Source organism: Plectrocnemia conspersa, unplaced genomic scaffold, assembly GCF_051122295.1.
Source record: "Plectrocnemia conspersa isolate PC_06_02 unplaced genomic scaffold, ASM5112229v1 ptg000005l, whole genome shotgun sequence".
In the NCBI taxonomy this organism is placed as follows: Eukaryota; Metazoa; Arthropoda; class Insecta; order Trichoptera; family Polycentropodidae; genus Plectrocnemia; species Plectrocnemia conspersa.
This window is the reverse complement of record NW_028277169.1, coordinates 16528798-16743994: the sequence shown is the minus strand read 5'-3', so window position 1 is coordinate 16743994 and position 215197 is coordinate 16528798. Positions and strand designations below refer to the sequence as shown.

General features: G+C 27.6%; 2 protein-coding genes across 3 annotated transcripts; both read left to right on the top strand.

The window, feature by feature from the left end:
* The first annotated feature begins 303 nt into the window (after positions 1-303).
* CapaR (Capability receptor) lies at positions 304-179894 on the top strand. Of its 2 annotated transcripts, XM_088186403.1 has the most exons (7): positions 304-568; positions 84713-85296; positions 117267-117357; positions 136970-137169; positions 162211-162459; positions 166903-167086; positions 178778-179894. In XM_088186403.1, the coding sequence occupies exons 2-7, from the start codon at positions 84903-84905 to the stop codon at positions 179562-179564; spliced, it is 1905 nt and encodes a 634-aa protein (XP_088042529.1). In that variant the 5' UTR covers positions 304-568; positions 84713-84902; the 3' UTR covers positions 179565-179894. The 2 variants fall into 2 exon arrangements, with proteins under 2 accessions (XP_088042529.1, XP_088042530.1); XM_088186404.1 differs by lacking the exon at positions 178778-179894 and having other exon boundaries at positions 166903-167090.
* Positions 11917-14429, top strand: LOC148234958 (uncharacterized). The gene is made up of 2 exons (XM_088186034.1): positions 11917-12071; positions 12361-14429. The coding sequence occupies exon 2, from the start codon at positions 12375-12377 to the stop codon at positions 14103-14105; it is 1731 nt and encodes a 576-aa protein (XP_088042160.1). The 5' UTR covers positions 11917-12071; positions 12361-12374; the 3' UTR covers positions 14106-14429.
* Positions 179895-215197: the final 35303 nt, after the last annotated feature.

The following is a 215197-nucleotide window of genomic DNA, read 5'->3' as shown; positions in this document are numbered from 1 at the left end:
GCGTCAAAGGAACACGATGAGAAGATAAAACTCTAAGAAGCGATTTCAGGCCATATTCTCCATAAATATGTAAGAGAACGACGATGATGAGATGCTAATCAAAAATATCGCAATACTTTTAACCTGTTCCGTCTGCGAATGACAATATCCGCCTGACACAAATTTTCATAGTACTTTGACACTGGAACATCAAAAGCTCCAGCTCAAAAGCTTCCGCGTAGCAATCGGGCGTCGCGGCGCCTTTCCGCGACGTAGACGCCGTTTGGTTGCATTTGAACCAAGACTTCGCCAGTGGTGCTGCAACGGTCGCGCGCGACGGACGCCAGTCCCACTGCGGACGCACACACGAACGAAACTCTCCGCAAACTGTTGCTACAACTAAAATTGATGCAAATAAAAACAATTGGTACCAATTAAAAGCAATGTGTTGACGCAATTCTAAGAATCGTCTGATTTGTGCCGCAGTTAATTTGAACAAAATATTTTTGGTGTTTTAAACTTTGACTTAGAAAAAGATGCAATTGAATAGTGTTTTTTTGGTGGATCATAACATGGGCGGTAATGACGGGTAAGTCGATACTTTATTTATATATATTCATAATTTAATATTAATTAAGTAGTAGAAAATCACATGATGAAAAAAACAAACGAAAAAATAATAAAAATATATTTTTTTGAACAAAATTCAAATATCTAAATAGGAAAAAAAAAATTAATTTAAAGTAATTTCATCGATGTTTAATTTCGATTAGTTTTATTCTCTAAAATTATAGATTTAATAAATATATAATAATTCATAGCTGACAGGGAATTATTAAGATAATAAACAACGAGGTCTTAAAATTTCGTATTTTTAAATCCCTTTAGTACTATATTTTATATGATAATTTATTATTTTTAAAAATAAAATTTACTTGTCGGTAATGATGTAAACTTTTCACTCCCTTTATAAAGTTTTAAATTTTTAGTTATAAAAGTGAGCTATTCATTTAATATACTATATATATATATATTTTGTCCTTCTTTATCTGAATATTTTTTTATTATCGTCGTCAATTTATACTTATATTTGCTATTGTCTGGATGTTTCCTGAACTTATTTATATTTATATTATCTTGTTTTATAATTTAAAAATTAAAAACCATATATGTGCCATATGTCTTAGATCGTTAAATATTAATTAACATCGATTTTTAGTCGTATTTTTAAGTAAAGACCATCAAAATTAAATGATATAATTAAAATAAGTACGATTTCTCCCATATATTTTTTTTGCCATTAAAAATATATTCAATACATTTCCTAATAATTACATTTTACTGTGGTAAATCAAATATATCTTCAAGTATATTCGATATAATAAATGATTTTTTGCGCAGTACTAAATATCGCAACCTTTTCACCTTCAATGATCAAATTCTTTGTTAAAAATTTGGACATTGTGTAGAGATAAATTAAGGTACGCAATTAACCCTTAGAAAAAAATAGCTAATTAAAGAGGCAGAAATTATAATGATATATTTATTAAAAAAATAATTAATAAAATTAGCAAATATTAATTTATACAATTATTGAATAAAAATTAATTTTAACCACTCACATATGCTTGATGCAATTATATCATTGTTTTTTGAACAATTTATTTCATTGTTAAAAGGGATTTGTAATCAAATTTCTTTTAGGGTTTTTTATTTTTTTCAATAGCGGGTAATGAGGTATGCTCATTTAAAATAATGCTTGTTTTTTTAGGCCACTTTATATTGTATTGAATGAAAATAAAATCCTTTTCTCAAAGGAATTTTTTCGTTTGATATCATTTACTATTATTTGTTATGTATATTAACCTACTTATTGAAACATTTTAATAAATATTATTTATAATATAAATATAATAATAATAAATGTTTATATAATATTAGTTTTGAGATTTTTGATACTGTAATATTAAAATGCTTTTGATTTTATTTATAAGAATGGTATTTTTTCATCTAATATTGTACAATGAATATATTATCATTCTATAAATTGTAAAAATGTTGCGAATTATATAGTAAATAAAAAAACTCTTGTGGATCTTAGACAATACATATTATTTGTATTTCTTAGATCTGCATTGCTACTTTTTTATTTTATCTACATGTGTGTACTTTTAACGCATTATTATTTTTTCCGATATATTCAGTAGCATAATCTGTTTTCATTGTTATAAAATTCGACAAAGATGTTGTTATTTTGCGTGTCGTTGATGAATCCTGTGGTTGTGAAGGTTTCGAGGAGGTTCTAAAGCCATCGATGAAACAATGTGACTCTTCTCAGCTTTCAGATTCAAGGTTTCGAGAAAGGTCTCAAGCTTTCAATTTATTGTTAAATTTTTTAGACACAACATCAAATTGTTCATAATCTTTACAAGCTAGCTCGATATTATATATATTTTGACTGACCGTTTGCTATGAAATGTAATAGATGATTAGGCTTTCGAAACATATGTTTTTATTCTATTTATAACATTATGTTAATTAGAATATGTTGAAGCAATAGGATGAATTTTTGTCTTATTTCATGCATACTTTGTTTTAATCTTTTCGAGCTATCTGCGACTTGATAATAATCGATATTACATCGTCCTGACAGACTAATGTGCTGTATAAATATGATTTGAAACAAAGGATTCTATTCTATTTTTACCATTATGTTAAATATAATATCTTGATAAGTTAAATAAAATATCTCACTCGTTTATAACATTATGTTAAATAAAGGACAGATAACGTAGTCCGTAGGGCCTAGACTGATATACTAAGTAAAACCTGATTTTAATTTATCAAAATACGGTATTAATAAAAACCGGCATCAGATGCAATGTAACATAAAATAATTGTATTTTTTTATAATACACAATAGTTTAAAATTAATTATATAGAGGTTACTGATTAATACTTTCTTGTAGGTATTTTTTGTGTTTGATTGACTTATTTATTTACTCTGATGTAATGCACTAGTATTACGCATGTCAAGTAGCAATAGAAAAAAGATGAAGCGTCTGTTGCTGAGCAGGTAACATGACCTTCGCTTAAGTCCACAGTGGCTCATATATTTAATAACATACAATATATATTTATTGAACTGTTTTCTTCAAATAAAGCAAAAAAAAATATTTGCTCCAACACAAATTTTGGATGTTGAGATTAAGACTTAAATTCTTAGTACAATAAATACGCTTGCACCAAAAGAGATTAAAGATTTTATTAGTTTACATGTTCACTTTTGTATTAAAAATTGAATAAAAAAATGTGACTTTGCATCCAAAATAAACGCTGTAATAGTTTTTTTAATTCAATTTACCATATAGAAATAGTGTCGAATTGTATTCTGTACATTCACTGCTAATGGAGAAACTGGGTTTGTAATCGTGACGTCCTCTGGACGTTCCTCTATCTTTCAGTTTGCCTTGAATCCCGTCTGTCTGTTTGAGTTCGTATCTGACCTTTTAGTCTTAAATTGTTTCATCGCCTCTCGTCTCGAATAGTTTCAAATCGCTTTGTTTGATTGTGTGCCGATTTGACAAAGTATCACATTTTTAAATTCATGCTTCAAGATGTCTCTGTCGAATCACAGATGCGAATGTTGGTGGGCCAATTGCATCGCTTGATGATTCGCACAATGAATAAGTTTAGAATATCGTAAATACAAAGGATATACGACGATAGCGGTTTTTATGCAAGTTAGACGCATTGTTTATTGCGATTGCTTTTTACAGTGCTTACGAGTAGTTAACAAGATAAATGGTGGTTCGTAAAATCTTTCAATTAAAACTTGATTGTGTAGCGTTGAACATTCTCGTATAATTATTAGGCCTTTAGTCTATTGGGTTAGTTATATTTTTTTCATAATATTTAAAATGCTCGTTTGAATGACCTCAAAGTTAACGATGCAGTTAGTTGGACCCCAACAGTGTTGTTTATAACTTTTTTTACAGATCTCCTGTAATGTAAATTTGGACATATTTAATTGATATATTTTATTTAATCTAAGCGAATGCTCTAATTATATTCTTTAGTGAATTTGGCTAATCTTGTATAGTTTCAAGTTTTTTTAGTAAGTAAACTGTTCTTTTAAATTTAAAAAATTCATATGTGTATATATGTGCATACATACATATGTTATATATTTGTTTGAGGTTCGTGAGTATATAATATTTCGTATACTTCAACCAGCAATGATCATGAATTCGGAGAAACTGAAACTGAGTATCTGTTGAATTTGTGATTATAGCAAGTTCATCACTGTCGAAATATGAAATAGTAAGTTCTAATTCTGATGAAACACGAATTTAAATAATATATGAAATATATTATATACATATATACTACATGTGTGAATGTATTATACTTATACTTATTAAGTTTGTTATGACGCATTGGGATATCCGTCTGGTTATTATGAGTAAATTTCTAATAAGCAAAACAAAAAAACAAGTTTTTTTTTATTATTTATAGGAAGGTGTGTGTGCGTAAAATTACATTATATTATAATATTTATTACATAGGTTATACGTATGTAAATATTGTATAATATAAACTAAACTGTATAATACCTTGATATTTATGAACTTTTCATATTTAATGTTTTAATAAATATTGTAATTATGTTCTATGAAGTATTTTGTTGTTATAGGAATATTCTCAGAGGATGTTCCGTTGGTTGACAGTTCGGTTAACCTAAAGGTTAAGGAGGTGTTTGTTTCACGTGAAATCAAACGCAATCTTGACTGGCATGCCATTTAATAAAACATGTTTTCCATTTTTTAGCTTATAATATAAATAAATAATGGACTTAAGCAATTTAGCAAAAAATAATATTATATAAATCGTGTAGTTAGGCAGGAATTAAAGCGACAAATAATTTAGTATTTAATGGGTCGAACACATTGGAAAATGAAACGTCTGAGCAACTAATATCTTAATTACTTTCTGCTAAATAAAATATTTATTAATGCGTATGTTACGGTCCCAGAATATCAATCTCACTCTAATAAAATATCATGGAAATAGTTATAAATTATATACAAAATAAATTAATTCTTTTAAATGAGATGAATTTCTCATGGCGAATATATTGTATGTATTATTTAAAAATATGCAATCAAATAATTTAAATGATTTTTTCTAAAAATATATTAAATAAAACAGCGCTGTTTTGAATATATATAATCTTTTATTTTGATAAAATTGTAACATAAAAAAAAAATATTTCTTTATATGGCTGTTTAATATATAAGTGATTTAAAACACAATTTTTATTTATATTAATAATACATGTCTATAAACGAAGAGTAGTATTCTAAGTAAATTTTAATTGTAAGCAAATATACATATTGGGGGATATTAAATCCATTGGGGAATTAACTAAAAAAGTGAATTGTCTTGCAAAATAAAATTATGCAAATTTTGAGTATTATCATTATAAAAAGCCGCTTTAGACTTTTATCCTAATTGCTTCGGTTTTGTGTAATATATGTACATATATTTAAATATTTACTTAATTATTTTATAAATTTTTCGGAATATTATTAAAATTAATTATGTCATTTAATTGTATAATAATAAATAAATAGATAGTATTCCCAAAATTGTAAATAATATATTTTTAGAGTGCACAATATCAGGAATATAAATCATAAAATTGTTAGTACATATATATACATGTATAGTATGTTAATATTTAATAACGTAAAAAGGTTTCTCTTATGATCAAATATGACTAAACTTAAACCACAACTTCAATCTAATTAAATTAAAATTATAAATATTTTGTAAATTTAAAACTAGCTGTAAATAAAAACTGATGATTCTGATTTATATACTTTGGCTTTATTTCGAAATTATTATATATTGCAATTATGATTTTGATAATTAGTAATCACTAACGAAATATAATTAATTATTTGGCGGAATACAATTGACGTTTCTCAGTATTTTTATTACCCACTATGATCAAAATTTGTTTTGTTATATATTTTTCGATCTACTATAAAATAAAATAAACACTATAAATACACAAATTGGTTTGATATATAATGACAAAGAGCGAAACATCTGTAATTATTAGTTTTCCTAATCGCTTCAAAAGTTTAATAACAGCTTAAACCCTGAGAGTATATATGCAATTAACCACAAATAAACTGTGATTATGTCAAATAGGACATCGTCTTTATACTTGTTTGTACACATATATCGTAGGTGGTTCTTCAGAAATAGTACACAAACATAACTTTGCTTAAATAACAAAGGAATAATTAAGTATTATGCTTTGTTTTCAATAAGGGGTGTCCTATATTTTTGTAGACCCTAAGGCAGTATTTCTAAAACATTTTAGGCCACGACCTAGATTATGTTTTGTTTGTTTAGGTATTGCTACTCAAACATTATATGATCGATGCAAATTAAAATAAAATTATATTTTATTGATACAAATATAAAATCTTATTATTGTATGCATTGACAATATTTTTTTATTTGCAGTTTTCTGTAAACTAATGCTTTTTGCTTTTTAATTGATTTCAACTAAATTGGACAAGAAGACTTTATGCCTACACTACACTCTCTGGAAGTTGGGCAAGGTTGACCAAGGACGGAGAATATAGTGGGTTACTTCGGTCGAGTTCGGTTCTGCTCGCTCTAAAATCTCTCGGAAATTGTCCGAGGTTACCGAGAACGGGAGGTAAAGTAGGGGTAATTCAGTCGACTTGGCCAACTTCGAGCGTTTCCGAACATTATCGGCATTATTTCTGAGTCAAAGTCGGAGCTGCTCTTTTGAACGCGAGCGGTGAGATACTTCCCCTTTCGCTCTCTCGCGTGTTAAGTGAGGAGAATGAGAGAGATAATGATATGGTGTTTTGCAAACTGAGATAGAACGAGTAACTCGGTTTAATTTCAGTATGCGGGTAGGCGTCTTATGGTTAACACGCATGTCGAGCGCTGCATCGTGGTCACGTGGTCAAGTTATAATACCACATGCTTATCGGGGACTTCAACAGACTCGTACTGACATCTTTGAATATTTTAGGGCACCAAAAGAGATTAATTATATTTTTGATAGTATATTATTTTAGCAGATATCGTTATTATATTTTCTTTCATATAAAATTAAATAATTAAAAAATAATTAGTGGTACTTGATTTTGCTAAAAAAAATCGTTTCGAATATTTTTATGTATTTTCCTAGATCGGTTTATATAAATGTCATACTATAACGAATTCTTATTTAGAATTGATGGCGACAAACTCTAAGATAGTTACAGATGTAGTGTTCTTATTCTGAAGTATCATTTTTATGCCATTTTTATGAATATTTACGACCGAAAAGTTTTCACTGATATTGTATTGGTGAGTGCCCACACAAACTTTCATCATTATCAGGAGCATAATTTTAATAATATGATAATTTAAAAATTGCGATTATTTGGCACATTTTTCGATCGCGCGCAAATTTGCTGGCTGTACGTGACAGAAGCTGCCGTATGAATGTCATTCACAATAACAAATAAAATAATTTAATATACTAAAGTTCTGTAATTTTCTATGGAATTGTAAACATCATATTTAAAAAAATAGTAGTTTCTATCTTACTATATATAACTCAACGTGCAATTATGCTATGCTTATGATATATTGCATTCATTGCATGATGTGCTTTTGTTTTAAACAGGCTCTTAAAAAGTCACGGATTAATTTTAATAAAAATATTTTTTTTTAATAAAAAAAAAATGCAAAAATTTTCAATTTCTTCAATGAATTCTTATGATTTAATGGAGTCACGAGGGTCCTTACAATTTTTCAAGGCATTAAATAATCTGAGAATAAATTCTTTTTCCGTTTTATGTATTTTTGATTTTGAAGAATAACTAAAAAAAGTCATTCTTTTTTTGACTGGCGAAAGGCTCTGGATTATGCAAACATCAATGTCTGGTTTTTTCGATTATATAATTAATATTTAATTATTCCTTGAAATTTTGAGCTTAGTTCAGAATTGATATTTTCCAATTGTTTTAACAAACAATATAAGGCCCGTACGGCTGTCAATAATAATCGTGAAAATATTGTCAATAACAGCTGTAGCTATTTTACAAAAACTATATAAAAAAATCTTATTGTGTTATCGAAAAAGAAAAATAGCCCTAAATCGTTTTGCATTCTGCCGATTCCCATGCGTATTTTTTTCTTATTAGAGCGGGTTTTTAGGTCACCAAAGCAAAGATAAAACCGCCGGCCGGTTAGATTAATAGAACATCACAAAAAAATTGTTGAGCATTCAAATACTTTCGATCTTTCGATAAAGTATGCATATTTTCAAACATTTGGCACGAAACCTTCAGAAAGGTTTCTTATCTGAGTGTCTTCTTTAATTACTTAAGCAAAAATTAAGCGAGTTCGAGTGTTAAAAAATTTTAAACATTTTCTTGTCATTCCGAGAGCCTTATTAAAACCTTCTAAGAATTATGCATATTAGGCATGCATCCGCCTTTACTTATGCAGAGTTATAAAACATTTAAAAAATATTCGTACAAATTTAATTTAGATAATAAAAAATGTTTCTCAAAAAAATACTCTTTTTGAAATTTGAAATTTTTCTCGAAAATAGTTCGAATATCATATAGTAGTGTTATTCAATTCCTATTGTGTATGGGAGATTGGAGTTAGTAATACATATATAATTATTATTTGGTACGATTATCACAAAGTAAGTTTTCTTTGATTTGGCTCACGGATGAATATTGTAATGAATAATCGCAATTAAATTGAGCTAGGTTTTGCATAGGCAAATTTAATTACTGCAAGCTGTACTAATAGTTTATAATTAATAAAAAAATACTAAGAAATTACTGACTTTAATATGACATCCCACAAACGTTTACAATTGTTTTACCATATTGAAATATTTAAAATAAATAACATTAGGAAAACAATATTAAATATATTAGTTTTTTACGATTATGGGTGGTCGTGATACATCTTCAACCGATAGATTCTGAATTATGTTATGAAATACTCTAATAATTGTATTACTAATGTGGCAAATATTCGATTCTGCAGTAAGCAGGTGAAGAGGTTGAAATGTATACCTTTAGATTATAGGGAAAACGGTATAAAATCTAAAATCTGAATATTATGAAATGCCTTAATAAAAATATACACAAATGTTTATACATGTATATATTTGCGCATAGTCAGATAAAAAAGTATATTTATATTAATTATAACATATAAATGACTACATACATTTAAAAATGTATTATATCACATAAATCAAACTAGTTCCTCGTAGTTATTAATGAATACATATTGTGTCTGGCGAGCTCATTAAGGAGCTGTATGACAAGAGTCTGTGAGCGCTGTCGTTCTGAATATAAAATACAGTAATAAAGGACGCAATTGCGACTATATAAGACAGAGAGCATTGACTCCACTTTCTAGAAACTTTGTAAAAAGTTTTATTGGGAAGACAGATAATTGTATGCAATATAATGCACATAATAATGTGTTCGAATTAAAATACGGATAGTTGGATATTAAATAAATTTTCGCTAAACTCTCTTTTGAACAATTAGGAGTACTTATCCTTGCCGGTATTCTAAACAATACAATGATTAAGATAATAAGGAATAAAAACAAAAGTTGTGATTTATTTTGGTTCAATCAATAATTTCACAGGTAGACAAAAATACAGTAAAATCAATCAGGCAGACAATCAAAAAATAAATATTTAGAAACACTGTTTTAAGACAACTTATGTGATCTAATGTATTACAAAAAATAATCTAAACTAGAAAATTATGTATGATATTGATTCTACATATCACAACTATTCTTACGCCTAATAATCGATTAAATACGTATAGGTTTGATATTTATAAAATACAACAATATTCTCTAACAGTTCATAGATATATAGAATTGGAAAAATGCCTTTAAATTGAATTATATATTATAAATTAATTATATTTTTGGTACGTAATACATGTTTGAAACTTTTAGTTAATTTATATTGAAATACTTACGCACTTCACGTTGCTTTTTCAAGGTGTACTTTAACTAAACACATATGCGTATGTACATCTGAAATTAACTTTAACCAATTAGCTGCTTCGATTATATATTATGCATATAATATTAACCTCTTCATAATATCTATACACACGCATGTCTTTACACGTGTTCCAAATTATAGATACTTCAGTGAAGAGTAATTAAAGCAATTAGACGTATTGCCCGTATGATGATAGATTATACAGGTACAAGTTCCAGAGTTCAATTCCAAAAATATCGTAATTCTGCAACGCTTATCGCCCAGGTATCGATTCCCTGAGATATTTGTGTAAAGTTACGCGTTTGACCTTATCGAAGGAACCTCTCCCTTTTGGTCACTTTATGTTTGTACTGTTACGCAACGACACGGCAACGATTCGTTAAACGCTAACGTTGAAAATATCGTATTTGTATCGGAAAAATATCAAAGGGATTCGATAATAAGCAAAAGATTTCTATGGCGTATATACTCATTCTATTAATGGTTGTTATTCGATTTATTTATCGCTTCAAATACTTTTTAATGAATTTACGCTTTGAATGCAAAGTTATTATTGTAAAAAGTGTTTTTGTGTAGAGAATTTTACGTTATATTACATTATCATTATTGTGCGATTACACAGTTGAACTTGTATAAGCTTAAAAGTTTAGAGCACATTTACACACCTTCAGGAATTAGTGAAAGTTGTTTGTTGCTTGGTTTGGTGGTGATTAAAAGTTGGAAAACTTAGAATGCTTCAAGAGATGTGCAAACAACAAAGAGAAATATTTTTATACGTTTAAACAATACGATTTAAAGATATAATACTTAAAAATAAAAAAAAATATTCGTGCTAGATTCTAAAGTAGTTTTTTATTACATGATATCATCATCAGACTATAGAAAAAATATATTAGCATACAATGCACATTCTAAATCTAAAATTATAATTCCACTAATAAATAATCTAACAACCAGAATTATTGTATTTTTACCCTTTTGGCGGACGTATGACAATTAGACACATGTTGAGCGGCTGTAGTAAAAGTTTATTGAAAGTTGTTACGATAGTTACGTAGTTACTTAATCGAATGATGTAATGGTTAGTGAACGAGGCCCCGTAGGCCGTCGTATTCTCGTCGTGGTCCGCCAATGAAAGTTGCCCTCGACGCCGTCACGTCAGTGTTTTGTGGCCAAAATAAATCGGCAATTTTTTCTTTGCGATCCTTGATCTAATCTCTGCAATAATCATTGTAGGTTTTTTATTGCTTATTCTTTGTATTGGTAGCATCGTACTTTATAGTTGTTTTAATATTATTTTCATTGTATCTTCTCCTTTTAATTCCTATCTAAAACAATCTTCAAGTAAATATTAAAAAAAAAAAAAATGTATTTTTAATATATATATATTTATATTTGTTGTCTAGTTGCATATTCTAAAATATTTAATTAAATATGTGATATTGTTAAACAAATAACGCTTGAAAAATATTAACGAGATTTTAATCTATTTTCGGTATATAATATATAGAGCATTTAAGATTGGTCACCCACTATATTTGCACGATGGCAATGGTTGCAAAAAGTAATAAAAAAAACGCATAACTTTTAACGGTCATTTGATATTCGGTATAGACAGGCTTGCCGAGAGGAGGGGAGAAAGGGGACACATTCCCGGGGTCCGTTCTCTTTAAGGGGCCCAATCATAGCTAAAATATATTTATAAAAAAGTAAAAACCGAAAACAAATCTGAACTAAACTAGTTGTTTAAGATGTAAGGTAGGTTCGGGTAATAAAGCCTGTCGGGTAATAAGGCCTAAGTAATAAAAATCCAATTTATGCTTGTTTAAATCACTCAAGGTTACAAACATAAGTAGCTAACACTCAAAGATGGCCCTTCAAACGTGTCACGACAGGATAGCTCGCGCGATTTCGCCAGTGCGTCGTCGTTCATTGTGGGAAGCGGTTGCGCAACACGAATAACAAAAAATCGTCCGTTACAAACGTAAGTATTTTTTGAAATATTTCACATAATTATGTTATTTTACATTATAGATTTCTATCATTTCATACTTTTATGACCTTAGAAGTTTAAATTATAATATCATGATCCGAATAATATTATTTTTATTTTTCTTTACACATGTTGTCGGTTGTTATTAAGGCCTACAAAATTTGATCGTAGGCCTTATTATCCTCCTTTTTGTATCAATATCACAGCTTTAGTTAGTGTCTTTTTTAAAATGCAAGGAGTGTTATAAAAAGTAATGACAACTGTTTATTGTTTTTTTTAGTGACAGCAATCACAATGCCTCCCAAACGAGCATTGTGGTCTGAAAATGACTTGGTGTCGGCTGTTCGAGCGGTAGAAAGAGGAATACTGAGCACCTATAAAGCTGCTGAGAGGTATAAAGTACCCAGAAGAACCATTAGAAATCATCTTCAGACCGGCAGTTTAAAAAAAACACTAGGTCGAAAATCCATACTCAGTGACGACCAGGAAACTGAACTTGTAAGCAGAATCTTAAGGTTCGCTGAAATTGGATTGCCTGTGACACCACTGATTCTCCGACGCTTGGTCTTTAAATTTTGCGAACTTAATAACATCAATCATAAGTTCAACCCATCTCATAAAGTTGCTGGTAAAGATTGGTTTAATGCATTCATGAAAAGACATCCAGAAATATCTAGAAGAAAAGCTCAATTCATAAACCCTGCCAGAGCTCAAAAGCTTAATAAATTTATTGTTGATGATCACTTCAAGCGACTGAGTGAAGTTTATGATAATTTGGACTTGAAAAGTCATCCTGAAAGAATTTACAATATGGATGAGAAAGGTTGCCGTCTAACGAACCATCATCAGCAAACTGTTTTAGCAAAGAAAGGAGCTAAAAGAGTGCACTTACAGTCTTCAGAACACGCTGAAAGTGTCACAATCGCCGGATGTATAAATGCACTTGGCATTGCAATACCACCAATGATCATTTTCAAAGGTAAACGACTGAAACCAGAGTTATATGACAACATTCCACCGGGAACATTAGTTCAAAAATCTACAAAGGGTTATATGACCAATGAACTTTTCAAGGATTTCTTGAAACACTTAGCCCGGTACAAAAGTACAGGAAAGTGCCTTTTAATATTTGATGGAGCAGCCTGTCACCTAGACCTATCCATAGTTGAAGTTGCCGATTCACTCGATATATCATTATACTGTTTACCATCAAACACCACTCATGAACTCCAACCGCTTGATAAAGCCGTCTTTCGATCATTTGAGCACCATTGGGATGCTGAAGTTTTAACATTTATGGAACAAAACCCAGATAAAAAACTCACTAAGGCAAGATTTAATATTATTCTCTCAAATGTGTGGTCGAAATCTATGACCCATAATAACATTATAAGCGGCTTCAGGGAAACTGGTTTGTATCCATTGAATCCACAGGCTATTCCAGAAACAGCTTTTGCACCATCTTTACTGACAGAGGCACCAGCTCCTCCTGTATCTGACGATGTTAACAAAGAAAATTCGCCATATCTCGTCTACCCTAGGCCACCAACATCGGGACCATCAACATCAAGAATTGGAGAAGAATTAATTGGTCAAACCCCAAACAAACGTCCTGGAAGGTTTTACCCTATGGTTTACGGTAGTTCTAGTTCGGACGATGATGAAGATCATGTGCCTCTCGCTGAAATAAAAAGAACAGTATTTAAGCAGCTTATGCCTACACCAGTCAAAAATACTGAAAAAACACCAATCGTTAGGAGAAAAGCCTTAAATTATAGGGGAACTCCAGTCACTAAAAATATGTTTGACAAAAACAAAGAAGAAAAGAAAATAATAAGGACATCGAATCTCAAAAGTAGAAGTGGTACTAAGCAGAAACAAGTGAGCTGGTATTGTCATGGTTGTGAAGAGGATAAGATGGCAGATATGAGGCAATGTGCTAAATGCGGCAAGTGGTATCACGAGGAGTGCGTTGGTTTGTCAGCAGATGATACGGACACTTTTGAGTGTCCTGATGGCTGTTAATCAAAGGAATTTGTTGCTTTTTTAAGACTTCATGCATGATTAATGCATATCTATGATTATTGATCATAATTACCAAATATAAGATGCATATTTTGATTATTATAGTATGTTAAAGCCTTAGGCCTAATTACCCGACCATAGTATAATAAGGCCTAAAGATAGAGTTTTACAAAATGTTTAATTTTGTTTTTGTTTACGGCAAAAGTTGCCATTTTTTGTTTTTATTTTATAGTAATGTATCTATAGGTATACTTTACATTAAAATTAGTTGATTTCGATATATAGTTTTTATTTTATTTCAAATCTCCCTTAGCTAGGCCTTAATGCCCGCACCTACCTTATGTACTGATGTACATATATCATATATAATTTCCTTTAGCTCTTTTTATGGATATAAGAAATAAAAGGAACGGAACATTTCCTTCAAAAGCCCCCACATTCTAGGAAGTACAAACAAAATAAACATTAATCAAAGAGACTGATTTTTTGACGCGGCTACATTTGTGTTAAAATGTGTTTGCAAATTATTGTTAACTCGATTGCTTTTTAAGCCTTTAAAAGATATTAGATTAGGAAATATTCAACGAATGAGAATTAGTAGAAGTAAATTTAGGTATTCGATCTAAATTTTTAGATCGACACGATTTTAGTGCTTTTGACGTGAATTTTTGCCATCTGAGAAGTGATAATTATTTTTGCGTCCTCCTATTGACCAGAATTCGGTTTGAATATACTTTGACCAATACTCTCATATTAAAATGTCCGTATAAATATCGCTAAGAATTGCTATCATATTTTGAATACAGTATAATATCCAAGTGCAGACAAACTATGGAGCAATTTTTCTTCCGCTTACACTATTTCCCCCTGAGAGATGAGTTGGCTTAGTTAATATTTTGGTATTTTTCAACATTTGTAACATTTGACTAGCGAGTGTGCGAATACCGGACCCTCAACTTTTTGGGTTTTAAATATAATTTTTGCTTCGTTCTGAATTTTTTTCAATATTTAAAAAAAATTAGTGGTCTAAATTAAACATTATTATTTAGGATTTTCAATGATAGACAAAATGGCTGTGCTTGATTCCTTTAAATATTTAATTTCTGTTAATATTTGTTTTAAACACATTTTTATATAAAATGTCTGTATTCAAATTTAAATTGATTTGTTTATTTTATGCCATTTTTAATATAATATAATAGCTGTCTTTATTTTCTTTATATATTTAATAATAATATTATTGATATTTCTACATAATTTTACACATAAATATATACATATACTTTTATTTAATACAAATTTTTTTTTAATGCACACATTGTTGCACCAGTACTATGGACTTCTATTGACATCAATGGTTTATTGAGCATTTTGTGAGACTCGAGGAGGTCATATTTAAAAAATAATTAAATAAAATATATCGTTAGAGAAAGTAAAAAAATTAAAATAGAAGATTTGGGTTTTATATATTGGTTTTATTTTCGTCATGTCGCTCGCATACAATTTTGATGCATCAGTGTACATGTGAAAAAACTTCCGGATTGCGAGAAATTGCCGAATTTTTTTTATTACTTTGTTTCAATGAAATTTGGTTAAATCATATATGTTTGTTTTAAGGAATTCAATGAAAAAAACAATAGATTCAACCCATATGCGTTTTTCCTTTGTTATGATCGTTGAATTTCTGTTTTTACGGTTGCTATTTTTCTGTGCAGTGTTTTTTAACAAAGAGCTAGTGGTATTTATATTATTACAATTATTTTTTCTATAAATGGAGGATGGTTTTGAGAAGTAGATAGATTGATATATGATGATAAAGAGATCATTTCTCTGAGAATGCACACTACATTTTAATTTATTTTAAGCTTAGAACCTAAAGTATAGTGATGTGTTAATTTTAAAAACAATTAAATTACTATGAATATCAGGAAAAAAGAATAACAACGCCTGTAAAATATATGTGATTTTAATGTAGTCACTTACCATATATAATATATTGCATCGCAATAAATGTGTTATATTTTAAAAATTCGTGAAAATAAAATTAAAAAAATGATTAAAGTTGTTGCAAGTGTTTATTTTATGCTTATTTTTAATACTTAGTAGACCCACCCTTAGATGTAAATACAGTCGTAACCATTTTTGGCAAACTATCAATTAATGACTTGCTGGTGGATGGAGTCAATTTTTTACATTCCATCTGCAAATTTTCTTGAAGCGCAATTGTGTAAGGCATCCTTTCATTTAATTTTGCTAGAATTTAGGTCTAGTAATTCAGTAGGCCATTCTAAAAGCGTCAAATCTGTTGACAAAACCCCTGCCACTGTAGCGTGGTCTGTGCTTAGAAATATTTTATAGTGGGAATCCATTAAAGTGGATTCCAACATTGAAATAGAAATGTCAGTATTCATACTACCCTCGCAAATGTACAGGTTTCTTACCCCCACTGCAGCCATGTAACCGCAGACCATAACGCTTCCGCCATATTATTTGACTTTGGGTACTATTTCTCCGACTCTTCGACGCACGTATGCAGTTTTCTTTCGTTTTCTTTCAATTATTAGCTTTGATTTGTAAGAACCACATTCATTGAACCGTTTCAAGGTATTTTGGACAGCGTGTTGTGAACAATTACTGTGTTTACTAATTTCCAATAAATTCAGTCAATATTATGCTCTTTTTTAGCTTAACATAATTCACATTTTATTTGCAATTTTTTCTTATACAATATTCAATATTAATTATTAAATAAAAAAAATAGAACGACAAATAAATGGCGAAATCACGTAACGGTCACTTAAGCGAGACTGAGCAATTAGACCTGTAATACATTTTAAAAACTCAAGTGAGCAATGAAAAACGACAAATTCTTTTGTATAATAATCAGAATTACGGTTAAAACTACCCGCTAAAATATTTCGGTCAGACTATGCACTTGTAAAGAGTTACACACCATTTTAAACGGTGCCCCACTGTTATGGTCAAGGCTGCAGTTTCAGATGAAATTGGGGATAACAAATAAAAATTTAAAAAAACTTTAGTTACGTAAATAAATTCAATATATGGCAGCTCTTAGCAGCAAATAAAACATGTAGATATTATGAGTAATGTTTTTAATAATTTTTAATGCATAACATTTCGCATAAAATATGACGCAACGGTGGGTAATTTTTATATTTATTTGTAGCATAGAAGGGGTTAACTTGTACCTATAAATTTTTATTAAAAAAATTATAATACGATGTTAAAAAATGTATAAAATTCCGTTTTTGTCATGAGGCCCGGAATCAATGCTTTCCCAGGGTCTGGGTTCCGAGTGTAGATATAAATACTTCTTTATACTATGTTCGCTAAAAAGTAATTAGCATCAAAATTTGATCCCTTGTCCTCGTATATTGTAATTGCTTGACCAAACATTCACATACAATACATATAATAGCACAATATACGAAACGGTAATAATGATTGATCGTAAATCTGTACACACACAATACGCCTCGTGCGATATCATTACGTTTAACGTATCGACCCAGATTTATTGTTTGGCAGTGAAATTTAATTCAACAGTATATTACACGGACAATTAACTTTAAACCTTTCGTTTACAGCGCGTTGCACATAAGCAGTCTATCCCTCGCTCGAAATAATATGTTTAGACGTCAGCCATAATGACTGAAGACATGTTTTTAATTGGAGTGACAGGCGATGATTTGACGTGTTTTATAATATATATATATACTATCGGTCATTTTAGCCGACGTGTGTTGTATCTAATGTTGAATTCATAAAGCGGAAGGAAATTGGAGTGGGTTTTAATTTTCTTATTATTCCATTAAAAAACCTTACCAAAAACTAACATATAGAAATATAAATATTGAATATAGACTATATAGACTATATGCTTCATTAAAAAAATAAATTTTTAACACTTTCGCCGCGACGCTTGTTTAACAAGAATGTTCCCCTAGCGCTGTTGATATTTAATCGGACTAGATTTCATTCATTAATTTCACTGTTATTATAGGTGTTTATATGCTCGAAATAAATAAATAACATTTTTGATCATACTATCAATAACATGACACAAATAAAATACTAATGTTTGATACGCTGAGTGCAAACAATAGCGGTCTAAACAAATATGAATTTATACTCACATAAGCACGCAAACACGCACTTATTTCACATTTATATATTTCATTGTCTTAACCCGAATAATAATAATGAAATCGGTAAATATTAAGTCGAACTGTACAAACATGGTATTTAAATCTTATAGCTATTGACAGCAATCTCCTTTTTGTTTCGTTTAAACACATATAGTGGGCTTCGCGCTAGTGACTTGACTTGTCTACCTTCGCGTTGAAAGGGTTAAAATACGGATAAATGTAAATCAAATTAGCATTTATAAAGCTGCTCTGAAACACAGACGTGTCACTGGAAATGTAGAATTTTGAGCTATTGATAGTTTTTTTTATACATTTGATATAATATAATATCTATCAAAGCATATTATTTGTTATTATTAAATTTGGCAAAAATATATTAACTTTGAAAAACATGAGATTTTTAATAAATATTCGCTTTAATATTTAAACTATGTATGTTTCATGGTATGTACTTTATTGAATATAAAATTAATTTATTTAAGAGTACACATATTAAAAATGCAACAGAATAAAAAAATATCGAACAATGTGAGTTGGCATCTAAGATAAAAAATTCAATATGACTATGTTAGAAAATTTTGCAATTTAATACTTCACTAGATAAATAAAAAGGACAATCTTACTTTTTTGCATATCTATTTATTATCGAGTTTAGTTAAATTTTTACTCTTGATACTATTATGAATGGTTTTTGTAATATATAAAATGTTAGATTGAATGCAAATACATATATAATACATATTATACTTAAAAATACTCTTATAATATATTGTATCTGAAATTAAAAAAAATATTGCTTAGTCTTGTAACGAGTTTATTTATGATAATATATTAATTTTACTACTAAATATTAAATATTTAATATTTTTTATTTATCATAGTTACAATCTATTTATCGGTTAACCTATATTTATACTATACTTTTATTCATGTGGAATCGTCAAATTGTTTCGTTCTCCGCTGACCTTTCAACTGGAATAATGCTGGTATTACATATGTACATATATATTATTGTTCGTTTTTTTATATCTCATTTATGATATGGTATTGTCAAAAATGTTATGATAAGAATTTTGTATAGCAAATAGAATTGCGAGATTATAAATAAAAAATGTGAAATTGGGGAAACATACATAGATGCAAATATATTATTCGTATCTTCAATTTTACAATCCCGTAATATGAATATACACTATTATAATTAGTAGAAGGAGAGGGTCAATTTAAGGAAATATTTTTGTTATTTTACATTCAAAATAATATTTTACTGAACAATATTTGTTCCTCTGCCTAGTGGAAAATTGCTCACAGTCAATTGCACCGAACAATAATTCGTTCACTTAGGTATGCACCACTCGGTATTCCGTTCGAACGACGCAGTGAATCGCGTCATTGCCTTTAATTGAATAATACTGAAGATACATAATACTGGACATATGTCAAATATATAGAGTGCAAATATTTTTTTATGATAGTTTGACAGTAGGTGCAAAACAGATCCTAAGCTTTGTTGATATAGATAATAAAAAGAAAACTTTTAACTCGTCAGAAACAGCATAATTGTCCATTTAATGCTGTCAGTCATTCCAGATAGATTAGCCAAATGCTTTACAACGGTCTGTAAAAATTCTGTAAATGTTACTGTAGAAAAAGACAGCACATTACGATTCGAAAGGAAAAGTTGTCAGGTTGTTGTATCGCATCTTGTTCAAGCTACATGAATGATAAACGTTTAATTTTATTTCTAAATCATCATAATTGACTGTGAAAAGTAAAGCCTGAAACGAACTTGCTTCTAATAACATATCGTGAACTTTTTCTTAGACACAAGAGAGTTCATTTGAGCTCGAAACCATGCAGAGCTACGCTGATCAACCATTACTTTATATAAATTAGTTTTTTCTCTGTAAAAATAAATCTAATCTCAAAAATATACACACGTTTAAATAAATTGGACAAAAGTGATTGAGGTAATCAATCAATGACAATGGGTTAAATTTTAATATTTGCATCTAACTAGATTTCCATTAGGCCAGAATAGCGACGGGTTCTAATCCCCACAACAGACTCGATTTTTTTATTATTAAAAATACCGTACCCATAAGCAAAGTATTATCTGTTGATTGTATGCTAAAATATTAGCTTATTAGTTACTAACGTATTGGGATAACGCCTGCTATGTTACAATGGAGGACTCAAACCAAAATATCTATCTATAAAATGCCAGATTATTTATTATTTTATAAAAATTTTTAAACAATGGTATATAGGTTTCAGGAATATTATCATGAAATAAAAAAGTCTGTTCCTATTATTATGCTCCCTTAAATGACATTTCTAAAATAAAGAAAAAAATAAATAAATTATCAATTAACGATTTTTGATAACACACTTACGTTTTTTTTTACTTACTTTAGACTTTTTACATATGCATATAATATACTAGGTAATAAACTAATTTAATAAATAGCAGAATATATGTATAACCAGAAAGAACACACAGTTTATAAGGTCTTACCTTCGTGTTTATGAAAGATTTTATTTAGAGCAATTTTGTGAAGCGAAGGGATTTTTTTTACATTACTTTTAATAGAAAAAAATGTAAGTGATTTATAAACTTGTATATAAGTAAAAACAGACGATAATTTTACTGATATCTAATGAATTTTTAATGTTTCAATAGAAATATTGTAAGATAGGTCAACAATCAAAACTATGACCGAAATTCTAAAAAAATAGTTATGTAGTAAAACCTCTTGTAATCGTAATATATTCAAAATATATCTAATTCTCTGCAACTACTAAATTCTCATTAGGTTATCCACGTATCTTAATGGTAGGAGTAAAGTGGCATTATTAAGTAATTTTCACATAAAAGTAGAGTTAGCAAATTTACACTAAACCCGACGGTTTTATGACAGTCCGTATTTAGTTTGTAAAGGTTCCTCTGCCGCATCCTTTTTCTGGGTAAAATAGACGTATCTCGTGTTTCAAACAAAGGAAACCGTATTTGTCCTTGAACATCATCGATAAATCGGAATTAGTTTGTCCTGTGTATTATATCGTAAGGAAGCGCCTATCAAAGGACCAACAACGTCAACAATCACCTACGAAGGGTCAATTCAAGTGTGCTCATTGACACTCTCAATTTAACGCGTACGTGACCGCAACCAATTTACATACGAGATTATCTTCATTCAGCGCCGTTCAAACGTGGAAAATTCGATTGGAGAATAATGCAAGGGTGTGTACAATCAAGTCAATCACAAAAGCCAGCTCAACCGAAAACTCCTACTCTATAAATAAATATATATACATACAAGAAATAGTTGAAAAGTATAGACATTTTAAATTGTCTCGTAATAAATTAACGTTTTTCCTTGTAATTTCTGACTGCTTTAGATTCACATCACAAATTTTCCACATGTTGCCTGTTCATAACGTCATTGTCAAAAAGTTAGCGAGCAGTTTCTTTTTTCGCGCGGAAGAAACGGATCACTTAATAAACTTTGAAGTGGGTGGGATTAGGAATTGACCCTTTCGGAAGAGGAAGAGTTACCAATCGAGTAAAAATAGCTGGCTTCTCTTTTTGCTAGCCCACGATATTAACTTTTTGAATATCCCTCATATATTTCCAAATATGAAACATATTGTTGCGATATATTTTTTATAATAAAAATAGATATAGTGTTATGACATTTTATTACATTCAATAGATGAGTCGACGGTTATTTATTCGGTGATTGCACGCTTTTTCCTTTTTACTAAATCAGGAATTAATCTCGAGCCATATTCATGCCATCTTTAACATATAAAATAACTTGGGTTGACGTAATATAATTGGTTCCAGTAATATTGTGGCATGTAGTGTTTCTCGGTTTTGTTTGCCTCTTTTTTTGCGTTTCTTAAATTTTAATAATGTTGATCTTTTTCATATGCGTAAAAACAGATATTTTCCGATGTTGTATTATTTTATTTGTATGACATTTGACTAAAAATATATATAACGAACCTGTGGCATTTCGTAAGATGTAACTTAATTAAAATATATTCCATGTAAATAGAAAATGCCAATATACAACTTTATAAATTTAAATTTTAATGCTGGTTTCAACAAAAATGAGCATTGTTTCTTTATTGCTGGAACTACTAATAAGTAGATAATAGTAGATATAGCTTGTAAAGTATTAAAACATAATCATCATAAATTAGTTGATAAAGATAACCAAAGGCATCTTAAATTACTATTATTTATATTAAAACAATCGTTTAGTATTACAATGTATGTGTACATAACAACAATTGTAAAAATATTGTTTGCTACTATAAAAAAATGTATCTGTTATGTGAGATTTCTGCAAAGAAAGGATTAAAAGTCTGTATTTTTAACAAAATTTGGTGAAATTGTCATTGAAGCACCGATATAAATATCAACTATTGCAATAATCTCAGACATCAACACTAGAATGTGAATGTATAATCCCCTGCTCTCTACCGCTGAGCAACACCGCTCTCTCGCATTGTAAATCACGAGATAAAATCGAACTAGTAGTCATTACAATAGAAGTGTATTGATAATTATGAGTAAATATAATTTCTATATCTATATAAATTTAACTCGTTGAAACTGATATTTATGTATACACATAGTTTATTATATTATATAAATTTATCGGTTAATTATAACATACTTGCGAGTGCAACAACTCCACCTGCTTAGAATTGTAAATCAATATATAAGCATCTTTGTATTATAAGTTTATCTTGAACCTATAAAATATATTATTATTTTCATTATTCATTCTTTATTGAGTTGTTTTAAATTATTTATTAGCTATTATTTAAAATCTTACTATTTTTATTATTGTGATGTAATTTATTTTACATTACCTGTTATATTGATGAGCTATGTAAATATACTTTATTTTAAATTTAATTCAAAGCCTCTTTGTCTCGAAATGGAATGTCTTGCAAATAATCTTGCAAATTCTTTTCGAGATAACTTTTATTATTTTAAGGTTTATATTGTTTCTTCTCTTGTAACAACTCTCCAACGATGGATCAGGCAGTAATTGCCACCGTAAAAGCTCCAAGACAGGCAGTATAAGCTAAAAATGGGGATAGCAAACTTCATTGAGAGGAATTTTCGATGAAGCAAAGCGTGTAAAAGCGTAAAACGGGATATTAGATTATGCCAATATCAATACAGATATAAGAGAGTCATAAAAAGCTTTAGAGTTTTAATTTTATTAAATACTTTTATCAAGTATGTTTTTTATAATTTAATTTATTAATATATATATATACATTAAAGGATCTTAGGATAGGACTATTATTCGCAATTTAAGAATAATATTATTAATATTGTTTATTTATTTTCAATTAATACTATGAGTCAATATTTCTCATGCATATTTATATTAATAACAAAGTTCACAAATTAAACTTAATATTAAAAAGCAATCGTAAGGAAACTAATATTGTTAGTGATTTTTTTTATCAATGCAATGCAACTATTGTGATATTTCCTATGTTTTTAGTATTAGTAAAATTTAAATAAAATAAACATTCTTATTAAAAATATTTTTTTAATGATGATAAAAATTAGTAAATGTTATTCATGATTAAAGCTAGAATGCAGACATGTAATTGTGATGGTTATTTTTTAGTACGCACAAAGATAAAAGCAACGCCAATTTCTCTTACTGCGCTATGGCGCTAAAAATTTTTCGGCGCAATTATTGCTTTAAAAAATATATTAATTGTTGGATTGCGTAGTATAAAATTACAATTGAACAAAGGTACTTCGTGCAACAAAAACACGCGAGAAATCGTCAATTCAGAACACCCAAGAATTTTTAAAACTATTAAACTCAAATTAGTTAGCAATTTATTAAGACGAACCAAGCAATTTATTGTCTCGTTCAGTATTATTACACCAAATTTTGTCATTATTAGTAAGCCACCACAATAGTTTCTCATATAAGTAAACACGGTACACAATTATGAATTTGATCTCATTACTTATATTAAAAGTTAAATTGATGTTACTTTATTAATATTTTAATATACGAAATTATTAAACATACATATATACGTTGTTAAATTTTTGTTGTAGTTTATTTTGTGATAAAATATGTTGTAGTGTATTTTAAATTGTATAACCACATATTTCCTATACTTTTTATAGTCTATAAGCTTTAATTTATTTTCGATGTGATTATAATAATAATCTACAGTCTGCACTTTGAATAATTAATTAAATTAGTCAATCGAAATTTGCGTTATATAAAATGGTCGTCACGAATTTTATTAATTTGTCAATAAATTTTTTCTCCAAGTATCATACGGTCAACTAATTTGCACTGTGTTTTTAATTCGATTGCCGTTTTAATTTGCACAATTTGGCAAATTCGTTTGTATGGCCTTTTAATTGAAATGACATTTACGTACTGCCGTTTTTTTTTTATTATTTTATAAATAGAAATTTAACTTTAATTGGAATATATGGAACACAGAATGCGATTCAAGTTATATAATGTGAAAAGTGCTCAAAGAGAAAAATGACAGTTCTCCCAAGCGAGCCAGTGAAAAGTTTAAAGCAGTTCAATTTTACAAGATTTCAAAATTATACAATTTTCATTTCATATTTCCGCAATGTGTTTTAACTTTTTTAACGCTCTTATAAAGAATTATTATTTGTAATAAAGGAAAACTTTCAAAGCAATACGTTGTATTTTTTGTTTGTATTATATCTCATATAAAAAATAGAGAAAAAAAAACTTGGGTGTTTGAGTGGTATCAAACGAAAAAATCAACCCTGGTACGAAAACACGGAAATTCCGTTCCTTTGTCGTCTCACACTATTGAAAATAGCGTTTCATTAGTTTGAAGGGTATTCCAAGGAATCATTTTACACCTACATCTGTTGATTGAATTTTCTTCATAACATTTCCTCTCTTTTCGTTAATTAAATCAGACTAGGATGTAGTATTTTTCGGATATTTTATATTATTTGTATGAAATGAAATTCATAAGAAGTTAGGTAATTCAAGTAAGAATTTATCTTCTTTTTTACATTTAAATAGACATAGAGACTATTTGAAATCTAATATAAAAATGACTTAATGAGATATGTAGTGAGTTTTAAAAAACATTTTAAATGCTATCCAAATATCTATTGTATAATTTTAATGCAGTAGATAATTGGATAACATTTCAAATATGTTTTTTAAAGCTCACTAGATATATCAAAACGTCATTTTTTATAAGTGTTTTCAATTGGCATCATGTTCATTTAATTATAAAAAATAACATAAATTCTTACTTAGATATAAGAGTATTAAATCTTATTAAGATATAGGAAAATAAAAAATATTTGAAATAATCTATATTAAACTTCTTTAAATCGATGTAATTATTTATAAAGATAGAAAATTTTACAGCAGTCTTTTAAAAAAAGCATTATAAAATTCGGGCCCAATTTTCCACATTCCACATGTTTATAAAATAATAGTTTTTGTTTAAGTAATGTGTACTTATTCTATCATATATAATACAAACTTTTAGATAAGTAATGTGTAATTTATAGACATTGTTTGCAAATAATTCGAATAAGATGTTTTTAAACACACACAGTGTCTTGAAAGTTCGATAATTATAGCAGCTTGATTAACGGCTCTTGCTAGCAGGTCAAACTTTTTAGGGAAACTTTCGCCAATTTAAACTTTATATTGTATGGGTTAAAGTGAGAGTGGTTTTCTAACGAGCGATTTACACATTATGAGTTTACCGAAATTTGCACATACTATATACATATAACCATAAACAAACAGAATCTTACCAATAGCAAAATATAAGATGCTTAAAAAGTATATATTGACAGTTTAAATATTTATTAATATTTTATAGTTAATTAAGATATATACATACATTAATAAGGTATAAACATACGTTTGACAATAAATATACATATATCACATTAATTATACAGTATTCATAATTAAATCAAAACTTTATACGAGCTCGCATATTATTTGCCTTTCAAGTTTTAATTAATTATTACTGTACGCGTTAAGCGTGAATTTTCTCATTATTTATTAAAATAATTCGTCTTATACTATTTTTAATAGGTATTCTACCCAATTTTGAATCACATGTCATATTATAATCTTATTCAGAGTTTTCTTTTCACGTTATATGGTACTTTGCTATTGATACACGAATAATAATATAATAGAAGTGTCGGGGGATTGACAGCTTGTTATATTTTTCTTAGAATCTAATGTAAAAGTGTATACATATATAGGTAAACATTTTTGTTTAAGGATATGTTTAAGGAAACACATTACGATTTTAAAATCTTATTGTATAACATTTAAAAGACTGTTTTATGACATAAAACAGTCATGGTAAATTTTATATAAAAAAATAATACAAATATGTTAAATCTAGTAGAATCATTAAAAAAGAAAATATTATTATATTGTGATATAATAAATTTTTTACCAATTTACAAATAATTATTTAGACCCCAAAATTTACGTGGCTTTTGGTTGTAATCTATTTATTAATGCTACATTATTTTAATAAGAATGCAATGAAAACCTCACATGTTTTATTAAATAATCATAATAAAACAACTCAGGAATATTTGACAAATCCAGTGTCACAAAGAGCAAGTAGCATTGAAATGTCTAAAAATAGCACTACCATCTTGTTCGAGGATCTGTCAGAAAATAAAGAGTACGTGGGTAAACTGCTAAGCATTTTTCTTGGGGGAAAAACCAGATAAATTCAAATGAACTTACTATTACATTTCAATGCCTCGATATGTATGATAATAAATTATTATTGTGTGTTTTGTCATAGCAAAAGCTTAATTGAATTTTATCTTTATGGCGAAAGGTTTTAGATACTGTTATTATTTTTCTTTTGAGCAATCAAATTGGGTTTTTATGGACTTTCTTAATATATACATCGAAATTGATTATTTTTTGCGATGTAATATGCAATTAAGCGTATATATTTTTAATTATTTTATCTGGCGATTTTATTTTATTCTGTTGAAATTAGCTGCAAAAAATAGTTTTTATAAAAAAAAATGTTTCGCGCATAACTATAAGCAACATGTGTTTGAGTATTTGCTATAGAATCGCTTTTCTTCTTTGAAGAGGTAATCATTTTATTAAAATGCTACTTACACGCTCCTACAAGTTTAGGAAAGTATTTAAAGCGAAATAAATTTGCTGTTCATTTTAAAGCTCTTAAAACTTTCTAATGCGCCAAAATAGTTAGGAGTAGTAAATTTAACTATCGGCGAGAATTTATAATCGTACAAAAGCACGCAAAACTATAAATCTGAAAAATAATTGCAGCATTATTAGTAAACATACTCATTAGCCTTTTTAGATAATAAATGGAGATATTGAACAAGCTTAAGAACCTTTGTTAAAATGTAGTATCTATTATTACTTGAAGGTCATCATGATACATTTCTACGTTCTTAAAAAAAATCTAACTTCGGTTTGTGTCACTTTAAAACTAAAGAACGTATCTGTGTTTTATTCATGCGTTGTAAATTGTTAAGTGGCAATCTTTTGAGACGATATTTCGTTCGCGTGTAAGCGTGTGTAATTTTCTAGCAATTATGTCAAAATTAAATTAACGACTCTAAGGGACATGCTAAAAGCGTTCTTAATCGTATATTTGACTAGTATTCAATTAGTAGGAAAATGTGTTTAAAAAATCTTATTACGTTTCACAGTGATCAGTAAAGCTGTATAATCAAAATAATTGCTTTGCATTCGGCGTGTGAAATAATTTGCCATACAAAATAATTGGATTTTCGGGGTTGGGTTTTAATTTTCGATATTAAAACACATTAAAAACGTACATGTGAAAACGTTTTAATTTCAATATTATTCGAAATTTCAGGAATTTATATCGAAATTTATATGTTTTTAGAAATTAAAATGGACATATTATTTTATGTTTCTAAAATGTATTATATATTCTATTTTATTAATGTAAATATTTTTTTAGTTTATGGAAATCTCCTTCGAGGCAGATTTTCTTGTTGCATAATTTTCTTTGTATAGATTTACTTTGTTAAAGGCAACGAAATGTTAGTTCAGATAAAAAGTCAACATGATAGTAAAAATAGAATATAAATGTTTAGCACTCGCATACGACGCTTATAGAAATAGATTTTGGAGATCTTATTAATGCTTTGAAATAAAATGTAAATATCGATAACTAAAATGTATTTATATTTTATGTTTTTTTTTGCCGTATAAAAATGATATTCAGTCGTCACAATGGTCCGGAAAAAGTTCCGAACTAAATCCGAACCGATAAAAAAAACCAGGCGTCAGAGAAATCGTCAGATTTAATAAATAAAAAAATAAATAAAAAGTCTGGCGTTCATAAAAGCACAAAGATAATAAAAAATATTTCAATTTAGCTTTTACTATAAATATAATAAGATAAATTCATTTGTGTAATACATTACTATTATTTTTTTAATAATATTGTATATTATTTTTAGATATCATATTTTTAATTGTAATTTTGTTATAAATTATTGCAATTAATGCAAATCAGGATTAATTGAGAACGACAAAAATAATAAAAAAATGTACCGCGTTTTTCACCAAAAATTTTCCATAAATAAAATCAGTTTGATTCGTGCATTGGTGTTTATGTAAGCCCATAAAAATATTCTAGTTACATAAATTATCCATAATATTATATTATTTTAAATTATTTAAAAATATTAATGATTTATTGTAATTTAATTAAGTATGTAGATCAATATTTTATTTATTAAAATTACAATAAAGTATATATTAAACTTAAACTTTTAGCTGAAAAATCCGTGATTTTACGATATCTGATTTTTACGGTCTAGCGATTCGAGAGTGTATCCTGTATACATACATATGTAAATAATACTCAGGGAAAAATTTATGAAGCAGAAAGTATTTTTATATTTTGCTTCGTATTTGTACACTCGTTTTAAAGTTTCCGGAACGTTATGTTCACTTCAAACGATCCATATTTCAATTTATGTAATAATACTATTCTTTTTGACACTATTTTTAAGGTGCACGATTTAATAATTATATGTGAAATAATTAAAAAAATTTCAACCAGTATATATTTTGGTATATTTTTGTATTGTAAACTTAGTTAACTTTATGTTAAGCTCGGTATTTCGAGTTGTTTGCTTGAACTTGGTTTCTCTTCAGTAATTTCTTAGGCTAAGACGGTTATCCTTTATTTAAGCTACATGGTTTACGATTGAGTTCTAAGAAATGTCAATAGATGGACAACTCTATTTAAACATATTATTTATACTAAATAAATTTGATGCAATCAAATAATTTAAGTGTATAAATATTAATATTATAATAAAAAAGATCAGCAGTGATATTTAGTATTTATTTAATTTCAAACTATATGTGTGAATGGAATAAATAATATTCAAAATATGTATTAGTGTTTCGTACAAGCTTTGTTTTGAGTTTAAATAGTTTATAAATTATAATAATTAAAAATCTACGCAAAAATTAAGTCGGATCGATCGATCTTTCACGATCAAAGCATTTTTAAAAAAGCTTTTTTATGGACTTAAAAGGTGTCGCATATGTAAATTTTGCGTACGCTCCCCTGGATGAAAGTACAAGGTGGATCTATCGTGTGTAAAGTGTAGCAATTAAAAAATTAGTGAAAAATCGTTTTTAAATATTTAAATTGTTTTAAAGGTGTATTCATTTTTAGTTATAAGTTGCATCAATTCAGCAATAATAAAAAAATATCTGCTATCTACTTAGAGAAACTCTTATGCTTATTTGTTTTTGTTTAGGTAACGATTGGTTATCCGAAATGAGCTCACATATTTTCGTTATTCGTACCGTTCACAATAAATACCGTTTAAGCGCTTATTGCTTTAAAAAGGAGATATATCGCTAGTGTATTGTCCAATATTAATTTTAACAAAGCTGCTTGAATTTGTTTTAAAATTAGAGCAACTACATACAAAGATTTTTAATATAAAATATCACATAAAGTCTTGTTGGGATAACTAGCATTTTTTCTGTTCTGAAATTTAAACTAGTGTCTGTAACAAATACTTGAAATAGCTGGGTTCAAAATTTTTATCGTACATGTGAGATCAAAATCGGTAATTATTATACAAAAATAATTAAGATCGATCATCACAGATTAGAAATTTCTAGTGATAGTTTATAATTAATAAACATTACTGTCGGCAAGCGCTAGAAGACAATACAAATTTCGTCCACGTCGTTCCGTGGCCACAAACTTGTGGCTTTCGAAGGTCGATCAAAGTTTGCCATGAATTACTTTTTCGTAAGCTTAGTTTTTCGAACGGTTTTGTTAGTATTTTTTCAGGTAACTTAAATCACCGCCGTTAAGGTATGCGCTATGGCATTCGTTGCTACAAAGAGTATTTCGCTCATTTTGGAGTATCTGGGTTCTCTGCTCTTTTTGCTTTTTACTAACGTCATACGTACATGCGGCAATTAATAACTCGAAATATTTATTATATGCTGATGATCTATAAGTATTTTACCGAAAGATCTGTGGTCGATCGACAATATCTTTCAATATCACCGAGTGTCACATTTTGTCACTCGGCGGAATTCTTTTATAGTTTAGGCGAAGGTGTTTTAAGCAACAATGCTTCCATGGACTTGAGAGTGACGTTCATGCAGGGACAGAGATTTTCTATGCATTTCGCTAGTTTACGATGATGCTCGGCTTCGTTATACGGAGCGCGTGTCACTTAAATAGTTTTATAATACCTGTACCATTTGCTATTTTGTAGTGTCTTCAAATATAGCTACATTGTATAAAATCCAAATGTAGCAATGTAAATACTCCTTGTTGTTGAAAAGAATTTAAATAAATTTCTGGTCGTATTTGTATTTGTATCCAAGTGCTTTTTTACTAAGAGCGTTAAAATACAAATCATTGCATTCTTGGCATACCGTCTATTCAATGCTAAGGGAAGACTTTCTGCTGCGAGATTTAGAATGTTCTAAAGAGTCGCGATTGCATACCTTATTATTGTCATTGTGGCCAGGATATCAGCGTTCGAGAATGCTTCTCTTGCACTAGCCATCTAGTCATCTAAAACATAAAAACATTTCCATTTGTGCTCATCTATTTTAGGTGTTTTTTTTAATGTTAATTATTGCTTGTATAATGATTATCATGATGCATAAGGGTAGTTTGGCAAAATCGTAATAAAAAAATAAAATAAATTATATTAAATATATGTTAATGATTTACAAACTTTAATATTAGTCTTACTACTTACTTAATAGTTCATGCATGTCTATAGTCCGTTGTAACGAATTAGGTAAACGCCTGTCATGTTGCAACGAAAGATTTACCTAATGTAGTAAATAAATAAATTTAGTAAGCTAGTTATTAAAATAATATAACAAAAAATCACGAATCGTTTTTTTCTACAAATATTTATAATTCCTGAATAAATAAATATAAAACGTAGCAAAAAAAAACAGAAAGATAAAATAATTCGTCGAAAACATAATATAATACTAGAAAAGTATTGTCTCTCAATACTAACTTAAGTTGTACATAACTGAAAGCCTTAATTAATTTTCCAATCTGAAAGTAATGATGATTGACTAAGTAGTTTAATGTATTCTAAACGACTGGAAAGATGACAAAAAAATGCAAAAATAGGGAGAAAGATGGCAGAGGAAAGACGCAATAAGCACTTCCTTCCATTGCCAATATTTGCATAATTAAAAGCTGTTTAAGAGATTTAATTAGCTACATATTATATTAATAATTTATTGTTTCGATAGAAATATTGCGTAGTGTTCATTGCAGGCCTTAGTGGCATTTCTTTGCCTATAGACTACTTTTTTTACGTTAGCATGTAATATTGCAGAATTGTAACAAAGGCCTTTATTAACCATGATAAATTGAGCAATTATGTTAATTTAGGTTATTATATCTATGATAGCAAAGTATAACGTTTATGCGGTATAATATATAGTTATAAGGAATTATCTAAGTCGGATATTAGGCTAATCTATGATGTGTGCAATTTAGTATGCGATATCTAAGCGATTTTGTCAGTTAAATTAAACTATTTAAAAATACGTTTTTAAATACATATAAAGGTTTTGTAGCATTGCACGCGAGATTTAGTTGTACTAGATTCTTAGGCTTATTGACCCAGTTGAAAAGTCATTCCGAGTTGAATTTCTTCCTCTGCCATTTTACAAAGTTGCATTAGCAATAAAACGCGAATTGGAGCTAGTTAAAATATTAACGAGGGCCTATAGAGATTTTTTCTCCCGGGAATATAATTTAGTGCGATCAGCGCGAAAGGGGTCGTATTACGAGGGAGGCTTTCCGGTTCCAAGGAGAAGGGTGGTTTTTATCATTTGCTGAGGGGGTTGCGTAATTTAAATTAAAATGCGAAATAAACCGATCTTATCGCCGGCAATTACTCGGCGGGGCTTATCAAACGGGATAAGGGCAAATCCCTTTGTGTTTGATCCTGAAGGTCTTATTAGACTTGGGCGAATCTTTGCGGCTAGACGCCAGGAGATAATATATTTTACAATTTCGTGTGACGCGTGTGAGTGTGTTGTTTATTCTATTTTTCGTGTGAGAAAAGTTCAGTTTTTTCGGTGATTTTTTTATAGAAAATATCGGTTCGTTTAAACGCTGATCGCGTGTGAAATCTTAAACTGAGCATTCAATGGCGCGTGTTGAAAATTTCAATTTTGAGATAATTCGGTCGTTGTTGAAACGGCACGTTTTATCAGATGTAATTTATTCTATAATAATATTATTTCAATGGATTCACTTTCTGTATGAATCTATTTATAAAGGCGATATAATACTTTTGATTATGTGAATCTATAGAATCAATATAGTGGCTTCAAATTTTGGCTTAAAAATTATTGTTTATTACTTCATATACATATATGTATGTCTATATTTTATTGTGTACAAAATGTTTGTTATATAATATATATTGTTTTTTGTTACTAGTTTTCCAATACTTTTTTACAACTGATATGTTGATTAATGATTATATGTGTGAAGGTTATTTAAGCTTTCAGATATATTCCGGAACTGTTTTGTAACCTATTGAAAAGAGTACATATAACTCATAACCAGTGACGACCCGTATGAATTCGTAGTGCTAGGGCTGCAGCAATAAAATAATAAAAATAAAAATAATTTAATGACTTAGCAACACATATATATACGTCAATTATATTATTAAAAAATATTTCACCAAAAAATAAAATGTTGTGCATTTCAAAAAACTTTTATACATTCAACATTGCAAGAAATCGATCATTCTCAAAAACAGAAAACAGTTCCAGAAAATATGTAGAGCCTTTAAGGAGAATGGACCACAGCATTGAGAAAAACGAAATGTACTAATCATATAACGGAAAATCAAAGAAAGAAAAAATCTAACATCAGAGACTACTATTGGTTAGGTGCTCATAACTGACTAAAGAAGAAAAAAAATACCTACCAAAAAAGTTGATACAAACAACACCGCCGATATTTGTACATGGCGTAAAACACACAATATCGTTGACTGAATTAATAAATAAATGACAAAAATATGAAATAAAAATCATTGGCAACTCATGTTAAAATACAATCAAACGATAAAATCATTTATTATGTCACGATTAATGAACTAATATAAAAAACATTGAATTTCAATCATATCAACAAAAAACGTTTTAAGTAGTTTTACGTAGTATTCACCAGCCGCGAACGGTGAAATACATTCCCTTTCGCTCGCTTGCGTATTAAGTGACGAGAGTGAATGAGAAGAAGTGGGCATGCGGAACGCATGTAATGTCAGCCCTTATCTCTCACTCACTCTCGTCACTAAGCACGCGAGCGAGCAAAAGGGAACGGATCCCACAGTACGCGCCTGGTATTCACCACACAATAGATATAAAAGATATAAAAGAAAAAAGCATAAAAACTCCACTACCAATGTTCTTTATAGAACTAAAACAAAAATATAACAACAAAGAAAAATACAAAACAACTACATATTAAACACAAAAATAATTTTAGAATCACCACAAAAAAAAAAGAAAAATACCTCAAGATACAATAACACAAAATACTTCTGCAATCATAGCCCACTTTTTAGAAAAAAGTGTACTCTAAAAAATGTGAAAGCTCCTGATGTTGAGACAATCTTCGGCGAAATATAGAGACTCGTTCAAAAAACAAGATGAACGCGAAAAAAACACGCAAATATTTTTTAAAAATATATATATATATATATATATATATATATATATCATACCAATCATCCAGACGGTCCTGTTCTGGAGGTTCGGCTATCATAGTTAAAAATACAATAAAACATTACGAACTAGATGATAGTGAACACATCACAGCCACTAGCATAAAAATTGGGATAGGGCTGGAGCAATAACTATCACAGCTATTTATAGTCCACTAAAACATAAAATTCAAATACACCAGTAAATACAATTCTATATCATCATGGAAATCGATTTATAGAATAATGCGAAATACATACAATGGGACTCGAAAACGACAACACCAAAAGGAAGACAACTACTGAAAGCTATGGAAACTTGCAAACTCACTTAGCTTTCTAATAGGCAACTGATATATTGGACATCTGATAAAAGAAGTCCGGAACTTATCAACTTCTGTGTTATAAAATGAATCTCAGTAAAAATATTTCAAAGCAGAATCTGTATAAAACCTATCATCAGATCAATCATCGATAATAATTACCGTGTGTACAAAAGTAATAAATAAGATGGTAACACCATCATTTTATAATAAGATTGAGCAGCATTAAAGGAATCAACATGAACGAGCTGCTATCATTAAAGACAGAAAAAGATAAAGAACTTGCAATCAAACACTTAAACGAAAATATAATATACATTAAACAGTGCTGCAAGTAACTCCGGAACTCAATGATCATACATACAAAGAAAAATATCCGAAAAATTGAAAAAAGAAAACTTCGTAAGCAATGGAGGATCTCAAGAGCTCCAGTGGAATAACACAAACTAAATTGAGCCATTAAACAAATCAAAATAACTCATCAAGAATTAACAAAATTTTTCATAGAAAATACTTTTCTTTGATAAAATTTATCTGCGATGAAAACAACAGACTACTAGCTCTGGAAAGTAACAAAAAAACAAATAAACTTCAAATAGATCACCCATAAATCTTAAATAGCGAGATCAATTGTGACAAGTGATACAGAAAAATCTTTAACTCTTGCTAAACATCTGGTAATGGTCTTTAAACCACATTCTATGGACTCCCAGATTAAAGGCCAAAAAGAAGTATATGAATATCTCGATACACCTTTTCAACTTAAACCACAAATATTTAGAGTTCAAGAAATAAAAAATATGATAATGAAGGATGTAATCTTAAAAAAAGCATCAGGGTATGACTAAATCATTAAAGGAATTACATGAAAAAGTCATGAAATTCATATTTTTTAATTTCTTTACCATTACAGTAGTAACATACTATCATGATCAATTGAAGGTTGCAAAAATTATAACGATTCCAGAACCAGGAAAAGATACCGTCAAACCAGAGTTCAACAAACCAATTAGTCTGCTCCTGATTTTATAGAAAGTATTCGTAGAACTATTTCTATATATAACTAATACTGTAGCGAGAAAACCTCATCGTCAATCACCAATTTGGCTTCACTAAAGATCACTCAACGATTGAACGGGTGAACAGAATGGGGAAAAAAATATCTAGATAAGGGCGTGCGTTTCGCATGCCCTTATCTCTCACTCACTCTCGTTACTTAACAAGCGAGCGAGTGAAAAGGAAAGAATTTCACCGTACGCGCCCGGTAATTAGTAGTCTTACCGAAAAAGGTTGACAACAAAATTTTCGAATGAATATTAATATGGGCCATGGATATTAATATGGGAACGCAAGCAACCGAGAATCACTTCCCCTCAAACACTTTGTTTCTTCGTCTGAACCCGTTTTTTAATCTTCCGTTGTAACCTTACAGGTGAAAGCCCAATACGTAATGTAATGCATAAACCACCAGACTGGAAGTCCGAGAGTCGGTGACATTTATACATTTATATATTATTACAATTTATAATTAATATATATATGTATATATATATATATATATATATATATATATATATATATATATATATATATATATATATATATATATATATATATATATATATATATATATATATATATATATATATATATATATATATATATATATATATATATATATATATACTTTGAAGCTGTAGGCAGTTTTGTTAACCAACAACAAAGTGAAGATTGCAGAAGCCGTCGCTTCTCTCTTCGCACTCATTGGTCCAGCTCGACGTCCGGAATCCAGAGTTCAAACCGCTGTGGAGACGTCTGGAGCTTACGAACACCCACATCTCTTAATTGTTGAATAACAAAAATAAACACCCCTGCTAGGAAGGCCAAGATAATGTATTGATTTTTTCATTACATTTTTATTTACTTGTTACTTTTATATCATACGTCAGATAGAAACACATATATTTCGTTGTCTTTATCTGTAAGTTTTTACATAAATTGCTGTTTAAATCTTTGTAAATTTTTTTTTATTTCTCAAAGTTGCATGCTAATATATATTGCTTTTCGCGACCTTTACTTCGTGTAATTAGTAGTAACTAATTTTGTTTCTTTCGTAATAAGTTATGTCTTTCAGACTTTTGTTCACTATATTACGTTTTCAAGCTCTGTGTCTTCTTCCGCAATTTATTATGCAATATTGCTTTATGAGCATAATTAATCAAAGCAAGTTCTGACGAGTTACAATGAAATAAAAAGCAGCACCTAAATTGATATAATGTTGTGGCAATCAAACCCAGCACTTTATAGATTATATTATACTGTATTTTTTGCGTGTACATACAAATAAATTGTTTTATGATTTATTCACAGAATAAAATGCTCAAGAAATATTTTCTGGACCTCAAAAATCCTTCTTATATTAAAGGAATATTTTTTCCTATTTTATAAATTGCTTATTAAATGCGCATATTAATCATTTATAAAGTCAATTAAAACATTTCTGCGTCAACATACGGTTCAAAGTCTACACGGATTTGGGCTTAAAGTTTAAAAGCTTCCAGCTTTTGATCCAGCGCATAGCGCAAACCAAGATTAAATAGCGTTATGATTTTCTCACCGTCCCTCGGGGCCTTCGCAGAGCTTTCGTATCTTTGCCGGATAGTTTGGATGAAGTTTCTCGGTCATTACTCAAGTGGCTTCGAATCGTAAAAGTGACTATATTTGGCCCAGTCACAAATATAATGACCGCAATAAATCTTGTACGATATACGGTCAATGGAAGACGGGGGAAAAATGTGAGCTTTTATTAACGATACGTCGATTTCTCAACATGTCGGGTCTGTAGGACGATATTGGTAATTAATAAGGTTCATTGTTGACGTGTCGGGCTTTTATTGTGCGTTGACGTAAAGAAATATGGATATTAAATCTGGGAAAATAAATATTAGGTACTTGTTTTTATGTAAAAGTACAACTTGAAAGCGATATTAAATCATACATACGAAATATATGTGTAGAAAATAATAATTTATTTCAGTGCAGATTGTTACCATATGCACAGATTTACGATTTGATTGCACTTTTTAAAACTATCTGAGTTATACTAAAATTTGATTTGGTTGATGTTTGATCAGCCCTTTTTCAAAATATCAGGAATTTTGTTCGGACTTTTCATTTTATGATCTACCCTAAGTAGTCTGGTCCACAACAAAAGGATTTCATTATGTATATAAAAGTTTAGTTGCACTTAATATTCGATCTGAGGTTATTCAATCTACATTGTATGTTAAGCTCCGCATAATTAAATTTGTCTCATATTATTTTATTGCATACTTCTGAAGGTTTTAGCTAAATTAAATTGTAAGCAACTGCAAATTTATTACTTGCGGAAATATAATGTAAATATAATAATGTGATTAAGGAATGTTTATGAGTTTCAATTTTCTATGCAAGGAGTACATAATGGTAAAGTCATGGTAATTTAATTCAAAATATTTATTTTTTATTATATTGTATTTTAAAATTGTTTTAGTTTTGCCTAAATATTGCAGTAATTGTGCCTCTAAATTTTCTAAAGTTAATTATGATTAAATAACACAAAATATGATAATAGTAAATTATGTAGAATATTAAATTAAGCACAATCACAAATTTAATATGTGATAGTATATTATCATCAATAAAATTTACATATAAACACATGACGACCAATACAAATATATAGTCTCTTAATATTGCGTCTTAATGGTCCTATATTTCATTTAGTCTGAGCACTCTGAACGTTGTATATAATTAAATATTAGACTTAATATCTATTATATAGCATTTCATTATATTATTTATATTAATCATCAATATATTATTTTAAGTACAATATTTTTTTATTAAATAATTTAGTGTACCACAAAAATATTATTTATATGTACACTATTACTTTAAAATTTAGATCTCATAAAAATTAGTTATAAATAATAGTTGATGTTGTGTTAATATTTATATATGTATAAGTAAAGCTGAGTTTTAGATCAGAGGTCACCAAACTCTTAGCCTGTATAATTTTCTGAGAAAACTTTTGCGTTACACGAGTAATTAAACATCGATATTTGTTTTAATTAAATTGCACGTGCTGCCAAAACAAGTTAAACTTTCTTAAGAAATTCAGTTTATAAGTAAAATATTAAAAAAAATTGTGGTGCTGTAAAAAAATATTGAAATTGCAATAAAATTGTTTTGATTAATTTGATTAGATTGACGCCTGTCATTGTTAAGAAAAAAAATAACTCCAATGATTTTTTAAATTTAGATAAAAAAAATTCAATATAGAAACTTTATTTTATCTGTCTTATATTTTAATTGTGCTATGCATTTTTATAATTTACAACAATTAAAATGCAGTCGTAATTTTTTTGCGATAAATGGATATTATGATATACGTAGAAACGTGATGAAAAAGCGGCTGTTTTCTCTGGACTTTGAAAGTGTCGTCTGTGTAAGCTCCGATAGATGCTAATTTAATTTGTAAGGGAAGTGGGAAGTTTCAGTGAAAGTCCTGAATGTATTATTGAATGGATGTTGGTTAAGTATTTTTTTAGGGCAACGTATCAATTTCCTGTCTCCTTTAAAATTTAGTGATTTAAGACAGAACTGAAATCTGTATTGCATAAATTCGGCAACAATAAAATTTCATGGTTTACTACCCCTGCTATTAATTAACAATTTTTGTTTCATTTTTTATGGTATTTGGATAATGATTAGATATCTAACTATACAAAAAACTTTTATTAAAAATTCTGTTATTACACCCACTTTTCTTATAAAAATAATGTAACAGCTATGACCTATATACGATTAGGGAAAGGAGAGAAGATCAACGCCCCAACTTTTTCTTGATCCTTTTACTAATCTTGATAATTTTGTTTATCTTATCAGGCTAATATAGCGATTGAAGTTGGTATTTTAGTTAAATAACGATAAAATTTAGTCTTGTCACACGGTATTTTGGGGTACGTTTTTTAGATCGCATCGTTGAAAGAGTGCTAATTTTTTCTTTATTTATGTCGTTCACTTTAGATTTTGTTTAAGCGTAAAATTTGTGTCGGACCGATGGTATTTTTTTTAAAAGCTAATATAGATCATTTTTATACTTATACATATAATACATAGTTTAAATATAATCAGAAAATAAAAAAAATACTTATTTTTTAACGTAGAAAGGTTTTTTTTTATTGCATTTGGGAAAACCACTACATTTTTATTTTTCCGGATTGTCCTAGAAATATTAAAATACAAATTCACATCTCTAAACATTATTCCCCCGGCCGTACTCATTTTAATATACCTAACTATCCCTAAATTGTCTCTATTTCTAGTTTTAAATCTTTATTTCTTATTAAAATACTCTACTAACATATTCTTTTCTAACTTATATATAAACACTAAAACATTCATCTCTAACATTTCTTGAACATTTAAAGACGGAATAGCGTAGTTCGTAACATCTCAAACTAGTACCTCTGAGGTTACGGGTTCGAGTCCCGGCAGCGGAACTCGAATTTTTATTTATAAAAATGCAAAATTAATAAAAAAAATTGGCCTAAGCTGCAGTGACATTTATTAATTATAAATTATATAGCACATAATAATTTTTAATTAATAATATAGATGTCACTGTTTCACAGACTTTCAGTCTAGTGGTTAATACTTACTTGTGGGTATTCATTATGTTTGATTGACTTACTCAGTTGGTACAGATTTGCCTGTTGTAACGCTTCGGACTTACGCCTGTCGGGTTACAACGGAAGTTTTAATCATATTTCTACAACTAATAAATCTATTTTTTATTTAAAACTACTCTCATTGCCTTATTTTGTATTTTTTGCAACGTCATTCTATCTAATATGGTTGCACAATGATTAATATGATTAATATTTTTACTCAACATATTTAATATTTTGTCTAATTTTTATTTTTGACAGACAGCTAAAACACAATTCAAAAAAATCAATTAATTATTTTTACCTAGACAAATTCTTTAAAAAATGATTAATATATGTGGTTGCTGCATTAAAATGCGTTGAATCATACGCCATATAATTTAATTTTTAAAGTAGTTCATATTTTTATTGAGCTTAAAATCTACTGCTCCACATAATTAATTATTTTTATAAAATAGAATATGTACATGTGTGTTTGTCTGTCATAGGAACTCATCTCAAAATGTTATTCTGGGTGCCATTTCTAGGTTAATTGTGCTATAACTATCAACTTTCAAAAAACTGAACAGCGACGTACTAACGATCGATTTCGTGTTACTGCATTACGCGAAGACAATATACTTAAAGTATTATATTGCCATGTATTGAAATAAATTTGTAATAATATGATGAATAACATTAATAAATAATGAGATAAAATTTTACTGGGCGAAACCGGCTCTAGGATATAAAAACGTTTAAAAAATGACCGATTGACAAAAAGATAATACTGTAAAATGTATATTGTCTTATTAAGCTCGCAAATCTACGAAAATATTTAACTGACGAAATTTTCCGCCATGAAAATAACAGGTGATGAAAAATATCAAGATAAATCTAAAATTATCTCATGGTGTATTGTCCTTCTTGTAAAGTTGACATTGATGGAGTTAGGCATTTTACATTGAAGTCCGTCGATATTTTAAATTAGTGACTATCAAATTATATGTATCTAGTTACAGTGCTTTTGTATAAAAAAACGTGTCTTTAGTTGCAATTAAATTATTATGATATTTTGCTTTTTATATTAAAAAAATATACGCATTATTTATTTATATTAAAATAAATATCTAACAACTTATTTTATTATTGTTTATTGAAAAGCTTTTATTTATGTAGAAAAAATATTAAAAAAATATTTTAGTACATAGTTACAATATGGATATAATTTGGATATGGTGTAGTCAGTATTACATTTTTAGTATTTATCAATACTTCTCGCATATCCTTTATCATAATACTTTTAAGAATAGAACATATCGTTCATTAATTTGTATTCTCCGAACGTCATAGACAGATAAATACATACTAGTTTTTCTTTGATTCTGATTCGCTTTGTCAATAGTATACACAAATGTTACTTTATTCTATCCCATCCTAATAACTGACCGCAACGCTCGAGGAGATTCATCCAGACTACCCTTTGTGTCTTTGCACAGGATAGCAATCAGATAACTCTGGGGGAAACGAAAGTCGAAAATAAAAGCGTCCAGCTTTGTACGTATGTAATAAATAAGCCATGATCCGCTGTGTATTCGAACGAGTAGCTATTCCTAGTAGGCTGAATTTTCCGCGCGATTAGCCATTGATCGAATTCAGCGTTGCACGTTTTCTTTTTATTAAAGCTTTTTCGTTGGAAAATGGTGTTCGGATGCGAATAAATATGATAAAACAAGAGGCAAGAAAAGAGGCGAAGATCTGCAGTCGTCGGCTACTCTGCGGTATGTTTCTCTATTGGCGAATTTTCAAAGGGACCCTCTGTGAATTCACATATAGAATGGAACTTCGTTACTTCAATATGATACGTTCTGGGGTGTTACCGGTAATGGGCTATTTTTCGACGAATTTTTTGTAACCGAAAATAGGCAGAGACCATAAGCGACGCACGTGCGGATAGGTCTGCTCGGAAAATCGATGGTTGAATTTTTTTAAAAAACAATATGTTTTAGTTCATTTTCTCTCTGAGGTTAAAAGGGTGTTATTATTATTTTTATTAATTCATTTATTTAGTTTAAGAGCTAATCTTAACATCAAATAAATTTTAGCTAAATATACATATAATATATAACAAAAACATAAAATAAAATGTTGCTTCATAGACAAGCTCCCATGTTTTATAAAGCTGATATTGTAAAAAAATAATTTTAAAGTCGTTTTGCAAATCGAAATTAAAGCACATAAAACGGTGAGCAAATATCTAAAAAAGTGATTGTTGTCATAAAATATTTTTACATTATATTTAAATTTATAAAGAGGTTAGGGAAAACAATGTATTACAACGTGAATATTAGTTTAAGCTAGTGTTAGTAATTATTACAGCATCATATCCATACGAATTAATTGGGCGTTGCTAATATTAATCTTATATAATCCATATGAAACTGTTGAGCTTGTGTCATGGCTAAGTGACGTTGACACTGATGAATGCGTAAATAATGGAAATTCTACAATATATGGATATGATATTATACTTTATCAATTGTTATCTTTATCTGAGCTCTCAGAAATCGTATATATATAAAAACATTCAATATTTTTAAGGGTTGCAAATTATATTGGCTTAATTTTGGTTTGACCGAGTCGAGCAGCGTGGACGTGCCGAGTTTATTATAGAACGCTTATTATTCAGCAACGCGTTTTGATTAATTAATTGTACTACGAGAATCGCTCTTTAATTCCACTGACCTTAAAAAAATGTGTCTAATTCTTGGCAGAAGCAATACGTCTTCCCGATTAACAATTACTTAGACCGTTCTGTGGTTGATAGAGCAAGGTCATGTCGTGATGGAATAATATATCTATAAAGTGTGCAGAAGAACCGACAGCGTTCACAGAATATATATTATATAGCACTTTAGATATGTGCTACATTTTAATAAATAAATTGAACTTTAGGAATATAATTTCACGTTTATTTTTAATTTAAAATTATAAAAAAACATTTAACTCTTGCTCACAAAAGTGATTTTTTTTCCTTTTTTTAAATTCTCTATACAGAATTTAAAAAAAGGAAAAATTTAGTTTGTAACTGTCGTATGTATGTTTATTAATAAATAACGTTAAAGCAGAGGATCTAGGTTGGACCCTTAAGGAACCCCTGATCGTTCAAATAACTCAAGAATAACCGATCATTCGAGCAACCGAGGTCCAACCATTTTTTTTAATAATAACCCATGGCGTTCTCAAAATCCGTATTTAATACGTCCACTTGAATTTTCACATCGAGAATATGCATGATATATAGTCCATCCAAGATGTTAGCGCTAATCATCGTTGTGTTGGAAATAAGGGTGTCTGTACGCATGCATGTATACATACACAGTTTTCCGCGAATTTGAAAGATTAAATTACTAAATCAGGGCTGTTTTAAGGGTAAGGTAAAAATTAAAATGTGTTTTTTTATTATAAATTATTGTCATGTTGCAGTATTTTGTAATCAATAAAACAATTCCTGTAATATTCTATTGGTGTTTTTAAAAATATTATATTGAACCGATATTCAACATAGAGAGTGATACCTAAACTGCTCTTATGTTTTTTAGGTAAATATGTATATAAATAAACAAAATAAGTAAGAAAGTGATATTTTACATTTTCCTCAACAAATTAAATTAAAAAAGTAAAAATTAATTGCACTTGTAATTTCACATGGTCACCCTATTATATTTTCTTACCAATACTGTGACGATGAGCGTTCATATCTTGGACGGACTGTGTACATACGTAGATATATGTGTTGTCATATGTTGGATTGACGGATCGTAGTAGTCTATAAATTATCTTGAAGATCGTATTAAACTCTTTGTGAGTACTAGACTGGACTACAAATGCCGGTCGAAGTTGAAAAATAAATAATAGCTCAAATGATGTTATTATGCAACTCTAAACTAATTTTGACGAAACTAGAATCAAGGTTTTTTTAAAAAAAAAAATGTTTTAGCTGTTTTATTGTGCACGCGTCTTGGGCTGTATGAGTTCGGCAACAATACATTTGGTTAGTTTATGTCAGTGAGCTGGCTATACTTAAAAACACGCATTATTTGTGCCGTTTACCATAAATAGATCACGTATTTGCGTTATTTGTATTCATAAAAGAGATGCATGGCTGATCCTTTGTCTTGTTTTTTTAGCATGCACGTTCATAGTTTTTATGATAGTTAACGTATATTGTACAAGCTAAATGAAATTCGACACGTATGAATGAACAATTAAGCGTTTTTAAAAAAAGAGTCCATTTTGAAATATTTGATTTAAGTGCTAAGAAGCACAAAGTACTTCATTAGCGAGCATTGTATCTTTCAAAATATTACAATTTTACAAAATAGTGCTTTATGTTGCAACACAAGTATTTTAAATTGATTTTAGACCGATTAATATATAGAAACAATGACAGTGTGTCAAAATCTTTTATTTAACTGCTCTACACTCTATTTGCGTTAGCACAGTCAGTTCGAGAGCTATAAATTTCATCATTATTCATAATTGAGAAAGAGCTTAGAAACTAGCTCTAATGCACATGATACGGATATACGTTCGTTATACTAATCATTACTTCGATTGATTAATAAATATAAAAAATCTGTAAATTTGTTTAAAATATGAACAGGAATTATTGATAAATATATCGAACCGATATTTGTATCGTGTGCTTTAAAGCTAATAGTAGGCGCGTAAACCCAAACTTGCCATCTCTTTCTCAAATATAAATAATGATGAAATAGAGTTCTAGAACTGACTGTGTTAACGCAAATATAGTATACATATTTATATTTTTGGTTAAATTAAAATTTTTTTCAATTTATGATTTTTGCAGACTGTGAAATATTTAAGAAAAATCGTAAGTGGTTCACTTATTAGGGATATAAAAAACAAGCATTAGGATATTTTCATTACCATATACAGAATTAAGTAACATTTTAAAATTAAATATAATAAAATTTTATTATTTTGTTTAACTGATATTTTCCGCCAAGAAAATATCGAGTTATAATTATCTACGCAAATTTGAAATATTTTATTTATAAACTGCTATTTTTACATGCCAATGTAAATGCCAATGTTCAATTCCCAAATTAAACATTTTTTAATAATGGTTAAGGTTTAACATTGAATAAGGTCATTAGGCGTTTCAATACATTTTTTAATAACTGATATTTTATTAGAAAAATGTAAGGTGTATTTCATTAATGATTTTGATAAAAAAATTCATGAGGATAATAAAAATTCTATATCAAATTTATTGATTTATTTATAATTTATATCTTTCTGATTGATATCTCCGTTAGTAGTATCAACTAATATTATAACGTTATTCATAGTAATAAAAACTGCGTTTTACAAATATAATTCGATTTTCTTAAATTACATATTTCTTAAAGCTATATTTTTAGAACGTGTAATGCAATATATATTTTTTAATATTTTTTTTGGTAAAATCAAGTATACGGAAGTTAATATAAAATAATGATATACCATTTTTTTGGCTTTTCTATATTCAGCAACTTTCCAACTTATTTGACAGTCATACTTAACTTAAATAATTAATAAAAACCAGACAGCAATATGTAAATTATATTTAATAAAAATTGTTGAGATAAATGTTCTAAAAAGAGCTCTCACTTTTGTAGCATATACATATATATTATATTTCACAAAAGTCTTTATATTTATTTATTGATTTTTATTTATTTTATTAATTGTTGTTCATCCTGTATAATAGGATTATTTTACATGCAGCGTTTCGGTATTTTTAGATTTTTAGAAGTACGTATATAAATAATGCGGTATAGGAGAGTTTGAAAAGCATAAATCAAACGAACGAGATAATGCGGCTGACGATGGCGGAAAACGGCGAAAAAAGTCATTTATCATGCGGTAGATGTTCGGAAAATTGTTCTGGGAAATTCGGCTGAACGTTTGGTTGCACGTGCCAAAATTTATAGGCAAACGAACCGAGTGCATTTAATTAAATCCTTTAATTTTCCCGAGTGTCTGCCATTTGGTATCAAATTGTGTCGTTTTGATTTTGATGTGCCATATCCTGCAACTATCTAGTCTAAATTTATTTATATATAGTATTATATATATGTGTATAGTCAGCATATGTATGTATATATATATATACATCTATTGTCTTTTAATCTTGAACAGCCAGACGGAATTCAGATTATTTTTTGTATAGCAAACTAGTGTTTCTTTACAAATATTCTGTGTGTCAGCTCTTGGCTTTATATGAAAGGTTCACTGAACTTAACTTATCTAAATTTGCTTTTCAAATAAAATAGTATTAAATCGCACCATTGAAAAATCAATCACATAGTTTATTTTTAGTATAAATAAGTTTTATTTAAGAAAAAATTATCTATTTGATTTATCAATTGTGCTGAAAAATCAATATTTTGCGGATAATAAATATTAAACTCATTTTATTATCTTTTATATTTTCTGATTTTAGTTTATAAAATTTGTATGTTAGAACCTTTGTTTCTGACGTTTTTGATGTCAGATATTAACCCTATCTAATCACTTAATACATATGAGGATCGTATTGAGTTTTACTAAGAACGTACAAATGGGTAAATAAAGCCCTCAACATACTTATTAGAGTTTATTTTAAGGAACATTATGTTTTGCAGACATTCGCAAATTAAAATATATACAAGATTTCATTTTGCAAGCTGAATGTTATAATACAAGTAAGTTATAGATATTTTAAATCATAATATATTTTGATTTCATATAATTATGTAACATAAGTTTATTGAAATTTGATTCAATTTTCGGCGAACTGTTACTAAGTATACTAAAAGTGAAATTAAAAACAATCTAATTATATCTATCGAAAACATGCCAATAGCGCAATGTATATATTTATCTACAGAAGTTCTTGGTTCAAATAAATAATTTGCGCTGGTAAATTTTATGATTGGTATGTTTATATCACTCATAAAATAATAACAATAAAAAAGAAATAAATATATAACCATTGCATGTTTATTCTTTTACCTAACCAGTAAATCGTATATCATAGAGCCCTAGCGTGATTTTAACTAATCAATCTTGATATTCATCAGCGAATTTAGTGAATTTATTTTATAAGATATGATCGGTCAGATACATAATGATAATTTTTTATCATCATCCTGGCGCTACTGCCTTTATGTTGCTCTGTTATGGACCACACAGCACCAGTTGCTGATGTCTCTCTATGCTTTAATCAACACAATCGCCGCTTTTAGTTAGTTAACTATTTTGAAGGCTAGATCAAACACGCGCAATGTATATATTATTTAATATCTTTAAAGAAGTCAAGAATATAACTTTTTGTTATATCGACGATGTCAAATTAAAAAAAATATTCATTAGAATTTATAGATTTTTTAAAGATATATTTAATTTGTTTTAAATGTACGGATAGTTTTGAGATGCCTATTGTAAAAACATCTCTTCGATAGACATCAATATCTTTAAGATTTGCCATTATATTTGGAATTTATCAGAAGATCTTAATCGATTCTTATTACTAGAATATATGTATAAGTTTTTTTATTTATGACAGTAACTGCATTGACTTTGATGTTCCGTTAGTTATTTCCGAGTCTCGGATGAACTTTTCAATGTTGAAAATAAGATATACGAGAGCTTATGTTGCATTCCATTTTTTTACTTTAATTTTAACATGGTTGATGTATTTGTTTGGAATTCTAAATTCACTCATAGCTTCGTACAATATGTTCCTATATTCATGTCGCCTCATATGTCACATTGTCTAGAACCTTCTGATCATACATGCATATGTATATCTTGCCTATATTATATTATTATTATATATTTATTATAACAAATAATAAATTTTTCTCTACCAATACATAAATAAATTAATAGATGTTTTTATAAAATTGGGTATTGCCGTTCGACCGTGAAACTTTTGACTTAAGTAATTTATTACTTTAATTCGAAAAGATTAAGTGTTCTGTTATCTTTAACGTTTTTCGATCCAAAAAGTTTAATGTTTTTACACAAGGGCAGAAGAGCTTTTAATATTATAGGAAAACAAAATTTATGCATATTGATTTTTATTAATATATCGACAGGTACTCGACCCAAATCATATAACTTGTAAAACATAATGTAACGTCACTGAATGATTAATATATTCCATACATCACACACGTGGTATTTTGTGTGTATAAATCAATGGCTTGCTTTGTTGAAGCGTTTTTGCCTCTGAACCCTTTGAAGCAATAATTTACATTATGTGTAAGTTCTAAGAAAGTCCTAACCTCGCGTATATTAGATCGTAAATTTTATTGATGTACGCATTTGTGAAGCAATCAAAACTAATAAAAAAAATTAGCAAATTGAAATTTCGAAATTTTGACTGTAGAATCTGGTGTACATTTCACGAGCATGAAATATAAACGCGATTTTTTTAGAAAATAACTTTCAGCGCCAATTTGATACAGCAAATGAGGTCAAATGTGAACGAATAGAAAAATGGCGTCGTACAACAATTTTTCAACACAATAAATTCCGACAAGCGCCAGCACACTGTAGATGATCGTAAATAAAAGGATTTTTTGGGGCCATTAGAGATAAGGGCTATACTTCTAACTCGAAAACGGGGATTCAAATAATGTGTTGTATATACGCCTTATAGTGTATATAATATAAAGCTCGACTTTTATTAAACTTTAAAAGCAGTAAATTCCAACTGTTCGAACGTAATCCAATTCTGAGAGAATTTATTGTAAATTAAGTATTTTTATAATATATATAATTAATGTATTATATAAAAAGCATGGTTTGCGGTAATTTATTCTCAATATTAATAATTTATTACGAACTCCTTGTAAAACTTTGTTATACTGAGATCGTATTTTTCTCAGGTATAAGATTATATTAAAAGTGATACGCCTTCGAGAAAAGTTGTTTAAAAAGGTTGAGTGCTTCGTCAATTTACATTTTTTCTTTTGTGTGAATATAACGCAATGAAAGCATATGCAAGCCATTATAATAAAAAGAGATTAGATATGAGTTTATAACTTGGCTTTTATATGTACTAAATTTTTTTTATTATATTTTTACGAAGTATACATTATAATATATACTAAAAAATTGCAGCATTTTAAGTACTACAAATGATATATAAATCTTCATAAGTATTCTCAATATTTACAATGTATTCTATTACTATATCTAAAAGTTCTAGACATATGTTCATATATTTCACAAACAGACTACAAAACAATAGTTCATTGAATTTTTAAATATGATTGATGTTATTAAAATCAGAATGAATCAATAAGTCGTGATATTTTATTTATATATTTATTTAATAAAATAAATTTTAATAAATATTTTAGGTATTTTATATATTGTAAAATATACATGCATATTTAAAACCAAGTTTAGGTTGTTGGTAATAATGAACCGTATATTACCATTATAAATTTTATACTTGCTTTAAAAAAACAGCAATTAATATATTTCTTATGAATTGTGGTACAAAATATTTAATATTATTTTAAAAAAAATTTAGGTTTTTAATTGCAACTATAGTATATTTTAAGTTTTTTAGCACTGTTTTTTTATTTTAACTTGAAACTCTTACTTATATTATATTTATAACAAAATTAAGCATTTTTTATTTAAAACTTCCATAAAAAATAAATGTTTTTAGAAGTTGTTTTGCTTTAAAATATAGGTTTGCTATCATAGTCCATCTTAGGATCAAAGCTAGCGTTTTATTAATTTTGTCAAAAATTACTAAAAGTAAAGTTTATCTATTGTACTACTAATATATTTGTGATAAAAAAAATATTAAAAAATTGTAAGCATTTTTATATTTATTAGCTTTAAAAAATGTAATTTAAAATATGAAAGTAAACTTTTAATTAATGTAATATGTACATTGCATTACTCAACAATTATTAAGTAGTATGTAAAAAAAATTATAAAAATTATAAAAGTTAATTCCTTTATCAGATTTTATTTTGGGCTCCTGAAGGTTCTCGGTCGCGTCCACTTTTCTTGCCTGTTAAGTCTAGAACTGGAGCACTTGCCAACTCTTCTCTGGCCAAGACTATTTATCTGCTCAATTCTGTCCATAGTAATATTGACATTTTCTCTTGCACATATGGAGTTTTGCTTCAGTTCGTATGGGACAATGCACACCTGTTGAGGTGATTTGTGTCTGTTGTTTTGTCTTGTTTATATTTGTATGTATTATGATGTATTAGTACTTTTGACTATCGTGACGCATTGGGTTTGCCTGTCAGGTCACGATGGTTATAATTTTAATAAATAAATAAATCTTAAAACTTGATATTATAAAGCAGGAGCGTACCGTGAGATATTTTCCCTTTCGCTTGCTCGCGTCTTAGGTGACAAGAGTGAGTGGGAGGTAAGGGCGTGCTTTACATGTGTTCCGCACGCTCTTATCTCTGACTCACTCTTGTCCCTTAACACGCGAGCGAGCGAAAAGGAAAATATCTCACCTACGCGCCTGATGTTAAATGTATTGAGTCGAAAAATCTTAAAAAATCGCTAGCAATCCCGTATTTTATAAATAATGTATGTATTTTTATTTATATATTAGTAATTAGAGTTGTTTCTTTATTTTTGAAATAAGTTGCAATGTTATTTTTGTATAAATCTTCATTTTTCTTAAGACTTTTTAATAAAAAGTAGCAAACACCGTTTTATATTTTAGTTTTGTTGATCCTGTCCCTTCCACTGTTACTAACATTCTGTCTTTCATCAAAAACATTAATAAAATCTCTCAATGCGGGAATTCTTTGACGTTGTATATACGAATTTTGAGAAGGCTTTCGACAAGGTTTCTCATGAGTTATTATTAAAAAAAATTTGGTCCTCGGTTGCTCAGATGATTAGAAATAGATAAATCGCAACCTATGGTGGACGATTGTCAAAAGAATATTTAAATAAAGTGCTGTCGACAATCAAACTATTCTCGAGGAATTCGGGTTCCAGAATGTTTTCGCGAATCATGATCTCATCCTCTTCTGATGCTCGTTAGAGCAAGGACGTCCACACTAGCCGACATTCATGCTTTTTTTTTCTTACCACATATCATTTTATCCTAATTATATAATATTTTTATATTTATTTTAATAATACCATCTTGACGAATTAAGATAACCTTTTAGGTAACGATGGTTATATTTTAATTTAAATATACGTTAAGGTACTTATGTGTACTTGTTTGTATAATTTTATGTACTTTTATACAATATAAAACATTAAAACTGAATTCATATGTATTTTTTATATAAATATAGCATAACTAACTGCTTTTTATAAACACAAAAAAAGGCAAGAGCGCATAATTTATATGAAACATAAAAGTTTGATAAATTGAATACGTTGTTGTGCATTATTATACTTTCGTCAATATAATGGAAAATATTATACTTTATTATGCAAAATACCATAATATTATATATTAATGACATTAAATGTCACTGTACCGCAATATAAAAGCATCACGGAATTCTACGTGATTTTTTCCCTTTGTTCCATTGTGTACGTTTCAGCAACGCTTCATAGTCAACTTTCACGCGATGCGGCACATAAATTAAATTAATAAGTCACTTATATTAATCAAAGTCTTTTTATAATAATTGATACCTATTATGCTTAAAAGATAGCATAGAAAATATATATGTATATATATTTTTGCAAATAAACAAGTTTTTATTGTACACAAAATGCTATTTTAAGCCATTGTTGCGTGTCATACTAATCTTTTGTGTTGACAATGGGTTAAAAAATTCAATTCGATAATAAGTGACGCTGAATTATATTTTTAATATTATGTAAAGGTTCAATTTATCTTGATGTGTATTTCACAAAGTACCTCTTCTATACATATATACAATATATAGGGCTTACAATTTGCCTACTGATATTTATATAATACAACTTTCAACCTTTACAAATGTCCCTTTGAGTTTGGGTCGCATTATTTTTGGATATAGCATCACACCTGCGTTACGAACGGTTTCTTTACATCGTACAATTCATTATCATTATCATAGTGTATTTTATGTATATAAATATTTGTGTGGTAAACAGTCTCACTGCAGATTTTGATATGAAGCACACTGCGGCAAAGATAAAGACACAATGTAAACAGATGTACATTTATCTGAAAATTTTATATGAATTATGAAAAATATAAATAAAAAGTCATTGCGTGATAAGAAACGCGTCATTCTCATCTACATTAATACATAATAAAGATATAGTGAGTTGTATGCGTGATGGAAATTAATTAGGAGAGGCAATTTATGTGATGCATGATTTTCTAGCTAGTACTTAATTCATACAAAGGGATTATAAAATAGGACAGTACCTATGTAATAAGTATCTAGTCTAAAAGTAGGTTAAGTTGTATTAGAGTTATGTTTGATAATATTTTTAAAAAAATTCTGTCAAATTATAATTTGTCATAATAAAAAAAATGTATAGTGTAATTTATGCACATATTAAATTGATGGTTATTCATTAAAAAATACAATTTATAACATATTCATAAATTAATTTAAAACGTATTCAAATAGTTTTGGATATATGGGAACTTCTCAGGAATATTGTTGTATATTATAAAAACAGATTGTTCAAAACCTATCTAGTAATATTGTAGATTTAAAAAAAATCTAACATTATGTTATCATATATAAATATAAAATATTTTTATCAACAAAAATATATTGCAAGATATTTAAAATTTAATAGATATGTATATATTCTGCTAACTTATTATAAAAACAAATAAAATATTAGCTTCAAAGCGTTTTATACGAATGTTGATTTTGTTGATTTTTTCAAGACCAAATTAAATAAAGAATTGCAGGTTACTAAGCTAAAAATAGAGTAGTCGTAGAAGTAGCAAATGTGTAAAAAGCTGATTTTTAAAATGATGTAGCTTAAACCATTTTATACGTTACGATCTTGCAACTTATATTTATGTTAAAAACATTCATTAAATCAACTAGGGCGTATAGTTAACTTACCAATTGTCTCTCCAGGATTTATTAGAGTCAAAGTTATACAGGGTCCTTTCCGAATTATACGAAAAATAAAATATGCACGACAATCGCTTAAAAACATATCACAAAAAAGTTCATGCCTTTTCAATATTTTTTTATACAAGTATTACATTAAAGGCCGAAGTGGTGTGACGTTGATCGTCTCGAAACGTTTGATTGTCTACTGACATGATAAAGTGTCACATATTTTATATTCATGATTCAAGACGTCTCTAGCCAATCACAGATATGGATGTGTGTGGGCCAATTGCATCGCATTAGATTCACCCAACGAAACATTTTCACGCCTTGAAGTAAAACTCAAAGCTGAAATACAAGTAGATGACAATAGCGTTTTTTCAGAATATATGCATTATCTATCGCACATTCTTTATGCACAAATGGGTAGTGTTTCTAGTGCTTACGAGTGGTTAATGTGCTAGCAGGTTAATTACGATTAATGTGCTAGCAGGTAGGTTATCTGTGAAATTTCAAATTAGCACGCGATTGTGGTATTGAATATCTTCTTCTATTGTTAGGGTTTTTGTCTGGCGACTTGAATATTTCCTTTTCAATATATTTTAAATTACTCTAGAGTTAACGGTGCAGCAGGCTATCACTAAAAATTGAAAAAAATAGATAATGATAAAAATAAAAATTATTTAAAGCGTTTCGACTGATCCTAAAGTTGGATAACTGCGTTCACATACACATGTATCAACGCTTTGTCTATCCCTTATTTGAAAATCTATACATGTTACATTGTATCGATGAGAATTTAAAGCATGAGAGACGGGGTCCTAAAAATTAGATTAATATCTTCTGCGTTAGTTCAATTTAAGCTGAATATGTGGCTAAGATAGGTTTTCTAATTGTACAACACACCGGTAGAAAGGGTTTAAAACGTGATTTTTGATACTGATTATCTTTTATTTATGTTTTTTAAAGCAGCAATGTCTTTGGCTGTGCCTTTCCAATAAATTAATTATTATGTTAATATACATCGATTTAAATAGTAAACATTAAACTTATTTTATTTTATATTAATACTATTCTTTATCGACGCATTTGGTTATTTTAGATATTCATAAATTTTTATTATTTTTTTGTCATTAAATTTATAATTCTTTATGTTTGCATTAACACCAGTTAATACTTTAAAACGTGTCATATAACATAGCGCAAAGTTATAATGCACATATATAAAGTTGTTACTTTGTATACGGTGCTTGAATCAGCTAACGAATAAAATGAAAAAGTATTTGTATATATAATTATAAGTTTTTAAAAATAATTAAAAATAAAAGCTCAATTTCTTTGTGTGCTACAAAAAAATATACTTGTTGTATCTGAAGATTATACTTTTTATTATAAGCTATTTTTTACCATAAAGGATTGTGCTGTACCAAACCTGTCAGCGAATTTTGGCATATCGTTTTATTAAGAAAATCGCATATGTTTACACATTTTGATAAAGAAAGCGTGAATAAAAGGCGCATGTAAAAGAGATCTTATAGTATAATATACAATATAGCAAATAAATTAGCTGCACAATTTATATGATTTAATCACATTTAGGGAACAATGCAAAAACGTGTGGTTTAATTTATAAATAAATATAATATATACTATGTAGGTATAATATTAAACCACTTTCCTAGTATTTGGTTGTGAACCTTAGACTCACAAAATAGGTCCATTGAAAGGCCACAGATTTAATAACGTTTAACAGCGAGCATCGGTTCAATGTTTATTTACTTAAGCTGCTTTTGGAAATTGGTTGTTCGAATGGTATTAAATTTACGAGATATCAAATCTTGACGATACTAATATGGCATTATTTGGATAATATTACTAATATGGTATTATTAAATAATGTGATCTCATGTTTATATTCACTATCCGTATAGGGTATCCAAGATGAAAGGTTCAGATGTAATTATCTTATTCAAATTAATATTATATAAAAAAAAATTGGTCATATGCCTTTTCAACTTTGTTTCTGTCTGAATAAATATTAATGGTAAGCTTATTAAAGCGATTTGCCATTTTTTATACACATATATAACATTAAGAAAATATGTTAAATTAAATCGATGAACAGTGAAAGATCCGGTGATTTTTATTTTATTTCTTAATCGCATTTGTGAGATCGATTTTAACAAAATCGATCTGCAATTAGAAATATGAATGATTTTGAATGCAATAATATATAATTAGTAAATATTAAATGTTTTTTGCAGAAGCAAGTTGGTGTTATTATCTCGGTGTCTTTTAAAAAGGTGTAATTACTCAGTCGAATGCCAATCTTAAAGTCTCGGGCCTTAAATAGCTACAGTAGGCAATGTATACATCTACAGTTGTAAACTTTATCTTATCGCTGTTCAAGAGGGATTATGTTTATCTTGAATTTGATGTTTTGTTTGAGATGTCAAGAAGAGAAAATATAATATGATTAACATTCAGAATACGCGTTATGATTTAATTCATAATTGTTGAATACCTTTTTGTATTGTTCTTGCATTTATGTTTTTTATTTATGTTCAACGCCTACAAAATGGAATTTAATATATTTTTTTAATATTCGCATCATTCTTATTGAACAATGGCGAAAACCGCAATGTAATTTAAACAAGGGTATGAATCCAACTTATTTTTAATATGTTTATATTATACATTCGTGAGCGAATAATATTATTAAATTTTATTAATTAGCATGTTATACGCAAATTTACACGATTTATGTGAAAAGTTATATAATTCATTACAAAACTATTCTCATTAAGGGAAACATGAAAGTTGGTTGTTTTTTTAATTAAACATCTGTTCTAGTTGAAAAATATATCGATCATTAAAAAATGTATATAATCGTTTATTTGTTCTTTTTAATTATTACATAATAGTTATCTTTACAAGATCAACAAAAGTGCTGTTTATTTCAGTAATCTTTTACAAGAAAAAATAGATCGTTATTTTAAGACATTATCATAATATTTTTTTTATTTTTATATATTTTTTTTGTATTTCTATGTACTATATATATTTATTTAAACAGTATTATTTATTTTTATAATTTTATTTTATATTATTTTATTACAAGTAGTGATAAATGATTGGGTGTTGGCTAAGGATACAAACAAAATCATTGGAGCAGTTTTCTTGGACTTCAAGAGAGCCTTCGAAACAATAGACAGAAAAATAATGTTAAAGAAATTGGAGAATATAGGTATAAGTGATATAGTTTTAAGATGGTTTATTAATTACTTACATAAAAGAAAACAAAAAGGTGAAATAAATAATGTATATTCTGAAGAGAAATTAATGTCTTATGGAGTACCACAAGGGTCAAAATTGAGACCATTGTTGTTTGTTTTGTATATTAATGATATAGTTAATAACGTGAAAAAATGTAAAATTCATCTATTTGCGGATGACACATTAATGTATTGCATAGGTGATAACATTAAAGAAATTGTAAATAATTTAAATAATAAATTAAGTATATTAGACATATGGTTAAAGAATAATGTACTTAAATTAAATGAGAATAAAACTAAATGTATGTTTATTAATTATAAAAATGTGTAAGATGATAGTACCAAAATAGTAATAAATAACTCTAGTATAGAAATAGTGGATAATATATAATATTTAGGAGTAATTGTTGATACAAAATTAAATTTTAAAGAACATTGTAGTTACATATTAAAAAAAATTAGTAGAAAAATAGGTTTATTATCTAGATTAAGAAATATATTAAGTATAAATACAAAAAAAATAATTTACAATAGTATAATATTGCCCCATTTTAATTATTGTGCAACACTATTAAATATGTTAAATAAATTAGATAAACAAATGTTGCAAAAATTACAAAATAGGGCAATGAGAGTAATCTTAAATAAAAATAGACTAATTGTAAAAGTATGATTGATAGATTAGAATGGTTGAATGTTCAAGAAATATTGAGTAAGAATGTTTTAGTATTTATATATAAGTTAGAAAATAATATGTTACCAGAATATTTTAATAAGTATTTAATAAGAAATAAAGATGTACATAAATATAATACTAGAAATAGAGAAAATTTAAAGATAATTAAGTATAAGAAAACGAGTACGGCTAGGGGAGTTATGTACGGAGACTTTGATTTATATAATAGTCTTCCAAGAGAAATCCGAAACAGCAAAAATATAACGGGTTTCCTAAATGGAATAAAAAAACACCTTCGTACATATAAAAATAAATTATAATATTAAGTCCTTATTATTGTATATTTTTAATTTTTCTTTCTGTTATGTATTTTTTATATATTTTTTATATATGTTTACTAAATTTGTTAGATGTAAAGATTAGCTATTAAGCTAAATAAATTAATAAAATAAATAATATTACAACTATTATAACGTCAAACATACATTTAAAATTAATAATAATACACACTCGTATATTGTAATGAATTCATAATTAATTTATGGAGTTTTGACAAGGGTCTGTAGTAATAATGACCTTAAACTTGTCATTTTCAGCCTTTAAAGACCACGCGGTGTTTGGTTTATCAGGCAACGAAAATTTTAATCTGTCAAACTTTAGCTGCATCTTTAGCTCGATTATATATATTATAACAAAAATATTTGTTTGCCGTGTTTTATGATACTTCACGATTAATTATGTTCTATGATATATTAAATTTATTTATTATATTAAATATAAAGCAATGAAATTAAATGATTTTTAAATAGTACCTACTGTGTGTATATATATATATTTTTATTTGTTTTAATGTTAAAAACACGTTAGTTTAAATATTATTACCCTCACTGTTACCCGGATTGAAGCATACTAAATTTTTTTAATCGATTACTTGTCGTATTGGTAATAAGTAAATTAAAAAAAAAAGTGTACTAAAAAAAATGTGGAAACTCTTGATGATGCTGGGACAATCTTGGCAAAATATAGAGACTCATTCAAAAAAAAAAAGATTAGCGCGAAATAAACACGTAAATGTTTTTTTTTAAATTTAATATCGCGTAAAATTTAAATAATTTAATAATCTATTTATATATATATGTATAAACACACACACATATATATATATATATATATATATATATATATATATATATATATATATATATATATATATATATATATATATATATATATATATATTTAAATATATTTAAAAAAATAATTTAATTACGTGATTTTCTCGCGTTGTTTTTTGAATTAGTCCTCTATATTTCGCCAGCGATTTTCCCGGCATCTTCAGGAGTTTTTTACATTTATATATATATATATTTGAAATCTCGGGATTCGAATTATTCGCAACAATTGCGAATAATTCGTGATCATGGCCGGAAAATCACTGTCGAAATATAGAATACAAGTAAGCAAAAATCGCGATGAATCCCGAGATTTCAAATATATATATATATATATATATATATATATATATATATATATATATATATATATATATATATATATATATATATATATATATATATATATATATATATATATATATTCATATGTATATATGTGTCAGACATTCTTCTTGGAAATTTATTAAGAAAAAAATTAAATTTATTATTTCCAGTAATTCCATTATTATTATATTATATTTTATCAAAAAAAACATTAAGCGCACTTTGAAGATTAAAAAGTGATCATGCTAACGAGAAACGCTTTGACAAATTAATAATTCATCACAATCATTCTTATTAAATAATAAGCGACAGAAATAATATTTTAACTGTCGTACGCACTCTTTTTAATTATAAAATTAGAGCATGTTAAAATTAAATATTGAAATAATTTTCGACGCAATATATTTTAACCTGTCGATCTTTGAATCTGTGAAAAGGCAGGTTTAGACGCAGAAAAGAAACAATTGTTATGAGAAACTGTTCTATTTATAGAAATTTTTCATCAAGTTCATATAAATTGAACGAAAATATAAAACGGGCCGTATAAATGGGTTCTTTCTTTGAGCTGTGTTAATTATTAAAGCGAGAAATACTTTTTGTTTGTAGGTACATGACAGAATTATTACTTGTATTTAATAAATATTATATATTAAAATATAAAAATAATCCAAACAACAAATATCATAAAATATATTAAATATAATCCATCGAGGAGACAGTGAAAAAACATCGATATTCAATTATTGCTTTGATGCTTCAAATTTCAAACTTATAAATTCGATTCGTGCAAACTTTTCCTTTGAAGTCGCATTTGACTAACTTTAAAACTCAGACAAACAATAAAACGTGTTTTTTTTCTTTGTCTGTAAAAAGAAAACAATAGCGACCGCAGATAAAGGTTTTCTTTATCCACCGAGGCTTTCATTTTTCAAAGCTTTCTTCGTTAGACAGTGTTTTTCGTTTTGTTTGTACTGTTCCTTTAATCTACCAGGAGGTAGATTAAAGTATTATCGCACTCAAGCCATTTCAACAGTAATAAGCGTGTCATTGGACTTTAAAAGACACACTTATAAGTTAAGAATTTATATATAGTAAAAATATCTCGCTTTTTGTAACATTTACTGCCCACATACGCTCGATTAAACTTTCCCATCTTTTAATAAAAATATAAATGTTCTTTGAGTCACACCGATTCGCATTCAATATATTACATAGCTTACATTTGTAGAGCGTATTAATAATGTACATTGTACATTTTTTGTCGTATTTATTTATTTTACAATTTTTGACACAAAGGTAAAATAATTCGATCTATATGTAAAATTACTCTCCAGTTACATAATTAGTTTTTCCCTATAAGGTATTGTTTTAAACATACCGTCCTCACTTTTACTTATATAAAATATTCATAAACCCACTTTAATTACATTTTATGTGTGTTTATTTAAAACTATGTTAAATAGTAGATATTTAGTTTTGTGTTCGTGCGAAATTTGCGGTATTTTTACAATTTTTTTAAATTGTTTAGTATTAATAAATTTGCAAAATATTTTTTTATTTATTTACGTACGATTTTTGCAATACTATAAATACACATTATTTTTATTGCCTTGTTTTTGCCACGTTGTATCCAAATGATCTCTGAAGATCTCATTTAATAATAATGAAATATAAATAATTCTTTGCTTAGTCGCTAGTAGACATATATATAATATATAATAATTCCATCAACTCGTTAATTCATATGTTCTGATAAAACATTAACGCAATAAATATCAAAAAATCTGTTGTCTATTTTCATTACTCACTGAAAATCTTATTGTGTAACTGCTGTTCTGCATCATATTATATCAGCTACCATCTATAAAATATGACAATATTATATATATATTTTTTCAATGACTTTTCAATATATTTGTTAAATATTTTTTTTGTATCCTTTTTGATTCTAGTATTATTATTTATAAATCAATAAAAATATGAATATAAATGTAACAATAGAGTTTTAAATTAACCAGAATAGAGAGAGAGAGAGTTACGATGTATATTTTCTTAGAAGAATAGTTTCCAATTTAGTACTTATGTATATATTATACAAATATAATATCGCTCTATCGCGAAGTGAAATGAAATTAACTTTATTTTAAATTTCTTTTTATTTATATAAGAATTTCTACATTTTCAAATATGTACATAATATAATACATGAATAAAGTTTTTAATGACTAGCATATTTATATATAATAGTAGAGTTAATTATATTATTCATACATAATACAACTGAAATCAAAATTAATTTTTAATTCAATTATACTATATTATTTTTCTTGATACAATTAAATCCTGTATGTAAGTGTGTTTTCAGCATGTAAATAAATTGCGAAATGAATCTGGGTCAATTTGCGTTCTTCACTCAGGCAACCTTCAGAACAAACATTTGATACTTGCATTCTTGCTTGAAGATTTATACGTGAGTGCTTTCGTTGAACAATATCAACTTGATTTACATTGAAAACTCTGTATATTCAATTTAAAAGTGACACTTTTGCAGTTTCATTTCTTGTTTATTGGATTATACGGTTGGCGGTTCAATCATAGTGAGGATAAATTTTCTATAATTAAATTGTGCTCGTGTCGATAAATATTTAAAGTATTTGTTAAGGTCAATAAAAACATAAATTTAATGTAGTTAATAACAAGAATGTTAAAATCTTACTTGAACAGTAAAAGCTTTTAAGTTAACAACGAATAAATTAAGTTTTTCAATGCATCGATAAAACTATAAATAGTTTAAATGATTGAATAATAATAACTGCATAAAAATAAAATTATATTTTAAAATTAATATAGCGCTTACACAAATCTGTTCCTAAAAAACTACCAATACCTAAATATTTACAACGGTTAAATACAATATTTACAAATAGTTTTCTTATCTTAAATCAAGATTTAATAACCTTTCAGATTTATTTCTATAATAAATATTTAAAATAACTTTTGTGTACTTTATTTCATAGCTCTTATTTTTATATATTTTATTTAACCAGCACGATAAATCAGCGGGATAAATCGGTCACTAATACTTGCCTGGGTTTCAATCCCTAATAGACCGCAGTGTTTTTAAAATTTTTTCATGTTTGAGATAACATAATTATTGATTTATATTATATAAATATATATTCGCTTTAGCATCAGAGATTTTTATAAATTTTCCGAATCTCACAGATAAGTAATTAAAATATCGTGCATAGTGGTATATATTAATTGTAGGTTGTAATAATAGTTATTAATAGTTTTAATTTATCTTGATGATTTACAGACTAATTACAGTTGGATGTCTCACTATTTACTATTAATAATAATTTATATGTGTTAAAACCACCTATTTGTAGTAATAGCACCATTAAGAAAAATAAAGTTTAAATTTAAACCGTTTACGATAATTCATTGTAGCTTCGATAAAAATGTTAATGTAACGAGTGTTGCTTAATTTTTTTTCCGGTAACGATACGACTGGAAAAGGGATTTCTTGTCTCTGACAATGTACTTTGACGTGTTTGCGAAGCAACAAAAAAAACAATTCACTTTTGCTTCATGAAAAATTCCATAAATGTGTTCGCGTTATATAGAACCATCTAAGGCGCAGTAGGAAGCTGGTGGAATAATACATATTTTTTACATGAATAAACAAACGCACAAACAACAACTATAATAATAAATTACAAAATTCGTTACAACTCCATTTGACATATTTTTTAATCTCAAAACTTTACGAGAAAAATATATTTTTCAGCATAGCATATTAATATTTAGTATAATCCATGACAAGTTCTCTGACGCGGTCCTGTCTAGACTTGATTTATTTCTCAACAGTTTATCCCACATGAAAGCTTTGACGTTTCCCGATTTCCATTATTGGACTGTCAAATTTGATTGTATCCTATGAATACGAAATTGGTTAAATTCTCATGAATAGTTGTACAATATAGTATAATGCAGCTATGATACGTAATATGAATTGAAAAATAAAATAACATTTCTGATTACTTTTTATGTATCTAATGTTTATAAATGTATATAAACTTTGCTTAACATTAATATTTTTTTCAAATCATAATTCATAAGTAGCAAAAAATTATATTCGTACCCTCTTTTTAACTAATCACATTAAAAAAACAAACCAAAAAATAAAAAAAAGTATTTTTTTTACACAAAAAAATAGTGCTAAACAGCAGCAAGGCAATCAATTTCCCTTTATTACAAGTTTGCAAAATTAAGACTTATATACTTTATATAAAGGAGTGTTTAGGTCTAATTTATTTTTATTTTTATAGTTTACGCTGTTTAAAATGAAATACTTATATATGTACATACATATATATTTATATGTGTCTCTTGTGTATCTCATGTATACGTATAATGCAAATGTCCATATATTTCAGTGACGTAGGTTGAACGATAAAAGGGTGTTTTTATTTTTTTCTCGAAAACTGATTTTTTAGTCATAAATCTACCCTTGACAGGGTAACATATGTATGCATTTATTTTTATCTAGATAAAAATTGTTTATGTTAATATTCAATATATTTTTTAATATTCCATATTTCAAGTTGTAAATCTAAAAATTTGTGTATTAATACAACTACTTTTGCAGTCGTTTTTAAAATTAAACAGAAGCAGTAATTCCAATTCAATGCAGCTTATTTTTAATTTTTTTAAAAAGAAATTTTATTTGTAGTTTTCTCTTACTCATTAAAATATTGATATTAGATTATATTATTTTTAACTTCAAGTCACCATCAAAAACATATCGTAATCACAATTAAACGAAAGTTTATTCCAATCCAAACGTAAAATAAATATATATTATATAATTGATGTTAATTACATAATAAAAATATTTTACTTTATATTAACATTTAAATATACGTTACTAACTTTAAGATAAACAATGTTTACTTCTTTGATTTTATTAAATTTTTTTTTGGGATTTACACTTACTTTTTTGCTAAAAAATATTTTTATTGAGGTGCTGAAATATTGGCTATGAATTATGAAAGCAAGTACTAGGAGTAGTACTTTGCATTTATGTAATCTTAAATGCCTGTCTGTGATATAAGACTTTAAAAATAAACTATACGGTTTAGTAGAAGTTTTCTCATTTTGTATTCGAGTCCTTTATGCTGCACCTTATTGAGCGATCAGCTTACCAAAGTAGAAATAATTGCGCAGGTAGTCGGATATATGTACTACGACACATCCTAATTGAAATTCAAAGGAATCCATATTAGATAGAACAAATAAAATATTATAGATAGCAGTATAATAGACAACATAATGTGAATCGTAGCTAATATTATAATTTAGGTATTAAGGTACGAAGGTGTTTTTTTACTCCATTATTAAAAACCGCAAAGTTTTATTTCTATAAATTGTTCTAAGAATGTTTTTAAATATATAAATTCACACCTCCATTTATTATTCCCTTATCTACTTTTAAATTATCTAAGTTTTTAGTATTATCTTATTAAAATATTATATATATGATAATATATTGTATTCTAATATATTATTCATACTTCTATAACAAGTAAATCTAGTTTAATTTAAAACTATGTATTTTTTTGGTCCAGATATAGGGGGTGCAAACTTAAATTTTTCCGTTGTGGCAGATTTGGGGGGCGGTAAAAATTAGTGTAAGGAAAAAAAAAAATTAAAAAAAAATATAATACATGAATGTGTTGTAGATAGTCAACATTCTGCAGGTATTTCAATGACATTGTCAAATTACTGCAGACCATTTAAAATCAGATAATAACCGACATTTCAGGCACACCCTCTGTATTCACAATTCAAAGCGCTAAAAAAACTGTTTTTAAAAGCTTTCATTAGAAAGGTTTATAACTATTGTCCAGCGTTTTGTTTTAATAAATTCATTTAAAATTGCTTAACTGATAGTTTTAGACATTTTTTTGTCAAAAAATGCATAGGGGGAGTGCCGCTCCCTTATATGGAATTTGCGGTTAGTTGCTCGCTCTACCATTAAAAAATATTAAACATATAATATAATATATTTTTACTGTATTGTGCATGAAGATACGCAGGGGTGGCAAACATTCTGAGAGTAGTATTTTTATGAAAGCAAAATTTTAAATAAATTATAATGTATATTTTGTATTTTTTTTTTTTTTTTATTATATTGCTATTGTGTTGTTCCTTGTATTTTTCTTTTTTACTTAATTTATTATGCAAATTATCGGCAACTTCTTAAGCATTATAACCGATACAATAAAAACTAACATATGTATATATTTTGTATTTTTTATTAACGTATATTATAAACAGCAATGGTCTAATAATATAAATATCTAATTGTATTTTTTCTCTACTTGAATAAAATTAAAAAATATTATGGTCTAGATTCTCGGGAATTTACCGGGTTTTGTTGAAAAAGTGGATTTATATTTTCTGAAATTTATATTCCATTTTTGTATTTGACTTTGTGGAACTCATTTACCACGCCAATTAAGAGATTCGTGTAAATGCCCATTCTGCATATTTTTAAATGCTAAAAATAAAATCTATATTTGATAGAAATACTAAAGACGCTTAACAAATAGAAGATACGGATTTGCTGTTCCTAAAGATTGAAATTGTGTCAATAAAGTAACCAATTGCTTGCGCTTTTTTTAAGTGGTCATTTATTACACAATGCCACCAGTATTTCAACAAGTAATGAATTATTTATCGTGTCATTTATATACATTGAAATAAAAATAGTCCCAAGATAGATCCAAGTGGTACTCCGTATGATAGAGGTTAAAGATCGATTTGACAAATGTATACCTGCAACCTGTTGGACGGACTCATAGCTGTTTAATTACAAATTATTAGCTGAAATTAATTTTTCAGGATAGATATTTATATAGTATAATGATTCAATGTTTATAAAAACATTTTTTACTTTTAAAAAAATCAGTCAAAAATTAAGCTTTTATATATAAAATATAAAGTATTTGTCTCACTAGAAGGAAGCCAACTGCAAAGTAAGCGGCTTAAAGGATTGCAATATAAATACCCTTACAAATAAAATAATATCTTTTCGGCATTTGCGTGAGCATACGTGCGTGCCCGAGCATTATCCACACGTGTCGTTTTCCACACGGACGGTTCGCTTGTCAGAAAATTTTATCACAGTTAACAGATAAAAGGAGAGCGCGTTAATTCAGAAATCCTAAAGAACAATAAAAATTTGCTCCCCTTCGGCGTTTAGTGTCGAGGGTGACCGCAACGCTTCTCTGTGGCGCTGTTTTATACTGCCATTATGGCGGGAAAGGAAACACTCGACGAAAACGCTCCGGGAAATTTTCCGACGCGAAGGAAATTTCGCGAAAGCGTAAGAGGCGGGCGCTCGAGGCCATTTTCTGCGCTCTATTGCTTTATTGCGGTGACCTTTTGTGGAAAAATCAGGCGATTGCGAAATTATATCGGCGGCTGGGACGTGTGCTTCGAACCGTAATTGATTGACGTGAACATGGTTTATCAAATTTATTTTTATTTTATTTCGCTGGTTCTGACTTTTAGCTAATTAACTATTATAAACAGAATATTGATTCAATCCAAAACTGTGGTTTATTGATGATGGTAAAAATTCTTAAAAGAAAAGAGATGAATCATATAAAATATCTCAATTACTAAAAACAAAACTAGTAAAATACAATATAAAGTTTTAAATAAAAAATATCAAACATATTGACAATGTAGAAATATGGCAGTTAATGCATTAAGAATAGCTAAAAAATGGTTTAAAAAGACGATAGATAAAATAAAAAAATATAATCGAATAAAACGTGGAAGTATTTTAAAATTAAATCTATTCAGAAAAACGACATAATAAATATAGATCTCTTCAAAAACGTCTTGTGAAATTTTTCTACGATTTGTAACACACAATCCGTTTTGGCGTATTTTATATATTTTGTTAAAGAGTGCGACTTTTCGAAATTATTTGCAAGCATTTCAGCTTTTTCTATATTGGTTGTAGCTTGACTGCCTTTATCATTTTTATTGAGGGACAAAAGTGGAATATTGCAATTTTTGTGACTAGATACTGAAATTTGTACTTGCAGTTTCAAGTTTGCGCTCTCACGAAAAGTTCTTTAAGCTAGAAGTTTGTTATGTTAAGAAAATTTTATCTGTGGAAAAACATAGGTGTAATACATGATGGATAAAAAATTATCGAAACAAATAAAAAATATTTTATTAAATATTTATTTAATGTTTATGCATAATATAAATTATATCGATTTCATAATAAAAAATATGACATTTTACTAATGCAGAGCAAAATAACTTTTTAAAAACACCAAGTCATTTAAGGACGAATCAGATAGCATATTACTAACGGCTTGATGGCTAGATGAATTGCATGGTAAAATTAATTTTCGACAGGACTCTCTTCGCACTTTTCAAGCATTCTATATCGGTCGATTCCGGAGTTTTTTGTCGATGTGACTTTGATGAATTCTTTCCAAGTGTCTTCCCAATCCACTTGTGTTTGACCTCTTACAAGAGATTTGCTTTGGACAGTGGATACATTGGGCTGAATCCTTTCGTGTGAGTTTTTTGAAATGTTTACACACTTCAGATTGATTTTGATCTATTATGGGCTAAAATAATTACCAAAGAAAAAAGTTTAATAATAAAAATGATTTTAGTTCGAAATATTTTAAATCTGTAATCCGCAGTTCAGAATTTATATGTAGTCTTTTTTAATAATTTTAGCTTATCAAACAGGTAATTATCTGAAAATATACGTAGGAAGGGGATGCTATGCTATTTATCATTTGGATCAGCCAAATCGCTTGAACGAGGAATGTATAAAAAAGGCGTTGGTTTATATGGCGACATAGCAGCTATTGTGTTATATTCGAGAAGTGTCACTTTGACGTAATTACATACACATTATCTGGGCCGTTTCCTTAAGGCTTTTATTTAATTATTTTTGGCTGTTTACAATTGAGTAAAAAAATCATTATTTATTTATGTAAACGTAAAGTGCATTATGCAATTAAAATTTTTTGTGAATATGACATTGTTGTCAGGTAAATATGAAAATAAATATAATGATAAAAGTCTATCAATATTTTTAAATAATAATAATTATTTAGAAGTAATATTTACAGTTAACGCGCCACTGTACGATAGAGAGATAAAATAAAAATAACCCTATACGACTGAATTCAAAAGACAAATTAAAACTTGCACTAAGGGCATGAAATTAAATGCATTTTTTGAGAGTAGCCTTAAATATTTTTTTAATAAAAATAATTCTGTTTTAAGATATAATCTACTAAAATTGTCTAAATTTTATCATGAAGATTTCTAATGATTTTCTCTAAAATACCCAATCGCTTGTTCTTAATATTTTTTGTTGATCGGTAAATATCTGAGAATAAATTTTAGTCATACTTTTTTTATAATAAGAGGAAGATTTATTAGGTTTAAATATAATTTTATATTGAATGCTAATAATATAATATTAATGTTTCATAAAAATTTACAATTTTTTACAATACTCAACGCAGAGCCGCCGAAATAAATATTATATTAGGGCAATAACGAGTGCCAAATTAGTGTTTTCTCAAGAAATTTGAAGGTTTCTCGAGAATTCTCATGTATAATTTTTAATTTAATTTTTTTTATAAATATTTTTAAAAGTTCACAAACGTTTCTATTTAAAAATTAAGTAAATTAAATTAAATAAATTCACAGCATTTTCGCAGATATTGTTATCATATATTTAAATTGTTCAAAATATTTAACGGCCGATCTAAATTTGTCGAGATGACAGGTGCCACCACGTTTATACGGTCGCAATATAAATTAGATGGTCGTAATTGGTCGTGTCAGCAAATAGTGGGCGAGCACTAAACTTCCCTCAAGACTCGCTTAAGTTTTTATAGTCACATACATAATAGCAAATGAGAAGTTGGAAAATATTGACCGAACATCATACTCAAGTATGCAGAGAAGCTTGTTGAATAAATTCGTTGAATCATGAGGTTGAAAATTCACTAGTTTTGATCAGGAAAATATAAGTCGAAAATAAAAAGTACGGAAAAGAAAACCAATATATATATATATATATATATATATATATATATATATATATATATATATATATATATATATATATATATATATATATATATATATATATATATATATATATATATATATATATATATATATATATATATATATATATATATATATATATGGTTAATATTTCTAGGAGTCGGATTCGCCCGGCCATCCTCAGGGGAAAATTGAGAATATGAACATCCGGTGTGGGCAAAGCCCAGCATGTGGTTGTTCAGATCTTCCCCTGAGGATGGCCGGGCGAATCTGGCCGAAACGTAGGGACCATGATTCCACACGGAATCAAAAAAGTACGCGGAGTAATCCGACTCCTAGAAATATTAACCAAATATTTCTCCGCGAAAACGCATTCAACCACATATATATATATATATATATATATATATATATATATATTTATCCAAGTGGTAAGCTACATGCGTTTAGCCAAGCCATTCCGTAATTCAAGATCTAGAACGCTGAACGTTTGTCTGAACAAAATAACGCTATAAATCTTTATAGCGTTGAAAGAGGTAAGCTAAAACCGTCAAATAATCTTGATTGAGATTTAGTAAAGCATTTTTTTAGATGATGTACATATGTATCTGCTTAAGATACTGCACTTTCTTATTAGATATACAATTTTAGTTTAAATATTGATGCGATAAAATAGGTAAAAACAAATTTTAGTATTTTCTACTATGATTAATTTAAAACCAACTTTTTTTGAACTAAATTTTTGCTATATTTTTAGGTATTTTTTTTACTAAAAAATGTTTATTATTGATAGCTTGCCAAAATAATAAAAAAAGTCATAATTAAAGCTAAAAATACAAAAAATATAGTTTAATACTGTGCTTTTCTATTTTAATTTAAATACGATGAATTTAACTCGGTCTTTTCAAGTCTCAGTTGACCGATGTACATTTTTCATATTTTTCTCATTTATACATAAAAATATACTTCAAGGATCTTTGACAGACGATTTCGTCGACTGTAATTTGTCTACGCTCTGTGCTTTCATCCGATAGCGTTTAAAAACACTCAAAAGCTTTCCATTCAATAAACACGATAAAAGAATTCACCTGCAGCTCGAGACTGGATTGAAGGTTCAAATTAGGTTTTGATTATAGTCGTTTATCATCACACGTAGAATATAATATAAAGGAATCATCTTAAAGTTTTTTCTTGATTAAAGCCTTGAAAAGGCTCTATTGAACAAGTTTATTTTGTCAAATGAGCAATAATTAAGCTCATTGTTTGCTGAATAGGTAAATACGTAGTATGAATGCGTGAAATAATTTTATTGATCGAATGAAAATTGAGTTCATTATTTGATTCCCACCGAAATAATTTGTTCACCGTTAATATGATATATACATATATTTGTATATATATATGTATTATAATATTAAAATGATCGTTTTATTTTGTGATACGAATATCAGAAAACTCAATTACTTTGGTATAATATATGCTAAATTTTATTATTATACATATGAATATCATATACAAATATTAGTTATATGAAATATGGAAACATTACAATTTTTATTCTAGAATTATCTATTTATTTAAAGCATCATATATAAAATTCTCAAAGCTTAAAAAATTCATTACATTTGTATGAAAAGAATCTTTAAATGTCAATATTACAATTAACTGTCATAAATATAGATATGATATGTTCGAACGTTTATCACACCATCACAAGCCGTCAAAAACATGATTGCTCCACTGCCGTCGGTAGGACCCTTTGTGTATCGAACGTTTTTAGGATGTCATCCCCTATGAAAGCACAAAAACCTACACGCTTTCGCATATTTGTTCAAATGTGTGTATGTGTGTGTCTTAGAGTGCGCCAACGTCACGTCTTTCGCTCGATAAGAAAGTTTCAACATTGACATTGAAATTTTCGTTCCGGCTGTTGTAATTTACCGTTTGTATTGATAATGCCAGGACACAAGATAAGAGGAAATGGATAAGGATGGTATATATTGTATATGTACAATGTGCCTTGTGTTCTCCGGAACTTTTGCAATATCTCATTTTATTGATATCAAATGTTATAAAGTTTGAAGCTGGAAAAGCTATCGGATTGTGGCGTCATCGGTTTTATTTGTGTTGTTGTGGAATGTGCAAAAATGGACATGTATCGTTCGATTGGATGGGAAACGAATTGGTTTTAAAACAATACTTGAGTTCGTAATCGAAAAATAATCTTTTCAACACAAAGACGAATAAATCAAAGTAATTTTAAGTTGAAATTAATTTCGTTATATTAAAGAAACTGATATTAACGCGTTTATTGTGGTACAAGAGATTCTAGATTCGATTCATAATTGCTCGGTATAAAATTCTGGAATCAAATCAACAGTCTTTTAGTAAAAAAAGTAGACATAATCCGGTTTTGAAAGTCAAAAGTTTACAACCCATTGTAAATAAATAGGCAAATAAATATTTTTTATCAGTAAATATAAACCTCACGTTTTACACTGACGACTAAAGCTGCTTGTGTAAATATTAATTTTGCAGTTTATTTAGTTTTAAAAGGCTAAGTATGACTCATAGAATCTATATAAAACATGTCACATTTAAATATTAAAAATATAACGAATTATAATCCTGAAAAACTTTTATATTATTTTTCAGGATTATCTTATTATATTTTTTATTACAAATCTGACTATTAGGAATTAACAGGTTTCTCTAATGCGTCATTTATCGAGTTTCAGGGTGGAATCTAGTTAGAGTTTTATTAAATTATATTTACATATGTTGCGACAGACGATAAATGGCGAGATGTTTTCTCCGAGCGGTGGTGGAGAAGCTGGCGCAGGGATAATGTCCGTAGGAGGTCCTCAAAGGTCTTGTAGGTGCATGCAGCGAGAGTGTCTGGAGACAGTTCTTCTTGCTGCGATGATAGTGTAGGGAAGTCTCGTTCGGTGGCACATCTGCCAGGTGGGGTGAATCTGCTCTTTGAGTGTCTAGCTGAGTCTTGAAGGGGCTGCTGGTGATCTCATCAGAGTCCACTCAGACTGTAAAGATTGCTGAGCAATCGCAATTATGCAGCAATCATCCAGTTAATCGCTGCAGTCGCTTCTTAGAACGGCGAAATAGGTATACGCCTTTAGAAAGCGACGTTCGCATTTTAACGAAGAAAAATATAAAAATATAATAAATAAACAGTTGAAACAATTTATCAAAGTCGAACTGGCTTTTCTCTTAACAGCGGAAAAATTCACTCTAATTGGTAATTTAATAGCAGTTCAATTGATAATATATATGTGAATAATAATCACAGATATATTATTAATTTTTGATAATAAATATATTGTTTCTTTACGACAAATTAATGTTTATTAAGTGTCTTAATAACTATTTTTTATTAATTTTACGAGATGATATCAGAAGCACAAGGCCAATAATATTCAATAGACGAGAAAATAAACAGAAATAAGGTATTATATATTCAGTTAAATTCTCAAATTTACTGAATTCAAGTTGATTACCACAGCGCATACTAACCCTTAAGTTTGGTGAACCTATTAGGATGCTGAGTAATTTTGATCCACCAAAACTATGTAATTCAACACCTATGGATGTAAAGGCAATGGACACATGTTTCTGAATGGGGTAGTGATCGTTACAACCACACAAAATACAAGGAGAGTTACTAAACTTTACAGGAATTGATTTTAAGGCTTTTTTGTGATTTTATATTGTAATGTCACGAGCGTAGCATCCAAAACATCTTTGTGTAGTGACAGATAAAAATAATTTAAGTGAAACATAAAAAAGCTATGTATGAAAGTTTTGTATGATATATAAATATGTACAGCAGTTTAATTACGTATTTTTTTTTGGTGGTAGTATAAAGTATATTAAGCACAATAAAACAACCATTAAAGATGCTCAGTTAAAACAATAAGTAATACAAATATTTATAGCTTAAAAATATGTATTAATAATAAAAATGAATAAAGATGCATGACAAACAAGCGATAACACAGCCACATTGAAACTATTGTTAATCAATGTGAAAGCGTCATTTCGAGAATGTTCCTTTGGCATAAATTACGCCCTTTTATTAAGTAATAATATTTTTATTCATAAGAGGCTCCGCTCTGTCCAAAATATATTATATACGACTAGTTATCAAAACACAAAGGGCTATATTTGTTAACAAATATTTTTGGAATGCTTCCAAGAATTGTTTTGCGACAAATAATCGTTAGTGAAAAAGTACGTTCCCCATTAGCGATTTGCGGAACTGAGATATTCAATGGAACCCAACATATGAATGTAATGCACTACAATTGCAAAGCAGGGTTTTGGTGATTTAACTTCGGATGCAAACTCGTCGTTAATAAGGACGCGTCGGCGATGTATACAAAATTATATAATATGCATCCAAAGTAGTTGTGCAGTGAGCGAGAAAAGTTTCCTTCAATTTCAGCAATGCATATAAACACGAGAAAGAGTCTTGCGAAACCAAGAAGTTTCCAGGAATTAATTTCCTCTTTGGGAAGGCTTACAATCAAGATTGAAAACGAGAAATTGCGCCAAGTTTTTAAAAGGCGTCGCTCTCGCGCTTTTGTGATTTGTCAAAATAATTTATTTGTCGGGTTAATGTCTTGTCAAAGATTTAAATTGCATGAAAATTCCATTAAGAACTTTTCTCGTACCAGAGTTAATCTTTAAAAAAAATGGATTTTTTAAATCTAAAATCACAAATCTATGAATATAAATATCTCATTTGTATTCTTAAAAATGAAAGAGATGATACACATTTTATTAATTTTTTGCTTCAGCCGCAATCTGCGCGTAATAACATAAAAAATAAAATGATTCAATTAAGTCTTATAGTTCTGTCAAAACATTTATTACGTACTGCTAATGCCTCTGTTTTATGTCCTAAAATTATGTTTTTGTTAGTAGAGCTACAAATATCGTACAAGGGCTTAAAGCACTCAACGAATGCATTACTTATCTAAGGTTATTGACAAATTTATATTTTTTTATTGTACTTAAAGAGCTTAAAATAAACTATTCCATAATGTCTCTTAGTTGATTAAACTAAAATAGTCCATACGGATATTATTTTTCAACGTTTAATACAAGTTTTATAGGGATTAGAAAGTGCATGAAAGCTACTTATTCACCGTCTGCTGCACATTTACGTCAGGCTTAAAACTTTTTTATTCTCATTACGTCTTTGAGAAGTACAGTTATATTTATTGATGAAGCCAATTCAGTGACTCCCAACACTTTTTATTTACGTTTCTTTTCTTTACTTTGAACAACTTATGATTTTTTTATTTAAGAAAAAATAGAGGGAGTAGGTCATATTAATCATAAAAAGGCCGTTTCGACTAGTGATAAAGCGTTTTAACCGTTAAAGAAAAAATGGGTACCATCGATTCACAAAGGATTAATATTCACCGCCTTGAGAAGAGATAACCCATGAACTCGAATTTGTCTTAAAAACGACCATTTCCCACAGTGCTTTTTATAGTATTATATATTTCAATTATTATTAGTGTATTTTTTGTTTTATACAAAATAATGGACTGAATGTACTATTCCTTCATAGTTTATAGAGTTCAAAAAATCATAACTTAAGACAGAAATTTAAATAAAATATAAAATGTTGAGAACCAATAAATACCTTTATTAAATAAGGAACATTTATACGTAAATAAAATGATCATAAATTGATAAAAGTGAGAAGAAAATAAAAAAAATGAATATAATGTTGAGAACCACTGTATTTAATAATAAATGTGAGATGTAAATAATATAATCATAAGTTGATAAAAGTGAGACGTAAATAAAAAAATATTATAATAAAATGTTGAGAGCCACTGAATTTTCTTTATCAATAAATATAATACAATAAATTAAAATTATGATATTGGAAAAATTTAAATTTAAATTTTAAATAAATTAAATAAAAATAGTGTATAAGCTGAAAAAAATTCACTTATCAAAGGGTTGAGGCGGAAAGTAACTTTTTATGATTTGAACAAACATTGCTTCTATGCGTTAAAATATGCTAGCGAGCAATTGACGAGACCGTAAATTGCTGGCGATCAATTGCCGACGGGGAGCTGAGTTAAGTTGAGCTCCAAACAGACATTAATTTAGAAGTACAGCTCATTTGGTCAAATAGTTTAACTCGATCTTAAAGATGACCTAAATACATTTACAATGCAGTACTACATAAAGGACCATGCAGCACTTTATATATCATAATTCCATTCCATATTGTGCAAATTGTACAGTTATATTTAAATTAGTAAATACAAATGTTGAACACTGCTCCATTTTTGTGCATAGGTGTATTGTAATTGCGAAGGAAATTTTAGGATACTGTTATACTCTTATGTTGCGCTCTTAATTTGTAATGTCACATCAAACTATATATATATTTATTTTTTATTAAGTCTTCTGTTGTAACTTGACAGGTGTAAGCCCAATGCGTTACAACGGTCAAATATGTATTAAATGAGTAAGTCAATGTATACCTATAAGTAAGTATTAACCACGAGACTGAAAGTCTGGGATTTTGTGACATGTATATTATGAATTTTAAATTATTATGTGCTATACAATTTATAAACAATAGATGTCACTGCAGCTAGGGGCGTTTTTTTTAATAATAACGCATTTTTATAAATAAAAAATTGTGTACCGCTGCCGGGGCTCGAACCCGCGACCTCAGTGTTACTAGTCTGAGACGTTACGGACTACGCTATTCTGTTCTTATATGTACTTTATAGCACTGCTGCCAATTAACAGGAAAATTCAGCGGCACTGTGAATTTTATCGCATTTTTAAGGTTTTTTTACTCTCTTTCGTATGAATTACATGCAAATTGGATTTAATAAAATAAAATAATTTTATTTTTAATACTGTCTCTTTTAATTTTAATATATTTCCTACTAACATCATTACCATTGAATATTTAACGGATAATAAAATCAGCGATCCCATTTCCTTCTTACTCAATCTAGGACTTTTTGAGCTCCCCTTGCAATCTAAAAAATATCATTGCATTTATTTTTTACACGGAAATGGTTTGCAATTTAATCACGCAAATTCATAGCTTTTTATATTAAATATATTTAAATTACGGATTTTTCTTCCATGAAATAAAGTTAATATAAATATGGCAAATAAAATTACGTCGCAAATAGGTATTTTTATATATAATATTATATTCCCACATATTTATGAACTAATATTTTTATTAACTCGTAAAAAGTTTTATGGCATCATATTACATTTCAACTGTAATTATAATATTACAACATACATAGGATATAGAAGTGTATTCTAAGTAGTAGAAATACAATTATTTGACTTCGCTGCTTTGAAGCTAAATGGTTTTTAAGGATCTCTCCACTTGGTGAAATGCTTTTAGAGTATCTTAAATGCAGAACTGCCGAAAGATAATGATCACATGGGGGTACTTTGTATTCGTCGGAAAACTTAAATGTAATTTTCTTTCCGTTTAGTGGATATATATATATATATCTACAATATATTATTATATTAGTAATTAAACTATTTGTGTAGACAGGCATATTCAATTTTAAAATTAAAATTATAATTTTATGTGATAATTGAAATCTACTAAAAAATAACATTGTTATACGAAGGATTGTGCAATTATTATATACCATAGCACTACATTTATAATATTGATATAGCAGTTAATATTTTAAATAAAATACTTGCATCTTTAAAGACAATTGGCGATTTAATAGTAGTGCCATTTTAAAAACCGTGATAGCAGATAATATTATTAAAAATGTTGCTAAATTTGTTTTCCGTTACAGTGCTAACTTTAAAATCTGCAGCAGAATAGAATTTTATATTAATTAAAAAGGTTACAGATTTTGATTCAATTAAATTTGTTGGTATTTTTACAATCATCGCCATTATTGGTCGAACAATTCAAGATCGATTCCTCTGAGAATGTTCTTCACCTCCTCCTGATCTGAATCCTCATATTTCCCTATTTTTTTACATAAGGCATGTTGCATGTGGCTTAATATATTATTAGATAATTTATTATCTGCTGTATTTAATTATGTTTACCTCTATATTTCGAACATATATAATATATATTTTCTTTATACCATTCAGATGGAAATTTTTAATAGTGCTAAATAATTTTAATAATTTTGTGACTTTAAGCGCATAAAAGTTTGTGTATTTCCTCCAGAAAGGGTTCTTCATCAATTAAGATATTTGTTTGTGTCTTTTCGGGGTTAAAATTTTTTTGTAGCGAATTATAATAAATAATCGAAAAGCTCCATCCATCTATCTAAGATCTTTGGTGTTTTAGTTATGATTGTTCCTCTTTGGTTTTTTTACAATACTTACTTGTAAATATATATGGTTACCTCATTGTAACGCATTGAACATGTTATAACGTAATTTCTACAATAATAATACCCCTTATAATACTCTTTTCAGAGAGCACCGTATTTTTTGGTGTTAATGAGGCATTCATGCCTGTTCTTTCATATTATTTGTATGTAGGTATATTGGTATAATGTGAAACCATTCGAGCACGACGTCTTAGTACGTACATAAACAATTTGTGTTCAAAGGGTGTGGTACACCATTATATACATACATATATATAACGTATAAAAATATATTCAGCATGATCCTGAACATTAGCGTTGATAAAAAAAATACAAGCAAGTGCTTATGTAGGGCTCTTATATTTTGTTATGCATTTATGTAAACATGCAAGGGCTTAAAATTTCATTGCTGCAAAAAAAATATCATAAATAAAATATACAAGCTGATTTATATGATACTTATTATACAATTAATGTATGTTGTATTAAACTATAGTGACTTTTTTATTTTAGATTAAAACTGGAACTAGAATTGGAACCTAGTACGTTTCAATTACTAAATGATGTTAATTTATCCATTAACATTTACAATATGATAAAACCATATGCGTGGAATTGAATTTGGTTCATATTTTCTATTACTCGCTTTCCTAAAAAGGTACAATGAAAGCAATTTATATATAAAATAGTGGTACTTGAAATGTAAAACGTATTTGAAATAAGTTTCATTGTATATTTTTGGGCTAAAACTAGAAACAAAACTCAAACCCAGTACGTTTCAATAACTAACTAATGTTAATGTATTATATGTATTAACAGTTATGTTAAAACCATAAATATGGAATATAAGAATAATTGAATTTGTAACATTTATTTATTATCTAAGTCATTAGTTTAAAAAAGGTGCACTACAATAAATTTATTTATAATATATAATAGTGGTACTTAAAATATAAAACATACTTGAAATGAGCTTTTAATAAATGTCTTTTTACGTGACGAAAAAACGATTATAACATAAAGTATAACTGCATTATTCAAATTTTAATATATTACTTTGACTATAAACATAAAATTTCCAGAATCCAGGTCACAATAAATTATAAAATAATTTATTATCTATCATAAAAAATCTATAATATACATAGGTTCAATAAAAAATAATTATTTTTCTGTAGCAAAATAATATTAAAAAAATACATTCAGAATCGGCGTGTAATTTTACATATAAATTTCGTGATTATGTTTTTGTGGAAAGTTATATTATGCTTTTATGTTGACGTCATAGTGTGCTGTAAGAAAATACTGCGCAATCTCCGCGTTTACTGTTTTATTCCGATAAAATCTTCTCGAAAGAATAAAGTAGACGCCATAGCGAAAAACTAATTACATCATTGTGCTCTCTCTCTATATTCCTAACAAATAACCGTTTTATATTTTTAAATTTCATATTTATGAAATATAACATATACATTACATTTAAATGGCATGATATTAAAGTCGGAATAGCGTAGTGCGTAAGATCTAGATTAGTGATGAGAGGTCGAGGGTTCAAGGCACGGCAGCAGACTCAATTTTTTATTTATAAAATGTGCTATATTAATACATATATTAAAAATAAAACAAGCCTCACTCCAGCTGCAAAGTGACATTGATTTATTAAAAATTAAAATATATGTAATAATTCATGGTTATTTATTTAGATGTCACCAGTTCCCAGACTGAAAAGTCTGGTGGTTATATATTGTGCTTATTTGTAGGTAATCATTATATCTAATTAACTAACTTAGTACAAATTTTATCTGTAGTAACGCATTGGGCATATTTTGAAAATGCTCAAAATAAATATCATATTTAACTAAAAAATCATCTGTGAATTATTTTGCATAAAATTAAAAAAAACATGCATTACCCCGAATGAAATCAAATGATAATTTATATTTTTTATTTTTGTGACAAAAAAAAATTATGCATTGTATTTAAATATGTCGGTCTAATAAAAATTAAAGTATATGAAATAAATATCGGTAGAAATACAAATAAAACAGCTGAAAAATATTATTTGTACTGTCAAATTTATAATAATATATAAAGATAGTATAAATTATTATTAAAAGATGTGTTCATTAAAACAGCTGTACTATGTATTTTATATTATTAAAATGACGTTATTACCGCCAGAAGAGAACCTGGCACATATACGCGTTAAAAGCGCAATAAACAAAATGCTCAGTTTACATGACCTATAGATAAATAACATTGCTATGCCGACTAATGAATTTTGTATGTGAATATTAGAGGTCCGAAGAATAAGTTAAAAGCATTGATAACACTCGTTTGAGGCCTTTAAAAATACGAATGCTATTGTATTGCATTGAAAACGCAGCAGTTAATTGCGAGATTAAGGCGAGGTTGCCAAATCTTCACATATTAAAAGTTTGACGGTAACCTAAATATTATTGTAGGAAAGCCTATATAAATAAATAAATTTAATCCCACTCCCAAATTGACGCGTTAATAGAGGGCGAACAAGGAGACCTCCGTCAGTTATACCAAGCATATATAAGCGCAAACATAGTATCGACACAATATCCAGTTCGAGTTTATCCGAACTCACATTGGAACCACGCAAACTATTTATTGCCAGAGACAAAAAAACAAGAAAGCAGTTGTTTCTCTCTTCACGTTCAACCTTATAGTCGGAGACGACTGGATACTTCAGTCGTAGGCAAGTCTACGTGAATATCATGTATATACAAATCTTTTACAAACAGAAAAAGTATTAAAAATTTTTTGCAAAATAATATTTTGTAATTAAATAACTTTGCCTTATATGATAATAAACACCCTGATATAAGTCAAGAGAATATAAAAATAAAATAAATATACATATAAAAAGAACATTAGTTGATATTATTAAATTGTTTTTATGTTTTCTTATAGCACTAACAACACATGAGATATACGCATTTTTTGGCATACTCTATATAGTAAATATTTTTTAATAAAAAAAGAACATATATTACCACGAAATGGAAAGACTCGCTATGCTGAACGCATTCCATTTTGCTCCATTGGTAGAGGGATGTCGTAAATGTTCGACAGTTAACCTAACCGATGAATGTTTGTTATATATAAAAGTTAGATAGATAAATAACGAACAATATCGACACATTTTATATTCATAGTTTCATTATCGATACTATATTCTTTTAAATTAGAGCAATCAATACGAAGCATCGCAACGATATTTTTATGTTGTTTAGACGCTCAAACTTATTTTTTTGTAAATTTATTAAAAACTCAATCATTTTGACTTGACAAGTTTTCCTAATGCATCATGATGGCCTTTATAGATAATGATTCAAACATATACATACATTTGGTAAGCATACGCTCATATTTAAACATACACTCATATATACTATTTTACATAAGTATATACATACATACACTTTATTATACATATTCCTATTAAAAATGCGCATGAAATATGCTGTATGTATGTATATGTATTCTCTTCACAAAATTACATCCAGTTATGAGATATTGAATCACTCAGAAAACATACTTATATTATTTGTTAGTATAATTAAAATGGATATAGTACCTAATATTATTTTGTTTAAATTAACATTAAAAGTTCACAATCTTAAGATCTATTAAATTATTCATATTAACATTAATACTTAAAAAACATTTAATTTAAAGAGACAATTTGAGTTAAATAATATCTATTTAAAATTTAATTTGTTTTGGTAACTTTTAATTTGATCAAATATGCATTGATTTATGTGTTCTGTTATTTTTACGTGGATTTTGGTTATTTTATGATACAAAAAAAAAATGTTTTTAAGGTATTAGTTGCTAAGGAATAGACAAAAACGTCAATGGTCAGTTAATTAGGGCCACTAGAATCACTATTAATATTTATTAGAAATAATATTTATTAGTAAAATTTATAAAATATTGTAATATTTTATTTACATTAAGTATGACTTGTTTTTTTCTATTGTATCATTAGTTTTTCGCTATACAGTTTCGTTTTTTATATATAATTTATTTATTATTAAAAAACTTTTGCTACATTTTTCGGGACTAGTCTTGATTGGTGTGACTTTACGCCGATAAATCTTTTTATTGTACAAAATATAATTTACCAAATATGTACAGAAAAATGTATATACATATATACTATATATCAGGAGTTTTGAGAGTCATCGTTGTAGTTTTTGATGTTTCGTTCGTTGATGAATGAATGGTTGTAATAGTGGTTGGTTGCAAGTTCTTCGGGTAATTCCTGTTTGTTGTCTGTTTGATGTCAACTGCTTGTCAATGCTTCTCTCCAGTGATTGCGATTAATGTAAAATATGTGTCTGAGTGTCATATATATGTATATACTCAATTACTCATCCTTCAAGAAAGCTTAGATGCTTGGGTTTACTCTCCTACTATTAGCTTTAAAGCACACTATATGGATATAGTTTCATTATACTAATCATAACTCTGATTGATTGATAAATATAAAAATTATAATAATGATTTTAATTTCTATAAATTTGTTCAAATATAAACAGGAGTAATGATAAGTATATCATACGTGTATCCGTATCGTGTGCTTAAAAAATAATAAGAGGGGCATAAACCCATCTCTTTTTTAGTTATGAATAATGATGTAATGGATAGCTCTCGAACTGACTGTGTTAACGCAAATAAAGTAAAGTGAAATACTTATTGTTTTGGCGACCGTCCGATAATTACAAAGATACGTACAACAATGCTAATCTATTTAATTTCAAGCGTATTGTTTCTAGGTGTGTCTTTATACTTTTAAAGGTTGGGTTTTATGTATATATAGCTTAAGAAATTTATAGTGGTTATTGTGAAATTATGGGTGCTCCACAAAATTTTAATGTTGTATTTTTATAATCGATTTAATTAGAATATAACACTTTGTTTATTAGCTATTAAAGTAAAGCTGATTTTCGGACTTTCTTTCAAAATGGTTAATACTAAACATAGGCCACAAATTAAATCAATTTTGGGCAGAATAAAAATGAGAATAATGTCAATATTTCATTAACAGCCTAGTCATAATTATATTATTTAGGTTCGGAATAAATATCAAATGGTTGGAATAAAAATATTATACGGTCAGAATAAAAATATAGGATAATTAAAATTAAAATTATGAATAGTCAAAATTATTTTATTCAGGGTCAGAATAAATATTAAGAGGTTATAATAAAAATAACATACGGCCAGAATAAAAATAAAGATGGTCAGATTTAAAATATTTATAGATATAAGCGAGTTATAAATCAGTTATTTTATAAAATATCTCGTTCGCACCAAAACCATTGGATAGGTTATGTGCGAGCAAGCGGTAGCGAGCGAGCGTTGTTCAGAATATTTAACAATTGTGTTTACATATGATGTTGCGAGTACAACTAAGCAACTTTGCCTAATATGTATTATTATGCTGATCATCTGTCAACATAAAACTGACTTTGAAGTTAAAATATAGATCATATAACATATATTCTGGCTGTTCTTTATAAATACTGATTGAAAAAAATGATTCTGACTATCAAAATAATTTTGACTATTTCAATTTATATTCTAGTCATTTAATATAAATTCCTACAATCTAAAATTTATTCTGGCCGCTTATATTCTGACGATTCAATATAAATTCTGAACCATGTATTGTTTTATCGTTAAATATATAACAAAAAATGTACATGGGAGCAAAATTTTAGATGAGATATCGTGTAATTTTATATATAAGGAATATTAATCAAAAGTTGTGAGTCGAAAAAAGTTCATTATTCTTTGATATAGTTAAACATAATTTTAGTTAAATGGTATTTAATTTTAATTATATGAAATATTTCACCTTTATAGTATTATTGTTATTATGTATAGTAATGAATATTGAAGTCGGTGATTCCAAATTGGTTGGGGGTATTTGTTTTAAAGGAACAAATTATCATTTGTTAAGTTTTTTAGATTTATTTTTATTATTATTTTTTATAGTCGGTTACATCAATAGTCGATTTTTTCAAGTTCATTCAATAATTGACCTTTGAGTTTGCTTATTGTCCGTCTTAATTATGATTTATTTTTATATATAAAGTAATACAGTAATAATAATAATATTATTTAATGCTAAATAAATATAATTAAAAAGTATATTCAAAAAGCTGAATTTAAAATAGATATTTTTTTCTTCTGTTTTTATTTATTTTTATCAGTTAATCGTTTTATCTTGTTATATAAACTTGTAGCATTTAAATATAGTAATTAAACATATATTTTATAGTGAAAGCCACTAAACCGTTTTTGTAAATGTATGTATTAATATTTTATCACATTGCAAAATAACGATTACAGTAATTTATTATTATTACTAATATAGCAAATAATTAATCCTAATTTTTTTTAATGAAAATTAGGTCGAAACATTCATTTGTGTAATTTTTAATATTTTATACATAATTTAAATATTATTGTTAAGATAACTATTAGCTATTTTAATTATAAGTATATATAGTTGTTTTTTAAAAATATCGATGACTTCTAATCTCAGATATACTATTTATGTATATAACTACGATAAAATAATTATTAATTTTGTAAAAAAAATTTAATCTTAAAGGCATATTAATATGAAGAGATTATTTTTGCTTTAATCGAATTATATTAGTACTATTATTACAAATTAAAAAAACTATAATTCGATATGATTAAAGAAAATCTTGACAGCGTGTAATTTGACATATAAATATAAAAAAATGTTTTAAAATATATTGCATATGTACTCTAGTAACCTATAAGGCATTAAAGAAAAGATTTTGATCATATAGTAATACGTTTAATTGATCATATCATGTACATCTAAATATTACGACTAGCATAACCCGGCGACATTATTAAAATAACCACATCTATTAATAAATGGAGAATATTTTTAACCCGACGTTTTCTTACGTTTCAGATCTGGCAGTCGTTTTCTTCAGTGACATGTGAGCGACGGTGTCTAGTGTATGTGTGTGTTTGTGATATTATTTACATATACCATTACATCAGAAACAAAAAAAAGATTATAAAGCTCTCGTGCGTTGTATGGCAATGTTTGCTGGAAGTACAAAGTGCTCGTTTAGATATAAATAAGGGATACATTCGAGATGGAAGCTCCACACGTAATAGCCAAGGCCGTGGCGGACGATGATTTTCCGGCAATGAATTATTCATCGGCTCTCTACTCTACGGCGACGGGCTTCTTGGAGAACGTCAGCTACATGTTCTCGGACGCGGAGGTTAAATTTGACAGTTGTGACCATGAGAATCCGTACTTTAATTGCTCCCTGGACGACTTCTTGGGGTACGTGCTGGGACCCCAGAGACTGCCGCTGACCGTGGCTGTTCCGATCACAGTTCTTTATGTCCTGATCTTCGTCACGGGGGTGGTGGGAAACGTGTCTGTGTGTGTGGTTATAGTGAGGAATACGTCCATGCATACAGCTACCAACTATTACTTATTCAGCTTGGCCGTGAGCGATTTAATGCTGCTGTTACTAGGTGAGTTGCTTTTAATATATGTATAAACAAATATCATAATAAACCAAAATATGTAAAAAAAATATTAAGAAAGTATTTGTTAAGCGATTGATTTACGGATTCAATATTAAGTAAGCCTGAAAACTTGTGGTATCTGTTTTTTTTAACACTCAAAGCGCACAGAGGTATTAGTTTAATTAATAACAGCTATGAGTCACTTTTTTTTCGTCATGAAATGTACTTATTCTTGCTTTTTAATATTTTAACAGTCCATAGCTTTTAAAATGGGAAAAACCATAGCAATGAATTTAAGCAGCAGTTTATTCTTTCATCGAGTGAACAACACATGTAGGCCATAGGCAAAAATAAATTGCGAGCCCCTTTAAAATAGTAAAGATAACATAGCTCTTGCATATTTTGATTCATTTTTGTCACGAGCCACGTACGGGGCTTAGCCGTGTTGCAACCATATTGGCAAATCACATATTCTCACAAAACTTTAACTTACATTACAAAATAATATTATAAGGCTATTTAGATATAAGCTGTTAATTAAAAACAAAAATTTCTAATGAAAACTCTTTTTTTGAACAAAACGGACCTGCCCCACTTTCAAAATCAACGTTTAAAATTATAGCTACTTAATAGCTTTTTCTTTTTAAATAAAATTAACGTGCTTTTAAATTGCGTCTTTCTAATATATTAAACATAATTTTTAATAACAATGGATAATTACATATTTATAATAGATAAATCAATAGTATCATACATTGCCGCATTTTTTACTTTGTATAAAAATGTTAGTTTTCTAATAAAGCATAATTAATTCTATATTGGTTTGTTGTGACAACCCTAGCCTTTCAATTTTTAGTTGCGACTAATGGTGTTCACATGACCGAAAACAGCACACAGAGGCTCCTTTTGAAATATAAAAGCCCTTGACAAGCATTTAACACTTGACATATATTTTTTGTTCTAAAAATAGGAGCCATTTAGGTGACGAACTACGCAAAGTTACATTGACACAAACAGCTAGAACTAACTGAAAAACAAAAGAGAATAAAAAAAGTTAAGAATTGCGTACGCGGTTGCAATCGTAAATGCAATTCAGTCCATAAGAGTATCTGGAGTAGGCTTTTCTGGCCTAACTAAATAATCACCAACATAACAAAATTTTATTTTTTTTATATTTATTTTAGTTGGTGGTGGATCACTCATTTTTTATTTGTTTAGCAACACTTATTTTTCCACTAGAGACATCCTTGTAGAAGTTACAGCTCAATGTATTTAAAACAACGTTTGTTTAGCGATCTATTTATTCTGGGCACAAAATACCATTAACGGTTTAATTGAATTCACCAAAATTACAACGGCAGTTTCAGCATTCTGGAATATTTTCATTTCAATTTGCTATTGTGTTAGTTCTAGCTTTGCCAATATTAGATGATTAGGGTTTAGTTGGTCTAAATATCTGACAGTTATTATTAAATTTATTGTCTTAGTCTAAGCCAGGGGATCGCAATGAATTTTAGTCCAATGTACACTTTGCTGGTTCGCTTAATCCACACACAGAATAGTTTACATTTTAAGCTCACAAAAAAATCCACTGTAATCGACTTGTCTAGTTCAATGGTGTGCAAACTATTGTCATTTCTGAGCGTATATTTTATTAAAAATTCTGCCGCGACTCATGGATAGACATTTTTTTAATTGTCAACGAAGTTAAAGCGAAATTATTTGTGTGACGCTCTTTGTTAGTGATCTAAATTAAACATATAATTTTATGAAACGATGGTTTTAGTGCTTAAAAAGTTTGAATTTGTATTAGTAATTGCAAATCGTAAGTAATCCTTTGCACCCATTCTTGCGTGTTGATTGTCCGGCAGTTATTTATAGACTGAGAGAGTACGCGATCTGCGTCGCGTTGCTTGGCATTCTATCTGGCGGCTATTAGGACCATTTTCTGTTAGGCGCTACTGCCATTACATAAATTAATATAAACTTTGATATAACAATTATATTTATGGCTATTTTATTAGCACCTAATTTTTGTTAAAAAAAAGCTTTATATTTTATAGTTTAGTCGTATAAATTTATTTGAATTTTGCAACCCAAAAAAAGGTTCTCTACCGAGGGGGTCGGTAATTATGGTTTTCACACTACTGGTCCAGGTTAGGGTTCTCTAATTTGTTTAAAAATATTTTTAATGGTTCATAAGAACCGTTTTTTTAAAAGTGGTATAAGTAATTTTTTATAAAAAATAATTATATCCTCTTTTAATATTTTAAAGAACATAGTCAATGGTGCACAATAATCTCATAAATTAATCAAAAATAGTTGAACTGTAAAATGCTATCGCAGGAATGTTTAGCTTGAAAGTGAAATAAGTTCATTCGTGATAATTTTTTTTACTGCCCTATATATGTACTATTATTTCAGAAATAATATTAAAATATGAATAAGTTTGTTTTGATTAGTTATCTTAACGAAATCATTTACTTGTTTTTGTTAATTTATAAGCTCATCATAATATAATTGCAATTATTTCTTAATGAAATCAATAGCTTGTGTACTTACATATCTTTATTTTAATTAGTATTTTTTACAATAAAATATTCATTTCAGTAAAGTCATCCTGAATTAAAATATAAAAATAAAATTGCTATTTCTTATATTTTTCATTATTCATATTTCTATGACTGCATTTGTAGCATATATATTTATTAAATATTTATGATAATTAGAATTGCATAATAAAATTTAACAAGCCTATAGTTTGAAAAACTATTATCCGAAATGTTTGCACATATTTTTAGGTTAATTCAAATGCAAACCCTTAAATATATCAATGTATGAATAAACGGAATTATACCACTTTCAAAAATAACGGCTCATATATATTTACATTCATCATCACAAATTATTTTTTAGGTTTTGCATAATTTCTAAAATAAAAAATTGAGCTAGGTTATGTTTAATGCTATTTATTGATTGTAAGTTTTATTTAAATGTATAAAATTGATGTCATTCACTTATATATTTTTATTAACTGCTTACTTAGTAGTTGATGATTGTGTTGATGCCATTGTAACGCATTGGGTTAACGTCTGTTCTGTTATTGAGAAAGATTTACAATATATTGCTTAATATTTATATATACTATACATGTGGAGGATGATTAGTATGTCGATAATCTCGGTATTCCTTAAGATTTAATTCGAAAATTTAAGAAATTCAGTGATGGTTTTATTTATCGTTTGACGATTTTGAAGCCACGTTGTTTCCCGTGGACTGTAGTTTAGGAGCCACTGCACGATTTTGTGCGATGCTCATGAAAGTTGCTCACAATATTTTTATTGCTTAAAAAACTATTTGTGATTACAATACAAATACGAAGCATTGCTTAAATAAGTAGTTTATTACGAAAATAACGAAAATTTTCACGCTGCACGGCTGATTTTTTATTTGTATTTTCATTAAGTAAAATAGTATTTTTTGAAAAATCTTAGCTCCACTGTCTATTTTTCATCTAAAAAGAATTATAAATTTAGTAAATATTTGAGAATTGTGCTTATTTAAGCAAGGTAACTGCCAGTACCATTAAACATAAATTTAACACTGATTAAAAAACCTTTCTTTTATTATTTTTTATTTTTAAATTTGCACTTCATGAATTTGAAAGGTTTATTGCAACATAATTTTAAAGAGGCTGATTTTTACGAAAATGCATGTGCTCTAACCGCCCCATAGCTCTCGACTGATTTTTTAACTTTCGAAGCTGAAAAATAGCTTTGCGGTATGCATTAAAGATCAATATCACAAAATAATATTATTGCTAACCATTAATGTAGATTTATTAAAAACATGAAATAAATTTCAGAAATGATTCCTATTTGAATATAAGCTTAGTACATGTCAAAGTTTGTCAAGAGAAGGACATTAACTTTGCTTGATTTTATTTTTATGATTTAATTATAAAAATAACATTTTTTAACTCTTCTGTAGGATCTATCTGCTGCACGAATCGAAAGATACAAATATGTAATTAGGACAGGTCTGAATTTTATAGAATATGCAACTGTAAAAATGCAATTGGTAATTTTTTATTGTAGAATCATGTATAATTCATTTGTGAAGTAAATGTAAAATGTTACACAGAAAATATTGATTTCAGAAAATATATAATATGAAATTCAGATTACTTTTTCTATGCATTAAAATAATAGATTATTATTTATTATTTAATTTAGAGGACGTTTTAATGTAATATATATAAATTAAATTTGTGTGATAAGACTTACGATATGTAAGAGAAACCTCATGTGTCTATCACAATTTACCTCTCGCCTACAACTGCTATTAATATAATCCTATCTCTAAAATAAGATTTATGAAATACGACATAAAGGGCGCATTATTCAAGGTTTGGCACCGTTTTTGTTGAAATTCGGAGCTAATGTCCCTACACATTCAGCTCAAGGATTATTATTAAACGATGTTATTATTCTCATTTAAATAGTAATATCATCATATATTATGTAATCTAATCTAACGTCTAATGCTAGAACTCTCACATTTGACGAGAAATATACATATATTATGCATAAATACAGGACATACCATGAACGATGTTTAAATTTAAAAATTAACTAATTACGTTTATGTAACAATATATTTCGTTTTGAACCATTTTGACACTGACACTAATTCATCAAAAAAATATGAAAAAAATAAAATCCTTATTTTTAAAGAATTTTACTGATATAGAAAGCCTTGAAATTGTTATCTGCTTAGGTATTGACAACCTTCAAAACCATTAATACATAACAAAAATTATGTTAGTTCTTTAAATGGCTAATTTAATATGATATGTATAAGTATTTTTTAAATCTTTACCAAAATATATCAGGGTAGTAAATTCTGACTACTAGGGATAAAAAAAATGTAGTGTCCATTCAGTAGTTGCATATGGCCATAGGACTAATTTCTTACTTTGGCTGTTATGCCGCATTCAGATAAGCCGGCGCAAAACTAATATTGATATCCTGCATCACGAATTAATTTAGGAAAATAAATATCCGATATTAGGGATGTATGTATGTATGTATGGGATACTTAAATACAAAAGTTTCTATGCTTCCTGTAAATCCTAACGTTTAAAAAATAATTTTATATTCTCTCAATAAAAAAAATCATCCCGAATCATCTTCAACTCATCCCGAAAAAAATACTGTGTCAAGTATTTCTTAGAATGGGAGAGTATGTATACAAACTATATTTTTTTGTATTAAATTTCAAAATAAAGTTTACCACAATATAGCAATGAACTAGACATAGAAAATATCATACACTATCAGTAAAGACATTTAGAGGATTTCACGTGGTATAAATCAATGTGTATCACTTCCTTAAGTACCGTTTCAGAGAATGTTATCCCCTGAATATCAATGACATTTTTTTTATATGATTTTTTAATCTGTATTTTAATAAAATTAAAATGAAATAGATTCTTTTTAATATTGAATTCTTTAATGGATCACACTGTGTTATGTTTATGCTTATATTAGGTTAGTTGTTCAGCATCACCATAAGCGATCTCGTTCTATTCTTGGTCGGTGAGTGTCTCGATTTTTTCGCACAATGCTTTTTGTATAGTGGTGAAATTGAGCGTAAAATGGAAAAGACGTAGCTGAAAGGTGAAAGCTTCCATTATTTAGCTTCAGCGAGCGTTAGACCGTCGCATATGGCATTATTCTATGTTTATCTCACTGGGTTAGAAGAACAAATTTCAGTAAATATATATCTGCGTAATATAAATTAACTAATTTAATAAATTACATCTGTGTTTTACGCTAACAATATTTTTGTTTCATTGGGTTCTAACAGTTCAAAGCGAGTAATATATCCTATCGATCAGACATCTGGTTTATGTAAACCCATTCATAAAACAATTCACTGTGGCGTTGTCAAATTCAACATGTCATTCGAATACAGCAATAAAATATTTTTATTATAGAATGTGATATAATAAATAATAGCTTACAGTGAAAATAGTTATTTTATTTTATAGCAATGACAAAATCGTTTATATGTAAAATTACGTGTTGCTATTACATATTTTTATTGATAGGCGTATATTATGTCAAAAAATACTTGAAATAATTCCAATGAAATAAGGCGTATATCACTTAGCTGGAAAAAAACAGGGACAAATGTTAAAAAAAAAAAATTAGACGCATCAGTGACTTAATTTGTATAAAAGTAAGATTTTTTCTGGCAATTTCAACAATTTTGACGTCTTAGCCTGTACAGGCAGTAACAGAGGATGCAACTGAGAGCTGAGACCGCTCTTATAATTAAACAATCTCAATTATATAAAAATCATTTCTCATTGAAGATTAAGCTGTAATTTTCATGACACATTTAGGCGTACCGTAATACACGCATCTTCCGGGTACTTGTTATCTATTTCAAATTTATATTTTTTCAAACCCATCTAGTCTTAAATAATCAAAATATATAACACACACGAAGGAACAGTTAAAAATAAAGTGACGCTTATTTTATTCTAATATAATTGCTTTTAATTAAGGCGTTACAATCCTTTGAACATATTATGGGCTGACCTAATATTTATTAGCATTTTTGTATGAAATTTAATACAGCGCATAAAAACCTTATAGTATGATTGCGAGTCGTTTAAAAACATAATATCGCGTTTCGCTTTCTGTGTATACAAATGCCCCATTATGGAATATAAAATTTACTATCCAGTTATTAAATTCAATTCAAACACGACTGCAGACTTTAGAAGCGACACATATGAACAGCTTTATCTGAATTAGGCGAAGTTATAATGGAAATGTTCTGTTAAAATATGCGAAAACGGAAGCGGAAGGCTTTATAAAATACCCGTTTAAGAATCCTATGTATTTTTCTTTAATATACAATCTCATTATATAATAATTATTTGATAATAATCATATTGTAATTTCTATAAATATTATATATGAAAGATTTAAAAATATTTAAATCGCTTCCGTCAGCAATTTATTATTTATAGTCTTCTTAAATGGATTCTTTCAGTTCATGTTGATATTCTGAATAATTTATATGGCAAAGTTAATGCGAATTCATCGCCGTTTTACAGCTAAAGTTTAATTGTTAACTCGCAAAATTCGAGTTTATATAGTATAATTTATAAAGTATTTAAAAATAGGTGAAGTATCATTTTAACTGTAAGCCTTAATTAAGAAAAAGTAATTAAAAAAATATGGTAATAAATAATCTTATTTTATTAAATATTTTTATGGTAATTAAAAATCGATACTTTCGTGTATTAAGCAAAGTAACGTTGAAAATGCGTGACGAATATCTCGTTTATAAGTACGGATATGAATTATTTATTTGGTACACGTTTCAAACGATATATCTCGATTTTCACTTTAGCCAAATACATATACAGTGTGCGCCAGCGGAACATGACGATCTTCAAAAGTATGTAAAACAGTGAAATTTAAATTTTTATTTACAAAGTGAAAGAATATTATGTGTCTTATTTTGATTTTACGTACATTTAAGAAATATAACACTTATTTGTATATATTATTATAACACTTAGTATTAACAGAGGAAATATGTTTTAATAAACTAGAATTATATTTTATAAATTTTATTTATAGGATTTTGTTGTGACATGGCAGGCGTTAGCGCAATATGTTACAACCAAGTAAACACAATCAACGCCTACTAAATAATTAGTGAGACACAGATCTGAAATCAGACTGTAAATTAGTGATATTTATTTTAATATTTTTTTACTAATATTACAGCTCAAATACTGCTGGAATTAATTATTAATCACGGTATTTTTGGAATGATAATTATCGATTGGAATTATTATTATATAATAATCACGTATTTCGATCTCTCAAACTCAATTAAAATTGCAAAAAAACACGATACCGATATATAGATATGTAATATTTATAACAATTATAATTTTTCTCTTTGACATAAATATAAGTTTAATAAACACTGACCAAATTTAAATAAACATATACTTATATTTATTAAAAATTATTTATTAGCAATTTTTAAGTTCAAAAATAAAAAACATTAGCATATTTTTAAAGTCCGTTTAATTCTGTGTGAAAATTACCTAACCGTAGTATAAATTAACTGAAAGTTTTCTATACTTATTACCCGTGGAAAATATAACTTATACGTAATATATTACCCGTTTAAAACGTTACAACGATCGTGAAATTTGTTATTATAATATAGATACGTTCTGTGTCGTTAATTGCCGAGTCGTAATAGTCTTCAAATCGTCTTAAAGATTAGGTTAAGCTTTTGAAGGTTCATGGTGGTGCTAGGTTAGATCAGAACAGACTATTTTGATTTTTTTGCTTTTTATGGCTTGAAAAGTAGCTTGTAGATTTGACGAAAGATGCAGATCAACTTTTGTGTATTCCAAGTTGGAAGCGAAGTGACGGTTACCTATAAGTGCCTAGAGTAAGGTTATAAAATTATAGCAGCTTTTTGACTTATATAACGATTAGAATATCAAATTCGACTCTATTCTTCATTGCTCCCATAATAAAAATTTAAGGGGGTGGATTTTTTTTTTATTATCTAATAAGCATACTATTAAATTATTCTGGCAATTGAAACAGGTGCTTTTTTTCGGGATTGTTTAAGTTCGACTACAGTGTTTTTCTACCTGTCTAGTTGTTGTCTCATCGAAGTGCACATTCTGTCATTATTTATATCTGCAAAATATATCACGATTTAGGGCTAATTACTAATAACTAGTTTCTTGGTCTTTTAACTGATGTAAGAGGCAAAATAACAATTGTTATAGTTCTGCATTTATACTTATATTTTTCTAAGAATCTCGCTGCTTACGTTATTTAAAATACAACGGTACAAAGCGACTTTTATTAAATCTTATCACATCAACTTGTTTGCTAGTTTAAGTCAAAGTTCCGAAAAAGGTAATTTTATATGGTAGCGCTCTTGCCTATATATGATTAAGGAAAGGTGATGAGATCAACATCCCATCTCTCCCTTAATTCCTTGACCAGCTTGGATTATTTGGGGCAGAACCTGAATCTTTATTTTTATTTAATAAAGTTCTTCTAGCCGTTGGGAGTAGGTGCTTACGTTCGGCCATTATAGGATTGTAGTTTCACTACCTGCTCGCTCGGAGGCGGTATTTTTGGGTACGGGTTATGGATCGAATTTGACGGTTGTCTATAAGACATTCATACATTTTTTAAGTCTTTCGTTAATTGTGTCGAAATATATACCATTTCAGATAAACGTAGCTAATGTTCTATTTATCTCCGATTTATTTCAAATGGCAGGAGAATAAATATAAAATATATAAATATATAAAAAATGATTTAATGATCAATAAATAAATTTGTTAGGCGCAAAAATATTTATTATTTTACTTACAATTAACTACTGTATATTATACGTGAGTATTGAGTATTTTTATATTAATTTTCATTTAACATTACATGTAAGTTAGGTTAGCTGTTTATTATTTTTACATTTGTTGGTTTTCATATATATATACATATATCTACTAAAATGTGATGAAATATTCTTTCACATCAATTAATTAAAAATAATATAAGGTCCACTGGGATATCCTATATATTAAGTATATTATAAATATATCTAAAAGGTCCGTCTGGATTTCTTCTAAAATATGTCCGTTTGCTTTTAAGTTGACGAAATGAAAAATGGTGCAGAAGTGCCATGGGAAATCTTTAATATTTTAATAAAAACTCGTATGTACGATAATATTTGTTTTATTGCTCACATTTTATCTATAAAAATGTTTTGAATTCGGAAATATTATATAAATATATTTTATGTTACATTGCTTTTAATGGACTTTTATTAGACTTTTGATACATCTAAGATAACTTTTCTATAATATTTATGTGTTCTATTTTTCAACATTAAACCAACCAGTTTAATTCTCAATAATATTTTCTCTCCTTAAGGTTTATTATCGTCGATGTATTTTTGCGGTCGTTAAGCGAATATGCGGCATGAAAAGCTTTTCAAAGCCTTAATTAATGTTGGTATTTTGGAGTCATACTTGAAGCGGTCATAATTCATCAAGTTTGACCATAATAAATATGAATAGGTCGTCAGTTTAATTATGAAAAAGTTCTCGATCGTCATAAAGTGGCGTTATTTTATTAAAATAAAATAATTAAATAGTATCATGTTTGAAGCAAATGCAGATATTAAAAGTCTTTTTGTAGTAAAAGGGCTTCGTCTCCAAGTTTATAGTAGCTAACGTAGCAAATTAAAAATTTAAAACTTACTTCGAAAGTCACTCACGAGCTTCTAGAAATAGCTCGTAAAACTGTTATAATAATGTTTTTTGTATGTAAATGGAATGAAAAAAAATACTTAATGAAAGCTCTCGGGACAGCGAGTACCTATATATGTATATATTATATATAAACATAATATACATGTAAATATAAAATATAATTAACTATTTAAAAAAAATATTCAAAAATCATGTGCAACGTTTTCTTATGTTCAAATCACAAAAAATGTAAGTTGTGCAATAAAATGATATTTAGATATTGTTTACGTGATAGATCGTTCGTGCCGTGGTTCTGCGTTAGAGATATATATCTAAGTCGTTTTGAAGCTCGAATTTACTCTGGTGATTATCTTTGCTGATTTAAGGAGACGGCCTGTCTGGACAAATCGGAGAATTGAAGTGGAAAGGCTGCTTTTCTTAAAACTTCAATGCTGATGGCTGTGTCAGCTATTTTGATAGCGAGCTCGGGATTGAACGTTTGTGTATTTATAATAAGAAGTAATAAGTGGGAAGTAATTTTTCTTGAATGCATTTCGGCAAAAAATGGGAGATAAACAACTTCTTTGCCTGACCTCTTCTAGACCAATCAGTATTTTGCTACTTGATTGGCGATTTGTTTATTGTAGATTTTTTAAATATAATCTATAAGAATTATCTCTTAATTGTCACCGTTTTTATGTTAATTTTATGCTTGGGTTTTTTTTAAAATTTAAAGTAGATATGTATAATCTCATAAACTTTTTGACAGTCAATGCTTACACTATTAGATATCTTTTGAATAATTAAAAAATCACAACCTGTCTATTGTTCATCATAGGTTTTAATACTGAAGTAAACTTTTCTTTGTTGGATGCAGTATTTGGTCGATCGCTGCGCTCATCATATTTAACCTTTCCTTTACTGTGATATACACCGAGTATACATGTCATTTTTATAATCGTATATTTTTATATATTTTTGATTTCTCTAATTTGCTAGCTAAATTTCTTAATTCCGAAAATGATGTTTGCGTCCATAGGTTTACATTCTAAATATTTTTCAATATTAATTGGTACATTCAATTTCATTTATATTACAATATTTGTTACGTTTCGACTTATTAAAACAGTTTTTTTATAATATTAGTATTTTTAAACTTTAAATCAATAATTTGTTTTTACATGTACACTGAGTGTACATCTCCGATATGAGCAAATTTTTTCGCTTTTTTAGGAGAAGGCTTGAATAAAACTACATTAAAAATAACTGGCAAACACTAAAAAAATATTATTATATGTGAAATCACTATACTGAATTGCAAAGCAATAAAGCAAACAGAATCACTGATATCACATATTTAACATAAATCCAATGAACTGAACCAAGGAGAAAAAGAACACATCACAAGTCCATAGTCTATAAAATTCCTTTTTGGTGGTCCACTTAGATGCTGTTGTTTTTATGTATGTGCGTGAAAATGAAAAAATCATAACTTTTACGACTTGCTGGATTTGAAATAATAAAATTACAACGCAGAGCGGGTTTTCACAGCATTTAAAAAAATAAATAAAAATAAACGCAAATATTTTAGAGAATAGAGAGTGAATATTGTGGTTTTTTATTGTGATATCTGGTTAAAAATTATTTCTTTAAGTTCTAAATTATTGTATTGCATATATTTTAAATTTTTTTTAAAAACAAAATTTATATTTATTGTTTTTATATTTAATATGACTAATTTAAAAGCATGCTATAATTTATACGTGTTATTTATTAGATTTTACAATTCAAAAACAACAATGAATATAATATTAAAAAGGAATTTTGACAGAGAGTAAAACTTTGCTATATATTGCCATCTAGAACATACGCGTTTTTTCCGTGACGTCTTAAATATAAATTGAAACAAAACTATTATGTAACAAAATTATATCCATAATAAAAACATTAAATTAAAATAAATTAATGATCCAATATATGTACATCTGGTTTAAAAGCGTTAATTGTGCCGGAAATGAAATCTTAGCATCATATCACTGGTGATTTGTTTTCAAAATTATTTTTTGTCAGTTATTTAATCTGTAAAGCTAAATAGTATGATTTTTTGTGGTTATTATATGCAATACTGTATTTATATGGCGTATTTTATTAAAATATTAATGTTCATAGCAGTTATCATAATTCTTAAAAATATTTATGTATGTATAATACATAATATAATATTGCTAATACTTATTGAATATCTAGTTAAATATTTTTAACGGTTCAATTATATAATATATTGATTTAGTTTTAATTAAGCTTTTTGTTAAATTAAAAAAAGTACTTTCGTTTAAAAATTTGCAAAAATATTTATAAACACATTATTAGTGATATGTAAAAAGTTATTATAACATACATAGGTAAAACACAATTGTAATTACAAGAAATGTTTTTAAATAAGTAATAAACCTTCTTACTTACATTTAGTAGTATCAATACTTTGTAGAGCACTACGGTGAACCATTAAATCTAATTAGTTTTCCAAGAAAACTTATTAACTTGAGCATTTGTCTGACTAAATGGAATTTATATTAAATTTATTAAGAAGTGAATAATTAACATTTAATGAAAATGTTGAAAAAAAGAATTAAATGTTTTTAAGTCAATGATTAACCTTGCTAGTAATTATAAATATATTTTTATTTAAATGAAATTGCCATTTTGAGTGAAAATAAGTTATAATAACACAAGACTAGCTTTGAGTGCTTTTTAATATTATGTAACTAAATTCTGAAAATATGGAAAATATGGGAAACAAATATATAATTTAACGCGTTTTGCTATAAATGCAACTATTTACATATTATCAACAATTACTTAAAAAATAATTACTGTTGCAGACTTAATTATTTTTCAGAAAAAAACACAAAATATACGACTGCAACACGTATCTTTTGTTTTTTTTTTTTAATTTATTATCTCTTTATGTATTAAATTGGCATAAAAATTTGTTTTTTAGCGTGTTACATTATATAAAAGTTAAAAAAAATAATATTAAATTATTTATTAATATTATAGTTACAAACTTTTTATTGATTTATTCAATCTAAATAATTTATACGTTAAGGATAGTGCGAATTTATTGCCATTTTAAAGATTGAGTTAGGCTGTTTCCCTGCAAAATTTTAGTTTATGGAGCATTTAAAAATATGTGTGGTTTAATTTTTACTTTCAGCCTCAATTAGGTATTCAGCAGGGGCGTATATTCAGGGTGTGCTAGGTGTGCGGCGCACACCCGCAAAACCATCTAAAATATAAATTTAGAAATTTAGAAAATTTAGGGCGTAAAGCGACATCATTTTGCATACAGTAGTATGCAAAATTATAAAATTTTAATATGCAGTGTATAGTATGCATTGGTATTTGTCATTCGCTCTGAACGTTTTCGCGCGAGCGATCGTTTTGGAACAACACATATAACGCGCCGACCTTGCGCGCGGCCGCCGACTAAAGTAAATTGTTCCGAGATTTAACGGCTGAAGTCGATCTGTCGGCTGGCAGCGCTCAGTAGTAAAATTGGTCTCGAATTTGGTGCGCGTACTTCAAAAACTCTTGCGTCCGTCGCTGCTTTTTTATTACATTATATAACAATAACACGTCACTCATTTTTTATATTTTGGCGTAAAATAGTTTATTATCTTATTTACATATGATCAATATTTAATTTTCTATTCTATATTATATTTTTTTATTTACCCCAATAATGATGAAGAATACTGTTGAAGATATTCTGAATAATCCATTTTCAAAAAGAAGTTATGAAATTAAATTGAATATAATCAAAATTGCCAAACCACGTCCACCTCTTCCCAATTTATTTATGAAGCATAAAGATAATAAATGTGAATATACAAGACATTTTTTATTTTCATCATATGAACGAACTGAGTGGTTAACAGGCTGCGAACTTCGATCTAGATTGTTCTGTTGGCCATGTATATTGTTTTCCAAAGAAAGAAGCGTGTGGAGTAAAAGTGGATTTGCTGACCTTAGTCATCTGATAACGGCACACAAAAGAGCGCAGTCACACGTTCAATCATTTTTTTCTCTCAAAATGTTTGGAAAACAACGAATTGAAGTCATGATTGACGCTCAACGTAAAGCTAATATAAGTCAACATAATGAACAAGTTCATAAAAATAGAGAAATATTAAAAGGAATGATTGACGCAGTAGTATATCTAGGAAAACAAGAACAACCTTTTCGAGGCCACGATGAATCCTGTAATTCACTAAACAAAGGAAATTAACTTGAATTTTTAAATGCACTTCGAGAATACGATTCTGTTTTGGATACTCATTTAAATACTGCAACGGTGTTTCGTGGTACTTCCCCATCCATACAGAATGACATAATTGAAGCGATTGGTGATGTTATTAAAGATCATATTAAGGAAGAAGTAAATTCAGCAAATTTTGTCGCTATTATTCTTGACGAAACTTCAGATATAATGACGAACTCTCAACAGTTTTGCGTTTTGTTTATGAAGGTAAAGTTTACGAGCGGTTTATTGGCTTTACAGACGTTAGCTCTGATAAAACAGCCGATGGCTTATTTTGCCACGTTGTAAATATAATTGAAGAATTTCAAATTCAAGGAAAATTAGTTGGACAGACTTATGATGGGGCGAGTGTAATGAGTGGGCATATTAATGGTTTGCAAGCCAAAGTACTCGAAGTTAATCCACTGGCCATTTTTACACACTGCTATGCTCATATGTTGAATTTAACATTACAACAAGGTCTTTCCAATATAAAAGTGTGCAAATCATTCTTTCAAACTTTAAATGGATTGTCTGCATTCTTTTCGAAATCTTCCAAACGAATAAATGCTTTACAAGAGATTGTAGCTAGAAGACTTCCTTCTGTTACACCTACAAGATGGAATTATACATCACGGTTAAGTAACATAGTGCAAAAATACAGAAATTTTTCGAGACGTTGTGAAAAATTGTGAACTATGGGACCCCGACACTGTAATAAAATCACGAGGTTTTCTTAGCTTTTTGGAAGATTTTGAAACAAGAAAACTTCTCCACATATTTTCAAACCTTTTTGGAAAAACTGATGTGTTATACAACATTTTACAATCCAAATCTTTTGACATATTATATTGCTGTAAGAAAGTTACCGAAATTTTGCAACAACTCAGACATGAACAGGAAAATAATTATGAAACATTGTGGGATTCCTATGTAACGGAAGAAAATTATCCAAGACTGAGTAATGATTTGCTTGTTGAAGAAAAGCACGCGTTTAGCCAACTATTTAATACAATAGTTGATAATATATGTAAGCAAATTGATAACCGTTTTTCTTCAATGTCCAAATTGGAATATTTTCACCTTCTGGAGAAAGAAAAATATGAGCAATATAAAGAAAAATTTCCAAATGAATTACTTACCAAACTGCAACAATTCTATGGAGCATTATTTGATTATATAAGTTTAAAAAATGAGCTTGCTGTTCTTTATCATTTGCCTGAATTTGCAGAGAAATCTGTTCATGAGCTTGTACAATTTATGTACACAAATAATATTGAGTCAGGTTTTCAGGAAATAGATAAAATAGGCAAACTAATATTAACTCTTCCAAGCAGTACTGCTTCAGCAGAACGTTCATTTTCTGCTCTGAAACGAATTAATAATTGTTATCGAAGTACCCAAGGCCAAGAAAGGCTATGTGGCTTTAGCTTGATTTCAATAGAAAAAGGGATCCTTATGGATATTAAAAAGAAGAGCACTTTTTATGACAGCGTGATAGAAAAATTTATGATTAAAGAAAGAAGATTAGATTTTATATATAAATAATTATAAGTTTATTTTTATTGGAAATTTGATATTTTTATATAATAATATTTTAGATTAGGTTTGATGTTTATTTATTTATTTATATATGGGAAAAAGCTGTAAGGCATTTTAGGCATGCCAAAACCTCGGCTTATAAAAATGAAAAAATGTACGTTTTTTTTTTAATTTTTTATAGCACACCCAATATTAACACCCACCGTACGCCACTGGTATTCAGCCTCAATTATTGTAATGCATATATTTTACATTTTTTTTAAAAACAAAATTTATTATCAAATATACCTGTACGCTTTTGTAGTTTTAGAATTTATTGTAGTTTTCATGTTCAAAGACAAATTAAATAACGTATTCGTACAATAAAAAACGTGTTGTTGTTATACATTTTCAAAACACAGTTTAATTTGTTAATATCTTTGTATCTCTAAACTATGTTTATATTAGTTATCTGTGCGTAAGAGTTTTCGTATATTTATTATCATATTGCAAAATTTAGATATTAAATTAAAATTTCGAAATACAAATATTTTCATGTTAACGTGTACATATAAAATGTATTTGAAAGTTTGTTCGCGTGTGAAGGGAAGTTAGAAAAACAAAACACAACCCGTAGGCGTAACGTTATCATTTGATATCACATCGTAAATTGGAAATTGGATTAGCCAGAGCATGGAAAAAGGTATGAACACATATTCCGTTATACAATAGAACTGGTTAACATCTCTGTCAGTCAGAATGACAATTCATTCTTTACTTTATTGTTTCAGCACGTATGAATTAAGTATATGCGGATAACCTCAGATCCGTTTCTGTTTTTTCAGCTAATATTAAAAATAACAAATTATTATTCTTGGGTTTGAAATAAATAAAATAAAAGCGGATTAGGATTTATGACTTTTAGTCTCTAGATTTATCTTTGATGTGATTATAATCTACGAGTTTTACTGGAGTATATGCTTAAATAAATTACTCAAAGCACTATTCATTATATTTTTAATAATTTTATTATTTTTAAATTTTGATCCCGTCAAAGAATTTAGCTTACAAGCGACTAAATCCAGATAATTAATCAAGGTAACTCAAGTTTGATAAAATGGCAATTTAATAAAAAAATATTATGGAATAACGTTCATCTTTAGTACCAATTTTCTGCATAATTTTTTATGAGATTATTGTAAGCATGAGGTGTATATATATACGAAGTAATTTAAACTGCTGTTGCAATTTTTAGATATCTAGCAATTATTGATCAACAAAATACATATATCCATAGAAATATTTGTGCTTTATACTTATATAATATATAATATATTATAGAAAATATATATTTGTATAAACTAATTTAACTAAACACATCACAAAATATTCAATAAAAATTCTATACATATGTGCAGAGTATATACAACAAATCAAATATACGAAAAGGGTTAATAGATAGGGTTCCTTTTTGTAATTCAATATCAAAGATTTTACGGAATACATTCGAGGGCTGCAAAAGGCGAACTTTTGATTATTCGAAATACCGAAAAGGGGCAATACATTGGTGTAATACAATTCCAGATATGTTTGCGTATTTATCGGACTTCTTTTCTATATGTAAACACACAAACATACGAGTATAATGTATCACGAAATTCACATTACACATAGAATCGGAAACAATCAGTGGATAAACGGAAGGAAGCGAATTTACATTTATATTGCAACTTAAACTTTCAAAGCAAAATTCCACAGATCTAGAAACACCTCTAGATAATTGGATTGTTCCAAAGTTTCTTTACAATGGGGTTACGAAACAATTGCGCGTATCAGTTAACACGTAAACATCTCGAGTTCACAATTAGCTATATAAATACAACTAGCGTACGTATTGTGCTTTAAATAGTTTATAGATTCCTAGTTGCGTAATTATTGTAGTTTTCATAGACACCAGTTTGCAAAAGTTTGCGAGGGCTATTGTAAACTTTAGGTTGATATACGGGCTTTCAGGATAATCTTTAAGCTTTTCTCAGAATCAAACTTTTTTAACAACTTTGAATTAGAAAAAGCTCTCGAAGAATATTCAATTTGCACTTTTATCAACAAATTAATGAGGCTATATAACATTTTTAAATATGTATATTGATCGAGATTAAAGTTTTGATAGGTCAATGGCTGTCAAAAACTTTTAATGTCAATCATGATGTAGATAAATTGAAAATTTGCAAATATATTACGTCATACACAGAATATTCTTAAATAAAATAATTATACCTTTAAATGATAATTACACCCCTTATCTTTCTATTGGGTTTTCGTTCTTTTATAAAGTTCATCTATAAAATTTTGCAGAGTTTCTTAACTGTTCACATAATATAATAATTTAAGCAGAAGTTGGAGCTGACGAATCAAAGCAAGAAGTATATTATATATTTTACGATAATTATTAAGAAAAGTTTTATCATTGGCTTTTATTATATATTTATATAAAACGTTGAAAGCTCAACTTAAACAATTAAATTATTTTACTAATTAATTCAATACTTGCAAGAAAATACGATCTTTAATATAATCTTGTTGTTTTTTTTTGTATTAAAAACACATTTTTTATATACATGTATTCTACGATATACATATGTATATAAAAGTCATGTATTCATGAGAAAAACATAAGTGCTACTCTATTAGAAAATAAGTGGATTTTCGTGTAATCAATATAGTAAGAACAATTTATTCTTGGATTTCTAAATATAATTAAGTTAATATTTATATTTTTTATTAGATAAATAAATATTTTTTATCTATATTTTTTCGGAATAAAATAAAAAAATAATGGAAAAAAAGATTGGATTCTTAATTACACTTCATGCTTTATATTAACATATATTGCTAGCTTATATATAACTAAGTTAACGAGACAGTTACGAGCTAAAATATATTATGGTTCATCATCAAACATTATAATATGTTTTATGATAATATTAATTTTCAATTTTCATTATTTATTATTTAAAAATATAGCACTTATAACGGAAAATTTTATTTTTCCAACCTGACTGGAATCAAAATCAATTAAATTAGGCTTTTTTCAATATCATACGTGATGTCATCTGTAGCTTTCTCTTATACAATTAATATAAGTAATTAAGTAAAAATTAAATAATACTGGTTTCAAGATAATGATTTAAATATTTCTTTTTAGTAAATTTACAAATAATAATATACTGGAAAATATAAAAATATTTAGCATATGCACTTTTATTAAATAAAACTATGTATTAGATAATAATAATATTATTTCTATTATTATTAAATTCAGAAAAGTTTTAGTTAATTTATACAACCTTGATTTTTAGCAAATACATAAAAAAATGATATAAATACACGTGCTTACATAAATTAAATAATAATGATTCAATGATATAAAAGTAAAATGTTTTGTCATTATTTGATATTTAAATTCCTGTATATATTAGTATCATAAATACAATACTGTAAATAAATTAGCTAATTATTATTGTAATTACTAATACAAAATTTAAAAGTTATTCTTACAACATGAATAGAAATTATAAATTGTAAATTAATAAATATTTTAGCATTTTATTTAAATATAATACACATTGTCCATTATTATTAAACCCAGTAAAATTTCAGTTAATAAATACAACCTCGATTTTCAACTGATACATAATAAGTAATATAAATTTATGTATGTGTTTATATTAATAAAATAATAATGTTTCAGCATATCGCAGTGTATAAATTATCTTATTATGAATGGTTTTGGTTTTCTCATTATCTGATAACTAAATTCGTGTATATATTATATTAGCATCATAAATATAATATAGTAAATAAATTAGCTAATTTTTTCATGGAATTTAATATTTAGTTATTCGCACAATATGGATAGAAATTATAAATGGTAAATTATATAAATATTATGGTATTTTATTTGAATATAATACACATTGTGTGAAAATGAATAATGTATACTTTTTATTGTAATTGAATATTCTATTCACGGTTATGGAAACAGGCCAGAATATCTAAATCCTTTAGATAAATTCGTAATTATGCCAAGTCATACTACACCATGATTTATTGTTGGATGGATTATTTCATTATGTAATACATTAATCCATCTTATTCATATAGTAAATTCGTCCATAAAAATAACCATTAAATAAAACTGTAAGCTTCTGAAAGTTAATTACAATATTTAATTATTTTATATATGGCAGTGTAAATATAAAAAGGCATATTGTGGTTTCGTATTTTCTTAACAAGAGTTTTCCGAACCACTTAATTCCAGGCACACCTTCAAGGCATATTGTATTAGCGGTATTATCAAAGCTCAAGTATGTCTAATAGGTGCCTTTTGCTTAAGCGTTCCCTACTTCTAAATCTTCTCTATTAGGTTAGCTCTTTAAGCGAGGATCACTTTGTTTGAAGTGCAAACACATCTAGTTGTGAGTTTAATAAGTGCAAGGATTAATTAAATTGTTTTTTTTTTTGTTATTCTTCTACGACAAAGGCGTTAAGTTTTTATTAAAAATATTTTTTCAAATAAATTATTCTCTAATACTTTAGTATAGAACTGCCATTAATAGTTTGGTTATAAATATACATAGAGATTAAAAATGTGAATAATGCAATCTAAGTTATGTGCTGATTATATTGGTTGAATAATTGTTAGATAAACAAAGGTGTTTTGTAGACATAGAAACAAATATATAATTTAGTTGCGCATTCTTATATATTATACATAGTTCATGATTTGTTTTTTGCTATTATCTTCGGAGAAAACATCGATCATTTTTTAGTTATGCAAAATATATCAGAAAAACTTCTCGAAAGACATTTGTTAGCTATTAGATGCGTTAAAGTAAATTTTTGAGTCTCTTTGCTCTCCTGAATAATAAAAGGAGTTCTGAATAATAAAAGTCAAAAGCAAGAAACATGCATAATATTATTCAAAGTTCATCCGTTCATACTAAATATTTATTTAATCATGAAACTTTATAGTCGCACCATAATTAATGAAAGCGGTTCCTAACACGGTGTCCGACAAGATCTCGGTCACGATTAATTTAGTATTAGGTCTATCCCTTTCTGCAAATCGGGCGTATTCCCGCTGAATTCTAAGGGATGCATTATCCCTGCGACATCCTATTGTTTAGGATTTAAGAAAGCTTCTAGCCAGTCAGTGTATACCGAAAGCTCTTAAATTCGTGCATAATTCAAACGGACGTCATCGAATCTGAGATAAACTTAGATCGAGGTTAACATTTCCCAAACTTTTTAAGGGCGTAGATAACCTATTTATCGACATGGTTTACAAATAATAATTGTCTTTATCGATATAGTATACAAATATAAAACATCTCACAATAAATCCTAATTATAACTTTATTATTTACAACTACAGATTTTATTGTTTTGAACACTGTTGCTTTTACAATATTATTTTTCATCAAATTAATTTTTTTATGTTAATTTTACGGGCGACAAAAAATTTATGTCTCACTTTCAACTGGTGGTCCCAAAAAATAAACATTGATTTTATGAACGTTAAAAATTAAAATAAATTGCCTATTATACGAATAAGTATTTCTTAAATATTGAAATTAAATTGACTGTTTAAAAGTGTTAAAAAACAGGCAACAGTGTATTAGCACTTGAATTTTCAGTGGTCTGTATAATGGTAAATAATCAATTTATTTTAATTAGATTGGAATTTTTAGTATGTAATAGTTTTTAAAAGAGTAGTGCTTTGCTCTTTTCGAGATATTAGAAAAAAACGGAATATGTGGTTTTCTGTTATATTTTTTATTTATTTATTATTTTAATAATTTATTTAGCTTAATAGCTAATCTTTACATCTAAAAAATTTAGTAAACATATATAAAAAATACATAACAGAAAGAAAAAATAAAAATATACAATAATAAAGACTTAATATTATAATTTATTTCTATATGTACGAAGGTGTTTTTTTATTCCATTTATGAAACCCGTTATATTTTTGCTGTTTCGGATTTCTCTTGGAAGACTATTATATAAATCAAAACCTCCGTACATAATTCCCCTAGCCGTACTCGTTTTCTTATACTTAATTATCTTTAAATTTTCTCTATTTCTAGTATTATATTTATGTACATCTTTATTTCTTATTAAAAAATATTCTGGTAACATATTATTTTCTAACTTATATATAAATACTAAAACATTCATACTCAATATTTCTTGAACATTCAACCATTCTAATCTATCAATCATACTTTTACAATTAGTTAATCTATTTTTATTTAAGATTACTCTCATTGCCCTATTTTGTAATTTTTGCAACATTTGTTTGTATAATTTATTTAACATATTTAATAGTGTTGCACAATAATTAGAATGGGGCAATATTATACTATTGTAAATTATTTTTTTTGTATTTATACTTAATATATTTCTTAATCTAGATAATAAACCTATTTTTCTACTAATTTTTTTTAATATGTAATTACAATGTTCTTTAAAATTTAATTTTGTATCAACAATTACTCCTAAATATTTTATATTATCCACTATTTCTATACTAGAGTTATTTATTGCTATTTTGGTACTATTATCTAACACATTTTTATAATTAATAAACATACATTTAGTTTTATTCTCATTTAATTTAAGTACATTATTCTTTAACCATATTTCTAATATACTTAATTCATTATTTAAATTATTTACAATTTCTTTAATGTTATCACCTATGCAATACATTAATGTGTCATCCGCAAATAGATGAATTTTACATTTTTTCACGTTATTAACTATATCATTAATATACAAAACAAATAACAATGGTCCCAATTTAGACCCTTGTGGTACTCCATAAGACACTAATTTCTCTTCAGAATATACATTATTTATTTTAACTTTTTGTTTTCTTTTATATATATAAGAAATTATTAAACCATCTTAAAACTATATCACTTATACCTATACTCTTCAATTTCTTTAACATTATTTTTCTGTCTATTGTATAAATCTGTAAATAATACGGGAAAAATTTGTTTTATTTAAGTAAGAATTTTTATTAAATGTTTTAAAAATCACTTGAATTTTCAGTTTTTACAAATTTTATTTCAATTATAAAATTAAGAAATATACAAATGAACTACTAAACAATGAATTCTGTAAAAATATAGTGAAAAATATCTTTCTTATTATATTATATATTTATAAATCTATTTTTATGCTACTAAACTTTCCAAAAAAAATAGATACATTTAGGAAATAACCAAAAGTGCTAAATTAAAATTGTAGAATTCATTTTAATTCATAAACATTTAGATTTAAATTTTAAATAAATAGAATATCAATGTTTATTGTAAATTAATTAGCTTTTAGCTTAAATATATAAACTATATATGTATGTACTAAGTATATACAAATGATATAATTGTTTTTTAAGGCAAAAGTAGCAAAAATAACTAAAATTATATTTTATAAAAAACATCAGCTTGGTAAGATGGTTTTACACTGTTATTTGACAAAGGGATGTTTTGCCATAGTGCTTTTGATAACTTTAGATAATAATATCTTAAAAATCTAATAAATTATATTTTTTTATATATTTGTTTGATATTGACAATGATAAGCATTACAACAAGTTTGCGATCAAGATCGAAAAACAAAGAAAGCTTTTAACAATTATTTTTACTCTTTAATATATGATTGCTTTTTACTCAAAATCAACAGTACTCAAGAGTCAACAGCTCATTGTCTTTTCTGTATGTAATTATTGAAATCCTATGCAGATTCAACGGTATTTTAGCAATCTAAACGTGGCTTTTCCTAGTGACCAGTACTGGGCAGCCAACAATAGTTTGGGAAATACTGCGATCGGATGAAAAAGGAAATCGTATGAGAATCAGAAAAGGAAAGGATAATAGACGCTAACGAGGCCACTTTTGGTTTGGGTAGACCACCTGGAGCTGGATGATTGCGGGCACCCTGTAGAGTGCGAACGTGAGAAGGGAAATAGAAACAATTCTTTGGCGTTATCGCCCGTTTTACGTTTCTCTACGAATCTCAGATAAGGCGATTTAATACGTTATGAAACCGAGTGTTTATTGACGTTTCACGGTAAATGTACTGTGTTTAATTTTGTTTTATCTGCAAAGCTTGCTTGGACAGATGTTGGAAAATAAATTGATTCGATATGGTCTTGTGCTAAAAACGAGTACAACGTAGATTGGAACGAGGCTGGGGCTGATTCAATTTATAATATAAACTTTAATTTTATCTTGTTACCGAGTGATTGATAATATACATTTATTATTGATAATTAATATCTGGTACCACGCAAATTGGCGATGCTAAATTTTCAAGGTTATTTTGCAAAATAATTTATATAGATTATTCGACATTTATAAAAATAATCAAATATTTTATGCTGCGAAAAATTCCGATGTCGAATTTTTTTTTTGTTTACTTTGATTTGACTATTAATAATTTTTAATCACTGGAGTTATTAATGTTGTAAGAAAAATATGATTTACTTTGACATTAAATGTAATTTCTATTAACATACTATTACATTTTAGAAAATACCCTTATATCGCAACTTCCAAAAAAGTTTAATACACCTAATTTAGCATATTATTATATTATATTATAAGTCTTATTGTAAGAAGGTGTTTATTAATTTAAATTCTGGTTGGCTAATGCGGTCGTTTTGGCTTTAACGGACATGCAAAGAGGACGCAATAATGATTATCAAAGACGTTCCGAAACCAAAAACTGAAATGCTTTGTGAAATAGTTAAATTGTCAATAAAACACTTTAGTAGTTCTAAAAAGTGGTTAGTGACTTGAACTTTGCATATTGTATTTTCCATTAATTAAACCCATTAAATTTTTATTTTTGCCAATTGTCCTAGGAAAATCATTTACTTGTTTTCTATTTACCCTTAATTATTTTATAATATTTTATTTTTAAAGTTTTTATATTATTTTATAATATGTTTCTGAGAATTCGTGACATTGGCAGGTGCATCACTGCCGAAATATCGAAATTGTAATTTCTAATCGCAATGAATCCCGGCATTTTCATAGAATAATATACTTTTTATGTACATTTTTATTATTATATCTCATAAATTATATAAATACCTACACATTAGAGTCTAATATTTCTTATTTAACCTATTTTTATTTAGAACTAGTCCTAATTTATAATTTTATTAAAATCATCTTAACTGATTTATTAAGCATATTCTTGCACAATATTTAAAATTAAGCAATATAATACTATTGTAAATTGTTTTTTTTTTTAATTACACTTCGATAAAAACAGTAAAAATATTTAAATGAAATTTATATGTGATTTAAACTTTAATATTGCTGCAATTAAAAAATATTTTGGAAACACTATTATTCTAAATTTTCGACTACGAATTATTAAAATAACTCTCTTTGCTAATATATGGGTGAAAAAAGAAATAGCATTCTAATTTATTTATTTATAATAGTAATAAACTAAGTTGAGACAACATATTCATTTTTTCAAATTTTTTTAGAAACTAGCATTTATTTAGATTCCTTAATAATTATAATAACACAAATAAAAATAATATATTTCGCCTAATAGTCGGTAATATAAATTTAGAAGAGAATAATATTTTTATATTTAAAAGGCTAAAATTACAACAATATAAAATAAAAGTCAAAACTAAATTAAAACAGTTTATTTATACTCACAGTAAAGATGAAAATTTTCATAATAAACAAAATTTAACTTTCAGCTGCTTTTAAGTCCTGTAATTATCACAGGCTTTATTCTTTAGAGAAAAATGTTTGGTATACCGAAACAATTATTGTCTCATGAAATGACTTTAAGTGTACAACGTTATTATATTTTTATCGTACCTATTGTTTAATGGTAATTTACATTTATAAAGCGAAGTTGGAGTTATTCCTGGAACAGATCCTTTTGAGCAACTTTATATTTAAATTACCCAATAAAAGTTACACGAAAATCATAATTTTTATATTATTTATTAAATGTTTTTTACTCAATTTATATAGAAATTTATTTTTTTGTACAAATAAACCTCCATCAAGGATGTTTACATTTTTTATTAGGAAAAAATACGAGAAATCAAAAAAATAAGCATTGTGCAAATTTATGGTATATTTTTATTCATATACATAGATTTATCGAAGACACATTGAACACGATATATTGAAGACATCTTGAACGTGATACGTAATATGTAGTATATTTGGGGAATTTCTCCATCGAATAAAAACCAATTTTATCATAATCATATTTACCTTTTCAATATGTGAAGTGTGCTTCATGTACGGATCATTTTTATTTCATTATGCAAGTTACAAGCCTTATTCAATTTTTAAAAAGAACTACCTCGTAAAGGAAGTACGACTTTTTATATTCATATTTTGCAGAGAGCTTTCCGAAAATTTCCATTATCTTCACCGCCTGCTTTTTCACACTATGGGTTGAATATTAAACTCGACGTTCTATATGTAGGTAGTGTTGATCCAAAAATAGTACCTTAAGTCTATATATTGGACATATATCGCTTTAGCCAAGTTTTGGGTATGAGATTTTCGTAACCAATTACTTTTTACGCGCTTATTTTTCTCGGTTCAATGGAAGGATGATATAAAATTGATTCTTCCCTCTTGAATATGAAACAAGTATATAAAAGGAAGAGCTGGGTTAGATGATACATTAAAAGATAATTTGATAGGTTTAATAAAAGATAAATATTGGTATTCAACACATAGGAACTTTAAATTATTTTTAATAAGGGCGTTGAGCAGTTTGGATAATATGAATTTAAAGTCGTTTTATTGACTATTTTAGTATGATTTACTAATTTTAGAATTTTTTTTCTATATATTAATTTCCATCAAATTAAATTGTTATGCTAGATACGTATTCGTATAATTTTTTTATTAAAAAATAAATTAAGCTGTAAAGTAAAATGATTTTTTTATCGATAATAAATCATTCGTCGCATTTTCAGAAGTTAACGTAATGCGTTATAATGTGGAAAACACAATCATAAACTCTCAGTTAAGTAGTGAGAATATTATTAATGGGTTATAAAAGTCTATAAATAAGTGACGTCTATACTATTATAAATGGTACCAACTTAGCTTTATTTTATTAATTCATGAGGTTAGAAAATTTATAAAAACACCATATGTGATGATGAATCCTTATCCTAATTAAATAATAATCAATAATTTTAATTACCCAGATACAATATAATACAAAAAGCACTATGTTCAGTTTTGGTCTTTCAGATGTCATTGACTATGTCGTATTTGACAAATCATCATTAAATTATATGTATTATTTATTATATTGTAGAAATTTATATTACATAAATATTTATTAAGGCTTAATAAGTCACAAATCATAATTCGTAGTACATACATCTTACTTTAATATACTATTAGTGATTTACTATATTGGGAATTCATTATTTTATGTTTTATAGGAACAATTTATACCAATACTATAACTTATACCATTGATTTATCGTTTACATAATACAAGGAAATTTGCGACTGATATACGATCAGATTTTACGTCAAATTTGATCACACCGGACATGTCAATTTTTTTATATGATATTTTACGATATATCCCATTCCTGTATGCTTTAGCTTTCATCTAAATTGTAAACGGGTCGTGGGGGATTTTCCGGTTTTCCGACGTCATCCAGGATTAGCTTCGTGTCTATAATACGTTCGACGAACCTATCGAGTGAAAGGGAGATTACCCACTGAAACGATAGAGAATTTGTTGATGATGCGTGACCTAGCTCTAATGTTTCTTAAGGAGAACCCTAATATTACGATAGACTTATGTAAGCTGTAACCATTAACTACAGTGTTTTTGTAAAAATATTAACGAAAAAGAGAAGACACAGCTATGCTATAATATGTATACATTAGAGATTCTTTCTCGGAATTTTTTAAATGGCAATGGCAAAAAAACATTATTAATCCTGGAAAGTATATAAAAACATTCCTTTAGATTCGAAATTTTATGTCAAATTAAAATTTATATTAAAAAACACGGAGAATAATTGATGGTACATAATATTAATATTTTATGAATTATCACTTTATTTAAGCAATAAGAATTTTCATATTAAATGAATATTAACAATAAATAAATAATTACTGATTTAAATCTTAGCGATTGCAGAATATTTATAAAATGTCACATTAAGGTTAATAATAATTATGCCAAAAATAATATACTGGATTAGCATAAACAATTTAAATAAAAAAATACTTTAATAAATCGTGGGGTCCATTACCGGAATCAATCGGCAGCTAAAAATATTTTCATTGAATTTATGCTTTGATTATGAAAATAAACTTGTCGCATATTAAGCGTTAAAAGCATAATAAACAATAATACTCTTGGTCTTAACGACCCGCCGAGGCCTTCCATATTGCAAAAGAACATACCGTATTTGACAATAATAGATTCCAAGGGATAAGTTAAGAAACTGTGTGTGTAAAGGCACCGAATGGCAAAAAAATATTACACAAAAATACTAGTTGAATACGAAATTACAAATGCAAGACTTTTTAATCTGCAACAGTCAATGCACTTATATTATATATATATATATATATATATATATATATATATATATATATATATATATATATATATATATATATATATATATATATATATATATATATATATGTATTGTAATGCAGATGGAAATAAACAAATCTTATTACACTCCGTAACATTCGTATATAAGTGCATATACTTGCCATATATTTGGAATTCGCTTACATAAGCAGTTAATTTAAAACCTTCCTTCTTTAAAACAGTTCATTCGAACACGTACAAAGTAGAGCTACGCCGACTATCGATAGGGACCGAAAACACTAAGAAAGCAACTGGTCAATAACTGGTCCAGCTTCGACGCACGGAATCCCGATGTTTAAATTTTCAGAGACGATTTTATAATCAAAATGTATGTACACAATATACAATACAATTAATTTTGCATCGAAATTACGTGAACAAATTATAAAATATAAAACCTAAATATTATAATTTCGGTATCTAAGATCGAAAAAGTGCAAGTAATCAAAATTATTGATATGTTCTGATTTTCGTAATTATAGTAAAATCTTGGAAAACGAGCAATTTTTATACATTCCTTGTTTAGTATAAATATTTTGTATTTGAGAAAAGTCATAGCATTAGTTCTTTGTCCAATCAAAATATTTATCTTTTAGTGGATCTAAAATAAAAAAATTTCAAGTAAATTGTAAACATTATGAGACTTTTATTTTTACGTTTAGAATATAATTTTCAGCTTTCAAAACATTTTCACTAACAATGGAGAATTTATATATATAAACTTTTCATTAAAAACTTAATAATTACTTTAGCAGACATTATGGTAGCATCTTTGCGACTTAAATGTTAATTGTTTTCTTTGAATGAGAATTACTAAAATATTTTCTTGTAAACATTGAACAAGATTTTTAATATAAACGATTTTATGAAAAACATATTTTTTTATACTATAGTAAATATTCATTAAATTAAATATTACTTAAACATCAATGTAGTAAATTTTAATAATGCCTAGATATTTTAAAATTAATCGCTCTCGTTTTAAAACTACAATGAAAAAAATGATCTAGTGTAAAATAGATTTATCTTATCTAAAACAAAACTTCTAGTGTTGCCAAGGATCCATAAATTACTGAGTAGAGTATGTTTAAAAAAAATCATTCTAAAAAATTGTAAAATATTGATAAATTTGTAGTGGGTCCAAATGGCTACACCTTTAACGCTGAAGTTATTAAAACCACCGTTATAAATATTATAACTCGTTTTGACGAATACCCAATACCACGAATGCGTATTAATTGGATATTTTACAGTTATCTGCTAGCATTTTAACCACTCGTAAGTACCAAAAAAACTACCCTTTTGTGCGTAAATAATAATGCGTCTAACCTGCGTAAAAACCGCTATTGTAATTTACCACATTGCATTAACGATCTTTGATATTTCACATTGTTGTTTTATTTTCACAAGGTGTGAACATATTTCGTTGGTTGACTAATAAATCGATGCAATTGACCTACCAACATCCGCATCTGTAATTTGCCAGAGCTGTCTCTTAACAAGATATGTGACTCTTTGACTAAAACGATCAATCGATTTTATATAAGAAAGTCAATTTGATAAAAAATAATAATATGAAATAAAACTTTGGTGGTTAATTTAAGCAAAAATACTAGAAAATCTTTTAAAATTTAAGCGAAATAAAAATAAAAAACATTTTATTGATATTTTGTCTTTAGTTTCTTAAACACTATGTGCTTTGGCATGTTATGCTTATATTTAAATTAAATTTTATTTTTATCGTAGTTACCGATACACGAGATTAGTGGGTTAGTGTGGTTTCGCAAAATATTTTTAAGTGTGCAAATGAGTGTAATATGCAATATTTTTAAGATTTGTATAAAGATGTGTAATATATAATATTTTTATAGATTTATTTTAAGTAACTTGCAATTAAGAAAATAGTATTACTAGTGCTACTATAAACCAGGCAGACATGTGTTAAAATGTGTGTAATTAAATGCGTATAGATAAGGATTTATTTTTTATTTTAAATATCGCTCTAGGGGTGTAATTGCGGTAAGCCCTTTAGAGCGACCTTCCAAATATTTTTATATTTATATTTTTAAATATTCAAGTCCAGGTGTAAGCATATGTATTTAACGATTATTTTCCATTTTACGTTACTAACCTGCTGATTTTGGAAAAGTGGTTGCAGTTTGTCCATGTTTAGTAAAAATCATTGACTTTGTTATAATTCGGTTGATTTAATTTTTCCGACCCTTTCTGATTTTTTTTATTGAAGCTTGTTTAGATGACGAATTTTAGTAATACTACAATTTTGAGTGAAATTGTCGGGTAATACAAACTCTTTTAACATTGTATCTGGGAGTGATGTATGAAATAAAATACTAAATTTTGATTATCAATGCGTCATAAAATTAAAATTATATTGGTCATTTTAGTCGTATTTTTGGGCTGCCATTATAAAACCAATTTGGGCATATATTTTATGCTTTTGGACGGCTTAGGGTTTGTTTAAAAAAAACGTAGAATTCGCTTAATAAATAAGTTTGTTAGGATTCAGAAAAAAATATAAGTAATAATTTGTTTTCGAATTACTACCGAATTTACCTTATTTGCCTGATTTAAAGCCTAGTGATTACCACCTATTCGGAGAAATAAAATTAATACTACGGGGCAAGCATTTCGAGTCTCTTAACGAAGTGAAAGGAGCGATAAATAATTGGATAAGCTCTACTACACAAAAGCTCTTTGAAGAGAGTCTAAAAAGCTTGTTTCTCGTTGGGAAAAGTGCATAGCCCGTAATGGGTATTACATCGAAATATGTATTCATTTTGAAAGAATGTAATTATTAGATATTTATAAACATTCTTTGTACATTTATTTTCTATTAATATTACATAAAAAAATTAATTTGGGATTTATACATTAAAAAATTTACACTCGGGATTCCATAAAGTGACGAGAATCAGAAGTTCAATAGGTTTTGCGTTGAAAGTACGGTCTTATAGACCGTTCGTAGTAGCCAAGGGTTAAATGTTAAATATGTACGCAAACAGGACATGGCCTGTTCGGGTCGACACATTTTGGATGTATCATATTTTGCAGATTGTATTGAAACCCTTTGTTTTGTTTTAGGTCTACCGAACGACATAAGCGTCTACTGGCATCAATATCCATACAGCTTGGGAATTGTGTTCTGTAAGATGAGAGCTGTGTTGTCTGAAGCGTAAGTACAAACATTTTATTTGAGATGTATTACGATAAATTGAATCGGCAATAAAAACAACGTCACATTTTCATTCATCAATCATTTTTGTCGTACGGGGTGCTGTAAAACTATAGAAGAGCTTGATAGCTTTTTTTTTTGACGCGTTTGTTTTGTCTGATATATATATTGTGTCATGGGATATAAGAATAATGGGTAATTTTTATTTCGAAGTTTTATTATGTATGCCTTAATAGCGTATATGTAATAATAGTACTTCAATTTGGGTCACAAATGGGTTGTGGTTGACAAGAAACCGCTAATTTACACAAAGCAATCTACTTGCATCAAACTTGAGTGGGCATTAGACTTGTAAGTGTTGTTGATTTTTCCGGCAACGGGAAATTTGTCAGTAGATATTACATTTGCTGAGTTAAGTTGAAATGGGTGCTTCGACCGAAGGCGTGACGTTAAACCAGAATTGTATAATATTAATTTTATAGGCGGCAGTGTCACGCGGTTAAGTTTAACTGTCAATTAATTTCACACGAGCGCAATTTCAGCGGAAATTTTACAGTTGCTAGTTTGAATTGGAAAAAATAGTTTACAATTAAAAGCATACATATATTATAAACATACATGACAAACCATGCCTATTTCAGACCATTAACATCGTTTTGTTTCTATAAAAAATACAGTGCTGTGGAAATTAGTTTGGGGAAATATATAAATATAACAAAAAAATATCGCAATAATTCGATTAATAAATCGCAAACAAAATGGCAAACCTTAAAACGGCCGTCCTTAAAAAATATATATTTTTGCTTTGGCAACTTATTTATATAATATGTTCTTAGGAACAGTGAAATTTACCATTAAATATATATATATATATATATATATATATATATATATATATATATATATATATATATATATATATACGACTTTAATTAATCATCACCATGCTTACCCGTGAGCTTAGGGAAATATAGATTAGTCTAATCTGTGATGATTGATCGCAATTATAATTATATCCTAATCACTAATTACGATACAAATTCCATATAATATTCGTAACCAAATTTTATAAGTCAATATTCAGCGACTTGTACCAATCGTTGATTATGACTTTATTCGAACTTAATCTTAAATTCTGGTCTCAGAATCCTGTATTTAATTACATTCATTGCCACATGAAAAAAATAACAAAAATAGGCAGCAGTTCAAGAAACATTTTATTGTATTTTAACAGCGAAGCGTTTTTAAGAAGTCAGGAACTAAAAAACTATTGGTTTCCAACGCTTTGATTTAGTTTTTATTAAAGGTAAAAAGATATTGAAAAATAAAATAAAATAACGATATTAACTGAGATTTTTCCCAGAAAGGAAATGAAATTTATATATTTAGGTATAGTTGTAAATATCGCACAACAAATAAAATATAGTCGCCCAACATAAGAGCTCAAAGTAGGTTAATATGTTGTTCAATAAAATAAAATTATATACCAATTGATTGTTTATTAAATACGAATAATATTATACATAATTAAATAAAATTCAGTACTTTTTTAAAAGATAAAAAAAATAATAACACATATTCAATGGCAAAAAGTACATAATTGAAAGTTGTTCTTAGTAAGCATTATTATATAAAACGATGTAAATATAATATATCTTCGATCATGTTCATTAAAAATTTAAGGTGTTTAATTTGTTTTGTAGTAAATTGGATTAAATGGTTATAATAAATATTTAATATCAGTCCTTGTAAACGATTACAGTATTGTATTATACATACTACTAAAATACCTGATTAAAATGAAATTATGTACTTTATTTATTCATAAAAAAATGTATGTTTAACAAGATCATATAAAATTAATCAAAGAGACTATGGTTTGGCTCCCCTATATTTGTTAAATATTAACAGAACATCATTTACATCATCAAAAACTATAATTTGCTACAAAAACTCCTTGAACTATTTTCTTGATTAGCTTTGAAACCCGTCTAGAAAGAAATTTGAATTGTTTGAATTATCCTTTGTAATTATCGGATTGTCGCTTTGCGGCCTTGAAACTTACATTTACAAAAGGGGTAGTTTGGAGATAGAGTTAGACCCTAACGCGATTGGTTCTAGATTAGCTTCAAATCTTATACGTCGAAGCTTTTTCGAACTGGAAATCAATCATTAATCGCTTGACGATTATCAAGATCGCCAATTTGATGACATTTCTGTTAAATTTTTTGGTAAATTATACATTTATACAATAATACGAAAGCAGCTCTACTGCAAGTCACAAAACTCAGCTACCAATCCCAAAATATTATTGTCAAAAAAGTTCATTATTATCTAAGTTAATTAATTATATTAAAGTATAATGCTTATAATAATGAGGTTAGGAATTTAAGTAGGTTTTTAAAGTAGCAACAGGGGTGTCGGTAGTCTCTCTGTCGACTCCCTATCTTTCTTCACAACTTTTTTTTTGGAACGTGTAAATAATGCTTTGAATTTATCTGCCCCATTAGTCAATAACATTTTACTTTAATTGACTATGAATAAAATATAAATAGTAAGCTGGAAATTAATTGGAAAACGCTTATATTTCACAAAAATATAATGTCTAGAATTTAATCGCGAATCGATTTTCGGCAAAATTTCGTTTTGAGTAAGAAAATTAGAAAATATATTATTTTAATTTTCTTATTTCAGATTTTAATGTTTTTAAGTTTATAAACTAATACTTAAAAAAAAAAATTAGCAAAACATTTTTAAATTTAAAATAATAAAGGGCCGTTTTATATATTCTGCAATTCGTGATTTGTGTTTCAAATTAACAAGATATTATTGTTATGGCAAAAAAAATATTGTTTTATTATTACCGTTATACAAAAAATACTTTCATTATTAACGGTAATTTCAGAAAAAAATATATGCCAATGATATTTGTCTTCCGCCCAAGTATAAAAAAATGATTTACTTATCCTTTTAAAACTCAATGCCTATTTAATAAAAAATATACAGCGTAATACACTTATTTTTTAAATCTGTACCTTATTGTGTTAAGATAATCTGTAAATTGTATTAAGATAATCTTTAAAATATAAGAATTTAACATTTATTTTCGCGCATTATATTATAGTATATCTAAAGTATTACAATTTTCATCTCTAAATAATTTTTTTTATTTTTTACTTTCTTACATTCACCTGTAGACGTTTTTACTTTGTCCTTTTTATATATAAGCAACCGTCGGTATTTTACTAAAGCACGACATTTAAAAACTTATATTTCTATACCTTTATGGTTAACTGGATGAGCGGCAAAGCTTGAGCTATAAATAAGTATCAAGAAAATTTCTTATATTTATAAGATAAATATTTTTTTATTTCGAAAAAAACAATTTAATTGTCATCTTAATCCTGGTTTTATTTTGTAAAGGATGCTTATTATGGTGAATATTTCTGAAACACAAAGAACTGTATTTATTCACCTGTATAAATCCTATTTTTAGATATGTATTTTGTTGTAGTTTTTTTACTGATAATTATGATTTAGTCATATATATTTATTCTTTACTCTTTTTTATATTGGTAGCTAAGAGTATCGTATCGTTGGAGTATCAAATGTTTTATCTATTATTTTGAATCTTCTTTAGTGTGAAATACAATATAAAACACATTTTTTCAGTGGCTTTTTTTACGAAGAAAATAAAAAATACGGAAGAGAGTGGTAAAACATAGCAACACTAACACATTAAACGTTAAAATTGATATTTATGAAGCTCACTGCTTAAAAATAAAACTTTAATGTACAATTATTACAAAAACAATATTTTTAATATTCTTAAAAAATGATAATATTGGCAATGAATCTTTTATTGCAATCAAATTACCAGTGCTTGGATTTTAGATAACTCACATATTTCCTAATTTATAAGATGCGATAACTTTTACTATGATGTTTTAAATATTATTTTTGTGTTTAAATACAATTAAATGCATATGATTAAATATAAGTATATACACCCATATAAAAAAATAAAACTTTTTTAATATGCGAGTCAAAAAAAGTTTTAATTTATTTTCAACAGGTTTTGGGTCCGTTTCCGCACGCCTTCATAATTACTCTCGACAATTGAAACGAATTAAATTAAATTAAAATATTTAATTTCGCGGTAAATGTTTCGGAATAAATAAGCATTTCACAACCTAGCTCGAAACTTGGGTTCGTATTATATGTAGTAGTACATATCAAGAAAGCTCGTCGACGAGGCACGACAAGAAACGCCGAGATATTAAAAGTGGGGGTCCCCATTCGGCTGGGGGACGTAAGGTCAATTGTTGAGCCTTCGCCGAGATGTAAATTTGCAGAGTGAATAGCTAGAGCTATTCAGAAGATATTTCGCGCTGACACATGTTCCCAGAACCGGGAACAAGGTGGGTCGTTAATATTGCGCGCCGGCCGCGGAGCAATCACAAAATTTATAGTTAAATTATGTTTATACAGGCTGGCGCAAAAGTCTTGGAATAAATCAATAACGTTTTATTTTTTTCGAACTTGTATTGCTATTTAGAAGATTTTATTGTACAAGTACATTTTTAGCTTGAAATATGAAATTCATATTTTTATATTATTTTACTATATTTATTTTTTCAAGAGTATTAAAAATATTGTACTTGTAATATTTTTATATAAGAGTTGCGTTTTTAATATTGTTTTAGAGCAGTGAGCTTTTTAATTATTAATTTTGACGTATAATGCTCTACTTGCGTTGAAATTGCTATACTTTACCACTGTCTCCCGTATCTCTCATATATACGGTTGCTTTTTCGTAAATCAAGCCCCTGAAAAAATATTTTTTATACTGTATTTCGCAAAGTAGCTTTTGACGGTAATGCTAATTCAGAATGAAAATTTGTTTCAAAGCTCAATAGGTTGTTCAATTTTTTTTAATAGTCCAATCAAGTGCATATTACAGCGCTCTTTAAGTCATCTAATATAAATTTAAAAGCTCCTTTAGACCTAAGCATCTCTTTTGCTTGGTGCTTCAATTCCCATTAGAACAGCTTTTAATGATAAAACAATTGTCGTAACAAAGCCAAACCTTTTTTCAGTAATATATTATAGGGATGTTTAATATACATATTTAATTGCCTTGAAAATTATCATTATCTTAATTTTTTCCAACATAGAAAATAGTATTAAATAATCTATTTGTTAATAATTTTATTTTAATCGTTAATAATTTATATGTTATATATAATAACCCCTTGTTCTACATATATTTTTTACCGCTTTTTGAACCTAATTTATTAATTTTGTAATATTTACATCACTGTTTGGTTAATTTGACAATTTGGTTGTGGTTCTATATATAGATATAAATTATTTCATTTAGAGTTTGAAAATATATTTTTATAGTTTTGATTAACATCACTTATGACTGAATATAATTCATTAGTATACCACAAATTAATTTTTACTATGCCAATTACATTTCTTTGATCCTTAAATTATTTTGATTTATTTTCTACATTTGAAAAAATAATTTCATAACTAACTCTACTCTTCTTAATATAATATATAAATTCCAGAAATTTTTAGTTAAATGTATATTAAAATAACGCTGAATATATCTTATAGTCATCTGCAGATATATGTGGAGTGAGGTTGCTTTGGTTAATTTTAAGACGTTTTTATGTAAAATTATTTTTAAACTCACTCTTTGTGATAACTGGCTCTATTATATGGATTTCAGGCGTAATAAGTCAATGTAATGAATGTCCTTTTATCATGTTTTTAGTTATGTGTATATATATATGTGTGCGTATATGTATTCGTATGTATGCATACAAATATCAATTTGTATGTATTTAAAAAATATATACAAATTGATATCTTTTTAACCATCATGACGCATTAAGTTAACCTGTCAGGTCAAAATAGTCTTAATTTTAATAAATAAATAAATAAAATCACAAATAATATTTTTGTTGCAAATATTTAAAGGGTCTTCTTTGTAAGATTTAGTTCCACGTTTGAATTTTTAATCTACTATGAGCTTTTTATATGTCGTAGAAGACCACGTGTGAAAAGCCGTTTAAATATTATACTACTGTTCCTCTATAGTTCAGACATTCAGTCGCATGTCTGAACTATATAGCTTTACATCCAGTATTTATATTACCAGTAAAATATAATTACTCATATTAATATATGTCATTATTTTCTCTCACTCTATGGAATTGGGTCTAGAAGCATAATAGGGAATATAAATGTTCACTATAGCGTCACACAGTAAAAAAAATAATTTAAAATTTACTACGACAAATTTGTATTTGATGATTTTCCGAGAACCCCTAGATGTTACCTTGTGCTTCTTATAAGACAATTAATCTGCATTAAAACAGATACACAGTCGTAATTTTATGTTTATTTAGAGGTAATTTTAAGAGGTTGGTCATGACATTTATATAATTGTTTTTATTAAAAGTATAACTGAGCTATATATATATATATGTATTATTTAAGCTGTGTTAATGACGCAAACCACGTAATTTATTACCTATCAAAAAGTAATACGGTATTAAATCAGGTTGCTATGAAAATTTTTTTATTGAAAATATTGTTTTATTGCAGTTAAAATTATTTTAAAGTTTTCGATCTGTATTTTTGTGACAATTCTTAAATATGGAAAAGCAATTAAATATATTAATTTTTGTATGAGTTAAATCAGTAGGTAACTGCTTGTAAATTTAACAATAATTTTTGTGCAAATGTTGTAAAGAAGCGTACTGATTATGTAACTAAAATAATAAAACTAACGGGGCAGGGTAATTCAATTAGTTAAATTGAGTTATTAATTGTTTTCATAAGTCTCAAATATATATTTACAGCTATATAGTTCATAATATAATTAAACAATTATAATATTTTTTTGGGCTTCACAAACCCTACACCTTGCCCTTTCCTCTTAATTCTTGTAAAATACAATTTTATAAAAAGCAATTATATCGCATTAAAATACATCCATATATATACAATACAATTAATTGATTGAAGTATGATTTTAAGCTCAACATACCCTCCCACCTGACCATTTCCTCTCCATTTGTTAAAAATACAATTTTATAAAAAGCACTTAAATCACATTAAAAATACATTTACAAACATACATAATAAATTTATTTAATTGCAGTATACATCCAGGCTTCACACACCCACCCCTACACCTGATCCAACCTCCACGTTTAAAAATACAACCTTATAAATAATAACAAAATAAAGCACAATCAAAATACTTTCGTCGGTAATAAAAAATCACACACATTACCTAATTTAATGATGTAAAAATATATATTTTATAGTTGAATAGAGAATATACATATTTAATATCAGCTATTTTTTCACTTATCCATTTAGAATAAATACACAAATATCACAAAACTATAGTACAAGTAAATGATTGTAACGTTTTACATTTTATTAAAAAATACAAATAAGCATTTATTAAAATATATTTTTTTGTATTAGATCTACTGTAAAAAATTGTAGTATTTTTTTGATTAACCTTATTAGTACTACTAATTTAGTATATTGGTATTTTTATATCTTAAATATAAAATTATATTTTCACTAACAAAATATAAAATATTTTCATAGATACATTATATATAACCTTTCAGTAGTAATTTTGTATGTAGAAAAACCAACTCCCTAATCAGAGCTTTTTTGACCGTTTATCAAAAAGTTTCTTTACCGTTTATAATTAATAACTGTTTATATTTAGTAACTGATTTATTGCCATTATAATTCTATAAATCATATAAAATAAATATTTTTGCTTGCGCCGCGCGGTGAGATTCTGGGAAAAGCTTTGGTTCACTCAATGCGTGAAAAGATCTATCTATGTGGGTACTGTCTATATTATAGTATATCTTGTTGTTAACCTGTCTCACTAAAACTCACAAATGGAACACTCTAGTGATATGACATTTTTACAGAACGCTGTGGCGAAACTGTGCACGTCAATTCAATATTTTTCATGTATTAAAATATTTATTTAAATAACTTTAATATTGTAGCGCATTATATGTTATGTGTTTTGAGACGTGAAAATAAATATTTAAGTACATACAAAGAATGTTTACAAAGGAAGCAAAACTTAGGGCAATAAATGTCAAAGAGAATGAAATAAATTTCTCGATACGACAAAGAAAAAGGTACTAGTGGTCGAAATTTTTAAGTGGATTAACACAACATAAACTAGCCCTCCATATAAATAGAAGTTTTGATACACCAAAGCTTTGCTATGAAACGCCGTTGATTGTAAAGGCATTGAAAACATGAGGTCCGACCCAAAAGTAAGTGTACTAATTTTTTATTTAAATGTATATAAAACTCACATGAAACTATATGTTATCTTTTTTAAAGTACGACCCTTGAAAAGTTAGAGTAGTTTTACCATTTTCTCCCCTGAATATAGTAGTTCATAAGTTATAATTTTTTGTTTTCTACCACTTCAACCCTTGAATTTTAAATTTGGAAAAGTAGAAATCTCATGAAGATAGGTTTGGGCTGTGAAAGTGTATGGACTTTCTTCTTAAGCAAAAACTATTGAATTGAAAGCACCGTGTGAGCAGGTGCGTTATCGTGGTGTAGCATTCAATCGTCTAGAAAGTCCCTCTGGACTCACTGGACCGTTATTCGATGTCGTTTCGAAACACTTTGTAGAAGGTCTAATTGACTGTCTATTTTGGAGGTGAAACATATTTTTGCGCAATTTGATCGCTGACGAAAAAGGGATAACCATAGCTTTCACGCTGGACCTGATCACATGTTCTTTCTTCAGATAAGAGAAAAAATTTGTGACATTTATTATTTTGCTGTTTAGGTTCAAAATCGTATTCAAACATTTATACTTGGTTTAGTAATACTTTATTAAAAACTGTATGCATTACAAGTTATCATAAAAAAAAACTTATTTTTATATTAGAATCTCAATAAATTGGATTGTTTTACCATTTTGAGTGCGGCAGTTTCATTCTATAATCTCTATGACAGTAAAATAACCTTCAATGGCCTTCAACTTTTGGCATATATTATATAATTAATGAAGGGTGCTTACAGAATTTAGTTATTAAAAAAATCTACTATTAAAAATATTATATGCTATAAAACTTTTTAAATATAAATATAAACTAAATACTAAAATGTCTGTACTTAATCAAATGTAATAGGTTTTAATCAAAATATGATGATATTCATTATATAATTAATCTTATATTTATCAGTCGTTTGTAAATGTCATTAAAAACTATTTATTGTCAAACTTTGCTAAAAAATATGTTTTTAAATAAATTCGTTCAAATACCAAATGCATAAGACATATTTTTTTCATAAACAAACTATATTTTTCTATTTTTTTTCTACTTTAATCATAGCTAGGGTAAATAATTTATATGAAAGTCAAGTATATTTGCATTTTCATGAACTATTTGCATTTATTATTTTCAAACATACTTTCTCAAGCGTATCATCCTTGGGATTATTTGCTTTTTATTTTACAAGACAAAATATTGACATAACATTAAGCTCTTATTTTTGTATGTTGCATTTTTTATAATTGAAAAATACATTGAGTTGCTAATATCTTGCTTAAAAATATTATTTATTAATGAATTCTGACCTTAATTATTTAGACAAGCTAACTATACAAACATACTACTACGATATATTACATGGCGTAATACTTGATTAATAACTAATCGGTAAACTGTATGTAGTAATAATAAACAAGAAAGTTATAGTAGTAATATACAATAGTTTTAATTAATTTGTCATTAGTTGAGTGAGTAATATTTTATTAAATTCAATCAGTAGGATATTATATTATTATTGGTTTTAATAAATAGCTATATAAATTGACGTGTAAGATTTAAGCTGAATAATTGATAATTCTTATTGAAGCTAAAATTGCGATTTTTAATAAAAGCTTTGTTTTAACTAAAACATATTAAATTGTATTATTATTATGTATTATTAATTTTTTTATTTAATTATATATTTCTAGAACATCTATTTAATTTAATTTATAAATTAATAATAATTAACTTATTGCTCCTTATTTTAAAATTTAATTCACGTTATAAGTAGATATAGATTAAATCTATACATATTAAAAAAAGCTGTAAATTTAAATAAAATTATATTATCAAAATATGCATATTATTAAAAATAACAAAGATAATAGAAGTGTAAAAAAATGTGTATTTAAAATCGCATTATGATAAAAAAAGCTTAAGGTGAAGATTTTTTTAATGTAAGAAAAAACTTTTAGGCCAGACGTTATTAAAAGATGAAATTAATATACAAAAGATTACAAAGAGAGTTCATGACATTGCATACTTTTATTTTATCTCAATTAATTATCTTTTTCTTTTAGAATCCATTAAATAATCGTGAAGAGATATTTTTGTTTTAAACTTACGCGCATTATTAAGATTTATGATCAAATTATCATAATTAATAAATAAATATTTTAATTAAAAATAATAGCATAATTTACAAGTTTTTGTATTTTAAATTTAAAAAAATAAATTTGGACCAAATGTCTCATCGAAATTGACTTTTATTTTAAATTTTTATTTATCATTATGTGAAAATATCTATTGTCTTGATGTTTTAAAATGTGCGATTTACAAACTTGATTTTTTAAATAACATAAAATAATTTTATACCATAAAATTATTAGAATTTATTGTGGCACACATAATTATCTCATTTAAAAGTAATAGTAAATATAAATAAAACATATTTGAATGATTGTTTTAAATTAACTATTTGTTTATATTTGTTTAAATCTTATTAACATTTCCATTTAAGAAAAACATCGTTCTATTCCGGTGATGTATACTTAGTGTACATTTAAAAATGTGTAAAAATACACAGATCCTTCATATGGAAGATTGTCGGTGGTGGGAGTGAATGAGGTTGTTGTACTCAATAGCACAAAGTGGTGCTACTCCTAGCTGATTCTTTAAGAAAGACAGTCTTGTAGTCAGCAATCTCGATGAAGGGCGTTAATAGGGACTTTTTCAAAGGATCCAATAAAGTGGGCGTATACTCTTAGCTGACTCTCTAAGGTGAGCCTAGCTCAGCTAAGGCTGCAGTTTTCTCGTTAAAGGATGTCTGAAATTAGTCTTTAGTGGGGTGGCTGGTCTATTGACCATTTATGTGGCGTGCATTGGGATTGTAAAACGATTCTAAAAATTATATATTTTTTAATGTTTTTTCGTAAATTTACGTAATTATGAAACGTAATCGCTCAAAAAATCAGCTACAAACAACCACACCGAGAGAGTGGTTAAAGCCGACTACAACGCGGGTGGTCCGGCTGGCCAGCTGTCTTGCGTAGTCGATACGCGTGCGCTATAAATTGCATATCGGGAATTAAATACGTTGCGCATGCGCACTAGAACTTCAGCCGTTATTATTATGTATTTACAGTCGCCCGTTCAACCGTTCATTCGGTTGAAGTTTTGAATCTGTCTATTTCCCCGGCATTTTGGCCTTCATGTCTCGCATTAGAAGCTGTTGGCTTCCCATGCCAATAGCCGGGCAGGTGTGAAATCTCTCGTACACTGCACATCCCAAAAGATCGTGTTCTAAATTTAAGGAATACGAAAAGAATTTTCCAGAACCGATTTTTATATCACTTCAACGCTCGTATGGAACTTTATTTAATTTTATGAGGTTAAAAAGTGAACTTATTTATTCGTCACCAGAATTTAATGTAAAATCTATAAATTGCATTAATTGAAGTATTCAATTTAATAAAAATATTTTTTACCATACCAGCGACAAGTGCTTCTGTAGAAAGATCATTTTCTACAATGAAAAGAATAAATACATTCACTATAAATAGTCAAAGTGAGAATAGATTGTCAGCTCTTGTATTAATATCAATCAATAAAAACTTCTAGATAAATTTATGAAATACAATACATTGTATTATGTGGTTATTAATGACTTTTGTAAGAAGGAGCGTCGAATAAAATTAATTTTATTCGACGCTCAATGTATGTTTATCAAATAAAGAAAATAAATTTAAAAATATGATTTTTATTCCCCCCCCTCCTGACAGCACTTGTTTCAAAAGTCACCGCACGCAACTGTTATCTATGGGTATTCTTTACATTTGATTGACTTACTCAGTTGGTACTGATTTACCTGGTTGTAGCGCATTAAGCTTACGCCAATCAAATTGCAACGAACTATAGTAGTTTTTAAAAAAGATTAACTGTCTACCGTAGCTTAACTTTTGATATCTCTATCACCTGGCGAAGTAAGAGGTTTCTTGGTAGCACTAAGAAACGTGCTTCTAATCAAAATTATATTTGATCTCATGACTTTTATTGTTATAGATATTGTCTTTCTCGAAAGCAGTTTCAAAGTGGTTAAAAGACATTAGAAAGCATTTCAAAATTTAGTTCCAAGAAACGTTGTATTGTGACATTGTTTGGCAAATGGTCGCCACATGGAATATATAGGATAGTTTATATATTTAAAGAATTCAATAAAATGTTATATTAAATACAATTTTTGAAAACCTATATTACGACGTCTTAGATTAATTCTTTTAAAAATATGGTTAATAAATATATTATACATGGTTAATAAATATATACTAGATTAATTTTGACTACTCTACTGTAATCTCCGCTTTTAATTAAATATGTGTCTATTAAAGCATATTTATGTTTAAGAGCAACTGTGTCATTCTTGGTAAACCACCCTATACATAGTTCAATTTAATTATATGTGTATTCAGGTAAACCTTTGAAACTTCACTTAGCTATTTAATATTGAATGTCTAGGGAGAACTAATACGCATACATCACACACTTGTATTTCTTTCTCGACGAAAATTTTTAATTCAATCTCTCTACCTTTGATCAATAAAGCACGTACCTCACTGATTTCAACATAAATTAATTTTTATTACCACGTGCAGAATTTATACGAAGCAATAAAGGAAAGGTGCATTGTTTTCGTGACTGCACCGGCACAGTAATGGATTATGCGATTTTTCTGCAAAAGTGCAACTATGCTCTTTGTGTGCCGTGATTTACGTTTAACTTTTACTATAGTAATATATTTTGAAAAAATATCCTACGAGATATGACTAAGTCACGTATTAAATTAACAGTACACGTGATTAACGACGGACGCGTGTTAAATAAAAATGATTTATATAGCATACAAATACAGCGGGACCACAAAACACTGAGCGATACTTTAAAACATCGTCTATTTTCTTAGACAACCTGTATAACGAAATGAATTTTTACTAATAATAAAATACGTGTACTGAATAAGTACGATTTTCACTTTAAATTCAGAATCGATACAAAGAACACTGATTGGGTTCGATTTAACGCGAAAAGCAGAAACGAAGTGTGAAAATGTGATTTTTTTTAAATAGAAGCGTTGATGGAAAAAAATAATTTAATTTAAAATACTTATTAAAAATAAAATTCGTGTGAATCTGATAAATATTACGAAGACACGCAATTTTTAATATAAGTAATACATATAATTAGCTAAGATACATAGCCGCAATATGATCAACTACAATTAATTAGTGTGATTGGAACATCACTTAAACTAATAAATTATATATTTTTATATAAAAATTTTATATACCATCCCTATAGAAGGCGCAGTAAATATTAAACTTCACAGTTAATTGGGCAAAACTCTGATTTTGTGCACTCTTGCACACTAGCTAAAATAAACTTACCTGAACTAAAGCTTATTATTTACTTTTCTGATAACAACACAATTTAAGCTTTTATTAAATTATTGTAAATATAGAACATGGGAGGAAGGCAAAATAAAATAGTATAATAATATAATATACCTTACTTTTTATTGTTATATTGCTTATATATGAATAAAATATATCTAATAATCCAAAATATATTATTTTTCAAAATGCATTAAGACTGATAAAATAAATATGATGATCATATTTAAATTAACCTAATTTATTTTTATATAAATATTAAAATAAATGTTGATATAATTTCATATTATTATGTATAATTATTATAAATGTTAAAATAAATATATTTTAACCATTTAAGTGTTGCATGTACTCATCGATCCTATGCTTCACTCAATCCAGACATTTTAGTGGCATTTCGCTAAGCGATACCATAACGTAAGATTGATGGACCCCTAATTAGTCCAAAATGATACATATTGATTGTTTATTCTTAAACTTTATCAGATTAGAAAAATATTATTTTATTTATACTTTACCTATTTGTTTTATTATCAGGTCAAGAATTTCATCGATAAAAAGACGAAGAACGTTCGAATTCAATAAGATAACTCTCGGTACGATTTTAGAAATTTGATTTATAAAAGAGGAAGTATTTTCTGGCGGATAGAATGAATTTCTCGTACGACAGGAAATGAACCACAAAAAGGGTGAGCTAATGAAATGTGGAGAGTTTCGTTCAGCTTAATTTATAAAGATCCAAGAGAAAGTTTAGATAACATTCCAAATAATATACGCTGTGAAAATATACATACATTTTTTTAAATTATAATAATAAACTATATAACAATATAAGTTTATAATTATAAAAATAAATATAATAATACTTGTATTATATTTTTATTATCAATTAAAACAACTCGAGAATTATTGATCTCATTATAGATATTTATATATTGCTCAAATATTAAAAAAAAATACTATCAATATAATCTCATGTATGATAAGCTTAGAAATAAAAAATAATAATAAATATATTCAGCTTGATAAAAACTATATAAATATATCACTGTATTAGTCACATACATAGTAAAACTTTTGGGTTTAGGGGAAAGCTGTAAAACCACAATGTGCTAAAAACATCATGAATCTATATTGACACATTCCACAGTGGGATTTAGACGGATAAAGAACACATCGATTATTGCCCGGGGTGTGCAAAATTATATAATATATTATAGCGTATTACACATAATAGCTACACGTGAAGCTGTACGTTTTCTTTGATAACATTGTTACGTCACGTGAGTTATAAGACACGTGTACATAACTCACATTCCGTCTATTATGATATTATACATTTTATACACAACGCGATCGTAAAGAAGGTCACGATGAACAGGAAGATGATACGCCATTTTGGCCAAGCACTCAAGGTGGAGTCCAACCACTTTTAGAAACGACGTCATATTATTATAAAATAATGTTGATTTATAATAACAAGTAGCTGAAGTTGCTTTTACATATAAATATAAATATATATATACTAGAAAATAATGTATGCAACGGTAACACAAGACAAAATTCGTTTACTGAATATCGCTGTATTCTCAGTGAGAAAGATTTTCAGCTTTCTGCTCATATTTCATTCATAATAAATTTGAGTAAATGTGTCAGACAAATGGATAGTCGTACATATAAACATAGCCACTGCAGATTTTTGCAGCATCTTGAAAAGCTTTTTATCTTTTTAAAATTTATGACAGAATTGTATTGTCAATAAGTTTATTTATTATCAAAAAGTGCTTAAAACATCTAAATTTAAAGCATATTTTTTGCTATCTATGAACTTTGGTTCAATTTCATCGCAATTTTGACAGAGGAAGAAAATGCTTAAAATATGTTTATATTTGATTGATTTCGATTTATGACTTTCATTTAAATACCGAAATTCTTATCTATTCAAGAAGCTACAACGTTTGAAAATGTCACTGTCTAAAACCCTAAACTCGCGTTAATAACTGTGACCAAAATCATTTATTAACAATGGAGATTAACAACGTGAAGGATTTTAGGCACCGCACAGAACACGGGTTCAGAGTAAATATTATCCGTCATTAAAAGAATTCTTTTGTGGCGAAACGGTCACGGATATCACAAATCACCGCATACGTGACATTTTAGAAAAATGCAATACGACCTTGGACAAGCGAACGTTGCTTTCTAAAGGCGTAGACTTATTTCGCCGTTCTACGAAGCGACTACAGCGATTGGCTTGAAGATTGCTGCACATATGCGATTGGCTAGCAAGACCTAAAGTATGTCAACCCGGGCTTCGATGAGGAGGGTGAGACAGACAGTCAGAGTCACCAGCAGCCATCCGAGAGACCAGCAGACGCGCCCCCACCGACAGACGCAAAGAGACGACCTGGAATACGGAACGACCATCGCCGCAAGAAGAACTACTTCCTGACACTCGCTGCAAGCAGCCATAAATACCCTGAGGATCATCCACGGGCATCATCACTGGTTCATTTTCATTATAATTTTCTTATAATTTAAATTTTAAACAATAATTAGTTTACTGTATTCAGAGAAATTATTGAGAAAATTGTAAAAATATTTTACAGTGATTTTATTGTTTATTAGTCATTTTTATGTATTATTATATTACTTCACATATTAATTTAGCCATTAATACGATTTTAGTATAGTATATATGTTATAGAAATGTGGTTAGGGTACAATGAGGAAAATGTAAATTTTCTGACGGTATAGTATTTTATTTCTCATTTAGCCTATTGTGGTTTAGGGGGCAAATTATATGGATGAATAATATTATGTGGTTTTTTAGCTTGAACAACTATGGGTTAAACCATTTAATTCCATTGTTTAATGTGGTTATTCTAAATTCAATTTAGATCTTAAAACATTCCTTTAACATATTAAATCTACATAAATATTTGAGAATCTCGTAACAATGAATAAAAATATTTGATCTTGTGTATTACTGTGCTTGAAGAAAGTGTAGATAAACTATAATATTCATAGCATATTTACACTGAGTAGTACGTAAAAGTATGTAATAATAATTCCATAATATAAAGCATTGTCTATATATGAGACATCAACAGACATATAAATATATATTACCTAATATAAATATATATTCTTAAAATAACGTATATTTCTAATTTATTTTGTACTAACATTATTTTTTATCGGTTGTTGTTATTTAAAGTTTATAAATGAAAAGTGGAAGCAGAGATTTTATACATATTTTTCTCTCTCCTTTATATGTTTTATATAAATAGATTGAAGTGTCTTTTATGTTTGTATGTATGCTATTTAAATCTTCGTAAAAAGTTAGGTAAATTAAAAAATGGTTTTTAAGTTATTTTTTAAGATTTAATATGTATAGCATCACCAAGCTAATTGAATTATAGAAGCATCTATCTTAATATGCTTCATGTGACTTGATGCAATTTTTTTTATATTTGACAACAGACTGAGCCTTTGGATATAATGAAAATTTTATAACGTACATGTAAATTATTAATAAACACGAAAATATACATGATATGATTATCCTTTCACCGAAAATAACACAACATGTAAGTTTTAACGAAAATCAAGTTGTTTTGTGGTTTTATGTATTTTTGGCTCATATTATTATACCAAGGATTACTTAACTATAATACTTAGGTATATGATACATTCTATATAACAAGACCTGTATATAATAAATAATGACGGAAAATAAATGAGCTATGACAATCTAACGAAACGTATTTTTCAAGGCATTCATTTCAAAAAGATAACAGTAACGTATGATGTAACATAATATTTCATCTCGAAAATAAAAGGCGGATATTCACTGAAGAGGATTAAAAGTAGCTTTTATACCATATTTCTTGTAATCAATTTAAATATATTGTTATGTGTAATTTTTTTTATCAATGCAAAAATAATATATTCATCAATTACTTTTATTGTTAACAGTCACTATTCTTCAAATATAGGAATAGCAATAGTTTTTTTTAATATTGTGTTATACAAACTTTATTTCACTTAATGTCAATTAATATACATACATTTAAAATGTTTTATGTAATTTATAAATTTAGTATTTTAATAAAAAATTACCTGTTTGTAAAAAAATGTTTGTAAACAAATGTTTGTTTACAAATTATATCTACCATAAAAAGTTTTGCAGATATTATACAATTTTTAAGTCAATATTTTGCTTCATAGACCGTGTTTGGCTAGTAGTGTATTTTTGTCTTTATTTTGGTTGCCAAAGTTAGAATGTTTTCTCTGAGGAAGATTAGTTTTCATTCCAGAAATCACCGCAGTCACTTTAGTTAAAAGCGTTGATTGGTCCGTAACGTAATTTCATGTTTGTAAACAATGTTTACTATTGTTTGTACTTAGACAGAATTCTTTGTTATTGTGTTTATAATTTGTACATGAGGGCAATGGAAATGCGTCTTTTAGGTAGATACTGATTCTTATCTGTGAGCGGCATTTATTATGCCGCAGTTGTGTTCTAAAATCTGCTGTTATTTGCCCGATATCTTATTATATTTGGGTAAAATTAAAAAGTTGTCTGTGAATACTAGTTCTCATTTAAACATATTTTTAAATTAAATTCTTTTTATGGATGGATTTTTTAATTCGTTGTACCAGTTTATTTTGGATTTTTGTTGCGCTTCTTGTAAATGGCGTTCTTAATATTTCCAAGAAGCATACTAATATTGACCATTGTTAAAACACAGGGACCTAAATCCAGTGGCGTAGTGGGGGGCGGGCCGCCCCGGGCGGCACTTGCTTGGGGGCGGCATATTCGCGATGGGATCGTCTAGTGTGGTTCTTAACTCTGAATGCACTAAAACATATATAAATCCACGAATAACAAGAGATCAATAATATCCAATTTATTATTTTAAGAAATGCTGACTTTATGACCTTGCAAAAAATGTATGGGGGGGGGGGGGGTGGAAATTTTAAGGATCGCCCTGGGCGGCACATACTCTGGCTATGCCACTGCCTAAATATCAAAAAATAGTGTAACGCCATGATGTTTCTGAGGATTAGATCACTGCATCATTAATATTATTGTATTGAAATAATTTATTTACACCTTGGGTCTGTAAAGAGTTACTGTGTACTGCTGTAAATTTTACGTCATCTCACTGCAATTACCAAAAACTTGTAATTTTATTGTAAATATTTGTATTTAACGTTAGTGAAAAATCTGAGGCTATTGCTAAATGCTTTCAAAACTAATTTACAGTCAATAAAATGATGTTGAAAAACAAATCATATATTACTTTGCAAACTTTAAAAAAATGCTGGAGCCAAATCAAAAAAATAGTGGAGAAATCGCTAACTGGAAAATGTTTACAAATAAAACGACTTCCTATTCGAAATGAGTCCAGCAAAGACTATTTTTTTACAAAGCCTTTAAAACTATTTTAAGACTATTTCTAGAGCTAGAATACATAGATTCTTGCATTCAAATGTACCAATTAGTTTGCAATTCCTACACAACCAATTACGTTCTACTGTATACTATTTAATTAAACTATTTAAAATACGTATCGTAAAAAATATTATTGTTGAGGTGTTCCATTTATAAGAGAGACAAAAACATACTTTGAGAATTATAGTATAGATGAATTTGTCACTTTAGGTGAATTCATAATTTATCATCACCCACACCCACATAAATGGATTGACCCATAAATTCATACATCTTTACACATATCGATATAAAAAACGTATTAAGTGTGATTTATGTGGGCTGATTTTGATTAATGCGTTTCTTTTCCGCAGGTCTTCGTACGTGTCCGTTCTGACTATAGTCGCATTTTCCACCGAGAGATATCTGGCGATATGTCACCCCTTACATCTTTATACAATGTCAGGACTGCAGAGAGCCGTCAGGATAATAGCAGCTCTGTGGCTAGTATCCTTGCTTTGCGCTGTACCGTTTGGCATCGAAACCAAAATACACTACTTGGATTACCCGCCGAGTGAGTATAATACAGATTTATGCTACGTAGCTCTTTGTTTGTAGGGGTTAAACTTCGAAAAGCTTTGAAAAATAATGCCAGGAAGTACTATACACATATAACACCATTGTATTCCATAATAGAAAATAAGAATTGTGTGTAATAATCATACACAGCGATCCGTTTACAAATAGAAAAATAAAATGAAAAAGCAATTTGACTGACACTTTGGAAAACGCTTTACACCATCTATATAATGGCCAAATGCTCAGCTATTGTTTTATCGTGACGTTACGAGAACGAGGGTAAACAATGTATCTATATATATACGTTAATGGGAATAGGTAAAAAAACGTTATGATGAATTCCCAGTTCTCTCAAGTGCTTCTGCACTGGAACTATAGCATTTTTATTAGGAGAGATTTTATCTTACTCAAATTATTTTCATATTGCAAGTAATTATTTTCTTATAAATATAATACTCATAAAAATTGTTGTATTTAATTAAACTATCATTAAAATACATTTTAACGAGCTAATATAACATGTACATTAATATGTACATTACATTTACATTCTCTCTCACATTCGTTAAATTTAATTGTTCTAGCATTCATCTCATTTTATGAAAAAGTATCTTATTGCAAAAATTCTTAATTGAAGATTTAATTGTAGAGGTAATTTTTATATGAAAATTCACAATTAAATACAAATAATCATTATAAATTTGAGTTTGTACCCTTATTATTTAATACTGTCAACTGTTTAAAAATTTACAGGGTTTGATATGGTTTATATGAATGAAAAAAATATTGTTTTATTAAGAAGGTGCACATTTTTTTCACCATTATCTGAGATATATTTTATTTATTATTTAAAATAAGATTACCATGCCTTTTATCAGCTTTTTATAATTTACATTAAACATATCGATGTACAATGCCAGTGCATTTAGAAGCTAGATAATATTATCGAAATCATCGTAAAAGGCTTAAATATTCCGGAACTCAAAGGAAATTAAAAAAAATAAAACGACGGTCCATTGTGTGTCATTTAATGAAATCCTTACATAAAGAGGTTAATTATAAGCTTATTTTTAATATTTAGTAAGGCCACTCTTAGCTTTAATTACTGCTGCAATCCTTTTTGACAATTTTTTTATATATTTCTTTCACCGCAGTCATTCTATGGCAAATTTCATTGCTGCACTAGACAGTGCTAATTGCTTTGTAGGTGTATTTACAACTTTTAAGTAACTTATATGATATATCAAGCTTCAGCCCAATGCTTTAAAATATGGTATCACAGTCAACACATACAATGAAGTATTGTGAAGTCTGAAAATCGGTGACATATATTTAATTTATTACTAACTTATCGTATATCATAAATTAAAATTTAATTCTGCTGTGAAAAAAGAACCCGCAGCTATATTTATTCAATCATCTTGCGATTAATTGTATTTTGCAATATTTATATTATTAAAATACATATAAAACTACAATATTTATATTGATGTAAACTTCTTAATGATCCCATTTTATTCTAATTATAATAAAAGTTATTTATTATTGTGGGAATATTATGGTCCTATGTGACTCAGCGACACGTGATAAAGTGTAAAATTTACGCCATTTACGGACTGTTACTTTCACGAAAAAGTTTACGAGTTTCGTCGACACGAGTTCCCTTTATTTCCAGACTACTTATTACCGGCGCTTATATTTTACGCGTCCCGTTTTAGGGAAATTGTAAAGCGAAATTCCAGCTCATATGATAATTCGATTCAAACGAGTTCGAATTCACTCTGAGCCAAACTCTCGGATTCATTACGTAATGGACTGAGTGTATTATGTTTAGGTTTAAGGCGATCCGTTATGCTACCGCGAAACCGGCGTCGTCTGTACTTAAATTTATGGCCGAATCCCGAGATCCAACTAGGATTAAACCTTAACGCCCAATTTGTAGCGAACTTCCGGCTGCGATTTTTCATTTTAGCCAGAGCTATTTTGTCTAAAGCCATAAAGCAAGGCGCGAATTGCCCAATAAATAATCTGTTACAAAATAGCAAATCACTTCTCAGAGGAACAATAAAAATTTAATTGCTCTTATAAAAATATACACAAAAGCTGAAATAATATGTCACAATTATCTCTGAAAGATGTAAGAAAATAAAATATATATCATAGTCAAAATATATTTTTTGTATATATATATATATATTAATAAAGTCGTTGCAATTTTTTTTTCATACTTTTTTAAATTTTATCTAGTCGTACTAGTTTATAAAAACTACTAAACCATATTACGGACAATTTCAAATAATACCCTTATATAATAAAAAAATTACATTTTGAACCTAAATTAAATATTAAATTACATTTTAAATACAGCATATAATATTGTATATATTAAGCTTTGTACAATATTCTCTTTGTGAGCTTAGGCCATCGAACGATTCGTCAAAAGATTTTCAAACATATTCATTAAGAGGTTTTAATAATGGTTATCTTTTACTCATCCTCAAAATACCGGTCGAATAGGAAATGGCACATTATAAGGAATAGCTTAAGTTACTTTACATTTTGTTTCATTTTCCTTAAAATCCTTTTCCAATGGTATGATACCATACAGAAGTAATCTTTTATAAGCGATTTGAAAAGGCAAAGGACATTGAATGGTCTTTGTATTTTAGATAATATTAGAAATTGCAAGTATTTGTGTTAATACCCGATTTGCTAGCTCTCGCATTCAACTTTATTTAATTCAGAAAACATTTTTATGTTAATTATAATATTTAGAAACTTAGATGTTCTATATCGTTTATGTCTAGACAGGAAATACTACTCATTAAATCAGAACTCTATATGCAAAGGTCTATCATTAGACAATCTTAATATGTACAATATACTCATGCTCATAAGTTTCGACAATTTATTTACAAGCAAGTTTGATAACCCATTTCAGAATTCCAATGGTATTAATTACTACATTAAAATCATGCCTTATGAACAATATTGACGTAAATTGGCAATTTGATATTCCGGTTAATAATACCCCTAGTTATTTTAATAGAGAATGAAGCTGACATGTTTATACTATTACTGAGTATTAGATATATTCAGTGTAAATTATATACAACTAGAATATATGTATAATATATTACAATAATATTTTGTTACTAAAAATAAAGTTCTTAAAATACATATAATTAATGATGACATTTACTCTAACGTACATTTATAATTTTTTATAATGTTAAAAAAAATATTTTGTATGTTTTAGAATAATAGAGTAGCAGTTGAAGCATTTCAAGAAGCAGAAATAGTGTTCGAAAAAATATTTACAAATTGTAATCGATACTTTAAAACAAACTTACATTTCGTAAGCCTAAAATTAAGAATTTACGGACATGAATTAACCGATACTTCTAAAATTTTAACATCATCACGCAGACATTTCTAATTAAGAAAAATTTACTTTCATTTATAGTAGCTTTGTATCTATACTTTTCATGTGGTCTAAAAATATAAAAAAGTATACAAGTACATATAAAAAAGTATTATTGTGATGGTAGATAAAATCCTAATAAATGAAACTATAAAAAGAATTTACAGAACTCTATTGTACCTGAACTTGACGTGGGAACAATGCCTGAAATATGTGTTTACTTTCAGTGCATGTAAACTTTGATAATATATTTTGACTGTATCTTCAATCGACGCTTTTCAACAGTCACAAAGATACATTCTTTAACTTTCAGGTAATACTTTTCTGATGTAAGATTTATATATAGAAATGCAGACAAGAGATACAATTTTATTCAAAATAACGTTTGTATATGTTGTTGAAAGCATAACACTGACTTTTCACGAACAACAATGGTGAAAGTTTTTAAACAATAAATTTAGTAAACTGTCACAACCCATATAAACGAGCTTTGCGTGATGCATTTGGATAAAACGAGCAAAAGCAGTTAATGCTTAAACAAGCGACCGTGACGCTTGTTCGTTATTAAATATGAAAAAGGACTTCATTGAATAATGTAAAGCATTGATTGCAAACCCTCAGATTCGTAGGCCATGTGATGACTTTTTTGTATTTCTTTAATGTCATAAGCAATGAATTGGCTATATGTTTTTTTCTTAGCATTTTAGTTTGCTTAGCGTGCAACATTTATTGTAATTTTTTTGAGGATTAAGTTTTGTTATCGAAATCTTCAGCAACGCTTCACGGCTTCCAGCTTTTTGACTTGATAAGTGTTTTTTTGACTTTTCACCTTGGTTGGATATTTTCAGCAATTTATTATTATATTAAACCACTTGCTGTCTCTGTTTTTATTTTGAGGCTACTTGAGCGCAAACTTACTATTGTATTGTTTAACCGTGCTTAAGTCCTGAGCAATATTTCCGCCGATGAAAAATGTTTTACGAACGTTTTTTCTCAACGTATATTATAGTTATTTTCGTTTTTATATTTTTTTTTACAATTCCATGTAACATACATATAAAACGTACTACTTTGAAATTGTCATATATCAAAGAAATTTGTCAAATCAAAAATCACCTTCCTCCATTTATTTTAAATCTTTAATTTGTGGAAAATGCTTCGTGTCAATTTACACATTTTTTATTTATTTAATACAAATATATTAGTTAAAGTTTCAATGTAAATATATAACGCTAATCTCATCAGTAGCTTAGTCACTAATTTATCACTTGTGTGCAGTAATGCATGTTATTAAATTAACGGCAGAAATGTTAATATTTATTGCAAAATATTTTTTTGTATAAAAACGCAAATTTGTTGTACTCTTTTAATAACATCTTTATGTATTTACAATCTTATCAATTATACTAATCGATATAATTAGGCTAGTGCACCGTGACAGAGGCTTTTGTTGTTATGATTATATTATAACATAGTTATACAAAGCAATGAAATAACCGATTAACTTTCAACAAAGTTCGTCCCCTAATCAAATAATAACAGAGAAAATTCGATCTGCATCGCTAACCGGCGTGCATATGGTGAATATGAATTGTATCAATACAAACTCTGGTTAACTAGTTAACCGAACAACTTGTTATGTAAAGGTAGCACAGATACTGAGCTATGTTTTGTAGGGGTATTGAAGATTGCACTGGCTTTACTTGAATAACCACCGCTTGGTAAACCAGCGTTAAACAAATAATTGGCAAATACTTTGTGTTTATATAATAGAGCAATATTAAGCAGGAGCTCGCAAAGTTCAATTTGCTAATTAAATGTTGGAATTGTCCACTCTGTGTTGCATTAGTTGGATGAAATATTAAGTTTTGTATTTTGATACCTATGAACGTAATTAATTAATTGAGTTAATTATGAAATTATTATCTGGGTGAAATTGGTGTGAGAGTCGGATAAACGGATGATTCGGTTAGAAACGATTTATGAGTTAGTGTTTCTACTATTTTTTTTTGTTTGAGCAAAATAAGAGTTACTTCTTTATAGTAAAGAATAAAAATGTGTTAATTTAGTTAAATATTGATACCGTGCAAATAATATTAGCGACTTTAAAGTCGTAAGTAGGAATGACTTTCAATATTTAAGTAGTCACGATTCAACGTTGCTAGCTATGGAAAAGTGGGAAAATATGAAAATATCAACAATTAAATATGTATTGAATTTTGTATTGTAACATTACATCTCATAATTGAAAAGTTTTTAAAAATATATTTAAAGCATATGTTATTTTATTTTAGTAACAAATTAAATAACAATAATTCTGTAATAAAAATAAAATAATTATTTTTAATGAAGGCTATGAAAATTTTAATAAATTTTAGAAAATCGACAGTGAATAAGTTATTTTTAAAAGATCAACGTGTCAAACATCCATCGTGCTTACAAGTCTTAGAGAGTCGCGATCACGTCCTTAATTCTTTCGCACGAGCCGTGGAGCTTCTCAACAAGGATATTTTTGCGTGATAGTTGGAAAAAGGGTGCTTATATATTTTATTAGTACTAATATAATATTAGTAATATTTTTAATGTTTTTGAATAATAATTGTTTGTATAATGGAATATGGGAAACCTGTTGTCATGAAGGCCAGATTTGTAATAAAAAATAAATAAAATTCTTAAGCTTTGTATTGTAAAATTGTAACCCAAAATCTTAATTTAAATATTTTTTATATGAAATATACATAACAGCAAAATAAATAGAATTTTTATTAGCAGCTTAAATAAATACGATTCTATCAACAAATAGTTATTTATAACAAAAAGCTTTGAGCAATTTTAAAATATAGAAAAAATTATCTGGTAAATACGTGCTGAATTTTGTACAGTAAAGTAAAATTTTTAAAATCAAATGATTACTATAAAGATTATATACAAAATATAAAAATTATGGAGCTTTTAATATCCGCTCAAATAAGTATAATTAGGTAAAAAAAATATTTATTCATCACAAAAACTAAGATGCAATTGCTGCATCTTATATCTTATGTAGATAAACTGTATTTTTAAAAATAGGTTGTTGATATTATTACCAAAACAACGATATAGTACATAACTAAAACAACGATATAGTAAAATGTATATAAATACCTACACGCACAAATGTAAAATGAAAACCCTTTATATTATTACAAAACATTATAATTGCTTGATATTCAACAGACTCTTTGTCAATTTGAATTAATTGCGAAATATCCGAATATCAATGTTGCTCCCCAAATATTTCTCACTCTTCCTATTTCCACTGCTTCGCAAGAGAGAAGTTTCAACAAGTTAAAATTAATTAATAATTATTTAAGATCGACTATTGTACAAGAACGATTATCCAATCTTTTCATTACTTAGATTAAATATAATATCGTTACAGTTGTTAATTATGATTATGTGATCAATGAATCAACTGAATTAAAAGCTATAAAAGTACAATATTGTATAGATCTTGTGAACAAATTAATTATTTATAGGTTATCTGTGAATTTTAAAGTACATGTGCATGTACATGTAATATATTTAACTTTTAGATTACTATGTTACTCTTTTTTTTCACATCATAAACTTCTCGGTTTATTTCTATCCTCTTGACACGTTGCATGCATAGGATTTGAATTTACAGTCGAACGTAGGAAAAGTAGCAGTTTTACTGCCGCAATCAAAAACACATATACATGCAAACTTACACACACAATGAACCGCAGTTACATTACACAAGTTTTATATAAATTTTACTAAAGTTGAGTCACGGATTTGCGTATGTAGTAACACGTCCTGGCGCCCGAGACCCTAAAAGTTTTTTCGCCTCGTGTGCAAATGAATTTAATTTTGTTTTAACACACGTGAGGGATACACACCTAAGATTTTGCACATGCGAAAATTTTATATTGCAACCATAAAAAAATCCCTTATTCTGTGCTTTCGTGGCAATATGTTTATAATTAATAAAAACGTGTTTTCTTTAAGATCATGATGCAAAACTTAATTTTATTTGTTATTATAGAAAGGATCGTGCATCTTTTTAATTAATCTTAAAGGTTAGTCTTAACCATTTTGTTTGAAATTAATGGAGTAAGATCAAAAATTCAATTATGAATCGATGAAAGAACAGCATAACTTCTATAGGTAGGCAGATTAAAGCTTTCCGCGGCTTTTTACAACTAGAGCTTTTGAGGAAACATTTTGTTTGGTTATTATAATGAACCTTACAGGCTTTTGAACTTTATCTGATAAATATTAATTATATAATATAAGTAAGTTTAGTCTGGTAATCTTGCTAATTCCAGAACTTTTAATCCACTGGGAATATTTTAAATATAATATTAGTATTATATCCTTTGAAAAATAAACAGAGAGCGAATCGAATTATAAATTTACAGCTAATTTATAAATTATTTACCATTAAAAAATTCGTTGGACAAATACAAATAAAATGCGTTTATCAATCTACATACAAAATTACTTAATCGAATTTAATTTTATGTATAAAATTATATTTTATAATTACTCTCTCAGAGCCTATTATGCTTAAAACATTACATAAAAGACGTCATTGAATTACCTAATTAATTAATTGATCTTTTCGTAAAGCTTTGCTAATATTATCATTCAAGTGTAAGGTTAATTAATTATCTTTTGTGCAACCGTAATAAACATAGTAATTAATATTTGCTAACGTGTTTTTCCATTTATAAATGACTTTAATGATAGCAGACACTTGATGCTGAAAAAGGAACAGAAACATACAATTACTTATAAACACATTATAATGGCTGATATGATACGGGTAAAATGCGATTAAATACAAACACAATGTGTATACAGCTGTTACAAAAGCGACATAATGAAATACATTAAATATAAATGAGCAATGAAGTAGAATTCAGCTGTAAATTCTTTATTGTAATAAAAAGGAATATTATTTGCTAAATTATGTTCATAAAAATTATAAATGTATGAACACAATTACTACATTAACAATAATAACTATATGACAATAAAAATTCTCAGCAGCACTGATTAGCGCATCTCATAAATGACTAATGTAGCGTTTTATTATAATCAATATTTATTTGTTGTTTTAGGTAAAAATAAATAATATCTTAAGAGTGCGTGAGAATTCTATTTATGTCTCAATTTTCTATTTATTGTATCAATTACATTTGGTAGCGTCGTGTTCATGTCGTGTTCATCAGCAATAAAATAATTGGATCAGATGTTCTCAAAAGTTTTTGAACATCAATGCTAAATTACAATTTTCCTGACACACTTGAAACATCCACTTTGGTCTTCAAGGCGTCATAATTTAAAGAGCTAACTTGGACTCACTAAGTTCTTACGAACTTCAATCAATAGGAGGGCAATTCAACTCGAAAATCGCATGAACTACCGCTTCTCTCTTCGCATTCCGTGGTTCAGCTGAACGTTTGGAATCCAGAAATGAACCTGTTTCCGAGATAACTTGATATTTAAGGCATACCCATTGAAAAAAATATTTTTGTATAATTAACATATACAAACTGTACGTTACACAAAAATCAATATATTGAACAAAATTATACTAACAGAAAAATAATAGCAATGATCTATATTACGTAGCACTATAATTGGAGCTTTAACTTCGAAAACTTCGTGTGGTATTTAATATGGTTCTAAAGAATTCAGGAACACAATCGTGAATTGTATTGTTAGTTAGCTATCTATCCTTGTCAATGGATTTATATTAACTAATAAACACAAATTGCTGTTTCGTATACACATGTACATGTAGAAAATAAAATAAATTCTTAAGCTAAAATGACGTATAAGTAGGTAGTGCTATATAACTTATATAAATATAATAAAATGGTAAGTGCAAAGGACAAAACGGTGCCATCAAAAGCGCGTGGGAAAAATAGCACACCGATAAAAGTGCGTATAATAAAAGCACGAAAGGTATTAAAAAGTCGTAAATATATTTTCGATTAACGATATTTTAACATTCAATAAAATATTGCAATTATTTTATTTTTTGATCACACGATAGTAGAGGTAAAATTATAAAAAAATATTTTGTATAAAAAATTTAAAATAAAAATATGTATAGTATAATACTATGAAAATAAGTATAGTTAAGAATTCACGTCATTCTTAATAGTAAATTAGGTACATAAATTATTAAATTAGTAGGCAGAAAAATATTTGTTACAGCGCAGTTTTTTGATTATTTCATATTAATCGCAAATAAAAATATATTTTTTATTTATTTTACCACAAAGCAAGTATAAAACTGCTGCTTTACTTCTTTACATATATAAATTTTATTATAAAAATGTTTAAAACTTATAAAGTGTATTACATATGATAAAAATGTAATAATAAAAAGGGGAACAATTTTTGTAGAAAATTTTAATCGCTTTTTTGACAAGTTGCTAAACTCTTTTGAATTGCCAAAAAAGTATTTAGAAAATAATTGTTTAATAAAAAAACTATTGTCCTTCGAGGCAAATATCCTAAAGTCCATAAAAAATATATAAATTTCTTTCTTCAATTATAACCATTAATCCAGTGTTTTTCACTAGATCAATTAAATCCAATATAACAAATTTCAGCAACACAGAGTTTTGTAGTTAATTTTATTAAAAAAAATCAGCAGAAACTATTTACATATTTTTTTTAGAATTATTTAAAGTAAAAAAAAATTTTTTTTATTACAATCATAGTTTTAACAAAAGCAATATATAAATAAAGCGTAAAACGCAAAACTCTATCTATTAAAAAAAATGGTCTAAATACAACTATTTTTTTACAACGCATATAAACATTATTTTTGTATTTTAAACTGTTTTAAAGATTTTTAATTTAATTTTTTTATTACGTACTTAATTTTTTGTTAAAAATATTGGGTATCTTCAAACTAAACTGATGTTAAAATAAACTTTTTTTAAATTTTCTTGATTTTTAAATTTTGACACACATTAAATTTGTCAATAATATTTAAATATTTTTTATTATTTTTAGTATAGCCCTGAATTACCAAAATAATAATAGAAAATATTTATATTTGCAGCAAAAACATACATTAAATTCTTTCTTCAATTAATCTAGTGTTTTCACTAGATTAACAAAATCAAATGTGTCAAATTTCAGTAACTATAATTTATTAAAAAATATATTTAAAAAAAAATTTTTTTTTTGATATTTTTAAAGGTACAAAACTCAAATTTATTACTGTCATAATGTTAATAAAATTTTTAATAATAATATAATAGTCGAAAAACTGAAAAAAACTCTATCTAGAAAAAAATGATAGATACAATAATATATTTTATGATTAATTTTAAAGTGGCTCATATGTTTTTTTTTAATACGTGAATTTCAAACGGTATAAAAAAAGTAGCAACGTAAAATTTAAATGAAGAACTCATTGCTAAAAAATTGTGTAATAATAGTAAGATTTCACGGACCACCTGTTAGCACATGCGTCCCGAGGCGGTTATTACCCGTAAACACCCGGAAAAATTACCCCTTTGTGCAACAAGAATGCACAATAAACAATGCGTCTACCCTACGCAAAAATCACTTCGAAAGTGGCCATGTTACAGTTTCACTTAAATGCGTAAACATATTTTGATGGTAGGATCAAAAATCGATGCAATTGGCCCACCAACATCCCCATCTGTGATTTAACAAAGCTGACTCGAATAAAAGATGCGACACTTTGTCACATCAGCAGAGGAGCTGAGCTGCATGCCTTTGACGGCATGTATTTGTTTTGCGCGCTTTCGCTACATATGTACGTACTTATAATACGTATTATTGTTGCAGCATACAATATATACACAACAAAGAAATAATCGAAAATAAATAACTTTTTTGTCATATATAAATTCTGCTTATGTCAAATAAATAAATTATTTAAACTAATTACATAGGATTCTAATCTTAGTTATTTACGTAATCTATCAATTATTAAGAAAAAAAATATTAACGTTTGGGAAATATTTGTTGTAATTTTTTATTATTGATAACAACCTAATTATGAAAAAAAATAACCATGTTTGTGCTTTTTTGCTTAATCCTTTTTTATTACAAAGAAAGTTTCAGGTTCAGTATTTAAAATTATAATGTTAATATATTTTTTTCAAGAGAAGCAATTTCTACTTTACTTTAAAAACACCAGTAAAATAAGTATTTGTTATTTAGTAGTACAACCTTTTAACAAGAAATAATATAGCATATTTAAATTGCATTTACTGTACATTTGTTTACAAAATTAACTGTGGATTATTTTTCAATTATTGAAATATTTTGAGGCTTTCCACACGCTCCCGAGTCGTGTCCTTTAGTTTGAGAATTATCGGCTTAGTTACCTATGTGCTTATTAACATATAATATATACGTAATTACCTTACGATCCTAATCCATTCATATATCATCATAAGATTATCTTTAGAGTATACATGCATAGGCACCGGTATATATGTTAATATTCTAAACATTTCAGCGAAATGACGAAAATAAAGTATCACGTTAAAGATTTACTTAATTATGACCTAACTTTATAACAAGTCCACATTATACGCCCGCAGGTATTTACTTATTTTTATTAGAAATTAGTAAATCGACTTTACAATACCACATATTTTATGTGGTATACAAATATTTTTTTTGCGCATATAGCCAGAAATTATCGACATGTTCATGTTTGCCAAATGCGCATTCATGCATTGTAGTTTTCATTTAGAGTAGGGGTATAGCATCTCAAAACCTTGACACAATTCTTGCATCATCGCGAGCCAAGAAAATGACCATTAGTATGCCGAGGATGTTCTCCGCCCCCATCTCATGGGATTATCTTCCAGTGGAATCCGACGAAGGCTATTGGTTTACAATATCTTATTAATTAGAAGCCTTGTTACGTTGCACGTTAATAAGCACAGTGGTTAAATCGACCCTTTATACATCAAACGTGGTCATTATGAGAAAATTGTATTGGGCTATTTGATAGAGGGATAAATAATACATCTAATAAATAAAACATTATTTGTCAGAAGAGGCTCATACTTTTTACATTATAATACATTCTCAAAGTCTGCCTGTCTTACTAGAAACTCGCGAATGGAACACTTTAGCAATATGAATTTTTTATAGCACGTCATGCTGCGAATTAATAGGTCAACGCTACTTTTTAAATAAAATATGTAGTTAGGTACTTATTTAAATTGCAGCAACCTAGTACAGCCTAAGTGATATTAGTGACAGTTATATATAATATTCACATTTTTTTTCCATTTAAATAATAATCTGAGTACTTCAAATAAATGGTTTATAAAATGAGCAATACTTAGCAGCAATTTTAAAGAAAATGTAAATAAAATAAATTTCACGATTTAATAGATTATGCTAGGTTATTTCACTCAATTGCCAAGATAATGGCTATCAGTGATTTAGTTAAGATCCCTTAATTCAATTGGATTATCACAGCGCAAACTTAGTTAATAGTTCTATCATGATGCTAAGAAATATAGATCTATCAAACATTGATAGTATGCGTTTGTTTGAGGGGCATTAAATACAAGATAACGATCCTGATTTGTATATCTAAATTAGAAAATGTGTTTATTTCCTATATTTAAATAATTTGTAGAAATATCATTTTCATTAGCAGCGGCTTCAAATCCGAATTCACTGTGCCTTCGCCATCATAATAATTAATATACAAGGACTTTGAATATTTTACCCCTTCGGGGGTTCCTCAAGGATCCAATCTGGGACCTCTGCTTTTTGTGTTATTTATTAATGACATAAATACAGCAATTAAAAATTCAAGTTTTCTTCTGTACGCAGATGATTTAAAATTACATAAATGCATTCGATCTGTTGTGGACTCCTTCTCTCTACAAAGTGATTTAGACTCTCTGTGGAGATGGGCTTCCGTTAACCGTCTGCCCTTTAGTGTCGGAAAGTGCCATACTGTGTCATTTTCTCGATCCCGTTCGCCATCAGCTTATTTCTACCATCTCGATGGTAACATTTTGACTAGAGAAACTTCCATTAAAGATCTCGGAATCACTTTCGAGAGCAAATGGAGGTTCTCTCTACACATACACGACGTCTGTGATAAATCTTCCAAGATGCTCGGCTTTGTTATGAGGAATGCCTTTCACTTTGACGATCCGTCAGTTATTCGCATCCTCTATGACACCTTAGTTCGTAGCATTCTTGAATCGGGATCTATAATTTGGAATCCCCGAATAGCCAAATATTCCCTTTTAGTGGAAAAAATTCAAAAAAGGTATTTAAGATACCTTTACAAAAGGACATTTGGTTATTATCCGTACTTATATCCCAGCGCCTTTCTTTTAGGGGCGTTGGGATATGATTCGCTGAATTCTCGCAGAAAGCTGTATGTCGCTAAGCATTTTTTCAAACTACTAAAAGGTGCTGTCGACAATCCAGCTATTCTCGAGGAATTCCAGTTTTGGGTTCCGGAACATTTTCGAGAATCACGATCGAGACCTCTTTTGATGGCAGTTAGGGCTAGGACATCCGCACTTGCCGACTCGCCTATAGCTATGGCCATACGGCTCCTTAATACGCTTGCATTACATATTGACCTGTTTAATGTTAGCTACAAGGAGCTGATCCAGTTTGTCTCATTTAATTTTGATATTTTATAATTTTTTGTTATGTTTATTGTAAGTATTGTTCTATTTATGTATATATACGTTTTTTTTTTGTTTTATAAATTTAAAATTTGTTTTCGACCATCGTGGCGCATTGGGGTAACCTGTTAGGCCACGATGGTCTTAATTTAATCTAAAAAAATAAAATAAAATAAAAATAAAAAATACTAGTACAATAAATACTTTAATGGGTTATGTCCCAATGTCACGAAGAAAACATTTAAAATAGTTTTAAATGCTCGCAGATACGATATATTATTTAAAAAATATACTTCTAAATAATTCAATTTTGTTATCTTTAAATTTGTTAAAGGGTTCTGCAAATTAAAATATGCATTGTAATTAAAAAAAAAAAATTATTTATTTAGTCTGTATTTGGGAAGCTACTTGTGGTTAAATTAAAAAAATCAGCAAATCATATAATAAAAAATGTTTATTTAAAAATAAGGTATACAACAAATTTGCTTTGGCTTAATGAAGCATATAATTTTTATCTAAAAATTAAAATTAATAATTAAAAAATAAAATAATAATTATTCTTACATGTATAAACATCTTAAACACGTAAAAGCAAGGAATAAAATTTTTCTCAAAAAACTATTTTATTAAATTTTCATACTTGGGTTAGAGAAAGTAGGAAATATTAATAGCTATTATTATTAGTTCGCGCATTAAAAATATTACCATGGATTGCTAACGGTTAACGCGATAATAAAACTGAAATTTAAACAATTTATTTTTGAACAAACAGACATTGCTCTTTTTTTGAAACCCACCTAAAGGCTATAAATATAAACCTGGATAGCTATAAAAAATATAATAACCAAATAACTGCAGCTGGTGGTAAAACCGCTATTATAACAATCTTTAAGTTAATACAATTAAGGTTAGAAATGATACGCAATATTTATTTATTATCTATTTTTTAATTACGAGAAATCGATACTGACACCATAAAATTTTTAATTTTAAACCCAGAGCATCAAATCATAGCAGTAAAACTTTGTGGGTTTCTTATTAAAATATAAATTTAGAAGCAGAGCCTACACCTACATTATTGTATGCGTAAAGTAGCAGATATTTCAAATAAAGTTTGAAAGCGTAGTACGAAAGGTCTAGACTGGTAACCAGAGACCGCAGACTCAATTTTATGTTTATAAAATTGCTGCAAAATTATAGCTATTGATAATAAATTATAATATAGTTTAAAATTACTTATATATGTGTCACTGATTTATTACTTTTAAATATTCATTATATATGATTGACTTATCTAGTTGCTACAGATTAGATCCATTTATGACACATTAAGCCTAGTTACAACAGAAGATTAAGAAACATAGATATTGCTATAACAAGCAATCTACTTAATGAAACTAATATTAAAGTAATAGTTTTATTTTTTACTCGGTATTATGTACCTAAAAGCATTTAAAACAAAATAATCAATATATGTGTTATCAAGCGCGTGCGGTGAGATACTTTTCTTTTCGATCGCTCGCGTGTTTTAATGACGAGAGTGAGTGAGAGATAAGAGCACGCGGCCCGCAAATTTATTAAACACTCAATCAAACGTTGCACAGTTAAAATAAAATAAATAAAATAGACCGCTTATTAACTAAAGTTCAAGACTTTAAAAAATAGCAGTACTATCTTCATTAATATATTACTAATCATTTATTTTTTTGTGAAATAATGTTTTATTCGCAATTCACGCAATTGATTTTTTTATTAGTTGGCAGTAAAACAGTACTTTTATAACAATAAAAAGGATTTATATCATTAAAAGATATTTTAATGTATCATTGTCATTAGTGTGTTTTTACTAGTAATTAAATTAGATAATATACTGTATTAAAAACATAAATAGAAGATAATCAGTCGAAATAGAAGCACTTAGAAATGCATTATTCTCAAAATATAAGAGATTCTAAATAATATATAATGAATCAATAGTAAAACAAAAGAAAGTTAACACTTTACATGAGCACAGAAAGAATTGTTTAGTGCTTATTTTTATATATTTCAAGGTATCGTTTCCCTGCACATTACTAAAATGGGAATTTCTTTTTAGACACACTGTACTTTTAAAAATGTTTATTTGCACACAATTTATGTATATAAAAAGTGGCAAATAATGCGGCGGAAATCATTGTGCCTTAATGCTTTAGCTCACTGCGCAACAATGAGGTACCATCCCTTAGCTATTCTAAAGCTTTTCCCATCTACAATGCTCAATTATGGTACGCGTGTTCGAGAAAGGTCTTTCAAGTCAATAGAGAAACGCCAAAACAAGTAAAAGTATATTAGTCAACAAGCAATTTAGCGAGTGTTTTCAAAACGAAATATATACTCTAATTGTAATATAAAAACATAATTAATAAATAAATTAATTCACAGGAAAACATACGCAAAAAATTTTTTTTTAAGCAATGTTTTTCATAAAGGTTTTATTGATTCATATTATTACATATATTTTCTTAGTTGATAGAACGTATCTTTTATATATTTCAGAAAGCTTATTTATTATCTTTGTGTTTTATTATTTTTTCCCTTGATATTTCGAAGGCTTAAAAATCAAAAGTCGAAATAAGGTCTAGGAAATTAGGTTGGTGCTTAATAACATTCCAATCAAAATATTTATTTATTGACGTAGAATACAATTAATTTATTTAAGACGTTGTCATTTTCTGCTTTTTGGAGATGCGCAAAAATCACCCTTATTCATAAAAGGGTGACAAATTGTGCGCAAATAACTATAAATCAGTCGCAGTGTTGTCAGCTTCTATTAAATTGTCCCAAATAATTATCCATAGTCTTTAATCAACTTTCGGTAAGTTTTGTTGGACCAACAGCATGGGCTTCGTCCCACTCGTTCTACTGTTACTAATCTTCTGTCTTCTATCAAAACAGTGACAAAATCTCTCGATGCGAGAGTTGAAGTATTTTTTTTTCTTTCTGACTTTTTTATTTTTTATTACCATACTAATAAATAAATATGCTTTTTACTTACTTTTATTTTTATTGCGCGGGATTGTCTTGGCAAGCTTTGTCGGCGTGCCCTTTTACTTATCATCGTTAGTCTATAAATACTTTTTTTATTAGCTAATAAACGTTCAACAAAATCTCGAAATTACCATTGATTCTGGTAAACTTTAGTTAAAAAATGTACTTTCTTCACATGCGCTTAAAAAAATCTTATCTTAAATACACCTTAATTTAACATAAATGTATAATAAAATACTTATGTTAGATGTTACGTTCAAATACACTTGGAACACATTGTAGTTAACACTCATGTTTCTCTGGCGGTAATAAACTGTACTTATTACACAATGCTTCTCGAAGAGTTATAAAATATAATAAATAGAGAAGAAATCCACGTAAAAATCGAGCAATTCGTCCTCGAAATAAACCTTTACAAATATATTAACTATTCAATTAGCGTTTTATTATGTAGTTTGTATTCAATTTATCGAATATCTTAAGTACACTGTTAAGTATAAAATACAACGAAAATTTAGGCGATTCAATAAACATCCTTTTTATTTTCAATTCTACTTGAAATTCCATCGGCATTGTTTAAGACTGTTCGGAAAGAAACGCACTGTGAATAACTTTGCCTGCTCTGTTGGTTTTCCCATCGAGAAAACATTTTCATTTAAAAACCGCACTGTTCAACTTTATCTACTGAGACCCTAAGCCAATTCTCTTTAAGCACTACAATGTTAATGTAAAAAGAAGTTTTTTTTTGTAAAGAAAAAAAAAACTTAATAATAGTTCACTGTTACACCTCGGGCCACTTGATTCGAGGATATTGCGCCCATTGTTTGGCAAACAGTGGCCTCTTGCCGTGGGGTCCTATGGGGGAAGGGATATTTTTACTCAGCCCGCACCTTGGCTTAAAAGGGCTATTTGTTTCCATCTTTTTCTGGCTTCGACACGCTACTAGAAAAAAAATATAGGGGTCCATGTGGGAAAATTCGCCCTCATTATTTTATCTGCAGCTGACGACACACAGATTTATATTTAGCTATAATTTACAGTACAATCATGTTATTATATTTGGAGCGAAACGCACAAAGTCATAACAAACTTTAATCAAACACAAACATCAATAAGCCTTGTCTATTTGATGTTGTATTTGACTAAGGTAAATAGAGGTCAACCTTAACTATTGATATATTATACATACAATGATAATTTGAATATAACTGGTAATATGTTACATAGAATACAATATAACTTGAGGTAAAATCATTTTATATATTATCTGTATATAGCGTAAAATACTTTAACATCATAAACATATAAATAAAATATATACAGAGTGCCATAAAGTTGTATGGGGAAAAGTAAACAATTCAGAATCTCAAATGTTGGCATCCATGTAATGGGTGTAATATTTTACCTCATACTCCAAAAATGTATGTTTTCTATTACATAACAATAATATTTAAATCTTGTAAAATTTATGTATACGTTTTTAACCAATCTGAAAAACACAGTTTCTAGATAAATATAAAATAACTCGTTTTTGCTTTTTAGTAAGAATATCAAACATGTAAAAGTATAGGATCTCTGTATAGTTTATATTAAGATCAACTTAATAACTAAACGCATGTGTCCAGTTGTAAATGACTTGGTAGCTAGTGAGACTCAGGGTGGAATCTAGTTTTATTACATTATATTTACATATGTTGCGACAGATCATAAATGCCGAGATGTGGTGAAGAAGTTGGCGGAGGCATAATGTCAGTAGACGATCCTCAGAGTTCTGATTGGTGTGACACCGACAGTATATTCTCCGAGCGGTGATAGAGAAACCGGCGGCGGGATGTATGAGTCCATGTTCGTATGTTGTCCGCGGGCGACGGGCGTCTGCTGTGTCTTCTAGTAGCTACTAATGACTACCTTCTCCTGATCGTTTTTATTATTATTGTTTTTATCATAGTCACTGATACACGAGACTAATGGGTTAGTGTCGTTTTGCGAGATATTTATGTAATATTTTCTAGTATGAAAAATTAATGTATTTAAAGGTTAATCGGCAATTTTTAAAGATTAGTATAAAAATGTGTACTATATATTATTTTTAAAGCTTTGTAATTTAAATAAAATAGTATTTCTGGTGTTATTTCAGACCGGACAGGCATATGTGTACAATTAATTTAATTATTAGTATATTCATACAGTGACATGTCAATTTAAGTGACTTTGCGACACAAAGTCTTTAATTCGTCTAAGAGATTTAGTCGAACTCTTGGACTCCGGTGACTTTTCAGCTCGACTAGATCTGACGTGAAGCGTTGTATCGGTTGAAACTTTACATATCTCCACTTAATTTTTTCTAAGTATTATCCACTTCTTTTTTTTGTCTTTTCTACAAGCCTTCTAGTCCAACACAAATATGTTTATATAATGCTGATTAAAAAAACTCATTTCTTAGAAATTCCGAATAAATAATGCAATTATTGTAGTTTAATGGTCTTTTTTTAATTTATTTATGTGCTTTGATTTGTATGGCATATAAGTCTTGCATTTATTTTGTTTATTGGCATTGTTGTGCGCAAGTTTCTAATTTTTAGTTAGCATTTAGTAAGAATTTTTCCCTATTTTTCGCTTTCATTTTTTTACAGTTAGTCTGTTTGTAACGTCATTGGAATTAATATAGACAAGTTTAAGATGATTAGGATTACTTTACAAACCTCACATCAGACGGAATTATGTATTGACTAGCAAATGATTGCTGCGGTCTTTGACACTGCTACGTCACACAGACCTCAGCGAAAAAATATATTTGTAGATTAACTGAATCATATTATATTATATATTTATTTAATATAATATACAGTGTATATTTTAGCGAGTAAATATTTTATAAAAAAAATGCTATTTTTACATATATGATACATTTTTTTATATTATATAATATTATCACGTAGATAAGAATCAGCATATTATTTCGTACCCCTGTCGGAAAAATAAGACGGAAATCTTTACTATTGTGTTGGTGTGATTTAGTGCTTCGGCAGTGCGTGTTTCAGAAGCAAATTGCTGTATAAGTCAGCGCCAAACGCAGAACAGCGTCTTGTTAATACGCGCGTAATTTCGCAAAATGACTTATCATTATGGTGCTCACATCTAAAATTCAATTTCATTAAGTCTAATGACGTCTTAGCTCGGGCGTCTCTCATAAAGCTCCTAAAAAGGACGTCCCTGAGCGACCCAGAACCATTTTGCAATCCGGACAAAATGTTTACCTTTTACTCCCCTCCTGGAATTGTGTTTATATGAGCAAAAGAACAATGAGGTTTTGAGTAGCAAAAAATTTGGACCCGAAAAACTATGGCGATCAAAAACGAATTTTCTTTGATATTTGTATGTGGGTTGGAAAATATGCTATGTTGAGCTTTAATATGAAAAATTCAGGATAAAAATTTTATTATAAAAATAACGTTGATGCAGAAAAAAACAATTAAATTAGCCTTGATAAAGTATTAAAGAGAAATTAAATTATTCATTATGACAAAAAAAAAATAAAACTGCCAAATCACATTTAATATTTATAATCTATGATAGGATCGTTTTAAGTTCAATTCACATATATATATATTATATTCCAAGATGTTTTAAAGTTAACACATCTTAAGATTTGAAATTCAAATTTTGCTGTCTTATATCAAGTTCTTATCATACATTTTTTTATGGAAACTATTGCCTGATTATTTATTACTTTCGTCTGACAAAATATTCATCAAATGATTTGTTTTCGATATTAACACTTTAAAGTTTTAATTACAACCTAAATTTTGCTCTCTCAAGCACTTTGAGATATTAACCACTTAAACAATATCGAATATGTAGTAGAAATGTTTGAACAGTTTCTTGGAATATTATGAAATATATTACACATGTATATTAAATAGATTTCGACTATTGACTCTGGTAAACTTCACGTTTTAAATTCCCTTATAGGATTCTGAATCCAGTATTTATTCGATACTTGAATTGAAAGACGAGGGTTTGATTAAAGTGTATCTGCCAACCCTTATTTTGTATATAGTCACTTTTACGTTTTAAATTAATGTAGTATTTTTACTAAGCATTTAAAACTAGTTTCGAAGCCGACTTATTTGGATAGATTATACTACAAATAAAAACAGCTTTAAAGTAAGACACATTTTAAAATTAATTTTCTAATCAAAATGAAAATTATTAGATAGTCTAATTTAATTCAAAGTCACAGTTTTCTTCCTGATTGATTAAAAAGTCAGCTCAGATAAACATTTTATAAATTACAGGTAATTACAATTCAAGTAAAGTTTATGGAATGTGATTGTCGCATAAGTTATATATTATCTTAACGGAGGTATAAAGTAATTACTAATCACAAACTAAGCCAAAGCTGGTTGTCTTTTCTCACAATGGCTTTGTTCCAATAGACATTAATGTTTTGGTTAAGTCAAAGAGATCGTAGAGATATGTCGACGGGTTTGTAGCATCTTCTATTGTCTTCTAAGGCTAACTGTGTGAATCGACGTCATAGAGAGGCGTTGTCCTGCGTTGACTGTATCGGAATTAGCATTAATCTCAGAGCCAAAACCGTTCGTTGACGTCGACGTATTAATACACCCTCAGCTCAAAGGTGATTTAGCTCGTATATTTCAATTAGAACTCGACGAGAAACAAATATCATCCATCGGTGTGCATTCTGATATCGCGCTGACTTTCGGGGTCGGTCGACAAGGAGATTAAGCGCTCTTCGACTGACATGGTAAAGTTCGTATATCCAAAATTTAATATTTGTACATGATAGTTCATGAGTTTAAACTTATGTGAACTTCATAGTTGCAATCCGAATTATGAAGTTATGACTTAATAAAAATAAGTTTTGCTTTTCTTTTAGCGTAAAAATTCAGCTCATCATTTTATTCAGAAAGACATTATTTTTTAATCGCCTTTTTTATGGTACGCTCCCTAATTTAGAGTTTTTATCTTAAGTCGCTCACGGACGATTAGGCAGCTGCAAATATAAATCAAGGGTTGATTTGTTTCGCAAAAATTCCTTCATCCGCCTATTTTGAATTTATCGCTAATAAAATATCACCGCTACTTGAGCGCCAGTGTTTTTCAATCTTTGGTCCTAACATATTATATCAGACTAACCATTTACTTAATCACAAGAAATGAGAAAAATCGACAATTTGTCACTCTATATAAGTAATTGTTTGCAGAAAAAAAAAAGAATAAAATGCTAGATTGGACTTTGCAAAGGCAAATTTAGACATTAAAAGATTGGGCGAAAGTCCTTTGATTTGATTAATTCAACAAATAGTAAGCAAGTAACTTTAGTCTATAGTTTATAATTTGCATAACAAAAGTTGTAGCAATAAAACAAAAGGAGATCTGTCCTAATATTTATTAGTATGTAAAACCGCACAATATTCTATAATTTAAATTAAATCAACATTTTTACAATTTACATTGCTGATTTTATTTAGGTTAATCGTTTTACGAAGTTTTATTCCAAATCAAAATTAAATTAAAATCGACAACCCTCATAATTTATTTCATCGACGAGAAAATAATTGATTTAAATACCTATGTACCATATATTAAATCACCAGAGATGTACAAAAATATAATATTCATTTATAATAAAAAAATTCTAAGCTCTAAAACGATTTGCAAGTTTACGTATGATCGGAATTCATCAATCACATTTCGGGTTCCAGAATTGGGAAATGGATGTATGATATTTGATAGTATGTTATTTTACATAGCAGTATATTTTGTTGGTAATATTTATTTATCTTACACAAAAATATACCTTTGCTTTATAAACGTACATACATAAATATCGTTTGTCAAGCTGGAGTTTAAATTAATTAACAGGATTTTGCGAGCAAGGTCCGTGAAAGTTGTGATGGGGGATTAAAGAATATTATGTAGTTTGCCTCTGTCGTTTATGCTAATTCGCATAACTGTTTAAACAATAAGACGATAAAGTTTTGACGGAGGTTGTGCGCTTATTTATATATATACAAGAATATAATACGAGTCTAGAAATAAACTTAGTACTATTTAAAAAAATATATGTATGTCAACAATTTATATTTATTTAAGAAATAAAAAATCAATATTGATAAATATATAGTTTTTTAATATACATTTAAATTAAACTTACAATATCTAGGCTGTATTTAACGATAATGGTGAAAAAAATTCGATTTATAAAAAATATGACAAGCTTTGTATTTGACCTTCATATGTCATTGTCAGCTGTCGTTTAACAATTTGAAAGACATTTTTCTTATAACTATAAAGTTTTGATATTGCAAAATCTAATCTAACGTGATTGATCGTTATCGGTAATAATAGATTACCACATCTTCAAACCCCCGAAGAGATAAAATGAAAAACTTTATGATCTTGTGACATTCTTAATTTCTCAAGGATAGAATTTAGGTACATTGTATTTTTCAGAAATTCTTAGAAAATTCATTATCCATGTTTATGGTTACAGTACAAAAAATGTTTTAATTTATAATTTATTATAATTTATTTGAATAAGAATTAATATATTGTATTATTAAATATATTAATTTATATTGGGTATACGTTATATCTATAAAATACAACCTAATTTGTAAAATTATTGGGCTTTGTTCTTTTTTCTTATGTAAATATAAATCGTATAATTTTGCGACTTTTAAATGAAAATATTTTTTATTAATATTGAATGCTTTATTGTGATTGCTGTTCTGATTTTGTCAATCATTTTAATTATATTGCACCCTTTATAAATAATACGAATGTAATTTTAAATATAAATAGCTCTTTAAATATAAACAACTCGTAAAAAATATGAAATCACAATATATAATCTTTCATATTATAAGTTTCATTGAAAGTTTTTTTATTTAAAAATTAAAAAATATGCTTGGTACTTTTTTAAAAAAAAACTTTCAGAAACCATTATTATTTTGGTGCTTACAAAAAAATTTGGTGCAAAAAAACAGATTCCCACATTTTTTAAGACTCAAATAAGTGTAAAAGTTAGCTACTAAATTTTTTTTTTAAGCTGTTATTCTTTACAGATGAACTAAAATATTTTTAACTAAGTTACACACAAAAAAATTTGCAATAGTTTAGCAATACAAAATATAGGTTTTTGTTTACCAAATATTATTTAATTTTAAGTTGAATAAATTATATTTTTGTCCAAAGAAACACCTGAATTTCTTAATAACTTTGCACTCGTAATGTGTGCCTGAGACATTAACGCTTTGGATTGGTACAACTTGGATAGTGCCTCAGGAGCACCATTTCAATTTATAAAATGTAAAGTTATGATTTCCTGTGTATATTTTGCAATGAAGTAGATAAAAGTTTTTACAACGATGTCTCATTTATAATACAAAATACTCTTTTCACCTAAATTCAACAGGCCAGGACTAATTTATTTTTAGTATTTTTTTTACGAAACATAAAAAAACATTAAAATCCAGGTGTGTCATATTTTTACTTTGGATATCAACAATTTTAAATTGCTTTTAGGTTGAGACGGTGATCGATGCGTCAGTTACGTTTTGCTTATGTGTAATGTGTTTTTCAGTTTCGCTCAGGTGTTTATATTTTGTAATAAGTAAAACTTTGTCGTATATCATATTTTTAAATTATTATTATTTGCTATTATATTTTTTATTTTTCTGTATAAATATGTACATGTATTATTTGTTAATTATATTTATATTTAAATTCAATAAAATTTTAACTTAATGATATATTTAGTTTGAATTTAAATATAATAGTAGCGCCTTTTGATATTGAAGGAGCTGACACACTAGTATACATATGCACTTTAAAGTTCATGTGACTTACATATCTTCCACAGATTCCAACAACAAATCATTCGAGTCCGCATTTTGCGCCATGCTAAATCCACCTTACGGCTGGCCTGTGTGGGAGCTCAGCAGCATTGTGTTCTTTATGCTGCCTGCCGGCGTGATATTGGTCCTGTATTGTAGGATGGGATTCAGAATAAGAGCCAGAAGCAGACACCATCTAGGCAAGGGAGTTAAGGGATCTGTCCACGGGGAGACGAGGCAGGTCCAGTCCCGCAAAGCCATTATACGGATGCTAGGTATGAAAATATTTACATTTATTATTTATTGTAATTAGATATTTAAGCAATGTATTACCAACACACAGTGAATAATAAATAACCAAAACGAGCGTGTTAATTCAGTAACTTTGTGTTATTTTTGTAGCATGTATGGCACCGACGTGTCGTGCAACATGCAATTGACATTGCTCGAATTTTAATCGTTAAAACGTTTCAATTAATAGCTTCGTTTAACAAATAAACGAATAAATTCAAAGGAAAACACTATAACGTTTAAAAATCTCGTGATTAAAAAAAAAAAATGTTTTTTTAATCAATTAATATATATGACGGGTACAAAAATATTTTTTATTAAACTCAACCGTAGTGATAGTGTTTTTAATAGAAATATAAAATATACCATGTAACGATTTTTTTTTATATAAATTTTAAAAAATGTTATGAAAATACCATTCATATATGATCTTCAATCATAAGTGTGCAAGTACACTTAATAATTATCTCGTTGAATAAAATTGAATGGTGATAGCTAATTTAATAAATCGTTTCTACATATTTCTTTATACAACATATTATGAGTTAAGCTAGGTTAGGGTACGTAATGTAGCCTAGCTCAACCTAACTCTTTCTAATATGTGAACCCAGTCTAAAACATATTTTTTCTTAGCAATAGTATGTTTGTATTTATATTTATTAAATTAGATACACATGTACATGTGCACTTTTTCATTAACAAATATTTTGAGTAAGGCTAAGTTAGGGTAAATAATACTCATATCCTAACTAAGCCTGTCTTTTTATATGAACATAATTTTTAAATATTATATTTGTATTTATATATTTATAATTCAGATACACATTTGCCGAGTCTCATAACTTTAAGTTCAGATATACCTAAATTTATAAATATGAGTATAAAATGGAAACCTAACCTAACTTAGCCTAATTTTTTTGTATGTAATAGTATGGTTTCATAATTTTAGATGTATTCTGAATACTGATTTAAATATAGTAATTAATTTCCTCAAAAAAATATCACTACATAATATAAAAAAATATAATTATTTATATGAACAAATATTTATATAAATAATATTTTAAATTTATATTAACTAATGTTTTTTTTAAATTTTGTAATTTGAACAATTTATAGTAAAATTAATCATAAGAATTTTTTCAATTGCCATTTTTAATCATATTTAATATATTTTTATACATTTTTCATGTTTCACAAGCTAGAAAAAATATTAATTAAATTTTTTTTTTTACTATTATTATATATAACTTTGTTAAAATAACTACGTAACTTTTTGTTGCTAAAATTCGATATATCAGCATTTGCTATTAAAGCAAAAATTATTGGACCTATCATCATAATTCAACAAAGAATTTGATATTTTAATGGGCTAAATGGTAATTTACCTCACAGTAAAATATTTTTTTATAATGTAATATATTGACATTCAAATAGCAATTCCAATGATTTAGTAAACCAAAGAAAGAAATATAAATAATTATAATTTAATACAAAAGTTCTCTATACAGTGGAATCTTGCTGATCGAGCATAATTCGTTCCAGAATATTACTTATAACCCGAAACAATTTTTCTCAAATGAATCAATGTAAAATACGATAATGGATAGCAGGAGATATATTTAATTTGACAGCTAGTTACCAATAACAGCTAAATATCTTACGCTAACTATTTATTTTGCTTGTTAATCAAAGTTACACTGTATTTATTAAATAATATTTTTTTCTTAAATTACTGTAATACGTTTTTAAGTTCCAAACTATTTTCATAATAAAATTAAATATTTAAAATAATGATTCGGTTGTTTTAAGCTTTGTTATGAAATATATAGCAAATGATTTTTTAAATTGACTTATTTATTTTAAAAAAGATTGTGTATCTATAAAGATTGAATTAATAGAAATTAGCCTCTTAGATTTAGTCTTGTTTACTCAGAAACTTCTTCGTGCTCCGCGACCTCGCAGTATTCCAACCAATAAATGCAAAAATATTCACACTAATGGATTACCGAGATATCTGCATACATATATTATACATTTGTTTACCTAGATATCTGCATACATATATTATACATTTTGTGTGAAAAGAAAGTAAGGAGTAAAGTAGTATTGTTTATGATGCTAAATTAATATCTCTACTGTGCGTGAATAAATTATGATTCTTAAGAATTTTTAATAAATAGTTACCATTATATAATAATTTCTGAAGAATCGATTATAATTCATATTCCTACAATTTGACAAAAATATCAGGCGAGAAAGAGCTAAATAAGAACTCGTCAATTAGCGAATAAATCGAGCTCTTGAAAATAAAATACTTATTTTTTTACCTTATTCTAATCACAACAAAATATCTGTTTAATTTAAATTTAATCAGAACAAAATTAAGGTATTGTCTGATTTAAGAAGCAGACTTGTGTATCACAATTAACAAAAAAAAAATTACATTTGACAAAATCATAAATGATGAGAAAGAACAAATTATTCAATGAATTTAAAATTCACAATTGGAGTTTTACAAATTTATGTTCATCACAATAAGTGCAACAAATGTTATGTTACAATAAAATAAGATCCAACTAAATCTATTAAAATCTCAGCGCACAACAAAATCACTGGAAAATTTGTATATAATTGGACATCAATATCACTAGACAAATCACTGTATAGAATCTATTTAACGCTGTTTTTAAAATAAAATATGTACTTAATTAAGCAAAGGTTATGATACCATAATGAAAAATTATTACTTTATATCGGTTTTTCTATTTATTTACAAACTATATAAAAAACGAGCAGTCCGACGAAAGATCACGAGGATAAAACCGCGTCGTCAAAAGAGCGTACCGACAAAAGCACGCAAAGTATAAAAAAGTTGTATTTTAAAAAATATATTTTAGAAAATAACTTTATCCAGCGATTAATAAACTTTGAAACAAAAATTATAGCAATTAACATCTGTCCCTAACAAATGATGAAACATAAAAATAATTATTGAATAATAGTAAAGCCTAAGTGCTATAATTAAAAAATAATAAAATATTTTAATTACTATTTGGAATATTTAATTGTGTCAAAATTTAAAATTAAAATGAGTTCAAAACGAAATAGGTTAAAAGTAAGTTGGCTTTATAGATACACAATCTTTTTTTAAATAAATAAGTCAATTTAAAAAAGGATTCGCTATATATTTCATACCAAAGTATAAAACAACCGAATCAATAGTTTTAATATTTAATTTTATTATGAAAATAGTTTAACCGCGTCTTATACTATAACGTTAAATAAGGTTATGTTATATTTTTATTTTATTAGTACATGTACAGACAATTTTACGTAGTTTATTAATTTAAATTCAATTTAAATGTCTGTAAAAATGATTTGATATATGTCATATATATAATTGAACATATACAAAGTGTGTGTATAAATGCTATTACTATTTGCTTATTAATTCAAATTAAAAAAAAATATTAAATTGGCTTTTTAATATAACTTGAAATTTCTAAAAATTAAATAAAAAAACCTATTATTTTTTATTCAATGTCATGAATTTTATTTTATCTGTAAGAAACTTTATAAATGAATAAAACCTTTGTTTTCAACTGAACTTTATTTTTATAATTATATATATTTATTTATTTTATTTTTATGATTATTATTATTAATATTACTTTATTTTTATATTTTCTTATTAATTATAATTCCAATTACGTATGAATTTTACAATACATTTCCGAGATAAAATCGGTTCATTAATCAATAGAGTCAGCTTATTGATTTGATATTAATTTATTGTTGGTTTTTAGTTAAAAATATAATTATTTGTAATTTTATCTGTAATAAATATAATATTATTGAATTATTAGGAACTATATTTTACAAGCTATAAACACAAAATATAAACATGGTGATCGACAAAAATTGCTGCAGATATCGCTATTAAGTATAAAAAAGATCTAAATATGTATGAGCGCAAATGTGAAATTCGAAGCTTTAAGTTTAAGTCTCGAGACTAATACATAACATTAAAACTGCACACCTACTTGATATTCTACAAGCTCTTCACGACTTTATATTAATGTTGCTCTCCAAATATTTTATATACTTTTAATGCTTTCATATAAGAAAAGTTACAGCAAGTTTAAATTGATTCAAAAATACTTAAAACCATCTATTAGACAAAAACGATTAATAAATACCTTTGTAATGTAGATTGAATATAATTTGATAATATTGATGTGAATTATTTATTAAAAATATATAGAGGCTTGAAAATAAAACATGGCTATTAACGTAATAGTTTATCGCTGTATAATAACAATTATAATACTATAATATTATGCATATGTTCAGCTTTTTATTCTGTACAGAAATGAAACCGTCTAGAATATCAAAGCTCAATCAATGTTTTTCTTTGTTTCTAGCTGCTGTTGTTATAGCCTTCTTCGTGTGTTGGGCGCCTTTTCATGCGCAGCGTCTTATTTACTTGTACGGCCAAGAGTGGACTCATTTCAAGAGTATAAACGAGTGGATGTTCTCAATCGCCGGATGGCTCTACTACGTATCGAGCACAGTGAATCCGATCTTATACAACGTCATGAGCAACAGGTGAGATTTTATTTTCTATCTGATTTGCGGCATAAAGAAACCCTTTATACCGCAAAGTTTTCATTTCGCAAAAATAAGTGAATTTATCGTGGTTCCGTCCATTGTGTTCTGGCTCGCTGTATAGGAAATTTATTGGAGAGAAGTATTTTTTTATATGGAAAGTTGACCGTAAATGAAATGCGGAAAATTCGCACGAAACTCGCGACACGCTCGGAATGGGAATTGTGTTTTGTGCGATTTATGTCGCGACGCGGAACGAAAGTAATGCGAATGGGCCGAATGCCTTCAGATCGAAACGGAATAGATAAAATATCTGATGAGTGATGATGTGTATTGCGTAATGAAAGAAGGTCATTTATTTTTGGGGTATTCGTTTTTTTTATGGGAAATAATATTTTTATGCAAGCGAATATCCGCAGTCGTATTTTATTGCTTAAAGTGAAGATATATGTATATATTTAACGCTTGAAATGAAGTTGCTTAAGATACGTAATATAAAATGACAGCATAATATAAAAGAAGATTAAATCACTTTGGTCGTATTTAAATTTTATAACGTCGGTATAAGGCAATGATTCCCAAAGTGAGCGCTACCAATCTCTGAGAGGCGCTGGAGCAATCCAGGGTGCGGTAGCAGGTTTGGGTGCTTTTGCTATAGTCTTGTAAATATGTAACATAATTTTAGATCAGTGGTATTTATTAAGATCAAATAGGGTGTAAAGTTAGGATTTAAAATTTTGGTAGGGGAAGAGTTAAATATAAGGGTCACACAAAAGTGTAACAATATTTTTTTATAGTATAAGGTAATATTAGAGTAAGATGTTTTTTAATGAAAATAAAATAACGCAGTTGTATTAATCGCAGAGAAAAAAAATTCAGCGTTTTAGGCCGTGTAGCGTATTTGTTAAAAACTTACATAATAAGATCTTTATTGACTCACTCGGTTGGTCCAAATTAACCCCATTGTAACGTATTAAAATTACGTTTAGCAGATTAAAACAGAATATTAAAAAAAGCTCCTGAGGTTTCTCCATCTTATGAGGGATTTAAAGCTCTTAGTTTTGTTTTTAATTTTTACTATAATCACATGTATTGAAATACATTATATGTTATTTATAATAAGGTTATGCAATAAACAAAGAATTCAATTGGTGATATTATTTATATGTTTCTTATTAAATATTATAGAACAAAGACTTGCATAAGTGAGTATAACAAAACAATGTTTAATCAGGTATATTTGCAATTATAATTTGCTTTCCTACGTTATTAATATTCAATGTGTGCCATTATTGATATTTAATCTTGGTATATGAAAATACATATGTACTTTGTATCAAATGTACAGGTATATTATGCGATAAACTGAGATGAAATGGAGTATAGCTTAAAAGCGCTTAACAATAAAACAATTTTTTATGACCTCTGGGATTAAGATCATTTTCAAATCGTCCACCTAAACATTCTAGATATTCATTAGTTCTAAACGTTATAATTCCATTTTTAAACAGCGTTACTAAGTGTCTTCAAATATCATCTCAAAAAATAAAAAGTCTTTCTCTTGTGCGAACATGTGCACTTGTACACTCTAAATCGATTCTCGAAACTAGATGAAAAACACCTCCAAAAAAAAGGGTGGCTTTCAAAAAAAATCATTAAAATTTACGTAGTATTGAAATTGATTAAATCTCGAAATACACTTTAAGAAGCAACCCTATAGAAAGTTCTTAGTGTTCGCGAAATGTCTGGTGAATCTATTGGATAACGTGATATTTTATAGTGGTGCAATATTATTAAGCCAGATGTCACAGTTCTTGATGCATTTTAGTTATTTTTAGACAATAACTTATATTGGTATATTTTTGACATGATATAATAATACTAGAATCAATATGTAGTAGATTTTACCGAGCGCAAACCACTGAACAAATATCAAAAAAATATTATGTAATTTCAGTTTCGCAAAATTCTTAACTGCTTTATCGTTGTATGAAATTGTCACACATTTTTTCCGCACATTATAACACGATAGAAATATATAACTTTTTTGTTGCATAATAAATATTGTAAACAAACATTTTTTTTATTTATAAGGCATCAGTTTCTTAAGCTAATTAAGAATTACTAAGACCTAACTTTTGTTAAAGCTCCTAAATTGTTATAGGTGGTTCTGATTTAATTAATGTCTTTAGTTGGTTATCGACTTTATAAAATAGTCCACGATCTTATTAGTTTTTCTAATATGATAGTACCACAAGCAAGTTTACAAGTGATTTCTGCTGCTTTATTACTCGTTTTAAAGCCATACAAAATAAAACATTCTATGCTTTTTTTACGTTTTTATTTTATAATGATGTCGAGTTAATAATGAAACTAAATTTGATTTTAACTTAATACAGACCAAAAAATACAATTTAAAATTAAAGCGATAATATAGCACACGATTAAATTACACTGTGAATTTAAAATTCAAAGGCAAAAACATCTTTTATTTTTCTAGAAACCTAATAAATCGGCAAAAAGCGTTCACCCGAAAGATGTTTAATGGAGTCGAACAAATGTAAATCGCTAAAAGCAAGACTAATCTTGATTTGTTATACCAGGGCTTTCCTAAATTATTTGTACGATTAACACTTCACAAAAACTGAAATTTTAAAGAAACATTTATGCGGGTAGGAAAGCACCCAATTAAAATATTTGCGCTCTTTGTTTGCATTACCACAAAAAATGACCTGAGATAAACCATTTAATTTATTTTTCCTCTGAAAAAATAATTAAAATTGTTTATCTTAAATCACTCTTCGCGCTACATGCGATCATAATAAAATTCCCACCGTCATCATTCTTCGTAAATTTTACAATAATATCATTAGATATAATAGTTCTGCCATTTAACAATAATAGCTTCAATTGCCTGTTCAACCCAAATTCTTGTTAGGAATTTGGGTTGCTATCCCTGAAGGAAATTCATCATCACGCAATAAACAATGAGCAACATCTCCCAAAACTTTAGGTTACTATAATTTATGTTTATGTTCCTACATATAGCATTTTACACCTCAAATTAATTCACAACAACATAAACGTCCAATATAAAATTTCTGCATCATTCTTTATAGCGCAATATCAACAAGTACTCTAAGGGAAAAGTAAGCCTTGGTCCCACTCGTAAAACTGAACCGTCTCGTAATTTAACCCGAAAACTGGCGGAATCTTAATAAATTAGGTTTAATACCTCTACAGGTGTACTAAAGGCAAATTAACTGCGACTTTTTCGCCGTCGCAGAGATTACCGGTTCATCTCTAAGGACACACGCTCTCTTACGCGTATCGAAAAATCAATATGCCACAGCTCGAGGATATTGAGGTCGCTCTTGAGATTTATTCTTCGTATATTTCCAGGGAAAATACTCGTCATAAATTATTCCGCCAGATCGCGACGGAGTCGAAATCTCCTAGCCATAACAATCAGCTACTGTTCTCTCAATCTCAGCCATTTGCATAAATCGGATTCAATAAATTGCACGGTTTATGAGTCAATGAAGACGCACAGTGAGGCCAACGATTCAACATCTTGTCAAACAAGTATTTATTAAGAAATATTATTTAGAGTTAAAGGGCGCAAGCTTACCTAATAAAAACAGTGAAATCATATCGATCAATGGCGTTACTTTTAACTATTGTATTTATATATGTATATTATAACTTTGTTAAATTTTCCTTGAAGCGAAATTAAGAAATATATGCAACGATAATTACGAAATATTTGTAAAGGGTAAAGTTACATCAAAGCATTCCAAAAGGTCTTTATCGTACAGCTTCAAATGCTTCATCTTTTCACAAACTTCAACGAGTTTTTTACATAAGAGTTCATTTTTTCCGCTAGTGGTTGAAAACCTTTTGCTAAAGTTTGGGTGGGTACACCAACAGAGCTAACAATTGCTCTCAATGGTTAACCCGTTTTGGGAATTTTCGGGAGACCGTAAAAACGAGGGGTTCTCGAGGAGTTCAAATGTGAAGCAAGTTGCTCTTTTAACGATTTTTTCGATCATGTTTTTGCTCTATTACTCTTGGTAAGTAGTTTGGTCGTTTTCACTTTTTTTTCTATAGACCTCATCGTCCTTTTATATTTGTTCGTAATTTCATTACGGTTGTATTTTCCTTATCGGCTAGAAGAATGACTGAAGTCATTATGCTACTAGGTCAAGGATGATGGCGGCAGTCACTCACAAGCCGTGATTATGACAAGAAAATCGCTGTCAAACTATAGTCTCCAGTGTAATGAAACCTAGTTTTTTAATATTAATAATAATTAATACTTGTCCCAGATTTTTTTCTTAATATATTTTTGAATCTAGCTAGATTTTAAACTTTTATTAGAAGTTGGGTTTGGTTAATTCGTTAAGTTTTAATTTGAGTTTAAACTGTAAATGGACGCAACTCTCAAATTAGGTTTCATAGTTTTATTCAATTTTCGCTAATATAAATATATATTTACTGGTGAAAACGTATTCGTAAATGATATTTTGAAACGCCAGTGAAAATATAACTTCATTGTATTTTATTTCATTTACAATTTATACTTCAGTCTAAATCTATTACCTCCAACGAATTGGAGATAATAGATTTAGCGTGTTCTATGGTTTTTTATTTCAATTATTGTTTAATTCAAAATATTCATTTAACCTTTTAAACGCCGCGAACTATTAGTACGGCCGTGCACTAAAGGCGGGGAATTTTATAGAAAAAACACAATCTATTGAAACTTTGATTTTTCATAAATGTATCGATAATATATTATAACAAAGTATAAAATAAATATATAATGCGGCATTTTTATTCATAAAAATAAATATAAATGAAAACGAATAAGTCTCTGGCTGCCGCTCAGCGTAACTCCATAGTTGTCAATTGATATAACCACTAAATATTCTGAAACTGATTTCCAACTCTCAATTTTAGTTTGGTATAATAAACTGTTTACTAGTATGTGTTGATTATAACATAACTGTAACGCATTGAGTTAGAACCAGTCATGTTTCATCTTAAGATTGTGCTTTTGCGATTGAAGTGAACTGTATATAAATTCGTGTTGCATGCGAGAGAATTAAAGTCGCGTGAGTGCAGCCAGATGAAGATTTGGAGGTGTGTATTTTAAAAATAAAATACATTTATTCTTCTGACTCATAATCTTTGACAGTAACTCGAACGCTAAAGTATACAAGTTTTTACTTTTTAATTTAGAGACTTGTGCACAATTGCAATTATTTTTTTCGGGTTTAGGGGTCGAGTAACATATAGTGATGATGTATGTGGTGTGTAGTTTATGAGTGTAGTGATTATGTAACTGGGTGTTTGCGAAAAGTCTTTTTATATGATTACTGACTAGCAACTGTGACTAATCCTGTAAAAAAAATATTTTTAACAAATTAGGCTAAAAATATTTGCTATGCTCTTGGTATTAAAATTAAGCAAAGCATTGGACCAATGTTGATATGAGAGTGAGTGAGCCAACTGTATGATTTTGGCGTGGCAATACATAAGGTCAAATTTATTCAGTTCGCCTATGACTTTCATCTTCAATAAAGCATCTAAGATAATTAACGCATACACTTATATGTTGCCAGTGTAATTGAAAATGATTTTAAATTATAAATTAAAGCTACTCGCATGGATGAAAAAAAGTGACTAAATAAAGAATATGAACAAAGCTGTTTTTTTTAAATAGCAGATGAAATTAGAATGCAATGTATGTTCAAGGAATAGTTTTAAGCTTCTGTTCAATAATAATTAAAAAAGTATCAAAATAGTCTAGAAAATACACTCTTAAACTGGTTTGCATATATAAAAATATAATAAAACTATACCAAAAATATGTGCTAATAACTAATATTTTAAGCATAAATTCTCAATAAAATTAAAAAAAATTAATAACTATATTTTTAAATTTATTTTCAATTTCTAGTTAAGGATATATTTAAATGATTCGATAAATGAAGATCAGCTGCACTGTGCGGCGACTCGAGGATATTGGAAAAGTTACTATTTTTGGAAAGTTGTTCTTTAAATTCACTTAACGTCTCTAGAATCTGAGTCGCGTCTTTAACTTTACATTGTAACGTTAAATAAATAATTTAAGAGGATTTTCCATTTGGCGACAATGTAATGACGCTCGCTATCAAGTTTTATTACGTGCTAACTTTTATTTAAAAATATTGTATAAATTATTATTATATTTATGAACTCTGTATAATATAATAATTTATAAACATTGTTTTCAAAGGCATTGAAAGCATATAATATATTCACTAAAAGTTAATTTAAATGTATATTAACCGCAGATTGATGTGCTTTGATTTTAGAAGTATGAATAGATAATTTATCTAATTAAATGAAATAGTTTATTTTGAATAACAATTTAATTTCAAATAAAATGTATATATTTTTTTTATTACAAAAAATATATTTCTGCTTGGTATACATCTTGCGAATTTCTATATTGATGTATTTATAGAAATTTCAGAATATTTTCAACATACTATGCTTTGTGATGCGTGTTATATTTACGTTAACATAATATAAAAATAATAAGTTCTGTATACATCATAAAAATACAACCTGTGTGATTTCTTGCTGTTGAATAATAGATTTACGCATATATTTAAGCCTGTCTGATTTTTATCTAAAAATATTAGGATCAGCTGAATCGATTTGGATGCAGCTTTTTTATTATATTGGAACATTTTTGAGAAAATCTATATTTTATTATGCCACAACATGAAAAATCTGAATGATAAATAATTCGACAACATATTTCGAATCAAGCACGATCAATCAGCGTGGGCTTGTCCTTAATTTATGATTGCTTGGAAATGTAGTTATTATGAACATCTCCATTTGATTATATTATTTATGTTTCTATAAAAAAGTTCTTATTCGTTAATATCCTTTTTCAAATATTACCTTATGCTTATATCAGCTTGTTTATTACAGTAAAAAAATACGTAAAATTCTATTTTTTAACGTGTACCACGTATGTAACATTATTAATACTGTTAATATAACTTCGTCTTTGAGAACACTTAGTGAAAGCAACACAGAGATTCGCGTAAAATTATTATATATTTTGAAGAACAAGACTAGTTGTTTGTTTAACATTCCATTTATGTAAAGAGCGTCAAAATATATACACAAAATGTTCCTCTATATTTAATAGTTAATTGGAATACACGTGTATATACTTCCTTGTTTATTTTTATCATAGTTGATAATTTTTATTTTATCGTCATTTATTTTATATATAATTTAAAAATGTTTTTTATTATACTTGAAACATTAAAATTTATCCCAATTACATTGAATAATGGTATCGAAATTACATTAACAGGATTTTAGATTTTAAGCCTGTGTTTTTTTTTTGTTTTTATCAGGTTATTCAAAAATGATTATCGTTTTTTCAATAAATCAAAAAATCACCTTTTGATGTATTTTTTTATTTTGACGATTTAATATAATTTATTTCTAAGGATATTACTTTTGTATTTTTATATGAATTTTATTGTCACTAGTATGTATATATTATCAAAAATTATATAAAATAAAAAGTTTGTGCTAGTTCAATATGATATTATTAAATTAAAAAATATCTATTAAATCGCCTATAGATTTTATACTATAAACATATTTTTTACTACCACGATTCTTAAACTTTTACCAAATAATATGATTAAAAAAGTCCATGTCCAATTATTTGTTATTGTAAAATCTATAAAATTAGAATAAATAAATTCTATAAAATGGTTGGAATTCTAATAGTTTATTAAGGACTTTTAATAAAGACATATGTTCGCAATTAATATAAATTACATAAATTTCACTATTAGTAACAAAAATGATTAAGAATACAAAGTATGCTATCAAGAGGCATTGATTTTGAAATTTTATTAATAAATTGTATAATAAAATTACATACCACAAGGAAAAATATGTAAAAAAACAGTATTGTATTGAATTAAGTTCGAAAATGAACATACAATTTTACGCACATGAACTCATAAATATCTTGCATAAAATTCAATATCAATTATATAATAATGAAATTTTTCTGTCGTATATTTTCATGAACACATGACGAAATAAATTAGTAATTTGGTTACTGAAATATTTTTTAATAAAGTTATTTTTGTAATATACTCTTTAATTACGTCAAATAACATAGTATACAATTTTGTCCACAAACACTAAATTAATTTAATTATTGTGTAAAGTTTTATGTTTTATATAAAAATGTCTCATTTTTAATACGTATGTAATTTTCTATTATTAGTTTTTTTTGTTTGATTCATCGAAACATGAATGCGATTATTTTTAATACTGATAATAAAATCTGTAAGTTTAATAATTTTTAATTAAATTGTTTGCTATATATATTGTATATATAAAATATTTTAAGTAAAATAAGTCACTACAATTTTTTTCCTAGTATTTATATTTGTAATTAACATGTTTGCTTTTGAAGAAATATAAAAAAAATCTAGTGCAGTAATTAATTTTTCATCACATTTTTTTTTATATAAGTTCATTTTATCGGAAAGAAACAGGAGCTGTATGCAAAGATAGAGCAATATTTCAAATAAAACTTATTCGGAGCATATATAATACTTATATTATCAGTTAAATAAAGTTTTACTATGAATTTAACACATGCTTTATATGTAAAAAAAACTCGTTAAATCTGTTATGATTTTTTCGTATAGGAATTCATTTTATAGATGTCATCATATTGTAACGTAAAATTTATCGTTTTTATACACACTTGTTTTTGAAAAATACTAAAAAAATAGTGATTAATAGTTATATAAAAAGTTTATTATTGTAATATTGTTGCATACAGTTGCCCTTCATAATTTTGTTTTTGATTATTGATAATCGATCGTTTTTAAATTTTTTCATCAAATTTCTCAATCGACAATTAGTGGTTTTAATATATTATTTTTATTATATAATTTCAAATTGCAACTAATTAAAAATATCTTATATAAGTTGCTTAGAAATATATTTGTGTGTTTTTAAAATTGCCTGAAGTATGCAAATCTTAATGAAAACTACTGACAATTCTTGTCACATAAACTCGATTCGTTTTTATAAGAGACACTAGACAAACGATTTTTTTATTGTTTATATTTAAAGCTGTTAAGATTAAAAAATTATTAGAAGGTATGAAATTGTCTTAAAATTACTTTTTAATGAAATGGATAAAAAATATTACTAGGAAAATCAATTTGACGTCTATTTATTAAATATATTTTAGTTATATCTCATTTACCAATTCTGAAAATTCATTCATTATAGATGTGGCATTATCTTATCTCGTTTATAATGCTTAATTTATATTTTTACCTTAATAAAACAATATTTATTATAAAAATAATATTAATAAATTATTACCCGTAAAAAAAGTCTCAAATAACAACATAAAAGCCCACATTTTAATTGATTTCGGTGTAGTAAAGGAAATCCCAAGATTTTATAAAGGCTTAATTAAATCTCAAAATATTGTTTGATCATTTTTCAATCCTGATTATAATAAAATATAATATATAATAAATAATAAGCAAACGCACCAACCCTGCAAAATAAAATAATAAACTGGCAAATTTTCAAGCAGATGTTAAATGATCAAATTAGGTGAAATATTCCGTTAAAAACGGCAAAATAGCATATTTAACAAAAAATATTTAAGATGAAGAAAATTTAAGAAAGCAACCATAAGCTACAAATGTAACAAAAATTTTATCTGTTGAACTCAAAAAAAAGAAGAAAATTAGGAAAAAAATAGTTTTATCATTATTTTATTCAATATTCTCTGTGATCACTACATGATCACAGAAAATATTGAATAATTTTAACACCAACATATGTTATGGACTAATGTTTATGGAAAATTATAAATAAGAAAACAAAAAACATCAACAATTCATACCACTTAACAGGCTAGTTAACGGAAAATGGGTTAGAAAAAATAAAAAAAAACTAAAGCATTCGCTGAACATCTAGAAGAAACCTTCCAACCGTTCCCCTCAGCTCAGTGACTTAACTGATATGGAAAAAGAAATAAAGAACTAATTAAATTTACCTCTTAAACTAGACTTGCCAATTAGGAACTTCACTTTCATATAGAAGTACAATATATTATTTTTATTGAACTAAACACTAAAAAAACAATAAGAGATGACTTGATAAATGAATGAATTGTAAAGAAGTTATTATATTTCCCAACCCAATAGAAGCTAAAATATATATATATATATATATATATATATATATATATATATATATATATATATATATATATATATATATATATATATATATATATATATATATATATATATATATATATATATATATATATATATATATATATATATATATATATATTAAAAATAGTTATAAAAATCAATGATTGTCAAAAAACATAATTTAGATAAAGGAGGAAAAAAACCGAACCGAGAAAAAATCATCGGATTTCCACTACTGGTCTACCACATGGTGACAGATTACAACATCCATAAAAGGACATATTATGAGCAAGATAGATAAATTATCTAAATATAATAATTATTTATCGTTCAATAGGTTCTGAGTTGAATTTCACATTAACTACGACGTTTGGGAAATCAGAATTATTAACGTTATAATTAAAATTATGTCATTTTATAATTAAGCCACAGATCATATAATTATACAGTTAATTATTAAAAGACAAGCTGTGATTATATTTTGATTTTTGACACTTTAAATCTTAAATTGATTATTACAGGAAAATTATAGAATTATAGATTTTTACTAATATATAAATTAACTCTCGTTTCACTTTTTTATTTATATCATGAGCGTAAAAATAATGCTTCTCTTTAATTTATTCATATAGATTTTTTTTACGCAATCGTAAGCTTTTATTAATTATCAAATAATAAACCATTGCCAAAAAGCTATGCTAGTGCTATTTATACATTAGATTGTTGTTTTAACATTTTCAAATATTTTTACTGATAATATAGTACATAATTTATATGATTTATATTAAAATTATATCAAAAAGTAAAAAAAAAAACACAAATATCGTCAAAGCTTCCATATATTTTCTCCTAAGCCAAAAGAAATTAAGGCTCTATTATTTATATTTCATATTTTGATTTCAAGTCAAATATAATCTTAAAAATACTCTATCAACGTAATTGTTAGATTATTATTTTATGGCGTTTTGATAATATGTATTAACATTATAAATATACTTTATAAGTCACTTACTTTTAAGCAGTCTGAAAAGTCGAATTTAAAAAATATAAATGTTAATGACTTAATTATTGTTTATTTTATAGAAGATTTTTGTTCTAATATTTGATTTGTGTTTTAATGATTTTTTTAAGATTAAGATGATGTGCGATTAATATAATAAATATTACGAAATAATACTTATAATTACTATTTTTTTTGTATATATAGGTATACTATTAAATGTTCTAATAATTAGATAAATAATATATTTCAAGAGAAAAATATTATGTATATTTAATGTTAGGATACTTTTATGTTTTTATTTATTATAATAGGTTTACTTACTGAATGTCATGATTTTTTTTATTTTGAATTTAAATCGATTTGTAATCAATTTATTTATCTTCTCAGGTATCGCGTGGCATTCAGAGAGACTCTATGCTGCAAACGTAGGAACTCCAACAACCACGGATTTTCCAGAGAGCAATCGAGCTTCAGGGAGACGACTATCGCCACGAGCGGTGAAGGAACTCATCTCGTACGTGTGAGATCAGTATCCGTTGAACCAATTCACAGGACCAATACAACTACCGCGAATCGATTATCTAGGAACAGCACGATGTCTAGCACCATCTCCAAAGAATACTCAAACTCGAATCCGAAGACCACCAGGTGGGGCGATAAGCAGTGGAACCTCGACAATTCCAATTACATAACCAAAAATAAGCAAGACAAGAGTTCGCTCAAGGGAAAATTTTATAATATGAACGGAGACGCGGAAGATTACCATCTTCCAAACCAAGGTGGAAAACGCAGTATTACTTTCGAAAAGGAGACGAATAATTTGCTCAACGACGACCAAGAAATGATTAAGTATGAATCAGATAAAAACGCCAATAGGCGCATATCTGATTCGAGGAGCGATTCACACATAATGGCTTCTGGGAAAAAAACTTGTTTCAGCAACGAACTTGTGTCGATATCTCCAGAACACACTTTAAATCTAAACAAAAACCCTCAAGACTCGATAGATAGCAAACAAGTGGTTGTAGTGCTTTTAGAAAAGTGTCCTACCAGCGGCTTAAAGAAATTTTATCCAACAAACCTTAGCAAAAATCCTCCGTTCTCTAATGTTTTGCAAGATTCTTCAGATGAACGCGCAATGCTGAACTCAGAAGAAACTGAAACGTGCATATAGTAATTAACTGTTTAAATATTACCATGAGTATATAGTTATAAATATCACGGTTGTGATAAAGAGGAAGCAGCTTATTCATTTTTATGACATCTTAAGAAAAAATATATTATTAATCAGTGTTCCTTTTAAAAATTAAAGAGCTTCATTATATATGGTTCATAAAAGGGGTACGAGGGTAATCGATTACTATTGTATCTTGAAATATATTGTATTAATAACCATTCCATAGATATACATATGTCTTAAATAGGTGTAAAATTTAAATTTATATATAGCTTCTCTTGACTGCTCATTATACTATCAAAGTTTGTATTATAATATATCTATTATGTAAAACTATTTTTATGAAATATAATATTACAATTATTTATAAAAAATCTCGTATTTTTTTATTAATTTAATACACATTCTACTAGTTTAAAGTTTAACAAAGTTATATGTGATAAGTGAGATATTTGTTTAACTACAAACAGTAACTTTATATCTGTACTATTGTATAAAATAGATATAGTAAGTCAATATAATTATTTTGAACTATTTATCATAAAAATTAAATAATAATGCATATCAAAGTCTAAACCATTTAACAGACACATCAATTTAAATTTTCAAAAGAAGTGCATTAAGTAAATGCCATGTTGAGGAAAATCGGCCGGGTCGGGAATACGGATTCTTAGAAAGACGTATACCTTATGCTGGTGACGTAGATATAATAGCAAGGTCTGAGGCGGTAGTTATTCCGTGCGAGCTGCAACGGAATTCGATTTGAAAGTAAATTCAAACAAATCTAAATATATAGAAGTGTTGAAGGCAATTGACAAATCTGCATTGGTAAGTTAGATAAAAATGGAATATAAACAGCGATAAAATATTAATACTGACAAATAGTAAAATAGCGGAAACAATATATCTTATGCGACGACGACGACGACGACGATGGGTCACACATATTTGAATATAAATATATTATACAGAATGTTTTATTCACTATAAAGTTAAGTTTTAGCTTATATTCCACGGAATGTTTCATCTGAATAGTAGTTTATTTTATTTTAGTTTTCTTTCCTTTGAAAGGAGTAGTTCAACATGTTAAAGTTTATTTATCCCACCAAAGAAGATCTCAATCTGATCATATACATCGTTTTACTTTGTATCATACATATGAGATACATATATTTGTGCTCTTTTTATTCAATTTTGCCTGTCCTTCGCGTATATATAGTTCAGGATTCTGAGTAAATGTTTTCACGATCTGTTTGCCTCAACATTGATCGCTTTTATTGCAATATCACGTTTCAGCAGGTTATCGACGATTTTTTCCCTTAAGCCATTTTATTTACGAATGATTTATTTATATAGAAAGATAAGAAATAAGGTTTGAAAATGTTTTGCACATATGGCTTATAAAAAAATAAGTTAATTTTGTAACTGTAACTTTTTCTATTACGAGTCAGAGAGGTTAATTATATAAATAATTTTATACGAGTCGCTTTATTTTTGTTTTAAGCACTATATATTTTAACGATATTTAAACAATTTTAATTAGTACTCAAACTTTCAATTTAATTAAATTTGAAGGAGAAATTATTTTTTCAAATAACTGTGCAAGACAGTTAAATTAATATTTGATGTATACAAAATATAATAAAGTTATGTAGTCTTAATAAAAAAATATTATTAGTAGTATATATCACTAAGGCCTAAATTTGTCACCGTTAATATAACTATAAATATTTTATTTACTTTCTAAAAACATATACATCAATATTTAGTAAAAAAAGTTGAACGTAATAATTAAAATCAATATAATCAAATAAGAAGAAAATGCTTTAATCTATGGATTTTTTAATGGTAATATAATTTAATAAAATATTTATTATTATTTTAAATGATCTGATTTTAAACCAAGCAATAGAAAGCATATTATGATTTATTTCATACATTATATACATGAATCAACTGTTTGTTGGATTGAACTGAAATCTTGCTTCAGGCGCAGGCTTTTTGAAAGCTTTTAATTTTAATACAAATACGAAACGAAAGCGAAGAGCTTTTGCAAACAATAAACGTCACACTATTTCAGCAGTGCGTAGTTTAGTTTTCCTTAATCTTGCTTTTGTATCCAATCTAAAATTGAGATTGCTTTAAAGTAAGCTAAATTAACGGCGGTCGTTTGAAGTAGGAATTTACGAGGAATTTGATACCAAAGTTTAGCGAAGGAAAAACTAATAATGCAATAGAACTTTGAAAGACGACAAATATACTCAGGTGAGTGCTAAAATTTAATAAAATAATAAAAATGTTGATTTTATTAATATAAAATAATATAATGCAATAAAAATATTGTAACGCAATAATTTTTGACAGCAATTTATTGCAAATATTTTTTCGGCAAAATTTCTAGAAAAAATAATTGTTGCATGTATAAACACTAATTATATTTCTAATAGGCTAGCGGTTATTGACGTTTAATTTAAAGGTAAATTTTAACCTATAGTTAATATTATAATACAATTTGCTTCTTGGAATATCAGTATCATTACAAAATATGGTATATTGTATTATATAATATATTAATTATGCTGAAAGTAGTGGAATTTATATATTATTATATATGCTGCTATTTTGCACCGCCATCTTTTAGACAGCTATTTCACAAATGTTATAGAAAGTGTCATTGGAAAGTGTCGCAAGTTTCGAACGTAAACTTTATTTTTAGTTTTATTTGATGAGCACATCTTATCGTATTGGCCAATAAGTATTAAAATTAATTAGTGAAAAAAATATTATAAATTAAGTTGCAGGGGTACTTTTAATATTATACAATTATATTTATGTATAAGATGTTTAATTTAATAATGCGAATTCTTTAGTATAAGTATTTAAAATGTGCGATAAAAATACGCGTTTTTTGAAGTTGAAATTACAAAAATATATTAATTATATTTTTACATCACAACGTAAACAACAAGTCACAACATTCCAGCTGTTTTTGTACAATAAATTATTTTTTTGTACAATATATTATAATTAGTTATCTTGAAGCTCCAGTTAACTTCTGACATTCCAAGGTTACTAAACTAAATCTAACGATTGAAGTGAAAAGACTAATTTGCTAATTTTGTCAATTTGAAGATCAAAGCTAATTCTAGGTCTTGTCAGAGAAATGGGAGGAGATCAAAACTTTCCGCGTCTGGCCACTAATATGTAATTTGGGTGGTATTAGAAACGTAGTTTTCATTTTATAATATATTCTAGTTCTTACACTAGATCAACATTTGCCTAATGCTATGAAAAAAAAAAATTTTTTTTTAATAATTGTGATCCGCTATACAATTATTTTTAAAATACCTACTTTAAAATATTTAAGACAAGATAAGTATTTTTTTAAATTATTCAATATAAAGCAATATGTATATATATATGATTTTGTGAATTGAAAGGTTTCGATTAAATTTTACAATCTTGTTCAAACACACAGTGCCATAAAAATAATTGCAACTCGCGATAATGTTCCTCGCGGGGAAAGTATCGAAACAATTCTTGCTCGTAGTAGCTTCTTTTAATCTGTGCCCCTAAATTTATATGTAAATTCTCAATGTTGAATCACGAGCCTCCGTCGTTATTAAATTAGTCGTTGGGGTCGTTTTTGCGCAACTTTTCATGTGGTCGTTCCGATTATTCTCGGTCCAGTTGTGTCCGTAGTAACGATCGTCGTTTTGTTTGCAGTCAGTCATCGAGGCTTTAATTCAGGAATTTTCAACCAAAAATCGCACTAAAGCAGACGATGACATCAAAGAGATGTTTGGCTTTGATTTGACTGCGAAGCGATAATATTAGATGGAAAAAAGTAACGAAACGCTACGTATTTTGAATTTTAAATTGATTGGGTTATACTCATAGTACATAATAATATAGAAGACTATCTGGTTAATATAGCAAATATTAGTTTATAATATGTGCTTAGGACTTTCATAATTCAGAAACTAATCATTTAGTACAAAATAAACAACTTAAAATAAGCATAGCGTAATAAAGGCCTGAAAATAGAAAAGCATATTTACACACAATAAATACAAGCTAGATAATATTCGTATATTATCATTAATAAAATATTTTATAAGTAAAACTGTACTATAAAAATTTTACAAAAGTAATATGTGCACACGCGTTAAATTACATTTTTATTATTGTAATTAAGTTACAATAATAAAAAATGTCAAGTTGATGTGTCGTAAAGTTTTTTTAAATTCAAGCTAAATTTTAATTTTTCATATAATTTTACAATATCTTTATTTGCCATGATTTTACATATATATATATTTTACAATACATAGTTAAGTGTCTAACCTAAAGTAATTACTAATTTATTATTTATAAAAATAGGTATACTACACAATTAGTTAATTGTAATGAATAATAGAACAAAAGTTGATAAAAAAACCTTTTACGAAATTTGTTATTTCATTTGTAATTTTGTTACAACCAAGCAAGATAAGACCTTGGATATTTAAGAAAAAAGCTAGGCTGGACCAAATTTGACAATCGAAGTTAAAGCAGCTTTATATGACTGTATAACTTATGAAGAAGAGCAATTATTTTCTTCTCTCTGATTTCTTAATCAATCATGAGTGATTAAAAAGAAACAAGAATTTAAACTTGAAATTATAATATTGTAGCTGTTTAATAAGTGCTTTTGTTTTTATTTGAATAAATCTGGCTTCAGTGGAAGCTGTATTTTTAAAATCTTTTTTTCTCTCCACAAAAAGATCTGGGTCGCTGTGAAAGTAATCGATTAACAACCGACAAGTGTCACGTTGTGTCATTTTCCTGATCCAATTGCCTGGCAGAATTCTCTTACAGTTTAGGCGGAAATAAAATTCTTTTGGTATTGACTCAAGAGTGACGTTTGATTAGAGATGAAGATTTTTTATGCACGTGACCGTTTCGCAACAAAGAAATATTCTTTCAATGACGGAGAATATTTACGGTAATAACACTTGGGTATTATGTATCTGTTTTTTCTGGTCGTAACGAGAGCTTTTATGTGGTTCATCCTTTATGCTATTGTCTTGTTTTTTTTTTTTGATCATTTAGGTCACCGTAATTTATTGCAAGTTTTAAGAATAAAGCGCCACAAATTAAAACATTTTTTTTGAGATATTACTACTAGAGAGTCCTCTCAATGAAGCAGTTTTATAAGTTACTAAGGGGTGGTGTCAACAATTCGTCGCTGCTCAGCAATTTTTATCTTAGAGCTTTGGAATTCCTTAGAGAGTCGCGATCGTGTCCCTTATTCTTAACCATTGCGTCAAGACTTGCACCAGCCATCCAGCTTTGCCAAGCATTGGATTACACAAATCTAAAATGACCTTTTTTGAACTCCCTCAGCTTTTCGAAATAAACAAAAAATTCTGAGATAACCTTTTTAGATGTCTCGGGTAAGAATTTTGTAATTATGGTAGGCCAAGCCATTTTTTGTATTTCTTTATAAATATTTATTGCCCTAATTTAGTTTAATTGTAATGCTCTAAAAATATGTACATATGTTAAACATTTTATGGATATATAAGATCTATATTGTCGTATGTTTGAGTTAAAGTTATATATGTGTGTACATGTGTAAGTATGTGAGATGTTAAATATAACTTGTTTGAGTAATAGGCATAGTGACGCATTAGGGAAACCTGTCTAGTAATGATGGTGAGATTTAAAATAAAAAATAATTAATTTAAGGTTGTCTACTAAATCAATCCAATTAATCAGTGCGTTAGATGTCGTAAAATACAAGTAGCATCATATTTTTATGTTGATTGGAGTTTTTAGTACCGCGTTAATTCAATGGAAAAAAATCAATATATTAAATAATTTCTCGAAAGATTATTAATGTCAATAAGCAAAATATGTAGGTATCACAAGAGCGTAATTAGCATTACTCGCGTTACTCCACACTGGAAAAGTTAATGGTTTGTAGATTAGAATAATATTTATTATAGTAAGCGCGCATTATCTATAAAATATAAAAATAAAAGAAGGGTATAAAAATACTCTCGAAGCAAATTGATCCTTCATCTAAATTCGCAGCTACATAATCATGCATGACTTAAGCAAGAGATACATAAAATGAATAGGAGGAGTAATATGAAAACAAAGCGATTGAAAAAATAATCTCTTCCTGAGTAAAATTCATAATAAAAAACTAGCTATTGACAAAACATAAACCGAGCTAAAATCCTCATACCTAAGCCCATTATTAATAAGTCATAGTGACATTATTTATTAGGCTAATAAAATTTCGGGATGTAAAATTTTATATCTTCAGTAAGAGTCATAAAATAGAAACTTTTAACACTAAAAAGGATTGCGGATCTTATTTACAATAGTTGAATTTGTAAGGGTTCGTATTTTTAGTTGATAGTTGGGTTAATATAATCCATATAAAGCTTTCCAAGTTCATTTAATAATTTATTCATAAACTAATATTTGACGTTAACATTTAACAACAAGCGGAAAGAAGGCAGGGTAGCTGTATAAACCTTTCTGATTTACTTTAAAGATGAGATCAGAATCACCGCTGAGACATGAGCAACAAATATCGAAGATTTCCTGGAACTTAATCAATGCATCGCAGAACTCCTTGACATCCACCAAACTAAGAGCAAGCCTTTGAACGCGAGCTGATAAGAAACAGCTGCTTATAAATTAAACATAATATTTATTTTTTATATCTACACAATTTTCCCAATATTATTTGATAATATATTAGATAAAACTATGATGTTTTATAAGTAAACAACTAAACTCAATATCAAGAAAACAATATTCTGTTTTTATTTGTCATATATTTTTTATTTTATTATATTTTAAAAAGCAAATAGTAGATAAAATAAATCAATTATAAATATATATATAATTAAAAATGTATTATAGGTGCTCAAAATTAATTAATAAAATCGTTTTATACATTAATTACTCTCCTTGCATTCTTATCTTGATAAAACAATGTTAAAAATAAACAGCTTAGTATACAATGTGTATAACATTTGATTAATCATGCCTCAATTAATTAAAACTGTAATTATACTTTTTAAGTATTCACAGCTGTACATAGAAAAATTACAACATTACTTAACACAATGAAAAGCTTGATGATTTGTGGTAAAAGAAAATATTCAAGACACACCTTTTATCTGGCACGAATACGAATATAACTATTCATGCAATATTTTTTCATTATTTTAATATAGTATACGTTAGTACAAAAGCTTGGTAATTTTCTAAATTTAATTTATATTACATTCATTTAACCATGCTTTACTTGTAAAAAAGTTATCTAATTTCGGGTTTTCTGAAGATCTCATAAATCTATTCTCAAATTACTTGACCAATAGATATCAATTCGTCAAGTATAATAACTCCTTTTCAGAACGATATAAGACCCCTACTGGAGTACCTCAAGGATCCAATTTGGGTCCATTGTTGTTTTTATTGTTCATTAATGACATAGAAACAGCAATAGAGCATTCAGATTTTTTATTATATGCAGATGACTTGAAAATTTACAAGAAAATGCATTCGATTTCTGATTCCCTCGACCTACAGGAGGATCTCAACTCTATATGGAAATGGTCTTGCTATAACCAATTGCCTTTCAGTGTAAATAAATGTCACACAATTTCATTTTCAAGGTCATTAACGCCGGCAAAATATTCATACCATCTAGGCGGATATTTTCTGGAAAGGTTTTCTTCAACTAAGGATTTAGGAGTGACTTTCGAAGAACGTTGGAAATTTAGCCAGCACATTGCAGAGACTCATAGCAAATCCTTAAAAATGCTCGGTTTTATCTTGAGAAATGCGCGTTACTTCAGGAATACTTTAGTATTGCGCACTCTTTATGATACTCTAGTCCGCAGCATACTAGAAACTAGCTCCATCATTTGGATCCCAGGCGTAATGAATCAATGTAATGAATTGAAGCTGGAAAAAGTACAACGTAAATTTCTTCGATATTTATACTTGAAGGAATACGGGTATTATCCGTTCTTGTTTCCCAGTGCTTTTATTTTGGGAGCCCTGGGATACGTTTCTTTGTCGACTCGCAGAAGTGTTTATGTAATTAAACACTTCTGGGAATTGCTCAAGGGCATCGTAGACAATCCTTCAGTGCTCGAGCAGCTTCAAATGTGGGCTCCTGAAGGTGGTTATAGTTCTCGGTCGCGTCCACTATTCTTGCCTGTTAAGTCTAGAACTGGAGCACTTGCCAACTCTTCTCTGGCCAAGGCTATTTATCTGCTCAATTCTGTCTATAGTAATATTGACATTTTCTCTTGCACATATGGAGTTTTGGTTCAGTTCGTATGGGACAATGCACACCTGTTGAGGTGATTTGTGTCTGTTGTTTTGTCTTGTTTATATTTGTATGTATTATGATGTATTAGTACTTTTGACTATCGTGACGCATTGGGTTTGCCTATCAGGTCACGATGGTTATAATTTTAATAAATAAATAAATAAATAAATATTTGAACTATTAAATACGAGCTTTATATTCTATGGTAAATGCGGTGAGTTTGCTACCGATTTAGCTACCAAAGCGAAAATAAATCCTATTATCTATTATACTTATTATTTTTAAAGTATATTGACCTATTCATCCATTGCGATGTTGCTGACCCTAAAAGTGTTTAATAATTGATAACGCGTCTCCAAGGTAAGCTAGTAATTATATTACCGTTTATGTTATTTGCGCTTATAGGATCAAATTACAATATCAAACATGTTAACATGCGAGACAATTTAATTCTCGGATTAACCCAATAATCATGAGTATAATTTGTACCAGGGAAATGATATTATAATTTTTTTGTACATTAAAATGTAAATAGATTTTTATAAATGTAATAAACTTTCTATAAATAAATATAGCTTAAGAAAAATTATGAGATTAATCATATAAATATCAAAAATTACTAATAAAAAAAGCAAGTAGAATCTTATCAATCATATCAATAATACCGATGCTTCAATAAAATTGAGCCAAATATAATAAAAATATTATTTTTAATATAATATAATAGTACCATACAAAACTTAGAGATTACCATATCTCATAAAAGACATAAAAACATAATTTAATACTATATATATTTGTTTATTCAGTTTTTATTTCAAAGTTTAAATCAAAAAGTAAAAATAAAATACGTTTCATTATCTGAAACTCAATTAGTTTGAAGTTTTCCTTTAAAACCACATAGATTTCAGTGTTAAAACATCAATCTTAAAATATTTTTTTAAACATATATAACACATTTCAAAGTTATGTGTTTTTTATCAAGACATATAACGATGTGTAAATTATTCAAATCTCTGAACGCATAGATCCTGTTTTTCCTTTATTTACGTTCACAGAACGTTATTACCCCATTTATGTGATATACATGTGTTTTTAGTACTCCTCCATGTATTTGTGCATCGCAATCCGAACGAGAAAAAAAACTGAAGCAATATTATCATATAAATAGGACCCAAGGGTTTGAAACTTTGGTAGGCGTCATCCCATAAAGCACCGAGCCTATTTTAGATTAGAAATAGACCTTTCCTATCTGATATACTCCAATGTGTGGGCGTGTGATAAATATTTCAATTTAGTTCGATCCGATACTGAATTCGTTTAAAGATTTGATCAATGTTGAGATTTAATAGACCTGAGCAATTATATATTTATTTATGTAACGACTAACCAACGGAATTATTTAATTAGATAATGTTTTGGTTATCACCTGGTGAGGTGAAGCTTTTGTGTGTTGAATTTAAAGCAAAGCATCACAGCCGCTAGACAGAACGAAGTTATAATTAAATATTTGGCGGGTATTCCGTGAATGATGGAGAAATTAGCTTTAAATTGTAAACGATACATATTAAATTAATAATGTCAGAAGGTAAAAGCAATACTAAATATGTTTATATTTAAAACCTGATATTATTTTAAAATTTTATAATGTTATATATACTTTAAAAGAAGCTTATGTTTGTACCACAATATTTTTATAAAGTACAATAATATGAAGTTAATAAGTTTTTTAAAATATATATAAAAGCGGATAAACATATTGCATAACAAAATTACAATTTTTTCATTAAAATTATTAAAAAAAATTATAATCCATCCTTGCTTTTATGACCAAATAAATATATACCCATCAGGCTCGGAAGGTGAGATTGAGTGAGTGAGAGATAAGAGCATGCGGTTCGCATGCCCTTATCTCTCATTCACTCTCGTCACCTAACGCGAGAGCGATCGAGAGGGAAAATATCTCACCGCCCGCCCCTGATACTCATATGTATTTTGTATTGGTAACTAGTTTAAATATTGATTAGTTAATTATTCTATATATATTTTTTAGATTAATTAATAATTCACAGGGCTGTAAACTTTATGTTATAAAATTCAATGCAGTTTATTTTACTAATATTAAAATAATCTAAAATCACCCTTAATCAAAATATGAATCTATGTATTTATATCGTGACTTGTCAAAAAAAAAGCTTTATCAAAATATCTCACATCACGATCTATATGTGTGATATTTTATAGTTCAAACATTGCTTATATAAATATTATTTAATATTCATGAAATACGTACAAGACAGTCGAAAGGTATTTAAAATTCTGTTTGTACGTATATGGTGTTTTAAAAGAGCTTAATTTTGTATGTATATATTAATTAAAAATATTGATTAAGCAGAAAAAATACAAGAAAAACGCGTTAATATAATTAAACAATATATATTTGAACTAAAGTTATAATACGCATATTAAAAACCTTGTCAGGCTTTTTTGTCTTTTATTTTGCAGTTGTGCTGTAAATATAGTCGTAATAAGTATTGAATTTTCACAAAAATGTTGCTTTAATTAATAGTGTAAAAACTAGTATCATAATAAAAAGTAGCTCAGATAGTTTTTTTTTACTTTGATCTATAAAAGATCAGGCAAAGTTGCTTATTTTTACAGGCAACTCATTCTTACTATAACTAAGGGGTTAACGTTTACGGGTAACGTAACGGGAAACATTTTCAAATAAATTTATATATATGTTCATATATGTAGGGCTTTTTGAATATAATGCGAGGCCTTAGGCAAATAATATTTTGGAGGCCCTTGATATTAAAAAAAATGTAGGCAAACAGTCGTGGATCGTCCATATGGGTTGCAGCCCTGGCAGTATAAAATTAAATATTAAAAATATTATTGTATTAGATATTTTATATTTTAGTTCAATAAAAAATATTTTTTTAATCTTTTAAACCACTAAAAATTTTTAGGGGCTGCCATTATAAGCAAGACAATAAAATTAATAGTAATGAATATTTATATAATTTAATTATTAGAAAATCCGGTGATTGTTTAAAAATACTGCTAATTATTGTTGAGTGTCGGCAGTTCATTTAGTCGCTCTTAAATCATTATCAATCGTATTAAATGTTTTTACTCTTTTTCAGAACACTAAATGATCGCTACAACTTCTGCTACACTCACAAACAGAGTTAAAAAATTCGAAACACAGTTGCTGTGTTTGGTTATATGTTTAGAAATCCAATGCCGGTTTCGTGCTTAGTTTAAAATTGGATTTTTAAGTACGCTTTAGCAGTATAAGTACGACAATTTCGTAAATTATTTCATTTTCATATTTCTCTAGCAATAATTTTGCCTTTAAAACTTTATTCTCTTGATAAGTTTTATTAAATTTACGTAATAATTGCGAATTTAAGAAATTTATTGCAATCGACGCGTAAGTCCGTTTATTATTAAATTGATAATTTTGCAAAAAACATTTTAATGAAAATTTTCTTCAGCAGAATTTTTGTCTTTTAATTGACGATTTATTTTAAATTTTGTTTATATCTTAAATTAAATTTTCTATATTCTTTTTTTTACATCTAATGTTACTTTACGGAATTCAATAATGAGATTTATTGAATATTATAAAATTAGAATTTTCAGTTAAATTGTATACATAAGAATACATTCAAATTTTAACAAATATTTTTTTAGGGAAGGAATAGGTTTGTGCATCAACAGTAAGGCTTTTTAAATCGATTTTATTCTAAGCAGACCCTAGTCTTAAATTTTTTTTTAAGTTTTACTGCATCTAACTTTGCTGACTTGTTTTTTAAATGTTGTGTATAGAGTGCTAAATATTTGTATAGTAGCTGGTCAGTACCAAAGTATTTATATTTACTTCTTTACAAGATTTCGCTGAATCCACTTTGACAAGATTTACAGTATGGTTTCCACTATTATAAAATGTACAATTAATATTTTTCGCGAAAGAATTACTTGCACACCATTATACTTTTCTAACATATTAGCTCCGTTATTGTAGTCTATTCCCACAAAGTTTTTAAAATTAAATTTTAAAAACTGTGTGGGAAAGGCTAGCAATTTCTTAAATTTTTTTAATACGTCTATTAGAATAATATAAATATTTTTACAGCAACACTAATTATATATAATATACATGTTACTGGTCTATAGTCATTTTTATGTTCACAATTAGTTATTAGCTTAATTTAATAAAAATAAGAATATCAAATAAAACGCTTGTGGCTATAATTTAAGGTAAAAATTAAAAAAAAAACGAAATAAAAATAAGAATACAGGACAGAAAGAAATAAAATAAAAACAACAATTCAGTGATAGTTTTAGTGATAGTTTGAGTACATTTCATTGAATGACTAAAATTATTAATTATATGAAATCTTTAGCCTATAAAGCAATATATGCTCTTGTATTTAAACTTAATGTTGTTTGTGCTGATACTAGAGTCTCCAATTCGAGTAATCGAGTACTCGATACTCGAGTATTTTTGTCTATTTTTCAAGTACTTGATAATCGAGTATTTTGAAAATTACTCGATTAATACTCGAAATTAAAAAAAATTGAAATATTTCAGAAACAAATATAACGTCAACTTTATTGCTTTTATTTGGTGTTTATGCCCGAAGTCCCGAGTTAGAGCGGTTACTATCAGGTATAATTTTTTCATAGTTCCATAGTTGCATAGTTCCGGTCGTCAGCTATGTTAGTGGGTACGACGAAGAAATTTCTTTTGTATTTTCTGTTCGACAGTCCCGACTTATCTAATTTATGGCAATGAACAATATGAAATATCAACAAAAATTTTTTTTAGGTTTTATGACTATGCAGTTGTAGCGTAAAGTGTTGTAAATTGTTTATACTGATCCCTCAGCTTAAAATATAAATCAAAACAATTGTGTGTTTTAAAGGCATTTAAAGTAAAGTCAGTTCTTTGCGAACCGTTTAGCTCTAGAGTGAAAGGGATTCACCCAAATACATCTTCGAAGGATATAGATTTAAATTCTTCGCATTAATCAGAAGGAGTAGAATATTGTATATTGTTAAGAAAAAAAATCTATTCAAGAAGAATTACAAAATGCTATTTTGTCAATAGTCGAAGGAAATAAGAGAAAAGCAGAGAAGGGAATGAAAGAAGAGAACATAAAAAGAGAGTTCAAAAAATTTTATATCTATAAAAAGCGAACAGATATAAATTAGAAGCCTTATCCAACGCGTTAATGACAATAAGACCAACATCAACAGCAACGGAAAGGGTTTTTTTCTATAACGGGAATAAACAAACCAAAGGTTAGCAGTAATATTAAATTCGAGACACTTTTTGCATTATTGTTTTTAAAAAGTATGTTCGTTAAGTTAAAATAATTGTAAAAATTAACATACTAAGTATTTTATTTATTTATTTATATGTGCACGAATTTGAATAATAGCTATTTTGGTACATTTGGTAAATACTCGAAAGTACTCGAGTATTTTAAAATTTTAATATTCGATACTCGAGTAGTTGATGGTTTGAGTAATTGGAGACTCTAGCTGATACACGAGATTAGTTGGTTAGCGTGCTTTTCCGAGATATTTTTATAGTATTTTCTAGTATGAAAATAGCAGTGTTCATTAAATTTTTATTTTTTTATGCTGACAAATTAATGTAATTTGCATTATTTATTTAGTATATTTCACCCTGAATCTAAGCAAAAAATTGTAATAACACGCTCTATCCTAGGCTACGCAGTGCGAGTTACTGATGCCGAACATTTAGAGCTATTTCTTGTTTTACACTCGGCAATGGCAGCCGTAGTCTACCAATACTTATCTTACCCTTAGATCTATATATTAATAAAATATTTTTTTATCTCAATTGGGATGTTAAATTTTAATATACTTAACAACGTCAGGCTCCTGGTACATTTTTATGCTTTAATTTTGTACTAATGACCATTCATCTTCACTGCAAAAAACTGTTGCAACTTTAATATTATTTGTAAATAGTAATTCAAATATTTGTATTGCATTCATGATTCAGCATTATTAATCGGAACAAAGACTAAATCAAAAGTTTGAGAGCCTCTCTGTATTTTTTAATTTCAACTCTACTTTTCGATAGGGACAATTTGTTATATTTAGTATCTCATAATTTGAATAAGTTTATATTTTTAATAAATATTATTATATAAACTATATTATAATTCGGTAATAAAACTCCTAGATTGCTTGTGATGTTTGTCTGCCATTCCAGCAATTGTGAGTGGAATATGAAGTTCCAAATAATTGCCTAATACAATGGCTTATTGTAAATTCATCGCAAAATTCATAAAGCGTACTACATCATTACCGAGCGATGGACGAGATAATATCAAACAGTGTCAAATGCACAGAATTCCAAATTATATTGTAGATGCTATCCCTGCAAATTACTGCGTCTATCTATCTGGACTACGGATGAATCGTTAAACTGTACACTGAAAACACATACAGATTTACAGTCGTAACAGCATGACATTCAATGTAGCAGCAGTTCGAGTGGTGAAAATTCGATTCAGAAAGTTAATGAGATAATATTTAATATCAGCCCTCTTAATATAAATTTTAAGTGTAAAAATCCAAGGCAAAAGAGATTCGATTACTGAAAATAATATTGTCGCAAAGATCAGCGGCGGTTTTGCATTACAAAAGAATTTACGCATGAGACATATTTTGTTTGATAGACAGTAAAAAATGATTATATAAATAACCGCTAGACACAAATATAAATACACTGATTTGCTTTTTTTATGGGTCGATATTAAAAATTGACTATGAAAAACTATTATTTGTTAATAGATAGCTTTTTGTTAATAAAAAATAAGAAATAAGACTTTTACAGCCGCTGCTAACCACAAATTGGATATGTTTAACGGTCTTGTTGGAATTGAAACCATTGATTTATTCTACAATTGGTGCTAAAAATGCCTATGGTTCGAATTGCTATATCCGCCTTTATACTTCTTAGTAGTTCAGATTCAATGCCATTGTTGGTGGATTTGAAAGGAACTAACACCATTAAAATTACAATACTTAAACATATTATAATTAATCATACACTGACTTATTTTTAATTTGAGATACTTATTTATGTATCTATTTGAGGTTTTTGAACATTTATATATATATATATATATATATATATATATATATATATATATATATATATATATATATATATATATATATATATATATATATATATATATATATATATATATATATATATATATATATATATATATATATATATATATATATATATATATATATATATATATATATATATATATATATATATATATATATATATATATATATATATATATATATATATATATATATATATATATATATATATATATATATATATATAATATAATTCATAACTCAATGCGTGTATGTATGTTTATATCATGAATATTCATAATGCATTCAATTTTTATTTTGTTATGCAAACAAATTAATGAAATTTACGTTATATATTTACATATATTCCATTCTGAATCTGGTATTTTAACTAAGCAGAAAATTTGCAAAACAATGCGGCGATGAAATTGTGGCATTTAAATGGTAAGAGATATTTAAATATCCATATAATTAAATTAATATTATTAAAATATACAAATAAATGTAACAAGCACGTATCTATTCGTAATAATTATAATTACTTATATAATATTATTAAACATGTTTACATACTTATTTCAGTTGAAATTTTTATATAAGTTTATTTTTATTAATATCTTCAAGCAAATATTATATAATCACTCCTATGCATAATCATTTTAAAATTAGTTTATGATATTGTGAGGGAAGTCTTAGCAAAAGTGACCAAAAGAGATAGACCAGTGGAATAATTCGGTGACTAATGCCTAAAAAATCTGAATTGAAATCTTAAACAGATCATTTTTTTAAATTTTGTTTTGTCTGGGAGATCGGAAATATTGATTATTTGATAATTTTCATTACGATCGATCATCACAGTTAAGGTTTTCTTAAATTTTATCAAATTACTTATTTTATACCTTTTCTTAAAAAGCTTGGAAAGATGAAGAAAAGCCTTATTTTAATAAATTACGCCGTATCGTTAGACACTGCCTTTTATAATATACGCTCCCCTCAAATAGAGCGAATTTTTGGTCTTTTATAAACGTAACTAAATAGTAATAAATAACTCTAGTATAGAAATAGTAGATAATATAAAATATTTAGGAGTAATTGTTGATACAAAATTAAATTTTAAAGAACATTGTAATTACATATTAAAAAAACTTAGTAGAAAAATAGGTGTATTATCTAGATTAAGAAATATATTAAGTTAAAATCCAAAAGAATAATTTACAATAGTATAATATTGCCCCGTTCTAATTATTGTGCAACACTATTAAATATGTTAAATAAATTAGACAAACAAATGTTGCAAAAATTACAAAATAGGGCAATGAGAGTAATCTTAAATAAAAATAGATTAACTAATTGTAAAAGTATGATTGATAGATTAGAATGGTTGAATGTTCAAGAAATATTGAGTATGAATGTTTTAGTATTTATATATAAGTTAGAAAATAATATGTTACCAGAATATTTTAATAAGTATTTAATAAGAAATAAAGATGTACATAAATATAATACTAGAAATAGAGAAAATTTAAAGATAATTAAGTATAAGAAAACGAGTACGGCTAGGGGAATTATGTACGGAGGTTTTGATTTATATAATAGTCTTTCAAGAGAAATCCGAAACAGCAAAAATATAACGGGTTTCATAAATGGAATAAAAAAACACCTTCGTACATATAGAAATAAATTATAATATTAAGTCTTTATTATTGTATATTTTTATTTTTTCTTTCTGTTATGTATTTTTTATATATTTTTATATATGTTTACTAAATTTGTTAGATGTAAAGATTAGCTATTAAGCTAAATAAATTAATAAAATAATAATAATAATAATAACTGTGGTGGTTACTGTATTAAATAAAAATATTGTTACGAAGATTAATGTTTATGGTTTTGAATATATACAAAAACACATTAGGACCTCTAAATTCCCGTGACATAATAATATATTTATGTAAGTAATATGTTAAATAATATAATAAATTAAGTAAATCACTTGTACTTCATTGTTTCATTTAAAGTGCAAATTATGTCTGTTATTCAATTCAGAATTATATTTTAGCTTTTAAAAGGATGCAAACCAGACCATGACCGTTACAATTCTCTAGTGCTTTCACGAAAATAAACAACGTTTATATGTAAAAAAAAATAGTTTAGCTTTATAATTTAGGTCAAAATTTTATAAAAAATAATTATATTAACAACGTGATAGGCAATTGAAATATATGGGAAGTAAAAAGTGTACTTATTTGAAGTACGTATGCCGTAATTCCAATAGTTATGTTCGATCATGAAAATAAAAGTTATTTTATAACCAAATAGACCTAAAATTGTTTATTTAGCATATGACATGCCCGCATATACTGTCGTATAAGTTTTATATTTATTTTGTATATATGTCTCTCGACTGAATGTACCATTTGAAATAATATGGGATATTTATGTTATCAGACACACAAACACGTATATAAAAAGCGTTTGAAATCCCTTCCTTTTTGAAGCTTTCTTACTATTGAGTTAGCTTCAGAGACTCACTGATATAACTTTGCCTCTTTAACCTTCTTTTATGTGTTTCAATGTAAATATATTCTCTTTCAAATATGCATTGTGAAACACATAAAAATATTTTAACGAAGCGTTTTAAAGCTGGCCCCGAGCGAATTTGGTTGACACAGTTAGTTAACTAATAAAAAAGCTCTTTAAGATCCCTTAATTTTTCTGTTTCTATTAATTACGCTTTACTAATAATTCTCCCCTCTTTTGGAGCTACCTTTATAAATTAGATAATTAAGAGCAGCCTATAATTATATATGTTCTTCGGCACTTTGAAACTTTTATAATTGACTGATTATAGCTAATTATTTTTTTAATTTTATTTAAAGGTTGAACTAAAATTAGTGAATAACTTTATATGAAACAATAGATGAAACTTATTTGGGACAAGTGGCCTAGCGTTACAAATTAGGCGATCAATTAAACAAGTCGAATTGGGTAACCAAAACGTTACGGGTTACAAAAGGGTTAGTGTTAATAAATTGTGTGGGGTCGATAAATTGTAGGGTTAAACGCAAAAAGCTCTCTTTCGATGCCTAAAAAATCAATTTAGCATATTGATTATGTTTTTAATAAAATACAATTTTATATATACATACATATATATGGACTTAATTAAAAAATATAACAATAGCAAACATTTGTATGTGCATTATCAAGCCCGTATTTTACGAACCTTAAGGATTCTAAACAATGCCCTATTATTCGCCTTTTTATATCAAAACGTTATTAATAGCATGAATAATGATGAACTTCTTGGAAATGAAAAATAAGAAATTTCAACGTTTCGCCGCAAAAACCTTTGAGTAAAGACTTTTTACACTTTTAAAATGTAATATATGAGTCCTGGAGCTTGCAATAAATATATTTTTACATTTAAACGACTGCGTAATAAATCACGGAATATTAACTGTTACATTTTTAATAAATATTCGAGATAAAAATGTAAATTTAGTAAATAACAAGAATTACTCGTATCAATCATAGAGTGAATATACATTTTAAATTTAATATAAAAAAACTATTAATTTAATTTATTTATCAAATATAAAAATGTAGATATTTAATATAAAGTAAACATATTAACAAGAAAATTTTATATGCGTACATAAAATGAGAGTCATGAATATTCATAGATATGACTGCAATGCAGAATCACTAATGGAAAAAGAATTAAGAAATTCCTCTAGAAATATAGGTCACATTGATATAAAAAAGATATTTTGCATAATTGTATATGCCTTTCCCTACATAGACAAATTATGGGTTAGTATACTTAGCCATATAATAAAAGGGTTACGATGTAATGGTTTCCTATTGCCTTATAAATTGGGTTAAGCTCAATATCAGATTATATTTGCAAGATAACGATTTTTTTATTGCAGAATTAACTTTACGAAGCATATCCGATAAAAAACTCGGTCTTTGTTTATAAAATTAAATTGTTTGTTATTGTTTGGACTTACAATTTGAAACTCTCACTGATAAATCCGTAAAATTCTCGGTATCTGAGATTTTTATATAAATTTCTTAGATTTAAGGAAATAAATACTTTTATAAAATGTATTTATTTGGAATTCTATTTTTATCCGAATTTATACTTTTTTTGTAGCCTAATTATAACATGACTCAAATTGTATTTTATATTTTATTATATTTTCGAGTAATTAATAAATCACTTTACCCTCTGAAATATTAGAATTTAATTGAAATCTGCATCAGTGTCAAAATTCGTCATCGAAGAGATTTGTTTTCTACATTCATTAATTTTGATTTAAATATCAGTCGGGACTTTCCATAATACTTGCTTTGCTGAACTAATAAAGCTTATTAAGATGAGTCCTTTAAATATACTATGAATTGAAGTTTTTTTGTCTGCCTGATTAACAAGTCATATCTATTAAACTGTATTCATTAGCGTTTCCAAGTGCCTTAGGTATAGAATCGTTGGATTGTTATACCTGACGCATATTCGATATTAATGAGAGCAGTAACAACGAGGATAACACTAGACGCTCCCTGTCTACAGCAGCCAGATGGCGCGTCGTCGAAGGTCTACGCCTTCGTATAGCACGTGTAGGGCTTCTTTTTACATTTGTTTGATATATTATATATGTTAATTTACATTTTATTAAAAGTTTTTTGCGTTCGAATAGCAGTGGCTTGAATTCCATTTAATTTATCATGATTTTTGTTTTAAATTTTTTAATTGTTCAACTATGCTTTTACTTATTCTATCTGCAAAATTATTAACTAGTTTAAAAACCAGCATTATGTTTTTTTAACATACATCTTTATTTGTATTTGTATTGTTTTATTTATACAGCTAGTAAACTTTTGGTTATATTTTTAAAGTTTAATTTACATTGATATAGTACAGCATAGTGGATTTGATTACCATACCTTTTATTGCTAGAGTATATCGCCAAACCATTCATACGTACTGCAATTTTGAGCTTTTAAATGTACAATGACTATTGCTGTAATATATTATTAAAAAAGCAAGAGAAAAGTTTGTATATACTACGGCATCGATTAAAAGAAGAAATTCCTTGTGAGAGTCTGCTCTAATTTTAATTGAACTTGAAGTAGAGGATCGATTTACTTATTAATATGACATAGGGTGTGAAATGCAATATCACCACAAGTAAAACTAGAGGCCACAATGTATATTACAGCAACAAGAAATAGTTATCGTTCTTTACATATTTTCAAAGTTTCCAAGCCGCAATATTGAAATTTGTACGTAAGGGATTAATCTACCAAATATGTATGCCAATATGTTCACAAATTAAATTTCAACAAAATATTATTATTATTTGGGTATAACCTCTGGACACCCCATTAATTATAAAACCAACATAAAAGTTTTAATTAAAATAAATTAATGTAAAGCTTGCATAAGATGTGCTTCAAAATATATACTACTATTTTATACATGGAATGTACAACTTATGTTTAAATTTATTTACAATCTATTTAGCTAATACTTTCACAATAAAATAATTAAAAACGTGGCTTATAAAAATAATGACTTTTTTACATAAGACGTAGTGATATATATGTATATATATAATATATAAATAAAAATAAAAATCAAGATAAACCTTATATATTTAAAGAAGTTCTCAACACAGATAATATAAAAATAAATATATTAAGGTAAGAAAAAACTTATTGTGAAATATTATAAAAGAGATTAAGGCAACTATTTTTTTAAATTTGTGCTTGTATTCGAATCTGCGTATTTATGTATTAATGATATGGTCTTTGATTTTATATTTTTAATCTGCTTTATATAACATACAGATACATTTCTATACAATAACATTATTACTAGAGACGTTCTCTTACTGATTGTCATTATCAGTGTCATTATCAAAACCAGAAAATAAGGTACTAGTGGACTACGAATGTCGTGCTTTTAAAGCAGAGTGAAGTGTAAATTATTTTGCTAACGAATTAAATGACAAGGCATTATCTGTATTGTGCGATGTCATTATGCCTACACTAAAATAATACAATATACGTCACCATTACTAGAGTAAGCACTCGACATGATTCACAACTTACAGGAAAGCAACGATTAAAAAAAGTTTAAGCTTTATAAATAAATTGTTACAACGTAATTTTTTCAGGAAGATAAAATAAGGAAAATGAGGCTGTTTTTATAGTTAATTTATTAATAATGTCATATTGCAATTATATTTCAATCTACAAAATTTTGGTGAGAACAGTTGCCAGAAGTGTTGAGCACATTGTGAGTAACACCAATAAGCAATTTAATAGTAAAATTTTTTTTTTTTTTTTAATTTTACCTGGTGGTTTACCTTTGCCTTTACCTGGTGGTTTACAAATGTATATCGAATTAGTAAACACGTGTTTGAGCCTGCAATATTGAAGAAAACATAATTCTTGAAAAGTAGAGGGAGGCATCAAAAAAACCGATAGGGTGAGCGCTGCGCCGCCGTGCGACCAACGGCGGGTTAAATCGACCCTTCACCATTTATCAAAATATCAGAGTAAAAATATAATTATCTTTCTCCCAATACAAATATACTAATTGGCTTAAGCTCAGCGTCTTCCTAAGCAGTGAACCATATAATTACTTGTCCTAGATCTCTAATTCTCAAAAAGGTTTTCGCGACCCCATGTCTGAAGTTCCACAAAATTGCCACCTTTTTGTAAGCAAGCTAACTAACTTTGACTTTGATCCGTGGAACAATCTATTTTACTCGAATTAGTTTTAATATTCATACCAAAATTTAATTCCTTATGATGACTTTGGAACAACCAGCAAATTATGAAAACTTTAAGAGGAGTTGAACAAAATTTTACAAAATATTTCCGACCCAAGCAAAAATGATTAAGAAATACTCTTCTTAATTTAACAAGCTGAAAAAAACTCCCCTCGATAAATATATTTGTAAACAAAATTTAAAAAATCAATTTGAGTTGACCGATAACCTTTAAAGTGACCATTGAACTTACGTGCCGCGTACTATTAATAACTTGAATTTATTAATTTGCTGCATGTCAAGAAAGTAAATTTAAACGAACAAACAGATTGACGTAAACTTCGTTCGTGCAATTTTATAACGAGATTAAATCTGTACACGATGACAGCGTTGATATATAGGGTGTTTTAAATAACGGTTATCATGAATCCATAAATCATCGTCTATTATATATTTCACAACAATTCGCTTAACTAACAAAGAAAGATTGATTTCATTATGTAAATATACCAATCTAAATACTTTTATCTTATGAAACCATTTAAGTGCAATTGCTAGTTTATGAATAGACTTTTTTATTAGCATAAATCAGCAAAGAATTAATATACCATATCTATGAATGAAGTGTTAAAGAATGCATATTGAAAAAATATGATAAGTGCGAATTATTGTCTTACCGGCAAACTTATGTCAATAATCAAAATAATGTTAATATAATTAATAAGTTAAATCTTTTACGTGCAGCTCTTTCGTTTGATTATATTTTATTTACTGAATAATATAAATAGTTTCACTGAACCTTAAAATAATAACTAATAATAATCAAATGTATAACTCAATTTTAACAATTTAAATTTATAAATATAACAGGCTTTTGGTTTGATAAAGTAAACCCCTAATTTTAAGTATTAATGTAATTTTTGCGAAACGATTAAAATCGAAATGCGACGAAAAGCTTTCGGTAATAATAAACCATGTATAACAATTAATAGGATTATCAACCTAAAATCTGTCAGATAGTCAAGCAGATTATCGTAGGATCAAAACCAAAAAGCAAATTGATAAACTGCTTAGTCCAAAATATGTATTATTTGACTTTAACTTTGATGAAAAAAAGTAAAACTCAACAATTTAACAAAGCGATTCAATAACTTTGAACGTTAATTTTAATTAAGTTATAAATAATGCGGTAAATTTCAATGGAATTAAAACAGCTTCTTTAATGTTATACTGGTTAACTTGTGTAACAAATTTTCATTGTATTCTTGTGATAACGAATAAGAAACTAATTGGTGCGAAGGAGATTAAAAAGTTTACGGATTGAAGACGAAAGCTTTTGTAGTACTATATTTTTTTTAAGAATATTTTTTATAGTCGTACTCTTTCATATTTATATTGCTATAAAAGTCATAATTACTTTTGTTGTTTTACAAATTTCTACTGAGGCTAATACGGTTGCTAACATTTATGGCAGTGCTTTAAACTTAATTGTAATAAATGTTTAACATATATGCTTTGAGTGTGAATAGTAAATGTCATTGCTTTTAGATTTTGGAACCAAGTGGATATGACTTTTTAGACAATAAAACGCTTCGGTAATATGTTTTGTATGGAATACTTATTGTAAAAATATTCAATTCTTTCCAGACAAATCGCTTAAATGCAGCTGTTGGCTGTTGTCGAGAGAAGGTGGTTAAAATTGATGATGCTACTGGGGTGTCTGATGTGTTCGTGAATAACCTTTGTATATGATTGATGGCCAGCAGCTCTGTTAAATCCTGGGAGGTTTACTTAAACAAATTAGGGCCAAGGAGTGATCTTCTTCTCGTTTGTACAACCAGCACTGAAATTTTATCTGACGCGAGTATATATCTATATGCTTTATTAAGCATTTTATTAATATTGAAAACGCAGTTTCTTTGAGAAGAAAGTCCATATGAAAGAAAAAAAGCATAAGTTTTTTATAATATTTTTAACGGATCATATAATAAATGCAACGCAACGATTATGTGTGAAATATTTAAAGTTACTGGTTATCAGCATTTTCTATTTATTTTTTTTACATACGGTCTCACAATTATATTCTTAGAACTTTTTCGGGCTGAAATATGTTTTGGGAGCAAAACATTGACAGTGGGATGCGTATTAAACGGTTTATTATCGATACTTATTTCCTTAGCGCTCAATCCTTAGCATTTTCTAGTGTGTAGCCATTTATTTATTTGATTTTCCAATGGGATTGACAAATTAAAGATAATCACAATTAAGTTGCGGTGTGTTGGACCAAACGACAAAACAAATTACACGGTGATAATGTTTCGATTTTTTATGCATTAGATACATTATACAAGGATATAGGGTGTGCGTTATGGATCGCTGAACCAAAAAATGAAAAAATAATACAGCGAGAAAGGGGGATCAAGCCGGGATTAAGCATATACGATTACATCGAATCCCCCATTTTCCTCTTTGATCTATCTGTGCCAATCTGTCCGCGATAATCCCGGGCAAAGTACTCGAACGAGATAAATTACGCTTTGAACTTTTTGGCGAAACATTAAATGTCATAATTGAGGAGCGAAATCTACAGGTATAATTTTTAATCTTACGACGTTACGGAAAATCTTATCTGTGACGTAATTTGAAAATCTCAGACTTGGTCACGTATTTGTGTCCCAGGGGTTTAATATTCTGTCACAGTCACGTATATTATAAGGGATAATTTTTTTTATTTTTCCTTACAGCATCCAGTTTGAAGTGCAATAAGAAATGCACTGATATTGAATCTGTGGTGCAAATGCGTTTCAGATATACACAGTGCATGTGGTGAAAATAATACAAAGACGTGACGTGAATATTCATAGCGAATCAGGAATAAAATTGTGCTCATTTGCTTTAAATGCAATTGATTGCTCACGTTAATTTAATCAGGATGATAAACCAAGAATTTAAGAATAAGTGAACGTAATATTATTGATTCTATTCAAAATAAGATAATTCACAAAAATATAAGTGCTTGATATGAAAAAATTACTCTATAGCTTGATGTAAATTTGGTATTAAAATATTATACATGTTTATTCACAGTAAATGTTTATGATGTGTCATAGTTATAAAATCAAATAAAAAAAGTAGTTGTGCTTACAGCTAAAAATATGTAACGGTCTTTAATTTTGGTCGAATTCCTTTACTGTTAACATTTTGTTTATATGCAATTGTTTATTTATTGTTGACAATTTTATCCGCTTTAAATAAACACTTTAAAAGATAATTTAATTGAAATATCTATTATTCTTGATAGTTAACTTTTGTTATGTACCATAGTTAAAATAGCAGATAAACGAATTAGCAAACAATTTATCGACGCTTATAACGGCATTTTCAAAGCTCCATTTTAAAGCTGTTTTATTTGCAGACTATGTAGTATTACAATCCATTATTCACATATACTGTTCAGCTCTATCAAAACTATCTTTCTAAATATTTATATGAGTCAGGCATATAGCATATAAAAAATTCTCATTAATATTATTTCCTAGGAGCTTTTTATTTATTTTTTAATTTAAGAGAAATATCAATAAAAAGTACGCGTTATTTAGATTTTTTACGTTTTACACTTACAAAAATTAATATTTTTTCAATTAAGTCATATTTTTTATAAATGACTAGACATTTTTATGAAAAATTTTGCCAGAAACTGACCATCTCTAAAAGCCTTAATGTATTTCCGTTTTCCGGTTTAAGCATTGGACATTTTTATTTTCTGACAATCAGTTATTTGACTACCATTAGAATGTTTACAGTTTAATTGATTACTCGCATTTAGCTTTAGCGAAACTAAGCTTTAACACCGAAACTAAGTTATACAACACTGTATATATAGCTTGATTTTTTTTACAAATCTATCAAAAAAGTTGATTATGTCTATTTTGTTGCTTTAAAATTTTGCAAAGAAAATTCATATTAATTTTGTGTTTAAGCATTATTTTTTTAAACCGGCGAAATGTACGTATATAATAAAAAAACTATAATATACAAAATAATATTATACGATCTGACGATCATGACGCAAAATCAATAGGCTTAACTTAATTTAGACGAAAGCTGTCAGATTATATCCGTACGAATTGTGTACAAGTATTAAATAATAAAAGCTCACAAACGTACAACGTATTTGATAAAAAATAAACACCGACCGAAAACTTTTCCACAAGCCCTATAAATACTTTCTTATAGAAAGAACTTTTCCCGTCTTTATTGTACGTTATTAGTTGAGGAGAGAATACGAGAAAAAATACCTTTGATAGAACGAACCTAAAGAAAAAATCATCTTATCATTAATTATGATCTCCTTCGTATAATGTATAAATAAATAACCATTTTAACATTTGATACGTATTAGATCACCGCATGAATTAATAATGTAATATAATATTTTATATTTGTATGTAAATTGAATTTTATTCAATGTTTATTGAAGTTCCAAGGACATATTGGCGCCGAAAGTCTCCGTTTATTTTTAACCCTATCATTATCCCCAACAGTTTATACAAGTTTAACAGAACCGCACGATTATTATCGCTAGTAAAGTGTGTGTACAATACTAATATTTGTTTGCAAACTACCACATAATGGCTTAGAGTTTTGGGTAGCATAGTTCCAATTTAACTTCCGGTTTGCTAAGGGATTTTTTGATTGATAAGCTTTACCAGTTCATCATTAGGCTGTAAACAAACATATAATTGCCTAGGTTTTATGAATATTACGGTATGGTTCATAATCTTAAAATAGAACACTCAAATCGTTCACAAAATTTGTGCAATGAAGTGTGGTTGACATTCATTTACATAATCATAGTGAAATAAATGTAAGTCATGGAATGACACGTTTTAACGATGAACACGAGTAAAAAATTATACAGTTATTCTAAAAATAAACCTGTGATAAACTTTTAAAGTTGTTTTATCCATACTCAGATTCCATTGGCAATATTAAAATCCACCTTCTCATTGCGATAACTTAAAAGCGACATTTCTCAACTACTCTAGCAGGGGCCATTAAAGGAATAGTCGTTTTGGTCCCTTGAGTCGATTAAAACTGGCACAGCGTTGGAAGAAGATAAAAATACTTTTATAGGGAAAACTGTGACTTGTCTAAATACGTCACTGTGTCTCTCTTTCGCAATATAAATTCGATTAAAGCATTTTAATGTATCAATGAATTATAAAATATTTGTGTTTAGATGGCAAGTTATGTTATCATGATTCCAAAATTGGTATTGATTTTAAATACAACTAAATCTAATACAAATTATACTAATATGTATCTTACAATTTTATATGAATCAAAGTGTGTTATTTATATTTTAAACTAAATACTAGAATAAGAGTTAAATGTATAAATAATTATACATATAATGTGATGAAAATGAGCTTCTGAAACATTCGACTTATTTAAAATATTTTATTTTTATAATTATTAGTTTCAATTATAAAACTTATAAAATGTTTTTCATTAATTTAAGAAAATAGTTTTTTACAAATAAAAATAAGAAAATTCTCAATACTTAAAAAATCACATTCTTGTATAGTTTCGCAAGACCGCATTATTTTTTTTAAAAGCAACTTTATAAAATTATTTTCATTATGTGAGAGAGCTAAAACAAATCATAAAAATGTTTTAAAAATATTACTTCATCGTCTCTAGTGACAAGATTATTTATTTTAGTTTTGAAAAAACATTATTTAATTTTAATTTTTGTATTTTACAATGCAGATAGAATTACCTGCGTATTGGATATTGCCTGGCTGGGGGTAATAAGATTCGTCAACTCCGGTTTTAGAACTCATCCGTTGACGTCGACGTAGCGGTACGCACTCGGTAGCTGGGAGCTTCGCGCTTTAGTTGGCGAGACGATGCCGGGAATTTTACTTCGAAATGGAGGAAGAAAAAATAATTTTATTTAACCTTATGTGGTTATAAATCTAGTTTTCGCCTTCTCAAAGCTCTAAATTTCTAAATAGTTTTTTGATCTACTTTGGTCTATGAGAATAATTTTATGATTGTACTATTTATTTGATTTCTATGGCGTGCTTATTATATCTAGCTAAGCTAATTTTTTATACTCAGAACTGTTAATCACGTTTCAGTCGTTATTCTGGCATTTAGATTAAAGGTTGCTCAACCCTTATTTATTTTTAATTTGTCGTGCCCCATTACTATTGAGATACAATTATTAAGGTTCTCTAAGATTTAACTTAAGCTAATGATTTATGTTATTTAAGAGATTATATAATGTTAGTAGTATGGCAAATTTAATTCACGATTTTTCATTATATAATTTAAACAAATTGATAATATTAGCTTTGTAAAGATTACAGAAAATCAGAATCATCTTGAAGTCTATTCATATAGACGTCTTCACAATATTTAAATCAAAGTATTTTTGCAGGATTCACAGTTATTATTAAAAAAATATTTTTACAAAATCATTTCTCTAGTGGAATATAAAAATTTAAAACGTGTCCCCTTGAGCGTGAAACAAAATAAGTCACTAGGACTTACTAGAAGCCAATAAAACGAATTGCTTTTTACACACACGAGTTTTAAAGATTTACTTAATTTTTTGATCGGCATTATACAAGCGCCCGTGGCGATCGCATATTTGGGAGGATTAGAAGCACTTTACAAACGGACATTCATTAAACGCACTTATAAATGACTTGTACAAAGTCGGTGCAAATACAAAGGTAAAATCTGCCTACAGGTACACAAACTCGCCATCATTGTCAAGTTTATTATTAGATATGAAGCACATAAGCTGAACGTTACAATACAAAGAAATTTGATGTCAATATTAAAAGCTAGGGTCAATGGAATTCACCTACTAGTATCTGGACCAAGACTTGAATTATGAGACAAATCAATAAAAATAAATATTTTTTACTTAATAGCAAACAAAAAATATCTCTAATCATCGCATTAATCAGACAATCAAAATATATTTGGTTAGGAATCAAAACTGTTTTTTTGTACAACAATTGAGATCGTTGACTATCGTTTATGTACTATCGTTTATGTACTCGTTTATGTACTCGATCGTTTATGTACTATCTGGTTCTGCATATGAAGGATCCATTCGTTTTCAAATCGTGTTCCACACTCAATTCCCGACGTTAAGCTGGACCAAATTATACAAAAAGAGAAGCTGTGGCTTTTACGATATTTAATGATCTGAAGTTAAGTCGGCCTTTATTTGGCTGAAGTTCGTACGAAGTGGATGTTTTTTGAAGAAGATTTTGTTTTCGCCTACTTTTGTTGCAACGGCCAATTACAAAGGCTCAAGAGCGTACTTAAATTTGTTATGGTAGGTTTACTTTTTAATCTTTCTAATAAGAAGTTTTGTAGCCGTTAAATGTTTTTAATATAGCGCCATGTGGTATGCAATAGCGCTTGCCAATTAAAAAATCTTTATAACACTTGCATTTATTTTATTAATTTATTTAGCTTTTTAGCTAATTTATTAAATGATGATGAATGTTTAATCCGTTTTTGTCAAGTACCAATCTGCATAGAGCGTTTAAAATTATTTTTGTTTAATAGCCGCCAATATATGTATATTCCCACGCCCGTGCGTAAATTTTACTAAAATATTGTTGAATATTTGAGACCCGCCGATTTAGTTTTTTGAGACCTGTCTTTGTTCATTCTTTTGCCGAAATACGTATATGGGTAGCATTGTGGTCTAATTAATGAATTGAATGGAGACTTTGATTAACCCGATTAAAATATAGAGGAGAACGGAGAGTCGATAAACCTGATTAAAATATAAAGAACAAAGGACCTTTTCTAATTCTAAGTATAAAAAGTAAACATGGCGTAATATATTGTAGTGACTTCTATCAGGAATTTCAGTTATAACTTGACACTTCTAGCACTTTGATTTTGACTTAAAATAACCGTGAGTTCAACTCACTTTCTAGCTACCAAGTCATCGGCATCCAAAAATTCAGCTAGATATTTAAAACAACTTGTTGACTAAGTGACGCAAAACTACTAATAAAAATAAACAAGTTTATATACTAATAATTATACAAACATCTATGATACAGTATAAATAACAAAACAAAGTTAAAGTCCAAAGTAAACATTCCAATCATATATTGTGCTTTTAGGAAACTAGGCAATGAAACAATATTGATATATCGCAAATTAATGCACATAGAATAATCTTGTTTAATTAATTACTTCAATATGAACTCGCGTCTATATAATGCTAAAATCAGGGGTGGGAAATACGTCACCGGCATAGTAGAAAAAGACGAAATTCAATTTGCTGCAAGAGCGTAAAAAAAATAAAAACCTCGCTCAAAAATAAGCACTTAAAATGGTTTTTAATTTGCCTGACATATTTTAAATGAAAAATGTAGAGGTTTAATTGGCTGGAAACTTGATAAACTGCATATTTTCCTTTAATAAAATATCAGGATTAAACTGTCTGCACGGTGCGTATTTTTTGTAACTTTTATTATCATTAAATTACAATGGCATATTTTATTATTTTATACATAATTTTTCTAAGCTTTTTCCGCTTACAGACTTGCTTGCTTAATGTTATGACAACATTTTTGAATATATATATATATATATATATATATATATATATATATATATATATATATATATATATATATATATATATATATATATATATATATATATATATATATATATATATATATATATATATATATATATATATATATTCATTTCGATAATTATTTCTGTATATTAATTCATGGAAATCCGACATGAAAAGTTGCTTCTTTAACTTTCTCTTTGCACCAAAAAATATGGAAGCGTGAATTAAATATAATATATTTTTTTTAAATATGAAGTTATATTATTTTTAAAAGTTATTTTAAAACAAATTAAGCCGAGCTATAATTATAAATATTCCATTATTTCGTTAAATTATTTGGAAATAATTGATAAAGTTCATGAAGTACCACGATGAAAAATTTAAATTCCCTCAAAATTATAGTATTTATTTCAGTTTTAAATCTGTTTTTTTACGGTAAATGAAAATTACTGATGTTCATGTTCGCATTCATATTTAAATCCCTACAAAATAAAATTAACTTTTAATTGGGTTGAAACGGGTTAAACGTCAAACTACAAATTGGTATGTACATATGTGAATAATGCAGTGATGCCTACGTATATCAATAAATGACGCTAAATCCCTATATTACGGCGGTCGGTCAATAGCGTGCTTCAAATAAGCGCTGCGTTATAATAGCGTTTACCAAAGTAGCGCTGTAACAAAATAGCGTACGTCAAATGCGCAGACAGTCACATGAGCGCTTGACAAAAGAGAGCACGTCATAATAGCGCAAAAATACTTGGAAAAAACAGAGTAATGAATATTATAAGAATTAGGTAATTTGCTTTAAATTGAGCACTGAAAAAATCATCGATACGATTTTCTTAACCAAATCTTTTATTTGTATAGTAGCGCATATGTGAGGTTGAGGGCATTCGTGCTTTTTACGAGCTTGACTTAAATTGCTTAAATCATTATATCCAAATTTATTTTAGATATTCAGCTCTTGAGAAAATAATAAATATGGCCAACAAAATAATTTTGCTTAATGAGCACATCCACAAATACACTTAATTTTTCAATATATTTACTTCACTATTGAAATGTCTCTTGCATGTTTTTGTTTTAGATTGGATGTTTAAATGGGATGTGGGTTTTGGACTATTTATAATAATCACATTTTCATTAAACGGAAGACCACTTAAACTTATTTTCAGTAAAGATTCAATTAGGCAATTGCAATTATTTTCCAGATTAGCATCGCGATTGAGATCACATTCATTCATTGCATTGCTGTTTGTCCATTTTAAGAGTGATGACAAATAAATAATATTTTTATGTCGTTAATAATGAAACAAGTCTTTCATTTGAGTACACTAAAAATAAATAATAATAATAATTTAGACAGTCAATATTTAATTGAAAAAGATTTAAAAAAATTGCCGAAGAAATAGACAGATTCAAAAGGTTAACCGCATCAACGGTTGATGGCGAGCGATCGTAAATACGATGACGTGTAACGGCTAAAGTTCTAGTGCGCATGCGTGACAAATTCCACTCGCGACGAGTATGGCGCACGCGTATCGACTACGCCCGCCCGCTCTTCAGTCGGCGTACGCCGTTCTCTTGAGGAAAATGTGTGGCCGATTTTCTGAGCGTTTACGTTTCATAATTACGTAAATTAAAAAAAAATAATTAATGATAAAAATATTTAAATTTTAAAATCGTATTACAATCCCAAGGCATGCGCTGCATCTATCGCATGTATGGACCGCCCGCCACTGTATTGTACTGATTTAACAGTTACGCGTTTAATTTTTTAGGGCAAATGTATTAGTACCTATTATTATTTATATTTTAATTACACAATTTGTATTATACGCTCTTAGCCTTGTCTGCGTATTGTAAAATGCAGTCGCCTCCAAAAATCAGATTGAACTCTGGATTTCGGATTTTATGGGAAGCGGCTGCTTACTCTATTTCTAGCTCGGTTTTTCTAGCATTTCTTAAATGTTTATTTAATATTTAAAAAAAATTATAACGAGAAATATAGGTCAAAATCACGCAACTGTACATAACGGTCGCATAGGCGAGATTGAACAATAAGACTTTCAATCGCATTTTAAAACTCTTAATAATAGCTAGTAATGTTTGGAACGAATTTAATATATATAATACATACAAATTGGATCCGTATCGGTCTTTGTTTAGTGCTGATTTTCATATAAATTTTAACTAGAAATAAATAAACTGCGATCGAACTACTAAACTAACGAAAATAAAATCTTCGTGAGTACAGCTTACGCGTATGACGGTGTATATAACGTGGCACAAAACCGGACTAGATACACTTGACTTTGATACGCCACGACGCTTAAAAAATTCTGTATTTCAAATATCTTTCGGAAATCGAATCTTAAAGCAATAATGCGAGAAGATTACTATAAATGATACTGTAAGATTTACAATATTTAACAAAATATCATTTTTATTCATAGCTAGCTTTGAATATCGCCCCAGTATTGTTAAGCATTATAATTTGGATGATAAAAATATACATAAAAATTTGTGGTTCTTAAGAAAAATTTAAAAAAAAATCACTAAAATAAAATAATAAAATGTTTAGCAATCAAATAATTACACTTACATACCAGCTGAACAGGCACTACAACATTTTGAAAAATTGCTCAATGAAAAAATCAAATCTCTTAAAAAGACTTACCAAACTCCAATTGACAATTATACATTAATTTCAGTGGAAGACAAAAATGTAATATCTTATTACAAAACCCGATACCTTGGAAATATGAATATACTGTTATTCTCTAATGATATTTGAAATTAAAACCATATTTGGACATCCCAAAATATTTAGGAATTTCATAAAAAGTTTTTAAAAAATAATTAAATTGATCATAAAAAGTGACTACATTAAAAGATTATTCTAAAACTTGAAATTTGTACAAGATTTAAAATTGGTAAAAATAGTCTTAGCATGAACGTGTCTAAAGCTGATGTTAAACGTTCGTGCAGATCGTTGAATCGCATTAAATACATATGAGAAATTTGATTTTCTATGATATACTATCAATCCAGAAAGTGTATAAAATAAATCAAATTAAAATTAAAATGAAAATTAAATTAAAAAATTGTAGAATTTACAATTTTAAAAGGGGACCATATATAAACTTGTTTTAGAAACAATATTTTTATTAGCTAACAAATAATAATAATAAACTAATATGTTATTCCCTCTTAGTAAATTAATTAGTGTTTTTATAAATCGATATATTATTCTATAGTTTCAGGTCTACTGATACTACTATTACTGTCACAGTAATAATAACACGGTTAATATCAAATTCATCGTCACTTCCTTAAACATTCATTATTATTTCGTCATTCGTAATTATATGGATAATTTCTCAAAATAAATCAATATATGTATTTATAAATAATTAAAACACAGATTACTAATTCTGTTTTACATAACTTAGTAATTTACTAATATTATTATTTGAGTTGAGTTGTTGAAAAATGTCGATAGTTGTCAATCGCTGATTTGAATAGTGCGAGCGAGATAGCGAGCTCTGCTTGCATCTCGCTCTTTTTTTCTAATCGTTTTTATTTGATAATAGACACACAATATTAAGTAATAATTATGCACAATTAGAGCATATAGTCCCGTTTCATCCCATATCATAAAAATATAGATACCCATTGAAGGAAAAAATCAGTTTAATTGACGACGTAAAACTGTCAAGTGAGCGTTATGCGGTCTTAACACGGCTCGCTCCGGCCATGTTCCGATTACAAATTTTTCAATAAACTTTCACTCGTAAATTGAACATTATTGAGTTATTTGCATAAGTTGAAAATTGAATATTACTAAAATGTGTTTACCACAACTTTTTTTACCATTAATAAATTGAAAATGGCAAAATTAGCTCCAACACAAAGCCAATAAATGCATTTCAAGTTTTTAGTGCAACGCTTGGAATACGATGTCGACTTATTAGCACAAAGGGTTACACAGAAAATTGCAATGACATTACCTTGTAAACCGCATGATGCCTAGAATTGTAAATATCGGCGTCACTTCCGCCCGCGGGCGAAGGGACGCGTCGCATCGGTTGCACGCCGCGCCGTGGAAACACTGCTGCAACGGCCTTGCATAGTAACAATATATCGTAGGTATAAACACAAATTTTAGCTATAAACACTAATTTTTTGTATACACTGCTTAATTCTAACACATACACTTAACTACACTATCACTTTATAATTAAAAACATCGAAAGGGATATTATTATAAACGAAAACACTTATTCGACAAAAATGTAACAAGACCGTTAATGACCATTGTCATATAGCTACTGATTTTTTTTTAAATATTTCGAGATGCATAAACAAGTTAAAACGAGTTCAAGGTTATGCTTCGTGTTATGTTCATATAAACCATAACGATTAAAATGTCGTGCATCTCAGATTACAAAAAAAATATTTTTTATCAAAGGTTGACAATTTGTCTATTTTTCAAATATTTATCTCTAATTCGAATTATTTTAATGCAACTTGTTTGTTTATTTTTAAAATATCTATCTCTCATTCGATTTATTTTAATGCGAGAGTGACACGAAGGTCACCTTTGTTGTTTTTGTTGACGTACTTATATAAGTAAGTATAATGTCGATGATTTGAAGTTTATTTA

Excerpts from the sequence above, each read along its gene's own strand:
- LOC148234958 (XM_088186034.1), top strand. The coding sequence starts at position 12,375 with ATGCCTCCCAAACGAGCATTGTGGTCTGAAAATGACTTGGTGTCGGCT.
- CapaR (XM_088186403.1), top strand. The coding sequence starts at position 84,903 with ATGGAAGCTCCACACGTAATAGCCAAGGCCGTGGCGGACGATGATTTT. Across the intron at positions 117,358-136,969 it reads AGAGCTGTGTTGTCTGAAGC|GTCTTCGTACGTGTCCGTTC; the intron begins GTAAGTACAAAC and ends TCTTTTCCGCAG. Across the intron at positions 162,460-166,902 it reads AGCCATTATACGGATGCTAG|CTGCTGTTGTTATAGCCTTC; the intron begins GTATGAAAATAT and ends CTTTGTTTCTAG.